General features: G+C 40.0%; 2 protein-coding genes across 5 annotated transcripts; one reads left to right on the forward strand and one right to left on the reverse strand.

The window, feature by feature from the left end:
- Positions 1-57,645: 57,645 nt before the first annotated feature.
- cntn3a.1 (contactin 3a, tandem duplicate 1) lies at positions 57,646-142,692 on the forward strand. 3 transcript variants are annotated; one of them, XR_012179533.1, is made up of 24 exons: positions 57,646-58,194; positions 67,884-68,027; positions 77,056-77,188; positions 80,858-81,033; positions 89,193-89,288; positions 104,088-104,291; positions 105,064-105,166; positions 105,500-105,684; positions 108,290-108,429; positions 113,861-113,993; positions 117,037-117,187; positions 124,314-124,441; positions 127,395-127,570; positions 130,466-130,583; positions 132,963-133,121; positions 133,326-133,475; positions 134,192-134,262; positions 134,723-134,957; positions 136,410-136,525; positions 136,764-136,950; positions 139,319-139,431; positions 140,069-140,237; positions 141,222-141,368; positions 141,458-142,692. XR_012179533.1 is itself a non-coding variant. In XM_073471172.1 (23 exons), exons 2-23 carry the CDS (start codon positions 67,973-67,975, stop codon positions 141,311-141,313), a joined length of 3,090 nt encoding a protein of 1,029 aa, XP_073327273.1. In that variant the 5' UTR covers positions 57,646-58,194; positions 67,884-67,972; the 3' UTR covers positions 141,314-142,692. The 3 variants fall into 3 exon arrangements, 2 of the variants coding, with proteins under 2 accessions (XP_073327273.1, XP_073327274.1); XM_073471172.1 differs by having other exon boundaries at positions 141,222-142,692; XM_073471173.1 differs by having other exon boundaries at positions 113,864-113,993; positions 141,222-142,692.
- A 3,666-nt stretch (positions 142,693-146,358) lies between these two features.
- LOC140999538 (band 4.1-like protein 1) lies at positions 146,359-173,207 on the reverse strand. 2 transcript variants are annotated; one of them, XM_073469983.1, is made up of 23 exons: positions 173,127-173,207; positions 172,652-172,798; positions 166,326-166,430; positions 164,987-165,029; positions 164,798-164,873; positions 162,126-162,344; positions 161,919-162,006; positions 161,679-161,831; positions 160,454-160,551; positions 158,911-159,086; positions 158,108-158,364; positions 157,329-157,367; positions 156,141-156,170; positions 154,372-154,527; positions 153,000-154,073; positions 151,439-151,489; positions 150,715-151,110; positions 148,499-148,720; positions 148,355-148,414; positions 148,067-148,156; positions 147,857-147,937; positions 147,016-147,132; positions 146,359-146,899 (listed from the first exon to the last, which is right to left on the reverse strand). In XM_073469983.1, exons 1-23 carry the CDS (start codon positions 173,196-173,198, stop codon positions 146,894-146,896), a joined length of 3,756 nt encoding a protein of 1,251 aa, XP_073326084.1. In that variant the 5' UTR covers positions 173,199-173,207; the 3' UTR covers positions 146,359-146,893. The 2 variants fall into 2 exon arrangements, with proteins under 2 accessions (XP_073326084.1, XP_073326085.1); XM_073469984.1 differs by lacking the exons at positions 153,000-154,073; positions 156,141-156,170; positions 157,329-157,367.
- Positions 173,208-224,256: the final 51,049 nt, after the last annotated feature.

A 224,256-nucleotide genomic window follows, 5' to 3' on the forward strand; every position in this document is an offset into this window, starting at 1 on the left:
TGCACTATGTAACTTCAGTGAGAGGGGAGGATCACAGCCTTACATACATGTTTTTTTTTATCAAAGAGGAAACAACAACATAAACATAAGACCAACATGAACACAAACAAATTCACATATCAAATTAACCAGCCGTGCCCCTGCTTAGTTGGAGGAATTACTCTACAGCAGGGATATACTCTTCAAGTGGTTTAGCAAGAAGGTTAAAGTGATAAGCATTTATCTCTCTTTATTTAATGAACTCAAAAACTAATTTGTGAATGAGGCTTTCACCTCAGGGCCTCTCCAGTACTGAAAAGGTTTTCAGACCAAACACTTTTTTTTTTTAATCATGCATGACAGCCGGGCTATTTATTGTGTTGAGATTCTTAATGTCAGAGACTTCCTCTCTACTTTTTTCTTTAATAAGGGGCCATTATTCATCAGTTTCTATTCATTTTCTGTAATTTATGAAGTCCCCAGTTATATGGTCAGTTAATTTTCAAGTTGTCCTTCAACATGAATGAGAAAAATTCCTTCTTTGGTGCTCGTCTATTTCTAAAATGTGCCAAATTCTGGTCACAAAACAAGCCCAAAGCGATACTGGAAGGTTGCAAACATGGCTGAATTAAGCTTGTTATCCTCAAAGGTCAAACACACTCCAAATCCCCCCAAATATTTTCCTGTTATCTCCGCACTACATGAGTGAATCTTTACATGCATAATGCACGTTGCTAAAATATTCATCAAGGATACAAGTCAAATGAAGTTGAGATATGACCCATTCAACAACCTTACTTACACAGAAGTCTTAAAACTGGATGTAGCAGTGATGCTGGCTACAAAGTGCTAAATGTTTCATTGGCTACGGGCTTATTTTTCATGTCTAACATTCACCACTGAGCTCCTTTTAAGATGCAAAGACGTCTTTAAAAGCAAAGAAGATTCTTGAAAACTAAAGCGATCCAGTTTTGTCAGAAAATGAAGATGAGATGAGATTTTCCACTTCACACCAAAAAAGAAAAAAAAGTAAAAGTGGTCATAAGGCAGAAAGTTTAGCTTTTAGTATTTAGCATTTAGAAATGTAGTCGACATCGTCGCCAGTCTCTTTGCAATCACTGGGAAATCTCCTTCCCAATATTTGGTTTGGATAAGTGGAGCCAGGTCCCACTGCTCCAATTATCTGAACCAAAGCAGTGCTTACACTCCCCCTTCAATTTCTGAGGGGAAAATATAGCACCTTTGATGAGGCAGAAATCCCAACTAACGAAGATGGGTAATGATCGACTTGTTCGGAGGGAGCCCATTTAATTCTCCTGATTCACTCCATTATTTGTCAGCCTTTCAATAAAAAAGCTCAGGTTTTAAGACGGAAGTTTTTTAACCATATTTGTTCTCCCACAGTTAACCAAGTCTTTGATATAACTTCACAACTGTTATTTCTTTGCATTCTGTTGAACATTGCAGTTCATTCTTGAATGTTTTAAAGGTGCAATTTGTAAGAATTTTTGTTAAGGCACTCAAAAATGAACTAATGTTATTAACAGAATGTGAAAAAGAGATATCTATTGAGGTTAGCTTGCCACCCTGCTAGCCCCAAGTCAGTTTTGTGCCTCAAGAGTTGATAGTGTAACGGCCCTAGGCCTTAGGCAAGTATCTGTGTTGTCCCCTTTCCCTCTTCCCTGCCTGTGCTCCTCTTTTCAGATTCTTCCTGATGGTCTGGCCCCGCCCACCTCGTTGAGGGATTGGTGTCACCTGCTTAGAGCCTTTTTAAGCCGAGTGATCCCAAGATGGCTGCCTCTCTCCCTTCTGGAAGGCTGGTGCCTTTTTGGGCACTCCGTTTTGGTTTTGTTTGGGTTGTGATTATGTTTAGTTAGCTTTGGTTCATGTTACATAGTTTAGGTTAGCACCCACTTTTTAATTTCACCCAGCACCCATCTTTCACTACTGACTTTACACCTCATTGTTTGCTTCTGCTGAGTTATCTTTAATAAATGATTTGTTTACTTAGCGGTTACTGTGTGGACCTCCCTTCTTTGTTGTGCTCCTGACTGAGCCGGGCATAACAATAGTCCAATAGTAAGCAACACCAACACTAGCTCCCAGCTCCCAGTCCGGCCAGAGTTAGCTAGTACACTCAGTTAACTGTGCAGCTAGCCTTCATATTAGCTGCACAGTAAACTGAATGTACTAGCTAAATGCAGCTACAGTTAGCAGCAGTTAGCAGTTATTTGGTGATATGCTGCCCCCAATTTTGTTGAGAGTGTGAATTCTACAGGTGGCCAATTCTTACACATTGCACCTTTAAAGACGGGGATACACAGAGTTATAGAATCTCTTCAGTCAAGTGAGCATTTATAAGAGGACAAACCGCTTCACAATAACCATGTTTATTGTTCTTTATTTCAGCTTTTCCTGTTTCAAATCCTCTCACCTCTTCTTGCATATCTGTGAAACACCCTGCAGGCCCTTATCTTCCATTTTGAATTCACAGCCTCCCTGCAGCCCTATAGTCTGTCTATAGCCTGGTGATTATAAATAGGCATTGTAGCCGTAATCAAACCAGACTTAGGATAGTGGAGTTGAAAAGCACTCCATGCCTCATGGCAAGATAAAGGTCATTTAAAGAGATAATCCCTGTATTGTCGGGGATTACGCCCTCATCCGTTTTAAAATTGCTTTCTCCGTGGAACGTTAAAACCTCTAAACAACAACAAAAGATTACTCCAGTCAAAGCCCTCCTGAGTGTCACACAAGCTGCTTTTTGCTCCACTAAATCTATTTTGAGGACGTGCAGGTGACCCTTTCAAAAGTCATAATAGCCTTACTTTAAAAAAAGCAAAGGTCAGGATGTTAACACCACCCGAATCCATGTAGAATGGAGCGGCCTTATTTGTTGTTGCATGATGTCTCGCTCATGTTATCACTGATGGATTCCACCGCACGGCTCGCACACAAACTCATAGATCGGCGCTCAGAGCGGATCACTCCCTTTCAGTCGATTTGATCGGAGCTGATATTTAGACTAAGTGCCCTGGAAATTGCTTGGTGGGAAGAAATCGATAGCGTACTCACACATGCTGCGAGTTCAGGCCAGTAACCGCGGGCTGTTACCAGTCAGCGTTGCATCAACTTTAAGCCGACTGAAGATGCTGCAAGGACAGGACACTGTGCAAGAACTGTAGCACACAGGGAAGATTTGCAGCTTCCTCAGGGTGCGAAACATTGAGTCCATTCTGTAACTACCCAGTAAAGAAGGAGGTAGCATGATGGCAGCGCAGATCTCATCAATAATGAACACCGCCGGGGTTCACCAAGAGGGGAATTGTGATAGGTGTTTCAGGAGATGTTCTTATGGAAGACCTTCTTCTCTTTGTCAGCTTTGGAAGGAATACATCTGAAACATTTGCAGAGGAATCGGTAGCAGGAGTTAAACCAATGTCACGGCTCCCGCTTTTTTAGAGGGACAAACAGCCGGCCTATTGAGAGCAACGCACATACACTCTCTCAAGGACGAGCTGTGAGCACTTTACCAGAGAAAGGGGTTAAGGGTGGGTGGAGGAAAAAAAAGAGCGGGTTGAGTATTGAAGGTTATTTGACTGCACACTCTTTATTCATCAGTGTTGCAGATGAAGAAAAGGAGCTCAGAAAACCGGCTCATGACCTTGACACAATCAGAATGACAGTGTTTTTGTCTTCCATATTCCTCCAACGGCCCCTCGCTCTTTGTTGGCATATATTTTAAGTGGTAGTGGGATGAATGCCCGGGCTTACATTTATATTGAAAATCCGAAGAAAAAGACCCAGCTGTGGAGCAACACATCAGCGTCTAGACGTGCAGTCGAGAGGCTGTTAGTGGAACAGTCTAAAATGCGGTTTTATGTGTCTCTGTTGATCTTTCACTTAATCTCTCTAACATGCAGCTTCTTTTTGATTCCAGTTTAAAAGGAGCAAAAAAACATGAATCTAAATGCATCTGTATCTTAAATAAAAGTCGTCCCAGTTACGCTAACTTCCTGGAAATACTCACATCTAATTTAGGTCTCAGGTGCCCTCCTCCCTTTTTCCCCCTCATCTTTTTGTCATCCCAACATGGTGCTGTACTCACCTTCTGCTAAAATTTAATTTGTCTCACTAGAATGCAAATGGAATGGGATGATTCTGCATACAGAGAATCCTTTTAGAGGGCTATTATTTCCCTGGTAAACTGCTTTAGATGCAAGCCCAGACACTCTCAAATGCCAGCCAGCAATTGAGTGGGTGTTTGTGTGCGCGCATGTGTGTGTGAGGGTATGAGTAGAGCAGGATGAGGCAGAGACACTCAGCCATGGCAGAAACTAATGAGACATGCATTGGTAATATGATTACAAAGTCAGCCTGGCTGTGTCAGAGACCAGGGGGGCGCCTTGGAGACATCTGTAGGACAAAGTGGACACTGGGATGTTCGGTTGTACTGTGTGGTGCTGATGATGAAAACGATGCTCACGCTGGTTTTCGCCCAGGTAATGACATCAAGAATGTGTCCCGACGAAAGGTGATTCGAAACAACTCAGGCGTGCGCATCATCGGGCCCTTTTAGGTCAACACGCCCTGAGTTTGATCCAGCAAAGGATTTCTTCCAGACTACTGCTGGAGGATTAGATAAGAGACTTGTAAGTGCCGTGTGGGTGGTGAATAATTCTCACCTTCCTTTCTTAGCCCGGGGCTGTCAAAGCAACAACTTGGCAACGTACCACAATCTATACACAATACGTCTCTGCGACAGAGCCATGCGAAAAATGGCATCCTTTACCTTGCCACAGCTGAAGGAACATAACCAAAAATGACTTTGCTATTTGTTCGCGTTTGAACACTCCACCTGCTCACCCGCAGTGATGTTTTTATTGTTATTTTTAGTCCATCAAAATCCTTGTTAATAACAATTCAATGGGTCTATTTTAAAAAATGTCAGACCTCAAAGTGCGGCAGAGTGTGTTTCTTTTTTCCTTTCCTCTGTAGGCAGTAATCAGACTCTGTTATTGTACAAACAACCACCCCAAAAAAGACAAATTGAAGTTGAAACCTCACCCTGATATCCGCTTTTAGTCTTATTAAAGTACCAAAAGCTGGCGGCGGCAGTGGACACAGGGCGAGTGCACCTCCTGTACTCTGCAAACTAATTAAGTGGGCTATTTCAGTTTGCTGACGTCTGTTAATAAGCAAATGATGAGCAGCCCTGGATATCAAACAGAAGGGAGAGATACTTGAACATCAATTTTTATTTTTCCAAAGCAATTCTTTTTCTATGAATATGTTCCTGCGGTGCGTTTCTCGTGGAACACCACTCGTGAATTATTCATGACGCCTTCATTAAAACACCTCCATTTGCATAACACACAGGGCCGCATAGGACGCATTAGGGCTTTTGATCCTGGTGTACATGTCAAATAATTTAACAGAGAACTGGACCAGCAACACGGAAAACTTAAAATGTCTCAGAGTAAATTGATAATAAACCTTGCTGGGTTTAAAGTTTGAGATGAAAAAAATCTCATGCAGAGTTGTAAGTGGGTCAGAGAGGACCCCTTTGGTGCAATAACCCACTTGAAGAAGTAAATAAAGCATGATAAAGGAGTCGTGATTCTCGAGGACATTAGCGTTTCTCCGGAGAAGCTGCAGCGTTGTGATTTATTATAATAATTATTTTGATGGAGGCAATGACAGTTGTTTGTCAAAAGTGGTTTTCCAGATGTTTCTTTAATGATAGAGCAAATTCTGTTACACTTTCACTTCAATCAGCCCCAGATTGCAATCCTACACCGATCTAACCCCACACACATTCGTCAGCACATCCATCATATTTAAAATGCTTCCCTGCTTGTTTCTCCCCGGTTGCAGGCTAATGAGCACAGATTGAATAATAAAAGCCACATTGGAGAGACAGGTGTAACCGCCGGCCTTTGTGTCCAAATCGCAGTTACAGCTGAACTTCATTAACATTGGTAGCTCCAACAGGGGACATGTCAAATGTGAAATCAGTTGCCACCTGCTACACACACACACACAAAGAGCCAGATTCAGAAGCACGGCCATGTCCCATCTTTGTGCTTCCAACAGAGTCAGTACTGTATGGTATGTGAGCCTGATTTCACATGCATATATGACTCAATGTAGGTTCAATGGTTCATGGCCATCCTAGTCCTCAGTCGGTAAATGCTGCCGGTAGCTGTGTAAACGTATTGCCTGTTAGCTCCACACAAATGTAACATCTTCATTCTAATGTCTTCAGTTTGAACATGTTGTGATTGTGATTCATTTAAATGTAACTAAGAAGCGTAACATGTTGATGTCATGGCCTTTACAGGGCTAAATCGGTCATACAGTACGGAGAGGCGAGGTCCTGCCCCATCCGTTGTGCCCCATGGACCTTATTTCAGAAAAAATGGTGAGACACAAATCATTTTTCGATCCCATTTGAATCATGCCACGAATCACACATGTGATGTTTGTCACTTTAGAAGATACTTTTGCAAGTCGAGAAAGTCACAGTTTCCGTAAAAGACAATTCAAAACCATTTTAGATACCATTTAGTTTGATGTAAAACCGCTCAGTGAATCACAACAAATGTGGCCACACTGACAGCTGCAGTTATACGCAAGGAGAGTCAGTTTTGTGAGCTAGCTGATGTACAGGGCCGGCTCTACAAGGCTTCAGTTTGGGTTTTAAAGCTTTTGCTTTAATATTTTACTACAAAAAAGAAAGTCATCACATTGAGTTTTAAGTTTGATATCACAGCCACATTCTCATGTGGCTTCAGATATCTCTTATTTCAAACGCACACAGTGGTAAAGTTGAGTTCAGCTTAAGTTAACATTACAAATAAATATGTGGTCCAACACCTCAAACCTCTTCTTCTCATGAATTAGGACAGAATATTCTTGTATGATTGTATAATGTAAATGTTCTGACATGAATGAGGTTGCATTGCTACATGCATGTTACCAAATTTACCAAACGTGAACATTTCACACACCTGGATTGTATTTTTTTTTATAGGTTTTTTTTTTTTTTTTTTTCATTCTTCTGAGATCTGAATTTTGAAGAAAACAACACCAGACCACTTTCACCTGCAGTCTGACCATATCCTGACATTTTCTATCTGACACCTGTCATTGGATTTGTTTACTCATGATTCCCTCCCGAGCTGCTCATCTCTGGCTTTTTGCAAAGCCAGTCACATTACCCAATGTGCCTGTGTGAGGTTTTGATTCTCTCCCACCAAATTTTGTTGTCCTCTTTACATCGCAATTTGTTGTGAAAAGGCGAGAGAGCGTAATGGATGGAAATGGCAAGTAAAACTGGTGCAAAAAGCATCGTTTGGCCAGAGATAATCACACAATCGACTCTTAAATCCTGCTGGAACACTAACATGAAAGCCTGCATATTTGGTTCTTTCAATTCCACTCAACAGAGACTGATTACTGTAATGGCTTTGTCCTGCGCTACACCATGAAAATACTTGATCCTGTTGTATGCTGTGTGCTATTACTGCTAAACAATCGAACACACACAAGCGCGCGCACACACTGACTGGAGCAATAAGCACAGATGGGTATTATGTGTTCAGTGGGGTTTTTCTATCTCTCACTGTCTTTCTTTATTACAATCTGTATTATAATCGCGTGACACCCCCTCAAGGCACAATTCAAACACTATATCTGTTAAAAAAGCTCAGGCTGATAGTGGCGGTAATGAACAATGTGGTGTTGCAGCACTACAGCACGGATGTTATTGTTTGGAAAAACTTGTGTCACTGGCTGATTTCACTATAAAATGCTCCTGCTCTGCCGCTAATTGGGGATAATCATTTGTAATGTTTTGGAACAAACTAAATTGACTAAACTCTAAATGGCAGCTATGGCAACTGTTGACTGGGAGTTAGAGTTGCCATCTGAATTCTCTAGTGATTCAGAGAGGATTTACTGTTGAGCAAAGCACTCTGGGATCTGGGGGATACAAGCCGGGTGTCAAAATGGTTTATTGCAATCAAAAATCGTGTATTTAGTTCAAATCAGTATGCTGTAATTACGTAGCTGCCTGCGCTTAACTAAATAACAAAAACTTTTATGATGAGTGGCTGTGGCTCAGGAGGTGGCGGGTCGTTTACTGGTCATAGGGTTGGTGGTTCAATCCTATCCTGTCAACATGTCGTCAGGCAAGACACTGAACCTCAGGTCGCCCCAGCCACTCGGGATGCACACACCAGTGCATAATTGCAGGTCCCAAGCCCAGATAAATGCTGAAGGTTGCGTCATGAACAACTAGGATTCACTGCTGCTCTTCTCTCTGCTTGGAAGTAATTTCCATAAATGTGTTCCATCCATCCCTTTTATTCCCCATTCATACATAGAAACACTGGCGAGGAAATGCCGTGTCGTAGTAAATGGTTTAACGGTGCTCGACTGGAGAATCATTGCCACCACCAACTGTTTGTTTAATTCAACTCAACTCCTAATATTCGCATAACAGTTATGGATGGAAACACGCATTCATTTGCATTTTCTAATTCTGTTTTTCTGGAAAATTCGGTTCAAATTTGTTCCAAATTTGCCTGGAGACTTGACGTCACTCTGCTCACTTCTCCATTAAGCTGCCCGTTCTGATTTCATCCACTGAGACTGAGACTGCCCTCCCAATGTTTTCCATTGAAGCACATGAGACCTAACTTTTACCAGGCACTTTTCGGAGGCATAGACAAATGATGACATTGGGAAACGTTCTGGGCTGCAGATACAAACGACGTTTGTCATCAATTTGCCTTTTTTTATTATGAGTACTGTATCGCCTTCCACAAGCAGCCCCCATTTACTGATGCAGTCCAGATACCTGCCTCCTAAGACCTGAGAAACATTATAAAGAAGTCATATTGGACTTATTGGACTATTTGTGTTGGATTTAATGCACTGTGTATGTTATTTGAATTTCCATACTTTACATTTCATATCATTGTTGTAACCATCTCCTCAGTCTTCATCATTGCAAGTTTCTATTTTCTGTTGCTGCCCCAGTTGTGTAAGGTGGTTGGTGAGTTTATGTCTTTGGTTTTCTTTTCCCAAGGTTTCCTCTTTGTTTTTCTCCCCTTATGTGCCATGTTTTTTTCTGTGTGGGTCACGATCTGTTGCTGTTGCAAGCTGTAAAGCCCACTGAGACATTTCTGGACTATAGAAATAAACTTGACTTGACTCTAACATGCACTGCACACACAGGGAGACACACACAAATACACACTCACATTCTATGACATGTTCATGGCTCACCCTCCACTGAACTGGCTTCCACGTCAAACGTTACCTGTAATGTTGGATTTGACGTCTCTACTGTCCATGATAAGAAGTACGGGACACAGAGTTTGACTTGTCTGGGCTCGTAACACCTAAGTTCTTATAACTTTTCACACTCCAGTAGCTGCATGCGTCCCCTTAAGGAGTTGTGTCCTCTGCATCTTTCAGTCTAAATCACCTCATTTCATTTGCCTCGATTATACTCCATCACACCTTATACCTCCCGTATGACTCCAAGAGACCCGAAATGGCCCTCCATTGTCTTGGCGACATGCGGTGAGAAACAAAAGGGGTGCCTCTTCCTCAATTAGCAGTCAGTCATCCTCCTCTGGAATCCATCAAGTCCTGCCCACCTCGTTTATTCGCACTTCACCTCTCTTCTTAACTCCACATTTTCTGCCTGAGAGAAATCTCCCCTGACATGCGTGATTACTATAAAGCCTCTCACTGTCCTTTCCCATCATACTTATTCAGCTGTGATGGGGTCTAATTCTGCTCTATAGAAGGCGGGGTGTGAAATTCTGTCTTTTCTATATGTCATTTGCTGCATGTGGATGGTTATATTTACACGCCCGAGACAGCAATTTTCAGTCAGTCAGTCAGTCATTTTTTACCCCATCTTTATCCACTGGTGCATAGGTAAAAAAGGGGCCCTGAAAGTAGAATGATGAGTATAAACATGTTATGGTGGCTCTGACACTGAAGCTTCAAAATAAAGGAAAAATCATGAGGCATACATATAGTATCATTAACCCCCCCACCGAGCTCCTCTTGCTCCACTCTCACACCTTCCTGCTGTAATCATTAATTTGTGATGATTCCTGGATGGAGGGAGCATGTTCAGACATCATTCAAAGCTCCACGGGGGGACGCTCGCTTGCGTCCAGTGCCTCAACGGGGTCGTGTCTTTGGAAAGTAACTTCATTGTACTCTGTACACTCGACACCTTTTCTTTTTTTTTTTTTAGTTACAGTACATTAATGCAGCTTTTGTCCTCCGGGACCAATTTTCTCCTGTCTGCTGCTGAGTGCTGTAAGGAACAAGGTGGGCTACTGCGGTGGCACCGCTCTCTGGCACCGCACACTGACACAGAAAAATAAGCTCAGTTAGCAAAATATATGGGAGGATCTGTTTTATTTTATTGTGTAAGCATGCAGTATATTGGATTTATTGTACAACGGGTATATTTGTTTCACTGGAGCTTCTTTTCAGTGGATTTTGCTGTCTAAGATTTTTCCACAGAGGAACTCATAAGGAGTAGATTTTATAACTCTTATCAAAGAGCAAATAAGTAGTAGCCCTGAAGCACAACTGCACCATAGCATCCTATTAAATGTAATGAATTACCAGCTGCCTTACATAACCCCTATTCCAGTAGACCTGCTGGGCTAGCAAGGCTTGTGCATTGGCTTATTCCCACTACTGTATCTTGAAGATGGTAATGAAGAAGATGAATGAAGATGGTAAATCTTATTGTCATTTCTATTATCTTTTATTGAAGGACCATGTGTTTCTCTCTCCCCAGACAGTAGGCAGCTCAGTGGTATATACAGTTTTTGGAAAGCGTCCATGCCACTGAGTGGAGTATAATCAGAAAACAACACAGCGGGTCATAAAACCACACGGCTATCACAGAGAAATGTGTCCTCAGTTCTGTGTGTCTGCGTGTGTGCACTCTCTCTTCTGTTCTGCAGAGTAGAGGGAAAACTTTCCAGAGCTTTCAACACAATTACAAAACTTCATCACTACTTTTGCCACAGGGACAGCGGCAGAACTGGAAATTATTTTCGTAATAGAGTTAAAGGTGCAATATGCGAGAATTTGCCACCTTTCAAATTTGTTCTCCATGCAAACAGGGGGCAGCATGTCACCAGAGTAGTCGCTAACTGCTGCTAACTGTAGCTGCCATTAGCTAGTTAGCTCAGTTAGCCATGCAGCTAACAGTCTAGACTGGGAGCTCGAAGCCGTGTTGATGTTGTTTAGATTGCTAGCACAGGCCCTTTCAACTATAATAAATAAGTTCATTTTTGAATGATTGAAAATAAAATTCTTACATATTGCACCTTCAAAGTAACAAGTATGAATTTCCCAAGGCAAAGTGTTTAAAAGTTACATGTTGCGCGAGTGCTTTTCCCCACAACAGCAGAGCACAGTGAAATGAGCTGATTACCCTGCTGAGGAGTCGGAGATCTTTCTGCTCCCTCTTGTTCCATTACTCCCTGAAATATTTAAAACTGAACTGTGGTCACAAATGTGCCAAATGTGACAATTGTCTGGCTCTGTAGATGCATAATTGATGAGCTATCACTGTCAGTGCTAACCTCTGTTACAAATAAATTGCTTGTCCTGAAGCCACCCTGCGCAGCAGTAGGAATTAATGTTTGTTGTGTAGCTGGGCATCAAGATTCCAGGGTAGGAATGGTGGACCACGTCACTAACCCTACCCCTAATAAAAACTTAATAAAAATCCCGAAGAATCATAACTTTAAAGTTTTAAGTGTGTCCTACATCTCTAAACTGACAATGTTTCTGAATGTCGAAAATGCTTTCAAAACTTTATGTAGAAGACAGTACTACAAATGCAGATTTAAACATTTTCATCCTTTCTGGATGAAAAGGACTTTTTCAAGACTCGCTCCTTGAAAATAATTAATTATGAAAACAATATTAGGAGAAATCATATTGATAGTAAAACATCAGTCATATTATTTATGCTATCTTTCACTTTTGAAGTGCAAATGAAACATGAAATTGATAAGTCACTTTTCACATTTGATAGCTGTGTCAGAAGAATACATAACTAAAACTAAATAACTTGTTTATTAAGTTTACTGTGGGAAGCTGGGCGTTTTGAATCAGAGGTGGGAATGGCGGACCCCGCCATTAACAATGAAAACTCTGAAAACACAGACAGCTAACCCTACACTGTAAATATAGTAGTAGTTGCTGCTGATAAAATGCCGATCACATATATGATCAAAAATAGGGTTTTATATTTCATTAAAATGTGTAAGAATCATAACTTCCAAGTACAGTTTTCAGCTTGTCATGCTTCTCTAAACATGAAAAACATATTGATAGTAAAATATCGATATACTATTTAAACTTTTTTTCACTTTTGAAGTACAAATGTAAAATGAATGCATGCTAAATTACAGCATTGGCTAGTTTCAAGTAATACATGTAGGTATAGGTCTTTTGTTGTTAACCTGTAACATTATTTTTTTTTTTGTCTCTGGACTATATCCTGGAGGAAAAGTCCCTGGTTGATCAGTCTTTAGTAAACAAGGCAAACAGGTTGGTGAAATGTAGAGAAAATACCCTGCAGCAAAAGCATGTATGTATTCTGAGTGGTTATTTCAGGCTTTTCCAAAGGCATTATTTCTAAACCTCACACTCTTGGAGTGTGCAATTTCCTCTTGCAGTGTGACCGCAGATAGAGGGACCTTTTTTCAAAGGGTGACAAAGCAGAATCTCTTATCGGAGTCCTCTCTGTGACACCCCGCTTTTTAGACAGAGGGAATTATGGGCTGTGATCAGTCGGAGGGAGAGAGAGAGAGACACAGAGAGAGAGAGAGAGAGTGATGGAGAGAGAGAGAGAGAGAGAGAGAGAGAGAGAGAGAGGATGCCCCGATACAACAGAGGCAGCTATCAGAGCAACTGTAATTTCAAGCATGCATTATTCAACGACGCTGTAAGATCTGTGGAGCCTCAAGATTATTTACACTTTGAAAAGCACTAGCAGGGCAATTGCAGGCATGTCCTATAGTGCCCAGAGGTAATATTTCAGCAGTTAAGAAGAGATACAAGTTTTGTAAATGTGAGCGTGCACAATGTATATAACATTCTAGAGCTTTTCCATCATCATCAGCTTAAACCGCTGACTATCAATAAAATAGACAAAATAGACAAAATGTCAATAAGATGACAGGTTTAATGAGGAGGAATATTCGTCCACCACATATCAAAACCTTACTTGTCTAATTTAATGGGGACATCAGTCAGTATTGTTCTTTTGAATATGCTTGTGGGCTATTTTTTCTTTGCAGTAGCGTCTGTGTGTCCGGGCTTTTACATTCATTATGGTAATTATCCATGGCAGCCAGCGATGACTCCTGCATGCTGTGTGTCCACTGAGCTGGCGTCATAAGAAGGGCATGGCCCACGCACTGTGGCCTGCATCATCACAGTGTTTGTGTGTGTGTGTGTGTTTATTGCTATCCCTAATACAGACATTCTCTACAAATATAACTCAAGCTCTGTGTTCTTCTATTTCTTCCTCTCGCTCTCTGTCTTCTCCCTGCCTCTTGTCTGTGTCTGGGTGCTGGGTGTGATGCTGGGGCTCTGTAGCTGTAAGCGTAAACATCTCTCCGTCTCCACATGAAGACAAACAGGGGGGCATTATCAGGCAGAGGGACAGACCCCACATTCAATCCTCAACTATAACATAACCCCCTGCCACCTCCTCATTAACATTCACGAGGTGAAATGGCGGCTCGCAAAAGAACAGGCGCTCTGTTTGCACTTGTTATTCGTCTCATTCGTCTAATCAAACATCACTGCAGAGAATTTATCACAGTTTGTCACTCTCCTCGTCTCTGCCTAATGTGAGCTTATTCATATGGGACAATTCAAACTGCACCTGTTGACAGGAAAAATTGAACCACATGAAGACGGTAGTGGTTTGATATTTTGGGAAATATGCTTATTTACGTTCTTGACAAGACTGAGATGAGACGATAAATACACCTGTCATGTCTCTTCACTAAATATATAGCTGCGGAGCCAGAAGCCAGTTAGCTTAGCTTAGCATAAAGACTGGGAACAGGGGAAAACAGTTAGCCTGGCTCTGTCCCCCGGTAACAAAATCCATCTCCTGCCATTGTAGTAATGGTTACCTGGGCTGTCAGTGAACAAAGCTCACTAATTAATCATGAACACATTATACCTTGTTTGTTTAATCAGTACAAAATACAGACATGTAAAAGTTACACATTGTCGTTTTGCAGGAGGTCAGGTTTGTTTTCTCAAAACAAAATTTTACACCCTTTTCCAGCAGATATAAATATGATTTATTTGATATTGGATTCGGCTTGATTGAATCGAAGGGGACTGTTGGGCCTTGGCAGAGGTATGCACTATACTGAATACCATTCTAGGTATACTTGCATATAAATGAGTACCTGATTTAATGATAATTAATGATTAGTCAGTACAACCCTGATTCCAAAAGAGTCGGGACGCTGTGTAAATAAAAACAGAATGTCGGTAAGTCTGAAAGAACGGTAAGTGTTCCCGAGCCCATGTAGTAATATCCTTTTTACAGTCACGTGTTTCACGAGGTGGAGAACCTCGCCCACAATCGTCCCAAATCGTTTGAAGCATGTTGCTGGCCTCAAATTTAGAACAACTTTTATACATCATGTTGTACATAATAATCTCTGTCAGGCTTTCTTTAAAGCAACATTATCTAACTCTTTTACCTTAAAATCTCACCTCGAAAGTCATTTTGATGGTACAGTATCTTGTTTTAGGGAGAATGGTGTCTGTCTCAGCCACTCTGCCCCTCTATCACTTGTTTCTGCACTATGTAACTTCAGTGAGAGGGTAGGATCACAGTGTTACATACATGTTTACTGCAATATACAGATTTTCAACACATAACATTGTTATGACTTAATGAGTTTTGTTCTTAGTTATCACTTACATTACGTCTAACAAACTGTTACAAACCTGCACTCAGAAACTGTGGGGGGCACCAAATCTCTCAAAATGCCAATTTCTACAGAAGCCCTAAAGGGCCAGGCATTCATACATTTTATTTCCTCCGTTTTCCCGTGATAATGAGTTAATTTAATTTGTTTTCTCGAGATTATCTCAAAATAACAACTGCCGTTTTCCCGAGACAACGGGATCATTTTCTCAAGATCTCGAGATAATGAAACTTTGTTTTCCCGAGATAACGATATAATTAATTCGAGATCTCGAGATAATGGCTGTGATATGATAGGCCTGAGATTATGGAGACGCCCGGGACCTCGTAGCTGGTCAGCTATGTAGTTAACGACGACATCAGGTTCACTTAGATTGCGCAGCCGATATAGCTGAGGCCTTGCTAACCGTCTTTTTTAGATTACGCACACTAATGTGTATATTATCTGTAATAGCAAGGCATAATGCTATTTCAGCCTGTGTCAGGCCTTGATTGAAAAGATATGTGACGCGGTGATTGATATGCTCCTGCTCCTCTGACATTGCTACACTGAATGATGTTTACTGCAATGATTTAATATACTACACTATCGTTTCGTTATCTCGAGATCTTGAGAATATTATCCTGTTATCTCGGGAAAACGGCAGTTGTTATTTCAAGATAATAACTCGAGATCTCGAGAAAACAAATGAACTTAACTCGTATACATTTTATTTCCTCCGTTTTCCCGTAATAACGAGTTAATTTAATTTGTTTGGAAAACAGAGGAAATAAAATGTATGAATACATGGCCCTTTAGGGCTTCCGTAAATTTATAAATGAAACCAGAACTTTTGCTAAACAGTGGGCAGACCGTGGTTAAATTATCATTATATTTTAAATATATAAAACTTTTTAAATTTTTATTTTATTGCATGAATTCATATTTTCATTTGTTAAAGAAAGACGAAGCTGCTGGCAATCTTCACACAATATATATTTGTGTGGGCTGCTAAGGAGGAACACGTGGCTGCGTGTGTTTGTACTGTAATTGGTGTGTTTGTGCCACAGAGATCACATAAAAATACAACAAATCAGGTAGAGTGGTAGAAGTCACACTGATGGTGTGTGGTTCATTAAAGGCTCAGTGATTCTTCCTTTGTTGCGTGATTTTCTGTGGTATCACACTTAAGCTGATGTTACAGTTTTAATTTTCAAATCTCACCAGCTGTGCATTCCAGTCTGGCTCTGAACAACATACTGTACACACTAGCAAATCTAGATTTGCTGGCTGTTAACCTTTGCGGACCTGACAAGTCGAAAATGCGTGTCACGAAAGCAGGAGAAAAATACAAGAAACTGACATGAATAAAAATACAGACATCTGCGTCATTGTATTTTTCTGTCATACACCTTATATGGTGTTTAAATTCAAACCTCCCTATTGACTGAAGCCCAAATACACCCCCACCAACTAAAAAAAGTTATATTTTCACCCCCAAAAAAAATCAAAGATGTGTTGCTATGGAAACTGTGAATATCAGCGTTTGTGACTGAAAGTCTGTCTTGCAGGCATGATGGCTCAAACGTCGCTGTGGAGCTCCTTCTTATCACACTCCTCGCTTGTTAAAAGTTTGTGCTACTTTTTGTGCCTGATCTCCATTCTTCTCCTCGCTTCCAATCAATGCGCTTGACATTTTCCTCGACACTTAGTCTCACAGACGCTTTTTAAAAGTTTCAGGAAGATGTGTCAATTAACACCTTCTGCAGGTAACACTCACGCTGTAGATTGTACTGTAAATACCACTCCTGTTGTTGCTTTGCTATCTTAGATGACTCTGTCTTATTTTTCTTCTGTTGATTAATGATGCAGCATTTGTTGTTTTTTGCCTCTTTGACAAAGAGAAAACTCACTTATTTCACTGTTGCATTTACTGTCAATTGCTTCGGATAAGAGTTTAAATGCCTAAATTCTAAATGGATGTGCTGCATGCTGGAGACGTTAGCTCAAGCTGTAAATCAGATGCTTAACTGCCTCCACTGCTCAAGTTGGTGTACATGCTTTCATTAAGTTGTGACTATTAATGGTACCTAACACTACAGTAGTAATGTTGATATTTCACTGATAGCAGCATCTCATTTTGATATGGTGTAGGATGACCTTAAGTTAATTAGCCCTGGTATCATCACATATCATCTCAGTGGCATATGAAGCACTGGGAGGTTCTCTGCACACTGCACACCTCAGCAAGAAAGCCTCGACTGTCGGGGCTCTAATATTTGCCTGACAGTGAATTGAGCTATGTTGTGTTTCCTGAAATATTGCTGTGTTTTCTGTGTTGTTGTTGTTGTGTGGGACACCATATTTTTCTGTATGAGCATAGAGTCCTCAGTATTGGCTAAATGCCTGCATAAATCATTCAATTTTCATCTGGCCTATGAATTCATTTCGGGCATCCTTACGGCTTTGAGAACACAAAGTCTGACCCCAAGACACAAGAAAGCCACTGCATTCTATCATTATTAACCTCAGTTTACCCCAGAGGAGATCACATCTCTGCGGAGCTATTATGTTTCCAGCTAACTCCAGCTTGAAACACAATCTTTGCAATGACGAGCTGTGAAATTTGCTACCTGTGAATCCTTGGTCATGCAAAATTAATAGGGGGGTCGAGTATTGACCCAGGTACCATCTGACTTTGGAACATGAAGAAATCATACACTAAGTGAAGATGTATTTACGCACCTCATGTTTTACTTTGCACAGTCTCATTTTCAATGTTTCAATGAACTTCTTTGTTGTAGTTCTCTCACAAAAATAGACATTTTCCGTTGAATATGCATCGCATTGTACTCATTATGAACGTTTATTTTGCTATGCAGGCTTCAGATAACTACAAAAAAATGTTCTAGAGTTCGGAAAAAAAGACAAAACCTGTATGTCGATACGAGCAAAACACCTTTGCTCCATCTCCTTCTGAATCCAAGTCACTTTGTTCGTTTGATTTTTCCGAGAAGCAAGGTCAGAACTGCTGCCAGAGATTCTTGTCTCCTCTATTTATGTGTTTGTATTTTTGTCAGGTCTTTGAGAGTGGGTGACTAACGACACAAAAAGATCGACAAGCCGCAGCCTCAAGCTGCGAGAGAGATATGATTTATCCCTGTGATTAACCTGTGCCATTTCCCTCCACACTTATTCAAATTCATGACTAAATCCATCTCTTTTCCGGTGCCATTTTTTCATCAGTGTGCCTTTGCATTCTCACTGTTTTGATCTATATTCCGGGATAAAGATTTGCTGTTTATACAAAGGAGCCATTTAGATGGAACCCCAGTTGCGTGGGAAAGGAATGGATATGAATCTCACATGACAATGTATTCCATTAAAAGCAGCATGAGGTGTGAGCTCGAGAAAGGGCTGTGCACAAAAATGCACCAACATGCATACAGGCGAAGCTGTTCTCGTTGTGCAGCTAAGAGCTGGAACCCCGCTCGGCGCCTCACACAAACATTGAATTAGCTCAAACAAAAGATCTACAGTTTTCAAAAAATAATAATAATAGCTTTGACTCTCAGCAAAAGCACACGTCAGTAGAAAGACTAGCAGCGCTGCTTTAACAGGTAGAGAGCAGGTCAAGATTTATTGTAGCTTTCCCAGGGAGGTGTATCAACACCTCTAACTGTCTGTCACTCCCACCATTGTTTTCCACACTATATTTTTCCTTGCTCTGAGTGATAAAATGTACAGCACAGGAAGGCAAGCCAATTTGTGTAAAGCCTTTGAAACACGGAGAGAATTCAAAGTGCTTCACACGAGGAGAAGAGATGCACCAGAACAACCTTTTAAATACAACAAACAAGAAGGTTAAAACCAATTAAAATAAATGATAAAAAAAAAAAGAAATCAGACATGCGATTACAATGCAGCAGTACAAGTTGCCCCTAAATTCAATTAAGGAAATAAAAGTGCAATAGTGAAATTAATTAATCAAAGAAAAAATAAACACTGTTGCTTTGTATTTCTACTCTGTAAAATCATGATTATAATCATAAGGTATTTGATAAAAACAGTATAAAACTTATATAATAGCCATGATTTCATGATTTGATAAGCCCAAGAGAGAGCAGCAGTGGAGGAAATATTCAAATCCTACTTCAGGTACAAATACTTCCCTGTATTTATGTAGAATTTTCAGGTATCTGTACTTTACTTGAAAACCGACGTTTTACTTTTACTCCCTAACACAAATATCTATACTTTTCACTCCTTACACTTTCAAAAGGCTTCAGCAGACGTAACAAGACGGAAACAGACATGAAGGCTGAGTGACAAAGGCTCAGGTTCAGTTAGCTTTGCACAGAAATTGCCGGTAGAGTTGTTCTTCAGAGGGATGCTTTTTACTTTCATACTCTGAGTAGATTTTAGCTGTGTCTTTTTTTAAAGTATCTGTAGTTCTACTTGGGTAAACAAACCGAACAATGATTTCAAAAACTTTCAGTCCAACAACTAAAGAGGAAAGGGAGATAATAGGAAAGCCGTGACTCCTCGTATTTCAAAAACTTAAACCTTGAAATGCAGTTTTGCGTGAGAGATCGTTTCAATGTTGATTTTCCTGACAGTTCACTAATTGCTGAATTAACTCTAACAGCTCTAACTATACTGTCGGGTAGTTTAAAAATCATTATATTTTATAAACTCTTCACGTGTTTTGTATCTTTATTTGTAAAATGAATTATAGCTATAGCTGTCAAAAAATTATAGTGGAGTAAAAACTTCAATATTTCCAACAGAAACGTTGTGAAATAGAAGAATAAAGTACCTCAAGATCTTCCTTAAATACCTGTTTGGATACCGTTCCATCCCAGACAACGCATGAAAGCTTCTGGTAGTGAGAAAGAGTCATAATGTAGTCGTGAGGGATTATAACTGACATTAAAATATACTGATGAGCATATTTTGGTGACTATACACATTCAAGTCACACTCACATCAACAGATTATTTAGTAATTTACAGCACAAGCACAGACTGATATAGATTGTTGCAGTATATATACTTTTTTATCTGTGCCCACTCTTTAGAGAATCTGACAGAGTGTAATGTGTTTTTACAATGTCTGGGCTTCAGACAGCGCTGCTTTTTGGAGAGACAGGTTAAAAGAATCATAAATCCAGCCGTGAAACCGGTGGTGATATAAATAGTTGTTTTATGCTGTTGTAGGTCTAACAGCTCCATTTCTCATCCAGCTCTTGGCAGCTGAGGCATGTTCCTAGTGACTGTAACAGCCAGAAAAATCCATTGCAAGCATGACCTGAAAGCCAAAGCAGCGACTCGGTGCCCCTAAAAGATCTGGGAGGAACTTTACTTGCTTTTTGGACTTTATTATTTGAGTTTCACCTCTCTGTGTGGGTTTATTTTTCACACTTTTTCCCTTGCCTTTTTGTCTCCATCACCACAGGCTGCTCAGCTGTTTGTATTTCGTATTTTGTAACTCCAAAAAGGTTTTTATAACGGATTACTAAGATAATAATAAGTGCAGCGGGTACGAGTGCAATGCTCAGACGTTACCTCGTGATTCTGACTTTCACTATGGTGACTCAGTTGGGGGGACACATGCCCTTGACACAGTTATGTTTATAAATAATGCCATCTCTCACTGGAAGCCCTTTCAATGAGTGTTTTTGAAGGCACTGTATACATGCAATATAAAGCATGGTCAGCTGGGGGGAAAAGAAAAAAAACTCTTAGCTTTAATTTTTTATCAGCAGCTGAGAAATTGGGTAATTGCCGTGCACCCTCTTTAATATGAGCGCCTGAGGACACAGCTGGACACCTGAGACGGAGCCCTCGGAGCAAAAGTTCACTGCAGGAGAAGCTCAACGATGAAATGCAGCTCTCAGCAGGAGCTTTCTCCAAACCCATGCACGCATATCAAAACGGGAGGCTGCATATGCACCACCATGCACACCGTAACAGTGAGCAATAAAGCATGCGTTCCCATGCTCAGTTTGTAAGCTGTCACGCTGAATTTGGATTTTTATGGTTTTGTACAATAAAACATATAGCGAGAAACATCTGATTGTGAGCAAAACAATTAATAGTCTACTTAAATTATATTTAAAGTCATTAAAGTGATAGTCTCTGAGATTTTAACTAAAATAAATGTCTAAGATGATGGAGCCTATGGCCCGCTGCCAGTTAGTGGTGCGTTTTCCACCATCCAAGTGGAAGGAAGTCGGTGAAAGTGACTAAAGATAGCTAGAATAAAACTTTTCATTACAGTGGTGGTTCTTTGACAACTCCCATCACAACATCATCAAACTACATCTGCGTGTTAGGTTTCCGAAACAAACCCCTGAGAAATGATTTTAAACTCTTCCTGCGCTCTGAGCTTCCGAAGGTGTTTTGACAGGCTGGGTGCGTTTGCTGAGGAGGCTAATTGACTTGCGAAAACTAATTAATTCAAAGGTTGCAAGGTTGTGATAACAGTGTAATGAGACTACGGAGTGTCAACACCAGTTGATATTAGTCCTGTGAACTACAGATGTGATAATGTTCGACACTTTTTCCCTGGGGAACTGGGGATCCGGGGGAAAAGCAGATGGTGATGACACAATTCAGAGATAACAGTTATCCTGTAAAACAGGCTGCGACATTGCGTTAGAATAAACACACAAAATTATGTTTCATGGGACAGTAGTGGGACAAAGATGCACAAAAATTTGAGTAGTTACTGCGAAGCGAGTGAGGATAAATCATGAACGACTTATGATAGGTTAATTTCGCTCATGAGTTATTCTTGAGTAACTGTGATTCGAGGACTTTATAGTATAATGATGAGTTACTGGAGAACAACCTAGGAGATAATACAGTATATTAATGAATCATTAGGTAATGATTAGTTCATAAATATCTGTGAACCAACTTCAAGTAAAGTGAAACAAAATAATGAGAAGTCACCCACTAGACTCATTAAATACTAATTACTTAATAACTAGTTACTCTTTTAGTGTACCTTCAAGTAAAGTTCATATAATACTGAGTAGTTACCCAATAATGAGTTAATAATGTTACAACATGTTGATGTTTACAACAATATATTGCATATATTGCAGACTTTGTATTGAAATACACGTGTTTCAGTGTCAAACTAACTCTTGATGAGATTTTTTTTTGCATCTACAACTGATCTAAAGTAACCAACACTGACAGTCGTGTAGCTTCTTTCCTACAAACAAACAAACTATTGCTATGTCTGTAAATTAAAAACAAGACTTCTGCTCTCTGGAACCAGTTTATTGTCACCCTGACTCAACATGCAGTGGGTGGATGTGGCTCTAACTTTGGTTGCAATAATACCTCTCTGCATGGACTACACCTACCCATTGTAATCCAAACTGTCAGAGCCCTGCTGGGCTTGTCGTGTCGAGATGGGCTTCTCTGCCTGAAAGACAGCGAGCCTTTTAATAATCCCTTCCTACTGAAACCTGGCTGTTCGAGCATTCAACCTATATGAGAAAGCTAAAATATAGCAGGATTAACTAAGTCGGACAAAGCAAAATTGTTAAAATTGTGACAATATTTCGGTGGTGGTACTGCATTCATTAGGGATCGGGATATCATTTGATGCTTTGCTACAGAATCACTCAAAAAAGAGACTTTTTTCAAACATCAGCATCACCTGACATCTGCATCAGGCTTTTAAAATACAACTAAAAAGATAAAAATGTAAAAGGGAAAGGAGACCATTGGTTAATGGTTAACCACTGCCTTTGGAGTCTGACAACAACAAAAACAACAAACTGTTCAATTCAATTGGTCTTCCTCCTCAGCCAAACAAGAATCAATCTGTTTTAATGGGGACAGTTGGGGTCCTTTTAGTTGATCACACAGCGAGGCTGACCTAATTGGCATGTCAATGTCTGTTACCAAGAAAACCACTGTTTGTCTCACTTTGAGCTGAGATGTGTCCTGAGGGGCATGAAACATCGACATGTTTTTTAAAAAGAGAGAAGAAAAAAAAGAAAGCTAAATAAAGCAGATGAGCTATAGCGTCGAAATTAACTGCTGTTTAAAACACAATGTTGCTTGAATGTGTCTTGGAAAACAAGTGATGCTGAAAAACCCTCGAGAGGCATCTTAGCTCAATCATGTTTTCCTGAGCTTGAACATATTTTCTAATTATACCCTGTCCCCTTTGGCTGACAGAAATGTTTTGTGAGCAATAAAGTTGTGACATTTTCAAAATGAGGGACGCCAGACAATTAAGGCTTATAGTGGATTTGCCTCCTCATGTATGACCCTAACTTGCGTGATGGGAGGGAAAGCCGTGTTCAACTCAGCAATAATGCTCTTAATTCTGGCCTCACATGCTTCTTGTTGCTTGTGCAAATGTCACATCAGATGGGGGATTATTATTATTTTTTGTGCCGGGGTGAAAGTGGCATGCTGCATGAATGTAAGGCCACTGACATCAGATGAACCCAAGGGTGTTCCTGCAAAATGTCAAGTTTTCTTGGCAATTTGAAGAATAAACCCCGAAAATTGTGACAAAAATGGCATTAGACAAGATTTTCACAGTGGTTAGATTCTTTTTTCAAGTTGCCACATTTTCTTCTAAGCTGGGGTTGGTTGAAGAAAAAAGCAGGAGCAGCAACCAAAATAATCCGGCCCCCTCCCCTCCAGCTCGCCCTCATCAGCAAAACTGCCGTACAGGTCGACTGTGAAAGCAGTTCCCACCAGCTGTGTAGCCACGGCTGTGCCTGCGTGTGCCCGTGCCATCTAAAACTTAACTGTGGTACACCAACAAAATCACAAGAAATATCAGCAAGCAGAGTATATTTTTTATAATTCATACCACATCTCATTATTTGTTACCCTGCTGAAATTAATTGGAAAAAATAGACCAATAGAGAGACTTCATGTCACCTGTAATGAAAGTTTAAAGTGCTCATGTTGCCTTTGTGTATTTCAATTTGAGGTCAGTGTCAGATCATTATGGCAGAGATGTCAAAACAAAGCTCTCTGGACAAGACCTTTTTTGAGGCTATGCACCGAGAAAGAGGAACAGATAACGGCAGACAGAAAAGAGCTGCCCGGGGAAAACTCAGACGTGGACATCAGGAACACTCCAGTGACTCTAAACTAAACGCTGATAGCTGATAATTGAGTGTCATTCCTCTGTTGGTCAGTCAGGCTGGCCCCCAACCCAGGGAAACCCAAAGCATCAGTATTTGATGAGACCTTTAACTTTGCAACAGAGTTAACTTAGATGAAGGACAGAAGTAACCTAAGTTACATACATAAGGTACTTACTTCAACCTAACCAAGTAGCTTTGTTGCCTTCACCTAACCAAAATGTAAGAAAACAACAAAGTTCCAGTACGCTTGTCGCTGGTACGTTGCAACAGTCATGTCGTTTGATATATGTCGGAGTCACTGGCAATCGATCTGATCAGTCATTTAGGTATAAGGATGTGTTGTCCCTTCAGGACTACCTCTAAAGTGTGTCATTCACATTTGAGTAAACATCTAACATTATCGTAATGACTGGCTATTGTTAGCATTCACTGCTGTCGAGCTAGTGTGTCAGTATCGGGTAATTTCGACTGCACTTTCTCTTCCATCCTCGTGCGACAAGCTTGCTAATAGCTTAAGCAACATATCTGGCTAATCTTGTGGAGGGTAGGTAGGCTCTTTTCTGTCTGCCGTTATTTTATTCATTTACTGCTGTTGGGATATTATACCCTGACTCTAATGTGAAAATGAACTACAATCTTATTATTCTGCCTTTCCCTGATGTCCAAACCTCCGGAAAAAAAATCTGCCTGTGTGCAGGGTGAGGCCCGTGGACAAAAAAAGAGACAATCTATCATGCCATCTTGAGTCTGTGTCAGAAACTAACACCCATCCGCTGCCTCCTCTTCAGTGGCTGCATAAATAGCTGCTGAGATCGCTGATTGATAATTATCCTTATCTCCAAATGTCTCCCGTTACAAGGAAACAAATAAGGGGAGAGGGAAGCGGGAGCTGGCAGGCAGAGGTCAACGGGAGGACTTCTACATTTCATCCGGCACACATTGAGAGATGGAGGTGCCACAGAGTGACAGTCTCCGACCCCTAGGTGAGATCTGAAAGGGATGATAAAGGCAACTGACGGAGAGAAAATTGGCAGATAATTACAAAGGCTAGAGGGGCACGTTTTGTCTCCCCCTGTCCCTTTCTCTTTGTCGTGCAACACACACACACACACACACACACACACACACACACACACACACACACACACACACACACACACACACACACACACACACACACACACACAATGCAACAACAGTGGCAAGTCACTGTGAGCACTGTGCAGCATCCACAGGTAGTCCTGAAATTATCCTTAACCTCCTCCTGCTCCACCATTACACCTGCTTGTTTTTGTTTGCTTTGGCTTGTTTTCCGGAGACATTGAACCCATTTGATCATGCTTCAGAGGAAACACTCTCCATTAAAAGCATATATATCTGTGGTATGTAGTGTACACATGGAGAGGCTGACAAATTGGCTCTCTGCCGGTTGAAATTACATCATGGATAATGGTAACATTCAGTATGTTTTTGAGGCTGTTTCACCTCGTTTATGTTTTGAAAATGTCATCTACTGATCAGGGAACATGACCTCCAATTTGTTATTTACTGAAGTAATGGAGTTAGACAGCAGTGGGATTGTCAAACAGACAGGTGCAACACAACAAAGCTCCGAAATGTACTCAGCAGAGGAGAGGATCTCCAAACCAGCCCTGTCACCATAGGTATTAAGTCCATATGAAGTGTAGAAGGGTGTGGGCCTGTGATCCGTCTGATCTGTTAGACTGGAGTTGCACAACAGACCAGCAATTCAAAAGAAACCACTGTTTGTCTCACTTCTGTAACCATTATCTTAGCCCAACTTCAACCAGGTGTTTTTATTGCTCTAACCTGACCATAACGACAAAATCCGCTACATTATATCTAAATGTCCAATCAGTTTTGATGGTAAATGTAGTCAAATAAAGCAATGCATTCTTACGTGTGTGCTGTTTTCCTACCAAGTAAACTGAGTTATCCTGCTGCAAAATCTGTTCTTCCTCCAGCACCCGTCATGTAATTGGTGTTAAGGTAGAACCAGAGGCTAATTCAGCTTGGATAGCCCCTGGATAGCCAGAGGGAATGCTGCTTCTCATAAACAAAACTTTCCTCCTGCTTGTAAACAAACTACATTTCCAACAGCAAAAATGGTTTCCCAAAATATAAGCAGAGGATGTTATGGATGAGGACACATCCTGGTAGCTACATGTTGGCACTGCCAGCACGGATCTGCAGCTGGAGAACTCAGCTTTCTCTGTCAATAAGGCTGACTCACAGGAATGCATCACTTCAATTGACTACATTTACCATCAGCAGCAATTTATGTTGATTGGACATCCACATAAAGAGCACTCCACTGAACACTGCACTTCTATAACACTGTCAGACTCACGATGCGAAATGCTTTATATTAAGGTCCTTGTACCAAGGCCCTTATAATGCCATAATAAGTTCAATACATGTTTCATAATGCACTCTTTCATAACAGTTTTTTAAGATGATTTTTATTGGCTTTTGGATGTCTTCTAATCTTAAAAAAAAAACATTAATATTTGCACAGTAGAGAAAGTTTTACTCTCTGTCATATCTGCGCATGGCAACAGTCCAGTTATACAAAGTGTAATTGAATAAGTTTCCGGCAGGAAATCTACTGAGGGAGAGTTTCCACCTGTACTGACTTTGGACCTGTTCATTTACTTCACGCCCTCGTTTCTAATTTCTCCTAATGCAGTGCCTTTCTCCCTCCCTTTCTCCCATCAGCCACCTCTGTTGCCCATTAATCATGTCATGCGTCTCTCACTGGATGAACCCCAGGGAGTGCTGAGGGGATCAGAGGACTGAACTGCACTTGAACTGGAAAGAATGCGCCAGAGCAGCCAGCAGCAGCTGAACCAAATCATGTCTTAAGAAAATCGTGTGTGTCTTGGTGTCCGTGTGTGTGTGTGTGTGTGTGTGTATTTGTATGTGTGTTTGAGAGAGAAAGGGAGAGAAAGAGAGAGATTTAAGTGTGGTGCTGCTCTATATGCTTGACTTTTAGTAATGTTATTCCTTCTGAAGTGTATTCTTAATCCCAAACATTGTTTTTTCCTCCACAGCCACCCGCGCTGATTCTACCTGACAGAGGCAAGGTGGGCGCAGATATATCACACTCTGTTTCGGAAGTGATGGTTTTCAACGTGTAGTCGTCCCTCAAAAAGTGAGAAAATCGCAGAAGACATTTTTCTATCTGAAGTGACTTACAGTACATGTAGCTGAATGAGTCGGAGACATGTGATCTGTGGGGGCCTGAGCTGTAAATCTTAAAGGACTCCAGAGCCGAGTCCTCTCACTGGACTGATGGGAGTTTGATTTATTGGTTTCCACACCAGAGGTTATTGTTCTGTCTCTCTGCTGTTTTACTGACGGAAGCAAGTTAAAGATACAATTCCACATTTTAGGAAATGCACTTATTCACTTTCTTGTCAAGAGTTAGAAGAGAAGACCACTATCTCTGTGTGAGATATGAGATTTATTTACTTATTATTATTATTATTGACCTTTTCATTAATGCTAGCAGAATGTTTTACATCCAACATGTCTCACTCATATTGCATCATTTTGATTTTCTGATTTTATTTGCCTTATTGGTAACACTTTATAATAACAATCTTTATTAAATTGGCAATTTATAGTTAATTAAACTTTAGTTAAAATTTGTTATTTTACTGTTAACAAACAATCAAATGCTTTATAAGCATCTTTTTAAACAACAGTTTATTGTAAAGTTGCAACTAATGGTTATAAAACCTGTAAATGGTCAATAAATACAATGTAGTTCATCTTTAAACATTATTGAGAGGGCCATAATAAAGTTGCAACTGTTTAGAAAATATAAAATACATTTGAATTAGCTATATATTTACCATTTATCAATAATGGTTATGATAAAGCATTACCCACTGCAGTAAAATAAACATAGCCAGCTTATCTTAGCATAAAGACAAGAAGCATAATCCCTTTAAAAAACAAGACGTTTTGCAAGGTTTATCTACAGATTAAACGAAACAGATATAATGTGTTAATTAGTGAGCTTTAGATGTGCCAGTGGGTGGATTTTGTTACCTTTCGGCAAGAGCCAGGCTCGCTGTTTATCCCAGGTTCCAATCTTTATGCTACGCTTAGCTAACCAGCTGCTGGCTATCGCCTTATATTTTGTGGATTGCTATCGATTTTCTCATCTAACTAACGGCAAGAGAGTGAATCAATTTATTTCTCCAAAATGTCCAATGATTCCTTCACATGTGACTCAAGTTCCAAGTCATTTTTCCTCGGACAGGTCAAAGCAAGTCACAGGTTCTGTCAAGTCAATTCCAGTCGTCGAATTGCAGAAAATCAAGTCCCTTTTCCCCCCAAAGATCCTGCAGTGTCCCGCCTTTATAAAGAGAAAAGACAAGGTTTTAGCACCTGTCTAATAATGATATTACCGCCCAGTTTATCCAACTTCTTCAAACAGTATGACAATAAATCTAATCAATGAACATAAAATGCACACTGACGAGTCATGAATAACTTTACGAAAGATTATTTATTTCTTAATTTCTTCTCAATCAAAAAAAATGCACACAGACAAGTCACTCATGTCAGTCAAGCTTTAAATTCTGACTTAAGTCCAGAAGCATTCTCTCACCTATCTTAGCATTCCAGTGAGAATTACGTTTCTTATTCAAATAGTTTCATTTGGTCCCTGGCTATGAAGTGTATCTACCTTTTCTAAGCTAAGTCATCACACCACAGTTAAAATGCACCTCAGTAACTAGAACAGTAAGTGAACTCATCACCGTTCATAACAGTGTAAGTGGTTCTGACATTCCGTTCACAAGTAAACTGGGTCCAAACATGCTCTGATACGCATCAGCGTCCATTATCAGTTCAGTCTTTAGATCCATTTGTACCTGCACTGGACACCTATTGAATGTCTAATTTCTGCCAAAAGCAGTGTTTTATGTAATACATTCTGCATTGTATCACAAATCAGCATGTAGAAGATAAGCTGCTTAAGTTTGACTGCTCTATTTCACTGCCATTATATAATTTTTTGATTTTAGGGGCTCACATTCTACTTATATTTAGTCAGTTTGTCATCATTCTCCCAGTGATTCCTGCACTGAATGTATAGGATGCAGAAAAAAAATACCTGATCCATAATTCAGGGCAATAAGACAATGATTCGACACTGATCCATTGCTGGATCGATAGCCTTGTTGACAGAAAATCCAGATGAGCCAGCATTGTTGTAGCGATAGAGGGCTTGCTCCATTATGCTAAACCCAAGACGAGGGAGGGCAGCCCTAATTGTCTAAACAACACACACCGCATTCCTTATTTGATGCGGCATTGACATCTAACATATTGGATTCCATGCTGGAGCAATCAGCCCGGGGACTGGAGCATTGGGGCATCTCAGACGCAACCAGGAGCCAGGATAATTAACATTTATTGATACATGACTGCTGTAAGCCTGTTTGCCCAGTGAATTAAACCAGCTCATTACGGGCTTAATGGTGGGTAGGGGAGATAAATAATAGATGCCAGTCCACTCACTGGCACTTTAGCATGTATCCAGAGACCACTCCGCCGCTGCTTCACCACCACCACCACCACCACCACCATTCCTCTTCCACCATTCCTGACATCAATTTGGCCAGCACAAAGTCAAGACATCCTCCCCTGGAACCAAAACTGACATCACCACTTCAATCCAATCAAGTGGTCTCATGTGGGCTCGGTTGGAGGTTTTAATGATGATAGCTGCGGATAAAGGTTAGGCCAAGTTTGGTACTAAATCAGAAATATGCATACGTGCAGGCACATTTTAAATAAAGTGAAGATGTAATAATTAGCAGCATAAATATTTATATCGCTGCTCACAGAGACTTTTTTTTTTTTGCACTCCTGGGGTTTGATGATAAAAACGCAGATGTCAAGGCGGAGGGAGGGAGTACTTTTAAAGGTGTCAACACCACACAAGCAACACCACTTGCTCTATTTTGCCCTCCTCCCTTCCCCCTCTGCCGTACCTCGGCTGGCAGAAATGAAAACATGAGGAAAAACCCGTACGTTTTAGTGGAGCATTACGCCAAGGCACCCTGTCAAACAGATGATGCTTTTGGTTGTGCTTCTTATCTTCAGTGCCTCCCCTGTCCTCTCCAATTGTTCTCCTGCCTGACAACATAACTTTCACACTCCGGCTCCCCCACCTCTCTCCTGAAACCCCACATGAAACGTAGCCTTATCGAGCTCCCACCAAAGAAGCACGGGGCATTTTCATCTGCCGCTCCACCTTGTAAAACCCACTCAATTCAAAGGCTCATGAACATCCAGTGCCTCACGCAACGCTGTAAGTTTGAAGAGAACTAGTCTTGGTTGGATGAGTGTTCTATCTCTCTGTTTATGCATACGACTGCCAGGTCCGGCCTCGCCTTTTTTTAGCAATCGTCAAGACTTATTTCAGAATATTACCGGCATTCATTCAAAGATGTTGGTTTTGAAGAATGTTTCATGCTATTTTCTGGCAGGTAAATTGCACATATGAATGGAGTTTTTTCATCATGACATAATTATTTCTATTCCAGTATGAACACTGAACACCTTCTTAATTTTAGCTACTTATTTTACAGAAGTACAAACTGTTTTCATCACGTGTTTCAAATCCAAATATTATAAATATATGATTGTCAGATGTGTAGAACACACACAAACCAAACATCTGTTACGATCCACTGTTGTTCGTGCCAATTTCAGTAATATGGGAAGATGAAATCAGATAATTGTTTGTCTCATGTTTTACAGAAATGTTTTCAGATTTTAATCAAGTTTTTAGATTTTAATCAAGTTCTGTTGTTTGTTCTTTATCCCTTTTAACAGTCAGGCCACATTGCCTTAATTAAGAAACAACTATTTTTCTTGTTTTGCATGTTTTAAATGTTTCCCGGCTCCAGCACACTTTATTTAAATGAACGGGACGTTATCAGGCTTCAGCAGAGCTCCGTGACGAGCTGATCATTTGAATCAGGTGTGTTGGGGCGGTAAAAAACATAAAGCAGGGGCGCCCAGGAACAAACTGAAAACCGCTGTCTGAGAGGATGACATAACAGCAGAAGAAATGTGTTACTGCCCTCTCTGGTTAAAAGTTTCAAGGCTGAAATGGGCTACTGCCCTGTAACCACACCAGCCATTATATCACTGTGGACTGACACACAATGGACGACACCAGCGTTTCAACAATTATGATTCCCAAGTTCAGCCAGACTGGTTGTACTCATCCATCACAGTTCACACACCAATGGTGTGGTTCAAATTTGACCGTACCTTAAACGAAATTGTTCTGTGCAATGTGTGATTATTACAAACATTTTCAGACAGTTGTGTCACTTGGCATGCATTAAACTATGTAAACCCATCTTTGGCAATATTAGACACTCAGAGCAAGTCAGGTGACGTAGTATAAAGAGCGACTTTCACCCAGGAGACCGCAGTTTGTGTCCCACGTGAAAGGTCAATGTTGAGTTTCTTTAATTTGCATATTTATTACTTAACTTATGTCATGTACTTAACGTACGCTGTTTGTGTCCCCTGTAGAACAGTCTGGTAAGTTCAGAAAATGACATCACTTTATTTCAATGCAGCCTTTAAAACCAGGAAAAGACAACACTTGTGCCATAACACAATATAACGATATCTAAAACCTAAGATGTTATACATGTAAAACATAACTGACCAGCCCTATCATATCCTTATATTAATCAAAACCATAATCTTTTCCCAAACTTAATGAACTAGTTTTGGTTCCTAAACCTAACCAAACTCCAACCATTTCACAACCTTGATAAAGTGGTTTTAATCTGACTAAATTGGTGGTTTTATTCACAATCTGTCTGATCGTCTAACTGCTTAATCCTGCCTCATCAGACTTAAATCTAACAATAATACTATGTTGATAGTTAGTGTTTGGATAGCACCGAGAAACTTAAGTGAGCACAATGTCATCATTAACAACAGACACAAAAAACCTTGAAAAATAAAATCCAAGTTGGAATTAATTTACAGAAATGAGTTTCCCATTTCGCCTAAATATATAAAAACAAGTTAAAATGTAAACTTTATTGCTTCCTGGCCCAATCTGAAATGATCGAGGCAGTCTGGCTAAAGATACTCTATCATGGCTTTGAATTGGTGAGTGAATCGTGATGACAGCGAAGTGCCTGTGTGGGAGAAAATGGGAGTCTTTCCACTGAATAATCGCTTCTGATTTGACCAGGTCCCTACTCATTGTTGCTGAGGGTCATTATTACTCCATGAATCTTAATAAAGGCCTAGTTGTTTGATTCATGCATCGTTGCTCTTTCGCACTTTAACATTTCCAAATGTGGAGGAAGTACATTTGGAAGCTGTGCAGAGAATCTATTTTCTTTTGTCACAACCTCAAAATCCACTTGCCAGCATTGGTTATAAAATAACTTGGCTGAATGTTATATGCTCCACGATAATATGGAGCATGACTATTAACCCTTGTGAGAAAACTGAAAAGAGAAACATTTTGGAACACAAACTATGCAGATGGAGACTTCACACAAGAATTCAGATTTTAATTAAATTTTACAGGCAGAATGTTTCTCCAATTATCTTCGACAGCTCAATTCAAACTTGTGAACATGACATTTCTCAGATGCTCGAATCAAACAGGACAGATGTTTGGTGAGACACAAACTGGAGCTGTTCCCCAGATAATGAATTACTGAGTTTGTAGACTTGTGGAATATTTCGAGTGTTAATGTGAAAAGGAGATCCCAGCGCCTTAATTTAGTCATTGTCCACACAAATAGTAATTTAATTGGCACTGCTGCACCCCAAAGAGCTAAACTACAATCATGGCTAACTGTCAAAAAAATCTTACATCTTTATATAATATCATCTTTAAATGATCCGAGCCAGGATTCAATCAATATACATATTTTGTTTTCAAGCAAAGGTCAGGGGAAGAAATCTCAACACTCCAACTGTGCCTCATGGCCACAGACAGCATTCACTTGTTCAGCTGTAAGTGAAGTACTCTCATTGTCCTCATTATGTCACTTCTGACAATTGCGATGCTTTTGCCGGTTTGTTTGTTCTGATTTGTAGGAGGACTCCTCCGGTGCCACCCATGAGGGTCTATCAGTATCAAAGCAGCGCGTCAGGAACCTGACACACATCACACGGCTCTCTCCAACACTGCCAAAGCTGTGCTGGGAGTACACTCAAGTCTATGTGAAGCAGGCTTTTGTGAGGGATCTAAGAGCCCTCTGTAACATACAGTTATAGGGTGCATGTGAACATATGGATGTGAGGAGTTCACACGTTATGATGTCAGTTTTTCAGTAAAGAAGAAAAAAAGAAGAAATAGATGAAAATACAGAACTTGGCAGTTTGTTGGTATGAAGTTGACACACCCCAAATTTTAGGAATTTCCTAGAGTATTTGAAACACATACAGGCTAGTGCACTGGATGCAACAATTTACCATTTGTCAACCGAAACCAAACCCTATTAACCCATTAAATTTGGGCAATATTGCTACTTTACTTAAAGTCTAGTACAGTTAAATGCAGGAGATCTTTCACTGGAAAATGCTTTCTTGTATTCTACCTATTTTAGATGTCAGATTCATAAACAAAAGATTAATAACATAAACAGCATCCACATTTAAGGCCAGCTAAACTTAGCACTAGCTCAACTCTGAGCTGGTGCAGCTAAAACAATGTGAAAGGCCTGTCCTGACAAAATGTTTAAAATCTCTGTTGTGTCGATGATGTTTGTGTTTAAAACATAAAGGCTATTTCAGTTTTTACCTATTTTTCCTGAAATATGTTGGGTTTTTTTTTTTTTTTTTTGCACACTTTCGGGAATATCAGTCATGTTGTCTCAATCACTTGTATTTTACAAATTCACGTTTTTTTATTGTCAATAAAACAGTCAATAAAATAAATAAATATTAATTGTTCAAATACTAATCAGACTGGTGTTGCTTTTATCAGCTGTTGTCTGTTTCTGCAAACTATTTCACAGAACAGAAAAAGAGTTTGCCCTGTAAGTCTGTTTTTTGTTGCATGAGTTAAAAAATGCACAAACACACAGGAAACGCTGTTTCGTTGCTGCCATGCTACAGTAACGGTAAGTGTGTTTTTTGTCTTCCTGTCTTTATTCTTCATTAGAAAGAAACATCACCCAAAACATTCTTGATGCTTAGCTGGAAAAGCTGGTGTGTCGGAAAAGCAAAATGTGAAACTATGTAAAGCAGTATCAGTGAGTAACTGAAGAGACAATAAAACATTTGTAAGGCGTAGAGGAGATGTAACCCTCCGCATATTGACATATAACGTTCTTGTTTATTTGAGGTTTGACTGGCACTCTTTTAATTACGTAGAATGTATCAAAAGGGCTCAGTGGAACCTCTGTGTTTTGCTAGAAGCTGGTAGTTTATGTTAGTCGACGCCATTCCTGAACCAAAGTTAGTTATTGTTTCTTTCTGTTAGTAGAGCAGAGAGAGGCACAGAGATGAGGCACTTGAGAACAGGCATGAAGTCACATCCTTTGGACTGTCACGGAAAATCTTCAACAAGAAATCCAGTCCAGGACAGGAGCATTAAACAGCTTAAACAAATGGTCCACAGGCTTGTTTAGGGGAAGGTCCCTTTTTTCACGTCACGTTACAGTCTTCTCAAATATGGCCAATAAAAAAGGGATTAATACATATAAATCAGTACAAATGGTTAAATAAAGCACTTCCTTTGCAAATTTTCATTTAAAATTCTTTTAAAATTTGCACTAAATTTGGATGGAGGCTTGGCTTTTTGGTCTGCAATAACAGCACAATGCCATTTGAATGGTATCAAACCGGCAGATTTGTGTAGTATTGTGATCAGGCACAGCTCAAATGGTGCCTTTCAGAGCCAGCACTGTTCGAGCTGGGTTAGAATTAATTGTTCTCTCCCTTTAAAAGCATCTTTACTGCTTAGGAGCATTACACAACTGGGTGGCTCTTCAGTGGTTTTGACTTTGACAATTCTTAACTCTGACAGGCCGAGATAACTTGTGGAACTTGTGGCAAAGTGGTAAAACCACCAGAACGATTTAGTCATCTTAAGCTCTGTTGAAACCGTCACTGCTGAGTCTCTGTAATATCGCCTATGAGTGCATGCCTGACTGATTCTTCCTTCCTTTGTCTTTCTGTCAGTCCTTTTTATTTTCTGACCTGCAAATGGATGTTTTTCTTGTCTTTTTCTGTCCTACCACCTGTCCCACCAAAATGAGCTGCTTCACTGTCTCAATGACCACTTTTACGAAAGAGTATGAGAAGTTTCTTTCATATACCAGGCCCTCATCCACGTGCAAGATGCCCTGCTTCCTCCAGACAGATTTATTTTTATGCACAAATGTCATTAACTTAAAATGATAGGTGATGGGATTGGAGGCAATAATTACATTTCAAGACTGCAATTTGTCTTTGTTCAATGCTTGCTTGATTATTTGCTTCTCACCAAAAAACACTTAAAGTACAGTGTGAAGGCACTATCAATGGTAACTGTCAAACCCAGTGTATTTCATGGTATAATATTTATTGTGAAGTAAAAGGGAAGGGTGTGATGGTCAGGGTGGTGGAGTGGCCTTGAGCATTTGCCTTCAACACTGATATCCCACATTTGTGTCTCATCTTATAATAGCAGTCAAGGACGAAATCTTCAATCAGACCCTGGAGGTACAGGGACTGACTGTGGGTGGATGCTGTACGCCACATACAATGCATGCTCAGGTGCACAAAATAGCCACTCCCGAGTGCTTGTGTGTGTGTGTGTGTATGCAAACCAAAAACACAAAGATATCCTGCTCGGCTCCCAGTGATACAGTTGTGTGTTAAATCGACTACAGGCTCAGTTTTCAAAAGACAAATGAAAGAGAGAAATTCAGACCATCCTCCAACACACAGTTGTTGTGTTCACTGTTGCTGGTTCACGGTTTAACACTGAGTATTAAATGGAAAAAAAATCTGCTTTCTTTCTAGCTTTTAATGGTCATGACAAATGTGTTTGAAACTTGTTTCTGACATGACATTTTCTAGTATATATTAACAAAAATCAATGAAGTTGATGAGGTAAATATTAAAAATAGTCTTTGTACTGTTTTCGAGTATATGTCAAATGAGTAAATGATCACATTCTCTTTTATTTACATTGTGCATAGTGTCTCAACGTTTTTGTTATTGTGGTTGTAATTTCATATGATCATCATGTATGAAATGTGAAGTTGATGTAGACAAACTCCTTTCTTCTTACAAAAGATCATATGGACTACGTTAGGGTGAGTAAATGTTGTTAAATACAATCTTTTTCATTCAAGCCCAATAAGAATGTGTACTTCAGACGGGCCAGACACCAGTAAACCTTGTGACTGGCTGAGGAGGCGGATATGAGCCTCAGAAATGTTCACACTGCCTTGAGGATTTATAATGTTTGAATGGTGAGCTTAAGTGTTTTGTGACCTAAAACTTTAGAGGCTGCACCTATCCATCCAAAGAAAGGAAACTGAAGAGAAACAAATATGTCTACAAAGATAAACCTACTAAACCACTTGACTTGGCTTAACCTCTGGAGATGCAAGAATAAAAGAGTAAAAGTTGTTCAAGCTTTTGGCGTGTTTGCTGCTCTGCTTATTCCAGCCCATCAACATGTCATGCCTCCGATTCTGAGACATCTCCTGCTCACAGGAAATTAGATAATTATAGTATGTTGCTTTGTTTCCTTGTTTTACCCAACACATCTTCCACCTAAATTAAGAAGCAATCAATATGCAGCAATATAAATTTACAAAACAGCATGTGCACAAATGTAATAAGTGCATGGCATAAATACACTGTATAATCAAGACAACTGCATTGAAAATGTAAACCATTCATTTAAAAAAAAAGAATCATCACTACATGCCACAATATACTCCCTGTTTTCTTTCTAGCCTTTCAGCTCCTTCCCTGCTCTCTTGGTTCCTCCAGTCATTCACCTCAGCTGTGTTTCTCCGCCTGTCTCCACCCACACCTCATCCCCTCTTTGGTTTGTATTTAATCCAGTCGTTAGTTCAGTCCTGTCGCGTTATGTGTTGAGTTTCCCTCATCCTGTTGTGCCTGTACCATTCATATCCCTGCATGCTGTCTGCTGTATTTGGGTCCAGCTTCTCTGCTCCAGTATGACCAACAGTCTTTATCTGTTTCCTATCAAACGTGTTAAATGGATTAAACAACGAGTGAATTGATTTCTGATTACTAGCAATTTGAGTGAATATCATCCCAACACACACAGGGTTGATAATGTAGCTACGAGTGTTTGAGTGTGCTTAAATGTGGCTTAAATACTGTGTTATTGTGGGATAGGACAAATTAATGTATATCTCTGAAATATAACAAGGAAACACTAAAACACAACATCAGAGTCTAACACATTGTTGCCGCCTCCTGTCCAAACTGCACTCAATATGAGTCAAGTCAATTTCCTTTTATATCCAACTGATCCCAGTGTGTTGCAGATTTTTTTTTTTCCTTGTTTGTTTTTTATGTTTTTTTTTTGGTTCATTTAAAACAGGGAAATGCTGCTAATTTTCATCATTTCATGTCGTTGCCTTTATCTACAATTGAACACAATGACATTATTACTCACTGTATATCTCTGTGAGTGTTCTGCTAACTCATTCTTGATTAAGATGATAATTAAGAGACAGTCAAAGGGAAAGTCCTGGAACAAAACATTGACCTTAACCACTGAGTTTCACCTCATTTAGTCAATGTTAACACACACAATTATCGCCAGCAGGAGAACAAATGTAAATTACAATCACATCCAATATTAGCCGTGCTTCACTGGTTTTAACCGCACAGAGGAACAGACGGAAACCGGTGGCCATGTTGAATAGCGCTGCTTCCAACTGCTGCAAAGTCATTTTCAAGAGAAATTCTGGTCAATCTCTGCTGAACAGCAAAACAACATGTGTCCAACAGCTTTCCATTTGGAAACTAATGGAGCTGTTGTGTTGAGATGTTTGAGACAAGTAAACCAGAATGACACCAAAACAGCTGGTGAGGTGTGATGATGATTAACCTCTGCACAGCGGGGTTAGATAAAACAGGAACAACACGACACACACACGCGCGCTCACACACAGCCTCCCTCTCTAACCTCTCAAGGGAGCACCTCCACAACCTCCTCTGATGTTTTTATCATTCAGCGTTTGATCCTGCTTTCCTCCTCTGTGTGTCTACTCTCAAGCCTGGCCAATACAAGTGGCCAGGTGCAGCCTCTTCAGAGTGGCTAACACAACAGCCCTCCAGTCACCATGTTGTCACCAATACCGCAATCATATGCAACAAATTATTCTGCTTTTTCACACTCCCGGACTGAAAACATCACATCTGCCATCCAATTTTTCTTCCTTGAGATTTTGTGACCAACTACAGCAGTCACACTGACATGGAGGAGATGTGTTGCTCTTGCTTCTCTCTCACAAGATCTTTCACTATGCCATTGCTTAATATGTCAGATGGAGGATGATTTCAATAAATCCCATGCACAAAAACTGGTTACGCAGCCAGTATGCCCAGTTTAATTGTGAATAATTTCTGCACACTTTAATTTATATTTTTTAATGATGTATCAAATGACAGTGTGATAGGGGGCCGCTTGTTGTGATGAACCTGCAGAGAATTATCACCTCAATCTGAAGATCCCTTCTGCATGAATGAACTTAAAAGTGAGTTTCAGCTCTGTGTTTTTCTGTTTGTTCTCCAACTGTTTTGTTGTAGTTCATTCTCGACAATCTCATAATGTTGTTTAATGAATTAATGGACTAGCCGGGAAACAGTGGAGCATTCATTCAGCATTCATTATATTACAGTTATTTGCAAGAATCACGCTCATTAAATATGTTGGACTGATTCAAGTGCTACATTTAGAAACTGTTAGAGAAATAATGTTTTCATGGGCCGTGGTGCTGTCTGAACAGATGAGTTTCCAGTCTGCAACAGAGAATGTGGACAGTTTCCGCTGTCCTGCTGTCAAGCTTGTTACCTGTTAATAGAGTGCTTGTGTGGACAAGCGAGAAAGAGGGAGTGTAAGGATAAAGAACAGAGGGATAGAAAAACTTTCTTTGATCATGATGGCTAAAGTTGCTGTACAATTCTGTGGCTTATCAATCAAGTGTATGAACTACACTGCAGACTAGAGTCTGTGACAAACAGGCAGATCCACGTTATACATGTTAATCTCCTCTAAGAATTTATATCCTCACTGTGCTGCATTATCATACCATGAGTCTATTCATATCTGGCATTAACATGCGTCTTTGGTGATCCGATCACAACTGGACAGCTCATCAGTTCACACCTGGCATTAAGGCGTCTAAACAGGCATCTCGAGTGACCACTTGTCATCGGATCTTACATCTTCGTTCTATATGCAAATGAACATGTGCATCTCTGCGACAAACAGACACAATGTTTTTTTCCACAGAGAAAGAAATAAATTGCTACATATCATATGCAGAATTTACAACAAGGCCCAAAAAATTAAAAATGTGTCATAGACAGCATTAGACAACGTTTATAAAGTTCCTTATAATACAAGAACTCTCAAAATCGATTGATTTCCTAAGGGAGTCTGGGAATTTTGTGTACCTTTTCATATCCTTGCTAGTTGATGTGGCTGCTTTGACCTGTGGTATGTTGGTGTTCGAGTTTGAGAATGTTTTTCACTAAAGCCTACAGCAAACTGTTGTTTGTTACTATTAGATATAAGTTATCTGGGACATTTAAATGAATACAAAAACATGAATGTCACCATTTACAATGACATCATTATATAGACTGATATAGCGTAGTGGACAGTCTGGAGTGTATGCTTAGGCAGGACTTTGGCAAGTACCAGTGTCTTGAATCAGATTCATGCAGCCTCTCGTAGCCAAAGCAGAGTGCAGAGGAGCCGTGTAATGTGGGAAAACTTGGGTAGGTTGTAAACAAGAGCCTGTCTTTGTCCTTGAGTCCTGGTTGATAAATGGTTATATCCTCTTGATGTGGAGAATGAGTCTGTCCAGCGTGTTGTTGTAGTGATGTTGGCAATGAAGGACAGCTGGTTGTGCCACACCCAGGTTCCTTGCAGTCTGAGCCCGGCACCTTACAAAGCATTTAGCAGCTAAAGAGCCAGACATTTCCCTCAGGAGTGCGACCAAAAACAGACAATACTGGACTGCAGAGGGTTTTTAGAGGTCCTGAAGAAGTACTGTTCACTATGATGTTGTCAGGTCATGCCACTGATCCCACAACAATGCCTAGGGGCTGTCCATCTCCAAGTCTGGGTCAGCTTACAGTTATTGGGACTGAATGGGGTCAAATAGTGAGGTTATTGGGATACACATCAAATCAAAGTGAAGCTATGGTCTTTTGTCTGCACTGTAGCGTGACCTATGGCTCCTTTGTGACTGCAACCGAACAGGAAACATAATAGGATGCGTTTCCCACAGCTAGACAGAGAGGAGCAAGTAACAACCAGCATCACAACATCGCCACAGCTTCATCTATGTGCTGGCCAAAACAAGTCAGTCACAAACAACATCTGCTTAATTACAATACCATTAAATCATTAGCTGATGTTCATGTAATAAGGTCATCAGCAGGGATGTTGCCGCCAAATACACACCTTTTCCCACCACACACCGACTCCGCAGCCAGCGCTGGCCGGCTCAGTGTAGCAACCTATATCAAAAATCCCGCCTCCCTCCCCCCCTCCCTCCCTCACCACCACCACCACCATCATCACCACCACCACCTCTCTCAGCCATTCTTCTGCTCCATTGAGTTCAAAGCCACTCGTGCCCCTCTTGTTCACTACTCAAGCAGAATCATCGGCAGTGACAAACATCATTATAATGTTCCTCAATGAGCGCTCCACCTTTAGCTGCATGTCGTAGCCTGCGGGGGCCTCTTCTCCTGAGTGGGATCTATGTGCTGACCCGTGTTTGCATGCTCGCTGTTTGAATGTCCACTCCAGTGAATCACACACCCAAGTCACTTCCCTGTCCTCTCGGCTTCCAAGATATCATGCATTGGCTGGAAGACTTTGGGGAAGAAGACTGACATCATGTCGCCTCTTCATTATAAGTTAGTGAAGTTCCAGTGACTACATGACGGATTAAATAACACTGAAATAAAAAAGGGAAGGGGCGGGGGCGTTCTGAGAATACAAATGAAAAAAAAAATAATAGGGGACAGTACACCAGAGTGCTGCTTCTTTATTTTGAATCCAAATGAATGCCTCTCTCCTTCTCACCCTCTCCAAGGTAAAAATGTATTGTGAAATCCTGAGGTACAGTTGAGAATAATATTCCACTCATACAAATTAGGCTTAAAGCATTAAAGGTGAAGAATGTAAGAACTGACCACCTGTCAAATTCAAAACTAAAAGGGGGTAGCATATCGCTAGTGTGACCGCTAACCTCTGCTAACTGTAGCTGCACTTAGCTAGTTAGCTCAGTTAGCCATGTGGCTGACAGTCCTGACTGGGTGTTCGGGGGACCTGGGGTCGTATTTGTGTTCTTTGGGCAAGGGCGGGTCGGGGCAAGATAGTGATACAATACATTGGCATTATGACATCAGAGCTTTCAACGCTCAATGTTTTCAACTTTCAAATCTTACATATTGCACCTTTAAATAAACTGGGAATGTGACTATATATATATTTTGGGACCCTGACTCTTTCTGTGTGAGGTTTGCATTATCTCCCCGAGTCTGCGTGAGTTTCCTCCAGATGCTCCAGCTCCAACCCTCAGTCCAAAGACATGCAGTTCAATTAGTGACTCTAATTTGCCCTGTTACTGTGTGCCAGCCCTGTGATGAACTGGCGACCTGTCCTGGCTCTCACTCAATGGTAGCTGGGATTGGCTCCAGCCCCCTGTGACCCTTCAACCCTACAACCCTTCAACCCTTACAGAACATGTATTGACATACAGTATACTTAAATTTAATGTAATATCTTAAAAATACATTTTAAGTAGTGGAAGAGTCCACATACATTTGTTGATACATGCCGATAAATTGTCATTATGCTTCAAGAACTTATTACAAATATAATGAATGTACATTTTGACAATATTTTGGTCACAAATACTGATATGTATTTAAAATCTATTATTAAAATCTATTTTTCATATATTACAAGATAAAAAACATATGGTAATATTTTTAAAATACATGAAAAACAGTAATAACTGGTATATATATACATTATTAAATATATAAATATTCAATACATTTGAAGATGAGCATGTGCCAAATGTAATAACAAGGTGGAAATAGTGTCTTAACACTGTTGAATTGACACAAAATAATGAAAAAACAACATTTATGGACATAATTTGCATGGGGGTAAGGATAAGCAGTTATAGATAGTGAAAGGATTGGAATTACAAATACTTGTCAAAATATGAAAATGAAGTGAAAATAAAAATGCATATATCCAACATAACAAACAAACATATTCTAATATTTGAATGCAGAGGCAGTATTCATGTTCATGTTGACCCAATAACAAAATAATTCTGAATGTTCTCTCATATATTGGTGTTCTGCTTAATGTAAATTACAGCAACTTTATAATTTAAGGATCCTAATATGCATGAAATATTAATCCGTGGTCTATTAGAGACACACTGTCACTGAGTCTGTTGGGGGCTTAAGTGTTCATTACGACCAAGCTGTGCTTGGCGTAAGTCTCCTGCAGACTGTTTCAAGTATTAATGCTTTGCGTCCTCTGTGAATTTGTCATAATACTGAGCTCCCAAGAAAAGTCAGACATGTCCGTGGGCAGGCTTATTTTATATATCCTACCACTATTATTTCATGATTCATAACACATAACTAACATAAGTAATTCTCTTTTTGACAGCATAGTTAATGGTGCTAAAATCCAGGATATAATATTCATTTTTGGTCTCGACAACAAACAACACATAGTGTCCTGCCTCTTTTTGTTTGTGCATCTAATGTGGCTTTTTGGAGGTACATCAGTGGTGCGGCTCTGGTTTGGAAGCATGTGGTGACTTTGACCTTTCCTAACCTTGGCAAGATGATGCTGTGACCAACTGTGAGGCGGCTGTCCGTCTCTCACTGGGCACTTTTCTTTAAGTGACAGGCCTGTAAATGTTGCCAACACATTCCTTTTTTCCAATAACGTATATCTAAGAGTAATGGACAATGAAGTCATTAAGTTATTATGAAAACATCTTTGTTGCCAAATTGGCCAACTGTTTGTATAATGAGGAGAAAGTTAAGACCACTCTGTGACTGCATGGAAACATAATCCTGTTTATGCTGACGTTGCTCCCTCTATCTACCTTCTCTGTGCCATTGAATGTGGTTCCCCTGGTCCTTTATGGGACATATCTTAAGGAACAGATGTACCTGTTGTCAGGGATGGAAGCTCCTGCAGGGCGTTGCTAGCTCTGCGCTCTGGGATCATGTGTCCACTCTCTTACCCAGTCCAAGAGGTGTGCAACACATTTGTGACAGGTGTATTGCCAGGTGTCCCAGTTAGTGGCCCAGCTTTCATGTGCTCAGCCTGAGATGTCACATACAGTATTTCCAAGTGAGTAACCCAAACATGAACCCTTTCATGCATTAATTATTTAAGGTGCAATATGTAAAATTAACTAAAACTATCAATAGAATGTGAAGAAAAAATGTATTGTGTTGAAGAAATATCTACTGAAGTTAGCATGCTAACCAGTTAGCCCCAGGCCTGAAAACCTCTTTCTCCCAGTGGTCCGAAAGCTCCTGTGCTACAGAAGCATTGTATACACCAACACTCCCTGGTAGCTGCACGGCTAACTGAGCTAACAAGCTATAAGTAGCTACAGTCATGGATGTATAAACAGAATACAGTAAGCAGCCGTTAGCAGGTGATTTGCTGCCCCTATTTGTTGGGATGAATTCAAGGTGGCCAATTCTTGTGAATTGCAGTGACAATAAATTCCTTGTAAAAATATGTTATTTGGAAGGAGTTACGTAAATATCCGATGCAGTGGACAACATGCATCAACGTTACAAACACTAGACAAGTAAAAACAATGTTTTTCAACTAAATAAGATGTTATAAGTACATTTGTCCAGATTTTGATCATATTTATCTTCCACTCCAGTGGACGTTATGCTCCAAAGGGTATATTCTGCTTAACCCTACCCCTATACCCTGCCCAGTGGGTCCTCCTTACCCTGATCAGTCAGGTTCAATGCCAACCCCTAACCATCCTCACATTATTGGGTTACCCTAATCCTAACATTTCGAGTTCCATGCCTAGCCCTAACCTTGAAGCTCATGTCTGGCCAAATCATTTGCTGAAAGCATCCACGTCTTGAGCTGGGACTTGTCCTTGCACTTCTTTGGATTTTATCGTGTGGACCTGTTGTTCATCCTGTCCTCAACCATGCTCTTCTGGTGTCAACCTTCATCCCTTATGCTCTTGAAGTCAGTAAACCCAACCCCTTGTGTGGTGTGCTTTACAACATGAATTTAACTTGCTTTGTTCTCCTCGCTTGACAACATCTGTCCTTGCCTTTGGCTCCCCAGTCAACCGCTGAGTCGTCGGTTGAGGCGGCGGGAGTCATCGAGTTAGCTTCACCCTTCCTATCTCAGCTAAAATGGTTAAAAATGGCTTCCAAATATCTGTCCTATGTAATAGACACCACATATGAAAGGGCTAAGGTGTCCATACAGATCTGAATGGGCACAGTAGCAAACTGATATCGAATTCTGCAGCTGTGTGTTTTTACTTCTGTGATTAGACCCTTCAGCACAATGTGAGTCCATTTTTTAGCTTTAATCATATTTTGTTCATTCATTTTTTATTTCATACTGTAGTTCACAATGATGCTAAATTATAGAAAATAAAAGAAAAAGTGATCAGTGACATTGCTTCAGTAAAATTGCAAGAAACATTACATATTTTTCTGTAGTTCCTGGAAGGCAACCACATTTGAATATACAGTATACTTATTAGTGTGGTGAAAATAGCTTCTCCCTAAGTGGCATGCAAAGCAGTAAGGTGAGATGACTCCTGAAACCTAATGTTACTCTACTGTGTGTGTGTGTGTGTGTGTGTGTGTGTGTGTGTGTGTGTGTGTGTGTGTGTGTGTGTGTGTGTGTGTGTGGGAGTCAATACACCTGTAAGCCCTGCACTCACTGGAGCAGAGCCTATTAGAACAACCATAAGACATATCCCTCAGACTGTGAACTGTGAACACACACACACACACACACACACACACACACACACACAAACTCATTTCAGGCAGACAAGGCGTTATACAGTGCAGGCATGAATTACCATCTTGATCATACCCACAGCAGCCGCGATGTCATGCAAACTTATTGTTCTGTCTAATGCTGAGGTCACCTTCAACGAGACAACAAGTTAAGGTGTAGCGTGATGCTCTCTGCAACTCTGATGCTTTGTTTTTTGCCACGGAATATTTTCTCATCCCCTGCAAATGCTTATTCATCAACTGACAGCGAGGAATCCAGTGACTGTCAAGGGTAAACGTATTGTTCTGCTTCCTGCAAAGGTTGATGGGAGATCTGAGCCACTGCAAACACAAAGTGTGGCATTCCAAAATCCACTTAATGCAACAGAGGAACAAAGTTTATTTCTAATCCTTTCCAAAAGCTTAGTCATTCCATTGACAGCTAACCGCTGAAACTGCCCCGCATTTAGTATCTCGGGCTTTTTGTGCATTGTCCAATATTTGGTGCAGATTAAATATTGATTTCTATACATTTTGGAAACAGTGAAAAATGTTCCCATGAGTTGGATTATATGGGGCGTTTCTGGAGGCCACTCATCATTTTTCTGATTCCTACAATTTGACTCAAGAGGTGAGATTATACAGTATACTGTGCTCATGTGGCCTTTCAGCGCTTGAGTTATTGAGTATTCAGCGAGCCTTTCTCAAACGACCCCAGCAGGGACGAAACTCCACTGAACTTACTTTCCAGTGCGCTAAGTCCTTAAAGCAATCAAGGATGAGGAGAAAATAGACAATCTCCAAGAGAGTATCTCATGCTGATTTGTGCGCCTCGCTTATCCAAATAGTCTGGCTCCTTATCAAATTGGATTGGTTTATTTGAATGGAAGTGAAGTCCCTTTTGGTCAGCAGAAGATTAATATTGATTTAATCTGAAATTGTTAAATATGGGACAGATGGTGACAGTAGAAAGACCTTGAATTCTGAAACCGTTGTCTACAGTATAATGCACTGTGTTCCTTTGGTGTCTGTCTTCTTTTCTGTATAGAGCCAAGCATCTGCAGACTATTAAAGAGTGTTCCTCCGGGGGCTGAGCAACATTTTAGCGAGAAATAGCCACAGTTTACATTCTAAGACCGATAAATTATTTTCTTTCTTGTATGTATCTGTTAACCAGAAATGTTAAAATTTGAACGTGCCATATGTACCATATAGACATTTCTACAAAAAATGTCATATCATGTTCACATTACATGTATATGAGCTGACTTTCATGTCAGGAAGTGGAGGACATGTCCAATGGCAGTGGTGTGACTGATTGCTGCCTAGCCAGAGACCGCTGTTCAAGTCTGTGTTTAACATGTGAAACCACCAGATATTTTTAATGGGACGTCAGGACAATTTCTAGCAATTTCAAACATGTCAAGACATAAAATTGAAAGTTGTACATGAAGAAATGTAGTTTCAACACAGTTTATTCTGGTGATCTGGTTGCAGAAATGTATCCATTTTTTAAACTAAAATGCTGCACTACAACAGAAACTACACCAAAAGATGTAACCCCCAAATTCCACTGGACCCGTCTTTGCTGCGAGTTGCAGGAGCCGTTTACAGCTGTTATATAGAATGCTGTTTCCACCAGCTGTGCCAACAGCTCTCCACTCTGCTCCACGGAGAATACGCATCAAGTCTATTTTTTGATGGAAGCGGACTGCAGCCCGTCTGTCTATACAAGGCGGATTGAGCCAGACAGAAAGTTAGACAGTGGAACGGCATAGTGCGTCCGGCCAATTTTGAAAATCAAACACCCTGTGCAGACTGGTGGTTTACAGCACAACAAAGTTGGAAATATTAACAATAAACAGAAATAAAACAGACAAATAACGAAGCAATTTAACTACATTGCCTCCTCTGCCACAGTGGAAGCACAAAAATCAAGGAGAAATGACGAAATAAACACAATCTGAGCAACTCAACAATGCCAGGCAGGCATGACGCCTCGTTTTGAAACTTTCCCAGTGAAATATGAAGTCTCATGGAGACTCAACTTAATAGAGCCTGACCGATACTGGATTTTTGGGACCCATGCCGATACCAATAATAGGAAGTGAAAAATTCCAGCATCCACATTTTTTGCAATTATCCCTCAAATGCAGTAATCAAACACCTGCGACAAAGATATGTAATGGAAGCATAATTTTAAATCACCTCAAGCATCTTTATTTGTATTATAACCTCCATAAAACATAGTTTCCGATATATCGGTTGGGCTACAAGATTTAACAATTTTAAATTAATGTGTGTGTAAATACACACTGTTTCCCTACCACTAATATTGAACAAATTAATAAGCCATTGTTGCTCTCATCCTCACTAATATGCTGCATGATTACACTAGATGTTGCATATAATTGTTTCTCTTGGGTGAGTGATGTTACTGATTGTGAAAAATGAGAATTGGTTTCAACTGCAGAACAGAGGCTGTTTCAGCATCCTCATCCACAGCTCATTAAAAGCTCTCTCCTTGTGCCAGAAGATAATTACAAAGGATTTACTGTGAGCCCTCTCCTTGAAATAGGGGTAAGCCTCACCAGGGCCAAGTGTCAGCTACCTGTTTGGTGGATGATCACAGCAGAGTTGACGCCACAGATCAGTTTTTAACTGAATTTTTCAAATGACACGTCATCACAAGGACTATAATGATGTGTCCGGTGCTTTCATCTGAGCGCCGGGTAGTGAACTTCAGTGAGTATCCACAAGTGCACTGCAAGGGTGATGCTTGCCGTGTTGTTGGTCTTTTATCCCTTAACCCACACAGAGGAGGAGCCTTTGAGCCTCTGCAGATGCTGGTGAGAGCTAGGAAATCAATGCACTCAAACAGGGATAAGAGGGACTTGGTTTTGGATAACTCAGGATGTCTTTGTGTGCATTATTCATTAGACAGGAGAGACAGAGTCACAACTGCTGCCACTGCAGAGGTGTACTGGAGACAAAGACTATGAAAGCTTAACCATATCACGCCTTAAATCTCAGAGCAGAAGTGCTGCAATTCCTGGTGTTTAGCTTTCTCTCGCTCCCTCTGTGTCGGGGAAGGTAAGACGCGGCTTCTGATGATGTTGTAAACATTTGAAATGGAAACAAGGGCAAGGTCTTTACTGTAGCAGGCCTGCTGGGTTTTCTGTCTTGATGTACTGAGGCTAAAGCTAATATGCATATATAATCACCGTACATTAAAAATACAAATACAAAAATGCCAATATGAATGGAAAGAAGAAATTTTAGATCTTACCTTGACATAAAGAAGGACTTGTGTAAGAATCTGTCACCTGTTGGTAATTATCTGCAAAGGAACTGCTAATTGCTGCTAACTGTTGCTGCTGTTATAGTCAGTCAGGAGTCTTGGTGTTTAGGACAGGAGCTTTAGACCATCAGGAGGAGGATGTTTTCAGTGGGAAGCAAAATCGGAATGGGCACACGAACTGAACTGGGCTCAGCAGCCTCTCGGGTTAACAAGACCGAAACTGGGACTGTACACAGCATCTGAGACCAATGGCCAGTTTGAAGACAAGAAAATACCTACAGTACCAGAGTGATTTACAGCAGGTCAGGACACCAGGGGACGACAAAGACATGGTGGGTTCAGGCAGGGATCGGAGAAACGTGAAGTGGGAGCAAAGAGAGGTCAGGCATCAGTCAGTGCCCAGCTCCAGAGAGGATGGCTAGCATGCTAATTTCAGTACATATCTCTGCAACGCAATACATAGACATCTTTGACATCAAAACTCTAATTTCTACACATCCTGTTGATAATTTTAGTTAATTTTGAAATTTTATCTTACTTTTATCTTAATTTTTATATTTTATCTTACATATTGCACCTTTAATTGCCACATGACTGCATAAAGCAGTGGAGAGGCAGACCCTTGTATATTGATGAAAGTGTTAAAAAATGTAATTGATGAAATCTGTAATGAAGCTTTAGTTTATTAAATGTGATAAAACATTACTTATCGACTGTTGCTCATGTTGTACTCAGTACAAACTTGCCATCATAAGGAACAAACTGCTTGTCACTGAGCCAGTATCAACTAAAAGGCCACATTTGCACAATTTCCAAGAGTACATTTTAGACTTGGAGCATTCAGGTCCATTTACAGGACTCCTGTAAAACAGCATACATTGAGACAGGACTGGATTCATTTTAAGCACTTAATCATCCTGCATATCCATCCAGACACACCGGCTTGTTGATGTGTGTGGCTACCTGTCACTGCAGTTATACTGTCTTCTCAGGTATTAACTGGAAAAAAAGACAGATGCCCAGATCAAATGACCAGAAAGGGGCATTTCTGGTTTGGAACTGCTGCTGCTACCTTTCCTTGACCCACTGTGATTTAACATCGTAATGTAAGCTGCAAGAAAAAGATGGCAGATGTTAACCCCTTTGCAGTCAACCAACATGGATAAACATTTAAGTCTACTTGATGCAAATTAAATAAACTAAAATGTCTACCATGAAGGTGAGGAAAGTTAGCATGACCGAAAGAGCAGATTGACTTTGAGGAGTTGTATTTAATATCCTTGCATTAATGGATGATGTTTTACTGAATACAGTCATTATCACAACAACTTTTTAATTTGCTTTGCCACTCAATTCATTATAGAATGACTTCTTTTCAAGGTCTGAGATGAGAGCGAGGAATCTAATCAAAAGCAGCATACAACTACTGTAAATAGCATATGAAATACTGATCATCACAATAGGAGAAGAATGTATTGATATCATTTTCTTTTAATGACTGTAGCTCATTAAGTTCTGGTTAAATACATGAACATATCAATCATGCTGCTTCTATACACACAAAATACCCGCAAGTGGGTGGCTTTTGTTTGTACACTCAAAGAGAGGCATACATCTACAAAAACATATTTATAAATATAGACACATATATCCCTCCCCTATACACCTCTCACAAAAATAAGTGAAAACACCTCAAGGGCATGCATTTACACACACATGCACGTACCTGCTATGCAACACACATACAACCTTTTCTGTTTTTAATGCTCAGGAAAGATTGAGTCAGTTTGTTTGAAGAACTAGCTGTCACTTCACATCTCAAATACTTCTTAACTACTATGGTGACTAAAAACTCAAAGAGAAATGGGTATCAGGTGAATGTTTTTTGGTGCTTTTCAGATTCCCTTTTTAGAAGTGTGATGTGTTTCAGAAATATATAATTTGCACACACACACACACATACACACAAATCAAAATTCAGAGGGAATTTCTGCATGCAGGTTTTGCTTTGATTGTGTTACATTCAGTGGGTGTTTCGCCACGTTCCTTCATCCCCTTTCACATCGCCCCCTGGTTGCATTGAGACAGCTGGGTGCAGGCGTTGGATTGTACACTTTTATAAATAAAGTTTACCAAGTCTGGCAGCAGAGTCCCTTTAGATCAGGACAAGTCTGACAAATTAATTCTGCTTATGTGTCATTGGATATGCTGTGTTTGGACAGGTATGCAATCCTTTCATATAAACATGTTTTAATACCCGTAGCCTGACCCAGTGTTTTAAACGTATTCAGTTGGAAACTATTGTGAAACTAAAGCAGAATGAAATAACAAAATTCTGATAACGTTTCCAGCCGACGACCTCCCGACATTTGAAATGGCAATAATTGATTATCTTGAAGTAGTCTGGGTTGTAACCTCTTTTCAGAGGGACAACTACCTCCATTTCATGGTTCAAGAACTCAGCTTTTCTAAGTGAGAAGACAGATTGGCTCAAGGTTAAATGCTTTGGCTAGACAGTCATTAGTGTGCAGCAAGTGAAGGCTTGAGGTAAGAGAGAAAGCCTCTACCTCTTGATTTTCTGTGAGATACCTCCCAAAAGACAATTTGGCCCGAGGTGCCAGGGGTCACAATTCAATACCAAAGTCCACTACTTCATACTAACATGAGTAATTAAAAAAAATGGTCAAGTCTTCCTGCAGAGGTATTGCTCAGCTTGCTTGGTATTATACGTGTGTCATTAAACAATAGGTTTACCTGTCAAAATACTTATTTTCCTTAATTAAGCTCAGGTCAGTTGAGCTGCACTCATAAGGAGTGTTGACAGAGAAACTGGCAGACCTCAATATAATTATAACACATACCACCATGTCTAGGTTGACTGAAGTTATTTATTCACCTCAGTGCAAAACTTGCAAACACTGTGGCATGTTCGTCACATGTCCAGCAACAGGCAGGTGTGAGCAGCTGATTTAGCTGCAAAAAGTGACATAAATCAAAACACATATCATCCTTATACAAACAGCTGTAAAGGTGTTGCAAACTAATTAATGAGATCAAAAGTTCATGGAAGCGTATATCTCATACAAATATTATACGCAGAACACTCGACAGTATAAGGCCTATAAAGGACATCTAATGCTAATGAGCACAAGGAGAGATCTGCTGCGTTTCAACTCTTAAGGTATTAAGGAAAATTAGCAGCGCAGCCAAAAAAAGATTCCATCATGGGCTCAAATTCTGGACCTCACTTAGACATTTCGGCTCTACAGTAAAAGATGTGTATCCAGTGCATTCCTCTTTTCCCATTAGCTGTTAATGATGTTGCATTGTCAACATACGTATGTTCATTATCAACATAATGATTTACAGGAGACTGAATTAATCTGCAAAGTGCTCACTTTTAACGTATTTATTTTACTTTCTGTACAATATTCACTTTAGGATTTCACTCACTAATGGAAAGTTATAAGTTGAGTTATCCATTATTGATCACAGGAAGGAAATTTGTCTTCTGCATTTAAAGTGGAAACAAACAGCTTTTTTCATGTTGCAGCCCAACAGCAACATACATATTTTGAATGCAGGGAATCAACATAGGCGTAATTGCCCATGCAAACACGGGAAGAAAGCCCCACACAGAAAGGCCCTGCCCATTCTTGCTGTGAAGCAACAGTGGTAACGGCTAAGCCACGGTGCTGCCCAAGTATCAAAATCCAGATATTGTCTATTTTATTCAATGCATTCTTCCTCCTTGTCAAAAGGCATGCACTCATGTGTCCTTCAAAAAACATGTGATGATGGCAAGGTTTATACTTACATTTCTAATTGCTGCTTAATGTTGATTACTCATTGAAAATGGTATTTGTCTTCATTTGAAGTATATCTCAACAGAAAGTCACCATTCATTTGCACATGAAGGACACTCTTTCTGTTGAATGCGTCAGTGACTTCAGGCTGCTGGCATTCACCTTTGTCAGAACGAAGCCTGGTGCAGACGTGCTCTTTCAAACTCTCAGAGTTTGCCAATATTGCCTTGCAGTGTAGAATAAATACAGTCACATAAACCCCACACTTTGTGCTCCTTGTGTCTCTGCCAGGATCCCATTTATGCACCACAAGTCTGCCTTTAACACTATTATCCTAGACCTGTTCTCCAGCAATGTGTTCCAGCTGTACATTTGCTCCCCTAAATGAGTGGGTGGGGATCAGACTTCCTGACAGATCGAAGGCAGCTACTTTTCAAAACCCAGGCTGCCAGCACAGGTGTACCACAGGGATGTGTGCTGCTTCCTCTCCTACATTCAGCCCTGATCATACAGTGTGTACTGATTTGTCCATCAAGCTTCTTGAACAACACTTGTGAACTGCGGGTCCAAAAATCAATAAATCGATGACCTTGAACTGTTGAGATGAGAATTCACTTACATAGGGACAGTACTGCAGCAACTGATTAATTAATTTTATAGTTAATTAATTCACAAATGGGTAAAATGGCCATCACAAACTCCAAGAGCCCAAGATTATGTCTGGTCCAAACAACATCATCATCAATCCATATAACTGGTTTGGAGAACGAGCGAAACTCTTTGTATATCACTACAGACAAATACAAACCATATGTTGTTTTATTCCATGTAATACAATATAGCCAGTCATCAGGCATCAGTCTTATATCAGTCTGCAATTGGCCACCAGTCAAATTCAAAAATCAAAACAAATTAGGGACAGCATATCACCAGACTAACTGCTAACTGCTGCTCGCTGCCATTTGCTAGTTAGCTAAGTTAGCCTTGCAGCTATAGCGGTCCGGACTGGGAGCGTTAGTGTTTACGCTGCCAGCACAGGAGCTTCAGACTGGGACAGGCAAGGGCTGGCTGATTAGCATGCTAATTTCAGTGGATATCTATTTCATTCTGTTGATAATTTTTTTTTTTCATTTTTGAATGTTTTCAACTAAATCTAACATTTTGCCCCCTTTTCAAAGGGATAAGCACCAGGTGCTGTCTGCCTCAGAATCAGAATCATATTTATTGTCAAATATATTTTCACATACAAACAATTTGCTTTGGCGTGTTGGTGCATAACAATAGACACAGCACTAGAAAAATATCAAACGATAAAGCAGTTCTGTTTTTCAAGGAACAATATTAAATAAGTATGATTTGGAATATGAAAACAATAATAATAAAACAGTGTTCAATGTGACCATTTCTAAGGGACAGTAGTTGCAAAAGTTCACAGTATTTTGTTTGCAAACTTGCAACCCTGAGCAGGTGACTGAGCTGTTGACTGTCCTTCATTTGATTAAAAATGAATGACGCCATGCAGAGACAAGGGCAGGGAGGATTGCCCTAACTCAGTCAGAGCATACCCTGGCTACCATCTGTGCCAAAAACTCTGCTCTATAACAGACAGTACAGGGCCAGTATGAAATCCCTCTTCACCTCAGTTGCTTCTAGCAAGCACTAATTAAACCGGTCTCACCTAAAATGCAGGTTGAAGAGAGGAAAAATGAACAAATAAAAAAGATGTGAAAATCAGGAGTAAAGCAGGATTTTTACAGCGAGGTAATTTCAGATTATACATCACTGCTACCATGGAGATGCAATGAATAGTGTATCAGGATGTTAAGAAGCTTTTTTTGGCTGATGAAAAAAATTGCTTGTTTATTTTTGAAACAATAAGAAAGTATTTAAAAGACAAATAACAAATGGGGGATAATGAATAACATTTTTGTTGCGTTAGTTAACTGAAGTTTAATTGATCTTGGAAAATCAAGAGCAGATCTAAAGAGGCTTGACATGTAACAGTTTGGCACGTCAGTGAAACTGTTAGTGATTAAAGACAATATTTTATTTAACGTTGTTTTGCGTGCGTCTGCGAGAGAGCAGCAGTGTGACACCTCTGCAGAGAATAATCTGCCTCTTCCTGCTCTCAGAGAGACGGCCCTCAGAATGCTCGTCTTTCTGACTCCTGGCTGCGTTGACAAGGTACTCATTTCAGCATCTCATTTTCTGCCTCGGGACAAACGTAATTCACGTATTTAAATGACATCTCCCAAACAACAATGAAAAGCTCATTTTCACATAGAGACGGTTGCATGCTGTATCTGTCCCCTTGGAGAGCAGAGAGAAATGAGTAAAACCGCATGAGGTAAAATTCAGTTAGTTTTTCTTTGGAAGAAATCATCAGCCTAAAACGATAAGAAAACTTCCCTCCAGTGTTGAGCATTAAAGAATTCATGAAAAATTCAAGCCTAGTTGCAGATATTTGTGTTTAGGGTGTCTATACTATTAAGTGTTCCTCGGAGCTTTCATGTGCCATTATTAGCTGTGTGTATGGGTGGCTAAGGAATACTAAATGTTCATTCAGTAGGTTAATCCAAATAGTCTTTTTTTCCCTTTTTGCCTTTCCAAGGCTCAGCAGGGCATTCAGTAATTTCTGCTGTAATTATCACTCTCCCATTGGCTCAAACAGAAGTAGATTCTCTTAAATCCCACTCAACATTGAGTGGATTATGAGCCAGAGGCATAGTGCATATAACACGTTCTGACTACTCCAACTTTATGAACTGGCAGTCTGTCCTGCTTTGTGCAGTAGAAGTGCAGAAATGATAGAAACAAATGCATGTTTCATCTGACAAAGATGCGTTAATCTCTTGCTTTTATGTCTCATGCTAATTGTGTGATAATTTACCATCGTGCACACAGGAGGTGGACAAATAACACCTCATGTAAAATTGCTGAAACTGTGAATAATTTTATCACAGTTACAACCGCTGCTACAAAGGTGCGGTACCATAATCATCACTCCATTGTGTGACTTTCAAAGCAGCAGGACACAAACAGATCTCCAGAGGCATAAAGTGTGTCTTCTGTTACCTAATGCCAATTGCATCTGGAGAGAAAAGAGGCAAAATTATTTAATTTGCCAGTCAAATGCACATGAGAGTTGTTTTTTTGTTTTTTTTACCTTAAAATAACGGCTTCAAAATCATTTTGATGGTTCGGTGTCTTGTAATAGGGTGAGTGGTGTCTCTGTCTCAGCCACTCTGCCACTCATCACTTATTTCTGCACTATGTAACTTCAGTGAGAGGGTAGGATCACCGTGTGAAATACAAGTTTACTTTCAACACATAACCTAATGAGTTTTGTTTGTAGTTAGCACCTACAGTATATCTGACATACATCTAAATTGTTTCAGACCTTCACCTTCTTTGTGAAGGACTTGGGTCAGATTTCTGTCTCCGCTACAGTAGCTAGCGTTACATTAGAAATGAGGTCCGCCAACATAAACAAACAACCAGCTTCGAGCGCTACACGGAAGATCCACAGAGCCCCTTTCAGTATAGTACTCTATACAGTACTGTATAGAGGCTACTGCTACCCCTCAAGCAGGGGTTCTGTTCAAGCTTTAAGTCTCTTTCAAGTGTTTATTATACCATTTTTCCTATAGCTGATGTAAGCCAACATGCTGTTGATAGTGGCTGGAGGCTGTAAGCCAATAAAATAACAACCTACAAGTTCAGCCATGGCCACTTCTCTAAAAAGTACATTTACTCCAACAAATATTTCTATTTGGACTTTACTTAAGTATTTCCATGTTATACTACTTTATACTTCTCCTTCACTACCCTTAGAGAGATATAGCTCCACCAGATATGTTTGACAGCTGTAGTCACCACCGCAGGCTCTGCACACCCACACAGGTGTTTCCATTGACTCTGGCTGATTAGAGCTCATAGCCAGGTGTATGTTGAGTGGAGCGAGCCTGAGAATAGACCCTTTTCCCGGCACACATTCAGAGCAGGAAAGGTTCAGGTGGAATTTATAACAAAAATGACAGCTGTATTCTATTTAGGTGAGCCACTTCCAGAGCTCTGGTAGCCTATTGTGCATGCCCACTCACTGACATGGCTTACTGGGACACTTAGAAGAGAATGGAGCTCCTTGTTAACATTTTTGGTCAAACCTGTGCTTTTCCTGCTTTGACAAGTCAAGATGTCTGCCGTGAAAAGGGTCTATTTCGTGATGACACCAAACTTTATGTTCTCATAAGGTATCATTTATAAAGATGTAAACCAAGCACGGTTTGTACAGCAGAGGCATAAGTGAAAACCCCTGTGCGCTAAAATGTTTCATACAAAATATATAACCGCTTTACAAAATAGGATGCCTTAATTAATTGATTAAACTATCAGGCAGTGTGGGCAGCATGAGTAGGTTGGAAATTGGCCTACCTTGACCAACTAGAATGCTGCTTATACTGTAATTCATCAGCAATAAATCAAATGTACAAAAGATAATACTGAAAGAGTCCTCTCTGCAACGTTTACTTTGATACTTAAAGGTTAATATTTTGAATATTTCTGAGGTGATGATACAATAATATTTATTTTGTCCATAACTGAATAAACAAGCTGTTCTCAGAGGACAATAAGTTCCCCAGAGGGCAGGGTCTGCCAAATATAAACAAAGTAAAACAGTATGAAACTGTGTTTGTTTATTCAGTTTATTCAGTCATGAAAACAAAGAGTTTAAAAGGGACGATGAATCTTCCTCTTCAAATATATTTCCCAAAACTAAATTGTGCACCTTTATTGTACTTTTTCTGATAACATGTAGGCCACTTTGTTGTTTTGTTTTTAAGAATATGTTGCATGCAGGATATTGTGTAGTGTTTCATATTCAACTTCATGTAAAAGCGTACATCCCAACAAAGAAAATAAAACTTGTTTATTTCAGTCTTTAATTAATTAATTCCCAGGAAAAGAGCGCAAAGGAACATAACACATGCGGTCCTTTCTAGGCTGGTGAGGACGGGACGTTGTGGAGAACAGACTGTGAACCTGCAGCGTGAACACAACACACCTACAGTGAATCCACCTCTGTCCCATGTGCCACTGCCGCCGCTCGCGCGCAGACAACTACAGTCCTCATCCTGTGGACGAGCCGGACGGTCACACTGACTGAACACCGCCGACTGAACACTTTCTGCGCCGAAAAAATGAAACTAAACTGCGAAATTTAACAGCACCTGCACGCCGCAGACGTGTTTATTACAAGCCACCAAACGCTGCGGGGTTCGGTTCGCATGTGCCTGGCGGGTTAGGGGGACGGGACTGCCGGGGTGCCCTGAGTGAATGTGCCGGGGAGCGGAGAGAGGAGAGCGGTCGGAGGCTGCTCGCTCCCACTCGGACTCTGAAAGCACCGAAGGCGCTCGGTGTGGACGACAGCGTTTCGGGTAACCGAGAGGAGAGTTTGAGGGGCCGTTTTTCTACGAGAGCAACATCCGCACTTTGAAGAGACCAACTTCAGTGTCGCCGTCGACTCGATGCTGGGAGCTGCAGCTGGGCTGAAGGAGTGAGGAGATGCGCGGTGTAACATGGATATCCGAGAAGGGATAAACATCGGCGAACACCAACAGGGGACGTACACAGGTAAATAACTCCAACTATATACCCTTCTCTGTGCTCTCTATAAAGTCTCTTTTTTGATATTTCGGTCTGTGCTGCGTGTCTACACAAACTTCTACTCAGTAAAGCAGTGTTAGACCTAATATTTTTCACATTCATTCAACAATATGAGCACACGGGCTCTCATCCTCAGGCTATAGCAGGCAGCACACACATACACACACACACACACACACACACACACACACACACACACACACACACACACACATACAGTATTTACTACATGCCCAGCCTGTAACTGCACATGCATGAATCGTGTCCATGCCTCTACGTCCATGTGTCAGTTAGAAAATAAATAAATAAATGCAATAACAGATTTCCATTTCCCTATTGAGTTGTACAATTTCCACATAATCCATCAGAGATAATAACATTCTCTGTGTCCTCTAATTGCCATGGCCATTATTTATACCATGCATCGTTTTTTTTCTATAAGAGGGCACAAATCCACCTATCAGTTCTTCCTCATTTAAATCCTCTGGCTGGCAGAACTCATTTGTCGTCAGTGATCAACAGGGGGATTGGACTCAGTCCAGTCTCATCATCTCTCCCTCTCTTTGATTGCACCGAGCCTGATTGCAGCTCAGATTGTCTGAAGTCCTTTAGCGTGCGACTCTGCTGGAAATGGTTATCCTCCTGAAATCAAGTGTCCATATGTCTGAGAGGGAGCTGCCTTGCACATCATGATGCCGCTATTAAGAGAATTAGAGGTGGTTGCAGGGATCTTTTGACAATTAACTCTCTCCTGTACTACACTTAACAGTTTGTGTCATTTTCAACCTCGCTGTTTGCAAGGAAGTCTCAGTGTTGTGTTTCATGCTGACTTTATGCCAGCTGGATGTGCCTCGGACATAACTGTTACAACAAAAAGCTGTGGTTTAATTCTCTGCACAAACACAACAGTGGAGCGCAGTTGCTCTTCTTACCTTTTCTATCCAAGTGGTTGGAATAGTAGAGCTACTACACATCTCCTTGGGGAAGCATGCTTATGGCTGGACACGTTTCTGATGATGTCACTGGCTCAGAATGAAGAGGAGGGTGGAACATGAAGTTCATAGTAGATCACTGAACGGAGCCTGTTCTGCATTAGAAGTGGGAAAACAGACTTGTTGGTTGATGCAGGTAATGTTATGTGCATTCTGATCGTGTGCATGCAGGGGTTATTATTTTTCCAGCATTTTAAGCAAGGGTAGTTGTATGATTTACATGTTTTTTTCAGAAAATCTGTTTTAGTGTCTCTGCTGTTCATTCTTCAGCATTTTACCTGCAGACACAGAGCTAAACTAATCTTTATCATTATTCAAAACTAAGCACATTTGGGGCAGAGACAGTTATAGTTTAAGGGAACCACTAAATAAAATACTAAAACAGCAGCATGCAAAAACATTTCGATCTATGTAGACCTATATTGCCTTCAAATGTTTGAAAACCCTGCTTCATAATGCAGATCAAAATACCTTCTTCTGCTACCTGGGTTGTTTTCCCATTTCACATGCACACCTGCTCAGTGGGTTACTACAAAGTTCATTGTCCAGCCGGCTTTTGTGTCAGCGACATCCTCAGAGACTTGTCCATCCATAAAACATAATCTTCCGCTGGCAGAGAAAAATCATGCAAGTCACAGAAAAATGATTCCTCCTCCACACAAAATCTCTATATTTGTAATATGCTGCTTTTGAAGTTATTTCTGTGCTTTCGCACTTTCGGTCAAATGTTCAAAACAATTCCACAGAATTGTTATATAAAGTGAGTGAAATGGATAAGGGGTGCAACCAACTAAAATGTTTCCATGTTGATTTAATCTGTCGAGAATTTTCTAGATTTAAAAGTCAGAAAATTGTAGAAGATGTGGATCAGTGTTTCCTAAAGCCAAAGATGATGTCCTCAGATGTCTTGTCACCAACCTAAAGATACTCTGTTTATTGTTAAGAAACCACAAGATATTTACATTTAAATCAGATAATTTTGACTATTTTCTTCTCAAAGGAGACAGATTCTGCTCATATTTCAACATTTTATCCTGAATTACTACTAGAATAGGTTCACATGCTTTAACACTCCAAAAACACATCAGTTTTCTCATACTGTCCAGTGCTGCAGCTCTGTATCCCCCCTCTGTCTGAAAGACTTTGTTTTAGCTCCTGTCTCTTTAAGGCCCCCCCTTCGGAATACGTGGTCTACTCTGATTGGTCAGCTCACACACGCTTGAGCCTGCACTGCCTACCGCATCTCCAATCAGCTCTATTGCGCTTTCAGCTTCCACTTGACTTCACATCTACCATGAATGTAGGCATAAATTATTTAAAATGTGTGACATAGTGACGTCGTGTGATGTCAAGAAGTCACGGAAGTAAAGGCGGGACTACTGACGAGGCGTTTCAGGCACTTCAGGAGCAGTGTTTTCTGTGGAAGAGAGGACTTTCAAGACCTTTTACATGCACAAGAACCTATATAAATACTGAGGAAAAGGGGAAAAATGAATAAGTATAATAGGTCTCCTTTAAAAAATATCAGTCAAATTAGTTGATAATTATCTAACAGTTGTCAGCTACAAAAAGGACTCAAGTGAACTGAGAAATGAGTGTCTGAATGATTTTCTAGATCTTGACCACTCTAACAAGGCATGAGCAGCATCAATTTCCTGTATGTTTGTTCTAAAACTGATGAGTACTCTCTCCACAGCTCTGTGGAAATTGCATATTATGTACTAATTCTTAATGTGTAGTAGGAGTCTTTAGTATCAAAATGAGGTGCGATATCCATAAAAATGAAAGCACGAAGACAAACTCTCAATATGAGATTGCGGTGTTGATAGACTTCACAGCGTGGGGAATCATAAAAGTCAGATAAAAAAGATATTCACTTGCTATTTGTGTTTTGTTTGCTTTGTGCTATTCTGCTATTTTGAGTTTTCACTTTCTGAAATTGAAAGAAGCATTCTCAAGTTGTGGTGGGATTGATAGACATAGCTGCACGTCTTGTATTATTTCCTGTTTTTACAAGCAAGTAAAATATATGAACTACTTCTGTTGTAATGTCAACTTTAAATCAGATATGAACTATATCGCTTTGAGGTTTGCCGTCTGTAAGAGGATCTTTCATTACTCACAGTAATAATAGCCCACCTCTTCTCCGTCATGTGCTTAAAATTGCCTCCCATGGTAACTGCAGAGTTCCACCAAAGTGTTTTGCCAAAGACCTAAATCTGTGCATTTAATGAAGTATTAATTGGCAGGCTTTTAAATCCTAATGGGATCCATAATTAGTACCCTAGTAAAGACAGGTGCACTGGAATAGTCAATCACTTGTGCCTACAAACTCTTTGAGTCAGAGTTAGCATCAGTTGTGAGATGAACACACAATATGTGTACTGCAGGTGCCTAATTGGAGTGATTAAAATCTAGGCCACTCCAGTCACATCAAGTTTAGTTCCAACAAAATGAAAAGTCACAATTATTTTTCAATTCATGTAAGTCTGTGACTTATTTTAGGGTATTAACAGTGACTCCACTGCTTGAGGTTTAACTGTTTAATAAATAATGCATAAATAAAGGGTTTTCAGAAAGTTTCTGACTGTATTTTGATGAATAGCTCTATATCGGTGTAAATTATTACCATATACTGCGCTCATTACGTCGGAGCATGCGTGCAGGCAGGAAGAACCTTTCAACATACTCAGTCGCTCCTGTCACAGGGGAGATTGGGATGAGCTCTTTCGTGGAGAGCCCCTGGTGTGGTCTGGAGGAATGAAGAAGCTGGCATGTGTTATGTCATGCCTGCGGCTTGTGTGCTTAGATCAAAACACCATTAGTCTCTTTGTCTTGTGCCACTGTTTGAGGTGGAATCTTGGCTCGGGAATACGTTGGCACTTCCTTGACTCCCGTGGCGTGCCATTTGTGAAGAATGACAAAAATTGGGTTGGCACGCACCAAAGCTTCTGCTCAACAAAGTTATGAGCGCATTGGATATTGGTGCATAAATTCTTGAAGAGCAGAGGGAAGTTAAGGTAATGTTTTTGGTGGATTTTTCATGTCGGTGCAACTTTTAAAGTACCCTTGAGTTCAATGTTTACAGTCAGTACAAACAGAAGTAAGCACCTCCAAAATACCTTTGGTTTTTGTGGTTGTACAGGAGGCTACAAGCACGTTTTGTGGGATCAACAGACATGACAGCCACTTAACATACAGTCGGTACCATGTCAGTTTGATGATGAAAAAGAAAAATATTTATAAAACTTCAAAGAACAGAACCTCGATACTTTTATGGCACCGACCAAATTAGCTAGATACTATCATCTATCGAAAAATGTCTTGTCATTAGATACTAAATTTCAGGAGTCAATCTTATCAGCGTCACTGAGCCAATAAAGCATGCTTATTGTGCCACGATCTAATAATGCGGGTGATTGGCTGTCTCGAGGCCTGCAGGTAAAACGCTAAGTTACGGCAAGAGACTGGGCTCACCATGTGTATGTGTAATGTAATCGGTGTTAAAATTGGTATTGAAAAAACTATCGTTTAGTAAGTGGTATCAAAATGTTTTTGTCGATAACAAGCTCTGGTCTTGGTCACTGTTTTAATTAGAGAACTATTTTCATTTTTCAAACAAAAATGTCAAACATTTGTGGGTTACAGGCTCTTAAATGTGAGGATTTGCTGCTTTTCTTTGTCATTGGGTCGTTGCCAATACCAAAATTATGCAGTAAAAAAATCAGATATCGACACACCAGCTGGTATACACACGTTCATTCAAATGAATCCTCAAATGTGGTAATCAAACACAGCAAAGTTACACAGCAAAGATATGTAACCGAGGCATGATATTTGACACTTCAACAATAGCTTTGTCTAAAATGACATCAGTTATAATTATAAATGACCCCAAACATCTTTTTCAGCATTAAAAAGTTCATATCTGCTCATATCGGACAACAAATGCACCAATAGGCTAATTTCTGAGGCAGCATGGTGGCGCAGTGGTTAGCACTGTTGCCTCACAGCTGTCCACTGCTCCCGAGGGATGGGTTAAATGTAGAGTAAAAATAAATAAAAACATATCGGCCAAATGACATGTAGATCGGGCTCTAGTCATTTATGACCTTAAATGGACTGTTGGTTGGACAAAAGAAGTCATTTGAAAACATTGGTTTGGACAGATTATTTACAGTTGCTCCCACATTTGAAAACAAAATACACTGGCCTTAATTGCATTCTAACATATTTGATTTGATAATTGAGTATTTAGTGTAAAGCAACCTCAGCACTATAAACTACTCGGCTACTACTACTTGATATTATTATCGCTGCCACTCTTCCACAGAGCCGCTTGGTAAATCTTTGATTCACGTATGCGGTTAATCAATGTATGCAGGATTGAGTAGAAATTTCACGTTTCCTACTACTACTAGTCTCAACTCGAGCACCACCAGAAAATGAATTTTAAATGACTGGAGGCACTCTGAGCCGTGAGATGAGCCTCACATGCAGGAAAACACTGATCGAGCTGGTGTCTGCAGATCAAGTGAAGTCACAGCTCAGGTGATTAAAGATGCAGCATTGTATGCCATTTTTCCTCGTCTCATCTCGTTCCTGCAGAGTGTGGGAGTCTGGGCTCATTCATGATTTAGAGCTCGGGGGTGTGTTTGTGTGTATGTGTGTGTGTGTGTGTGTGTGGGTGGGGGGGTGCCTTTTAGTGTGAATTTTATCTTCATCTGGACTCTTCAACCAACGGGACCTGGAGAACTCTTCTATTAATACATTTTTGAGCCCTGAAAAATTGATGGCAGCCGAGAGATCAGATGTAGTGGAGAGGGTCAAATCAACTGCCGTCACTGTCACTGTGGCTGACTGAACTACAATCTGTGGTTTATCAACTCCAGCTGGTGCCGTCAGAGAGGAAGAGGAAAAGAGGTTACACTTTGACAACACTGAAATTTGGACAAGGGCTTTGTCTCTACAAATATGAGACTTCTCTCAGCTGCATTTCCTAAAAAGTCAAATAAAATGAAGTGCTCAGTGCTCAAGTTCTTTGCTGTTCCACTACATGGCATTGAAGTGTCATAAATCAAAAAGGAAAATCACAATTTCCTGCAGCACAGGTAACCTAAGGTGAGGTCATCTTATTTCTTGTTTTCTCTGACCAACAGTCCAAAATTAAAGAGATGAATGAAAATAAAAATATCAACTTCTCAAATTTGGCAAGCCAGAAGGAGCAAATGATTTTCATTTTGATTGCTTAGTGAATAATATAAATAATCATTTTTTTAGAAATCAGAATTGTTGTTGACCAATCCTCAAAGAAAAATGTAATTGTAGCTGGGTGAAATGAAAATGTATCATGATAAAATGTTTAATTTCAGTCAATATCAATAATTATTGTAATTTTATTGTAGTAGACCTATTGTTAATAAAGACCAGGAGAAAAACTGTTGAATTTAACCACTTTTTCCTTTCAATACTTTAAATTTTCGGATTTAAAAAGTTTTTTTGTTATTATTGAAATTTATCATGCAATAGTGTTAAGACTTGATTGTGCTTTTCTAACTGATTTTGAAAGTATTCATATTATTACTGCTACTAATACAATCTTTTTAGTGCTGTGCTAAACTCTCCCTTCTTATTAATAATTTCCTCACCGTCTGCTCCACTCCATGCTGTTTCTGTTGTTGTGTCACATGTCAATTGATGGCACACACCTGTTAAATGATTGACTGTTTACATGTCACTTGTAGCAGACTCCATTATCAAGAGACATGATGTTGTTTATGAGCCAGGGTGTATTCGATATGTGCTTTTATTGCGGTTATGTATTTTAATGAAACTATCAAACTTTAATATCGAACAGTATCCTTATTACTACTGATGTAATGTCTATCACCTCTACATAACGCTATAATTTTATTGCCCAGGTCTGGCTTTTTTAGTGAAGTCTTCATATAAGAGAAGACATCATTTGGGATGTTGGTTATTATGATAACTTGACATTTGGGTATTAACACAGCTTTGCCTGAAACTGGAAATATCTACTTTCCACAGATCATGAAGTCAGAGCCGACCTCTCTGAGCTACACCTGACATTTTGCAGATCTCCTCATCATGATGACAAGCTTCTAATTAAAACGTTTTATCTCCCATCAATCACCAACTTACATCAAAGCTTTTGAATTTTGAAAATCACATTCATATTTCCTCCAGATATTGACATATTTGTGTAAGTACTTGAGCTGAAATGTCAGCTTCATAGCTATAAATATCGGGCACTTGACAGGGATAATGCTGCATGCAGCTTGCTTATTACATGGTCAATAGCGGTTAAATTATTCCTCAGCATTTAAATTTGTAATTTTGCGTAATTTTTTTCACGTTGAGATTTTGTATATCATTCTTCATTTGTGTCATCGTATCTGTGAAATGGGAGACTAAATTTATCGCCGTTGTGTTGCATTTAAATGCAGTTGAGTTTGCACAAATTAGGTCAAGAAACGTTTAGCCCAGGACTGTTATTCCAGCCTTGATCATTTTCCATTTTTCAACCACTGGCTTTTCCCAGAGACATGAAAGAGGGCGGAACTTGAAAGGCAAAGTTTGAAAGCCTTCCCCATCATTAACTTTCATTTTATATAGCAAACAAATGAGTGAATCGATTTGGGATGAAAGTAAGTCATTGGCCTTGTCATTACCACTTAAGGTCATGAGGGTAATTAATTTGTACTGAAGGGGAAGTCAAATACTGCCATTGACACCCCGGCCCCCCTAGCCATCATCTGAGCTTCTTTGGATCAAAAGGCTGTCTTTTATCCCCCCTACTAACCCCGCTGTCTGATGTCTCGTGTCTCAGTGCTTGCGGAGTAATAGAGATCAAGAGATTGCTGTTAGGGGCCAACAGATATCTTTATGTATGGAGTGTCTCAACAGCTTGTGGTGTTGTCAAGGCAGGATGAATTAATTTTAGACGACCAAAGTCTTAAACATTTACATGGCTGACAAAGCAATTACTTGAACAGTTTTTGATGAAAATGAAGCACTTATCAGGAGTGTATGAATTGCAGCAACGTTTCATCTGCAGCCAGAGATGACACACGTATTTACTTTTGTCGTCAAAATAACACCAATTGACAACAATTTGTCTAAATGTGTAGAAATGTTAGATGTTAAACAAATATTTGGTAAAAGTGTGAAGTTGGAATACAAAGTGCTGAATTTCCAGGCTCCTCTTTTTTCTTTTAAAGACATTGTGTGGAGTAATTTATTCAGCACATTTCACACAATTATTCCCTCAAAGGAGGAGCACTCCAAAAATATCCAGGAGCATAAGAAGGGATTTGAAGTCTCTCTGTTTTATTATTAAAAGCCAACATTTACTCATGACATTTGCATCCTAATAACTGCAAGATAAGTTGGAACTAAGATGACACTCTAAACCCAATCTCCATAATGAGATTTATAGGGTAAAAGTGTTGCCTTTAATGGTTTGGTACACGCAGAAGGAAGAGCAGTGTAGGCGAACGTGTCAGGGACGCAGCTGATTTATTCACATAAGCATCAGTATGCTCTGTCATGCCTTTCAGTGGTGCAAAGATAAGAGGCGAGCAGATAACTGAGAAACTACGAATGTGTAATCTTTCAGTTGTCTCTGCTTTTTTGGCACTCGCCTCTTGATAGACTATACTGCGTTTTCTTATTAATTTTGTCCTCTCATTTCTTTCAGCGTGCTCATGGTGTGTAGTCAGAGGGAACTGTGCCATCAGTCAGTTAAATGTAGCAGGGAGAGTCAGTTTGAGCAAAGACAATGGCTAATTTCCTCCTCTTCATCCTCTCTCACTCCATAACTGTCCTATCATACGCAAACATTTATCTGCTGCTTTATCAGGAAGGATCTTACCCATCAACATGTTGGGGGTGTTCTGGTATTTAGACAAATAAATACATCAGTGCTTGTCAGAGATAGTAGGAGTATGTCTCATTATCATTTCACAACTTTTTTTTGGGACTTCATTTGAGTCTTAGCAGGGATAGATTACGGTTAAGTCCTTGAGAAAATCAATTGTGTGAGTCTCCCGGGGGACCGAAAATGGTTTTGCCCAGCGTACAGTCATCTCTTTATGTCAGAAATACATAATCCCTCCAGCTCAGACAGATTCAAGGAGCCAGGACAGTGCTTTATTACATGCTAGGGATGTGTCTGACAACCAGCTTGCTTTTTGTTTTGTCTCAGCAGGTTTGAGTACGAGCAAGCAATCCCTTTATGTTTCTCTTGCAGACATGATCCCTATTATGCAATGTTAAGCACTCTTAAGCAAACTCTGCACAAGTGTTTTGTAAGTGCTTTGCTTGCACAAATCATTTTTCTCCGTGCCGTTTCTTGATTATTCTCACAGATATACAATATCCCAGACTATCACAGCATCTGCAAATCAAAATGGAGATAGTCTAGATCTGAAAAGTGTCCCCAAAGATTGACCGTTATCTGTAAATATTTGTGCTTTTCAGGATGTGATTTTTACTGTCCTCATGTGTTTTATATCATTAAACTCATCGCCTGGCAAACATGGACAATTACTGCCCCTGTGAAATAACCCCATCTGATGAGACCAGTGACCAGTGGTTCTGAATGTCTAATGGCTTCCCCCTTCTTTTCCTTTCATTTGACAGAAGAACGGCGAAAGTGCTGCAAAGGACAAAGCCAGGCTTCTACACACCTGTGATTGGATGTGAGCTTGTATTGACCTGAGACCATTAAAATGGAGTTGCTATGGAAACTTATACTGCTGCTGTCATTGGTGGAGTGTCTGGCAGGTAAGCCTCCTAAACATGCACTCTTTTTTTATGTTGTTAGCACAGCAGCTATGAATTGATATTTATAGATTTTTTTGTGACGGCGCCTTGGCATATAGAGCAGCTGGCACTTAGAGGTAAAATGGAAAACTAAAAGGTTTTATGGCAAAGAGAGCGCCCCAAGCTTTCCACCAATTTTACAAATACGAGGAAAGGTTCATCTTGTTGTCTTTTCATTGGCAGCTCAAGGCAGCCAGTCAACATTCCTTCAGTTGTGCATAGCAGCTATCTCTCTTTGTTTTTCTCAGCTGTGAATTCTGATGGAAAAGAATAAGCAAGGTTTCTATCTCTGTCAGAGAGTCTCTATCTAGCAGTGGAATGAATGTGCAGTCATTCCTTTTAAAGAGCCCTTCAATTGTTGCCCTAATTGAGATTGCACTGGTAGTAGTACAGAAATCTTGTCATTGATCTTGCTTTTAATGAGAGACCTAAATTTCCTGCCTTACAAACTGTTCAGGGTCAAATGCTAGTTCTCCTCAGAACAAGATGAATAAGGGCTTTGTCGCACGAGCACAGTATCTTGAGGAATGAGTAATCTTTCATGTTGCCTTGCTCCAAATCAGCAGCCCCTCCTCACAGCTGGGACCTAAAATAATTAGCGTGCGTGCGTGTGTGTGACTGTCGCTGTGTGTATCTGTTTGTGCACGCGCATCTCTTTTCAAAAGCACAACCGCACGTAGGAAACTAAATTTGCCTACATGGCAATTAGCACCACTTATCACTAAATCCAATACACATCAGCGGATGTCTAATGAGGCTCTCCTCAGGGAACTGTGACTCACTGTGGGATTAGGATCTACACCACAAGTCTGGATCACATATTATGTCCTACTTAAGCGTTCTCTTGAATATACAGACAAGTGAATGGAGATGCCACAAACCTGACAGAGTTTTGATCTCAGACAAACAGCGTCAAGGAGTCAATCCAAGTCTGCAGTCTGAGCTGCACATAACCATAAAATGTTCTTTTGCAATCATGGCGTGAGGAAAACACATTCAGAGTTATCTATTCAAAGCAAATTAGTGCTGAACAAAGGAGCAGAGGGCAAATCATTTCTGAAAAGCATTGTGTTGCACAGCCCTTGCCTCACTCTTGAGGCTCACGCACAGTTGGTAACACAGAGTAACCAAGCATTAATATTCAGTAGGGTTTTACATTACATATGCTCTGCTTCCAAGACAAATATGGTGCAATATAATGATAGACCTCCAAAGCCTCTGTGTTCTGAGAAAGACCTTATAAGCATTTTATGTGCCAGCCAGCGATGTGCACCGCTGGCTTGAGAAAGCACAGTGTGAGTGTGTTAGATAGGTGCTTCTAGGTAGTTTATTTAACCAGACTCTGAAGTGTTTCTCTCAAACAGTCGGCATCAGCTATGTAGGAGAGCAGTAGGGCCAAGGGGAAGTCGTTCCCGTAGCGAGTTCATCGGGAGTTAACCAGCCCCCCCGCCTCCTCGCTGAGGGGCTGAACGGCCCAAGGCAGGGGCGTGTGCTGTATGTGTGTTTGTGTGAGCGAGTGAGTAGGAGAGAGAGAGCAAGAGCGAGGGAGCATAGAAGAGGAGCTGAGGTTGGGCTGCATGTGGTTTGCCCCACACAGATACAGCTAACCTTCACACAGCAAGTCACTTCCAGCACTCCATCAACCGTCTCCAACTGACAGAAGTGGTTTTGTCACACAGTCATAACCTGGTCGGTAGAGTATGCTCACAAAGGTGTATTAATAACAAAGCTCCAGTTTATTCATAAAGCAGCTCATTGTCTGTAAGGACCGGAGAGAGAAGATGGAGTTTTTGTTCAATTAGCACACAGCAATATTCACAGAGTTGAAAGAGAAATAAGGAAACACAGACTCTGCTGTGAAGCTCACTGTACATATTCCCTCTTGCTACACAACCACTTGTCAAAAACATAAATAATTTGATACAAAATATTGTTGTCAAGCATTTACAAGCATCTGCCTAAAGAAAGTTGGCAGGATTTGAATCACAGAAACATCTGTAGTTGGCATTGAAGGGCTACAATTTAGCAACACTGGAAACAAAAACGTAAACAATCCAGTAAGATTGCTGTTGAGGCTTTAACTAGCGATCAGATGTTTGGCTCTCAGAATAATTCTGAATTATTCACGTTAAAATCCGTGGTTAGTTGAGTGGCTGCCTGCTGATTCAGAGAAGTGAAGTTTCTTTTTTTTGATGAAAAATAAACAAAATCTCTTGGACTTGTTGAATGTGGAGTGATCTGAGTGTTCAAACATCTCTCACCTCAGACTGTGTTAACAGGCCAATCAGAATCAAGTATACAACAAAGTTGTAATAAGATTTTATTGTGTCCTGTTGAAGTGCATAGCAGTCACAATGACGCTTATGTGATCTAGAGCTGTACTGGATGTCAGTTTTACATTTGAAGCCAGTATTGAGGTTTTTGAATATAATTTGAATGTGTGAAATCATATTTTTGGAAATTAGGTTTTTAAATAAATAATAAATAAATAAATAATACTTAGGGATGCATGATATATGTCAGACCAATAAATTGTCTGTTTTTTTATTGGAATCCATCAGCTTCATTCTAGCTGATGAATAGAGAAATTATGAAGCCAGATTGCTTCCATTGACTGAACAAGCGCAGCATTTACAAACTCTGCCAAAGCAGGTGGCTGGTTGCACGCTGAAAGTTGGTTTGCGACTGGCCAGTAACACAGAGACAGTGTTTTTTTTACAACACATGTTCCACAAGGGTTCAGAGACGGAAAAAAGTCTGCTAGTGTCAACACAAAAAATCTGATCAGAGCTATGGAATATTAAATCATCCATCTGCTCAGTACATTGCCTTTCTAACCCTCAGGTGTGCATGAACTAGAGGTTATGAACTTCTTTTAGAAATACAAAAATGTGTAAAAATTATTGGTTATATTATCGTTATTGGCCATGAGAAGCAGGTTCTTATCGTTTATCGGTATCAGCTGAAAAAAGTCCATATTGTGCATCCTTAATAATATAAAAAACAACTGTGCGTCATTTAACTTTAGATTCATAATTAAAACGTTAATGTTATTAATGAAGCTTCAGAGCATCAAACTTCTCAGTACAGCCCTAATCCAGAAGCACAATACAAGTGTTATTGGTCGCCATAACTGTTCATTCAAGTTGTGAAGATGTCCATTCCTAGATTGATGTAAGTGATGGGAGACAAAATCATCAAAATCACCATCAATCATCGCATTCTGAAAAAAAATCCGTTTTGAAGCTTATATGAGCTCCAAGCAGCCTGAGTTGGTCTTATCTAGTGGGTGTCTTTCAAATTAGGGAAGAACTCCACTTGCGTTGTTGTTTCCCCGCAAAATGTTTCCCTGCTGAGCTGCAGGGAGGCACAGTAAGAAAAAAGAGCACATATTGTACTTCAAAGACTGTAACTTTGGAGGATAACTGCTCGATTTGTCTAATTGCAACTGCAACAACAATTGCAGCTGTGATAGTAGCTTGGTTTAAACGGTAGGATTCATTGCTACACAGAAAGAAGACTGTGCATTTTGTCCCCCATCAGTCACACTGAAATAGCATTCATCTCTTCACAGCCAGTATGAACAGGAGGAATGATTACAGAGCCCAAAAACTGTTTAAATGCAAATGTAAGTATTGTTTTAAGACAGAAATAATGTGAACCTAACCTTTGATACGACATACCCAAAACAAATCCTCACAAGACAAGACTTATATGCCACCACTGTTCATTTAAAGCAGATACTAGTGAAAATGAAGTGCTGCTTCTGGCCAGCATCAGAATCTCCTCAAACTACATTTGCTTTGCTCTGTATCCCCCTGTGAGCACCCGAGAGACTCGACTGGAGTTTCAAATATTGACTTACCTCATTGATTCATCAGAACATGGCAAAGCCTTTTAGGAATCCTTAAGCAAGGATTTGATTGCATCTTTGAAGTTCTGTATATGTGAAGATGTGGAATATTCCCCAGTGAATCTTCCTCCCATAGATGGTTGGGGCTCTCGCTTCATCCAGGAATGAAAAATCATCCAATTTAAATGTGTTTGCATACACAGTGTAGCATTAATTATAGATGCATATAGTAATTAATTTGTACTGAGTGTGATTTCTTGTTAATACATCATTATCAATTAAACAGCAATATATATATATATATATATATATATATATATATATATATATATATATATATATATATATATATATATATATATATATATATATATATATATATATATATATATATATATATGTGTGTGTGTGTGTGTGTGTCAAGAGCTGTGACCTGCTCTTACTGGTATAATTCAGTTTGCGTGCTGGAGTTACTGGTCTGAGTGATTACTCTACAGTTGTGTGAACATTTTATTTGTATTATCTAGATACTGTATAAGCAAAGACGGCGTAATAATCATGCACTTATCACCAGATTTATATTGACTAGAAAGAATGTCAGCATTACACTAATCACCCACGCATACTATGCTTTGATTAAGAAGTATAAAAATGTATTTTGTGCTGGTGAACAAAATAATTATATCATATTATTACATTATGAGATTTATGCTGCATTTTGTAAGACATATTTATGAGGTACAGGAATGTACTCTGTACACTGCTGTGTCAAAAAGTGAAATCCAGTAATGGTCAAATCAGGCATAATGTAAGTTACTATGGTACAGGTTTAAAGCATGATGAATGTTCCCATTAGTGCAGACCATAGCAGCTAGTAAGTGACGAATAACCTCCTAACCAATCTTGAAGAAGAAAAGCTCGGAATATTACTACAATTACATGACGAATGGCATTCTCAGAAGCAATACCTTCCTGAGCTTATGTAGACATTCAATATAGCAAACAACAACAACAACAAAAAATTGCTTTAATTTTCCATTCCCACATATGGAGTTGGACCTAATCAATTCTGCGTTTCCCCAGTGAACATGGCATTGGATACCCTGGATACAGGGGTATTGAATTTCAGATGCACTAGCTGTGATTAGCTGGAGAAAGTCTGACATGGTGGGATATTGGTTGGGAATGTGTTGGCTGCATTCCTCTCCTTACAGACTGCGTTGCTAAAAATGTAATTAACTTAATTAAAGAGAGTCTGCAGTATAATACAGTACAGTACACCATCGCTGATAGTCATAGCAGTGAAGTATGCCTGTGACATTTTTTGTTTTGTCTTGGGTAATTATATTTATACGTTTCGAATATATCACTACTTATTAAGTACTGGCATCAAAAGATTGTGGCATCTCCGTTCACTGTTTTTACTTTCCCACTATTTAACTGGTTATATATCAAGTTATTAACATTAATAAACATATACAGTTCAGGTTTTCTGTTTTGTCAAGGACCCTGATAAACAAGTTTTGCAGATATTTCAAACATTGTGATGTGATAGAATCTATAGCCTGCACGATACATCCCAAACCTTCCTTCTACTCTGGAGTAACATTAGCTGCCCCTGAATGAGAGACCTTAAAGGTGTACCTTATCGGCCTGGACAGAGGGGAAAGATGCTTTAAAAAGCAAGATTGGCTTTTTTTATTTGATGCATAAAACCCTGAGCTGAAACGAATGGATTTGGGACCTCACAAACGGCCGATACCTCCCCCACAGCCGACTCCCCATGTGCCTGTTTATTCATGCTGAGGTAAGCTGGAGGAATTCATTTGCTGTCAGCTAGTATTGAATTTGAGATTAGTTTTTATTTCAGTCTCCTAAACAGCTCCCTCTGCCTTCCACTTGTGCTTCGATGCTGAGTCTTGTGTTGTCTGAGGAGCCTTAGAAAAACGGCCGTGCATATCACCATCTGGCAGCAGGTGACAGATATGAGTGGGGGCGGCCCATTTTTTTTTTTTTAAAAAAAGGACCCTTTCATAATGACCTCCATTTCTGTCCTGCGGCATTGTGCATTCAACTTCCTGTTAGGATTCTGGGTCAGTGCACTTCTTTAATAGAGCGCTTTTTCATCATTTGCTTTCTGTGCTCTGGTGTGCTCTGAGTTGGACCTGCCATCAGATTCTGGTATCAACGCGATTCCTTCTTAGATCTTAAAGTCTGTCAACTAAAGTGTCACAGTTGATTTTAGATTTTAAACTTTACTTTTTGTATCCTCATATTTATTTTCAGTATCCGTCCATGCTCTGTTAAATCCAACAAAATTAAATTCTACCTGAAATAAAAGGATAACTCCCTGAATGTCTTGGGCATGTGGATCTCGGTCTGAACCGCACTGGTGTAGCACATCAATGTTTGATTACCAGAAAGCAAGCCTGAAAATTATTCCACTTTCCCCTACCGCATGTTACATTCATTCCCGCTAGGGCGACGAAAGAGTTTCAGAGAGTTTGCATCAGTTTGAACCAAGCCCCCAGGCGCAGCCCCCGGAGCTCAAACCTTCTCATTATGCTGACACTTATTCACCATTATAATAACTGTTGCCATGGTGCTGCCAAAGATCAGGTCAGTTCAGCGGTGCCATAACCAAGAGCACGTGCTGCAACCAAAAATCTGTGATGATTAATTTCCCATTAGTTGGATATTAAGTTATGTTTGTGCACTGCCGTCCACTTAGGGATTGATCCAGAGTGCAACACACACCAAACTTATGCAAAAATGTTCTGATGAACATGGTTTTCAGGGTGTTTACTTGTGGGTGCAGCAGGGTGTAACAACAGCAGGGGGCAAGTGGTAAGTGAGAGGTCCACCACATTAAATAAGCACCATGAAGCACTCGCTGTGCTCATTCTTAATTAGGTGGTTATGATGAGCCAGATGAGTGTGTTTTCTTTTTTAAAATTTACATTCATTCATTGAGTTATAACAACCATAAATAATGAGGCAACTCTTCAGAAAAAAAACTGCAGGGCAATTGTTTGTAACAAACAAATGTGTTTCAATATAACTTTAATTACCCAAAGCTATTGTCCTTATTATTGCCACGTTTGAAGGGTAGTTTCATTACAGTTGGGCCATACATAGTTCAGTGTAACTCCTTCAAATGTGTGAATGAACACTTTTCATCTCATCCTGTTTTGTAGCATCATCAGGTTTTTTAAATTATTCTCTGTAGTAAATGGTAGCATACATGATTAATGAGTCGTACCCTATTTAACAGTATTATGCAAACACTGAAGTGCAGTGCATGCAAGATCCCCTTCAGGTTCAGGTTTTATTCAGGTGGAAGAACTTGTAACATCAAACAATGCACATCGTGGTACTGACACAAAAATACTCTTCTGTTTGTTCTGTTGTTCTGTTTTTTCTTTTAATAAATTCTTGATAAAATGTCTTTGACTTCTGACTTTTTTAATTGCTGCTATTTAAAGTGCTAATTAATAGCTAAAGGGCTGGATTAGGTTTTGGAGCTGCCAGCTCAAAAAGACCCATTTTGAGCATTTTTCAAAATAAAGCTGAATGTAAATGTTTGTGACTTGATAGCTGGAATCATTTATCAGTTTAATAAGGCACAGTGATTCATCTCATGTTTACCGCAGGCTTTATCTTCCTTCCAAGTTTGTGTACAACAAGTGTGAGGATTTGTGTTTGAATATGGACTGCACAAAAGTGTGTGTCTTCTGGTAATCAATCATCTCTCAAAGCTGCTTGGAGGGACACGCTTCATCTAACAAAGATTATAATTAGGCGGCCTTTTTATTCTGTGTAACTTTCGGAGAGGTTTATCCTTGTGGAGAGGAACAATCAGCGCACAAGGTCCCTTGTCAAACAGCTCCACCCTCTCAGAGAGTTATTTTGAGTCTTGAGGATAAACCTGTACTCCCATGGTGCCAGCGACTTGAAAAGGATACCTGCCTCTCATACAAATTAGTTACCCTACGTACAGAATCTTCCCACTTCTGTGCCATTACTGAAATGCAAATGTATTCTGACAAATCCAAATGAGTTCCTCTTCCATCACAGAAAGAACTGTTTATTCCAATGAAGTGTTGACTTCCCCATGGGTCAATCTTTGCCTGCACAGCATACATTCACTATTGTACCTTTGTAATTAACGAGGAAGCCAGCGTCACACTAGACATGCTCCTGTCTCTGTTGTTTGTGTTTTTTTCATTCTTACAAAGACAGTGAATCAACAATGCAAGGATATCACTCAGGGAATTTCGAGTTACTGTGTTGGTTTACATTCTGTGCTGTATATATTGCATATTTACTATTTAGTCCTTGAGGAAAACCCTATGATAAACAGTTATAATAATAGTCAGTGTACACAAATGCAGAAATACTCTAAAAGTGTAAATCAGAGATGTTTGCAAACTGCACTTATGATTTGTTGAAGAAGCAAGCTAACATTACACATAATAATAGGCAATTTGGATGAAATTTGAAATCGAAGCAATTTGTATTCCACTTCCTGAGAAGGAAAAACAAACTACTTACAAAGAGCACATACATTTGTTCTGATTTTAGTATTTCAGGAAGGAAAACAGCTCATCCCTCAAGTATTTTTCCACTGAACTGTTGAAATTACTGCTTCTTTCTTCATCTGAGTCACAATGGGCACCATTTTAATGGCTCAAATAAGGACAGCCGCTTTGTTGTGGCATCTTTTTCTTTCAAATTTCTTATTAGATGATGACCTCAGGGAAGGAGGTGATAATTTTGAAGGGTTCCGATGAAATTGTGTTAAAACACGACAGCATGCACTGTGCCTTTGACAAGTCTGTACATTCAGATGTTTGCATTAAAGTTTTATGAAGGTTACCAGTCTGATTATGCAGTACCTCAGGGATCTAGCAAGTTTTTATGACTTAGATGAAAAATGCTCATGGGCTCGGCTCACATGGCTGAGGATCCATGCCAAACATAGATTTTATTGTGATTCAACCTTCTCTTGAACAGCACTGTTTCCCTTCCTCTGTAAGCCTTCGAAATCTACTTTTCAGCAGAAAAATGTATAACTTGGCTTTCAGGCTCACCAGCACATCAAAGCTGATGCAGTTTTGTTGGTTCTCCACCCAGGAAGCGGAGTCCTGCTGAGGCCCGTGTTCACCAAACAACCTGGCAGTGTGGTGTTTCCCCTTGAACCTGGCGAGAATCGCAGAGAGGTGGTGTTCAGCTGTGAGGCCCAGGGACACCCTCCGCCCTTCTACAGGTAACACCTGCAGGCACGACTTTACACACACTGTTCGGTCTTTGTTACCCAGAACCTTTAGGTAATAGCCCAGCACTCTCAAGTGCAACATTTCTACTGGAAACCAAGTGAGACTGGATTTGGTTTGTGGACTTCATGGCTCGCTGCTGCTCACTGCCCGCTGCCTTCTGCACTTAGCTTTACTGTCAGTCATGGTGAATTTGAGAATGATGAATTAATTGCCCTCAGTTGTTGTCTGTTTTGTATTTGCATTGGCAGGTGGACATTGATCGGCTGTAGGATTCATTTTGAGAGCTTCCTGTCATCAGTATCACTGACCGTTGAAAGAGATCAAGTAACCCAAGAGAATCATGCACCAAAACTCTGCGGCTCTCATGACAGTGATCGAGTGAAGATGCAAACACATACTTGAAATGATATGGAAGAAGCTGTCTTTCCTTATTGCTGCTTTCGTCCTGCTACACTTTACTTTTTGTGGACAGCATCACTGCTCAAGGCTGCACAGACATTGCTACAGGGCAACTGATTTGGAGGCTATCACTACAAGATAAACATGATTCAAATCTCGTGATGGACTGAGGTGAAAAATAAAACAGCTGCTATTCATTGTCCTTGTTCAGCACACCGGCCCTGTGTGGTTGAGTGGCTCCCCCGCAATTGTGTTGGAAACAAATTGATGCCCCGTTCCTCGGCGCTAAAATGATGACAAATGAAAACAAATGACATATGATGATATGCTTTAAAGTGCATCAAGCGCATAAGCTATTAATTCATAGTCTATCAAATGGGGCCACATAACTGTTGTACTCCTGTCAGTGTAATTAAATGCAAATTGCAAAGCCAAGCATTTAATGTGTAATAGGTTGAAACGATCCCTCATAACATCAGCATATGTGGCCGTTAATGTAGCTTGAAGATCCTTGGTGTTATGCCTAATGGGCACAAATTGAAATGAATGTACAAGATCCTATCACTCGGATCGGCTGGAATACTTATTAAGCATTCAGTTGCTATTCTGCTGTCTGGATAGTCCTGCTTTATAACATACAATCTATGAGTTCAAATCTGCAAGTTTTTTTTTTTTGCCCTTTTGAGTTCAAGTTCTGAGAGCGTGCCCGGCTCCATATCAAATCAAATTTTGCTTTAATTAGCTCTTTAATTACAGTAACTGCCACCAACTGTGGCAGTTGATATACCACATTAAGAAGTGATTTTCAGATTGATCACAAGCTGTTCTGATATAATACTTTTATCTCTTTTAATGTTGGGTCTGGTGTTCAGATGGCCATGTTGCGTTCTTAGTTCAGTCTCGTCGTGCATCACAGTGCTGTCATTCTTTTTTAACAAAGGTCTCATGTGCCAGCTTAAGAAATGAGTTTGGGTCCTTTTGAGGTTCAGTGGCGGGACACCATATGCTGCGTGACTCTTCTGCTGAGTATGTAGGCAGGTTTATTTCAGGGGCGCCAAGGACAAATTAATTTGTCCAAGACTACCCAATGACCGCTGCTACATGAAGCCCCCACTCCAAGTTGTCACCGTGATCCCTTGATTTGTCTCATGTGGAGCTCTTGGACCAGTTCCAGCTGCATCACCAAATCACTAAATCAATCTAATCAGCCAATCTGCTGTTGAGCACTGCTCCGCTGCATATGTCCTCCCCCATTCCTTCCCTTCTTCAACCCTGCGTCTCAGTCTCTTTGTCTAAATCTTTTCAACTGAAAAAGGAGGAAGTAAGTCAGAAATAGAAACCTCAAGCATTCTTTTTCGCCGAGAGATGTGAAAATCTAATCAAGACCAAGGAGCGAACATTCAGCCTAATTATGCCTTATTTCTCCGATAAAAAGCTATTTCTTGAGAGTCTCCTTTAGCGAGTGTCACTTTTCTTGTTAGTCTGTGTTTACTCTCTTCTTTTTTTCTCATTTTCTTTCCCTTCAACTCTAATTTGGTATGTGAATGAAAGTGCCATTTGCACACTGGCTGTGCCTGGTTATAATGCAGACAATTTCAGCAAACCTATTGAATTGATGGGTGTATCTGAATACATTTAAAAAAGTTTTCTGCAAAACAAGTTAAATCTTGTGTTGTTGTAAACTCTTTATTGTTCACAGATAATAGAAACTGAGCCTACATAATTACTTAGGAGGTCACATGCTGCATTTAGCTGAACAAGTATCATTAACTCGGCAGGTTTTCTTCGACTATAAGCCTTAATTATGCAAAGTGAACAACATTGAGTCATAAGATAAATCTTAAAGGTTGATTGCTGGCATCTCTCTTATCCCCCCCTCTTAGCCCCCCATTCACACACACACAAACTTGCTGGACTTGCATATTATACAAAACAAGAGGTTTAATCAAAAAACAACATTATCCTGTTCTTTGCATGTGGCCATTTTGTTTGAGCAGCCCTGGTGCTTGGCGCTCCCTGTCTGATAATCACTATGATTGAAGGGGAGGATTTTGAACAGGCCTCCCTCATGTGGCTGTGGTTGATGGACAAACAGACTGAACAGAAAAAAGGAAATGTCAAAGGATTGCTGAGCATTTGATTTGTGAGTAAGAGTTGTGTTTGAAGTGAGAAAAAGCCTGAATAGAAATGAACTGTCTTTTGAAATGGCAGTTGCTGATTGCTTCTCATTTCAGTTATTCATTTTGGTTTTTCGCAACAAACATCAGACTGTGTTATTTCTGTTAATGTCGGCTTTATCTAGAATGAAGGCTGTTTTGGTCACAATTTAGACTACTTGGAAGTCTCTGTTTTACATTAATTGAACTTGAAGTGTTTATGCATCAACGTCAATCTGTCTAGGGCTGCACAGTTAATCAAAATTATTAGCAAAATTGCAGTATCGCCAAAAGCATTATACAAATTACAGAAGCTGCAATTTTTTGATAACAATACAACATTATAGAAACAAAACAACGTTATAATAAAGTGCTGCAGAGATGCACTGGTCTACAAATCTCCACATGTAAGAAAACATATTTGCTTGGGACAGACCGCAATAAAGATCACATCATGTTTTTCATCAGTTCTTTCAGTGAAAATGAAAATTGTGGCGTAAAAATTACCATTTCTACTAATTGTGAATAATATCTCAATTACAATATTCATCAAAATGATCACAAAATAATTGTTGAACATAATGTGCAGCCCTAAATCTGTCTCAACAATTAATCAGAAGTGATTATCAGACACTGGGCACATATAACAAAATACAAGGCATCTTCTTTTAAAAACTGTTTCAGCCTTTATTTAGGAGACCTGGCCAAGAATGGGAGCAACACAGTTACAACAGTAAATTAAAAAAAAAGCAAGCCCACATAATCTGATAAAACATTTGCACACATACAACCTGGTCAACCCAATTCAGTACGGACTTTGGGAACAACAAATTGCAAAACGTCAAGAGAATGCAGACTGTGATTTAAGATAAATAAGTATGAATTTTGCCAAGAATGGCTTTGGAAATAAAGTTGCAGTGTGCACCTAAAGCAGACCATTTCAGTTTTGAGTGATAACACACAATGATGAGTAAGAGAACCACAGATTGTAATGAATCTCAGAGCCCTGTGATACATGCTATCCAGCATATGAAGACATAGTGCTTATCTACACTGTCTGTATTAAAGGTTTTTTTGTTGTGTATCATGTGTTTACATTCACAGGTGGAAGCTCAATGACTCTTTCATCCTGCCTAGACCAGGGTCACGTTACTCTCTGATGGGAGGAAACTTACACATCAGCCATCTGACTAAAGAGGGAGACGTTGGCATCTATCAGTGCCTGGCATCCAACTCTTTTGGCACCATCGTCAGCAGAGAGGCCAGTCTGCACATTGCATGTAAGCCCATCTAATATTTAACTGAAAAATGTGTTATTTCAGAGTGATTGGTAATAAAATTCTTCTAACAAGCGGAAATACAAAAATATAATAGCTTTGAACAGTTTGCGTGCTTTTCAGTATTATTATTTCACCTCTGTTGAGTTTAGTTCACCTCGTATCAACCTGAGCTCTCAGATCTGTCTTTGTTTGCCTTGGAAAGTAAAAGTTTTATTAAACATCAGATGTTTGGTTCACTGAAAGTATAATGACCCAGTAGGTTTCTGTGGAAATTGTTTGTTGTCAGACCTGATCTTCTCTAACAAAAAACAACCAGCGACAAGAGACTCCTATAGTAGACTGATCTGTTAAAGTTGATAATGAGATCACCCAAATGAACCATCCATGTTTCTATCGCGGTGTTTTTCTCTTTTAACCCTGATTAAAGCCCCAGGGCTGGTGTTTACTCTGCCTGGTAGTTCTAAACTTCTTACAGCCTTGTGATGATTGTGTGGTGGGCCTTGACAGACCCCGTATAGTTGATGCTTTACAGCACTCATCCATCACTGTTTATAAGACCTGGGTCTGAGGCATCTCTGATGGCAAGGTGAACTTGAGGCCTCCATTCTTGATGGCCATCCCATATGAAATGACAGCCCTGATATCTGTGAACAGATGGTGCAGCGAGATTGAATTCTGATGTCTGTTTCTGTGCCATAGCAGGCGCAGAGATGATCCTTGGCAGGGAGAGCATCAGAGATATCCATCTAGCCACGATTTGGTGCTTCTTTGTCACAAAGCAGCATTAAATCTTCAGCATACAGAGCAAATCGGTGCCCTGAGTTGCCAGCAGGCTGTTGATCATATTCACATTTCCTATCAATTTCCGAGTCCCGGCCTGAACTGTATGTCATCGTGATTGGTCTCATCCGTTGCCTGGGCCTGACCTGGGACCTGCTGTTGTCAACAGATGAGGACAAGCATCAGCTCTGATGTGTCATACATCTTATTTATTGCTCTTGGTTTAACTTAATTAAGTGTGCCGTATGATTGAGCAGGTCTCAGGTCAAAGGAATTATTCACAGAGGAGCAGCCTGTTATGAGAGTCAGCGTCATGTCATTTGTAACAGACTCTGACTCAGAGTGGCTCAATATGCTCCTTTATATACCAAGGGGCTTGCACCTCTCTCTATCTTGTAATAACTCTGAGAGACAAAGACCAAGGTAAAGGCCAGTAATGAAGAAAATACTGGCATCTCCATCATGTGTTGCATGTAATCCTATCAAGTCTGGTAGCCTCAAATCAGTGCTTTGAGCACTGCTGCAGAAAACAAATGTAGAACAGTAACTACAGCGTGCTCATTATTAAAGACATCTTTAACAATGTGATCTATATTTGGTGCTCATTCATGGAAGTCCTTGCTGATGCTGGTGAACAAAGTCAATTTCTTTCGATTTGCATTGACTGATGATGTCCCATAACATCAAATTCGTATTGCATGAATGTGTATTGCATACATAATAGTTGAGTTAGCCTACATTTTTAATCCTCTGAAGGATGGATGATATAACAGCGTCTGTTAGCATCTGGCTGGGGCTTAAACCTTTAAAAGTATAAAGGTTCTTGATCCTGTTGACAATACAGACTTAAATGTTTAAAAGGGCTGTGCTCGCCTGCTGGGAGTGCTGGAAGGAGTAATCTAGTTGGTTATCGAGCCAGATTGAGTTTCCTGATCTCCTAGGGATATTTTTGGTGTAAGTGAAAGGATTTTCACTGATGCAAGATGCAGCGTTTTACAACAGATTGCAGGGCCTGCAATACAGTGTAGTGTATTGGATGCCTATCCTGAAGAAGGAGCATGCTACAGCCTGGATGCTGTGCAGCTTATAGAGCCACAAGGGTAACACAGTGTTTAATGAAGGGTGAAATAGCTGTATTTATGAAAGCAATGCAGGATGCGACTCCCTTGTATCGTGGAGCTCATGATTTCTCCTATCAAATACAGTCCTGTAATTGCACATAATTTGCATTTATTTCTCACTGGCTCCAGTTAAACCTAACTGCCTTATCTGTGTAATTACTTTGCAAGATTTTTATCTCTTGTTTTTTTCTCTTATTTTCATCAGCTCTATACTCTTTATTCCTTGATTTTGCCTCTGGTGAAAATTAAGTCTGTTTCGAAGCTCGAGAGCATCTGAGGAAAGGACAATAACATTTATCGTCGGTGCTATGGTGCTAAGTGCTCGATCTGGGTTTCAAATCATCTTTTAGTGCGGAAGGCAACAGTCTTATTCTGAAAGCAGCACTTCACAACAGCGTTGTAATTGTCAGGAGACACCAGCAGCCGCCCTCTGTACGAATTAGGCCCCCTTTGATGTTTATCACTCCTCAAATGTCATGTGTCACTCACCGTTAAGGATTCACTGCATGATTGCCTCTGTGAGAACAGAAGCGAAGATTGCAGAGATTACAGAGATGATGTTTTTTCATGGGTTTTTTTGTGTTTTTTTTTTGTTTGTTTGTTTGTTTTTTTTTACAACATATGACTTTTAGTGACTTGCACTCTACTTTTACTTCTTAATGCTAATTCATCATATAGACAATAATTAAGTTTACAGAGCTTTACTTAGTGAATAGTAACCCTCCCCCACTACAACCACAGGCAGTTTGTCACAGTATCCCAAGTAAAGAATTGATACTCCATGACCACTCTTTAAATGAAAAAATAATATAAATTACAACTGCACTGGTACTGATGATAACTATGATATTTACAAATGAAATATCAATATCATGAGAATGATATACATATAATGCGTGTAAATAACCAGCGCCTCCTTAATAGATAGATAATCATTTCCATTTCTATCCATTCTCATTTTGTCTTTGTAGTTAGTGGTTTCTATTAACATAATGAGGAAATGTTGTTTAGTAATGTACCTGGCATCAGTAAGAATCAGTGAAATGTTCACTGACCACGTTTTACATTTTTGTAATTATTTTTCCACTCAAAATAGGCAATCTTCCAATACATTATCCACTCGCAGTGACTACAGCATTATTCAACTTTTTTATGCTTATGTTTAGGCATTGGCAGCACCTAAAGGTTAGGGAAAGATCATTGTCTGTTTTAAGACTTTAAACACTTGAGAGAAAACACAATCTTTCCCTAACCTACCTAACCACAGACAGGAGTCTGGACAAGAAACCCTGGCTTCCTGGGCATAATCCAGGCAACTATTACATTCCTTTCCTTTCAAAATGTATTTACTGTTGCATATTAGTTATATATAGGTGTAATTTCTAGGAGACAGTGTTGCATAAGAACTGGAGTTGTGGAGTGCAAGTATAACTTAATTAATTAAAGTGTTTGGAGAGAGGCCAGATCTCCTCGGTAAAACACATAACTACCTCTTTGTCCCACACTCATTTTAATATTTAGACTTATTATTTTTTGATAGACTTAAATGGCTTTCACCTCTTTTCAAAGTAATTCAGAAAAAGTAAATAGTTAGGTTGAAAGGTTTTTTGGCCTTAGTGGACAAATCACTGAATGTCATCCCATTAAAATTGGTTCCAAGGTTCTTCCCATTTGCTGTTTGACTACAGCTGGGTGGGAGGTGACTAACTCATAACCTCATAAACAGCCTTGGCTGTTGCAACTTCGCTGCTCTAAATAAAGACCTGACTTTGGTTTTGTGGGAAAAAGGAGATGGCTCTTTGGAACCTCCACTAACAATTTTATGGCCTTTTAAGTATATCTTTTTTTTTAGTTTGCTTTTATTCATTAGGGATGGTAATGTTTGTCAACCTGCCAATAGAACACAGTGTAAAATATCTTTACAGCTAATAAATGGATTGCCACAATATTTGGGACAGACATTCTTGCTCCTACGAGGATGAATCTCAATGTCTTTGGTCATTGGGTTGATAGATTTTAATTATACCTGGTATTTCCTTTTAAGCCACCAGCTGGTTAGAATTTATATTTAACAATAAAGGTAACCACAAAAGTCATCAGCCTCAGTTATACGTACATGAGCTTATAGCAAATTCCCATCTTGTTAAAAGGAAGGTTATGGTAGAGGCTCAATCATTCATCAGTCATTTATTAGATGATAACTACCATACTTATGTTCTATATTCTGTCAAAGCTATTATTTAATATAATTATGAACAATGTTCTTTGATTGTGGGGACAAAAGCCTAAATGCTCGTAGTTATTTCCAAAACCACGAGCATTCGAGCAACTACACTGGTTAAGTTCCAAACTGCATGACTGATCAGCTCACATTAGTAGTACATAATAACCCTTAAGTGGAGGCAAATTATACCACAGTTGGAGAACTTCAAATAAAGGCACCCTTGAAAAAGTTTTTTAAAACTCTTCATGCCTTCTGTCCAATGGCTTGGTGACAAATGTAGCCACATCACAAATTGCCCTCGAGCTCACACTCCAACAGAATGGCTTCAATTTTTCTTCTCTACAATTGCCTCTCATTCATTACAATGGGTCACATTGATGTAGCTAGCACAAAAATGCAAATTCACATCCAATTTCATGGATCTGAAAGCACTCAAAATAGCCTGAACTCTGCCATGGAGAAGCACATGGAGGTGCAGAGCCGTGATAGGCTTGATAAGATGATCCACGGGGTGCAGAACAGCTTGGGTTGTCAGGCATTGTTGGCTTTTAGTGTGTCTAGCTCATTTACGCCCCACCATACTCCAAAGGAATATTGATCAGGAGAGCTATGCTCTCAGTGAGAGTTGAGTCTGACTCTGATACTTTCTAATGTTTGAGCCTGGTTTTAGAAAATAATTAAATCTGACTCTGTATTATGCTTACATTGCATTAAACACCCATTATCTGGCCCTAAATTTCCTTTCTAATTGTGATTTGAACAAAAGGAGCGAGACAGCATTCTGTGAAATCCACATATTTTTCAGATAAACAACTTATTCCAGCAAATTTTAAAGGTGGAAATAAATTTCAGGTGTTTATTTGTTCTGAACATGTGTACAATATATGAAGGAGAGTTCCAAAATGTAGGATTTCACCTTCTCTACCCTAATACAATATAATTGGGGAAAAGCCCACAAAACATATTTTTTTACAAGAAAAATGTACTTCTTTGCTAGACATTTTCGTCCATGAGAATCTCACATTTGCAAAATTAGCGTATTTTTTAAGTCACCCTTAAAAACTCACTTTTATCCTCAGCCTTTTCTATTATCTGGCAAACATGCAATCGAGTGTATAGTTACATACTACATATATATATATATATATATATATATATATATATATGTATATGTGTATATGTGTATATGTATATATGTATGTGTATGTGTATATATATATATGTGTATATGTATATATGTATGTGTATATATATGTATATATGTATGTGTATATATATATGTATGTATATGTATGTATATGTATATATATATGTATATATATATATGTATATATATATATGTATATATATGTATATATATATGTATATATATATGTATATATATATATATATGTATATATATGTATATATATATGTATATATATATGTATATATATGTATATATATATATATGTATATATATATATATATATATATATGTATGTATATATATATATGTATGTATGTATGTATATTTGGTATTTTATTTTTTCATCGTTTTTAGCTTTAATTTTATTTAATTATTCCTGCCCATTGTAAAGCACTTTGTAACTGCTGTTTTGACAAACTATATGGTCATTCTATTTCTTGTCAAATAGTTGCAAAACCATAAATCTGGGTATTGTAGCAATGCTACCAACAAGCTTTGAAGGTGTTGCAGACAGAAGTACCCATGCTGTACACAGACCTATTTTCTGTCTTAGGAATTGCACACATACTGCACACATAAAAGGGTTGGCTGTCTAACAGTGGACTGGATGTTTTCTGCAGCAAATCTGAAACCACAGAAGCCCTACTGTAGATAGTGTATTATTCCTTATCAGCATTTGGATGAGTGTGCAGAATATTAACTCAAACCAAACGATTCACAACATCAAACCATTGAGAGTCGTTGCTTCTGCAGCTGCTGGGACTTTCTGTCTGACTCAGCAGGTACTGGCACTGCCAGAGCAGCTAAAGTTTAATATGGTATCAGATAGCTTCTTTGGCTGCTCACTAAGCCAAAGGAGTTTATTGAAGTAAGTGAAGAAAAAATGGAGCACTTATTATTTTGATCCACACTGGCATGGCTCTAGGGATGTGTGGTCTGTTGTCTGTTCCACAGTTCACACAGATTCATAGTCCCTAGAGGATGAGTCCTACTGACTTTGGTGATCCTCTGCTTATTTTTCAGCAGGTTGACATTTACGGTTTTGAGTGAAATGTCTTGACAACTATCTACCTTTTCAGAGATGACATTTTGACATGTCCAGTAGGAAAAACACCGGTTAAATAAATGAATGATGCAGGGTCAAAGTGTCGTGCATGCTGTCATAGCTTACTAGGAAACTTGAATAGAAATGAGCCCTCGTTAATTTTATTTGTGAATTTCACCTGTGCTTCTACTGCTATGACAAGATGTGTGTGTGGCTATCAGATGGATCGTACTCTTCAGGATAATTTGTGATAACGTATGTGAGCCATTAATTTGTCCAAAACTTTGGTTTTTGACCAGATTACCTGCAAGACTAATGGCATTTCGTTTAGCTGTATTTTGTGTTTTGTGCTAATTAGCAAAGGTTAGCATGGTAACATGCTAAATTAAGATGATGAACCATACCTGTCTAGCATTGTCATTGTGGGCATGCTAGCATGTTGCTGTTAGCATTTGTCACAAATGGCACGCAAAGGAAAGCCTCATAGAGCCGTTGCTGTGGACTCTTCTTGTCTTTAACCTGTCATCAAGTCTCAGTGTGTTTAAACAAAACTAATAAGATAAGATGATATATGCTTTGATCAACCAACAAAAAGACTCTTGGGGTCCTCAATGCTGGTTTGCTAGTATTGAGATTTGAGTTCAGTTTGACATTTATCTGTAAAAGCCAGATTTATTTTCTTTATTTTTTACAGTGATTAACAGGAAGTTAAGCATGACACATAAAGACTTAAAGTTAAAGTTAAACACAAGATTTGACATGGACATCATCAAAGGGCTAATAATAACCACTTTTACAAACATTTCTTGCATACACAGCATAAAAAAGATAACATTTATACATTTCTCAGATTTGTTTAGGAGTTTGAGCACATCTAGAGGGAACTGAAGATTGGCTTGCTGGTCCTGAGGGACCCTAACTGTGCTGTATCTGTTCATGCACAGAGAGGCTTTATGTGACTGTTATTCATGGATCAGGCAGAGATTGAGAATTGGCTACTGAAGCACCTGCACTATTTTTACGTGCCAAATATGAAAAGAACTTAATGATCTGCTAATTAATTTGTGAAGTCATACAGCAGCATTCCACTAAATCATTTGTGAAGCAAATTAAAAAAAAGATGCCTTCAGTTGTAATAATACAATACTGTTCCGCTGGATGCATTTTTCCATTAGTCACAAGGCCTGCAAAGATCACGTATGGCATTTATTATGCAGAGACTCACCCTGCTGTGCTTGTACACAGGAGGTGTCAGTTTTGCATTCTTCCTCTCTGTTTCTGAATTCAGTCTTGATTATGTCATTATATGGCAGCCGCATATTTGACTGCACTGCCTACGATATCTCCAAGAACCACAGCAGGCTAGAAAAGGCAAAGTGTTCATGAATTGCTGTCTCTATTTTCTTTCTCTCAGCAGGTTGTCAACAAGTAATCGGTCTCCATACAAATGATGTTTCAGTCTTAGTCGTTTAATTGTTGCTGGTCTGTGTGCAGTGGATGAAACACAGAAAGTGATAACAATACGCAGTTCCAATTAAATTCACTCATGTGTGACTTATACTTGAGGAATTGCTTTCTGCTCCTGTCAGAAGTGTTTAGGACTTTACAGCACCTTTCTGCATTTATGCAAACACCGCGTGGGCTCTGTGAAACTCTGGTCTGCAGCCAGATATGAAATTATTGAGCAACCGCAGATATGGCGTGTTGTGTGCATGATCTGTTTGCTTCCTGTGTGCTTATGGCTTTGGTGAAAAGTGAGTTGATTATTTTACTTTATTGCTTTTGTGTTGTGGTAAACAGACCTGGAGAACTTCAAGACCCAGAGAAGAAGTCCAGTGAGGGTTCGTGAAGGTCAAGGAGTGGTCTTACTGTGTGGCCCACCACCCCACTCTGGAGGTAAGATGGATAATTCTGATGTTTGCTGCCATGTGAAGTCGAGCTGCAGCGATAAATCTATTTAAAGATTAGTAGTTCACTAGCCTAGTAAATAAATCACAGACTATTTTGATAGGATGTCATTTTATGATTTGTAAAACACTGATCGACATTTTCACCGTTCTGACAGTCGATTAATTCATAGATTCATAGTAATAGAATTGGTTAGTTGATCAAATTAATTTGAAAATAAAAATAATCTTAAATTGCTGCCCTAATTTGAAGACATTTATTTTAATTGCAATCTTATGGAATCAGTTATTTGTGCTCCAGTTGAACAAATACTACTTTACACAGAAACATCGTCATGGTGTGTTATCACTTGCCTGATTGCTCATCTACTGCGTGTTTATCTGTACAAAGTGGAAGTCATGTTTGTGCTCTCCCCCTCAGTTCTCCTGGTTGTTTGTTTGTGTTGTTGAGGTCAGTGGAGTGAGTCATTTTTACTTTGGGACACTCTGGCCTGTCAGCCTGATTTTCAATGGGGGCGAGGAGAAACTTTGGCATGCAGACTGAAGAGGCTGTCTGTGGCTGGGGCCCTGCCAGGCTGAGTAATAGAGCTTCTCTCTGAAGGTGCTTTGTCTGCGTCTCATCAGCCCTTTGCATCCATGGCATTATCAATGGGAGTTAGCATCCAATGCTATTAACTCCTACACAGGGGTCTGGAGATGTGTTTTTTGCTCTGCCAGCCGGCATGGCTGAATGTAATTCTCCACTGTTGGAAAATCAGGATGTACTGTAACATAGTGCACACAGCAGGTGGTGGGAGGGATGTCTTTAGTTTTAAAGATCAGTTTTAAAGAGCCGCTTTACACCAAATTATCCTTCTCACTCACATTTTTGTTTGAAGATACATTGGCTCTGTATTTTATGACAGTCTCTTATGGTATGTCACATGAAAATGATTGAAATTCAACAGACTGGTATTTCCAATTGACTCTGAATGCCGAATCAGGGTGTAATATGAGGGTTGCTTTCTCAAACAGCTGCTTTTACTATTATTATTATTATTATTATTATTATTATTATTTGTACTGTATTTCTACTGGTTAAGGATGAGCAATTATTAAATATTATCATTTATCAAGTAATAGTAGAATCATATCATGATGATTTGATCATTCTCAATTGTGTTGCCCAAAGTAATGATTGCAAGCAAACTGACAAAAATAGTCATTGAGGTAGCTGGTTTTACATGTGTGAAGTAAACATTGTCTCATGTAATTCATAAGTTACACATTGTATTGAACATGAATTGTATCATTTATATGTAATTGTGTTGTCTCCTCAACAGCACTTCATAAACCCTAGGACTGGACAATAAGATGTTTGATAAATAATCATCAGTAATATGAATATAATGAATAAATGAGTAAAGGCAAATATTAGACATTAGACAGTCTGATAAGTTCAGAAAATGACATCACTTTACTGTAATGCAGCCTTCAAAACCAGGAAGACTGATGCCATCACGATAACATTTTATCCAAAATCGAAGATGATATATAGTCTCATGTCACAGTAACAATATAACATGAATATATTACCCAGCCCTAATGTGTACTAAAGCTTCAGCTGCTGGATCTTATTAGAACATAGTGAAACAAACTATTGTCTGGTAAACTTTAGTCGACTAATTCATGAGCTGCTGCTGCTGGGGGAAACCCTGCAGTGCAGCTGCTGCAATTAGAGTACAATGAGGTGTTTTTTTTCGTTGTTGTTTTTTTCATCACACAGTCACTTGCAAACCTAACAGTGGGCCTATATTTGTAGTGCTTTGCCCTGTATATGTTATAATGAGACGTCTCACCTTGTGTTGACAAAATAAGCTGGAACAATGAGCCATATGCTTACATTTGGCAGCCTCGCAGTGTAATGCCGGACTCATCCCCTGGTGCAAGGTGTCCAACGCACACTCCAAACAGGAAAAAACAAAGCAGCAGCCTTGTTAGGACTGTTGGGCTATAGTAGCAGTGTCATGAAAGTGTCTTAAATATTGAAAATATTACTAATGCATGTTAAGTATTTGTAGAGAAACACTGATTTAGTCCTGAGAGTGGCCTTATGCAAAATTCTGTCTAGTTTTTAGCTGAGAAACTTGGTGAACTGTCTGTTGTGCAGGCAATCCTGCAGGCACCAGACTAATGCTTATAATTTGGAAGAGGAAGATTGCGTCCTTTATGTGAGTGCATTGATGGGGAGTGTAGTCCCCGGACAACCTTCCGGGTTAGGCAGCATTTTAGCGATGAGCGCAGAAACGAGTCGACATTGATTGACTTCTCCTTGGATAGATTTCACATGCCAAATCCTTTTGGGCAATTTGCACATATTACACATACACAGACTGCAAGCAGGCTATTTGCAAGCCAGTCAGAAAAGGGAGGAGATATTCAGTAAACAACAACTCATTTATTCACTTGGAAATGTGTCGATATAGCTTAATGTGTAACCTTTAAGTCACCCTTGAGTCATGAAAATAATCGGGATTGTTTCATGTAATGAATGCTGAAGTCAGTGTAGGTTACACTGTTTAATTCAAGGCTTTCATATTATAAATACTGTGGCTATGTCCTGTATATTGTAAACAATTTAAATGCTTTATACAGTTGTTGCAGCATTGTTTGATCTGTTCTAGAAGGTTACGTCACTCTCAGCGTGAGTTTTCAATATCTACTGCAAGTTTCTATTCAGAGCTAGAGATTAATTTGTTTATTTCATATCCCCATGGTGTGAGAACACTCCTTGGCAAATTGTCAGAAAATATAGATTAAAATGTGATGATCTAATCTTAATTAAAACTTTATTTAGCAGGATGTGCCAGGTACACGTTGCCAGACAGACAATTATAAATCAGAAATTACTTGCATGCCAAATGTCCAGGTTTGTTCCTGTTGGCAATTATGTGAGCGCAGAATGACAGGTTTGTTGCATAAGTACATAAAGTCACATGTGTTGCATGACAGGTCCAATAGTTATATTTTTTTTGGCCAAGGGAAGTTTTGACTTTAGGCACTCACTTATACTCGCATGTTCAAACCCCCAAGAATTATTCAGAGGTGCTGGAAAGGGCCCGAAGTGTTGAATGACCTTGACAAGAGGTCATAATGCTTAAATGTGAACATCACATCCGCATTTTAAAGCGTGGAAACTCATCTGATAATAAACCGCATTTTATTTACGTTAACAGCAGGTGGGAACCTTCCCCCTGTGAGAAACCGCACAGCGTATGTGTCATTTAAACACCTTTGAAACTCACCTTGTCTAATCATGTGAATCATCTCCATGATAGATTTTTCTCACACATGGTGTGTTGCCCTGTCACTGGCACGGCTTTTTCTTCTTTCATACCCTTTAACTAACAGATGGTTAAACCAGCAGGGGTTTTCTATATTCTTTGTCATCTTTCACTGCCATACTCTGGTGCAATAAGGGGATTTCAGGACAGTGTTCTATTTAAATTAGGATTAAAAATATAACATCTCTCTTTGTAAACTCATTTCCATAACATTCAGGAGACTCCCCCAGCTTCTGATGTTGCACTTTGCTAAAGAACTTCAACTGCTTTGTTGTGCGTGCGATCTTGCATATTTGACAACATCACACTTCACAGATGTTTACTGAGCTGTATGCGACAGTATGTTTGGGTGAAAATTTGACTAAATCATTGGAAATTCAATATTTGGGTGTTGATGTTTTTGTCTTCAGGGAAATGTTAATGGACTTATTTAATAACTTTGTTCAATAATTCATGTTTGTCTTGTCTGTCATTTGCTACCAAAATGTATTCCATTTTATTTAGACTGCAAACTCCCTTTGGACTGCCTCCAACATGACACTGATCATTTGGGACTAGAGTCCTGGAGGGGTTGTTGTCAGTAACCAACACTGTTACATTGCACCTGGCCCATATCTGTCACATCCAGTCTGATACGAAACCTTTACCTGCTCTTAAAAAGGAATGATAACTACATCCACACTAACATAAAATCTGTAGCCCTGTTGAGTGTTTTGCCATCATCATTTTATTATCTAGGACGCTGAGAAAACACGGACATTGAACTTTTAATGCCATTGAGCTACATAAACTCACATTATCATCGGAGTGTATGCTTCCTCTCATTACATGGTAATAATATATTATGATTTACATTTGAAAACAGATTTATGTTTAAGCACACTTGGTAGCAATTATTTTTGCTGCTTGTTTTGCTACTCATTTGCTACAGTTCCCCTTTGACTTATCAGTGTTGGAAAGTTAAGTATGTAAATGTTGGCCCAGTCATTTTATGATATTGTGAGGAAGCCTGGTCAGTGGGTCAAAGAAGGTGGTAGGAGGCAGACTCAAGTAAGGCACTCACTAATGATGTCTAAAACGTTATATTTACACTTCTGCAAGCAGAGTACATGTATGACGATAGTGTTAAGGAAAAAAACACTCAATAAGTTAAACCTCAATATCACACACACACGGGTCCACTGACATTGTTCGTTCAATAAGCCCTCCAGTCTGCTGAACTATTAGCCAAGACAGAGCCACATGTCTCTCAGAGTTGTCTCATACCTACATGTACATTTCTGACAATATTTTACTTGTTGGTTAATGTTATCAGTACAACATTCCTCGCCATCTTGTATAATCACCTCTTCAATTACTTAATTAAGTTTTTTTCTTCTAATATCCTCAAATCAGAAATGGCAGCAGAAAGTGATATAAAAACTGGAGGCATCATTACTATAACATGACACTTATATTTATATTACACAAGATTAGCCAAATAAAATATTGTGGTTTTATGAGCATGTCAAATGCATTCATACGTCCTTTTTCAGGAACAATCTATGACGGCATACCATCAACTGATCGACTGTGTTACTTAAAATTAGCATTTTTACTTGTATTTAACGTGTTTATATATAAACTGTGTTGGGGAAAAAGTAGAGTTAATTTATAAAATAAAATTGATTCCATAGACTTGGTGATGCCAAGAAGAAGAAGAGAGATTACAGTGTTTTATAGAGACAGAGACAAATTTAGTTCTAGTAAGAATTCAGAACTCATCACAAATGAAACCCACTTCTGATACAATACAATGAAATACTTAGGATGCTGAAAACCAAGTCTGCATCATTAATGCTCTCAAACTGTCAAAGACAGTTTTATTTGGCTGAATGATAATTCATTGCTAATCTGGGTATAATTCATTCAAACCGGGTCAGCTTGCTTCCCTGCTGTTTTGCTCATATCAAATAAACACAGCCAGAGCATGCTTTTGTCCAGCTGACCAGTAATGTACAAACTGCTTTCATTTACACCAGCAGCCTCTTCACTCCTTCTTGTTTTGATGGATCATAGCTGCTCTCTGGAGACATAGCACAGTGCTCGGAATGATACATTTTCTGACAATATTTTCAGCAGCTGTCATGTAGATTATGCCCATTGACGGAGATGTTGAGGATGCTGTAATGGGCTTTAGGATGAATCATTTCCAACATCTTTACTGAAGGGCTAGCCTGACCATATCTGCTGTGATAATGATGTATGCCGTCTAGTTATAGTTACATGCTCACACATTCATGCATACACGTGCACCCACACACAAGTCATTTTCTTGTCCTCATTCAGTCGTTTCATAGACTAAAAATATGAATGGCGATACGTATGTGAGCAGTTTCATCCAATCATTTCTTTTTAAGAAAAAGAGGGCTTCAGCTGACAATTATTTTTGACCTAAAAATGATTTTTATGATCATGGTCTGTAGGCAAATTGTGACAAAAGGTCCCTCACAAGCCATTTGACCCAATGATGACATTTTGAAACATGGTTTTGTGCAAGTGACCCAAAGATAATACGTTCTTTGTCACAGCAGAATAAGAATAACAGAAAATGTCCTTTTTTGATTCAAAGTTTTTTAATAAAGGATTGATAGTTGAGGCCTGAAAAAGAAATGTATGAAGAAAAGTAAATGTATAAAGCAACATCAATGCAAGTATAAATCGCAGGAAAGGTTTTTTTAAAATAGAGGATAATTTTCCTAACCAACTTTATATATACAAGTATCAATAGACAGCTGAATTTATCTTCAGAAAAATGTTTTGATACCTAGCCATGTATGTATTTTGATCTATGCAGTTTTATTTTAAACTCAACTTTATATTATTTTATTTTGCTTTTTCAAAACCAAACACTTGAACAACTGCATATAACCCACAAATGACAGAACAACGTTAACAAGACAACAAGCAAAATCAATTAGACAAAGTCCAAAATAACAACAAAATTAATTAACTGAACAAAACAAGACAAAACATGAGTGACATTGAGGGCACATTGCATCTCAAGGATCATATGGTCAAACACATCCTCAATACAAGAAGAGCTGGACTAGGTTCAATAGAGAACTTTTACTGAATATTGTCACAAGAGACCATTTAAACTCATAAGAATATAAAGATTGAAAATGAAATGGCATGACATGGCTACATAAAAATGTGTGAGAAATACATGAATATTCTCAGAGAAATTTACAGCACTATAGCTATATTGTTGCACGTCTGAAACACCAGACTGGTGTTTAAATAGACTCTCACAGTGTTGGAGAAGTGAGAAACATGCTCTCATAAAGGGTGACAGGGCATAATTCATGATCAGCACAATACAGCCTTAGACAAGGATCTGCCTCATCTCCCCTTTAAAGGATTTCAATATCCCATGCATGATTCAGGAAGCCATTATTTCATTTTAATGATGCGTCAAAACCCTCCAGACAGCAGCAGGAATCTGTTGGGTGCAGCCAGGATGTCCTAAAACTGTAAGGCGGCTAAAAGTCGTGCTGACCAAAATATTGTCATACATCTGAGAGGAGCTGCAGCAGTGTTGTTCCACCACGCTGTACTGTATTTGCATTAGATATCGGTCTGTGCCTTCTTTTGCTTTGAGAGGGTCTGAATGGCTGCGGTGAGTCCAGGACCTAATGCATCTGACCTCCTTTCACTAATGGAAACCGGCCTTTTAGATTTACTCAAGGCTGAAATCACTTGTTCCCTCTATGCAGTGCATCTACCTCAAAACAGAGGCTGCTTGCTGGCCAGTGACAACACACATAGCTCGCAGGGATTTTTCCCATGTGCGTGACCTAAGCCATTTCATAGAGTGAACTTGTTGTGTGTTATGAATACGGATAGGTAGCCCTGGATAATGGCTGTTACTGTCTAGGGAAGAGTCTTGCGAGTACCAACTTTGACACAAGTTGTGCATACACTTTACTTTGATACAACACACTTGTGCAAAAACCCACTCTGGATTCAGTATGTCCTTGGCCTGTCATGTTCCATTTCTCTGCCCTGCTCTCAGATCATTAAGGGGGAATTGATGCTGCCTGTTCATTATACAAGGGCTAAATGGACCCACAATGAAAATCTGCCACTCACTGTCAGTCATGATTGCATTATTCCATTACCGCCCATCCGCACAGGGCTCTCAAGTCAAATCATCAAATACAACCATTGGCGCTTTCCACTTCCTATTTCCTGCTTCCTGTTTCTCACCATGAATCTTTAACTAACCAATTAGTAACCTCTTATTTGCTGCTGTTCCAGCTTGTTGCTTGCACTATTGGAAGTTATTGTTTCAAAAACAGACATTAAATATAGATGAAGTCATCAGGATGAGAGCTGGGATATATTATTTAGGGGCGAGAGGATATTACAGCTGTGCTCTCTGTGGGGCCGATGGTTCAAGCAAAGAAGTTATGGTTGACGCAAGTCATTGTGACCAGGATGGAGCTCAGTTCATGGTACAAGGTACAAGGTTATTTTTTCATCATTATACAAAACAGGGTTATATAATGAAATGAAGGTTTGTAAACACCTTAATGCTACACAAATTACAGAACATATATACAGTTATTTATACACAAATGCACATAAACACTTGATAACTGATTGTGTTGGAGACATGTCTCTGTGGGCACAACAGTCTCTGATTTCACATTGTTTTGCCAGTCCATTTGTCCCATTTCTCTATTTCCTTGTCCTGCTACCAGACATTAGCCAGGAGCAGCCTTAAACCAAACTGGATTAGCATGGCTCTTAGTCTGACTCTCTTTCTACCCGGGGCGGTCCTGCCGGTTAGGCTGGATGGTTGAAAGATGCCGTGGGCTGTGATGGTCTCAAAGTCTGATGCTCTTAATCCAAAACACCTGCTCTCCTCTCCAATGATGATGACAGTACTTCTGCCATAGGTAGTACATGTTTAGCAGCAAAATCGAGAAAATCACAGTTAAAAAAAATACAATAGCATCATTCGGAGGAGCTACTGGCCGCAGCATCTTCATGCGGCACCTTTGCCATAGCAGTGTGTGTGATTGTGAAAACAGATGGGGGGAGTTAAGAAATACATTTAAGACCCTTAGGAACAGTATCTATCCTGCTGTTGCTCACCATGAAACTACTTCCAGTTGTCAGAGAAAGCAGAGAAAAAAATGAAATGGAAAAAGATGTAATCAGTTTTTGGTATTATAATTATTTTTATTATATTATGATTATGGGATGGGATGGGTGCAGGAGAGGGATGAATGAAGGCCGGAGGAATTGTGTTAAGGAGTGGGTCTGGGTAGGATGAGGTTCAGGGGTTTGGGTAGGAGGGTTGAGGTACAGGGTAGGGAAGGGAAGGGGAAGATGGAAGCGGGTGAGGTAGGCAGGGGGGAGGGGCAGGTTGGGGTTTCAGGGGGAAGGACACTGATATCTTCCCTGAGTTCAACCAGGGGCAGGTTCCTCCTCTGTGCTGTACATTTCAGTATGCACAACAGTTTTTCCTTCCTCTCTCTTTCTCTTTGACGGCTCCTGTTTTTATCTTCCATTTCCTTCTCTACACTTATCTTCATCTCCTCCTCCTCTTTCATTTTCCCCTCCTCCTGGACCTTTATTTTGAAGGTGATGTTCTGAAAAAAACAAGAACAGTATATATATTTTTTAATTTACATGCAAAAGCTGATTCTGAACCAGTTCAACACAAGCTGATAGAATCCAACAGGTCATTATTGTGAAGAAAAGTGATGATCTGAGGCAGTGTTAATGTAACTGGTTGATATTGGAGACCAGGCTCACCTCCAGAGCATCACATCTTCTCCTCCACTGCTCTTCACTCCTCTTCAGCTGTATTTCCAACTGAGCCAGCTGGTACAGGGTGTCCTCGTAAGCTCTGCTTCTGGCCTGCCTTTTTTTTAATTGGTCTTTTTCTTTAACCTCTTGAAGCCGGCTCACCTCCCACCTGCCTACTTGTCACCACCTGCTTCATTATGCTGTGTTCAGACCAAACGTGAAGAAAATATTTGCGAACCACATCAGTATGAACCCAAAATGAACAGATTTCTCTGTGATCTGACTGCAATAGATGGATCAGAAGGACTCCAAAATAACAAAAATCATAATGCCGTCTTGTAAAAAGGCTGAATTCATGCTTCATCAGGTCTGTCAGCCAGACGACAAGCAAACAACTTTAAAAATGCTTGTTCCCTGAATGGAGTTCTGCTATGCTGTGCTGTGCTGAGACGTATTTCCAAAACTTACCGGGCACCTGTCACTCACTTCCCTCCACGGCAGCTCCTTCTCTGTCCTGTCTTGGTACGAGTAGATGTGTTACTGTTCAGCTCTGGGTGTCCACAAACGGCCAAGATTGATTATTAGTGATTATTATCCTCTCCTCCATTGTTGTTCATGAATGTCCGGACATCAGCAGCTTTAACGTCATGACATCAGTGTGAACACCAATGCCGATAGGCTTTCGCAACACAGCATCACGCGAAAATTTCACTTGAGTTCAATAATTTCAACTCGCTTGATGCTATTTTTATCATCGCGTCTAATCGTTGACTTTGTATCTAATCCAGTCGTGCAAATAATTCATGTCCCGTTTGGTCTGAACACGGCATTAGTTTAATGTTGAGCTCCTGTTAAGCTGTTAGAATCCAACAGCTCATTATTGTGAAGTAAAGTGATGATCTGAGGCAGCTTATCTGCAGCTGGTTGGCTTTGGAGATGAGGCTCTCCTCCAGAGCATCACCTCGCCTACTCCACTGCTCTGATGTCCGAGCCAGCATGTCCAGGGTCTCCACATGGGCAGTCTCTCTGGCCCTTTGGAGAACTTCCTCTTTTTCTTTCAGAGCCTCCTGGAGCTGGCTCACCTTCACCTGGCTGTTTTTCATCTGGCCAATTTCAGTCTTCAAAGCTTTGTTTTCATCTTTGAGAGAGTTTATCTCATTGATGGCGGTGTACAGGGCACCTCTAAGTCCCTGCACAACTGAGGGAGGGAGCTGCTCAGGGTTCTGTATTGCAGTCGGCATTTTTTGGCCGTAAAAGGCAGCAATAGACTGCATTAGCTCAAATGACTGAAAGACAGAAACATACATACAGACTTATGTTGACAATGGATACACAGAGAAATACAACCTGTGCACTTACTCACACAATAAAATCTATTGTAGTCAAAGGACAGGACTAATTAAAATCAGACATATTCAATAAAAAACATAAAAAAAATGTTTAAAACTGAAATTTATCTGCTTTCTAATGATTTACTATGGTTTTTTTTTAAGCTTTAGACAAAATATGAAGAAGTAACAACAAATATTAGGCTGGACAAGAGAGACACAGTGCTGAAAAAAGTATGTTCATGTCAAATAAAAAAATCTTAACAGTGGCAGTGAACATTTCTCGTAATCAAAGTTGAGCTCAACTCGAAACGGTACTGTAGTTTCACAGTTCAGCACTTTCTGATGTACTTACTAAAAGTGAGAGCATAGGTATGTTGAAATTTCCAATAATCCAAGGTTTGTTTTCAGCAAAGACAAAGAGATGCGTACACGTCAGGATGTCGAACGTGAATGAGGTTTTTCTGGCATAGTCCAACATAGATGTTCATTATGGTGTCATCATTCTCAAATGATGGTGGTCATAATTTAGCATTCTCATCATGTGTTTTGAGGTCCTGAGAGTACAAAAACACCCATAGACGGTGTTGATTTGTTTATTGTCACAGGGAGTCAACAGACTTCTGCTCTTCATAGTAAGAGGCGACACTGGAGATGACAAAATGTTTTATGGTCTTACAACCCCTTAAAAACCAGTCAAAATTCATGACAATCCATCCAATATTTGTTGAGATGTCTCAGTGGGGACAAAAGTGGTAGAACGACCAATTGGCAGACCAACATCACCATCCCTAGAGCCACACTGCTAATCTATCTTAAAACGTGGAAAGTCCCCTCACGTATTTAATCACATCAGTATTTATCTTGTTATTTTCACTGTCTGGACGAATGACCCCCACAAGTTGAGTAAATGTAATATCCTCCATGAAATTCTGAGGAGCTGCATCCAAAATATTAAGTAACTTTGGGAATGAACACTGTTGCTTACTATGACTGATTTCGGAAATGTATATAATTGACTCTATCGCCACATGTGTACACTTATTCAACTTAAACAAGTTTGTCTGGACTGCCTTAAAAATTTAAGTTGAATGAATTTAAGAAGACATGTTGTGGTAATTTTGTTGTGATTCCAAAACAAAACACTTTTCTGGTCATGAAAACTTGATATTAATTCAGTTGTACATACATTTTTTAGTTAATGTAACTCACAGTTCAGTTCCTATAGAATTCTCTAGTTGAGCCAACACTTAAACAACAGTGCATGCTGGGAAGTCTGCTAGTATGAAACTGATTTCAATTTTAGATGATTCAACTTGTATTCATAAGTTCTGAAGTGGTCTGATAATAATAAACTAGAAACTTTAAGTTTAACTTGAAAAAAATGTACTTAATTTTAACCTATTTACGTTAAGTTAACTAGAAAATATTAGTTGATTTCAATGAAAGGACCAAGTCCACTCTCAAGTCTATTTGTCAGATATGCTGGAGGCAGGAGATGGTCAGCTTAACTTAGCATACAGACCGGAAACAGGGGGAAACAGCTTGCCTGACTATGTCTATTGGAAAAAAATCCCTAAAAAAACATCTAAAGCTCAACAATTGGTCTTGTATCTTGTTTGTTAAAGGTGTACAACAATTGAAGTGAAATCAAAGGGATTTAAACAGAAACCTCACTGTTATGTCATAATGCCAGAAAGTCACTGCTCCTGGTCAAGACCTAGTTCAGCACATAATTGCTTGTAAAACCGCAAAAAGGTTTTTGTGAGAATTAAACAAACAAGACATGTTTATTAGTGAACTTGAAAAGTGCATGTAGGCAGATTTTGTACCTTTGAATAGCAGTCTTTATGCTAATCCAAGCTATTATTCTCCTAACTCTAACTTCATATTCACTGTATAGACTTCATAGTGATATCGACAACACAAATAGTTATATTTCCAAATTGCTAAACTTCTCATGTAAGGGTGAAAAACGACATTCCCTGCCACTAAATTTCACACTAGAGCACCAGCATCAGGCCAAAACAAATGCACACTTTTACTCAATGAAGTTTTGGGGGAAGAAAAAGGCACTCTGAACGCACTCTGCTCACAAAACTCAAATTGAAGTGTAAAATTAGGCAATGCTGCGGCTCATATACGAATCAATATTCTGCTGAAATATTCAGCCTATTTCATGCCTCAAATGTTTTCAGAAACATATTTCAGTGTAGTGTTTAGCTGTAAAATAAGAAAGTTTCTTACCAGGCCGCCATGTTGAAAATGGATGCAGGGGGAGGACTCACATGCCTCAATATGCACACTCACACACAAACATTTAAACCAAATTATTGTTCAAAATCTCATATATTTACCAAAGCACATCTGTAAATAACTCCAGGTTGTTAGCAAATGTATAAAGCTACCAGCAAGGTTAAACTTTGTATGCTATTGATTGAATTTTATATACATACATACATATTATATTACAGCCGAAATGATTATAACTTTAGAAATGTGGCGCATTGGAAAGCAGGAAACAAACAGAGACAGGTGTGATTACACTATGTGGGCCAAGTTTCAGTCTCATGTTGTGTTCTTGGGATGATCACAAGGTCAGGTTGTCCTCTGCAGCTCTAACCCACATAATTAAAACTCCCACTCCAGTTTGTACTTGATGAAAGCATCTTCACATGCACCTCACAAGTTCTCACGATTCTGTGTCACGTTGTGATTTGCAAGGTTTGCAGTAATATGTCAAAGCCCACACATCCTCATGCCCCCTAAAGAGAAGAAGTGAAGAATACTGAGTCAGTAGATGAGTGTCCAACTGACGTCTCAATTATTCCCTGTACTGTAGTGCCGAGTCATCGCTTAGACAAGTTTTTACCAACGGCCAAGATTGCTTTTGGGACAGGGATGCAATATGGTCCAGAGCAATCTATCCTTATGTCAATATGTCAAAACACCATCATTCCTTTTTTATAATGCTGCTGATTGTTAGTGCATACCCTCTCTGACTGCACTCTATTTGGTTGATAGTACTGGGAGTCTCTCCCAGAAGCTTGTTATCATAGATGATGAATAGCAGACTAGGTAGTACCATACTGAATAACATGAGCTGTAATACATTTGGTTTTATTGGGCATTATGCAGTTTCTTTATGCTGGATCTGCAGCTTAAAGCTTGATTTAAGGTCCTCTGCTGCTACACGACAGCCACTAAGGGAAATGCTCATTGTTTTTTTATGTGCAACCACTGTCTGTGTTTTTAAATAAATTCTTATGAAGTAATAAATCTCAAGAAGCTCTATGAAAAAAGAGGGTACATGAAATAAAAAGATGTGAAATGTAATAAAACTGGGCATAATACAATACAATTACAGACATGTTATTTTAAGCTTAATTTACACTCGGTGAGTATTCATAGTGCAAGTGTAATGCTCTCCTCATATTTACATGAAATTTCCTGCCAGCAAAACTACAGCCCTTGGCTGTCGCAGACCAAATACTGCCTTGGTGCGGGCGTGCTGCTTGAGGTACTGGAGAAAAAATATATAATGTCATCCAAGAAGGCTGGTTTGAGTGATACATTCGTGTGGTTGAAGGCTTACCAGATGCCAAGACACTAGAAGTGGTTAGGCTTTTACTACTCTGGAGTTTATCGCTACACCACCTTATTTTCCCTGCAATGATCATTCATGCAACCATGTTCAATACTGGCCAACACAGTGAATTTGCTGTATAATGTTTATATGATCTGCATAAAAATGTCTAAAAACAACTAGACCAATGCTGTATAATTTGTTGAGCTATGTATTTCTATTATTCGAAATGTGTTCAAACCCAAAGAAATCAGCAAGCCCCCAGTGGCAGAATTACGTATTCTGTGTTTAAATGCCTTGCTTAAGGGTGCATCAGTGCATTAATAAAAGAACCAGTGTTACCATCCACAACAATCCCACTCCTCACTTTTACAACCTGCCTAGAAGTGAAGTACATATACCACAAGAGGAAATATTTAAACATTAATGCTATGGGTGTGAAGCCAATCTTTCATACTCTCAGCATCATCAGTCCAACACTGTGAACCTCCAAACTTGTCCATATTTAGGGCATTTATCCAACAGTGAATAAGAGTAATTGCTCCTCAATTATAAATTGTGTTTTTAATCATGGAAGGCTGGCACTCAGTCCAATCCACTAATTGCTTTATCCCTGAAGGCATCCACTCACACTGAAGTGATGAGCCTGCTGATGAGCACACATTATCTGTACATGGTTATAGATGATTTATAAATACAAAATGTGTTTTGACTCGTGCCCTTTGTGCCTCTGACTTTGTTCGCAGAGCTTACCTTCACGTGGATCTTCAATGAGTACCCATCGTACGTCATCCAGGACACGCGGCGATTTGTGTCCCAGAAGACGGGCAACCTGTACATTGCCAAAGTGGAACCTTCTGATGTGGGCAACTACACCTGTGTCGTTAAAAACACGGTCACTAAAAGCAGTGTTCAAGGGCCACCAACTCCTCTAGTGCTGCGGGTTGACGGTATGAGAGTTTTACACCACGTACTATACAGTAGTGGAGGCAGACTGATTTCGAAAGCAAAATTTGAGGCAGTGCAACTTTTAAATTGCAGGTGCAGTGACTTTAATTAGATGTAGTCTGGCAAGTTAACAAGTTGTCAGATGTTTCAGAGATGTCGGCTAACTTGTGCCAGCATCCGGAGCTCATTTATATCTCTAACTTGGCTTACATAATGAGAACTTTTGCTGGTTAGTTTGTTCATTCCTTCGTTTTGGACAGAGATGGTTTGGGAAAGAATCATTCCTCTGTGTTGTATGAGATTGAATGAATAGAAACTAGACTGACTGGTTCCGCTGCTCAATACGTCCTTGGTTAACCAATGTAGGCGATCACATTATCAAAGTTTTCTTTGAAGTTGACTTTTATCTGGCTGACTGGTTTGGAAAAGAGAGCCATGGGGGACAGGTGTCAGCTTCATGAAGCAACAAGCAGCTGCATCTAATCATGTTGATTCTTTTCATGTTGACGCAATCAACATGATTAGCAGATGTTTGTGGATATGTAAAGCACCAATACAGGCCTGGAGTGTATCGTATAGGAAATAGCCTTTGGATGCAGTATATTTCTGTTCAAAGAAATAGAGAAGACAAGCTATATTTTCTTTTTTCTAACACAGTCATGACCTAAATTTTGTTTTGATTTTGTTTCTTTGTGACCTTTTCAAGCCCTGAGCTGAAAGAATTCCCCTCAGACTTGCGTGGCATCATCTCTGCATTTCTCTTTGTAACTCTAGGTGTGATGGGCGAATACGAGCCAAAGATCGAAGTGCAGTTCCCTGAAGTCGTCCCTGTTGCTAAGAGCTCAACTGTTAAACTGGAATGTTTTGCACTTGGAAAGTATGTATCACTATGTATTATACCACAGTCATAACCACCATTTTTATGTGTCCCAATTACAGCCGCATTGGCGATGTGTGAAAACCCTGTGCAGTGATCTTAAGACTAGAACATTTCACATTTTAATGACTCCTTCTTGTGTTGTACACCCAGAATACACAGAGACGACAGACTCACCAGTTAAATTTCAGATTAATTAAACATTGGCATGCTTTATCAGTGTTTTCAGGAGGCAGTGGTATCATATATGTGTCTATGGCTGGGCTAAATCCCCACATCTAGAGTATTTTTCATTTTGTGGCCTTGCTGTGTGTTATATTTTCACGCCTTTAGCCCTGTGCCAACTATCAGCTGGAGAAGAGTGGATGGAGCCACTTTTGGCAGGAAGGTGGACATAAATAAAGCCAGCGGAGTTTTAGAGATCCCTTACTTCCAGCAGGAGGATGCGGGGATATATGAATGTGTGGCTGAAAACAGCAGAGGAAGAAACTCGGTGAAAGGAAAGCTGTCTTTCTATGGTGAGTAGGAGGATGGTATTCACTGACTTTGATCTAAAACATGCCTTACTTCACACCTCTTGTCTTGGGAGCAAAACATATCTTATGCCTTCAACTTGTCAGTCATCATCATCCATTTATAGCCTTTTACCGAATCTACGCATTGATTCATGACCTCAAAAGTTCACTGCCACTGCTGAACCTGATTGAAACTCTTGCAGAATAAAAGTGCAGCTTTGTTGTGAGTCCAGCAAAAAGTTTAATTTGTTGTCCTGCAATCTGTAGCTTTTATTAGAACCCATATATAACGGCATCATACAGTGAAATGTGGTAATAAATTAACCTATTACCAGTAGTTCATTTCTGACAAGCTCTTTATTGTGCCAGCGGCTAACACAGGGCTGCAGCGCACAGATTTATACCACCTTTCAGGGAGAGGTGATTTTTCCCTCACCAGCACTGGACTTATGGCCCATATTCTGAGAAAGCTTTTAATGGTCCTTGATGAAGGATTTTTATGGTTTCTCTCTCCATTATTTTGTAGTTTTTGCATTGATGATGTCCGCCCATAAGGCCCTGTGGGGATGTGCTTGACTGAAATCATCAAATCCAGATTTTTCTTTCCTGTGAAGGAGGATGCCTTTGATATGATAATACAGGGTTTTTTTTCGTGGCACCTGTGAGTAAAATGAAATGCTCACAGTACCTGTAGGTAGGCTGAGGATTAAACATGCTTTACTTTAAAGAGAGGTGCCTGTTCTTAGAGTAATATAGCATCACAGCATCAGGCCTTGAGGACTCGCAAGTCTTAAAAAGATGTAAAAATGGTCTCATCATCTTATGTTCATTTAGTAAGAAAGATCATCACTGTACAACAACTTGTAGCTATCACTGCCTCTGTACGATGTTGCATGGCCCGTGCACATTTTCTCTGCTGTAGTTGTGCGGAAGTCGTGTTTCTCCTTGTAAGATTTAAGCCCTGTCTCATCTCAAAGCCTCGCAGACTGGCTGGCCGCCAGGTGATAAAAATCTGTAATCTCATTTTAAACTGCCATAGACAGGAGCTTGTGGGACATCCATCAACTCTATAGAAGAATAGGAGAATCAATAGGGGGATGTGGTGTTTGCGACACCCAGCCAATGCGAGCACAGCAACAATAAGGGCTGGCTTCTCTTTCCATTTCCCAATTGTCGTTCTGTAGTTCCAGTGAATTTATGAAATTAGATCACGTTTTAGCAGTTGACTGCATATGAATGGGAGATCAGATTTGCTTTGTAAAGAAGCCTCTTGCATCATGTCTTATCTCTGATGGTCTAATTTGTAATATTGTTAACAGGGTGTCATGTAGTTTTTGTTTCTGTATGGTGATGTATTTTCAATTCAGTACTGCTCGCTTTTTCCCCACACATATTTATTATGCCATTTCTTCTCATTGAAAGTGCTTAAGACAACTTGTTTTTTGATAACAAAATATTATCTCAGTTCTCATATGGGTCTGCCAAACACCGCTTTGTAAGCTTTTTAAAAATTACTTGAATGAGTCTTCCCACCAAGTAAAATGCACTTCAGTCAATGCATGCAGCACTGTTACCGAAGATAGGGAACACAAAGAGAAAATAATTAATCAGCATGAAACGCCTTCATTAGGTTTGAGACACACTGTTGTTGTCTTTACACTTCCAGACATGGTTTCTGTCATTTAATGTATTTATTTTTTGCCTTCTAAGTTGACAGGAACACAGTTTCTAAACAATTGTGGAGAGTCAACACATTCACACATAACGCTCACAGCAACTTTATGACCTAGTGGTAGGAGAAACACAGGTGAAAGTTCCTGTGTGAGTGTACTTCACATACTGTATCAGCTGTACTCTCATGTCCCTGGAGAGAGAATAAAAAGCTATTTCAATTTAGAACATTTAATTGCATTAGTAATTATTATTAAATTATCAAAGTAATATGGCAAGGCAAGCAGGCAGACGGCCCTTAACTGCCTCGTTCCCCTTGACCCTGACAGGGTGTCCTGTATTTATGTGGGTGATTCACAACGGCCATAAATCTTTTTACACTGTCGCCAGAGATAAGGTGCTAGTCATTTATGTGACACCAGGACCACCGTCATAAATATAGGAGCATTTTCTCTATGGATTTCAGATGTTCCGTAAGACAAAAAAGGAATATAACCTGTGTTATTAGGTACAATACTAAAAAAGACTGACAACCCTTTTACTGTAGCTTCGCAAGAAATATTATATGGCCAGTAAACCTGATTCTTGTAAAAGATCTGCATCAGAGGAGCTAATTCAAGCTGGTTGTAGAGACTTCAGTAGTTTAACTTTTCACCTTTAACCCCACAGTGGATGATTTCAGCTGCTAATTATAGATCTATCTTCAGGTTAGGCTCATACAGTTGTTTTTATTTATATATTTTTCAAGTAGAGGTTAGCTTTGGGTTAATTGGAAGTGGATTTATGATTTGTGCCCTTGGATGTCTCCGTAATGAAGTAATTGACGCTTGGTTGGTTCATCGATTTTTTTTTTTTCTAAAAGTGCTGCGTCCGGTAATGCTCAAGTGTTTCTGTGGCGTTAAAGTGTTCATTTTCTATGTGCTATGTGACCTTGCAGCTGCACCTCACTTGACTGAGAAGCCTCAGGATGTTCAGAAGCGCATTGACGACACTCTGGTGTGGGAATGCAAAGCCAGCGCCAAGCCCAAGCCCTCATACCGCTGGCTGAAGAACGGAGAGCCTCTGGACCACATGGAGGTAACAGATTTTTCTTAATCCGAGTTTGTTTGGGTTTTTTTTGTTTTTTTTACCTTGTAATCGTGAAAACAAGATAATAAGTCAAGCACGTCCACCAACCCTTTCATATCACAGGGCCAAAACTCAAATATTGACTGTATTTCCAAACCAGATAATTAGTTCAAATTATGGCTGTGCAAATCACCTGCTGGCTAAGCTTCGTCCCTGGCTTTCATTCCAACTTCACTGCAGTATTTAATTTGCAGGCACTTCTTTGGATTCTTCGTCCACATATAACCTCAAAAGACACCATGTTAGTCACCCAGACAAATATACCTATTGTATATTGTACATCAAGGTGAATGAGACCTGTACTTCTCTTGAGAAAGAACATTAAAACAACATTAATTTGTGCTTTTCAACTTTAATCAACACCCAGTGTTATGAAGGTGCGCGACACTATCCTGACAACAAACACATTAAGACTGCTGGAAGCTGCACGGCTCAGTCTAACAGGCTTGTATTGAAATGGTTTTGTTATTGTTAGCAGAGAGTCGATATTATTTTCATTATAAGAGCCCCCAGGCAGTTGAGGTGGTGGAGATAAATGTAATTTAATGTGTAAGATGAAAGATGATAAAATTACACAACAATTTTAGTTAAAGGATGCACTGTTTTTTTGGTTTCATTTTGCTCAGAGGCAAATAATAGTTCCATCTCATAGGCTTGTACTTGGCAAGAACATGTCACTTTGAAATGGCTGTGTTTGCTTGGGACTAATTTTGGCGTCAAAACTGTGTGTGTGTGTGTGTGTGTGTGTGTGTGTGTGTGTGTGTGTGTGTGTGTTTGTCTACGTGTCTGTGTCTGTGTGTGTGTTGGAGGAGGGTGTTTGTATGTGTTTCGCAAAAAAAGCCTAAGTGATGCCATTTTCTGCCTGTCATCAACAAGGGACTCTGTCGACAATTTAGTGCTCAATCCCTCCTATCTGCTACTCTCAATTTTATCATTAAGTCTCGTCTCTCTTGGGAGGGTGAAAAATGCCTTATCATCCAAAATACATTTCACATTTAGGCAATTTGCCTAGTTTTTTGTTATTGTGCTGTTGGAGTAAGTGTGCCTTCTGCCTAAAAACAAGTGCTCCAGTGAATCACACTCACTGATAGTGTTTGGATTTGGTAATGAGCTCAACACTGGACTGTTGCTGCTTGGTGGACATGTCTTTAAATGGGGACAGGTGGGTTTTTAGTATTCCATAACTTGGATTGAGAGCAGAGATGATATCTGAAATCTGGGGCATTTTAATTGGGAAGCTGAATCACAATGGACTTGCAGTGAAGAAGATTACAGAGTATTGCATTCTAAATAGTTTGCCATTATGACACAGAAGTAGTTATCCACAAAACCTGTATGTTCAGCAAGTCAAACTTTAATCCGTATAAGTAGGCATTGTTGTCATGGACATTTCCTCTCTTTGTGATTTGTTAATTTTGAAGCGCAAACAAAGGTCACTTCCTCCATTTGCCTCCCATCCTTAACCACAGGAAACCCTGATCATTCCACCTGTGCATCTCCAGTATTGATTTGTAAATAACATTGTAAAAATTCCTTTGGTGGGTGGCCAAGGTAACATATTCTCTGTACATGTGGCTATATTAATGAGGTGGGGTGTTACCATTTTCAAAATGCCACCGTCAACAGCGGCAACAGTAAATCAATTTCCAAACCCAAAGGTCAGCGATGTAGAGAGAGGGGAGGAAGGAGAGGAAGGCCAAGGGGGCCATTTGTTATTCCTCATTAGAATGGATCATTCCTCCTCTCCCTATTCCACTCTCTCTCTTTCACTTTATCTCAGCATCTCTGGTGCTCTCTCTCTCTTTCTTACACTTGTTTTCAAACCTTTTTATCCTCCCACTTTCCCCTCTCTTTTGCTCTCTCCACCTCATTTTGGGTCCCCTCCAAGGGATTTAAATGGCGCAGAGGAGGGCTGTCACTTCAAAATGTCACCCCAGTGAAACAAAGACCCACTCACGGTTGTATTTTTCCACTCCACCACTAGCTCGCCTTCTACTTACATACATGAGTTTGTGTTTCTTGAGATATTCCCTCCCTTTTGACCTCCAAGTTCAAGGACCTGCCCTCTGAAGAGTTAATATTGTGGTAGCAAACATTCAGTGCAGCCATGAAAAAGATCATTACACCACCGGCAGATCGCAGAGCATCCATGATTTTGTTTTTCACAGCTCAATGTGAAAGTGCTGGTATCAGAGAAGAGTCAAACATAATTAATGACAGTCATGAAGTAGACGAATGCCACTATTTGTCTCCAATGTTAAAGAGATTGTGATGGAGCAGCCACTGAGTCTCTGAGGGTCTTCTAACAGGGCAGTGGGCACACAGACTAGCGTCGTGTGGCACCGACCCATGCACTTACACAGATCTCTTTCATCTCTTTCATCCCCTTGGGACCTTGCACTGTGTAACCCAAAAAGGACCATCTATCATCTATTCAAAGTCACTATAGCTCTCGCTCTCTCCCTCTCTCTCTCTCTCTCTCTCTCCCTCTCTCTCTCTCTCTCTCCCTCTCTCTCTCTCTCTCTCTCTCTCCCTCTCTCTCTCTCTCTCTCATCCTTTTCCCCTTGAACACACATATAAGCAACCAGTCATGGCCAAAAACCAAGGGACTTTTTGTGTTCCTGCTGCGTCCCTCCTCACCCAGGACCCCCTCTGGCGGTGGCTTTCGCGCCAGGTCAGCCGTGTGTCCATTGTGTGACTGGGACCTCAGAAAGTGCTCCCTCTGAAGATCCTCAGCAGTGTCGCTGACTGATGTTAAGGGACAGTCCTTGTCTTTTCAAGTGGCAGTGCTGTAATGATTCCAGACGACAGACAGACTGGCGGCAGGACCCTCTAGACTACTTTGTCAGTGACATTAAAAGGTCCAGCTACACTCAATGGGAAAGATCAAGGACAAGAACAATGAGTGCCGCCACACTTAAATTGACACAACTATAAAAAGGGAGCTGAAAGAAGTGCTGAACCTTGAAAAGGTCGAAAGGAGCAGAGGGAAGAGGAGAACTCTGTTCAGGTGTTGTTATTACTGTCTGTACACTGTGTAGGCGTTTTTAAATATTGCAAGTATTTACTTTGAAACTGTATTTTTTACCTGCCGCCTAAAACTCCATGATACTTGCAGGATTACAAAACAGCCTACGTGCAGCAGCTTATTCCTAACTAATCCCTCAGGGGTTTGATTTCAACCACCACTTGATAATGTCTCAGTGCTATGTTAAGCAGAGGGGGGTTACATCTAGTCACTGCGGGCCTATTAAGACCACAGAAAATTATCAGTGTTTCAATTATCAACCCCCCTGAGGAGAGAAAAAGTGTGGCTAAAGCTTGAATTAGATCAGGCCATTCATCAGAATGAACACAGTAGGCATCGTGGTACTTAAAACGTCCAAATATAGCCTCTAATTACCCACCTCGAAGCGGTTTTAGTCCGGCAATCTTGCATTAACACCCAGTGTGTGATACAGTTATGGCACTAATTGGACTGCTTATAAGGTTTCCCTAAAAATATGGTACACATCTCCTACATTAAGTGAGTCCTGAAACAGAAAACACAACATATCATCCACAAAGTTTGTGGTAAACAGAAAAATATGGATTTCCTATGTTTAATAGTTGTTAAGTTAATATCACACATTTACCATGAATGCTGGCTTGGTTTCAATTAAGGCAAAGCTGCAGATGCTGCTCCAAACAAGACTTACTGTATAAAAAGCACCATCAGGAGAATTTACAGTGAGCTTTTATTATTTTATCTATCCCATTTTGTTGATCAATAGAAAACAACAGAAGGACTAATAGCAGAAACTACTAAAATATAATGTATATTAAGCTAAGCACAAACAGTATAAATAGTAAAGTAAAGAAACACAATGTCCTAAAATAAACAAAAGTAGTGGTAATATTTTTGCTGCTTTGCTGAGGACTTTTTTGCAAAGGACCAGCATCAAAAGAGTTAACCTGTGCGTCACCATGGTAATTGTTGTCATCATCCTTAAAGTGTAAAAGTGAGCACTCACAACAGCGTTAAGGTTGATTAGTTCATTATATTGACAAAAGCGTAAAATTGCCAGGGTTTAAGTAGATGTAATTATTTTTCCCAATATATTTTTACTGCGCACCGACATCGGAAGTTGTACATTCACACAAAAAAAAGCAGAAGTACAATACTCCCTTTTATTTTTGTCAGAACCCCCACCATTGGTCCACCTCAGCCTCAGGCCACAGACAAAACAAAAAGAGGGAAAAATACAAAAGAGAAAAAAAGGCACACGATAAAGGGAAATACCGAGTGGAACTGTAGACATAAAATTTGAGGGAATTATGCTGTATATATACCTGGCTTGTGGAATTGAAATGCTCATGTATGTCAGAAAACCTTGTATCTAGTATGGTTATACTCTGTGTTCTGATTATATAATGGTATTGTTATGTAAACAGGTGTCTGTCCTTTTAGGGATTAATGTCAGATTTTCTAAAGGATCATCCACTGAATTGGGGCTGTAAATCTGAGGCCAGTTACCTTAACCTGTTATTACGTGCTTTGGATTGAGAATCTGAGGAATTTACCTGAGAGAGCCTGACTGAGCTTAGATCTTACCTGCACTAATCAATACTTTTATATTTACAGTGGATCAAACGATTACATGTAATGTGAAATGGGTTACTGTAGTGACAAAACCAGGGGGAATTATTACCCACTGTAAACCCCCGCAGTCCCCAGCAACAGACACAGTTAACGACTAGCTGGAGACCCAGATATCTTACCCAGGAGGAAGTTGCCAGAAACATGACTCCAAGTGAATGCTAATGTTGCTTCATGGCTGGCGCATGTACATGACAGGTTTATATGGAATTAATGTGTCATAATGAATGTGTGATTTTTTTCTTTTAGCTTTTTTCCCTCTTCGCCCAAGTGTTTAAAAAAATCAATTAATGGGCCTGTTTGTAGGATTTGGTGGGATCTAGTGGTGAGGTAGCTGATTGCAACCAACTGAAAAGTCCCTCTCTAGGGCCAATGTTTGGTTTACCTGTTATCGGCTACTGTAGAAACCTGGTTGTGCAGTACCAGCTCCCTTTTGTATATACATTAGCATGGACATGGGACGAAAAAGAGACACAATGTGATGTTGATGACAATACTTTCATTACATATTGGTTAACGAGGAGCAAAGTAATTTCAGGAGTGTACAATAGTCCCGTCACATGTAAGGTCCTGATTGGATGTAACCCATGTGTCTGCTTGGACATATATTCTGCATCCCCTGAAGCCTCCCGCTGACTGTTCACCTTGTCTAGACCTGTTTAGTGTTTGTTGTCAGATTAGCACAGCAGATTCCAGTTTGATTCCATCTGCATGTGTGTGTCTTCGTGCGTGTGTCTTCAGCAGGACAGGGTTCAGGCGAACAATGGAGTGCTGACGATCAGCAGCTTGAATCTGGCCGACATCGGCATGTACCAGTGTGTGGCAGAGAACAAGCATGGCCGCATCTTCACCAACGCTGAGCTCCGAGTCATAGGTAAGTTCAAACACACAAGACTTTGTTAGCTTTCACTTAATGTATTCAGTGGAGTTGTTCTCATGCCAGCTCTTTAATCACTGTTAGATTGGGCGTGATAGACACTTAAATTTGGCAGGATAATTAATGTGCAAAAGCTGCCAAAACAAATACGATACTAGTCAGCCTGGTGAAGGCGCTTTGATTAAAGGTCCACATTCGAGGCCGTATCTCCTACACACACTGTCACATTGGCAGAACATTTGCCACACATGTCTTCAGTTTTGCCAGATGGATCACCAAGATAATTTCACAGAAACATTTTTCCACTAATGCTCATTTGTTATCATTGCTCTTTTTTTTCTATTTTCTTGTATGAACAAAATTTAGAAAGAAGGAGTCTGTACAGCACATCTGAACGATTACCTCGACCTCCTCCTTCTGTTAAAATTCAGAACATAAAAAACTGCAGTTGTTTCTGTTCTTGAACAAACAGAGGAAAAAGCATTCATGTCTACAGTTCTTTCATGAGTAATTTGCACCAAAATGCACCCTAGTTCTGCTCCCATAATGAAGTGACCACAATGGATGCTGGTCAGCCCTCAGTTGAGTAGTTTGCTGAGAGAATAGTGTGCACTGAGAAGAGTAGTTTGCTTTGTTGGTTATGTATAATATTATTTAAGTAAATAAACAATCTGCTGATTATCTTTGTTTAATATTATGACATTTAATCTTACAATTCCATTTCTAATTTTAAAGGCATTAACATTGTAGATTGGATAATCTTGACTGGAGCCATGGTTTAACACCAGCTGGCCATATTGGCTATGATAGAGGGAAACAATTTACTCATTATTTCTTGCAATGATAATTCAATTTCACTTGCCTATTGACGTGATTTGCTGCTAACTATCAAAACCTCTGTATTTTTTAGCCACTTTGATTGTTTTGATTTATGCTTTGATTGTTCTTATAGTTTACTGTCACCAGAAAAGTTCTTATATCTCAAGCATCAAAAAAGAAATTGCTTCTTGTAAAGGACAATATAATTATGTAAGATGAACTTAATGCACAGTTTATATAGCTGACACAGGAAGTTGGACTCCAAAGCAATCATTAACACACAGACTGCAGAGTTACAAGAAAGGGCAATTGGTCAGACAGACAGGAAACACGAAGCTAAAATGCTGTAAGTATCTCAGCAAGAGGAGATGTGAATTGAGTCTGTATGTGCCTCAATACATCTAGTCATTGTAGCTTCTTCGTACACTATGTGGCTTACTATTTTAGAAATAAAGCGAAAATTAAATTTCTTTGTAAACTGTATTTCAGGTATTTGATATAAGCAAGTACCGAAAAAAAACAAAACAACAACTTTGTTTTATGTCCCTTTATAAGCACTCACAGCACTTTGCTGTGGCAGTTTGACACAATGGCATCAGTAAAATAAAGTATTAGGAGTCTGTCAAAGCACCTCCACATCCTGACGCGGCACTTTGAGGTGCTTGCGTTTAGAAACACACATAACTCGGATTGGCAGCTTGACACAATCTATGCAGGGTGTTTTGGAGCTGCTGAGCCTCTGAGCAGGTTTTAGTCCCTGTACTGTACTGTAGGTGTCTGAAACAGGTCAGTAAGTGTAGTAGTGAAAAGCCTTGACACCACAACCAACTTCACACTACACCACAGTATCAAAAGTCATGATACTAATCTGTTCCTGCTGTTGATTTAGACCAACACATTTGCACTTTGCATTCTGCATGCCTATATTAAAGCATAGTCTTTCAACATTATTCCGGTTTTAAGACTATAGTTACTGCAGAGAAAGCAGACACATAACAGCACATATTTAGTCTAATAAATCTATGGAAGCTACAGTTAGTGCTGCAGCTAATGATCAGTGAGTTTGTCTTTTAGAAAACTGGAAAGTGCCCATCACGAGCCCAGGGTGACATCTTGAGCAGAAGTCCAAAATCCAAAATCAAAGATATAATATATTCAAAACAAAGAAATGCAGCAATACCTGTTATTTAACAGGCCCTTACCAGCAAATATCTGGTCTTTTCTATGAATTAATAATAATAATAATAAATAATAATCAATTTTTTGTACATTTTTCGATGGTCATACGATCAAATTATTGACTACTCCATGATTCATTCTTCCTGAAATAAAGATGTATAGTCTTAGTTTCTCTATGACAGTAATATGAGTGCTAAACATCCAAAACAACACATTATGGAATTTCCTACTTGGTTTATGCGGTCCCGTTACACACTAAAGGATCCATTTGAAAAACCGTGTGTTGCTTCCCCCTTTTAATATATGTAAGGATAAATAGATTTTATTGAAACTATAACTCTTTCAACTCTGGCTTTAAGATACAAGCTCATATAAATCCAAGTATTCTGAGAGGACAAGTATGACAAGTATCTGTTGTGTTGACTGAGGCAACATTGACACTTCACATTGAGTGTCAAGAAATAATTGTTATCTGCGAAGTGTGCATGAATACATATGTCTCATTGTGTGTATTGTTGTGTATGCACGTGCACCAGCATGCGTTTGCTCAGCCATGTCACTGGCGCCAGGCTGCGTGTTCACTTTGAAGAGCTTTCTGCTGAGTCGGTGCGCATACAAAACAGCTCCAGACGACGGCGCCTTAGTAATTAAGGCCTAAAGGAGCAGCAACAAAGCCTCCCTCTCATTTTACATTCTCTCATTTTTGCTTCGGAGCCCAATGGCTTCATTCTTAATGCATAATGTCCTCCTAAGGAAAATTCATGAAATTGGAAAACCCACCTTCGTTCAAATAGAATGTCTTCTTAAAAATGAGGCACCGTGTCAGCTTTATCTCTCACAATGCGTAGAAAGAAAAGGATGTGAGTGCTGACCTACCTAATGGATGGAGCGACCGGTATGTTTTTAGGATGCTCCTTTGCTCTCATTTCCTGAGTTGCTCTCCCGCCTTTCCTCTGACAGTGAACTAAACCTCATCTCTGTTTCTTTTCTTCTTCCTCTACCTCTCTTAAAATACTTCTATCCCTCTCTTTCCTCTCATCAGCTATCGCTCCAGACTTTTCCCAGAACTTGCTGAAGGCCCAGACACTGGCCCGACAAGGTGGCGATGTCCTGATCGAATGCAAGCCCCGGATGTCTCCTCGGGGTGTGATTTCATGGAGGAAGGGGAAGGAAGCCCTGAGAGAGAGCCACAGGTACCTGGTGTCTTTGTGTAGAGCAGTAAGCGCAGTGTGTATGGGACCATTGTTTAGCTTGTCTGCCTTACTTGCAGAATAGTATTTCACTGACTTGTTATTTTATTTTTCCCTACTTGATATTCATGGTGACAAACTGCAAAGAACAGAGCCACAGTGTGACACAATACAATTTGAATTGCATAACATGTTCTGCACTCCACTGCTTTCCCCCTGTTATCTACATTTCTTCCCTGAACTCTATTGTACTTTGCTCTCCTGGCTGTGCTCAGAGCTGGTTTCTGCACTGTTTACTTGAGGTAATTGGCCGTTCGTAGACTGCGGCACTTGGATCGATGTACTGATCCATCAGCTCATTAGCAGCACGTAAGGCCCGGAGGGTCATTAGAGCACAAGGCAGACGATGATCCAGGCTGCCATTGAGACACGGAAGAAGCAGGTGAAATCCCCTAAAGGACTGATCAATGGCTAGCCACTGAACCACTCACATTCTTGTGTGATAGTAGTGGTGACACCAAGGGAACGAGCTGGACACCTTGTTTTATTAGAAATCGGGTTAAGTGCAGATCAATGCAATACCTCTGTGTGCTAGGAAGGAGAAGTAAAAGGAAAAACAAATGTTAATCAGACAAGAGAAACACATTCTCCCCCTGGAGTCAGTGATTGATCAGGATTCAGGCTGTTTCTTCTCACACGGTAGCAGTGAGGGAGATTTGCAGATATGGTGAAAGGTAGCGTTAAACAAAATGACGTTCACGTTATTGGCTTTTGCTAGAAGTGAAGCGCACATTATGTTTTCTGTGTTTCAAATGCAGTTACAGATCACAGGAACGTCTTCATCCTCTGAAATGTCACGAGATGATTATGAAGTTTTGCAGTTCTAACAAGCTTCAAACATTCAACAAGAGTAAATTGGGAGAAACAAAAACACCCTGATGTGCTATTACACTTTTAATTGCTGTTGCCAAACAAAGTGCGATTTGTTTTCCGTTGGAAACTTTCAGGTGTGCTTTCAGAATCTCTCATCATAAAAAACTCAGCACGGTCTACCCAAATCACTCAATGATGCGTTTCCACTCTCTGTTTGATAACATCTTTATTTTGTGCTGAAATGCACCAGCAGGAGGTAAAAAGCACACCTGCCGGCACATGTGGCGATGTAGCAGGGGTCCAGATTTCTCATTTGATATGGGATTAATTGTTCAACTGGCTCAGCAGCTTTTCTGCACCCAAAACTCTGGGATATCCATCCTAACCACAGTGGGAGTGCAGCAGGTTTAGTCATGTCTCACATCCCCCTGTCAGCTAGTATGTTGGGTGCGATCTGATTGTTAGCGCTGATGCCTGCCTGAGACGTCTTGGTTTCAGGAGAGAGATGTTTTTATTTGAGGGCGAGCAGCGGAATCAGCAGCAAGATTATGTGTCGCAAACTCCTGCTAAATGTGGCACCCAGCTTGCAGATTTATCATCCTCTTAAGTATTGAAAGGAAAATGCATCCATACTGCAATGTGCAATATCAATCGCGCCCCTAAAAGGTGAGATTCCCCATTTGAGATTTAACGTTACTGCCTGGCCCTGAAGTAGGTGAGCTGCATACAAGATGTTCGGCTTTGACATTATTGCAGCATTTCTCGCAAACCTATTCCCCTGTTCCTGGCTCGTTAGCATTTAGTTTCCTCTATATCGAAATGAGGCTGCTACCAATGCTATTACAACGGTGGCACAACACTAATCCATCCCACTGGCTCAACTAAAATACCCATAATTCCTTCTAATCTTCCAGGGATAATGTTTTCAAGGATCTGGAGCAGGGGAGAACAAATCAACTAAGAACAAGGCGGGATCTGATTAGTTAATGAAATCATGCACCTATATCAGCTCATATCCCAGGCACGCATAACAAGATAGCCTTATAACAGGGTTGCTGTGCACTTACGCAGGGAGCCATGAGGTTAACGATAAAGTGCTTACCCTAATTTAATTTCACTGTGACCACTGCCAGCAACTGTAAAACGAATATAGGAAATGGCTCTCAGGAATATTACCTTTAGATTGAACCATTGTAAGATTGTTACGCTAAACGATATATATGATGCCTTGTCATCTAATGTGAATCAATTTATAATCCTGCTACTAGAAGAGCAAGAGCTTTCTGGAGACGTTGCCAATACAGACTACATTGCCGTTGAATGAAATAAGAAGTACTTGAGAATAACTGCAAGTTCTTAGTAATATACTGAGTTAATTATGCAATCCTTCTTTAGTGGTTAAAATAATGTTTTTCATTTACAGGCTCTTAGTTTTTTTGTTACACCCTGGAGAGGTGCAGAAGGCTTTTAGATTACAGACAGTAGCTCACTTTAACACCGGCCAATAAGGTTGAGGTAAAGTGCCTGTTTACTATATCACACTGCTCGAATTTTATATGCCCCACAAATTTCCCCAATACCTTAATTGCTCCAGGGCAACCTTTGAGAGATGAGGGAACAAAGTGAAAGCTTTTCAGACAGACACTGCTCCTTATATCTTTGTCTTGCACTGTCCCTTTGTAGCTTTGGTGAGGAGGAAGCCTGACATAGACCGCTACACAGTTTAATGGCAAGTCTTATCCCTGCGACATCTCATATCCATAACTCTTTGTTATAGTCCATTACAACGGAAGCCCTCAGTTCAGTTAGGAGAATATACCCCTGGCTCTACAGGGAATAGGCACTGCAGAAGAGGCTAATGTATTTTAATTCTTCCAGCCTTTAAGGCAGCACAGGTCATTTCTGATCGTTTTGGGAGGTCCAGGCTGCCTTCGAGGGATCTTTTAGAAAGGAGTGTTCAAATTCATCTTTCAAACCAGTTCCGTTTGAAACACCAGCTCAACCCCATTACACTGTTGTGCCTTTTAGATGATAAGATGAGAGTTTCTAGAGAGGATTTGCGGGCAAGGCATGTTTCAATGTGGTAATTAATTTTGAAGGGTTCAACTGTGGTCAAGAAATTGTTCTAAAACCAAGATTGAATGCCAGTATCAAAGATCGTCAGAATATTCTGTAATTCGACAAAATTGGGATGACTGTTCTCACTGACGAATTTACTATGGATAGATTTTCTACTCGACCATATAAAAGAGGTGAAGCTGAGGCATTTCAGGCTTTGAATCCATCAAAAAAGTCAATAAGACATTTTTCCCACAAGCATTGAATGTTTGTAGTTTTCTGTCTTTGACAAATGACTCTTCAAGACAGAAATCCAAACACATGGCAATGATCATAAACATCCTCCTTTTGTTAGCTTCGCCGTGGCATCAGAATGCATACCAACTCTCTGACACAAGGGTTCTCCGATCGATTGGCCCATAATCCGCTCATATTTGTTCTAAATAGTTTGCTCAGTTGCCTCTGTAAAGGCTGATCAGAAAAGCTGATCAGATAAACGTGCAAGGCAGTTTTTCTACGTGATCTTAAAGTGCCATCATACTTAAGGGCTCGAGACTGTTGGTGTCTCTTCATTCCCAAGTCAGGGACAACAATTGATATCTTTGGGACAAACAGATTATCAACAAATGACAAACTGAATCGACTACTACTGACTAGGCTGACTGCAACTGAGTGCGTCATCTAATGCTGTTATTTTTTTCCTCAACATTTTAATGGCGTTTACTCTGCCACTAAAAATTTAAAACTATAGATAAGTAAGATAAGAAGTAAAGAAACAGCTTTTTGATCAGTGATTGGCCCCAAAAATCCTGATCGGGGCATCCTTAGTTTCACACCATTAAATTATTAATCTGCGCACATGAGGCTTAATGGTTATTGCTTGTTGCCAATAACTTAGATAACACCAGGCCATATTAATTAATAGTTCAACAAGCAGTGGCTGTCTTGTTCGCTCGAGGGAATTCATTTTCAACCAGTGTGATATTTTATTGATCCCTGTGGGGAATTCTTCGTCATGCCTGCCCCCCTCTGGGGAGATCGGAGCCGGTAGAGGCTCAGTGTTGCCTCAGGGCATCCCAGCGAGGCAGAGTCTTGAGTGAAGGATGGGCTCCTGGCCTGCGTCTATAATTATTTTGCCCTCTAGAGATCTACAACAGGTATTTGGTAATGATCGGGGGGGTGATTGACCTTTCATTATTGACTTTGTTGTTTACTGCAACGTGTTGTCACGGCACCTCTGTGAGCACATGTTGTGATTTACTTCAGTTCTCTGATATTGTAATTTTACTTTATTTTTTTTCATTGCTTTAATAACGGGTGCACAGTATTAGATTTGAGCTTGTTTCTAATATGCTGATATTTTCCAACTCATTTTTACCAATTGCTGATGCATAAATATAAAATCTATTACATTTTGACACTTGAGAAGAGAAAATCCACATCCAAAGAATGACTTTGGATGGGAGGGTGTCTCTCATTTGTCTGATTTGCACTCCACAAAATAAAAGCTGAAAATTGCAATCCATACATGTTAACAGACACGCTAAACCTCGGCTGTAATGAGTAAAATTAACAGAGAGAATACAGCTACAGTATATTATGCAGAAGTACATCTTACTGCTGACACTTCTTTACAAGGACTATTTGAATCATATTAATCTCAGACTACAGCATCTTGAAGCACAGCTGTGAAACAGAAGGAGAATGTAGGAAGTAAGCAAAAACTTCAGTCATGCTGTCGTTTAAGGGGTGTGATAGATTACCTCCTGTAATAACACAGATCAAAGGAAAACGAACAAGGAAAATATTCTTTCTAATCCAGTTGAAATGCTTTGATAACATGGAAGGCAAAAAGACATTTTTTGATAATTAAGGGTTTTAAATGACTTGCATTAATTGAACACATGAATGAATCGTTTTAACTTTTCACTCGGAGCGTTTCTCACCAAAGAGAGGGAATGCTCTTTTGGCATCACAGATAAATAAAAATAATCAAACCATTTATTTTTTATTGTATCACCTGTGGCCCCGTCATTCATTTCACTTCTATGAAGTGTTTGTTCATGCCAGGCGTGTGGGGAGCTCACCAAACAAGTTTCCCACTTAAATGTTTCTCATGTTTTATCCTCTGTCCTTGACTCTGCTCAAAATGCACTAAAAAAAACCTGGGCAAATTGAGTTCCATTATGCAAGTTCTGTGTGCACATGTTTTCTGAACACACTGTTTTCAAGGCCTCGTTGACACTGACAGGCTTTTAAAGACTTAACCCCGAACCAATCTTTTCAGTGCTTTTGGAGGGGGCATCAGCATTTCTAAAGTTTATTTTTACTTCTTAGAAATGTGTTCTCTCATATTACCCTGCCAGCACTTAAAATACCCCAAAAAGCAGATTTTTAGACCTGGTTTATAGTTAAAAGCACAAATGATAATGCTGTAATAGTTTGAGTTTAATATAAGTAAAACTAAACCTATGGATGAGTGTAATTGTTGCTGTGAGATGAAACATGAATGGATAAACTGGAAGCATATCCACTTTATCTGAGCGATGTCGGTGTTGACTTATATATCTTTTATATTTACCTTTACATCACTAAATCACCTTGTTGACTGGTAAAGTAGCAGCAGTGCACTCTCTCTGTCAGAGGAAATCTGTCGGGCTTGACTGATGACGCCAACAGATGAAATGAGGATCTTTTTTTACTTGGACTTGCTGGTGCAATCTGTCATTGAGGTCACAATTTCCTTTTATTACCCCACAGCCATGGGGTAATAAAGATATATATATAAGATATATAGAAATATGAAACACAGAAATATGCAAGACTCCGTTGGATTGAATCCAAGAACAGGTTGGGTTGAATTTAAATTATTTTAGTTTGCATGAACTAAATCATCTTATTGCAACTTTAAAAATCAAGATTTAATTGACTCATTTTGAGCTGCAGCTCTGTTAAATGCTGTTTGAGGTACAGGTATCTGACATAATGCCGCTTTTACTTCCCTGGTTACTAATGCATTTCGGGTGACATGTCTTAACCATCATGTAGCACTGTATGGATTTACTGTATTGAAATGAATAGCATAAATGCACAGAGTATAGCATAATGCCACAAGTGTGTCGTGAGCAACAGTCAGTAACATGGGAAATCATGTTCCATTTGCGTGTTTATGCCTGCTGGAGCAATATTTCTAACATAACACTTATGATACACTCATAAAGTCTGAGTAGGTCGTTAACATTCAGTAATGTAGAATCCCCCTTGATATCACCCTGAACTCAAAATGAGACTTTGCTTCCATGAAGTGATCTTTCACTGTTCTTATCAACTCAGTGCTGAGAAGTCAAACTGTAATTCTTCACACTGAGCTCGTCCTTATGTCACGCTAAAGCACAGGGAGCCAATTAAAACTCAGTGAGATACACTTCAGGCTAAAGTTGAAATGCTTTAGGACACAGGACTTGCTCATTTAGAAGAGATGCTTATGCATTTTGAACGTATATGTGAAATGACAGCAATGCAAGCTTTCACAAGTGCAGCTGTGTTGCATTTTAACTTTAGTTCTATTTGCATCGACTAGTATTACAAGCAACCTCATGTGATTTAGAAATTACCCCTTTACATCAGTGTTTTGTGTGGCACATTGGCATGGAATAAGCAAAGTCTGTATTGTACTTTGATTAACTGACAATTGTTTTTCCTACTTTCTGCATTTGTTACAAGTATAAATGCACATTTGCAGCTGATTTTAATTTTAGATCGACTGCTTAGTGACTGTACTTGAATATGACAACCTTTTGTTACTTCTTACCTTCTCTGTCATCACTTTTAATAAACATTAATACAGCTGATCTCAGAGCACAGCTGTTGACTGCTTTTCATATTATGAGCTGCTATCAGATTTCATAATTGTTCAGTATCTGACAGCAGAAAACAGATGTTAAATAAAGTACAACCCCAAAGCACAGAGCTGCCAATTTACACGGGACTTATATCGTCTCTGTGAAGGCAATATATAGTAGGAATCTTTAAAAAGTATGGACATGGCGGATGCACACAGGATTAAGCTCACTGATGACCTCCTCAATGATTACAGGTCCCCTGGTAATATGAGTCGTGTGCAAATAGGGCTTTTATTAACTCAGCACTGAGCGCTGTCAAGCGGCCTAAATATATATTTATGCTCTTTTACCCACAGAGTTACAGTATTGGATAATGGAAGCCTACGGATTTCCAATGTCACTAAAATGGACGCTGGACTCTACACATGTGTAGCCAGAAACCAGTTTGGAGTTGCGAGCAGTGCTGGCAGCCTTTTGGTTAAAGGTAAGAGATTATTTTTTTACTCAGCTTCAAACTTCAGCCCTGGACATTGCTTCCTCGTTGTTTAACTTATCCCCATTAGCTGTTTTGCGTGGCAACAACTGCCACTACACCACTATGATAGTGTTAGAGTCTAAATAGATTTTTATTATCGTGGTTATATTAATGTAATTTATAGTTTGTTAGATTGCTGCTTGACCGTCTGGTTAAAGGTGGAGTATATGCAATTTTGTTGACGGATGGTTGATTGTTGAGTCTGGTTCAATTCAGTTAAACTCTTTGTGTTGCTCACAAATCATCTATCAAACAAAACTAAACAAAAAACAACTGCACAGCATTCGAATGTTGATTTAGAAATTAAATGTCAACGTCATGAATAAAGCTAGGACCTTTGAACAATTTGGTACAGTCCTACTATACTTAGAGAAAATAACACAGTCACAGTAAACAGTGTAATGGCATCAGCACTTACATTCAATTTTCAGTAATAAGCATTTAAAGCTTGTTTGCTTTTTGTCATGTATTTTTATTTATTATTATTATTATTTTAAAGAGTATTTATTTATTAAAACATTATATATAATCCATTTGAACAGCAGGCCTCTTGTAGGGTTTGTTAACCAGTAATAAACTAACACATCATTTATAGTTTTCCATATTTTGGAGGAACATAAAACAAATGATCTGGCTGTGAGACACATCCTACCAGTGCTGCATCTAAAATGAACCACCACTGACCCTCGAAGCACTGTAGATCAACAAACAGTGAAGCAGAGTTGCTATAAAGACTCCCCTTTGCTTACCTGATGGAAACACCATCCAATTAGCTGATTGGCAGTGGCTGGAGAAGGCGAGACATGAAGCTCATTGCATTCAATGTTTAATTCATACTTTTTTTGCACGGTGGCTCATAGCTGTGCTCGGTTTGTTTAAGATTTCAATCCATTTAAATCACACACACTTCTGCAGTGCAATGAATTTTCTAGGTCTTTCTAAAGAGCAGAGTCAACAACAGTGCTCTATTAAAATGCCTTTCGGTTATTCCTCCTCAAGTTTTTTGAATTGCAAATTGACTTGCATAGAAGCCCAATTTTGCTTTCATTTTTTCCCCCACAGCCACTTTACATGTGCGAATGGAGCTGTTACATAATGTACTGTATATACACATGTGTATTTATTATATTGGTCAGACATGGAATGCAAATTATACATTTATTCAAGCAGTGTGAAGTACTAAGGCACGGAACTGCACACACACAGTACTGTGCAGAAGAAGGTTTTAACAAACATAAAGTGATCTAAAATATAACGTATTGTGAGTTTGATCAAGCCACCGTTATGTTTCCAGTTACTGCTTACAGGTCGCTGTCAGTAATGTTCAAACATTCAAAGAAAACATTACTGACAATACGTAAATACCTTTACTGCTCATCAGGGCTGCAACTTAAGATCATTTCTGTTTATTACTCTGAAAATGTAGTTTAATTTCTAAAATGTCATCACAGTTTTTCTGAATTATTCTTCAAATGTCTTATTAGGTTTGAACAGCAGTCAAAAACCGGAATACATTTACTTTGTAATAACATAAAACAGAGAAAATAGTCAAATTTGATGAGCAGGAAAGGGTAAATGTTGTGACACCTTCGCTTGATAATGACTAGGTAAATGATCGTTTGACCAAATTATAGAATGTAATTAAATTGAACAGTGAAATTGTTGACATGTCCTGTCAACCGAAGATGATCCTTTAATACAATTTAAGGCGCATACTTGTTTAGTTTGTAAGTAATGAACCCAGTCTGCGCTGGTGTTTAGGATTCTGAGCACGGTTTGCTTTCTGTCCTCCTGTCTGGTTAATTGCAGTTCATTGCATTTCACCTGCAAATCATTCCTTAGATCCCACCAGAGGTTCATGTCAGCTACCACTTCATCCTAGACGTGGTATTTTGACTTAACTGAACCTCAGGCGTACTATTTAAGTTTCACTTCCGCAGAATGTGAATATTCTAGCAAACAACACATCCCAGCAATTCCTGTGCGATACTATGCATTTAAATCCAGCATATATCAACACATTAAAACATCTTTTTATGATTGTTGTACACATACTATCATTCCATAGGTTTACAGGATGCAGACTGCCATGCACACAGCACACTGCAGGGAATGAGGGAGCCAATTTGTGATTTTCCTTCCAGCCATAACAGGAAATGAGCATGACAGCTTTGCAATCGGAAGCAGAAAGTTTTACCCCTCTCATTTTGCATCTGGTGCCAAACTTTCCTAAGACTCACCTGGAATGCACTGCCATGACCAGTCGGTTCTCCTTAGGGGGTGCAAGATAAACAAGCTGGCTTGTTTTGACAGAGCTGAATATAGACCTCTACTCCCCCTGACATGCTGCATTGGCTTGCCTGTCCATTAGATGCTTATGACATGCATGCATAATTCACAGTGGACTGGTGTATGGGCCTCTCAGCCTGTGCTATATTCTCTACACCGCGCTGCTGTTGAATGAGACACCCAGCCGAGACGGACCAAAGATTATGTTGATGAGCGCCATGCTGAGGATGAAATAGGATGGCTTTTTGTCGCGGCACAAACAGAGCCAAATTATAGGCTTGGATCTGACCTGCCGTAATGGTTGAGTTTTTCCCTTTTGTTTGTTTATTTTCCCTTCCTTTTTGTCATTGTTTAGTGATATGTAAGACCTTACTGTGGTTTATTAAACTGAAAGAAACAGATGCAATATAAGCTCACTGGCAGACTCAAAAGTAATTTATTTTGTTTTGTTAACATCTGGGACAGGGTTTGACAGAGGACAGGATTTGTTTTTGAGTCTGGCATGTTCTTTTCAATTATTTCTCAATGTTCAGCGAACATAAGACGTTCTGGAAAAGATATATCTATTCTAAAAGAGGAAACACACTGTTGATGTGATTCTCCCTGTTCACAGAACCAACTGCGATCACCAGTCCAGCTGGGCATCTGGACGTGACTGTGGGTGAGAGCATCGTGCTGCCCTGCCAGGTGTCTCATGACCCCACGCTGGACCTCAAGTTCACCTGGTTCTTCAACGAGCAGCTCATCCACTTTGGAAGCCAGTGGGCGCATTTTGAAAAAGTTGGGGGGGTAAGTGCAATAATATTGTAAGCACCATTTAACTTATTTCATTGTAATTTGGTGTCCGTATATTTTGACTACTATTTTTGGTTGTCGTGTGCGGCTTCCGTAGCCTATCCTTGTGACAAATGAGCAGGAAGTGACATTTTGATGTGAAAAGTTCAGTTGAGGAAATGAACGGACGGTGGAGCAACACAGTTATTGTACTGAGCCGAAAAAGCATTTTCTCTCATTCCTATAATGTGGTTATCAGAAGAAGTAAGTCAAGCTACAGATACAGTTCTGTGTCTCCAGGTCTTGAGGGTAAGATCTAAATGAAATATGGTATGTGACGGCCTATACGTTGCACATGAACACCCCCCTCAGATCATTATGCGCTTTAGAAATAATATACACACAAGTCTTTGAGTCTCTGAAAATCCTCTTTGAACACTTCAAAACGGTTTGTACAGTATAGCGGACAGTATTTGAAGCACCAGATTCTTGTACCTAGTAACATTTCTAGAGATAAAAAAACAAGTACTTCTATATCCTCTTGACAATCTGTATGTTTCCACATGAACATGGTGACCTTGTGCTTGTGACTTCACCACTTAAAAAGGGCCTCCAGCATCTCAAGGCAGGCTATTCACTGTGTGAATAATTGCACGCTCTCTGTAACACACAGAATGTCTTTCTCTCCATACTTATGCACATATACAGTAGGTGAAAATGACTCATAAGGAAATTGGCTATTTGAACTCTATTACAGTGATCACCAACAAATTTATGCCTTATTTCTCTACGGCTTAATTTCAGCCTCATCTTTTCAGGAGCAAAGTATTGAACGCTTGTTCATGATGAATCATAGAGATGATGGTTTTTTTTTTGTTTTTTTTCAGGGCACTGATCTTTGCCCGCTCTGCTTGTTAATAACACCTCCTCCATTGACAAAGGCTGCAACCAAGGAATTCATTATGCAAGGCTCAGCCATGCATTACATTTGATCATCAACACCAAATACTTTACTCTTATAATTAGGAAAAGCAATTATGAGGTCTTGGCTTTTTTTTATCACCTCTTGTTGTTTTTTGTATTCGGCATGATCATTAACAATTACCAGAGCTTTATAATTACTTGCAGCCCTCTGGTTCATTTAAACACTTGACTCCTCCGCACCAAAACATCACTAATGGTGGATGGTCACATCACTTGAACTTTCCCGATCTTTTGGAGCAGACTATTACTATTGCTTCCAAGCTTTGATAACGTCTGCTCTGAACTCAAGCTGTACCTGTCAGATCTAACTACTGCTCTTCTAAATGTATGAGTACCAGTGTTTGATTTGACTTCTTAAATCCTCAGTAATATATCTGTTACAAAGAGCAATCCAACACCAGCTAAAGAATATTAGTTTTAAGTAAAGTTGCAAGACTTTAGACAAGACAATACCTGAAGGTTGTGATATTAACCTGAACATTCAGAAAATATCGGGGGAACAAGGTCATGGAGGACTGTATTACGGCTCAGAAGAAGAAAAATAACAGACTGGTTTGATTATATTTGAGAAGGTATTATAATTTCAAATTAACTATTGAAATGATGACAAAGGGTAGCAATAGTTAAAAGCCCTGCAGCAGCATTATTAAAGTCTGCTCAACACTATGTATCCTGCAAGTGTGGACAAAAAGCATGCCTCCAGCAATATTTATATCAGCTTCACTGTTGGTCACAACCTCCTTTCTTTTTGGGTTTATTACATTTTGCAGATCCAAATAGAGACATGCTATGTCGGCATTTTGTAATGGCTGCCAGAGCTGTAGTCAAACTATTGTCAGGGCTGTGATTGATAGCACTGTGGGATGACTCATAGTGACTAAAAAAAGTTGAAAGACATTTTTAACACAACTGCATAGAAACGTAAACATACTTTCCATCAGAAATGCAATGCCACTTGTATCACTTAAAGGATAAGTGATAAGTAATTTAAGTAATTTTCATTTTGGATGAACTTATCCTGAAAAGGACATGAGTGAAGGACACATTGGTAGTGTGACACAGTCAGAAATTGAAATAGAGTTAAAAAATATTTTAAAAATTAATTTTACCGTAAATCTTTGTACAATTCATTTTGTATTTAGCTATTTTTTTCCCTCTTAAATCCTGACAAGTCGGCCTCAACATAAAGCAATCGCACTGCCCCATACAGTAGATACAGACATGACGTGCGGAGGACAGAGAATGCCACTTACCTTTTACCTTATTTCTAAAAGCCTCATGATGTATGACTACTGAATTTTCTAAGAGTTATTACAGTCTCACTTGATTTAATAAGCAAGCTTAGAGGCTCTGTATATTTGCCAAAGTGCGAGATCTGTGAAGCATCCCTTTCCCAATTATATTATTTTAATGATGGCAGGGAGTTTCAAAGAGTGAATGACTAGCTCTAACTGAATTTTTATCTGAATAAAATGTCCCTGATTATACATCAAAGTAATTATCAAGTCTCTTCCTGTTTCACAGTCCCTTACTTTCGTAGATAAGACATCAACTTAACATTAGCTTTAACTTTAAAGTTCAAAGCTAATAATGCATTTGGCATTGAATGGTTGTCTGCAGAGTAAATGGAATTGGAGTGAATAAAAAGGATGGAGCTGAAAGAGGCTTTTTAATTCCTCACAAAGAGCCGTCCTCATAAACGATCATGAAAACTTTCACTCAGTCATTTGGTGCGTCCCTGGACTCATGTCGTACCTTTCTGTTCCATAATGTAATAAACTGAATGCCAAAAGAAATCACTTTGACATTGGGCTTGTGTCTGCAGTCCTTTTAGTTTATTCTGTAACTCTAAAATCCAGCAATTTTACAGCTTTTTTCCCCTCTCTCTTTTTGTTGTGTTTTTTTTCCAAACTTCTGCACTGACAGCGCTCAGCAGGTGACATCATGATCCGGAACATTAAACTGAAGCATGCTGGGAAATATACGTGTGCTGTTCAGACCAAGGTGGACAGTGTGTCGATTGCCACTGATGTGGTAGTCAGAGGTAAGGATGTCTCTCACACCGCATGTTAAACAAAAATCAAACCTTTAAGCTTAGAATTACGATTTGTCTTGTGACCAGAATCACTGAACTGAAACTCTATTCGTTTTCTAATAGTACAGCAACTTCTGATCATCCCATGTCAATTTTAAACGCTTCCAGTTTACCCAATCATAGTACAGATACCTATACAGATAATGGTGTACTCGCCCATCCCGATTAGCTACAGAGAGTTGAAAAACTGAATAAAATCAGAAAAAAGGAGACGAATCACAGAGGCAGATGCATGATTTGATGAGTACTGATGAAATCCAGTCCAAATTATAAAAAAAACAATTTTACAGCCTTCACAGTCAACAAATCAAAATCCACCTGGACACCTTTTGAGAGATTTTACAGTGATGTGTTAGGCAGCGCTCTCCACCACCTTCATCAAAACACTAATGAGGAGATAGAAGATACAAGAATGCTGTTCTACCCTTCAGTAGAGTTTAGACATTTGGAGAATCTATGAAAAAAAGGAGCAGTGAAGTTTTTCTGGTGTCTCCTGGTGGACTGAGTTAACAAAGACACTTGAGTTTTTCCTTTAATTCATCAGCCATCTGTACATCACAGCTGACATGCACCTCATCATAAATGTATCTACGCATCAAGGCTACAACAGCTATAGATGTACCAGTGAAAGACTCAATTATCTTCTATCTTTCATCTTTTGCAGTAACACATTCATTTCTACTTCAAACCCTCTACTAGCCATGAATGTCACTGTCTTTCACAGTGGATGAAATAATACAAACACAAGTACTGCTGCTGACTGAATGGCAATAGTCTCCTATTCAATAGCCAAATCGAACATATGTTTTCATTACCACTCTATATCACAAAGGGACTAAAATAATGTGAACTTGAGTAAATGTATAAATGAAAGCTTCATACAGCCTGTATTGTTGAGTAGGTGTTATACATGTAATTAAATTAGTGGGTTACAGTAACTACATTACAGTAGCTTGCTGGTAGTTTGGCCTACATTCATATTTTTAGATAAATATATATGTATATATATGTATATGTATTTAACTATTGATACTACAAACAGTTTTGGGCCATGAAAGAAAAGGAATCATTTTTTTATTTTCTACTGTAATTCAAAGCTAACATTCTGAGCACTTCCACATGTAAAGTAGGGCAATTTATTTTTTGGTTGATCTGTGACACATTTTGCACGACACTCAATTTAGTGACTTTTTTGTATTGTATTTATTATAAATGTATCTATTTAATCTTTGTCTATGAACCAACAACTATATTCCTCCCAAGGATAGCTTTGCTGTAGTTGACCTTCTTTCAATTCAGAGTACCTGGAATCTTGCAAAGCTGTGCTTTCAAAGTATGTTCTCCTACAATGATGATTACCAGGTTGGAGGCTCAGTGTATACAACTGCAATACATGATTATGCTGACATACAATAAGATCCCACCTTTGACCTCCTTCTTAAACACCTGATGGCAATGGTTTCCCAACCATTTAGATTTCAGACCCCATGAAATGAACCAATGTCTACTTATAACCCTTCATCACAGGTGACAAATGTTAATGAGTTAAAAAATAGTCTCAGTAAGGAGTGGTTGTCCCTTATTATATCCTTAAATTGCTTAATTTCAGTCTTTATAAGAGGTTGAACTACTGAGTGAACTGAGTCATTCACAAAAAAAATCAATTGTTCCCATCCTGTTAATCAGCTCATGGAGGAATTCTGAACTGCTGCTGTGGGTCATATTATGGTCCTTTTCTAATTTACTAAATTATAGTACAATAACCTGTCCTCTCAAAATATAGTATGACTAAAACAGCGACAGCTTTAATTATTTCAATTGCATGTAAATTTCTTTCTAATTCTGTTACATAAGTTAAATGTAAAGGCCACGTTGAGTCAATGTGTATAATGTATTACAGGAGACAGAAACATTTGAAATGCATTACTTAAATGTAAAATACTTAATTAATAAACACACCCAAGTCTGCCTTAATTTAATTTAATCTAGTCAGACAAATATGATTCATATATCCATTGACTCAAGATGATAGAATAACTTTGCATTAACCTTATGTAACAAATGAGATTGAAAAAAAGCTCATCTGATCTATTCTTTACACTTTTAGATTTTTTTCCTTTTTTTCCCTGCCACCAGTGTAGCAGACATTGTGTTCAGGCTGGATGTAGTTCAGTATTGCACTCAAAGACATCCTCATACTCTCTTCCTAATCAGTCTCTAATCATGGCCCACCCATTTTCTATCTCTACTCTCCTGCCTCTTGTCTTCATCGATCTCTACAGTAAGTATCATCCCGTGTTAGTGACCTGTGGCTACTTATCCTTCCAGGTCCCCCCGGCCCCCCTGTGGACTGTCAGGTGACCGCAGTGACAGAGAGCACTGCCTCTGTGTCCTGGGGACCTGGGATGGACAACCACAGCCCCATCCTCAGCTACACCATCCAGGCCAGAACACCCTTCTTTCTCGGTTGGCAAGCTGTTACCACTGGTAAGTTGGTGTCATCTGACAGTCTGTGTGTAGGTTGTGTGAAGTTTATTGAGTAGGTGAAAAAGAGTTTGGGGTGTGTGACTGGTATCATTTTCAAACACCACCCATCAAATGACAGTAAATAACACATCACCAGCATGGCTAACTTTCCCTGGCAGATCTTGCAGGGCTTTGATGAAAGGTTATTTCTATGATGTCTCTCAGTTCCTGAGCTGCTCGGGGGGAAGCAGCTGTCAGCCACTGTCATTGACTTGAGTCCCTGGGTGGAGTACGAGTTCAGAGTCCTGGCAACCAACAGCATTGGAACAGGAGAGCCCAGCACACCCTCCAAAAAGGCCCGCACCAAAGAAATGCGTATGTATCAGCAGCACTGCTGCCAACGGTGGCACAAAATTGTTTTCAAATTACGTACTTTATACATGGAAGACGGCAATTAGATTCCTTCAAAGAACTTTCTTGTACCAGTGTATTTCACAAAGTTTCTCCACTTCCTTAGGACAGAAAAAAAACATATGAGTGAACTAAATTCACAACAAGTATATTGATACCCCGCAGCTTCAGTCAAACAGCTTCACCCATGTGTGTGCAGAGAGGAAAAAAGAAGTCCTTTTTAGTTCTTCCATAGAAAATACATAAAATACAGTATGTTTAGTTCAGAACAAACATTCATGAAATCAAGTACATAACTTCACATAACTTACATAAGGGTACATGCATCTACTTATGCATATTCATATTCATAGATAAGTACACATTCACATATTAACAATGATTATATGAATAAACATTAAAACATCCAGCTGCTTCAAGCATAAAACACCCTTAACTCTGACTGAATTGTCTGCGATTGAGTTGCATTTTGGGTAACAACCCAGCATGAGAGCACTTATAAGTATGATTTTGAGAAAGGTCTCACTCTTGAGATTGTTGGACATTGAAAAATGTAATTCCACAAACCTTTTACATGTAATGATGAGTAGTGTAATACTCCATATTTTCATTTTGAATGATACTTGAATACACAATCAGGAATTTTCAAACTGGTGATGACACTGTCGTTGATCTGTTAGTTCCCAGGGTGACTCCAGCCAGAGTGAATGGCGGTGGTGGAGGGCGTTCAGAGCTTGTCATCACTTGGGAGGTAAACTTCTACAGTGTTTGCATTCATTCAATTTTTGTTTGAGGGAGTGGATGTGTTTTTATTCATTTGCTACATTCCCACAGATGACTTGAGTGATTGAATTGATTTTTTTTTTAAACACAAAATGACACGTGAAATTTTGTATATAAACCTATTTGTGTACAAATATTGACTTTGACACTTTGTATAACTGTAGTTTTTGCATCTCGTAGGATTTCTGGTTTCACTTAACAAACACAAAGACTCTACAGCTCTCTCCGAATAGTTCTGTTTTATTCCTTATCAGTATAAAAACACTTAACCAGACAGAGTTTGTGCAAGGCCTGCAAGTACAGTACCACCCTCAGCACTATTCCTCTAAGTACCCTAATCTGTGCATAGCTGCATTTCTTTTAGGTATAAATAGCTTAAAGATCAGTCATCTTGAGTCATCCCTCTGAGTCATCTCATACCTTCTTAGCCCGTTCCTGAGGAGCTGCAGAGCGGTCCGGGCTTCGGCTATGTGGTGGCTTTCCGCCCACTGGGGGCGCCGGGCTGGATGCAGGCTGCTGTCACCTCCCCGGACGCCTCAAGATATGTGTTCAAGAATGAGAGCATCCCCCCCTTCTCCCCTTACCAAGTCAAAGTCGGGGTTTACAACAACAAAGGAGAAGGCCCTTTCAGTCCAGTGACCACCATCTACTCAGCGGAGGAAGGTGTGTACGATTACAACTACACAGAAAAGCTCTGGGAATGTACATCACTAACATTGTGCTAGTGATCACACTCTGCAACAACAGATCAGATTAGCTTTTATTTTGATTTGATCAATTGTTGTTTCATACACACACTGCACAGTCATGCATCAACAAGTGGCCCAACACTGGAAATGTTCCTCGTAGCATGGATTGAGTGTGACACAGTGAAAGGTTTATAAAACATATTTTCTCATTCTGTCAGTTTCTTACAATGCGGATGTGGAAAGAAGTGATATGTTGTATTTATACACACCAGTAGGGATTCAGCAATAATTTGGAAATTTGGTGTCAGATGTTTGGTTGTTAGCTGCTGTTGAGACAGCGCTGTCAATCTAATCTGATCATACCTCACCCACACAAGCCATGTTACCATTAACAGATTTTATACACATTTTAAAGTGTCTCATTAGAAAAGATCGAAAGGAAACAGCATAATTCAGTAGAAGAAGCTGTGCCCACTGTCATCGTCTTCCCTCGTAGATGACTGTTTTTGTTTCTTCTCTTTGAGGTGTTTTGGCAGTAGGGCTGTCACGATATGAGATTTTCACCACCCAATTATCTAGCCAAATTAATTCACGTGAACAATATTATTATTATATCACTATATTGTGATATCTACAGTCATTTGAAAATTAAAAAAAGGAAATTACCCTTAAAATACAAGTGTAGGGAGGTAGAGAGAGTCTCTAACTATTACTGTGAAAAGCAAGCAGACAAAAAGAACAATTACTTTTAATGATTAGTACTCTTTTGGTTCATTTTAGTCATGAATATTTAATGTCACAGAGAAATACTTAAATTTTCAGGGGCAGTGACATTGTGTTGAGTGCACAGACCATAGCCTCTGCAGGCAGTGGTGGCCTGAGCAGGTTTTGGTCTTACAAACAACAGAATAGGGTCTGTTTATCAGGAAAAAGCAGGCCACAACAACTGAAAGGTAATTACTTTTTTTGCCCAAGGTTTGTTTGTTGTAAAGAAACTGCCCACAAAACCTGGTTATTCTCTCAACACGCTCATCTTATTCTTTAATGTCTCGTAAACACGCACTTGTACAGGAAAATTTAAGTAGTTAAAGGAGTTCTGAGGCAGTGAGGTGATTTAGGAGAGTGTAAAACTCCTCCAGTTATTTAACAGGAACAACATTTCCCTGTGTTTCATATGCATGTGTTCACAAAATACTTAAAAAGATGATAAATGTGTTTAGATGAGCACATTTCCATCATCATTACAGAAAAACCACCAACTAAAATTGTGAAATCACAGTTTTTAAATCTACGAATCCCAGGACGATATGTTGAAGCACTCACTGGATAGATTGGACGGAGCTGCAGTACATCAGTCAGCCTGTAAACGTGGGTGTAGTGAATCTGTGGCTCCCTCCTTATCCAGACTACCCTGTGTGTCTTTCAGAGCCCAGCAGAGCTCCAGGGAGGCTGAGGGCGAGGAGTGTATCAGCGTCCGAGGTAGAGGTCACCTGGAAGCCACTAGCCTGGAGCAACAATCGCAGACGCATCCTGGGCTACGAGGTCAAACCAACACATGCCCACACAACAGGAATTCAACAAATATAGTGGACAGTGCAAAAAGCTAGTGAACAATGCAGTGACCTTTTTGAATTATTGTCTATATAATTATTCATTCATGAAGTAAACTAAAGTATATGAGAATGATGAATCCTTCCAGGAGACATGCACACAATAGAAGAGTTACAAATCAGTCGCAAGCTGATGGAGTATAATGTGTGTATGTGCCTTGTGTTTTCAGCTGCAGTACTGGGGTGAAAGACAGAAGCAGGACACAGCCAGTGCCATCAGGACAGTGGGGAATAAAACTTCAGTACTCATCAGGGATCTGGAGGGCAGCAGTACCTATTACATCTCCCTGCGGGCGTATAACAGCGCTGGAGTGGGTCCACAGAGCAGCATAGTCAATGTCACAACCAAGAAACCCCGTAAGGACTCACAACATATTGTGGGGACAAACTGTGTCTTTTGTGCATTTTTCTTTCTTTCCTTAGTTTTTCCCCCTTCGGCTAAAGGTGCATGGTCCCTTGGTATATATTTCATTTCCCCAATTAGAGTAGAGTAGGAAATATTCAGTTACAGGAGAGCATTTTAAAGGTACCATGTGGAGATTTCTTTTTTATCAAGTGCAGTATTTGTTTGGTGCACAGGCTCCACAGCCCCTTCTGGGGTCATATGTGAATGGGAGCAGAGATCATTGTTCAGGAAATCTGTACCTCCAATCTGCCACCTCATAACCTCGTTACGATTCAGTAAAAAGTGCTGCAGGGCTGTGAATGACAGCAGTAACATTACAGGAATAAGTATGTAAATGGTAACATCCATCTGATGAAAGACGCTTTCACATGGAGCGAGCAAGCCAATCACAAGACTCAGACAAATTTGAATCTGCTGCCTCTACATCTGTCCAGTTCAGCATTCAACACTCTTTTAATGTTCTTTTTAATGTATTGAATGTGTGTCTCTGATTTGAGTACATCACAAAAGGCGTTACTTGTCTTACAGGCTTGTTGAATATTTAATACAAAAGCGAGTAAACACGAAAACAAAAACGGCTCCTTGCCCGCTGGTGTTGTTACAATATTGGAATTTCTAACTTTGATACAATACCTTGAAAAATATCAATATTCGAAACCATGTTTGATACCATGGGGGAAAATTTCCATAACATTGGGGAACTAAAACTTCTGATTTTCATTAAAAGATATGTTATATAACAAGGCTTCTGTGCTGTGTGTTCATAACAACAGCATCTAATTTAACGTACCTGTGGAGGAGGTGAGACTATGTAAGCCCTATAGCGTGCACTGTGCCAACTCGCTGTCTGAGAGGAGAGCTAACAAAACCTGGAATAAGTACTGGAGTATCGATACTGCAAAAAATGAGGATTGAAACCATTTCAAATTTTCAGTATCGATATGACAACAATATCGCCCGCCATTGTTCCCTAAGAGATGCCAGTGTGTACGTACATCAGGTCTCGCCACGTCTTCTTTTGTTGAGGCTTTTGACAGCCATAAGTGTTGCAATACCACCATCTGCTGGATTGTCTCCTGCCCCGTTCATGACGGACTTGACGTGTGAAGGCTCAAGACAGAAATGTTCCTAAATTTGGCTGCATGTGTAAATGGTGAGAATCACTAGTGGTGCCTGAAGGGTTGTCCCAGTAATTTACCAGAAGCTATGTGTAAAAGAGGCTATTCTCTCCTCCCACCGTCCCTGTTGCTCTCTGCACTGGCTGTCAAAATAAAAAAAAAGTCATAAAATAATCTGTTAAAACAAACAAAACAAAACTGTTATTTTCACATTTAGATGAGGCCTAAACATGTGTTGTTTCCATTGTCTTCAAGTCTTTTTCTTCCCTCATTCTTGTGGGCACATTGTTTTGTTTCTCAGTGTCTTACACACATGAATAATGCGAAATAAATGAATGTCATATAGCCCTCATGGCATATCTTTGATGTAAATGCCAGTTTAATTTACAGTCACACTGGGCGATTTGGCATGCAGGCTTCACTGGAATGTGATGAGATGTTTCCTGCTGAGAGATTCCCTGTAAAAAATAGTTAATTCCTCTTTATATTGTTTCACCTTTATCTTCCTTTAAGTCACCTGTGTGCCAGTTAATGCAACTAATGATTATTTTTACTCTTAGTTGCTCGGTCTATAAAGTGTCAGAAAATGGTGAAAAATGTTGATCAGTGTTTTCCAAACCCCCAAGACAATTCTCAAATGTCTCCTTTTTCCCCACAACCCAAAGATAGTCAGTTTATTGTCACATTTAAGAAGCTGGATTCAGAAAATCTTTACTTTTTTTCTCAAAAAATTGCTTGATTATTAAAATTGTGTCGATCAATTTAATAGTAGACAGCTAATCGATTAATCGTTGCAGCTCTTGTCAGTAAGCCTCCACATGTGCGTCCTTGGCACAGGACTCAAACAAAACAGGGGCCAACTCATTAAAATGTAAAATGTTACCTGTGACAGATGTGCTGCATGTTGCGTTCATATAGGCTAATTCAAATTAATTACAGTTATAATACATCTGTACACACTCACATGCCCCCCACCTTCCCAGCATCCCCTCCACAGACATCCAGACAGACTGTTCTCACTCCCAGACACTCCTGGAGTCACCACTCCCTCCTACAGTCTGATGATAAACTGATAATGAGAAATCTCCTTCATGCCCGGTTGGTTCAGGACTTTACAGTTTATTGATCACGTCGCTTATTGTTGTTTTTCCTCCCTACTCCTCTTCCTCTTCTCCTCCTACTCACCTTCGTCGTCCTCCAGCGCCCAGTCAAGCCCCCGTCAAAATCATGTGGAACACTTCCGACACCAAGGTCATCCTGAGGTGGGACCAAGTCCATGCTCTGGAGAATGAGTCAGAAGTCACAGGATATAAGGTACAAAAGAGTGAAGAGTTTTGCACTTGACAAGTGAATGGTTTTATTGATTGTAACAGAGAACGACAGACTGTCACTGGGTCCATTTACTCCATATGGGTACTCACTCATATTTCAGAATTCACGAATTTTCGCTGATGAGTAAGAAAGTATCTAAACTTCTTCCAGTAGTATTTACTGCTTTTGATTTGAAAAGTACAGCTTAAACTTAAGTATTTATTTCATGGTAAGTTGTGTTGAATGTAGCTGCATTTTAATTAAATCTTTCTTAAGTCCATCACATTAACAAAGCCTTAATAAGCCCTACCGCCCACATCCCATTATTTTTATCCATGTAATTGTAGCTGCACACAAAAATCTTCTCTGATTGTTGCTAAATAGGGAGAGTCATACCGACAGTAAAATGAGCACATGCATCCACAGGGTCAGGCTGCAGCTGAAAATTCAGGATGATGCATCTCAGATATCTACAGTACAGTACTGTACAGTTAATCCTTGCTAGTTTCAGAGGCAGCACATCACATCTCATGGAGCAACACTCAGCAAGAACACTCTGAATCCTCTCATGTGGCGCACTGTATCTGCAGTGACTTCACGCCATGCCTTATCACCTTTCCCCTGTCTTCATCCCTCGCAGGTGATGTACAGCCAGGACAAACACAGCCGTCCCAGCGTGGTGGAGACCAACACCACCTCCTTGGAGTTGTCGCTGCCAGTCAACCAGGACTACGTCATCCAGATTAAACCCTTCAGCGAGGGAGGGGAAGGCAGCAGCAGCCGCCAGATTACCATCCCCAAGATAGCAGGTGGGACAGGTGCTGAGATATGAAACGTGAAATTGATGTTTGTGAGATGTCACCGCGACAACACGAGGATCTAATTGTGAACACCCACACACTGGTGTTTGGAGCATATGTGGAATTATTTTAACCGCTTTGCTTAACTTCCCTCATCTACTTCTGATTTCTTTCCTCTAGGGCTGTGTGAGTTCCAAGCTTTCCAAGCTTTCCAAGTTTCTTTTTTTTCTGCATGTCTTTTCATTCTGTTTAAACTTGGTATTTCTACACAGTTGCAGATAAAGATTAGACTACACTTGTATTATTTGTATCATAGTATTTGTATGATTAGATTGCAGTGGTGGCTACGTAGGATGGTTTCCGACATGTGCTATCCAAACATTTTCAATAACTCCAGAGCGTTGTAAAGTCAGAACCGCCGGTTTTTCCTCTAAGACGATTTCCAAGAAATCCCATAGAAGGACTCTGACATTGTTGCTGTTAATCAAAAACCAATGTATGAACAAAAAAGCGCTGCAGTACTGTGAACACGACATGTTCTGTAGCTGTATTGCATGCTGGTCTTTTGATGCTCCTCCCTGTTATCCCTGACTCTTGCATGGGTTTTTTCACCCATTAAATGTGGGGTCTGAATGGTCTTCAAATAAGCATTTGTTTACAGTTGCCTCGGCTGTGAAACACAGTCTCTTATCCACAGACTGAGAAATATATATCATCAAACACCTCAGACATTCAAAGAAGGTAACCAGCATGTTTTCATGAAGCTGTTGCTCTGCTCACCCTACATGTCTCCAGTCTAGCTCTCTGAAAGTCATCTGGCCCGGTAATTGAGCGCAGTGTACCAGTGCCATCTATTGGTGTAGTTGTGTACTCATACCACTGTGTAGTTCTTTTTGATGAATGCATTTTATACTTTTATTTTGATGAATTAAGTGAAGCTTTTTCATCCAGTTCTGGACAATAAGAATACACTGATTTGTTTGTGTGTTTCAGGCTCCATACCCGTGGGTGCTGCCCCGGAGACTTTTGCGTTAACCGTGGTCAACCTTGCAGCGTTAATCCTCACAGCCAGGACTGTACTATGACAAACATCTGCAGGAACCAGGCACCGCAGCTGCTTATTAAGAAGAGAAACAGCAGGTCAAAGACAACAAGAGGCTGACAGCGGCATTTCTACCTGCTCCCTGCCCTGCCCTGCCCTACTGAGTCTTTCCTCTTCTTTCTTACAGAGATCTCTTTGTGAGGAGGATTCTTTCCCTCCACCTCTCTGAAGGAGTTACTGAAAGGAACTGGCTCTTTCAGAAGTTGCTTTTATGGAACTGAAAGGACACGTGACTCGACTGCAGTCTCTTTGAAGACGTTTCTTTCTTTGCTCCCTTCTGACCAATGGATATTCTCATATGGTTTTAACCTTGGAGGCCCAGTGGTGTGTGAGGCACAGTAGGATGTGTATATGTTTTCTCTGTGGGACTGTGCAGTCTCTGTTTTATGGATGTACAGTATGTACCTCTGGACTTTTGTTGGATGATGGGATTTTTATTTTACCTGGAGGAGGTCTAAAGCACTTACATTGCTCATATTTATGTGAGTGAAGTTATATTTAATGTTTTTTTCCCTCCTCTCTTTGGACTGTCTTTGGGAAACTTCCTGCACTCGCTAAAAAGGACAACCAACTGTTAATCCCTGCAGAAAACAGGGAGCTAAGCCTCATTCCTTTATGATAAACCTGAATTTGGGACCTTTGTGACTTTGCCTGGATTTTATTCACGCTTTTACGTTACACCACATTACATCCAAACCTCAGAGTCGCCATGAAACTGACTGTAACCAAAGGTATTGAGCCAGCGAGGTTCAGTTCCACCTGTTGTATCTTTGTGAGAAAATGCAGCGTGTAGACCCCCAAATATGGCTTCCATTGTAAACAGCAGGCTTGTGTTGATTAATTGATGTCTTACCTCCCTCCCTCGTCCATGATAAGTGTGTAACAAAGGAACGCTGAGCAGTGTGAGCCGCATTGTTGTACACTGTATGTATGAAATCCTCAGGTCCCAAATGAGCCTTAAGTCTTATTATTGTTATCTTGGTTGTTATTCCAGAGAAGTTTTATTTATTTTCCTCCTTGTTTATCCGCATTGTATTTCGGCTCACTCATGCTATAATTTATGAATAACTGACCTTAATGTAGACTATGTTGAGATTTTACATTTTTATTACTTTTTATTAGATCATATTTTTGGGCATTTTGGGCTCAGAAACAACATGCCTTTCTCCTCCATCTTTCATGAAGAGCATTGTAATACAAGTGGCAGTGATAACTGACTTTTCTAACATAGCTTCTTACAAAGTGGGGGTGGTATTCTAATGTCAGCTGCTGTTTGGCATGAGAATGGTCAGTGTACGTACCTACGTTGCTTAGGATGTCTGAATGGATCAACCTGCTTTTAATAAACATAAGGCCATTTTCCTCATTTCTTCCTTCGCTGTTAGGAGAGGCCAAGAGATCATGCCTCATATTTGAAGTAAAGCTTCCTTGGTCTTACTTAGCAGGGGGAGTTTGGACTGGAAAAAGGTAGAGAGTGGACCTCAAGGTAAGAGTTTTATTGTCAAAGTACTTTTTTTCCAGAGTCATGAATGAACCGTCAGTTTTATTAATCTGGCAAAGAGCTCACATTTAAGAAAGTAGCAACAGTTGTAGCTGAACAGATCATGAAATGTGCCCCCAAAATGTAGTGGAGTGGAAGTATCAGAACATGGAAACACTCAAGTAAAGTACAAGGACCTCAAAATGGCACTTAAATGTAAATGTACTTATCTACATTTCATCACTGTTTCTGCAGTAGCCCAGAATGGACAAACCAAACACTGACCCTAGAGAAGGCCTTTCATGTTTATAGCAGCCACCGTAGGGTGGAGGGCGAGACAAGGTGCTCACAGTTGGATGCTATCTGCATAGTCACCACTAGATGCCACTAAATCCTGCACACTGGACCTTTAAAACATTCACAGTATTGGGTGGAATAAGTACGTAAACTAGCGCAGAATATAACAAACAAGTTGTGTTTCAGCGCATTTCTCTCCACAAGACTGCTGCTACTCTTTTCAGTTAGAGGTTAGGACCCCACTTGGCAATTTAAGAAGTAAATGTTAATCAATAAGCCTTTTTGTTGTTTAAAGTTATTTCTGTTTATTTCATTGTCACTCTGTGTCCCAAAACCTTCAAATCACACAAGAGAGAAAGAGCAGCACCTTTCCACTGATGCTCCTGATCAATATTTTGACAACAGATGCTCTTAAGTGCAATCAATATCTGCAGTGCTTGTATTTGTTGCCCCCTTCAAATCTGTTTGGATCTGTTTACACTCACCACCGTCACAGGGAGGAGAACACAATGCTGATTCTTTTTTTTTATTATTTCATGCACTGTGTCAATCTGATTATGAGCTATAAGACTTAGCAATCATGCCTCTGGAAAGACTGGGCTGTGTCTTACATCAGTTACGAGGAAGCCATGTCTGAGTTTTACCACACTTAACTACAGATTATATAGCTTTTTCACTACAATAACTTCCTAGAGGCTTTTTTTCTCACAGTAGTCCAGCAAAAAATCATCTTCAGAAAGAAACAAGTATAGATATGTAAGAAACTTCAAATCTTCTTTTATACTGCATTATTATTTCATGATTGAAAAATCATACAGTAGCTGCACCTTATTGTTGGGCGGTGAGGACAAACAGAGCGCAACATACCAGGTGTGATTGAGACAAACAAAGATATATGGAAGAGATTCCCTTCAAATCTTTTTTTTTTTCTCTCTTCTTTATTCATTTGGAAGGAATGCAAGTACAATGTACAACAAAGACACAGCACCAAGCAATGGAGAGCAGAAGAGATGAAGCTGCTGTTGGAGGAGGAGGAGGACGCTGTACAGAGAGGAGAGGGCCAGGTTTAAGGGTCAACCAGAGGTCGTCCAATCAGGCTTGAGCACCAGGTGTCTCAGCCACGGGCCAAACGTCTGCGATTAATCACAGTCTGGTTATTACTTGTCAGACGTCCATGGGCAGGCCTCTTCTGGACAGAGGAAGGGAAGATTGACCTCAAACGTTGATCCAAGGATGACTTGGACAATTCTGCCCCCTTAGTGAAGAATGTCAGGGAGGATTTTTGCTGCTTCTTTTAGGTAACTGCTGTCCCCCCTATTGTACCTCAAGCCCATGGTCATTAACTACTTTACATCTTCACAATCCACCAAACGGCACCAAAGATACACTACAAGGTATGCATGGCTGCATTATTTTTTTTTTTTTCTCCATCGTCCAGTTTGACACCCACATCCATGACTAACCATCACTTTAAAGGATTTTGGAAACACAACGGGAATTACACTACACGTGAACGTTGACAGTAAAGTTTAGTGTCTGAAAGCCAAAATTTTACCTCTTTACCATCCCTTCATAAACCTGACATGACAGTTTTAGACATTGTTATTCTCAATCGAATGAATTTGCAGCTGCGTGTGCTTCCATTTGTGTATAAAATATGACATTTGCGAGGAGACAAATTATGCAGGTCATGTCAAAGACACAGTCATTAAAGGGAAACCTTGCCATGTCAAGTTCATGCATTTGACTTTCCGGCACTTCTGTAATTAAAAGTGGCTTGTTCATATAAAGTTATTTCATACAAAATCAGAGTTTGTACAATTCGACTGCCAAACTACACGTCTATGGCATCCCTCTAACATTCATGTACCAAATCACACAAAACTACTAAGTTCAAAGATGCTGCTCCTAATGTGGGTTTTAGTTATAACACTGTTCTTTGCTTGAGAAAGTATTGGAAGGGCTCTGCTGCATAATTCTGCAGGCTTTGTTGAGAGATGGAAGAAAATGGGTTGTACACTAAACACCGGGGGAAGGTGAAAGGCCTGCCTCATGTTTCTTCACGGGGAAATTAAATTTTAGGCAGACTAATGTAAGATGTGGGATGTATTGAACAGCACCAGCAGCTTAAAATGTACGGGAGAGGATCAGGGCTAGTGTAAAAAAAATATCTTGCGTTCTGACTTCTTTCCTTACTACTTTAATCTCAGAATTAAAGACAAAAAAATTTAATAAAATCAGAATGCTGAGAAAAAAGAAGCCAGAACTCTATTTTTTTTCAGTGGCCCTTAAACCTTTTTCTGTAGAAATGAGACAGAGCTGTTAAAAGGTTGTAGCTGAAGGAGGAAACTGTAGCCATTGTTGTGACATTGGATCTTGTAATTAATGATTATATAAATTAAATGATGAATATTCTTAATTTCCTGTCAGGAAGCTTAATTTCCTTTTTTTACATTTCAGATAAGAGATTTAAGATTGAGAATAATTCGGCCTTTACATCTTAGTGATTTTTCACTGTTCCTTGGTCCTGGATATCCATCTTTCTTATAAGGTAATATCCATATTACTCAATTACAATTCAATAATGCAAGAAATTATCATGCAAACATTATCTCAAATACTAGTTTTACTGATGCAGCAGCCCGTTCTGTGACTTGAACAAGGGTGTGAGCCTACTCTATAGGACTTACTACACAAAGTGGTTTTCTATCCAGCTGGATTCTGAAAGCATATCTAAAAAAGGAGAGAAACTGGGCTCATTCTGAAACATTAGCATGCTCAGAAACTACAATCGCCACCATTTGAATAAATACAACAGGTACACTGTGTGTATTAACAGCACCTAATATCCACACGCACACACACAGAAGTTCTCAGAAAGTCCAATCAAAGTCCATCGTGATGCAGCAACTCAAATCGTATCCTTCCTCATACGTGTCACTCGCACATCATGGTAGCATACATTTTACAGAAGTAAAATCTTTAAGGTAGAGACGGAGAGGGAAGTGCAGTGATCAGACTAGCTCCCACAAGTAGATGTATAACTCCAGAGGACCTACATGACGCTTTCTCCTCAGTGCATTCTCATCGGTCAGTGTATTGACTATGGCTATGCAAAGGTTTAAACTAAAAGTAGGATTCCCTCTGCTCTCACTAAAGTCTGCTTCTATGGACTCTAACAGTACTGGAGCTACATGTAATGGATTCTTTTAACACACAAGAGGATTATTTCAGCACACACACAGCAGGGATCTGATAACATCTTGTTATTCAGTACAGCAGGACAGACATGTAGAAGACATATGCGTGTGAACATCTTTTGTCTCATATTCCAAAAAATGAAACTGTCAGCATGACTTTGGATTATTCCACAGTGTGAATGAGTGCACAGATTATCTAAACAAACCCCTTCTGCACTAACTCCCTTTGACCTTTGAGGAATACTTAAGCAAGTGTTTTGAATATGGAGGCCCTGAGAGGTTTACAGGGAATTTAGTTGGATTATCTCTTTAATTGCTCCAGATGTTTGGACTTCTGGTGGCATACTGTCGACCGATAAAGGACCAAACCAACTTGCTGGGCGTGACTGATTTAAATGATGAAATGCTTGGATGAAACTAAAACAGAAGACTTTAAAAGGAGTCTTTTTTGTTGTGTGAATGTGCACAAGAGGCTCCATTTGAGCACCACTGGCAGTAGTCTATCAGTCGGGATCGTGGGTGGCAATTTCAGATACTAGGGCACTGACACTTCTGGTCCAAAGGGGGGCACTCTCGTCTCAGGAAATCAGGACTGCAGGAGAGAAAGAAAAGATAGTCAACCTTTAATCCCTGGAGCTCAATGGGAGGGTTGTGAGGCTAAAGTCTCAGCCAGATATTATTATTTGGAGTTAAAATGGCCCCCCATACCTCTGATGCACCGTGTCGATCCTCAGTGGATGACTCTGTTTCCCTGACAACAACCGCCTTGGTCACCTGCATGTCGGGATGCTGCTGCTTGGCTTCCTGTATTGCAATAGCCAGAGCCTGCAAGGAAAGGATGAATCACAGGAACACAGGCACTAACAAAAATGCCACTTTTGGGAAATAAGTACACAAACATGAATACAAGGTGTTACTAGCTTGTAATAAGTAAAAGAAAATCTACCAATGGAGCCCGTGAAATTAGTCTAAAAACAAGTCCCATTTATCTCACTGAAATGCAGCTTTCTAAGGAATTGTGTGATGAGAATTTAGACAAACATACTTCACCTATGCTTCACTTTTTAAAAGATTTTTGTCATTTTATGGATCATGACTGAATACCAGTCCAGTATCCAAAAGGTCCTTGTCAGTGTTATCATGAAATTCAATTTAACACAAATTAAACTCCAGAAAGACAGATTTTTCTACACAAGAAGTTTTTTTTATGCTTGCAAATGGATATTTCTAATCTACAATAAATCTAAAAAATAATTGACAGATTAGCCCATAATGATATAATAATTAGTTGCAGCCCTGCTTACAAAGAACAGATGATTTTCTTTGTATATTTCATTGATTCACTTAAATTACTTACAATAAGTAGGCAGATGTTGATCTGATCTGAAGTCGGCGAATGTTTCCAAACATATATGCATACTCTAAACCACTCCTGACTCACTGCGTTGCAATTGTTAAAACTGAGTGCTTCCATAAAATACAGCTTATAAAGATTTCCTGTGTTTCCAGCAGCCTGTAATGACCCTGCACATAGTTCATTTGGTCTCACCTGTTCCTGGTCTACATCATCATCTCCTGTGATTATGATTCTCTTCTCGATCCTCGTCTCTGAGTATCCTCCTTTCACCGTCTGCAACACAGAGTGGCTTTTCTTTTAATAGCCTTCAGAAGCAGAGTCCATTTTTAACTCGATTTAGACAGAAGAGATTAGAGGCCTGAAATCATAAGCTCTTGTTAAGTTCTGCTTCTGCTTCTCTACCTTGGTGACATGAGTGGTTGCCGAGGTAACATTTTCAGTGACGAGGATGGGCGACCCTGACGCCTCCCTTCCAAGACTGCCCATGTGCACCTGAGGGAGCAGAACAGCTGTAAGCATGAGACAAACACTGTGATCACACACACATTCAGTGTGTGCAAATCATTACAGACAGTCAGGCTCATTTTCATAAACCCCTGTCTTTTGTAAGTAGGTTTAAACCCAGGAGAGCTGGACGGAGTGTGCTGCAGGTTGATTTAAAATTGGACAGGTCCTTCTGTTTGTACTCACAGGGGAAACACTCTGTCTCGTAGAGTAAGAAACTTCACCCAGGCCAGTTAAACTGTGATCCTGAAAAAGACAAATTCATTTAGGTGACTTTTCAAACACAATCAAGCTTTTTTTAATATTTCTCACTGGAATAATATAATTAACCTGGTCTGTGAACTCCACGATGGTCGTGGTGACCTCCGACCCGTTCGGCTGAGTCTCCGTCCTCACATCCGTCTTCCTCACTGTGGGTGTGGGCATGACATCACTGGCCTCCCGGCTCAGCGGGGTGACGGCAGAGACGCGACCGGCTTCTCTGTGCGAATGATCTCTGTCCATCGACGATGACACTGGCACTGACCTCTTTGGTTTTTTGGGGACCACAGGCTGAAGTGAGGAAGAAAAAAAAGGAGGAAGAAGTCTAAGCGCTTACACGTACAACAGATGAGCCTCAACATCTGTTTTACTTGACATCAATGGGAAAACAGGGCTTTAGCTGATGTAAGTTGAAAACACTTTTCTGACAACGAAGGCATCTATTGAAGCGTCTGATGGATAATGTGCTTTGAGCTCAGTGATTAAGAGATATTTTATATTAGAAAAAAGATAAAAGAGGAAAGAAAAACAAGCATTAAGAGTCTTTCTTCATGACTTAGAGCATTCGACTCGAAATGCATTGCCTGTCAGAATGTTTTATTGCAGACAATTATTAATCCCTTTATATTGTACAGCTTTTTGACAACACTCGACAAACACATTAAAATCTGTGACAAACACTCCGGGTGTGATCACACCATCATTTTTTGTTTTCATTTGAACCACAGTGGAAATGATCTATTTTTATATGTTTCATTGACGTTACCACTGACCAGCTCCTGCGCAGGCGAACTAGAGCTATAAAACAAAACTTGCACGATCTTATTAATAGCTCGTTTTGGGTGGCCTTCAGTCACACTTTGTTAAAAGATTGGGTAACACTCAGAAGTGGGTATGGTGGTGGAGGAGGATGGAGGAAGTCCAGTCCCACTTTATGTTGTTTTGCTCAAACACTTGCCGAATATATTTCCCATGTGCTTCTAGTTAAAGATTCTATATGAGGTTTAGGACAATATAAAGCAGCAAACAAAGTTACCCAGTGAGCATTTTTCCATTGAAAAAAAATGCTTAAAAAAAAAACGTCTGAGCTCATGAGTGGAAAGACGTTCGGAAATGGTTCAAAAGTAAACATTTTTTGTTGTTTGAACGTTCATATTTAGACACTCTTAATGCTTGTTGTATAAAGGACTCATGATGATGACTTATGATGTCCTGGAGGCTTCTCACAGCCTCTATAACTCTGTTTACGACACTCCATTTGAACATGAAAGTCGTTTAAATTATGTCTAAATGGAGACCACACTTCGCCTACAAGTGCAATATGACTTTGGAAAAATAGCTTAAAAGTGATCGATGTCTCTCTTTTAACCTACAAATGAACAAATTATTAAGATGATCACACAACTTTGTGCGTTGTGACACGTTAAACACATTTTATCCCGATGAAAAGACGTCTTGGATGTTGAATATCGTGATGGATATCACCCAGTTTTCAAATAAAAAACAACACTGAAATCCCAGTTGGTGCTCGGTAGATTTATCCTTATGTGTCATGTTTTACTTTCCACTTCCTGTGTTTGTCTGTTCCTGCTCTTTTTCTGTGTACACCTGCATCTCATTCACTCCCTGTGTGTTTAAGTCTGTGTTTTCCCCTCACTCTTTGTTGGTTCGTCTGTTTTGTTCCTGTGTCTGCTGCGTTTCTTGGTGCTGTCTTCCTGTCGTTTTCCTGCATTTGCTGTCTGTGTCCTCTTGGTATTCTGGTCTGTACTTTGCTTTTTATTTGTACTCAGTTTGTTTTTTTGCTTGTGGATTGCTCCTGTTTTGTTGCCTGACTTTCTGCCTGCCTTTTGTTTGAATTATTCGATTTTTGGACTTTTAGTTTTGCCTCCTCACCATTTAGCAAATTGTGACAGTCACTGGGTAATGTGGAGCAATGGCATCCGTGCATTTGAGCTACAAGCTGCTACAGGGCTCCAACTGTACTCAGAGCTGACTTTTCTACACGTTGATGCTTCATAATCTCCATGTCTGTTTTCATTAGTGACTGGCTGCAGTAGGCATGACACTTAACTAATTACCAATATTATGTATTTGTTCCGCGAGCATTGCAATCGCTAGATATTGCTGAATGTCGTATATAGCACCTTTTAAAACTCAGATATGGGTGTTAAACACTTGCATATGCATATTTTCAGGTGGCTAAAAATAGAAAAGTACTTATAACGCTGAACCTATGAACTAATCAAACTAAAGGAAAAAGTTCTCCACACACATGGAAACAGTACCTGCCCATGTTTGACCTCTGGTCGGACTTCTTCAGACTGGATGTGTTTGGCTGGAGGGCTGCTGCTGGCTCCTCTGGAAAGAGGCGCGGACACTAATGGAGGAGGCGGTTCAGAGGGGCCCTGATGCTGGAGCAAGTCGATGCCAAAGCACAGACCCCCGTCAGGTGACAGATCCCTGTCTCCCAGCTCTGACATGCCCCGGGAGAACTCCTCCATCCCCGTGTGCAGGTCCGTGAGGACAGTGAAATCTACTTCAGCCTCCAAGCTGGACGTAGAGCTGACCGTGATGCTGGAACATTTGCGCTCGATGCCCAGGTGGGTTTCCTTCAAGTACAGGATCTCGTGGTCCTGGTCGTCCTCTGAGACGGAGCCCAGGCGTCTCTCCCACGGTTCCATCTGCAGAGAAAGATACAGAACATTAAATTAGTTAAATCATTGATCAGAATTGGACATGTAAGTCTGTTTTCCAATAAATACAGATATGAATAAAATCTGTAACAGCAGCAGAAAACATTATAAATCAGATTAAGCTATTGTGTAATATTAGCAGTAATAAAGACGGCCTTTTAATGAAACCAGAACAGCAACATAATTTCCACATTTTGCAAATTAACACAAACTTGCTAATGAGAACATCTTGAAAACAATGTGTTGAACAACTTATTTCCAAAAATATGAGGAAAGCAGTAAAGAGACGTGTGGAGCTGAGAGAAGAGAGACTCACTGAAGCTTCGTTGAAAGGCTCCTCATGAATAGCAGGTGTGGGAGGTGTCTCCTATAGAAGAAAAACAAACAGCAAGAAAACGTTAATATAAAAACAACAAGAGCATGAGTGAGTGTATAGAAATTACAACAAATTACAAACTGTGTAGCTAACAATATGTAGCTAACGTGTGCTTAAATTGTATCAGAAAAAGAGAGCAGGAACGTTCTGTCTGCAGCACAACTCATGGCTGATTAAAGAACAGTTTGTTTTGAGGAACCATGTTTTCAATAGATCATATTCACACGGTGGCCATTTTCCTCTGACGTCACGCTCAGGGCAGGGAACCTCAAATGCTGGGATAACGTTATGCTGCTGTGTTCTAGATCGCAAATCGTATAAACGTTGGGAATCTGACTTTGTTTTCATTTCAACGATTCCCGATTGATCAGCAAAGGAAGAGATGATGAATCAAATCAAATATGTTGTTTTACTTTGAAATATGACCACATGTCCCTCTGTATTTTCACTACGCATCATCATTTTAGTTGCTGATCAATTGTAAGGCAGTGAAATGATATTGATTTTTCAGATTCCGTTTATTCGACTTGTAACCTGGCAACACAGCAGAACAAAATTGAGTGTGATGTCAGGGAAAACAGTCATCTTGTGAATATGGTCTATGTTCTGTACTTACACTTTTTAAACAAGTTGTTTTCAGACTGGGTGGAGCTCAGTGCAATATAACTTACAAAATGTATCCCCCAGACTCCAGGGCTCATGTTAAACTTGTACAATAAACACATCAGAGAATTCCCAGAGTCTGTAAAGCTAAAGGCTACCGTCTGAAGCATGCACAAAGGATATATTTCACACGCTGACATCATTAAAATGACTGCAAGTGCTCTAGAAATGCCATGCACTGAGAGGTTAGACTTTTCAGAACCCCTTGCAGGAACGAGGTATTCATATTCGTAAATGCAGCATATGAATGCCTGAGCCCTGAAGAGGGTTGGCAGCTCTGCAGCCTGTGATTACATCTAATCGCCTTTTTCATTTTCTGCTATTGCTACAGAGGTGCCAAGGCAGAACATTTGGATCAAATGCCCTTCTCAGCCATTTACGAAAAGGATCTAAATTATGTGAATAAGAGGTTTCAAAGAAAAATGGTGGAAAGGTCTTGGGCTCCTTGCAACAGCAGCCACCTTTATCCTGTGAGGATGTTGGAAGGAGAGACCCAGGTGTTAACGTGACAAAGTTTAGGTGGGGTAAATAAGGGGACGCCTGAAGCTTAAGCATTGTGAACTTTGCTTAAAGGCCCGCAGCGTTCTGAAATGGCCAAGCAGATGTCAAGCTTTTGCGGAGGGGGAAAGCAAAAAGCCCTCTGGGCCAATGATGCGATGCTGAGGAACGTGAACTTTTGCTTTCTCATACACAGCCACATGAGTTCTGAAGATGTGTGTGTGATTTTTTTTGGGGAGGGGGTTTTTTGATGGTGAAAACAAGATCGACATCGCCTGAAGCTCATGCAATGCTTTACTTTCCGATGATGGACAAACAGGTTAGGGGGCAGATGGTTTACCGCTTGCTTCCTCTTGGCTGTTTCTTGGCCGGGCGTCCTGTGGTGGACGTGGCTGTTATCCGTGTTGCTCTGTCTGTCCCGGGACCACTGCGTCTTCAGAGGGAGAGTTCGAGGGGGAGCCGTCGGAAATCTGGAGCTTGAGAGGAGACTCTCTTTGAACTCTGAGTTTTGAAAATGATCTTCATGTATCATGCCTCCTCGTGTCCAGGGACTTTGTCCTGCTGCCAGCTCCTTCTTGATCTGCTGATGAAGAGTCTGCTGCTGATACGACGTCGCGGCTTCATCGTGGTATCTGGCGGCACCTGCATTTTCCTTGACAACATCTGTGGCCGACTGCGCTACAGTATTATCATCCCCTCTCCTTCCTGCCTCACAGGATCCATCTTTTGATTTTGTCATATGTACGTCCCCCGTCGCAGCGAAGATGCCTCTATCATACTGGCTTTGAGTTTGAGGGTTTACACCTTTGTTCTCTTTATTCAAAGACTTCTTTGATCGCTGTGGCTTGAGAGGCACTATTTTGGCAACCTCTGAGTGCGAGTTCCCTGTCTTGCTGTAATCTTTCGCTCCTGTAGGGCTCCTGTCTTCAATTTTCTCACAATGCATCGCGTCACTCTCACTTCTAGCACCATTGCCCTGTGGGAGAGAATCGACAGCCGCCGGAGTTTCAAAGGTCTTCGGTCTCTCTCGATGAGGCTCATACTGACAATGCCTCAAATCTCTGCTGATCATCGCACTCCTCTGTTTGTCAGGTGGAGATCCATATCCATTTTCTTGAAAGACATTCCTCCCTAATACAGAATCATGATGCCCATTAGTTGCTACCATTTCATCCATCGGGTTCATGTCAGTTTGTCCTGTTTTTTTAAAGTCCGTTTCCTGTTTGGGAGATGTTCCAGGTCTAGTTTTTAAAGAGTCCCTGGGTGTTTGACAAGTGTTCACATTCGCTTCAGTCCAGGGTGTCACAGAGAACGTGTCTCTACCCACAGAGGAGGTCTTACTCTTTTCCAGTTTAGAGTCCAGCGCTCCTTCATAAGCATCCTGCTTGTCAATCAATTTGGTCTCACCGGTCGCCTATGTTGACATAGAGTAGACAGTTGCATTAGCCTAGCTAGATACACTGCTCTGCCATTTGTGATGCCATTGATACCCCAATTAATTACTGTAGAGGAATAAACACAGTGATTAACTGGGGGACCTACGACTGTGCAAAGATTTTAAGATGTTTGTTGTGATTTTCTGAGATTTGGCTCAATGGAATCAAAGGAGTAGATAGATTGGGGAAAGGTTGACCAAAACAACATTTATAGAAAATCATAACACATAGAGACTAATTGTATTAAGTAACTTGGGAATGGGGTGTTGTTCTTACTTGTTTGCGCTCGGGGGTTCCTCCAGGAGGAGTAACTGAGGAGAGGCGTTTCTCCCTCTGGGCCATCTTGCTGTTCGGCTGCCTCAAAGCCCTCTTCAGCTCGTTGATGCTGGCCTGGTGCTTTTGTATAACATCGTCTGGCTTATCCAGGAACTGCTGCTTACACAGTGGAGGTCACATCAGGGACACAAATTAACATGATCTGAAGTTTTTACATTCTAGTTACTAGGGTGTGGTGTGTGATTGTCTGTTTTCTGTTTTTTTTTCCTGTCTTTGCTGAAGGATGAACTAAATGCTGACCAGAAATAGATATAGACCTTATCATTGTATACAGAGTTCATGAGTTTTTATATTCAGTTGAAGGTCTGTAGGTTTAAGGGGACAGGTCAGCCCCAAAATCAAGACTACAGATTGTTCCTCTTTCCTGAAGTGCTGTTTATCCATCTAGATAGTTCTGGTGTGAATCGCAGAGTTTTAGAGATATCAGCCTTCTCTCGAATATAATAGAACTACATGGCACCCTGCTCGTGGTGCTTAAAGGAGACCTTTTATGGGTTTTTATAGGTTCTTGTGCATGTAAAAGTCAGCACCAAGAGAAGCTCCTCTCTCCCACAGAAAACACTGCTCCTGAAACGCCTCGTCAGTAGTCCCCCCTTTAATTTAGCTCAGCTGCTCTGTTGTTGGTAGTGGTGCTGGCTCAGGCGTGTCTGAGTCGACCAATCAGAGCAGACTGGGTATTCAGGAAGGGGGCCTTAAAGAGACAGGAGCTTAAACAGAGTGTTTCAGACAGAGGGGGAATACAGAGCTGCAGCACTGGACAGTACGAGAACGCTGATGTGTTTTTGAGCATTAAAGCATGTAAATCTATTCTATTAGTAACCTGAAATAAAATTATGAACCTAAAACTGAGCATAAAACGTCTCCTTAAAAAGGAGACTCAACAACAATGTCTTTTTCTAGACCTTGCTACTCAAAATCAGGGGGGTCAGACCTTGTTGTCAGCAGTTTCAAGTAGGAACTATTTTCTCTCTACAGTATCAGGAAGCATGTATCTACTCATGGACGAGGGACTCATGCTTGTGTGACAGAACAGAATTTAAACATTAATGGCGTCCTCCCTAGCTAAGCTGTAATGTTAGCTAGCTTAGTGGTGCTAGCCGAGCATCCTTCCGCGCAGTGATACAGTTGGCTGCATGATTTCTGGAAAGAGAGGTTTTTAAAATATACTTGTATACTTTGAGCATCACAATCCGAGTGCCATCTAATCTATTATATTTAAGGCACATCTCTACAGCCAATATCTACAAAACTCAGCAAGTCACACCAAAAAAAAGAGGAGAAATAAGTTTTTGTGATTTTGGGGTGAACTGTCAGAACTGTCAACTGCTGCATCTTGCACATTATAATAAATAACCATTTGCACTCTGCCTGAGTGAGAACCTAACAGTCTTTGGAAGATGAAGAACAAAGCGTCAAACTCCCTGACACTGTAATTATTTGTGAGTATAGACTCGAAACAAAAAAACACACTAACTGAGTAAAGAGTTCAGAAAATATAAACCTGACATGCAAAACTATGATATTGCATCAAAGAAAGTGGTGCGCCAAACAAAACACACGAATAAACAACCTGAATGTTTCAACATGAACTCTATTGCTGCCGCTGCTGTTCTAACAGTAAGTGACAGTCACAGTTATGAATAAGAAATCACAGCACGCCTGATGAGGGTCACACACAGCACATGCCAAATAGAGAGGACAGGCAGTACCTCCTGTTTGGGCCGAGGGGTGGCCAGATCCTTGTCCGACAGACGAGGGAGCCCGAGGTGGGGCAAGTGACATGAAGTGAAGGGTTTTGAGCAAAGCAGGAGGTTGAGGATTGGGGTGGTTGGAGGGGAGGGAGGGGGGGTTGGAGAACAGATGCGTGCAGAGACAAAGAGGTAAAGTGCTGCAGGTGAGTCAAAAAGGCAGGCGGCCGGACGGACAGACAGACAAACAGAAACAGTTGACACCATCGGGGCTTCAGACTAAGAGCTGTTAAGCCGTTTAATGTTCTGCCAAGAAGACAGGGACAATCCATTTCAGTGTTGGCCAATTGATAATTAATGCACTCTCATATTGACTGAACAGAAGTGCTTGGAGAGGGGGATTATTCCCATACTTCTTCATCCAAAGGTTTGGTGAGAAGGCATTACAAAACCACAAATGAACAGACCGTTTAGTGGCTAATGCAACGCCACCATTTCCTGCAGTAGTTAATAACACTTCCACACAAACGTACACAGGAATAATACGAGACTGGAATCACTTGAACCAGATAAATAAGAAAATGATATTAATGTGTGCATCTGTACAAGTAAATCTAGAAAGGCTGTTGCATGAAAATAATCTAAAAATAATTAATAATTAAATAAACTGCTGATATTTCGACGCATCTCAGCCGCAGCACCAGGAGATTTGTCGTCTGGGGAACAACCGATTCACTGAATTACCAACAGTGCTTAAGGGCCATCTGTTTATCCTGCTAAAAACAATCAATCCCTCTGATTTCACACAGGGACACTGTTAAAGAAGCACAAGTGTGAACATGTGTTGACGATTGCAAAAAAAGCTGGAAAGCTTCTTCCACTGGAGTGCTACGCTTGAAATCACAGTGGATAGAAAACCTAATATGAATTTCCACAGAAACAATTTTCCAGCAGGGCGGACACGCAACACGAAAAGAAAAGGCCTGTTTATCAGACATTTTGTGTCCATTCATCTGTAGATCGATTCATGCAGTTTCCATGGATAATACTCAGTAGAATCCAGGAAGTCATGACATGAAAAAATAACATTCCCTCCAGAGACAAACAATCAAAAAGGATAAGTTGTGTTCAACAAACACAGAGTATGGGTGCATGACCTACAACAACCAAAACCACACAGACAGACACTAAGGTCCAAGGCCAAAATACCTCTGGTTTTGAGTCAATAGGCGAGCCTGCCTCCTCACCCTGCAGGAGAGGACGGGGTCAGAGAGAAGAGAGCAGAGGTCAGCAAAGTGTGTTAACATTACAGCGGGGAGAAGAGAAGAACTGTTAGAGGCAGGATGCTGGGTGAAAAAGAAAGAATAACATCTGCAGCAAACTATCCCGTTAGAGTCTTTTAGGAGAACGAGAGAAAAGAGGAGTCATACTGAGAAGTCTTACAAGTCTAAAGAGGAGCAGAAGAAAGAGGAAATTAGGCCAAATAGAGAAGAAGTAGGGATGGTGACGACAGTCTTAAATGAAAAGGAATGTGAGGGAGAAGGATGAAGAGTGTTAGTTAGAAGTTGAGGGATTTTTGCGACTTGGGGAGCGACAACTGCTGTGTATTTGTTCAAATGAGCCAAAAGAGCTTCTTTTTTATGTTTTGGTGTGCTTTTCACAAAATTTCACAAAAAAAGTTTTCACACTTGAAAGGAAATATTTCATTTATCAGGTGAGTTTGATAACATTGTCAAGTTGTGTGGGATCACGGGAGTTGTAGTCTTCATTGTTAAACGACCACTGCTGCTGATGGTAGAAATGTTCATGGACAAGGTAATGTTAAATTATAATATAGGTCTAGTTGTTTTTGACATTTTCTTGCGGACATTTTAGACATTATCCCTTTAATTGACTGGCTGTGGCTCAGTGACCATAAAAGTATTTGCTTTTTGTTTTATGGCAGATTTCTGTGTATTTGAACAGTGTCCTATCCTCTCATCTTGTACCTTAAGCTCCAGAGTCTTGGTGGGCGTTGACATGTTGGCACCCTGAGTCTGCCTCTGAAACGGATCTTGGTCCTGAAGATCATGCTGCTCCAGCTCCTGATCTGTGTACTGGTCCTGATCCTGGTCCTGATAGTGGTACTGTTCGTGGTCCAGGTCCAGACTGCCCTCTTGGTCCAGGTCTTCTCTGGACATGAACTGTGTGCGCTCACTGGAGCTTCGCTGTGACAGCTGGTCCATACTGTCGCCCAGGGCTGAGGCTGGTGAAGTATGAAGAGAGGAAAACATCAACCACCTGGACTCGGGTGTCAGATATATCACTGGGCTCTGCTCCAAAATGAAATCGCAAGTTAAAAACTGCCTTCATTTCTGTTTTTGGAAAGGAATTTCAGGCTCTGACAACAGAAGGCTGTCAGAGATTCAGTAGGACTCCCTTTAAAAGTGTGTGTTTTCATGTATGTTTTTCTATCTACCCATTAATTCATTTTCTAAACCTGGAGCCAGGTTTTTTGGCCCTTTTATTGCCAATCCAAGAAATAAGAGTAAACATCAGTGTGGAGAGTGGAATAGACCCTTTGCATGGCAGATATTTTGACTTGTTGAAGCAGGAAAATGATCAACTGCATTCCATTCAGACGAGCTAGTAGTGGGGCTCTGGTAATGTGCATGCTCGCTCACTGATATGACTTATTGGGACACTTAATGGAATGGAGCCCTTGGTAACGTTTTTGGTCACGCCTGTGCTTTTCCTGCTTTGGCAAGTCAAAATGACTGCTGTAAAAAGGGTCAATAGTCGAGATTCTTACCTCCATCGATGCTGCGGGGCAGCAGGTACCTCTTGCTAACGGACCTATCGAACTGTGGGGCAGGCCTGTCAATCAGAGCGCTGGCCTGTCTGGTCTGGGCTTGGGTCCGCCCGCTGTAGCGGAACTTGGAGCCAATCACTAGGAAGCCCTTGGGAGGCGGCTCCGGGGAAACCAACCTGCAGGAAGGTTCAGATTGTGTCAATCTGCCACAAATCCTCCATGGTAACATCTTTCACTTAACACAAAGCTGAATTTTACTGGTCCCTAATTTCCTGAAAACTACAGCGTGTATGATTGAGGGAAAATAAGGAGAGTAGAGTTTGGGGGTTTTTTTTGTTTGTTTGTTTGTTTTATTTGGGATTCCCTTGAAAGAACAGCTGAGATATTTTAGTTTGACATTTTGGAAAATATGCTATTTGCTTTCTTGGCAAGAGTTAGATGACAAAAGATGTCACTTTCATGTCTGTGCAGTAATTATGAAACTACCACCAGCTGGTTAGCTTCACATAGCACAAAGACTGGAAATAGGGGAAAACAGCCAGTCTGGTTGTGTCCAGAGATAACAACAGCCAAATCCCCCAACCATCACCTCTGAAGTCTCCTCACGTCTTGTCCTCACTGTGAGGCTGCCAGCCAAGACTCCAGGAACATGTAAAATTGGCGCTTTTTATTAAACTAATAATAATCAGTTATTATTGGAAAACTTTTGTGGATTTCTCGGCTGGCCTACAAAGTTACGTCGCATTGTTGCACTCATGCTTTTGAATTGTGGGCGGACATTAGGCTAACGTTACTTATGTTAGGAGAAATAAAAAGGGAAGTCAGATTTATCTTTCTACTTGTTTTAAATGATGAGAAAGAAGCCGTGTGCAGTAATACAGAACATTGATGATGCCTCACAGTGAGAGGCATCGAGAATCGTTGTGCTCTACAATCATTTGACAGCTGACTCATAATCGAATCAAATCTTGAGGCTAGTGAAGATTCACAGCTCTAGTCTTTGCAGAGTTTTCAACTGAGTACAAGTCAAAAAGGATCATCACACTCTGTTTCATTTATGTTTGACGCAGCGTCCCAACTATTTTGGAATCAGGGCTCTATGTAAGTGTGACTAAAAGGGTCTATAGCTTATAGGTGTTAATTGAAATTAAAGAATTACAAATGTACAAGTCTCCATTTTCCCTATAATTATTAGCAAATGATATTCTCCTCTTCAGGAACCTTTCTATAAAGGCTAGTCTGCATCCATTTGTTCCAACAGCTATCAGCTTGTTAAATTGATAGGCACTTGCACTTACTTACAGTACATTGAAATGCACTTTACCATACCCTAGACTACAACCCAGTGCCATATGTGTTTTACGATGTTTAATCGCTTCCTCTCGAGGAAATTGCACAGAACTGGACCCGTGAGAGAAAAGTGTTAGCGTTAATAGTGAAGTAATCACCACAGTTGCATTATGAGTGAGAGCTACACTGTGCGATGTGTTAACACTTTCATGCAGGGACAGAAAACGTGTGTCAGTCTGTGAATCGGTCCTACCTGAAGAAGGTGTGGTGCTCAATGCAGACCTTCCACAATCGCTTTGAGGCCCGATGGTTGGGCAGCTTGAAGCCTATGGTGCTCTCAAACTGTTCGTACTGAGCGGTGAGGGGAAGGAGTGGAGGAGGAGGAGGAGGAAGAAGAAAAGGAGAGTGAGGGGAGCGAGTGAGGGGAAAGATGGCGGGAAGGTGGCAGGGTAAATTGTGTTTACTCCACAGCAATGGAAAAATCAATGTTGTTTTTCTGTTTGGAGATATATTCCTGTGTCTCCTGCTGCCACGTCAGGTAGATTTTCCATCTCTAACCAACCCACAAATTAGACGTTCTTGCGCTCGCTCCATCAAATGTTCAGCGGCATGAACAGAAAAAGACGCTCCCGGATCAATATGTTATTAGCAATATAACAGGTCTTTAAACATTAAGATGGTCCATTCGCAAGAGAAAGCCAACTTTTGTTCCACGCACAAAAACATCTGTGGGGACAGTTTAAACTAAAAGAGCTTTAAAACACAATGACGACCCTCCAGGCAAATTTGAAGTGACGGCTGACTTAAGAGGATAGATGTGCAGAACAAAGCAGATGCAGCGAATGGACTCGCTGTTCACTGTGAAGATGTCAGTGTCAGTTTAACAGTGGATATAAAACACACTGCACATGCCCCGCAGGCCAAAGAATGAAGTAAAAAACAGCAAATCATAACACATTTTTGGGAGTATAAAATCAAAGCACACATAATGTGGCTCAAACATTTGCAAGTAAAATCCTTGATGAAAGTGCAAATCCTCATGACTGGCTAATCACTTTAAAGTCACCGTAGAGGAGGAAGAGGGGAGGAGGAGGAGAAGAATGAAAACATGACCTATCAGCCTAATCTTTAAGAACTGTATCTCTGAGGGCTATAAATACCGTCTGAAAAAAAAAAAATCCTCCTCGTCGCTTGTCACATGGCGCGCTGCAGATAAATCACAGAAGTAACACTTTTATCAAACCATGAAATGGCTATTTATGCTGCCCGGAACGTGTCAAGAGAGACAATGATGTAATTTTAACAACTGTGAAACCATGAAATAGAAATGTGGAGTTGGCTCTTTACCAAATCATCCTTTATTCCACTTGCATCTGCTCTACCGGAGTGCGCTGTTCTAGGGGGATTGTGCATGCAATAATTGCGCAGTGAACTCTACAGTCAGGCAAGATGCAACAGACAAGATCATTTTTATTTACCTCTCCTGGGCGAATCTTGATGTAGAAGTTGCTTCTCTTATAGGAGATCTTGAGGATTTTTGGCCAGGCGAATCGATTGATCCGTAGGCGGTCTCGGTAGATGAGCAGACCGTTGGCGCTCACGCCGAGCATTATGTCGATTCCTTCTGAGTCCTGATGAACAAAGAGCATCACCAAACCTCTGACAAAAGTGTGTTGACTGATAAAAAGTCAGTGAGCACTTAAGTTTTATCTGTGTACCTTAGCATGGTGCAGGTCCACGCCATACATCGAGAGCTTCTTGGCATTTTCTAGAAAGTTCACCTCGGCATCTGCAGGACTCATTCCCCTAAATGCCACACAAGATTCATCGCTTCTTTCATATTCATCCCACAAATCAACAATACCAGCATTTCTCATTATCCTCATGGCATTCAATTTAATTAGCGGAGTCATATTTTCTCTGACCTATAGTTATGGTGCAGCTCCATCACTCTCTCCTCCAGCTCACGTGTCTGGTTGGGTGCGAAGCGGAAGTCGCTGACGTAGTCGGGGCCGTGTTCCTCCGGCTCGTAGTCTCCCAGTTCGGCCTGGACGGTGTAGGAGCCCAGAAGGGCGTGAGTGACGAATGAGCAGGGCAGACGACCGGACAGGATGTCGTCCCTCAGCTGCAGGCACAGGTAGTACCTGAAGAGACACAGGAGGTGGAAGTGCTGCTGACACTTCACTTCAAGGCTCTGGAGACAGCAAAGTCCATGTGTATGCGTGTCCGCCACATTGGTCCAGACTGAAATATCTCAACAACTATTGGATGGATTATGGTACTCAGAGAATGACTTTGGTGATCCCCCTTTCATTTAGTGCCCCACCAAACTACTGTTACTTTGTTCGACTGGTGTATGAACACGTTCCTGCAGAACTTATGACATTCAGCCTCAGTTGTAGTATGTGGTTAGTGCTAATTAGCAAATGATAGCATGCTAACCCGCTTAACTAAGATAATGAACGGGCTAAATATTGAACCTGCTGAACATCAGAACGTTGGCACTGTCATCGTGAGTGTGTTAGCACACTATTGATAAAGGATAGGGTTAGCCCTCGATGCACAGATGAGCTTGTGCACCTACTTTGGAAAGGGTGTGTGCTTTTAGCACACACACTTTTAGCTGTGCAGCTAAGAAAATGGCATTATTAATGTTTTTTGAAATCAATAAGCCGTTTTGCTGTGAAATGATTTGTGGATGATCTTTTCATCAGCATGGGGGTGAGTCAATAATGACTGAATTTTCATTTTAGGCCAGCTTGACTGCAGACTTCTGTGCGAACATTTACAAAAGATTAAATTCTTCTCACTTGGCCATTGTCTATTTATTTATTTTGTCCAGCACAACAAAAAAGTGTAACAGAACGCAGCTGGACAGCTCACACAAATTACAGAAAAGGATTTTCTTTTTTCACTTTCTAATATTTGTTGAGGTTTTCAGATTGTATTCGCTGAGAAATTCTGCCAGTCCAACAGAATTGTGGTGGAAATTCAATTTAAAAAACTCAACATGTCTTCCCAGAAAAACAATTTTCCAGGTATTTAATATGGTCCACAGACCTCCCTGTCAACTGTTGATTGTATTTTCAGCATAAAATGAGTCGTGGTGAAAACTGCAAAATAATAATAATAAAAATAAACAGTTTTCATAGAGACTACAGTTTCAGTAGAAAGTGATTCAAATGTTAATGAAGTTCTGTTGATGAATTTTCACTTAGTAATTTAAGTGTGCTCGACAAGTTCGTGCCCGGCCCATATGGACAAGAACAAAGACAGTCATGCAACATAACAGACGTGTCCTAAAAATCAGAGCTTGTTCTGCCACCAGCGGTTGTCTCATTGGACGTTGTGTTGCTGGCACAGCAGTTTAATTCTAACAGTGTTACATCTTGGAAGAAATGTGACGAAGCAAACCTTGACAAGCATCTTTTATCTACTCCCCAAAGAGCATTTTGGAGCAGTATCAACAGATGTTCTTTCTTCATGGCTGTGTTGTTCTTTTTGTTTGGTCATGTGTTTTTTCTACAGTAGACAGCTAACCAAGATTATATTAACCACCATTATATGAACTTGTCTGTCTGAGGCTGATATGTTGCTAATTTATTGCTGAACTGACTATTAGATATTTTGCTCTTTCTTCTTTCACTCTTGTACATCTTATTGCTAGATAAATGACAGTGTTTTAAATGGACATGTATCTATATAGTGCTTTTCTAGTCTACCGACCACTCAGTGTGCTTTACAAAGCTTGTCACATTCACCCACTCGCACACACATTCATACAGTGAATGCAGAGGCTGGTATGCTCATCAGGAGCGATACAGCACTTCCTATACAAAGTGTCTCACAATATCTCTACGCTCAGTCATTCACATACACTCACACTTGACTCTTTTTATGAAAGCTTTTATCTCATTGTTTGTTTTCTTTTCTTTTGTTTTGTTCAAAATAAATAATGTTTTGTCACAATAGTGTGTCCGGTACTTCCTATGTTGATCTGTCACTGGTGATTGAGTATTTACCTTCCGTACATTACGTGGTTATTCTTGTGAAATGGTCGTACTTTGGTCAGGTTAAGGCACAAAAACTACTTGGTTAGGTTTCGGAAGAGATCAAGGTTTCAAGTACATTAACTACTACCCACTCCGAACTGCTGGCTGCATGGCTAACTGAGCTAACTAGCTAACGGCAGCTGCAGTGAGCAGCAGTAAGCGGTTGCTCTGGTGATGTGCTTCCACAGTGCACCTTTAACTCAAACCATGATTTCCTTTCAAAGTAAATGGAAATACAAAAACACAGGGATCTTTTGTATACTAATTAGGTAAAGTTAATGTGTGGGTTATATCTCATTAATTTCTGATTTGTGATCACTCTGTCATTAAATTGGTTTTCACACTTTTATAAAAATCTTCCAAAGACTACAAAAGCTAGTGTTTTTATTTAAAGTGTGTTAAGCTGACTGCATTGTCTACTCTCTCTAGCTGTTCTGTTCTTTCTATAACGTCCTCATTACAACTCAACATATTAGCTTCAGACGACCAAAACAAGTCAGGGTTTTTTTAAATACAAATTCAAAAGTTGTTGTATTCAGACCTACCTGGTGATGTCTTCGATGAGCACGGACGGGTCTGGAGGGTAGAACTTAACAGAAAATCCAAGAATCCACGAACCAACTGTGGACAAACCACCAGCAAGGTTGTTTTGCAAAGGACTGTTATTCATTAAAATTCTGTTTGAATTTGTTGGACTGTGTGTGTGTGTGTGGGTGTGTGTCTACTGCACTCACCCCGTATTTGCTTCTTAATCTCTTTGGAGGGATCCAACCAATTCTGATAAGGAGAGAAAGAGACAATCGCCTTTGAGAAATTCAACCTCTGCAAAATCCTCCACCCTCACATTTTTAAGATTCCTTTAAAGTACTGCTCTTCCCTTTTTTAAAATTTATTCCCTGGCTGAAATATATTCATGATACTAGAGAATAGATAAAGGCTTCTATAAACACTGAAAGCATCAATATTGGGGATATAAATGCCAGTTGAATCCGCTTCCTCTGCTTAATGTCACCAGAGCTTTCAAGGTGCACTGTAGACCCTGTGCACCATTTTTAAAAGGCCATGCTGTCTAATCACATTTTAAAAAGGTTAAAGGCCATGTACCCCACACTCAGGCTGTAAGTGCCTAAGCACAGTTAAAAGGGCAACCAGGGACTCACTGCTTTATAACACCTGGAAAAACAGCTGGCTGGCTGGAAGGGTGATTGACATTTGGTCTAAAATCAGTGACAAAAATCTTAATAATCCATTAAAGGAGACATTATGCCTTTTTTTCTTTCCTTCAGTTTGTTATATATGTTCTTGTGCATGTAAAAGGTCTTGAAAGTTCACACCAACAGAAGCTCCTCTCTCCCACAGAAGACACTGCTCCTGAACGCCTCGTCAGTAGTCCCACCTTTAACTCAGTGACTTAGTGACATCACACTACGTTATAGAGTCACACACTTGCGTAATTTATGCCTAGAGGCTAGTGTGGCACATAAGAATTGATTTAGCACAGCCGCTTTGTTGTTGTCAGCGGACCAATCAGAGCAGACTGGGTATTTGGGAGGATGGCCTTAAAGAGACAGGAGCTAAAACAGTGTTTCAGACAGAGGCTGAAGCTGCTGCAGCACTGGACAGTATGAGAAAACACAATAAAAACCTAAAAAGCCTGTAAACCTATTCTAGCAGTAACCCAAAATAAAATGATGAATCTGAAAATGAGCATAATATGTTTCCCCTTAAAAGCAGGTAGTCATCATTCTGAATATATTTTGCCTATAAAGCTCGAGGACCTAAATTACCCCCAAATAGGCCTGTTATTAATGATAATAACAATCATAATATATGACTACTATCCAGTAAACCACAGATTAGAATTCTGATGGCTTCTATATTCATAATAAATGCTTTATTGCATGCTGTATAAATGAAAGTGTGAATCAATAGGTTCAGTCACAGATCTTAGAATGAATTAATCCATATGTAATGTCTCTAGGTGGGAAATCTTAATAATAGGGATAAAGGGAGTCAAAAGAACAAAAAGTAATCAGGCATTTGTGTCTGTGTTTGTGTTTGTGTGTGTCTGACCTTGGAGTTGTCCGTGTCCTGGAAAGTCAGGCCAAAGTAGTCCCTCTCCAGCAGGTTCAGATGGCCACACACCATGTCCAGCAGGGTCTGGCCCCTGGCAAATTTCTGTGACACACACACACACACACACACACACACAGACACACACACAGACACAGACACACACACAGACACACACACACACACGACATGCATATAAACATAAGAACACACAGCGAGTGGGCAGGTGACATTGTGCGGGTTCAGGTTGTATGAGCGTCACATACAGTATAATAGACAAAGAAGAGGACCACGTGCAAAATGTAATTCAATAAAGATGCATCTGCTCGCTAAGTGGTGAGTTCAATCTTTTCTTTCTCTCCCCACATCGTGTGTCTATATCTTCACTATCAGCACTATATGTCTTTATTCTGGAATTCTGTGGTTATCAAGTGAAATAATATCTGGATATTATTTAACTCAACAGTGATATCTTTTGTTTATTCATATATTATACTAAGGAGACAAAAAATATCAGGGACACAATAATCCACCCTGAGTGTGGTCTGAGAGATGCTCCCAGTCTCCTGCTGAGGAGGAGGAGGAGCTACACTCTCTCTGACTATATAAGGGGAGCGTTTGCCTTTCGCCTCAGTGGCGTTTCAAAGACCACACCTATTTTCTATCCAGTCCTTCAGGGCTGAGAACAAGGACTCTGTGGGTTGCACAGACGGCCTTGGCAAAAAAGCTATTTCCACACACACAAATGCACAGACACACCCACAGACAGACACACACACACGGACACACACGCCAGATTCATCTCCTAGGGAAACCTGGCTCCAATGGCGGAAAAGCAACCAAGCAGCTGTTACCATGGAAACAGAAGTAATGGGTCTCTTCTGTGTGTGCGTGTGTGCCCTCTCACTTCCTCTGTCTCTGGATGCTACAAGGCCACCACAAAGCTTTGTTCAGCACAGTCTGCACACCTCTTAAAAATGAAAGGATGTCTAATTAACTAACCATAATAAAGTGATCTGTCTCTAAATCAAAAAATTAACAACACACGACCCGCTGCACTGAGGCTGCCATGAGCAAAGGAGTGAGAGAACACTGCTGATTAACAGGCAGAGGCTGCAGTCAGAGAGTTTATTTTTATATTTCTTATATTCGATTTTCCAACAAAATGAAATTGCAACACACACCTAAGGTGGGCCCCCAAGCATGGCAACCTATTCAGGAGCTGCTGATGAGATTTCGTTGTTGCTCCAATTGGCTCCAATCACATTTCTGTAACTAGTTCTGTTGGGCTGATTGTGTTAGCAGCCATTCGGTGTAATCCTAGGAATCCATTTAGCTGAGCGCCTCACCCATGCAAACAAGATGAAGGGGGACACAGAGTGTGTCTATGTGTGAAGGGGTTAATGGCTGGCTGAGGAGAAAGTAAATCCACTGAACTTAGTCACTTTAACTAATGCAAGAGGAAGGATGGAATCAAATAACTAGAGAGAAACTGTGAGGACGTGTTGGCGTAGCTTCTATAGTCTGAGGCAATAGCAACAGAAACACCACGATATCTGCTTAAATCAAAAGGGGCTCTGCAGAATTTCTGTGTTGTGCTGGAAGCGGGTCGTTAGTTTATGTTAGTGGACTCCATTTCTAAACTAACGACCCGAGTCTTTCACAAAGAAATACAAAGTCCAGCAGCATTAACAACGTAAACAAATCATCCACAGCCTCGTATAGGCAGCCGAGAGAGATGAGGAGGGTCTCATTTTTCACGTCACCTTACAATCTGCTCACATATGGTCAATAAAAAAGTGACCAACACATATAAATTGCTACATAGAGTCCTTTCAACGTTTAATGGTAACATTCAATTAACATGGAATCACCATTTTCTAGTTTCTTTCGACAGTGTTGACAAAACATGACATTTAAGGATGTCACCTTGGGTTTTAGGAAATTTTGATTGACATTTTTCAATATTTTCTGACATTTGATAGTCCAAACATCTACAGATTAATCAACAATGGTAGTAATCAATCATTTTTTCAATGACCGTGCTGTTAAATTCAGTGGGTTTTGTTTTTTACCCCACAGCCCCAGTCTGTAGTACAAGTTATAATCCTGCCTCAAAACCCAAGCGAAGAGAGAGAGAAGAGAAGAGAAGCCCGCTGGCATCACCAGGCCACACAGACTTTGAAGTATGACTTAAACAGAGCTATGTGTGATCAATATGTGGAATGCCCCTTTAATAAAACAGTCTTTGGCTCAGAAATCTCTCTTTTTTTCTTGATTTCAGTCATGACACTTTTCTAAGCACATTTTAGCTGAAGTAAACAAACATTAGAGTCGTGTACTTCACACTGGATACATTAAGCAGCATTACATTCAAAGCAGCCGTGGTGGAGGCGCATGTTATTGCGATAAACATTAAAACTTTAATACTCAGAGTTAGATTTTATCTGGCTCCAGAGCAATTTTGTAAAAAGCTTTAATGACTCGTTCATGACTGGTTCATGACTGGTTCATGACCCGTGGGGATAAAGCTATTATGTTCATGTTCCCTGGCAGTTTGGTATCCAAAATCATCTGTAGCTTTAAGCACATTATCAACAAGCTGTCAGACAGTGTCAACCAGACAGGTTGTGCTCCTGTCTTGGCAAGTATACTGTATATACTGAAGTTCCCTTGGGCAAGAGACTGAGCTCATTTGTACCTTCAGAGGCTCAGGTCTGCAGAGGAAGCAGCGAGTGATGCTGCAGGGGAACATTTTCACTGGGTGCTAAAAAAGGAAAGAAAATATGCAGAATCTACTGTAGATAAATTGATTTTATCGTCTTTTGAGTTCGTTCAAAGGAAGCCCAGCTGGGTCTAAGTATCATGAATCTTTCATCTGGTTTAAACTTGTTAACCACACAATCTCATGAACCAAACATTTATGGAGCTGGGAGTTTTCTCTGCAGGGGCAGTTTGATGTGTTGAATGTTGAGCACTCGGGATTGTAATGCTTTTATCCTGTGCATACACAGACGTATCCATTGTTTGGGTGCTGTTATTACAATTCAGTGAAAAAGACATTTCAACAGTGGCGGTGCAGGATTGATTATGGATAAAAGCAATTGTATTTAATTTGTTGTTAATAAAACACCTCTTAAATAGCTGAACTCTGACATACGAATCACTACCACAGAATTCTTTGAATTCAGGAAAGCCAGATGCCAAACAGCCCTGCCTCTTATAAAATGAAAATGGTTAACCAGCAAAAATGAAGGAACCTTGATGAGGAACATTAGCATTTCATGGTTTGGTCCTGCAGAGTAAATTACATTCAGCCAAAGTTTAAGTAGTAAAAATACTGGTCCAATGGTTTCCTCCGGATATAATTTAAAAAGCCAGATGTTTCACGCAAGATTAAAAAAAAAAGGATTTGTGTTGAGTCTGTAAGCAAGCAGGTGGTGGAGTTCTTTCTTTAACAGTGTGGCTTTAGGTTAAGGACTGGACAATGTAAATGCACTGAGCTTAATCAATATCTATAATGTTGTGAGCCAAACGTCAATAGGCTGCTTTTATCACCAGGGTTGGCTCACTCTGTGGACATAACGCCTGTAATTAAAGTAATGTTCTCATTGCATTCATCATCGTGTCCTCGCTTGCCTTTTTTCCAATCGCAGACAGAGTGCCGTACACACTCTCATACATACTACTGTAGACAAGCCAGCACTACCTCCTCTCCATTCTTCCATCTTTTTCTTCCCACCTCCTCCCCCACTATCTTCATCTTTCCCTCCTCCTCCTTCCTTCAGCCGTTCTATTTTCTCCCCAGTCAAACTTGAGAGCGCTCATCTGTCAGCCGTATGGATTTCCTGTCACAGCCCAATACCTCTAGTGTCACTGCCCAGGTGACATGAAGAAATGTGTGTGTGTGTGTGTACCCAAGACAGAAGATGGGGAGGGGTCGAGTTGAAGGAGAGCGTGTGTGTCTCACTGGCAAGTAAAATATGTGAGGTCACGTGGAAGGCGCTAAGCCATAAAAGGAATATAGTTGACATGAATGAGGTCGGGTGGCCAACAAGATCATTCCCGTCACACACCACGCTCCATCATCAGCAGCAGCCAATGGGCTCCCAGTGCCGGCTTTAATGTGATTCATGGCAGCTTTGTAAGTCCTGTCCAGGGTCTCCCTCTGCTGTGGAACACCCCAGTCGAACGCCCTCGCTCTGCCTCAGAGGCCCGTTCAGTCCAGGATTAATTTTCTGCACGGTTCGATCATGATGGGCGTGTGGGCTGCTGTTAAAATTCAAATAAACCAATGGCGGTGGGAATTTGTCTGTTTACAAACACAAAAGGCTACAGAGTCACGATTCATGGAAGCTTGGGATTGCTCATCTAAGCCTTCCATCCCCCACAAAGTAGAGCTTGTCTTACCTCCCTCCACCCATTACTCCCCCTCCCAGGGAGAATAACAGCCGAGCTGCATTTCCTGACTCAGTAGCGTGTATTACCGAGGGAGCCTAAATCCCACTGAGGTGTACCGTGGTGAGGTGTGCTGAGTCAAGGGCTCTTTCAAGTGGGGGAGATGTACACCAGCTTCTTAAAATGCTGGATTTCTCTTCACCCTGCACAGCAAGATATGCATTTTGAGCATGTCTGCATTTCAGCGAGGAGAAGCAGCCAAACTGTGTTTTGATAGCACTGCAAAACAACATTTTGAAATCATTTTTTCAAATTATGTCTCAGCATGTTTGCAGGATTGCTTACGGTAAAACAATTATCAAAGGATGACTCTTTCGAAAAGCAAACTGTGTGTTAAGGTGTGACGCTGGCAGCAGCTTTAAAGGAAAGGTCTAATTTCCGCAGTGCTGGCCTTCATTTCTTCCATCGTGATAACTATGTACCCACCACAGTAATTGCTGGAATCTGGAAACATGGTAAAAAAAAAAAAAACCTACAACAAAGTGTAATGGAGGACCAAACAAGAAATCAGACAGGTTGTGAACTAGTCCTGATCCAGGAGAATACAAACTTGTGTGGTTGGAAATCGTCTTAGCAACCTATGAACAAAATAAAAAGGTAAAGTAAAAAACATTTAATCCAACAAAGCACGGTCCCCTCTATTAAAGTCAGGTCTGTGACTGATAGGAGATAGTCATGCAAAACTGTGACACAGTAAGCAGTATTATAGTCCTGGATCAGGGCTAGTTTGAGCAGTTTAGTTAGATATATTTAAACCATTCTGTCTGCAGGTAAATGTAAAACTAGTCCAGCTTCCATCAATGTCGAGCAATTTACAACTGCATTGCCAGAGAATTAGCAGAAAAGCAAATAAATGCATGTTTCCATTCACCACTGATTTGAGAATATTAAGAGCTGGATGCATCAGGAACAGGAACAGTGATTCCAATAGCATTAAACCATTGCAGAAGAAGGCGGCGCAACCAGATTACATAATTCAAGAGTGCATCTCCAACAACTTAAAATGTGTGATGGGAATATGGCATTTTGCTTATGTTTCATGTGTTAATCTTGTGGCGTGTGGTAAAACGGTGCAGGCCCAAACGTAAAACACTCAGGAGGCAGCTGGGATTAGGAGCAAAAAAAACAAGCTTTTTAGTGATGAGCTGAAATCCAAAAATCATTGAATCCAAAAAAAACAAACCCAAATTACCAAAAATACAAAGACCAAAAACAAAAGCTAAACAATACAAACCAGTGATGACGTGAGCAACAGGAACGAAAGGCCGGGAACAAAAACCAGACACAGGAAGACACAGGGAGACACGGGAACAGGCTCAGGGGAACAAAACAGACGAAAGACAACAGGGAGCTCACAGACTATATACACAAGGGCTAATTAACTAACAAGACACAGGTGAACACAGAAACAGGGTGGGAAATCACACAAAAGGAGGAAATGAAAAGCAAAACAAGACACATGAGGGTGGATTTGCACAACCAAACAGGAAATCACAGAACCACAAACTGAAACATGACAAATCTGAGGAATGTCACGATCTCACGAAAAGTCAGCTACAGTTAGAAGCAGTTGCTGGTTATTTTGATGATAGGCTGCTCCCAATTTGTTCCGAGTAGGAATTCAAGTGGTGAAAATTTCTGACATGTTGCACCTTTTATGTGTTTCTTTCACAATTTTCCACTCAGGTTTTTGTATGCCGCACTTGAAAATGTGCAGACAGATGGAAACACACAAAGAGAGGGAACCCAAAACACCAATTATAACTCTATTGCTGGGTGTTGCACAACTACATCAGGTACTGTAAGTCAAAGGTTTACATGGATTGTTCAGCCATTTTGTACTTGATGATGACAAATAAGTAGCGTACCTCAACTGCAGCCTCATAGTCTGAGCCGTCGAGTAGAGTGACTTTGACAGGGACGGTCTTGGGCCGCTTGTTGGTTTTCTGGGGGGATTTGGAGGCTTTGCTGGGGGTCTTCTCTGAGCTATCATCTTCCCCGTGATCCTCTGGAACCTGGCGGAGAGAAAATCCTTCCTCTGAGTGAGAGAGCTTCAAATCACCCTACTTTGTCTTCCACTTTACATATCTGAATTGTGATTCTCAAGAGGCATTATGTTTTGCGGAGTGATCTAAAGCCAGAATCTCTGATCATGTGAGGCAATCATCAAATGCATGATGTGGTGGAGGCTGCGGCTCTGAGATGTTAAGATGTTAAGTCACTGGCTCAGACAGGGAGGGCTGGCTGCCTTGCATATCAAACAGAAAGCCGGAAGGCCCCAGAGTGATTGAAAGGCCCGAGTCAAATGATCTACAGCTGCTGTGAGTTCCACAGTGCTCTCACCTGATTGGTTCTCCTGGCGTCACCCTCCATTGCGCTCCTCATTTCCTCAGCGAAAGCCTTCTCTGTTGTCATTGAAATGGATTGCAGTCCTGCAACCACACATAAACACATTCAGTCAACATCAAATCTCTTCCTGTTCTAAAAACCAGTGTGCTGTGTTTACTGCTGCTAGAAACCCAATCCGCCTATGGACTGGTTGGATTTGACTCATGAGACTTAAGAAAAGCACTTTCCTATCTCTACTCAGCTCAACTGACATTTTAGTGTAATGGATGGCTGCAGAAGAGATACCTGTAGTGACAACACATCAATCTCCTTTGCACAGCTTCTACGTGGTATGTTTTTAATTATCCTGCACTACCGTGCAGATTGAGCCTCTTTTGTCACATGCATGGTCATCGCGTTGTGCACAGAGAGATGCCGAAAGAGGGTGAGCTCAGGCAGTGCTGGCTCACAGCCTCCCACAGGAGCACTCTGCATGAAGAGCGTTGGCTTCAGGACGCTCTCTTCTCACACTAGCAAAGGAGATAGCATAAATTACATCAGCCAGAGAGCCCTGCGGCACAGCACAAGACAGCCGACACACTGAGATAGAGAATGAGAGGAAGAGGAAGAGAGGGAGGGAGACGACAAGGAGAGGGCGCCGGGAATGTGACAACAATCTAAGGATGAGACAGGAGGAAGGAAGGGGTGGCACGGAATAAAAGGCAGAGGTTATAAGGAGAGAGACCAGGGGAGGGTCAGGTTGGAGAGTGAGACGTATAACAATGCTGATGTAATATTCAGGCGAGCTGGAGACAGATGAGGCCTGTCATGTGAAGGTGACCACTGCTATACTGGAGCTGGACTCTTGCACAGCGCTCATACATACAGTAACAATAGCTGATATTAAGATAAAGTATAGTTCAGCTAAGAGGAACGAATTATCCGAGATAAAGCCCAGAGTCAGTCTGTAGCTTTTGTATGGAAAGTGAGCACGGGGTGACGGGTTTAATATTCCTCATGTGTCAGCTGAAATTGCAAACATGAGATAGCATGTTAAATTCTCCACTTAAGCCATTTTTTTCTAGACGGACTGGAATTTGATGAGATAGTAATGCAGAGCTTTATGTGCAGTAGTCCCGCTGCAGAAGCATGGGTGGCAATTGCTCGAGTATATTGTTTATCTTAGAACATCCCCATTTTTCAGGCTTAAGAGAAGAGAGGCTCTGTGCTGGAAATGTAAACTCTACTGTATAATGTAGCAGTTTCTTCCAAAGTAACTCCAGGAAATGTGTTAGCCTAAGGCATGTTTAATGTTGCTCAAAAGCAGAAGAGCTCCAACTTAAAGGGTAACTCCACCATTTTTACACATTAAAGTGTGTTTACATGTCTTGGGGAGTACTACTGCATATGTGAAAAAGTAGTATAAAGCCTTTTGTGGCTCCAGGTGAAGTGTATCATGGGTAATGTGGGCGACAGATTTTGAAAAATAAGAAGAATCAGGGAATAAAAAAGGTGGTATAGCTGGTCCTGCTGTATCGATTTGACAGTGGTATAGGAGTGCAATGCTAGACCAGTGGAAACCTGGTGCCTGGTGCATTACCCATAATGCAACTTGGGGGCAGTTTATCAGATTATCTGCAGCTTCCCCGGTAACCACAAGAGGCTTTACGCTATGTTTTTTTCACAAATGCAGTGTTTTTCACACACTTAAAAGGGGCAGTATGTAAGAATTTAGTTAAAAACATTCAAAAGAAAATGATCAAAAGAATGTGAAGAAATTACAGTTTTGACATTATGACGTCCATTAATGTGTTGCAGAGAGTTAAGCATGCTAACCAGCTAGCCCCAGTCCGTCCTGCTCTAAAGCTCCTGCGCTAGTGGCGCCAACACACATCTCTTCCCCGAGCTCCCAGTCTGCACCGCTAGCTCTTCGGCTAACTGAGCTAACATTTAGTGGTTACTCAGGTGATATGCTGCTCCTTTTTTGCTTTGAGTGTGACTTTGACAGGTGGCCAATTCTTAAATTGGTGGAGTTACCCTTTAAATGTACGCTTTGTAAAAGAAAAGCAGATTTTTGAGTCTTTGATTTTTTTCTTACAAAGAGCACCTTTAATGACAACCTATAAAATATAACACATGCTTTTCACTTTAGAGCAAACTGTCATCACTTGTTATGTTGAACATGAGAAATATCACCTGCTCTAAATTTGTACCTTATCAAACACATCCTGAAGATGTTTGTAATAAAAAACCTGAAAAAAAAAAAAAAGCTTAAGTGAAGCAAGAGGTTAATGAGAGGAAGGGATTAGTGAGGAGGGGACATGGGTAGCGCTGATAAAAAGTACAAAGCTTCCAGGGAAAACTGTCATTAGGGAGGAGCAAAACAGAAGCTTAATTTGGTCTAATAACGTGGTGTAATAATAACAAAGTGTTTGTAAACCAGGAAAAAGAGATAGTAGTATTCCAACCAACGATAAGGCTCTAATTAACAAGTTTTTCCTCAAACAGCTGCCTGAGTACATCTCTGTGTGTACAATTTGGGAGGCTGGAACGCAGCACGTCTCAGCTTTCATGATAGGTCAGCCTCCCTCTGCATAATGAAGCCGGATCAAAGGGGAGTACAGTCTGGCTCGGCGAGGACGGCAGATGTCACACTCACACCGTGCAGTGTTCCTTCACAGCTTTGAAGGGCCTGAGGTTGTTTGATTTATCTAATTGTTGAATAATAATATAATAGATTTTAGAGGATATTCTCTTTTTCTTCGTGGGTCAGATTAGAGTGGTAAAGTTACATATACTCCAAGACAGATGTTGTCTAGATTTGTCTGTATGACTCATGTTTATGCAGTGAAACAATGTCAAAGTCAGACAAGGGAAGCAGCCACTTTTCATGAATGCATCCTATATATAGTACAGTGCTCTATGAAGAAGCAGAATAGCTGGGAAACAAAACACCCCATGGAGCTTACTGATGAGTATCTCATCAAAAAATGTCTAAAAAAGATCTCAAAGTCATAGTGTAGATTCACGAGTTCAGTGGGAACAACAATTCAACTCTATCTATATTTATACAGCACATTTTATTAGAATTTGGGGATTAATTCATCATCATATATTGACAAATTTTTAATTGCCATATCCTGTTTAGTTCATTTCTCTTTAGTTTTTGGGGAATTTCCTTTGTCTGTCCTTTTGTTACCTGGATTTTGGACTTATGTTTTCAGCATTAAGCATTAATTTTGTTCCTTTACCTGCCTGCCTCTGTGTGTTTTGTGTTTGGGTCCATTCTTCCATCAGCATAACATTTGGTTTATGGCCAAATACCTGCACGACTAAAGACATTTCAGACTTTTACACTGGCGGCAATGAACACTTTTTATGAAGACCGTGAACGGAGCTGATGCAGCAGAATTTTTTAATTTTTTTTCTTACCGTCTAGACCTGCAGTGCTCATACGGCGTAGTGTTGTGTGAGTCACCAGCAAAACAAGATGGGGAGCTTTCATTTATGGGATTGCAAAGCACTGTGAAACTTTTCAGCAAGTTTGTGTAATATGGGTAAGTAAACATCTACCGACTACAGTGAGCTAAATAAAGTGACGCAGCAACCACCAGCTTCTAGTCAAATGCCAGCAGGGTGATCAAGACCCCAAAGTGGAGGCCAGCTAGAGTCATTTCCTGTATACAAATAGTTTCTTTTAACAAAATATCAACACTTCATGACCCATTTCTGTATAAAAGGGTCGTCCACACCTCAGGTAAAAATATAAATAGAAGACTGGCCTATTTTTACGCTTATAAAGCTCCACGGCAAACACGCATCACTAACACATTGCTCTCACGCCTGGTGTGTAGTGTTGCAAACAGTCCGCATACATTATATGTTCAACGCAGCCTCCTGTTAGGCTTGATCAATTGTAAAGTGTCGATGTTTGTAAGAGGACCCTGTCTGGACTCAAACCCGGGGCACTGTGGTTACATAAAATGATTCTTGGACCCTTCAAAAACTCATTTTATGCTGTCACTAAAGAACACAGCAAATATGATTCAGATTCCATTCTTTTACCTTGACATCTCTAATCTGATCTCATTTCTCCCGAACTCTGCTCATGTGAGCCAATCACATCTGCCCAATGTAATACCCTCACTCGGTGCCAATGTCAGCCCCCATGAAGCAGCTGTCAGAACAATGTATCAGTGAATCACGCGCAAACTTGAGAAGAATTTTAATAGATCAGTGTCAGAGACTTTAGGGCGCTCATTTCACACACATCATGATCGCGAGGCCAATCAATTCTTTCATTTGGGCCACTTTGTGATTCAATCACTCCGACTCCACATCAGTTCTGGTCTCCGCACAACTAATCATCTGTGTGAGGGAGATGATGGAGACTGAGGTGTGTGAGGTGCTGCGGCTGCTTAGACTCAAAATTCCTATAACAGTCATTGTCTTCAAACAGACTCCCATTACAGGTCTTTCTCCACAAAACCTTCTGGGGCCATTTGGTTCATCAACTTCAAAGAGCACATGTCAAGGACAGTCTCTGTGAAGTATGACAGCGTCTGGGTAGGTGAAGCTCTGGAAACATTGTGGAGGCCTCCAAAAATAGTTGCATTACCTGAGTTGACTTTTCTTTACTTGAATAAGACAGAAATACTTTTTTATTTTTACTTCAGAAGTGACCAAATTAAAAACCTTGCCAGACTAGATGTGGAAAAATGCTTATATAAGAACAGTTATCTAACTGATGGATATCATTTCACTCACACACCACTGTGATACTGTACTTCAGGTTCAAACACTTGGTTGAGTCATAGCAGACCTAAACAATCCCAGACGGCTTCTTCTCTACTTCAGTTCTTGTCTATTAATCTCAAACTGTGTGGGCACTGTACTGTGCATGTGTGTGTCGGGGGGTTTTTGGCCTGATGAAAACCGATTGCACCTATAACGAACTAAAGGTCGCAGCAGTCCCAGACCACATCTGATAGTAATTGCAGGAGACACCAGGAGACAGAAGTCGATGTGGTATTGATAGAACAAAAGGGGAAGCTTTGCAGCCCATTTTCACTGTTTATTGTCGCTGCTGAATGAACACTACTCACTATCTTAAAATCTATTTCACTGAACGTAATAACACTTTGGTTGTTTCACAGTTTCTTTCGTTGTTTTGCCGTCTGTTCTCTTCTGCCTCATTACAAGTGGGCGGGGCACTGTTGGAAAGAGGTGATGTCACGATTTTGGATGAACCAATCAAAATAATTGGGCAAGATTAGAATCAAAAGCAAAAGTCAAATCTGAGCAAGCGACACCCACACAGTCCTAACAAAGCACATTAGCTAACTTTTTGAGTGTTAATAAATAATAATTAAGGTGTTTATGATGAATATTAATAAACATTTACTGTTAAACATCCAGTATTCATTCTCCTTTTAGCTCTGTTAACTCCTGAAGAAAATATCTGGCTGTTCAGCAGCTAAACACTCCAGCTCACCAGCTAGCTGCGAATTGTTCCTGTCTGCCATTTGGTGCTGGGCAGGTAGCGTACAGTAGGTTAAGAGCTTTTTGTTGCTGGTGGGCTGAAAACAACACTGTTAGGGACTTTCCACCAACATATAATCTGTTCCAGTTAATTTTACACCGTTCTGAGCATTTTAACCAAAAATAAATTGGTTCCAAAACCTGAAAAGTTGGTTTCCAACAGGTTCAAGAGATAGCTGGCAGGTTGTCTTTGACCTGAAGTGTGAACCGAAAAGTTCACATATATAGTCATATTTAGGATGTTGTTAAAATTGTGCAATGCCCTCAGTTAATCCTCAAAACTAGTAGAAACACAAGCAATTTCGCTGGATCGGATCAATGTTCACAGGGTCTTGAACTGATCGGTTCAAGAACCAGAGCCAATTAGGTGGACAAAGTGTTTATGAGAGTGGTGAGAGTGAAGCAAGGGGACTGGAAAACCAAAAACAATGACCTGAACAACACTATAAAGCTTTATAGAGCTGAGTTTGTTTGTAGTTCACCATGAGCCTCACCCTTTTACATTACAAATCATAAATTTAGCCATTGGTATTCTAAAAAATACTGACCATAGCTGCTTAAGATTCAAAACTAGTTTCCAGGTGCTTTAATCTTCTAACTGTGAAACTGCTGCTACAAGATGGACACCTTGACTCCGCCAAAATATCATATAATATAAAATATAAATGCAGCCAATTGCAATATTCATGCAATCAATAGTACTTTTGAAGCTTCTACCTTAATTTTATCTTGACTGAGTTAGGTGTCGATCCTCCTAATATCTCATTAACAGTCTCAGCACTGTATCGGCTTCACAGATACATGTTTTCTTTCTTAAACATTCAGTACAGAATGTTTAGTCTGGAATTCATCATGTTTCAGTTCATGTACCAAATAATTAGCGCTAATAGTTTCATAGGGTCTTATTGCAGTCTACATATTAGTGTTTGCTAAATACAAATTCAAATGTGTGAGTTATAACCTTTGTTTTAATGTTTTTTCACTGTTTGTGACAGGGGCAAAGTCCCATTTTGACCAGACATAAAAGCTCACTGAGTGAACTGTTCAATTATATATATTTTTTTGTAAATATCATTTTCCCTACATAAATTGCTTTTTTAAAAGCGTTTCCTTCACTGCGAGAAATGCAATTCAGCACACCATGTGTCACTTTAAACTGCAGAATGAAGCCACAGCCACCACTGGTTGTTAAAACCTCACAATTTCCCCCTAAAATGAACTTGACCTGATCGTGTTGGCACACATAATGCACCAACACTCAGCACGTTCACCTGTGAAAAAAACTCACAGTTCTTTCTGGATGGGAGGGAGCCGTGAGTCTGACGGCTGACTGTTACACCAGAGAAGACTATGGAAATATGACACCTTTAAACTTTAATTTTTCTGAGGCAAATTGCTTGCCGACACATTTCAAACATTTTTCATCACATTACACTTTGTTGGAAATATTGACTGTCTTTTTAGGTCAACACTAAAAATGATAAATCCAGTGTCTGTGATGTCTAAGACTGACAAAAAGAACAGATCATATCTTCAAATGAATATGCTTTGTTTCCATAAGAAGTGTCGCCTTTTCAAGTGTGTTACAAAACACTGCAGGCATCAAAAATCTTTCAAGATAAGACTCAGATAAGCAAGATTCAGCCTCGTTCCTGCACATTATCCTCCTAGGCACACAGCACACAGACTTCCCTATCATTGAGTCCTCACATTCAGGTCTCTATCAACGTCGCCATGTCAGTCTATCTCTGGAGATGACCTCCTCTGCGCTCTACATTTCAGAGTCAGTCAAGATACACAGTGATCATTACCAAGCAGCAGCGAGGCTCTCCTGATGTAAGCTGGAATCAACTGCAAGACTTTGAAACCGCACTCACTGAAGAGGAAAGACGTCTCAAACTGCACAACGTCAACTCCTCTCCAACAAAAGGTAGCGAAATGGAGGCAATGTGACGCCCCGAAACACTCAACGTCTGCAGCGGGGCAGCTCAGATAAATTGCCAGATAGTAACGGACATGATCGCTGATCATCTAGGGCAGAATGATGTCCATGATGCACCGTTCACCGGCGCCTGCCGGTGCCCATTTGTCTTCATGCCATCTCTCAAACAAAGAGTCTGTCAATTTAGTGGCCCCTAAAAATTGATGCGTCGTCAGGCAGGCGTCAGTTGGCCAAAGGGCCATCATTCATCAGGAGGTGGGCAGGAGAAATCTGTCAAATATAACATCTCAAAAATATGTCACAGTGGAGCAGGGAAACACAGATTGTGGATTCCTCTTGCTCCTCAAACACATTATGCTGTCAGGAAACTGTGCATGTGCTAACAGCGTCAAGTGTTGCTTTCCTCCAGAGTATACTGAAAATAAAAGGGAGCCTGGTGCTCAGCGGGAGAGTAAAATGTGACGAAAGCAGGAGTCATAATGTCATCAGCACCTCTTCAGGTCACAAGATCAAAGCTTTGCAGGAAATGTGTTGTAAGATCAGGAAAGTGCCAGACTCAAGAGGTGTTTTAAACCAATTTAAAAAGGTTTTAAGCTGTATATCAAAATCTAGGTAGATAACCTCCAATATTTCTAAACAATAATCCACTTAGATTTTTAAAAAAAAACATCTGTCAGGTTTTAGAGCTCTCGTAAGCACAACAGAACTGCCTCCCCTCTCGCTGTGGATGCCGTTGATTGCTCTATTTTACAGCTTTTAGCTCAAAGTGCAGCATTTAACTCTGCAGATCAGACATTCCAAGCTTGAACGAGCCAAATTTGCACTATTCTTTTTTTTTGACAGCTGCCTGCATCATCCTCTTCACAAGCATTTCTCACATCATCTCCCCATGAGTTTTAGACCCCATAGTGCATCTCATTATTACTTGTTTCCACTTGGTCACCTTATTCGCAAATGCAATACGTGTTTCCATATAACAAACCAGTGATTCCAGCAGCTTCCCCCCGTTGTCACAGTGCTTTTATTATAAGATGCTCAAAGGATCAGTTCACTTAAATTACAAAAAAAAAATGTCCCCACTCAGACACATGGAGCAATGTCTGATACACACGGACTAGATGTGGACAAGTTAAATTTGGGGTGCTCAACACCACTTAATAGTGATGAAAAACCATAAGGGGTAAGTGAAAAAAGCTGATTTAGTTCAGCTTAATAACATATTTTAAACTAAAATTGCACTGAGTAGAGCGTATACCTCCGCCATGGCCCAACAGTTCCATTCAATTCAATTAAATGTGCAATATGTAAGAGTTTTAGTTGAAAACAAACAAAAAATAACTAGAATAATGCACAGAACATGCAAACTCCACACAGAAAGGCCCTGTCCAGTCTCGAACCCAGGTCTTTCTTGCTGTGGGGCAACAGCGCTAGACTCCTACATGTACTTGTTTTGATTATGAATTCGCCAGGTGGCTAATGCTTACATATTACACCTTTAAGCCTAATCAAATATCAAATAAAACATATTTTTAAATCCGCTAGATCCAGATCTTTATCTGATCTTTATCTGATCTGATCTTTATCAGATCTAGGATTCACATCAAATTGCACTCACTCGTAGATATCAGCCACCTAAATATCATATATTTTGTCAAGACCCATGCATTACTCCCTGGGGAATTGAAAAATGCCTTGCAATGTTAAAGAAAGTGAGAAACAAATCCTGGATCTGTCGCTTTATCCAGATCCACACCAAAAGTGAATGGGGTTTATTCTGAGCTGAGACACATCCTACATCCAAGTTTCATGAAAATCTGTTCAGTAGTTTTTGTGTAATCGTGCTGACAAACCAACTAATGGCAGAAACATAACCTCAGCTTGGCAAAGGTAATTATTATCATCCCACAATGGCCCATTTAACGGATATTTTGACTAAAAAAGGCCTTGTCACATAAGGGTGCATCAGTTTATGACCATCCTCACTTACAAGATTATGATGTGAGTTATAATAAAAATTATGACCTTTAATTCTCATTTCTATAGAAGGGTTAGGCTTTTTTATCATTGCTCTTTGCTTATCACGATGCGAGCCTTTTATTAAGTTTAAATATTGCTGAATAATTAATCTTGGTACAAGTATGAATAGAAGTGTGAGTAGCATTAGTAGAAGTGACAACAGTTAAGTCATGTATAATGGGGTGTAGAGGGAAGCCTGTAGATAATTTGCCTACTGTGATCTCCAGGCTGTCTTCTTCCTTTGCCAGAACATTTTTTTGTGACTACATCCTTTACTAAAGTGAACAAAGCATGCCCCAATCTCTACTCCTGTTAATTAGGATTTGTCAATTTGGAGATTTAAAGGGATATCTCTTTCACTTGGAAACAAAGACAGTTTGCTCCAACAGAGCCACCTGTCTGTTTTCAGGACGTTTAAAGAGATCATTCTAATCGACGGTAAAAATGGATCCAGGTCTCTTCTTCTTCTGCCAAGTGTAAAAGTACCCTTGTTGTGTTTTTTTCCAGGAAGTTAATTGGACAGGTTGGCCACCCTAATGGATTTCTGGCACATTCTGGGGGTTAATTCCTCCCCATGGTGCCATTGACACACACAAACAACAATCTTAGTGTTTATCATTATAAATGTTCAGTGCAGAGGGACTGATGATCTGCCATGGCAACACGCCAGTTTTCAACAAAGAGTCAAATGAAAAAAGACTCTACCTTTCTCGTTTTCAGGACCTTTTTACATGACGTCTCATTAGTTGTCAGCATCTGCCTGCATCTGACAACTGTCACTGAGACACACAGTATTCGCGAGCACGGGGCAAATGTCTGCGTTCCAGAGGACACTAATGACATAACAGGTTGCAAAGCTAAATGTGATTTTAAATAATCATCTCCAAATGTATGTGATTAGCTTTATTTAATTTTTTATCTACCCAGTACCTGTGAGCTTTTTGCAGTAAAACTCAGAAGGTCTAATTTGGCCTTTCAGTAAATAAAAGTTTAAATGTTTCTCTGAAAACTGAAAAGTACGTACCTAGTAGCATTTTGTGCCTCAGAAGGAGGCTCAAATCCCTAATTTGAACATTTCTGGGATATTGTTGTCACTGTAATCACAGAACTTTGCAATGCCAGTTGGCTGGTCCCAAAGTCCTAAATACAAGATGCAAACATCACAAAGACAAGTGACAAAAAGGAAACAAGGAGAATCCAAGAAAGCTAAAGACAAACCATTAAAGCCCCATGGCTTAAACACATCAGGAACACAGAGGAGACACGAGGATCAGGGAACGGACACGGGATCACAGAAGACAAAGACGGACCAACAAAGAGTGAGGAATAAAGCAGGCTTTAACACACGGGAACTGAACCACAGGTGTACAAAGACAAAGGGCAGGAAGAAGACAAAGAAAGGAAGTGGAAAGTAAAACATGACACACTAGGATGTGATCTACAAAATAAAACAGGAAAACAACCAAACCAAAAACCCAAACCATGACAGCTACCTGAAAAACTAATGACATTCCCATCAACCTCAGTGGTACTTCTGTGTGTTTAGTGCTAATGTTAGCATGCTAACGGCCAAAATTAAGATGGTGAACATGGTTAACATTATAGCTGCTAAACATCAGCATGTTAGCATGGTCATTGTTAGCATTTAGCACAAACTACAACCACACAGAGTCATAGCATAGCTGTAGACCCTGATTAATAGTAGTTTTTTCACGTCTTGTACACTGTTCTTACTGTTTGAACTGAGTCATAGCATCACCAAAACTTTAAATGTTGCTTACAATATTATGAACACTGTGTCAGACTATAATAGTTACCACAACTATTAGCATGAATAGCAATTAATTTAATCTTTTAAATGTGTAGGCAGGCATTTCTAAAGCAGCTGCTGTTTCTGAAAGGCAGTGCTGTAATGACAGTAGGCATATCTACACTGACATCCACAGAGGCCACCCACTGTATCAGCCAATCGCAGAACATTCCTCAATGAGCCTTGCCATTTGATCATGCAGCTCCCTCCACATCTCAGCTTTGTAATCAGTTCTTCCCTTCTAATAGCATACACAGCCAGTCCATCAATCCTCACCGGGCGGAGGCTGGCTCTGTGAAACCAGGTACGGGACGGTGATGGGGGTTGGGGAAGTGGGAGTGGCAAGATGTCCTTGTTCAGTGGAAACCACATACACACATTCTCAAAACCTTTGGCACTCAGCAGTCTCGGGCGCAGATTGCATAGCAGGACCGTTAAGTCTGCTGCAAATCATGTCACACCACAACAGAGATAAATGATGCGACTTACGAACCAATGAGGCTGCAAGTTCATCCTCCCCAAGAGAAAGCGAGCCCAGAGGGAGGTGGTGCTACCTGTATCAACAGTACAAGCACTCTCTCATGGGGATGGTTCTTCAGTACCGCAGGGGAAATGTCAGGGGTTAGTAAACTTTCTACATCTGAGGAGCTAAGTTCCCCTTTTGAGCTGATACGAAAAGACAGATTGCGTGATTGCAAACTTATCTGTGTCTGCTTTGTTATCGCTCGGAGTGACAGAAGGTGGTAAATGTGCGTGTCAGAATTCGTAGATTATTAGAGTGAGGGGGGAGTGGTGTCATTGTAAAGTTAATCCGCACTGATTAAAACCAATCAGGATGTGAAATCTCTCAAAATAAGCTGTCAAAACGCATGGTTTGATTTATGAGATGAATATCTTAAAAATTAATCAGTTTACATGAGTTGAAGATCCCACATCTTCCATTCTGCACCACCAAAGTAATCTTACATCCATTTAGTGAAGGAGGTCATGTCAGGATATGTAACAAGGCATGGGAATATTACATTAAAGGTCAACAGCAATTTGAATTCATATGACATGATTCTCGGGCTGCTAACCGATTCAGATTTTTCTATCAAAACAACCAGATTATTTTAAGAACCACCACCGTGTAGACACTTGTGTGGGTGACACTGATTGTCGGACACGTCGACATACTGTTGATACACTCACTGACAAACACAGTCCACAGTGACAAACACACTGCAGCAGCTCACATATACGATGAGACAGAGCAAGGCAGACTGCGGACTCTACATATAGCTCTATTCATACAGCCGTCTACAGTGTGTAAAATACTGCAGTTTAACACATCAGCTCAAACTACCCCATTAAAACTGAATCAGCTCCTCCTTGAGACAGCCTGGATGGAAGTGGAACATTTTGAGATTCACAAATGTAATATTTCTTGCAGTGCTATTTAACTGATTGCGTAACATCACATAGGTATTGCTGTTATTCCACTGCCGGTACAGTATATCAGAAATGGCCACCTGTCGAGTTACCTCTAATTGCTGCTAACTGTAGCTGCCGTTAGCTAGTTAGCTCAGTTAGCCGTGCAGCTAAGACAGTGTGGTGAACAGTGTTGGTCCAGAACGGGTGGGGGCTACAGATACATTTTGTAGTTATTTTGTTTTCAATTAAAATTCTTACATATCGCACCTTTAAATAAATGAATTAATATGCCATGAAACACGGCGTTAATACTACTCAAATAATTGTTTTATGAAATGTAACATAAATTGATATTTCCGTGTGAACTGCTTCTGTATCCATTTATTGTTGTAATTCCCCTTTTTATTTACTTTTTCAATTAATTTTCCATTTTATTCATTTTTAAATGTATTAATTTCTTTCTGTATTACGCCCTTTACATTTTCCCATCTATTTTTTTTTACAAATGTATTTATGTATTTAATTTTTACATTTCTTTATGCATTTGCGCTTCATTATGCAAATGAGGGGGGTGTCATGGGGTCACAGGCAGCTGGGCAGAGTATACTGGACAGAGTAAGTAAGAACAAAGTGTAGGAAGTGCCTCCATTGAATGTACACCGTCCAGCTTTCTAATTACAAGTTACGAAAACAATGAAATAAGTAAATTCAGATGCACTTTTGGTAATTGTTTTTGAATTTATGTGATAATGAATTACCTAGAAAAATCAACATCATCTGCAATTTACCCATGAAGAGATAAGCCCTCCAAGTCCCAGATTATATTCCACTTTATCACAACAGTCACACTCAATTAAACTGAAGACAACCATCTCTCTACAGTCAAATCTCTTCTGCATGGATGATTCCTCACTTCCCTCAGTGCATTTTTAAGGGTTTTTCCTCGGCGAGTCAAAAAGAAAACCCAAAACATCTCTCCACTCGTCACCACAGTGACATGAAAACGACAGGCAGCACTCTGTGCCTACAGCGCAGTTCAGTTTTTTGTCTGTCTGACCAAAGAGGAGAGTGTCGCCACTGACGATGGTTAACGCGCAGACATCAGGCATGCCTGTTTAACATGCAGTTACCATGGGAACCCTTGCCTAACACAGCCTGTCAAGCACATCAAAGTAAGATAAAGAAAAAGAAGAAAACAGGAGAGAGAGGGAGCAGCCTCGAGAAATTATTTTGCTAGTTGACACGTACACACTCGTAAGAGGGAGAAGAGGTGAACAATCACATGGCGTTGTACTGAAGAATGTGACAGTTCATGTAGAGGTGGAGGCGCCCAAGTGACACAGAGGAGACAGCTGCGGTGGGTGGAAGACGACGCCCAACAGTTTCATGTACAGTAGACTGTCAGCTTGTAGTCTGCATTTAAATGGTTTGCAATGAACACAAAAAGGTCAGTGAAACAAGACGTAGATCTACGATATGTGTGTCACTGTGGAGGAGGAAGGTTATGTAAGATTTTAATCGTGTTAGCCGTACACCCTTTGGGGAGAAAATCTGTCGCTCACAAATCTGGTCAGACTGTCCATATTAAATATGCAATATGTGATGTATACTATAGATGTTCAAGAGAAATGGTAGGGTGGATTCTCTTTTATATGAGAGATCAATCTTATAACCTTTACTAAGCTGATATCTAATGTGAAGTTATGCCAAACGACCTTGTAAATGGAACAAAAGCTATTCACTCTCTGCTCATAACTTAAAATAAGAGTCTGTCTCTGCTGGTATTAAAGGTGCAATGTGTAAGAATTTAAGTTTAAAGCATTAAAAAAATTCTACCAAAAGTGAATTCACGTTTTTCTTCATCACTGAACTGAGACTAAGATACTCAGTTGCCTTGTTAACTCAACACACTTCATTTAAACTTGACAGGAACAAGGCAAATTGCTACATAATGCACCTTTAAAATACTATCACAATGTTTCTCAGGTATTGATATTCCTGACCATGTGAAAAATATTGAGTTATTCATGCCTGGAACACACAGTTGCAACAAAAGAAGTGTTAGGGGTTTATATGGCAGGATGGAAAAATGATTTCTTGGTTCTTTTCTTTGTAAACAACAGCAGCTGTTGGAAACCTTCCTTCTCAGCTGTGTGGAAAGGCATATTTAGCAAAAGAAAATGTGATGGCTTCAGTCATTTCTTTACAGTGTGCAACAGAGTGCAACTTGCCAAAGACTTGCCGATGCTAAGCTGAGCCAACTGCTTGTTTTAGAACTGACAATAGCTGTTTAGCTCTCCTCGTAGGATTTTTGGCTCAACTGGTACGGTGGTAAACTAAGTCTGCTGGCTTGCCCCTTTTTGTTCTTGTTACCGTGGTTTTGTATATCTGAGCTGTAATAACCAAACAACCAAACACACACCTGAAGTCGTTGTTGCTGTGGGCAACAGTACGCCGTCAACCAGTCAGAATATTTCTGAATTTTGCCATTAACAGAATATTAAAATGGGAGGCCGATAGGTCATGAAATATTCAGATTTATTTTAACCTTTCTTTTTTACCGTGACAGTCTTTGGAAGGACTGTTACAATTGTTAAGAACTACTCATCCTTGAGCTTCAAGTACTTCAGCATATACGTTCATTCATTTCATTCAGTCGTTCAAACTACACAGGTCATCACAACTGAACGTTCAAGCTGCTGTATGCCGCAAACTGCCCTCAGCGTTGTTTTCAGCCTCAACACATTTATAAATTCTCAAGTAATAACGTTGAGCTGTCAGCAATCCTACCCATTTTCTCCAGGAAATCCGCTCTTTTAGTTCTAAATTGAAACACCGTCAGGCCCATCTCAAGATAGCATTTGATTTGTAGTTTAGCATTTAATGATGGCAACAGAAGGAACCTTCAAACATAACTTTAACATGACGTCTGAGGGGGGAGCGACAGAAAATGGGATGTCTTGCTGAGTTGGGCATTGTTTCCTGCAACTCATCATTTGTGATGATAATGCAAAAAGTGACATTTTATTACATGTTGTTATCTTTAATATGCCTTTGAAAGCTCCTCTCACTTCTCAGCGACGTGAGTTTGTCTTGTGGAGAATTCCAATTTGGCTGCGAACAGACCACTGGCCCCGCTTCAATGAGCTATTACAAATCGATCACAGGATGACTTGAAATAGGACTCGTGGGAGAATTGTGTTGAAGTGCGCTACCTTAAACAAGCACGCACGCTGGATTAAGAGCTGCAGAAACACACACACACATTCAAGAATGCATCCTCCTACACGTGACCTAACCTTTACCCTTATGACACGTGTAGGGTGACAGATCGCACCGAGGTTACACACTGACCGGAAAATAATGGAGTGCCCCGCCTGTGAGCACATCCGCCTTAACCTTGCTAGTCGCAAGTCGCCTCGTTTTAACTGAGGAGTTTGCCTGAATGTCTGTTACATCTTCCCTGTCATAGATAAGAGCAAATGGCTCTGTGGGAAATGCAGCATGTAATTCCATTACTGTTTTACGTGCAGTGAAACTCCTTGAACCACCTTGACAACAGCCTCAAAAACAGGTATGCAATAATTTTTCCCATAGGTGTTTAACACAACACCACCCACAACTCGCCTTTTAATGTGAACAAGCCGAGGGGTGTGACAGCACTGCTCATATAGTTGCACCATTGTAACACACACGAGGGATGCTGAAAGTGGAGCAGGCGAAAGAAAGGAAAATGGGACTGGAGGATGCATGGAGTGACAGATGGATGGTTTTAGGTCTAATTTGCCCGCTCCCTGGCTCTGCCCCCACAAATCCAGAGTCTGGAGTTACTGTATAGCCTGTGGCAGCAAAGGAGACAGATACACTGACAGTCTGTGTGAGTAGGAGGAGGGTGAACAGAAGGATACACTGCTGATAATGCTAACTTTTACTGTCTGACAGAGTCTGGAGGTGTTGCTATAAAACTTGCTGAAAGGGGCAATTATGTAGACTTCTCTTATATTGCATTTTATTTGTTAGTCAGCTGTCTTTGTTGTTTCATTTTTTGGCACACTTTTGTCTCTACTGTGTTATTATCTCCGTCAAGGAGGTAGTGGTTTCACCCGTGTCCGTTTCTTGGTTGGTTGGTTTGTCAGCAGGATTTCACAAAAATTCCTGAACGGATTTCTACAAAACTTGGCTGGAGGACGGGTCTCGTCCCAGAATAGACCCCATTCTTTGTAAGACAGGCCATTTTTTGACATTTACCCTGATTTCTCAGGGAGTAATGCATGGATCTCGATGAAAAAAACTCAGGCGGCTGGTATGGATGAGTACAATTACATATTGTTTTATTTGTTTGACGTGTTTAGCGTAACTTTGTTTCTCGTTCTGCAACACAATGGCGAATGTGGTTGCATCTGCATTTTGTCGTCCTTGTGGTTGCCTGTAGTTAAGCAGTTGTGGCTGCTTTAAAATTTAAGAGTGATACAGGGCTATCAGGTTTGATACAAGAATAGGTTTGACTAAATGAAAAGGGACTATTGGGACTTGGCAGAGGTATGCGCTCGGGTGCCATTCTAGTTTACATTTCCTGTCAGGACCCAATGTGAAATTCATTTTATTTGAACACTGTCTGTCATCTTAGGCATACACTGTTGAATGTGAAGGGCAGAGGATCGTGTTGCACTGTGAGAACAGAGAAATACATCCTAAAATGACCTGCGGTGTTTAAAATTGAAGACATTTCAAACCCTCCGCAGACACATTCAAAATAATGTTTTACATCTCTTTTGAAAGCACAGTAAAATCCATGCAAATGAATCTGATCAACTGGTTTATAGCCAGGGTGCTCCTTCTCTTTGTCTGCTGAGATGAACATGAAGTTTTCTCACGGAGGTGAAATCTTTGGACTCTGAGCCTGGGGGGCAGCTCCAGACTGAAAGCCCACTTTTCTCACAGTGCAGTTCACACATTCACACAGAGACCCAGCGACTGCATGAGTCGCCCACGCCTGCCCCCTCTGCCACACCCGCGACAACACACTCCTCCGTCTTCAATTAGCTCATTATCTCGAGCATCAGCTGTTAGCCTACAGCTCCACATAGAGAAAGCACAGCCCTTATGCACGCTGGCATGTCCAAGAATAGGTCTGAACAATTGCAGGAGGGCACGGAGGAGCTGATCGTTGCTCAGTAAGACGATAAGAAAGGTGCACCTGCTGACTCCCTCTGCCTACAGGGCCTTGATATGCATGAAATAAACGATGCCCTGATTCTGTGCAGCTCATTAAAGCAGCATGCCGACCATATTGGACGGATTAAAGATCTGTGGCAACACCCTCTCCATCCGTCCATGACACTTGAAGCACAAAGCGCTGTCTTTTGCAGAGCATGCAGAGGAAAGCAGCGGGTTTTTTTGTGTGTGTGTGTGTCGCCGGTGTGAAGATGCTCCCCGATCCCTCCCCACAATGTCATCCCACAACAACCGGCGAACGCAGCATGCACCTGTTCCGCTGTCACCGACGAACAAATAAAAACGCATACCTGTCCTGTCAGGTCCCGGGTGTCAAGCTTCGGTCCAGATTCTGACCATTGAGATCGCAGGGAAGCTGGAAGACGGACGCCGCCACCGCCCCGAGAGCGCCTTTGCCGCCGGGAGATGCAGCCCTGCAGGCTGGGTGGGGAGGACAGCAGACAGGCTACAAGCCGGCAGGGATGGCTCACGGTCGGGGAAGGGCTAGGAGGAGAGTAGAGGGGCGTTTTCACGGTGGAGGCGAGGGAACTCCTCAACGTCGTGCGTGATCTGCGAGGACCGCTCCGCTCATGGCACGCAGCGTCTGTCTCTCAGGGTCATCGTTTCCCACCGTCAAGCACAGAGCTGAGGACTTTAACATCACACGCTGCAGTCTGTTGCCACTGTCACACTTTTCACTAAGCCCACTAGCATTTATTTTAGACATTTAATATAATTCATTTAATAAACATCATATTCTGCATGCAGTTTTCCATGTTACCAAGACGGATTTCACTTCTAATCATATATTCCGCTCATTGTCATTATTTGTTTGTTGACTCGTTTGTTTATTTGTTTGTTTAATAGAGGCAAAGCACATTCATCATCATCTGTGGTCCCTGAAGAGATGTTATCTGTGTTAAAATGAAGAGGGCAGGACACCAGCCGAGCTGCTGCCCCACAGCTTTCAGCAATTAACTCACAACACTGCAGCCTACCTGTGTCAGAGCGCCCTCAAATGTCATTTATGCTCCTGTCAGCTACTAAAAGTGCAAATGCAATGTGCATTTGGCGTCATTCATTGAAAATCAATACTCTGGGCTTTGCATAAAACTAATGGGAAGTGTTATTGATGGCTGTTGACGTAAGGATTTAGGCCCATAGAAGAGCCAAGACGATGGAGTGGATCATAACTGGTTCAAATATTGTTAAAGGTGCACTGGGTAGTTTTAGGGAAGACATTTTAATCAGACATTTTAAACAAGCGCTATTCTTTTTCATGACTGAATAAACTGAATAAACAAACTGACCTTAAAGTACAACACAATTGTTTACATTTGGCGGACCCTGCCACTTTTCTAAGTTCAAACAGTGTTCTCGGGACCTTATTTTCCTTTTAAGAAAAAACTAATATTTCTGAGTATGTATTGTTACCTCATTGATATTGTAAATATTCAAATTCTGAGTTTGAATTTATTTTCTATATGTGAGAATGTGTGAGATCAGCTGTGTTAATTTATAATAAATGTCCACTTTCTATTATATTGTGCTCGAAAAGAGCTGATATAGCAGATCTTTCCTTTAATTCCTGACATAATTTTTATTCAGATGCTTGTAAAAAAAAAAGAAAAGCTCATCTTTGACTTACAGTATTAGTAGAAAGAATTGTCGTACTCTTCCCTGCATAGCGAGCAGTGTGTTAAATGGATGAAGGCTAAGTGGGTGATGAATTGCATCGGTGACTCATAGGAACCTTCTGTGCTGAACGCCCTCTTTGGCTTTCATGCACAAGTGTTCTGTTCAGATGCAAATATGCATGCAGGAAAATCGATTCCTGTCACGCTCCAGTGGGTCTCCTTCAGTTGCTTACAGGATATGCAAAAAAAAAAAAGAGCAGCAGGATGACTTCATGGCCATATGGGGGAGATTTCTGGAGCATAAGCTAAAGCTATACTGTATGTCTTCATGTTAATCCATGTAATGAATGAGGTTAAATGTAGTTTTGGAGAAGAAAACTCAGAATTTTAATATTTACAACATTAATGAGATAATAATACAAACTCAAGAAATATTTATATTTTTCCATAACTGAATAAACAATCTCTTCATAGGGGAAAATAAGATCCCCAGAACACTGTGAGGCTAGAAAGGTGGCCAGCCAAATATAAACAAATAAAACTGTATTAAATTTTGTTGTGTTTAATGTCAGTTTGTTTCTTCAGTCACGAAAACGAAGGGAGTTTGTTTACATTTCTACATAGTGCACCTTTAACCCTTGTGTTAACTGAATAAATATGACCACCATTAAAACTATTTAGGATATCAATATCACATTTTACCTGTGGATGTAAGGAGCCAGTCACTCCAAAAAAGTTATGAAGAGGTTTCTCCACATGGTGGCGCTCACATACCATCAGCACACATAACAAACCACGGGGACAACGTCCTGTAATGTCTAATGTATGTAATGCCTGAACAGCTTTCAGACTAAAACACATCATAAAAAATCATGATCAGACTTCCAGACATGACTAACAATGCCCCAAGCTCTGTCTCACATGTAAAGATGTATAATATTTGCAGTTATTACTCCACACACCCAACACTGGGCAGGGCCATAAATCTCTCTACTACCGTATGAAAAATCTTACATTATTTACGCTGCCATATGGTTGTATTTCCTTAGGGCAGACATTAAATTAAATATTTCTCTGGGAGGGATAAGAATAGGACTAAATATGAGATCCTGTCATCACCATGTCCTCTTAAACATTGTACGAGTTACATTTGCTGCGATTTGATGCACCTGCTCTGTTGCCATAAGGCAAACATGGACTCTTATATGCATTCATCTTTAGCTATAAATCTTCCTGACAAGACGACAGAAGAGGTGTATCCAGCTATCAGTTGCAGCAAAATGTTAATTGAGTTGTAAATCAGCCACAGGTGTTCCTCTGCAGTGAAGACGTTGGACTTTAGATTATGATTTGAATCAATGGACTTCTGAGAGTTTACTGAAGCTATTAAATTACGTTCTTCTTCCTCTTTTTATAGTTTGAAGACAACAGACTTGATGGAAACACGTTGGTTGTTATCTCTGCCAGGCCTGGAGGGGATCATGTGTTTGGTCGTGTGTGTCCATGGCATGTGTGTGCATCTGTCCACAGTTAATCTACCGGCCCCATCGGCCTCATATTTTATGTGCACATTTATGAGTGTGTGTTCTCAAGGAACTCTTGTAACCAGAAGAGCTGTGAACCACAATTTTTAAAAAAAACAACAGTTTTATTGACTGCTGTGTTTAGTACCTCCACTGACTGCTGACTCATCTCTCCTCTGGTCGGTAGGAGCCGTAAGTGTTGCAGCTGCTTCACATTGGAACTTGTTTCTTTCTGCTACTGACGACGCAGGTGCTGGTCACATTGTGTTGGTGGATTCTTTTGTTGGTATTTTACATCGCTGATGTTTTGGAACCAGCATATGATCTCCCCTATTTATTTTGCTCCTCTCATGCATACATGCCCTGCAGTCCCTGTTCTCCACCCACATGCTCCCAGACACACCTGGCGGAGATCTGCTGTCTTCTAAGTCCTCTCTTTCTCCTGACATAAATAAAGAAAATGTGACATGCGGCTAGTATTATTTCGTATTAAAGCCAAGTATAATCAGGGAAAAGTCAGAATAATGAGAAAAAGGCACAAGTTTAACATACAATTATGTATCAGATGACTGTTTATGATTTGAAGTGATAGGTTCCTCTATTGTCTTTCTTTCTATCAGAGAAAAAGATACGAATCAATAACCAGATGTGTTTGAAGCAGCAGCTGGAGTCCAGCAGGGACCTGGTTTTCACCAAGCACCAGCTGAGACAAGAGTTCAGTCATCATACCACAAGATTATGATGAAAGCTCAGTGAGCTTTATTTCAATGATGTCAAAGGCAGCCAGAATCATCCTGTCCTGTAGTCTGCTGTGCATTACCCATGCATCCAAACTATTTGGGATGTTCTCTGGAGGAGAGAAGGTGCAGAGAAAACTCAAAGTGATGTGGGAAAAGAAAAACTTTAACTTCACTAGCTAAAACATGCACGAATAATCCCATCAACCTTTAAGCGTAATAATTGACATTTCACACTCAAAACAACCTTTTCTATTATGATTCAGGATTATGATTATGACTTTTACCGCAAAAAGTAGGAGCTTATTCTGATAATATTATGACTTCATTCTCAAAATCTCTAACTTATTTTTCAGTGGCTCTAATACTGTGTTGTAAAGATTCAGACCCAAACTCCAGTACACTAATACATTTAACAAAGTCACCTAAAACAGCCCTCGGTGACGCCTTTGTACTAATTCCAGCACAAAACTGGCTTCAAACTGAGACATTATAACTGGAAATCAGATCTGTCTGTAACATGAATTTTATATTGTAAATCTAAGATGTTAAGTTTATCAAACTTTATTCTTAAAATTAGTAAACTAAACGTAGATGGTGTTCACAACTCATGAGCCCATGCTGAATTAATTATTCAAGTTAAGTTCAATCAACTCTGGCTTTAAAGCTGAACCAGCATAAAATGTTTTACAGAGAGAAAACGCTGGGATAAGATAAAGTAAGATAAGCCTTCACTGATCTCCAGAGGGGAAGTTTGGTTATTACAGCACCTTATACAAGAGCAATTAAAGACAGAATTGCAAGGAGAAAGTGACAGAGATGAGATGTGATAAGTAGCAGCAAAGTCAGCAAGTCTAGTGTATGTAAACAATGTACCTCATAGTATTATATATTAGGATATGAAATAATGATACTTAGTGTTTGTCTGTATTAATGTAGAAATACAGCAGAAATATTGTAAAAAAGGAATTGCATATTGCATAAGGTGAAATGTGAAGTGTAATAATAATATCACAAAAAATATATTACAACAATATAAGAATAAACATACATAGAATATCCAATCTAGCTGATTTATTTAATGATTTTGAATTACTTCTTTGTATGAAGTATCAAAGAATCTAAATAAATGACAAGCACAGTGCAGGTTTTGTTCCTGTTTTTCTCACGCTACAGTACTGACCAACTGTGAACTTGTTTAAAGTCAAGTTCTAGTGAAGTCTCAAGCCTTCATCAGAAAATTGCAAGTCAAAACCAAAGTCTGTTTATCCTAAAATATGCCAGTAACTCTGGAACGGTCCAAGGGGTGTGCAAGGGGTGAAACAAAGGGTCATGGAGAATATTAGAAACATGCCTTCTTTTTAGGAGCCTGTCTACTCTTCAGTTACAAGATGATCAAGAAATTGCAGACGGAGTTCCCTGGAGGTTTTTGACTTTGCTTTCATCAGCCTTTTCTTACCCAGTAAACCAGACTATTGAACAACTGAACAAGACAGGGGACCTGGACTACATGTCTGTCTTTATGATTAACAGCATGTGGACACACAGATATTCAACCAGGCTTATTACGTGAAGGGTCAAGGATCAGATTCAAATGTGACAGTTAACTGTCTTTTTTGAACGGCTTATTGTGACTAATGTGATATCAGGACAGTATGTGCATTCTTGTATGTGCATTCTCGTTAATTTCTAGGCTGGTAAAATGTGGTCGTGTTGTATGTGTACAGTACATGTGGTGGTGATTGTCGTCATATGTCTTGTCCAGCCTTCCACCTGTGTAAGCAAACATGCACGCACACTGTGTGCTCCCAAATGTGCTGCCCATCATGACCCCTTCTGACAGGCAGTTTATCATGTGACAATGCGGTATGTCTTCATTTCAAGACCATCAACCGGCTACCTTCATCTGACTGCTGCCAAGTCGGTTATAGGTCAGGAATTCGCCGCCATCTCCACCCCACTGAGGCTTTGCTCAATTTAGGGGACCTGAACACACAGGGAGCGTCACGGCTGCTTCCCATGGCCATACATTTTAAATACTTTGCAAATGGATTCAACATCTGGATCTCAATCTAATTTTGTGCTGCTTAAAGAGATATGTGTGCCAAACTGCATTTTGGACTCACATTCACACACTCACCCACAAGGCTGCCTAGAACGTGTGGTTTGGAAAAAGACTTTCAGTCATGCACCATAAACTGAGCTCAATGGACTCAAACTGTATTTGGTTTGATGTCCCAGGATAATTAAATTAAATTAAAGATCTGGTGTAAGATTATTTAACAACAACAAGGTTGTATAACAAGATGAAGTTGGGTTCCATATCGATGTTCAAAAACAGAAATATAACCATTTTTCATATCTTAGTATGGAGGATAAATTAAGGAGCCTCACTGCCTGAGTAAGAAGCCGCTCTGTAGTCTGGTGTTACAGCAGTGGATATTTCTGTATCTTTTGCCAGAGGCAGCGGGGTGAACAGACTGTGGCTCAGATGGGTGTTATTCCCAAATTCACACCGTGTTATTTCCTGCAAGCCAGTATCAGTGATGCTCAGTAGATGGGTTCCAACAATGTTCTGGACTTTTAATCTGTTGAGCCTTCCTGTCCAGGGCCATGCACCATCCATGCCAATTGTGTTGCTTCCAGTCAAAGTGCTTTCTATCTCTATCTCAAGCTGACAAGATTTTGGCTAGGGTATTTAGCCTTCTGAAGTTTCCATAAAAAATACAGTTGCTTCCATGCTTTATTTTATTGTTGTTGCTTTTTTTTTTCAGGATTAACATGTGTGACGTCCATGGTTCTCTGTGATGTCGATTGCCAGCCACCCAAATCTGTTCACCTGCTTTACCTCAGCTCTCTTGATGTAGACAGGGGTGTGTGTCTCTGCCTCCTGTTTGACTGAAATCACCAATCACCTCCTTTGTCACTGAGCAGTAGGTTGTTCTCAGTGCATCTCTCCTCAAGATTGTTGACATCCAGCTGATATGAATTCTCAGTGTTGTTTGTTATTTGACCAATGATGTTGCTGCCATCCGCAAACTCTCTGGAGTTTGTGTGTACGAGCCCAGAGAGCTAAGTTTGCAGTCCCATGAGAGTGATCGTATTGAATGCCGAGCTGAAATTAACAAACTATTCTCACGTAGCTGTGGTTATTTTCAAGGTGTGTGAAGACTGAGTGGAGGGCAGTGGAGATGGTCTCCCCTGTAGATCTGTTGGTTGTCAATGCATACTGTCACGGCCCTATTGTATCTCTACTATGAGGGAAAGTGTTTTCCACGTTAATGAAGCCACTTGAATTCCAAAGATTTGTTGATTTGTTGATCGAGTGGCCTGTTGAACAACTGATGGAGTTGTGACTGATGGAGTTGTGACTGATGGAGCTGTGACTGAAATGTGTCAAATCAGGAATTCCCCACAGGACAGTCCTGAAACGCAGCCGCAATGATAGAGACTAACATCTTTTGACAATGTGCACTGACGCTATAAAAGTAAGAGTGGTAGGAGTTGGCAGTTCCTGTACATTGAAACCAAAGAAACACAAATTAATTGTGATTATCAAGTTAGTTAGCATTTGGTACTTAAGAAACAGATTAGATCAGAACATATGGTCGATTCAAGCAGCTCTTCTTTTTCTTCACCTGTTTGGGGCTCATCAGAAGCTTAAACCATCGAGCTGAGACCGTGCCCACTAAGTCAGAGGGGAAGGAGAAGGAACAGAAGCAAGTAAGGGGAGCACTTAAAACCTGTGGCTACCCAAACTGGACCTTTGTCAAAGCCGCTAAAAGATCCAAAGCAGACAGAGACGAGGAGACGAGAAAACGTAACACAGGAGGAGGATCAGGAGGATTTTTAATAAACATCATATCACTTTAAACTCACCAACACGCTGAGGCAGAAACTTGTCCATCCAAAGGACAAAACACCCAGGCATAAACAGAGTAATGTAGTTAATGCTGTTCAATGCAGCCAGGACTGCACAGATTTGTACATTGGGGAGACAAAACAACCTCTCCATAAACAAATGGCACAAGAAAGGAGGGTCAACTCCTCAGGTCAAGACTCTGCTGTCCACTTACATCTGAAGGAGAAAAATCATTCCTTTGAGGACAGCAATGTAAATATCTTGGCCAGAGAAGACCGATGGTTTGAAAGAGGAGTAAAGGAATCCATCTACGTCAAACTGGAACGACCGTCTTTGAACAGAGGAGGTGGCCTAAGACATTACTTATCACCCACCTACAATGCAGTACTGAGTTATCTCCCCAGACAGCTTAACAACCATTCACACCCGGGCTCACCTAGCCTTGAAGGCCGGTTTGACCAACGACCCACAAGTGGCCCTAACGACTCTAAAACTCAGAGCTCACAGGTGTCCTTAACACCTCTTGGATGAAAGGTGAAACGTCTTCAAGACACTGAAACAAGTCCTGTTGACCTGTTTGATTTCTTTCCCAAGTGCTCCCCCAAAACGAGGGTTCTTCTCAGTTTCCAAGCTATGCATCCATGTGTACTCTTTCCTCTCGCCTGTGACCTAGACATTGAGGGGCATTTTTCATTTGCTCCTCAAAGGAGACAGGGGGTGAGAGGTGAAGAGCTTTCCAGAGAAGCTAGCTTCACAATAACAATAAAAAGTTAAGGAGGTGTCTTCAGGAATTTAAGTTCAAAAGCCACACAAAAGAAGCTCAAAAATGGGGTTTAATTTATTTACATTTTATGGATTTTCCAACAGAGATGTTCTGTAAAGGCTGGAATTTAGTCTAGTACAAATCAATCTGGGCTGTTACGGCCGCCTAGTTTTTTTGTTGTTGTTGTTTTTCAAGCAAAACTCTGCCATTGTTTTCCTGTTAAGTGGCATAGTCTGGAAGTTATAAGCAGACAGAAAATTATGAGAAAAACTGAAAAGTTTTTTTCCTGTATTTAATTACCTTTTGAGCAGTAAGCATCTACAGTCCTCTGCGAGGTACATCCTCTCACTCCAGCTGGGCCTCCAGATGAGTTACTTGTGTGAAGCCAGATGTCTCAACTAGTAGCAGCCTTGAACAAAAACAAATGTTCGTACAGTGACATGCTTGTTCTTTACATAGGTCTCCAGACACTGTCTGAGTATCTTCTTCTTTTGCAATCTTTTCCTGATTGGAAGTAGTGAGTATAATACAATAAACAAATTACCAACAGTCCAGTGCAGGTGCAGAGGAGATTTACAGAAACAGGTAGATATGAGAGGAATGGGACTTTGATCTTTCTTTACTGCGAGGATGCACAGCGGGGAGTGCACTGTGTTCAGTTTTACAGTTTTGTTCGTATTAGTTTTCACATTTCCAGGAAAGTAGAAGTTACATTCACACAATTTTGTGCACATTCCTCTCAAGTGGACCTCAGTCTTGCCTTCAGGAATTGCACACCGGGAACACTTGACACCTGACACTGAATGTATTTTCACCCAGTGCACCACACAATGATCACAGTGACTGTTTCTCAACATGAACATAGCGGAGTGTTGTTATGCTCTGAGAGTGCGCTGTGCCGAAAGACATATTCTTGGACAAAAAAACTTTTTGTTTGTTTGTTTGTTTTTTTTTTTGTGGTTGTTAAACCAATGTTTCCTAGGTGAATTTTGCACACCCAAGATGCAAACTGTGTATTATGAACGCTATTATGTTAAAAGAACTGATTGTGCCAGGTTAGCGCAGAAAGTGAAAGCTGTCATGAATGTTTGATGGTTTAGTAATTTTTTCCTCTCACACATGGTGCTAGTTTGCAAGGTACATGTTCAAATCTGTCATTGATCTTGACGTCAAGATGTGTGAGTGATTTACTGTCTTATGCCCTCTCACACTTAATTAATTCATCAATCTGACAGTAAAATGTGTTTTAAAGGCTTGTTCAAGGGTGCCAATATAAATTCCTAGAAATGACACCTATGAAAAACTACTTTGCAACAGCAAAGACATTTTGAATGAATGTTGAATGTAATGGTAAGATAATGTTTGATTAAGGTTTAATAAAATATTCAGTGATAGTGTTTTTTGTATGATTTTCACCAAAATCAGCAATCTTCCAATACACTATCCACAGGCAGTGACTACAGTATTATTCATAATAACCATAAAATGTATTAATTGTATGGTTATGTTTGGGCACTGGCAGCACTTGGTCAAGGTTAGGGAAAGATCCTGGTCTGTTTTAATACAGAAAAAGTCAGCATTGACAAGAGACATGAGATTTTTTCAAGCAAAACAGCACCTAACCACAGATAGCAGTCACGACACAAGCCCTGGCTCTGTGTCCAGACTCTATCAATGAGTCTGGGATTGCAGCCATGGGTGTGCAGTGTGAAGAGGAGGGGGCTGAGCACGTGACCCTGGGGGCTCAGAGAGTGGAGGAGGTGTGGCTCTTTGGGGTCTGTATGTGAGTCTGCCAGCCCAGAGTGATACGTTTGAAGTCTCATGCGGTTGATTGTATTTAACGCTAAGCTGAAATAAGCAAACACCATTCTGATGTAGCGTAGTTAATTTAAAGGTGTGTGAAGACTGAGTAAAGGGCAGTGGATATGGCATCTTATTTGGAGCTGTTGGTTCTCAATGCACACTTGTGAGGTCCTATTGTTTCACTACTATGGGGGAAATGTTTTGAAAATACATTTTGAATGGTTTCCATCCAACTTCCTGCGACTCCAGCACAGTACATAAATGCAGTAAAACAAACTTCATGTTTGAGCATAAGCCAGACTGCGGTTACATTTCTTTCAGTGTAAGTGTATTTGCTATTGCAAATTAGCTAAATATAAACACAATTTCTAGGAGACAGTCTGACAAATAACCCAGACATTGAGCAGATAAACATATCATACCAGAATATAATATATTTTACTTTGTTTTATAGAAACCATCTGACTTCATATTACAGAATGACGCTCCAGCTATGCTATTTGTTAAAAATATGGAGTTTAAATTCACACATCCCTAATCTGAGCCATGCTGAAAAGAAATACACCCAGTAGGTAAAAGTCAAAATATTGTATACTGCTCCCAAAGTGTATTTGCAGATAACCACATAATCGGTATTGCGCATCACCATCACTCTCAACAAAAACCTCTGGCCTGCAAGCATCTCACCACTTTTGGCATCTATTCCAGGGAATAATAGCTGTAAACATTCTCCCACAAAACTGTGAAATCTTTTAAGAAACTTTACCACAGTGGAATGAAAATGGGGATCATGTAAAGTATCACACTCACTTTAGTGAATAAACACATTGAGAGAAAAGAGAGATGGAACAAAACACACATTGGTGCACAAGATGTTGTGTTGCAGAGATAGAGCTGTCAGAGCGAGACGTTAATTAAGCCCAAAAGCCAACAAATCGTTAATTCAGGCTATTAAATTCTTTTAAGAAACTTCACACATAATTACATGTATTCACAGCAGGCGTGGTGTTGCAACATGCACTGATACACTATACTTCTCAATTCCCCTGCGGGCACATCATCGAAATATGGCTCTGACAGACATGCCTATTCAGGTAAATGAGAATGTAATCATCATCCAAAGTAATCTGAGTTGTACAAGTACAGACATTTAACCTTTTTACTGCAGCTAATGAAGTGATCACACCTTGAGCTTGTATTTAATGTCTCTAATGATGCTCTTACCTATATTATGTGTTGAATTTACTACATTCGATTTCCACCCTGTTGCGTAACTGGTTATTTTGTAAAGCATTTGCTCGGTAGGTATATGGTAGGGTTGATGTTTTGAAGCATCCATGAATTACTTTGCTACATTCATCACATGGGAAAGAGAAAAAGCATGCACCTAAAGAAAGAAAATGTTAAATGGGATTGTTCTGTTAAAGTCATTACTGATGGACCTCAGAGAAAACCCCACTGTCTAACCCTAACCCTAACCCTGTGGATGTCCTTAGCATATGTTCACCTTTAGTTAGTTTATCTACACTGTTTTTTGGCTGTGACATGTAAGTTTCTGTACTCTGTAAACCGGTGCAGTTTGTCCAAAGCCCCATGAAAAACAGAAACGTTTTATTTCTCTGTGTCAGGTTAAAAATCCTTTGAAAACCATCCTTACTTTGGCATGGTTAAATAAACGAATAAACATGGAATGAGATTCATTATGGCCCCTGCTGCTTTCGTCTGGGCTCATTTCTTTCTTTCTTTCAGCAATAATTCTCCATCTAATGTCCTCCACGTAACAGGCAAAAACAACATACAGTTTTCTTTTAAAGCCCTTGGAAACTTGGCTTACAGAGAGGTGATGTTTTTAAGGGCGTTGAAGTATACCATCAAATATTCATGACTAAATAAGCCAACAACAACAACAAAAATAAAACGTCACGTATAATTTAAAGTGAGGATTGCTAAATGATGTCTTACGGTATACAATATACATACAGTAATTTCCCAATCTTCCGGCTGATGATTTTAGGTTTTCCTGAAGAATTTGGAGATAATCCTCCTTCTTCATTATTCCATTCACTTTCTGTAGAGCACCAGATCCACTGGCAGCAAAACAGCCCCACAGCATAATACTACCACCATCATGCTTGACAGTAGGCATGGTGTTCTTGGGGTTAAAGGCCTCACCTTCTCTTCTCCAAACATATCGCTGTGCATTGTGGTCAAACAACTCAATTTTTGAGTTTTCCTGCAGAAGGTTTTTTTTCTGTCCATGTGATCATCAGCAAACTTCAGTCGAACTTTATGGTGCCGCAGCTGGAGCAAGGGCTTCTTTCTCGCAGGGCAGCCTCTCAACTCATATTGATGCGAAACACATCTTCCAGCAGCTTCTAATTCATGCAGACTTGCTTTTTGGTGGTTTTTGGTTGATTCTTGACCATCCTGACCAATTTTCTCTCAGCAGCAGATGTTGATCTTGGGACCTGTAACTGCTTAAAAGTGGTTCCAAGTAACTTTCCTGACTTGTTCAAATCAACAATGTACTCTTTCAAATCAATGCTGAGCTCTTTAGACTTTCCCATTGTAGTGTTTGTGTCTGTTGGGTGTACTGTATCAAACAAGCCCTATTAAAATGGGCCCAGAAAAATCCCCAGCTGTTATTGAGCAGAATCACACAGAAGAAGTTAAGAGGCCATGCCACAATGAAAATTTCATTCACACAACTTTCTATAATCACCAATATTGATTGTTCATGTTACTGTATGTATGTTTTTGAGCCAGCAGATCTGGTCACATTTTCAGAAGACCCATAATAAATTCAGATTTGAAGCAAACTTTTGCTTTTGGTGACAAAGTAGTTTGTGTTTCACTCATTCCATCACAGAGAGCTGTAGAGCTGTATTATTGGAACTGAAACCTGCCATGATTTACATTTTCTTTACAAGTATATGTAAACTTTTGACTGCGACTGTATGTTTTAAATATTTTCTATACATATTTCTTCACATCCCGACAATAATCAATAAATCAAATGCTCTTACGGAAAAAAAAAGTATGTTGTTGTTGTTGGTGTCTGCTGCTGTAGCCTCTAATAAGCCAACTCAATCATTTCGTAAGGCAGTAACACACTCGTAATTTATTACTGCAATAATTTATTTTTAATAATTTTAATAATATTACAGTTACTATATTAAGTATTGAGTGCTACTGCGTTCCCAGAACGCAATTTGTTTTTTGTCCTTGGTAAGCTGTCTTCACATGTGACGTGTACGTGCGTCAGGTCAGGGCACATCACGTTGGCTACTAGCCAAAATGCCAAATGATGGCAAATGAGGGAGTGAGGTAAGTCTCTTGTGCGAGGAAAATGCAACATGTAATTTCCTGAGGCATCTGTTACAAAGCACAGCAATGTAAAACGTGTTTTAAAAAACACTGGTGCTGGAAATAAGATGTCTGCTGCCAGAGAAGCAGCATGCACTCTGGCTAAGCAACAGAAACTAGATTTCAGAGCAATAAGTAAATAGTAACTCACAACATTTCCTGAGTAACTTGCCTAACACTGCTCATTGCGCATGACTGGAGTCTTCGACAAGACTAGGCAGATATATCGCAAAAGCTATGAACGTAGCAAACTAGCCACTCACGCACATCTTTCAACTAGCTAGCGAGAGCTACGTGGCAGGTTTTTAAGGTTCATTAAATTCAAATTTCAATTAAAAAAGCACAGCTAATCTGGTTCATAACGATCATTTGATTGTGATAGCAACAACCCACCAACTGTCATCATATGTATGCTGCTAAACCCTGATTGGTGGATGATAGCACGTCGCATCACCATTTAATAATAGACTGCTGGAGTAAATCTAATGATAGAAACCCTAACAAAGGAAATCTCTAATGAAACAAGCAAACTGTTCAAACTTTTGCAAAAAAAAAATTGTGTACTCGTAGCAAATAGCTGATGAGGGACTTCAAAGGTGCTATTTGTAAGAAAAGTTTATTTTTGAGTCTCATTCCCAACTCGCCAAAAACTGGCGCCCCAAGCTTTTGACGAGTTGGGACTGAGATTTTCTGATTAAGTTGGCTCCAAGAGCTGGAGAGGTGAATGTGCAGCGCAACATTTGAAACTCAAAACTACACCGAGCTTAATTAACTGTTTGTTTATCAAAATTTCGATTAAGCAACACTTACTCCTGAGGTCAGAGAGTGTGAACGACAGTTCAAATGGGAACAGCTCTCACATTCCACACCTGATTGAACCAGTGTTTGCATGTTACTTCCTTGAGGTGAGATTCGTTCGGCTGCTTAGACACTCAAACGTTATGAAAGACATGTATGATTTACCTTTGTGTAGAAGAATTCTACAGATTTGTGCCTCAGGGCAGTAATACATTTATCTTGATTCCAATGAAAAAAAAACATCGTTCGTTGAAGCAAGATAGTTTGTGCTTGAGCACGTGTCCTGTAGGTGCCATGATCTCTCTGAGTAGATAGTGTGTTGCAAATGCCAGGTGCAGTAAATTTACTTACAACCACAGGCATTTAAAAACATTTCCTCAATCACGCCTAGATCTGCACTAAACCCCGAGCCATTATGTAAAGTTGCAAATGACTAGAGGCAGTTGGTACTCCAGCGTTGGGAAGAGACGCAGTGGCACGTGGAGTAAAGACCATCTGTGCTGCAGCTCCTGAGCCACAGAGGCCAGAACTGAAGTTTTCAAGACCTGTGTAGTTGTCAAGTCATGTCTGTGAGTAAAACTCCAGAGCAGCTCTGAGGGATTGTGGTGGTGTCAAGTTCTTCAAATGTCAGAGCAAAGGTGAAGACCATCTTTTACTCAATGGTCACTGTTAGTCAGGTTCGGGAAGACAAAACATGGTACTTGTTCACTCAGAGACATCGTGGAGATTTATTAGCTCACGCTGAGTTCACCGTTGCAATCATTTCCACAGCAGACTTACAAGCGGCAATAAGTGACAGACAGTGACTGACATATAATCACCATGTACTTACATACTTTTCAACACCCAAACATCAGACTCATTGAATGTACCCTTGGTCCCTTATCCCAAATATAAAGCCTGCTGGCAGACATCTAGGTGTCATGATTGTTTCAGATCTTTCATTCAAACCACATATCAAAAAAGGTTGTCCTGTTCTGCTTTATGCATTTGAGAATCATCATTCCTGTCACACTCCACCCTGGGAAAGAGTTATTCATGCATTCATTGCAACTCCCTCCCCCCCGGCATCAACCAAAAGCGTCTTTCCCGCCTCCAACTTGTCCAGAATGCAGCAGCTAGGCTCCTCGCTTTTTTTTTATAGACATTTTTTATAGACTCCTACTCAAGCTTTACTTCATTGGCTCCCTGTCCGTTTTAGAATTGATTTTAAGTTTTTGCTGATTACTTTGGAAGCTCGTCTGGGTCTTGCCACAAGCTACATAGTAGAAATGCTGACCCCACATTAGCCTATTTGCAGCCTTAGATCCTCAGGTGGGGCCCCTCTGGTCGTTCTGAAGTCCAGGCTCAAAACTACAGGTGAGGCGCTGTTGGCATCAGGGCCCCTCGACTTTGGATTGAACTACATGAGGAGATAAGGCTTGCAGAATCAGTAACTTCTTTTCAATCACTTCTTAAAAAAAACACTTAAAGACTTGCTTTTATGTGAAGTCATCCTTTTCATCATTCATTCCTTTAACTGCTTTTAGTTTATTCATCTGTTTTTAATTCCTCCCCTGTGATGTCTTTTTTTCTTACCGTCCTATACTGCTTTTATTTTATATTTTGCTTTATTCTTTTTCCTACACATAATCTTTTTATCTGTTCTCAATTCCTTTGATGTGATGTCATCTTCTTATTGTACTTTACTGATTTTATTCTTTTATTCATTTCTATTTTTGCATTATTTTTTCTTGTTTTTTTCCCCCTCTCTTTCTTTTTCTGGGGTTTTGTCTTTTTTATCACTTTTATTCCTTGTACATGCAGTTAATCGTATTGACTTTTTGTGTCCTCACATTTTCTGTTCTGCCTTCTCGTTAAGTTTTTAGTTTTAAAGGTGCTATATAAATAAAAGGTTTATATAGTACAGCAATCATTTGGAGTTGTGTCTCTGGCCACTGAGGGAATGAAAGTCCTGCTTTTAGCTTTGTTTTTGGTCTCCACCAACTCCTGAGGGAAATATCGCTTATCTTTAGCGACACGATCCACTATGTTCACCAGCTAGTCATTAAGTTTGTCTATCAGTAGTTAAGTGCAGTGTTTTGTCCAAACATTTGCTTTTAAAATAATATGGGTACGGTGACTGTCGAATTTAAGTAGAAAACATTTTTTAAAAATCTAACATTCTCAACAGAATGTGAAGAAACACAGTAACATTATGTCAAAGATATATCATTTTAAAGAGTGTGACTAACTTAATTAATGACTAACCATAACTTAATTTGGAAATATTTTTACACCTGTTTTCCTTATTAGTTTACAAGTCTTCAAGTTTCTCTCTTCTAACGAGCAACACTAGCTTAATTGCTGTATTAACTCATCATGAGAAACCAAATAAAACTCACCAAAACTGTCTTGGTTTGTCTTTTCACTGTTCAACATTACATCTCGTTTGGTAGAAATAAATCTTTTGGATACAGAATTTCATGCAGAAATATTACGGCTGCTTTTCCAAGCTGGAGATGACCAACCTTCCTCCCACTCCCCTCCGCTTCACGCCTCTCCAGTGCCCGCTTGCTGTGTCTTCTCATCACTACAGAGCCGCTCAAAACCACCTTGGCACTGTACTTCCTGTCGTCAAAATGACCTCCATCAGTCTCAGAAGCTGTGTTCTGTTGCCCGCTCCCTGTTGGACCGAGTCAGCTAATAGTGCTGCTGGCTGCATTTCTAACCAAGCTAACTAACTAACTGCAGCCAGCTACAGCCATAGATAGTACAGTGAGCAACTGTTGGTAATTGGTCAGGTGATATGCTGCCCCTTACTTGTTTGGAGTGAGTGACCTTCAACAGGTGGCCAATTCTTAGGCTACACTGTCAAATGTTTAAGGGCACCATGTGTACAATTTTTATGTGATAAGCATATAGGTGTCGGTTTTTATTTGTAGAGGAATGTGATAGCCCTGATTATTGTAGTCAATGTGTTTTGTTTTCATTTTGAAGGTGATATGTGAACATGCGTCTGTTGGCTTGTTTTGGAGATCGTCTGCCTTCAGCTGGCCAAGAATTAAATAATAGAGCTGCACGTGCACTCAAATTTTGCCAATTATACCGTCTGTCTGCAGCAATGAAGTGTTGGAGACAGATCCCAACTAATTTGTTTATCTATGCATGATTTCAAGTTTAAACAAAACACTTTGTTGAAGAGGCCGTCAGTGTGACTGATGCATAACTATGGCTCCCACTGTTTTTCTTGCAAGACTCAACCTAATCCACCTCTGAATGATTGCCTTAGCTAGTAAGGTGTAGACATGACGGTGACTATGTTTTATATGGGGCGCTCTGGCTGTGTCAGTTTTTGTTGCGATGCTGATATATCAGTTTGTGAGCTGTAGTTTCAGCTGTAAGTTTTTGAGAAGACGATGGGAATATCCATCTAATATCCATCTAATATCCATCCATTTTCAAATGGATTGACTTAGCACAGTGTGCCAGCACCACGAGACTGTCGAGGCTATTGTCATACAGACTTCATCATGAAAAAACAATAGACACAAGCAAATCAGAGGCAGATGCGCATGGGTTTTGCAAGCAAACTGACTGTAAACCTAGATCAAGGGCACTATGTGAATATGGCAGTTCTGATGTATCATGTTTCTCTATGGTAAAAACAGCATATAATATACAGTGGAGAATGGCAGGATCATGGGTCAGACATCCTAACAGAGTGCCAGCTACACCTGCAGGTCACATGTCTGTTTTATTATATAGCTACTCAGATTAAAGTAGAAATGTTGAGAAATGCCATCTGGGAAGACAGAGAAGTCTTCACTAAGTCTGGCTGAAGGTTGAAAAAACATGTGGGCCTTCATGTTAAATATGAGCGTATGCCAGACACATGTGGGCCTTGGACCCTTTTTCATCAGTAACAAGCCTGCACATCTAGCACTGAGGGACTGTGTTAGTGTCTCTGGTAGACTGAGCTATTAAACTTTAAGTGAGATTTTGTTTCCCTTCTTTCACATGTCAAAAAATTGTGTCCCACGTGTCCGTTCTACTTATACATATACTCACATTTCTTGATACGCCACACAGAGAAATCAAGATTGTTCAATTGATCATAAACTTCTTTTGGTATATATCATACTTATTACTATATCTTCGAAAGTCACCACTTGAAATTTTCCTTTCTTCAGGTAATAACTACATAGTTGGCCAATCATGAACAAAAGGAAATGAAAAGCTTTTCCTCCTTTGTGCTTTTTATGCAAGTTTAATTCCTAAAAGATAAAATCACTCTCACTGGCATCAGGAAATAGAGGATTATGGTTTATAGGACTACGAAAATGAATCTAAACACTTCATGAAAGAGGACTTAAACTCTGCAAACAGTAGCTACAAACAGGGAGGGTCATATTACCCACCATGCTAATCAGCTTTCAGCTGTTCCTCTTTCTCTGTGTGCACATAGAGAAAGAGGAACCGCTGAAAAGCTACAAAATGCAAGAATTTAATTTAGAATTTCGATTTCAGTGAAAAAAGAATTGTGCATGAAGTTTATCCATCTGGAGTTTTGTTTTTTAAACATGAGCTTTAAGTTTTCAGAAATTCTTTGCGCGGTTTCAGGTTTTGTGTACACTGGGGAAAAAAATTTAAGATTGCTTCATTTTATGTAATGTCTTGTAAATCTGCAATAAAGGTGATCATTCACAATATGTGTATGTATTCTGTAAATCTACCAAAAAATATGGGCCACTGCTTTGCTTTAAAAATACAGTTAATGTCTAAAGATAATTTATTCATCCTCCTGAATTTACAGGAATTTACTGGCTACTGAGTTGCAGTAATAACACAGTAAAAAAATGTATATTAGAGGTAAATATTGTGATTTGGGTACAGCACCATACTGTTTTTTTAGCAGTAGAATGTTGTTGTCTTTCAGTAATGTTGTGGTTCGGTTACCATGAAAACACGGATATTGCTGTAATAGTACTGTAAATTGCTGTGAATTTATTGTAATTTCAGATAATTATTGTCGTATTTGCACAGTAATATTGTGTCTGTCTTACTGTTACATGTTGTACTAGAACACAATACATTACTGTCATTTTCATCTATATTTCTGTAAAATGACTACTGTGTGCTAATCTATATCAATTATTAGGAAGTAATTTATTGTAAAGTTACAGTAATAATTTTTACAGTGAGTTGTGTGGCACGTGTTCTGATTGTTGATATTGACAGATGGTGTTCTATGTTAAATGCCTCAGCCTGACAGCAGTTTACAGTTGAAGTTGCTGTATTTGGTCTACTCCCTGTCGAGATGCATAAAGAGTCTCAAAATTCAAACCACATTTTTAAAATGTTTGACTCAAAAGAAAAACAAAACAGCAGATGTTTCAAATCAGCCATATAAGCCACGATTCAGTAGCGTCATAAATTACAGGGTTGCCATGATATATTACCAAAGCTTGGCTGCAGTCTGGTTAAGGTTGGCTTAGCTAATTTTATATTTAACAACCTTTAGGTTGCCGTTTGAGTGGACAACTCAGTAAGTGATCATAAAATGAGATAAAGAAAAATTTCAAAAGAAAAGTGCACATAGGAAAAGATGAAGTTCTACACTTCTGGAAAAGCAAATAAGCCGGATTCCAAGATAGGTCCGACACAACAGTAGGCTACAATATGGTTGTTTTTCATGCACATAAAAACAATTAACAGCTTAGATGCTAATTCTAACAAAAAGAAAAAAGACTTGAATGCATTTTTTTACAACACAAAATTTTCACAAATGATTTTTTATCTCTGTGTACATTGTTAACAAAAACATTACTGCAAAGTTATTACAAATATTATGATGGAAGATCAATCCTAAAGACATACCTTGCCTAAGCCAGTTGTCAGGTGTTTAAGCAACATAAAATTATATTTAGACATGATTTTTTTTATAACCTATGTACCAAACCAAGGATATAATGCACAATAACAAAAGTATAAAACAGTGCCTTTGGAATGGATCATAATAAATGCTCCATGATTTATACACTGACTCAGTTTCAGCTGTCAGTAACCGGCAGGCGTTCACTGTACGGGACAGAAGGTCCATTCATTTAATGAACCACATCCCAAACAACAAACTGTAAGCCACGGTAGGGGCCCTGAACCTGACGTTGCATGGTCAAGATGTCTGCACAGAAATATTTCTCAGGGTATACTGTGGGAAAAAGGTGATATTATTGGTGCTCACTGCAGGTTTACACTGAGGCTCCAGGGTAAGCTTACCGAGGGTAGACTTAGCGCGACATTCCAGGATGATAGAGGTTATTATGGTTTCAAGGGTTCCAGCTGGTCTCATGCTCTGTGTTATGAGGGGAAAGGTGTTTGTTTGTGATGTGATGTCACACATCTGATTTACAACAAAATAATTAATGTATAATTTAGAAAGAGCAGAGACAAAAAATAAAAAAGTCAGGTACAGTTGAAATTCTTTTGATTAATACTGTTACTTCAAGTTGAATTATCTTGCAATCTTGAGATAACAAAGTCGTTTTCTTGTAATAACCGGATAATTTCTGCTTACTTTGTGACTTCTCTAAGCAAATGAACGCCTTATCAGCAGAAAATGATATTTTGTTTTCACCAGATAACAAGAAAATGATGCTGTTAGCATGAAAAAGCAACTTTGTAATCTCGAGACAACAAGATAAAACTTAATCATGTCAACCACGGCTGCTCTTGGTTCCAGAAATATCTGTTGCATACTTTTGTACAGAGTCCCGTCAGTTTCCAGTGACTATTCAAGTGGAAAAAGGTCAAAACAAAAATAAAGAAACATCTGATCATCATCATTATATAGCCACGGCAGAGTATGCAAGATAAGTTGTCATTTTATTTCATCATCATACAGTTTAAAGTAGGACGTTAAAAATTTATGAGCTGCTGTACAATGGACTGGCTCACTTGGAGAGATCAAAGACGGAATAACACCAGAGGTAGCCTTGACACTATAACGCAAGGTTATGATTGGATATGGCGCAAGTTCATTGCTCAGTAGGGGAACGTATGTCTGGAGTGTTGATAGTCATAAATTCAGCACACATGAACGCCATGAGCTAACAATCATGGCAAAATGGGGGTTTAAATACTGCAGTTGACCTTGTACACACCCAACAACCAGGCTACCCAGCTGTGCACCAACATTAAACTACTTTTCTTCCCCCGAGACGAGAGACGCTCAGTTCCCATGAAAGAATTACACTCCACTGGGTTTGGGTTTTGGCTGTATGTATTGTGGCTTGTTTTACACCAGAGGGCTGGAAATTGTAGAACATATGTTCAAAACAAAAGCAAAGAATAAATAAAGATTTTCATGTTATATGTAAGGAGCATATTACATATGACGTGTGACGTTTACCATAAAATGTATGATTTACTTTAAAAGCTGGTGGTGAAATCAGAAAAGTAGCCACAATCGTGAATTACATGTGTAACTATTTTTGTTTAAAGCCACAGTTGCCTCGATGTATAAGACTGAAATGATCTGTATTTACATGTCGACAATGTAAACCGGTTGATGCTTTCTAGCGAAGATCAATATATAGCAACATACATATTGTACTGTACATTATGTACAAAGTGAGGAGGCAAGTATTTGTTGAAAGGGTATGTGTAAATTGCATCCATGAAAACCAGCCTGTGACTGATAATTAAAGCAGAAATAGAAAACTTTCCAACTTTCACTGTCCCTATCATTCCCGGGTGTATGACACAGCATTAGCAATATGGCTACCACTAGCAGCCCGGTTACTGTCCAAAGCAAAAAACAACCTTAAAAATCTCAATTTGACCTAAAAAGCCCAACCCCAGTTCTATGAAAAGGCTGAGGAAAACACCCGGTTGTATAAATATGAAGGCAGCTTTTTTTACTTACTGATCTAGATGAAGGAATGCCAGTTTTAAACTGTCTTGAGTCCTGCTGGTAAGCAGGAACACTCATTACTGAGGGAAGAGACTTTGACACAACACCGGAGCACTCTCCACTGAGTGAATGCCCTTACGCTTACTCTGGTTTTACCTCCGTTTCTATCACTCTCCGTCTTCACTGTTACCTGGGGAAAGTGACTGGGTAGAACAATTGCTCTTCCTGTTTTGGTTGCCCAGTGGCAGACATGTTTGTGCCTTAATGCTGCCCCCATTTTTATGGGAAACATCCATCCCAGTGAAAGCGAGGTTATTAGAGAATCAATCTATCAATGCAATGGTGTCCTTTTTCTACAGGTGACTGTGCAGTCAGAATTTACTTCAGAATGTTAAGTTAAAGCAAAAACATCTATTGCCAGTTTACGTAAATTTATCAAAGTATATTATTAATACCAATGAGTCAATGCAAAAGCAGCATGTTAATATATTAGTCACAGCCCCATTTTCTGGAAAATCAGTACTTTCACTTTAGTATTTCATAGTACTTCTGTTGGTTGCTTTTACTTAAACTAGAAAAAAAGAACAAATTTTCCTTTAACTTGTTATCTTGAAGTAAAAACTAATTGCATAGTATAATGGCTGTAGAAAAATGACACCATCCAAGTATAAATTGATTAACTTTCAACCTTGCTTTCACTATGCCACCGGGCTGGAATTTAGAAAAATGAAGGCCAAATTACGACACACACGATGCCCGTCGGCGTTCGCACAACCAATACAAGAAGAGGCATTGTTTATCCCGGTCACTATCCCCAGATATCGATGGAACAACTGGAATAACTCTGAAATTTTACACTGGAAAAGAAAAGAACTACTGATGGAGAAGGCAAGGAGGGAGAGTGATAGAAACTGATGTAAAAACAGTAGTGAAATGATGGGCATTCACTCAATGGACAGCACCAGTGTTGTGTCAAAGTACCGATACAGACGCGTGTTTTACTCAAAGCACTGAGATCAGAATTTCTTGGTCTGTTTGGGTTGTTTTTTGGTTTGGACAGTCACAAGGCTGCTAGCATTAGCCATGTTGCTAACACTGTCTTTGTGACAGGTACAACAGTAATACCACAGGGAAACACTAAGTGGGGGGAAAGTTTAAAAAGTTGTCTCTTTCTGTTTAAGTTGGATTTCTACTTTTTACATTTTTTTCTTTTTTACTTAAATTTCAGTACTTCTACCAACAGTGCAGGTCACAGAATGTGATGGGTCACCAAATACGGTGTAACACTGGTTTGAGCAACATGTCAGATCATGGATATGATCATTGTCAGCTATGAATAGTGTAGATATTTAACAAATGAGAAACTCTGCTGTGTTTGTCATAAAATATCCTGTATGTAAGTATACAATATTCTTGTGCAATCTAACGCTCTCTCTCTCTCTCTGTCTCACACACACACACACACACACACACCAAGAGAACTACGCCATCATTGTACTGGCAGCCTTTTATAATACTTTTTTATGTAATATAAATCCTCTTCATGTTATGTAAAGTAATAGTAAAGTAATAATTAACATAAACAAAAATAATCAAACTAATACATATCTTGTGTACAATATGACCCACTACACAGTTCTTGAAAAGTCACTGTTGATTTTTAATTGGCCTGGATTCCCCATCTACTGACAGCACAGGAAATTGTCACAGGTTAGTTTTTATTTGCTTGGACCAGAATGAGATGGAGCCACATAATGACACTGAAACTGTTCGACTGGAAACGTGTATTGGATGTCAACTTGCTGATTCAAGCCTGCACTAAAAGGCAACCATAGCCAACTTTCTCCTTGTGGTACTTTTATTTAACTGCTCAGCATGATTCAGTGACTTTATGAATCAAGTGGTGATGCATTCTTGGCAAGATATTGGGCAGATTATTGTAATTGTATAAAGAAAGAAACCTGTATTCCATTTTTCAGGGCATACTGGAGAAGTTGTGCCAAACTCAGAATGTATTGTCCTGTAATGCCTCCTCACGTTAAACTCCACTTTCACAGAAATACTCTGTGTACTTTTTCGCACAGGCCGCAAACCAACAGGCACAAACAAATAGTATCCACCTACTTTTGGTTCTTTTTGTTGTTGGAGTAAACCACATAATTTGGTAAATTGGTTTGGTTTGTTGTGACACAATACTGCCTGAAAAACGGAGAGAAAACTCAAAATTTGTACAAGATGTTAACCTCATTGCTCTCTTGACAGGAGAACTATTTGTGCTGTTGGTGGGAAAATTATAAAAGGTGCAAACATTATTATAGGATAAATAAGTATGTATTATCTGCTCAAGTATTTGACGGACTGGACAGGGAGACAAAGCACTGGAGCCCAGGTGAAAGAGAAAAAAAACGGACAAACTAAATTGCTGGTGAGTGAGAGAGCACATGTGGCCCCAGAAACAAAGAACACAATCAGTCAACTATGGTGGTTTTTAACTCTGTTTGTAGAAGCTGTTAGTTAAGCTTGATCGAATTTGACACACTTGAACCACCGTCTGTTTAGACTTTAGACATGGTGCTTTCAGTAATTTTCATTACATCACAGATTTGCTGAATTATATCAACATTAGTCCACATTGAACAGGGAGCTGTGCTTCTCTGATGTGGCTACAGATCAAAGCCATTTAACCCTTCAAGCATTATTCTGTATTTTTCTTATTGAGAGTTATCCCATTACAAACCCCAAACCAAAACTGCATCCGTCTCACTACATTCTCTTGCTTCTCTGTGGCCCCACACCTATTTATTTCTTATGTAAATCTATAAAAATGAGTCACCAATATATAGTTTCATCTTTCACAAAAGCTGAGTGCTTTCCTGAAACAGCTGGGCACTGCAGTTTTAAGCAAATGTTATTCAAACTGGAGTAAATGGTGCATGTGTAGGGGACTATTTTCAGCTACGGATTAGAACACATTTTGTGCACCAGGGATTGACTTAAAGAAACAATGTCCATGTTCATCATGATGAGGTCACCAGTGCAACAGTGTTGTTGTTCATGTGTTTTAAAATAGTTTAGGAGGACAACAGAGGTATATGACATCAGGCTTTGACTACACAGATAATACTTAATAATACTTAAAGTGGCACTGCACACTTAAGCCCCACAGAACTTGTATTACAGGGGACCTCATGTGATTTAAAAATGACCCCCCTACATCTGTTTTTCAACTGTTTTTCAGTGCATTTGCATGTGATAAGTAAAGCCTGTATTTTACTTAATTTTACTGACAATTAGACTCCTTGTAACATGTTTCAGAAGTGGAGTCTGTTCTTTGGCAGACACATCAATAATATATTTTAGAGTTGTCTTGATCACTTTCTGCATGTGTTACAAGCATACATATTCATTTGCAGCTGATTTTGATCAAGTAACAGATGCTTTGTGGCTATTGGAATATGACAACCTCTTGTTGCTCCTAATCTTCTGTGTCGTCACTTTTAAACGTCAGTGTAACCGATCTCAGAGCTGTTCAACATATTATGAGCTGTGATTATATTTCAGAATTACTCAGAACAAGATGTTACAGAAAAAACATGACCCCTAATCACAGAGATGCTGATTCACATGGGACGGTCATCAAATGATCACCGTGTTTGATACAATATACAAAGTATTATATGTAATATTTACCAATCTATTATATTTACTCTCCCATAGTAATAATATATAATATGGCAGATTTGCAAGGGATAAAGATAACAGACAACCTCCACAATGATTACAGTTTACTACAGGTACCCAGGTAATACTTGTCCCATGAGAACAGGGCTATGAACCTGTTTGTTTGAGCTTTAGTTGAAACAATATGACTGTCCTCCGATCACACACGTGAATGCTTGAGTTTATATTGACATCTTTTAAACAAATTTGTAAAAACCTGCATCTTATGGTTTGAAATAGCTTAACATACCATCTAATGTTTTTTTTTTATCCTGAACCATGCAAGGCCAATACATATAGGGTCAAAACCCATTGTTCACAGCAGTTAGTGCTATTTTTTTGCACACCCTCTGTATGGCAATTTAAATTGTGGTGCAGGTGTTCAGATTTGCTCCTTTCACAGCTATAGAAGCACCATAGGACTGCATTTTTTCCCTTGATGGTCCCGTGATAAACAGCAGGGCTGAGGCACGGTCATGTACTGACACTCCCACTGCCCCACAGACAGTCACACACCGGATAGCCTCCTAGTCTCTATGAGCCGCTAACTAGGCTACATGCAAGTACCACATAGAAACTTTTATAATCATCGGGCCACAAATGTACTTTTACTGAATGAGTGGTGGTCAGTCTGTCACTCAAGTCACAGACATAATGGTTGGTTTTGGTCTTTTCAAGGGATTTGTTGACAGTAAGAGAAATATAGAATATCGTCAGTCTTACTTTTTAATATATAACACAAATTATAGTGAGTAAAGTAATCCACAGCTCAGAGCAGCTAATGACAGCTAAATGATAGGATGCCTCCCTGTGATGTCATTAGCTGCACTGAAACATGAAAGTATTGGGCTTATTTTTTGGCAAGACTCGACCATGGATGGTTCAATCAGTTCACTCAAGCTAAAGCTGTCATACAGTTTCTACAAAGTCGTGTAAGCCAGAGGTGGTAAGGTAAAAACACCACGTATATGACTGTTTGGTGATGGATTGATATATTACAGCTGGGAGAAGTGATATGAACAAAATATGCAAACTATCAGGGTGTGAACGGTTTCCAGATTGACTGGAAAAAATGTCTCATAAATCAAAGCTCAATAATATGGCCCAAAAGCTTTCCCCTTCTTTTGACTCAATGTTTTTCAACATTTTAGTCGGTGTGATTTCACAATGTCCTGTCTTGTACTTTCCTTGGCTCCTCGTGGCACTTTGTTGTCCCTGAAAGATTTATACAGGCTGATCTCGTAGTATTGAAAGCGAGAGTCAAGCGATATCCACAGCGCTCTGTAACTAAGTGTAAAATACAAAGGGGTCTGTCTGATCAAGCTTGACAGAGGTAAGGCCATTGTCTATTATATTATGGTGAAAGTAATCCTCATGCTGCTCTCAGGGGGGAATAAAAAGGGCATAGCCTCCAGGGATCTGTATTGAATTTGATGAAGAGTTCTTGAAACCACCCGGCCTGACGAAACTTGCTCCAAGAGTTATGATGCTGAGGAATGTCGGCAATGTCAAACTCCAAAGCTCTTCTCTTGAATGTGAGTGTACCTGCGGAGGCGAAACGGAGAGTGGAGGGACTGAAGAGGAGGGAGGGGTCCATTCCCCCAAGGTGAGGAGCAGAAGATGGAGAGCCGTCAAACTGTCACCCAGGACCGGGGACTCTGTGGAGGCTCCTGATTGGCACCGTCTGTTTGGAGCTTTAAAGAGAACATTCTACATTAAATCTGTAATATAAAAGGGCCATTCCAGTGATTGAGTATATTACACTTCCATACAGATAGGAGGACCAAAAGTAGTTACACCTTTAGTTAGAGCAAAGCAATGCAAACAAACTGTCCATGTTTGGTGTTTACTACTAGAAACCTTTTTTCAGCACTAGTCAAGACACAGTTAATTCCAATCCAATTGCCAGAACAATTTTTTATTTTATGCTCTGACAATGCTGTGATTATGGTCTGGTTAGATCTCGGCACAAAACCCTCTTGGCTAGCGGTTCAGAAAAGATCATGTTTTTTGGCTTAAAATACCTGCTTTAGTCACCACAAACACGACTGCAGATGTCCCGAGGTCCAATTAAAAACACTCGGTTTTGCCGCCAGAAGCACAGCTGGAGATGTCTCACCCTCTCGTAAAAAAAAAATATATGTTTTTTGTCGCCAGAAACATAGCTCTATATTCTCTCAAGGTCTCCTTAAAAGTAGTGTTGAAACGCTGTGGTCCCTTGGTAAAAATATCCTGGAGTTTGAGATTTTGAAACGAGTATTGACCAACTGTCACTGACTTGGCGGCCTTAGCTTAACTCCTCCACCTCCTGATATGAAAGTCAGGTCATAAAAATGTGATGTAAATGTGATATGACAAGTATTGTAGAAACGGCAATATGATATGTAGCCTCGTACAAATGTAAACGAATCAGTGGTTTGCAGAAACATAAACTAGTGCCAACGTTTTATTCTGGCGACAGATCCAGTGGATGTTATTTTCACAGCGAGAATCAGACTGACCTTGACAGACAGAAATCATGGCACTCTGGGTCTGTGCCAAGCACAGTACAAACGCAGCGCTGAGTCTTTGCCTCCCCATGTTCAGATGCTCGTCCACCGATAGCACGTCTGATTCGCTGAGGTCCTCTGTAGCTCGACATTCCATAGGGCACCGTGCGTCTGAGGGGTTAAAACAAACAGAGGCCGTCTTTTACAGTGATAGTGAAAATGTGAGAGAAATCACATTCTTGGGGACAACTAGGAAAAGTCAAAGAAAGTATTCAGATCCTTTAAAGTAAAAGTACTAATACAATACTAGGGTTGTCAAGGGTATTGATACATCAATACTTTTTTGATACTATGTGTTTAAAAAGATACAACATCTGCATCGAATAGTATTGAAAGTACTGATGCTCTAAAAATCTACAGTCTGATTTTCAACTCAAGGCGGCACAGATGGCATTATCACAAGTGTGTGTGTGTGTGTGTGTGTGTTTGTGTGTGTGTGTGTGTGTGTGTGTGTTCAGTGACTGTTTCTGCGCCGGCACTAAAAAAAAGATAAGAATAATCCTATTTTGACTTTTTTTTCTTTTTGATATTTGATATTGAAGTACAAAGTTTAAGATGAGGGTATCTTTTCAATCTTGTACTACACTGTAAAAATACTCTAGTTATAAGTAAATGTCCTGCATTAATTATGTTACCTATCTAAAACTTTGCCCAGTGTTATCAGAAATATGTGCTGAATATTAAAAGTTAAAGTATTCAATGCGGAAAAATGTTCCACCTGTTATGTTACTATGATATCATTAGAGTATTGTGACTCATGCATTAAAGCAAAAGCAGGATTTTACTGTCGTTGGTTGAGGTGAAGCTCATTTTTATTATGGATCCATGAATTGTAAGAAATGCTGCCACAATCACTCAGAGCACAATGTGACATCTTTACAGCAACTGTTTTGTTCAACCAATAGCACAAAGCTCCAAGTGATTACAAATGAAAATTACTAAAAGAATTAATAGAAAAAGCAACACATCTTCACATTTGAGAACAGACACACTTGTACAGTATTAGATAAAATGTAACACTACTTTTTCACACAAAAGAGTGAGAGATCTGACTAAATTATATTATCATTACGATCTTGAATGAATGACTGAATATTATTGCATTAGATTCTAATGAAAATTATACTCATTAATGTGAATACATACTTCCCTATCTGTGCAGAAAACATCTATCTCCTGCTTTGCACCTTATCTTACAATAAGGTTGCTCATAGTCACACATGCAAAGCCATTAAAATGATCTATGTGGGATTTATACTGAATGTTTGCCCAGAGAATGATGAGTTTTCATACCATCTGCATCATATTTTACTATCCTCTACAGAGTCTGTGTTTTGAGGACTGGTAATGGAAAAACAATAGATGGTAAGAAAAGCCAATAATAAATTTGAAATATAATTTCCATTGATCAAGTGAACAAAGTGGAGAAAATATGGCAATTCCAGCCCTAATCCTTCCATCTGGACACCACTGTTTAAGCTTAGGTTGTCAGTTGAGCCATTTTCCACTCATGTGTTTATGATCATCTGTGATAGATTTTGTAAAAGAAATACAAAGGATCTAGGTTGACTACAATTGTTTGCCTCATGTCTTTGTACAGCCTGACTCTGATGAAGACAAGTCAAAATGTTTGTTTGCACAATTAAAGGCTGTAAATGTATCACCGTGCTCTGGTCCGATTTCTTTTTTTTTTGAGTTTGTGGCTTTCTAAAGTCTTTAAGGGCAAAAGAAGAGAAGTCAAAACCAAATTTGAGTATCCCACAGGTAAGAGGGGAGGTCTTCCAATGGGGGCAAAAGGACTACCTCAATCCATCAAGCCTGTTTCTTTAAGACATTAGAAATATTTATCAACAGTATGTTTTCTAAATGGTTTCCCCTGTCGATTTACTCAGACTTCCTGCTACCTGTACCTCATTGAGTAGCGTTACCAACATCCTACTTGTCGCTTCCACTGTCCTCACCTGATCCTGCCTGTTTATTTACGACTGTAAACCTGCATGAGCTCACAGTTAAAGGCCTTTCAGCACTATACCTGTTCAATCTGAAGTGGCTGCTGTGGGTCAGAGGTCGTCCTTAAAGTTTCACAAAAGGGTCTGGAAATGCTGACATCGTTATCTGACAGCAGAAGAAGGGCCCTTGAGAAAATCTGCCTTTTAAGCAAAATGGTAAGCTGAGTAGAAGCAGACAGCACACACACACTGACACTTGGAGGCTACCTACAGTATAAACATCGTTCAGTTTTTCCATACTGCGATTTTATGTAACTTGAGCTTCAAAGAGCCAACCTATTTCTTGGAAAGTTTATCTCTGGGAGTTTACGCAGCACACACGCACTTCTTGTATATGAATGTTACATTACATCTCAATCTCTCGCTCAGTCTTTAAACTATGTCAATTTGTCCCAACTTGCTAAGCAGTAATAAAGTGAGCTGTTTACCTGAAACAGCCCACAGCAGTCTTGGCACAACAAGACAGACGAAGAAAGAATGCTTTCCTACTATCTTGCCAGGGATTTTAATATGCGGTTTGGAGGTGGCAAAACAAAGACAAAAGAAAACAGTGTTTGAAAATATATTTTGAGGTATTGCTACTAATATGCGGTATGCGTGGCCGCATGATGAACACACTGTGTAAGCCCAAACTGTGAAAAAGGTGCCACTTCCTGTCAGTATGCCAGCTGGAAATGTTGACTGTTCATGGCTCCTCGTCGCCTGAAGAGCCAACATAACACAGCAGGTCTGTGGCCTCTGGTCCTAGGAACAGGACTGCATTGGTGGTCCCCGAACCATTACCCTAAATGACCTCAACAGCACCATTATCAGTAATGATGCCTTCATTATGTTGCCTTCCTGAGTGTTTTTTTGCATGAAAACCAAACAGCCACAAATGAAACTGTAACTGCCACAGGCGAGTTCAGCCTCGATTCAAGTCAAAGTTAATTAAACTAAACTGTGAAAAGGTTTAAGTATCATCTAATGAATTCACTGTGTTTAAAATGGGAACAGAACGTACAACAGTAACTTCTGTGGTACAATTTTGGTCACCAGTAAAGTCCCTTTGAACAAAAAACCTACACTAGAGCATTTTAATTTGGTGAAATCCACCATGAAGAAAATGAGCCTGTTCCTGTCGAATATTAGTTCTGCATGAGAGTTCTCTCTGATCTTCTTCCATTCAGACTCACAACCTCCACACTCTAGTCTGAGCTGTAGCTACAGTAGCTACATCTATTATCACATCTTCACACATCAAGGCCGTGATTAATGGGGCTTGACCAGGGATTTCTGTTCTTCTTTTGCCCCTGAGCTGAGAGTGCATACAGAGAGGGTTTAACAATTTCTGATCGGAGCGCACATTGGTACGTTTAGATGGTGGATTTTTGTGATTCTGGTGCCCTTTGATGCATGTGGGCATGCACGCATCTATATATGCAACCTTATTTATAATCTTCTGATCAAGGTGTAGGAAGTATTTTGATAAAGCTGTCACTCGTAAGATAAATAATAAAGATTTTAATGCAATATGTAGTTTGGGGGAAGAAATTTTAATCAGGAGAGAAACATCCGCATTCACTGATTTTTTTGTTTTATGCCGAAATAAACCAACCGTCTTTGTTTTCATGACTGAATAAACAAATGCTGTTTTACTTTGTTTATATTTGACGGACCCTGCCACATTTCTAGCAGCTTATTTATTCAGTTATGGAAAAAATAAATATTTCTGAGTTTGTATTATTACCTCATTAATATTGTAAATATTAAACGTCTGAGTTTGAATTTCTTCTCCAAAACTACACAGTGCCCCTTTAACAACATCTCTTTAACCTGAACTTGGAATAAAACTATGACTTGAGGGAGTATGAAAACGTGAAAAGGCAAAGACATACAAAAGAGGCAGAGCACACTGAGTTATGCACTAATCACCTCCACTTCTCTTATGTCAATCTTTGACCTTGCAGTGCGTGTTGGTTTTTGTTGGGCTTGCCATCACTTGAACCATGACTTCGTCTGGCGCCCCGGGGAAAGCGGTAACCAGGCGTGACTTGCCACATTGACTCTGAACATGATTGAGTTGCAAAAACCAACACGCCAATTTCAAATTACTTTAATAACCCACTCTTTGTCCCCCACTGACAAATGATGGGATGTTAGGAAATCCCGGGAATAATTGCGCATTATTGGAATATATAATAGTAATATATAATATTATATATAATATTTTTTATAAAGCATGATCTTACTCGGGAGTGTTGATCCAGATTATATCCAAGTGGCAGTAGTAGACGCACTCTTTATCCTTGTAGGAATAACAAGTGCAGCGCTTGGCTCTGGACTTCGCCTCCGTTGCGTCGGAAAGCTGTAAACGTCCGGAGCCAGACACCCTGCTGGAGTCTGGGAGAGCTCCGGGGTGGACCTCGGATATGACCAACACACCTTGTAGACACATGTTAGGAATGAGTGACACAGGAGTAAACAAACAAACAAACAGAAGCGTGAAATAAACACTGAAATGTGCTGTAAAAGTCTGTCGCAGCCTACCTTGTAAGACAATCAGTGC

Source organism: Pagrus major, chromosome 7 (assembly GCF_040436345.1).
Source record: "Pagrus major chromosome 7, Pma_NU_1.0".
NCBI classification, from domain to species: domain Eukaryota; kingdom Metazoa; phylum Chordata; class Actinopteri; order Spariformes; family Sparidae; genus Pagrus; species Pagrus major.

Bases quoted from the DNA above. Each gene is read 5' to 3' on its own strand.
- cntn3a.1 (XM_073471172.1), top strand. From the start codon at position 67,973: ATGGAGTTGCTATGGAAACTTATACTGCTGCTGTCATTGGTGGAGTGT. The intron at 133,476-134,191 runs GTATGTATCAGC...TTGATCTGTTAG, and splicing joins GGCCCGCACCAAAGAAATGC to TTCCCAGGGTGACTCCAGCC. The intron at 134,958-136,409 runs GTGTGTACGATT...TGTGTCTTTCAG, and splicing joins CATCTACTCAGCGGAGGAAG to AGCCCAGCAGAGCTCCAGGG.
- LOC140999538 (XM_073469983.1), bottom strand. From the start codon at position 173,198: ATGACAACAGAGAAGGCTTTCGCTGAGGAAATGAGGAGCGCAATGGAG. The intron at 162,345-164,797 runs GTAGGTCTGAAT...GTGTCTCTTCAG, and splicing joins CTCATCGAAGACATCACCAG to GTACTACCTGTGCCTGCAGC. The intron at 160,552-161,678 runs GTAAATAAAAAT...CTCACCGCTCAG, and splicing joins TCAAGATTCGCCCAGGAGAG to TACGAACAGTTTGAGAGCAC.